Source organism: Pygocentrus nattereri, chromosome 26, assembly GCF_015220715.1.
Source record: "Pygocentrus nattereri isolate fPygNat1 chromosome 26, fPygNat1.pri, whole genome shotgun sequence".
Classification (NCBI taxonomy): domain Eukaryota; kingdom Metazoa; phylum Chordata; class Actinopteri; order Characiformes; family Serrasalmidae; genus Pygocentrus; species Pygocentrus nattereri.
This window is the reverse complement of record NC_051236.1, coordinates 12335722-12624079: the sequence shown is the minus strand read 5'-3', so window position 1 is coordinate 12624079 and position 288358 is coordinate 12335722. Positions and strand designations below refer to the sequence as shown.

Here is a 288358-nt window from a genome sequence, read left to right as displayed (position 1 = left end):
ATTCCATTGTAAAAATGATCAGGATGAAAGTGAATGAAAGCTGGTAAGGCTGTTTTGTTGTGGGCTGTTAGTTGGAAAGCTTTACTAAAGGCTATACACAGTATTACTGTCAGAGATATTATTGCTTAGCACAGCAACTTTAAAATGGCAATGAACTTTACTGATATGTTTCTGGGGCATTATATTCAGCTAATCTATATGTCAGAACAACTTCAGTCATCCAAGGAGCAAATCTGCACATTGACATTTTCATAGCAAGGAATTAGAGTAATGTCTCATTTAAACTCATAATAGATGCCGTAATCCAATAAGTTTGAGAAAGCAAGGGAAGTAACTGCATGAACACTGCCCTGCTCGGGGATGCATTTGGGGTGGATGCATAGACAAGGTCTTTGAAAAGCCCAATTAATCAACGTGAGCCAAAATATTGTAGGCTTTGAAAAAAATATTACCTTTGAAGGCTCCATCCTGCCTTTAGTTACACACGTGCCTTTCTTATGCAAATATCCATGAGTCACCAATAAAATACACTAGAAATGTTGGATTTAACATACTCTTGTGCCTGACAAGAACCGTGTAAGACCTGGTAGACCACCCCAACTGTCCACACCAGATAAACAGTATTTGCTTTCATCTTTGAGAGAGAGAGAAGACAATCAAGCTCAACTCTTGCTACAGATCTGAAATGGGTCTGAAAAGATACGTAGCTGTCAAGAAGCCACTACTAAGAAAAGAAAAAAACTATATTAGAACTCCAAAACTGGACATCTGAGATGTGGAGGAAGGTTTTATGGACTGATGAAGTCCAGTGAAAAGCAGAGAAAGCAACCAACTTCAAAGACTAAACTTTGGAGGGGTGGAAAGAAACTGAAAAGAAGTCTCCTGAAAAGAACGGAAGCTATAAAAAAAGTACAGTGTGGACACCCTACTGAAGATAATGAGACCATATTTAGCTATGGAGGCTTCTGTATACTGTATACACTGAAAAATAAACTTGCACTTGCTGTTGTGTCTGGTGATTAAATACAAGAATATGTGGTCTTGTGTGCTTTTGCACAGTACTGTGTATGTCATGTATTTAACAATACTATTCATGGAATTCAGCAACTAAAATCTATTTTAAACAGGAAAACATGATGAAATTACTGTCCATGATAATTAATGATGTGATACAGATGTAGAAGATAAAAATTAGGGTGGTAACCTCTGTAGCATTCCTTTAGTACTGAGTTCCATCAGATATGTAGAGGAAGGGCAAGAACTTGACCACCTCCATACATAACCAAACATACTCATCCATCTGATATTTAAACATGTTTTAAGTGCCGTTCCACAGTAATCAACTCCTGCAGAAGCAGGTGGAGAACCTATCCAGTGCTGGAGACCTGAGAGTGCATCAGTCAAAAAGAGAATAATGATCCTCACAGAAGAGGTGCTCTGTAATGACTTTTGAGTCTGTTAATGTTCAGTAAATCTCAAATGTGAAATCATCTTAAAATAAGCAAACTCTGTTTGTTTGATCGTGCCATGAAAGTATGCAGACGCCTGGTTCCAGTGTGTGGGCTTACTCACTGTAACAGGATCGATATGAAGAGGTCAGGATCTCATAAGAAATGATGGAACACCACATGTGCATAGTCAGACTTGCTGTACTGACGTCAACACTCTTTATCCCAAAGATAAATATAAAGATTAGCGGCTGTTATTCTTCAATTATACCTCTCTGTCCCACTCTCTCTTTTTCTCTCTCTCCTTCCATTTGCCTCTTATGCAAAAAACAGAATTAAGGCTTATCATGAGATTAAGAATACTGATGTAAAATCATAGATTGCATATTAAATACAACCTAATTCTAAGGAAGTTGGGACGTTCTGTAAAACATAAATAAAAACTGAATACAATGATTTACAAATCCTTTTCAACCTATATTCAATTGAACTACAAAGACAAGATATTTAATGTTCAAATGGATAAACTTTATTATTTTTTGTAAATATTCACTCATTTTGAATTTGATGCCTGCAACACGTTCTAAAGAAGTTGGGACAGGTGCATGTTTACCACTGTGTTACATCACCTTTCCTTTTAACAACACTCAATAAGCGTTTGGGAACTGAGGACACTAATTGTTGTAGCTTTGTAGGTGGAATTCTTTCCCATTCTTGCTTGATGTAGAACTTCAGTTGCTCAACAGTCCGGGGTCTCCGCTGTCGTATTTTGCGCTTCGTAATGCGCCACACATTTTCAATGGGAGACAGGTCTGGATTGCAGGCAGGCCAGTCTAGTACCCGCACTCTTTTACTACGAAGCCACGCTGTTGTAACACATGCAGAATGTGGCTTGGCATTGTCTTGCTGAAATAAGCAGGACGTCCCTGAAAAAGACGTTGCTTGGATGGCAGCATATGTTGCTCTAAAACCTGTATGTACCTTTCAGCATTAATGGTGCCTTCACAGATGTGCCTTTGTTACAAGTTACCCATGCCATGGGCACTAACACACCCCCACACCATCAGAGATGCTGGCTTTTGAACTTTGCGCTGATAACAATCCGGACAGTCCTTTTCCTCTTTGGCCCGGAGGACACAACGTCCATGACTTCCAAAAACAATTTGAAATGTGGACTCGTCAAACCACAGGACACTTTTCCACTTTGCGTCAGTCCATCTCAGATGAGCTCGGGCCCAGAGAAGCTGGCGGCGTTTCTGGGTGTTCCTGATATATGGCTCTCGCTTTGCATGGCAGAGTTTTAACTTGCACTTGTAGAGTAATATCCGTTAAAGAATGATGTTGGTTTTTAATGCAGTGCCGCCTGAGGGATTGAAGGTCACAGGCATTCACTGTTGGTTCTCTGCTTTGCCTCTTACTTGCAGAGATTTCTCCAGATTCTCTGAATCTTTTGATGATATTCTGGACTGTAGATGATGAAATCCCTAAATTCCTTGCAATTGCACATTGAGAACTGAGCCTTTCAGGGATGCTCCCTTTATACCCAGTCATGACACTCACCTGTTTCCAATTAATCTGTTCACCTGTGGAATGTTCCAAACAGGTGTTTTTTGAGCATTCCTCAACTTTCCCAGTCTTTTGTTGCCCCTGTCCCAACTTCTTTGGAACGTGTTGCAGGCATCAAATTCAAAATGAGTGAATATTTACAAAAAAACAATAAAGTTTATCTGTTTGAACATTAAATATCTTTTCTTTGTAGTGTATTCAATTGAATATAGGTTGAAAAGGTTTTACAAATCATTGTATTCTGTTTTTATTTATGTTTTATACAACATCCCAACTTCATTGGAATTGGGGTTGTATATAACTTGTTGCAAGTAACCACAGTGGCATTGTCCAAATGAAATACTTGGTAGTAATCTATTTAAAAAGTGTAGGACTTGCAATGCCACCCTATTTACAGTATCAATATGCCACATAACCAAGATCCCGAGGGTGGGCCAGAAAGATGAAAACACACACACACACACACACACACACACACTTATAATAATTATAAACTTTATCATGTAAAACCAACTCAAATGGAAAGATCAGAGAACATAAAGGCTATGAATGCACTAGGTTTCAAAATACTGGCACAAACGATCATGTCCACCATCCAGTTTTAGCTAACTAGACCAAATTACACCAGCTAAGGCACATCAGCCCTTACAGAGCCACAGGTATTTTCAGACTAGTCAAAAATGAGGTGGACACATGTTCCATCCAGTCAATATATATAATATTTCTCATTATCAGACTGTTTCAAGAGTATTAAAAACATTATTTATCTCATTCCTAGACATTTTTACTTCTTTCAAAACATTTTGTTTTATGAAAGTTTCTTTTTCTAATGGTGGATAATTTTACTTATTAATCATCTTTTTTTAATAAGCAAAACTATTTGTATTATTTTCAAAGCAAGTAATGATCTGCCAGTGGAAAATGAGACTTTCTCAAGATATAATTACTTAAACCAAGTAAACTGTACAGAAATAGAATGAAAGTAACATCTCAATGTGAAATAGTAGACAATAAACTACATTTCAGATGTTTTCACTTGCTAAGGTATCATTTATTGCAGTGTAATCACAAATACACACCCATCCTCTCTACATAAAAGTCAGACCTTATTAAATTCACACTAAATACAACAATCATGCACCAACCTCTGAAAAGCATGTAGAAATACAGAGTGCTTCAACAGCTGATCAGATTTCTGAGGTGACTTGTGAAGTTCTGCAAAACCATCTGGTCACTGAATAGAGAATGATAGGTCAGATGGCTCCTGTCACTTCCAACTGGATTCCACTCTGAAGACTGTCAGCAGAAAGTCTCACCTATGGGACCACTCTGAGAGTTCATCCCTCAAAGAAGCCCCAGTCAAATTAGCTTTAGCTAAGAGTTATGCCCTGCTAGCTTGCTAAGTGTCTTGGATATAAAATGGATATCAAAGGAAATTAATTTGACATCCTTTCAGAGGTGTGAAGCATTTCTTTCATTTATTTCATTCAAACCATTTAGCAAATAGCATGAGTCTTTTTTAAATTCTCTCCTCATTTTTGTTGACACCCTTTGAGGCTTTTATTTGCTAGAAGTAAAAAGCACAGATATCCTTCAAAGAGGTTCAGTGATTCTACACCAGTGGCTGTTTCCAACCTAGCTGTTCCACTGACATGTAAATTGCAACTTAAATATCTCTTAAAAAACCTTTAATGATGCAAACAAATAAACTGATTTATGAGCTAAAATGCTAAGACTTAATCTGAGGTATTGATGAAGATAAAACATCTGAAAGAGCATAATAAAGCGACAGCATTTAATAGATACTGCCACAAGAATCTTAATGAGCTCAAGCATGTGCTGAGTTAGCCACACCTCTCAATGTGGCACTTCAGGCCAACATTTAATGATGCTATTTGTCGCCCAGGTAACGGTCCCATGAATTTGCCCAGGGAAGGAAACAGTGTGGCTTATAAGAAGGCATTAGTATTTGTGGTGCTATAATGAGTCCACAACAGTGGACTGTCATCTGGTCACCTCCAGCACTGTAATCTGTTTAAGAGTCATAAAGCTATGTTCTTCAGCTTAGGGACATGAGCTCAGGTAATGTGACCTTTCCCTAATGCTGCTTATTCTGCTCTCTGCCTGAGAGGACTGTAGCCTGTAAGGGGCCATCATTCAGAGTCTTCAATGGCATCATTGTAATGACATTTGGAAGTTGGGTTTAATGCCTGACAACCAGAAAAGTGTGGCTTTCTCTAGTGTGACATCCTATCAGAGCAAAAATGGGAAGAGCAGAGATGGCTTATGATTTCTGCAAAATAAAATTGACCACATCCAGTTTTTAGTTCATATTCACTTAACATAATAATCATGGTTATTGTATTTAAACTCTGCAAGTACTATAGTAATACTTTCATTTCATTGTGAAATGCTCCAACAGAAAATGACCCAATCAGGATTTATTTTTCTCAGTGGTAAGCCAAGCTCTCCCATTGGCCAGGCCTATAGAAGCTTAACTGAAGACCCAAGGTATCAAATTAACCACCATGATAATTAGGAAGTGACAAAAGAATCAACCAATTGTGTTTTTATTTACAAGGGGTGGGAGCAATTCTGTGAGGTGTTCTGCAAGTTCTAGATATGTTAGTCACTGCAAATTGAGCGGTAGCCTAAGGAGGGTTCAGTCAGTCATTAGACATGGAAGATGGTAACAGCCCTGTGCCAGAGTCATTCTAAAATTCCTTAACATGTATGTCAGTATGTCTATTACAAGATTCAAATAAAACACAGAATGCTTAATTAATCTAGAACAGTTTAAAATAGTTAGCTTAGTGCTAACACATTACTAGAATCCCCTAGTACATAGCAAAATGGTATCTTGTCAAGTGAATTGATCTTAAATCTAGTCGATATATAGTTGAGATGGTTGTGCACTTATTATAGTATTATCTAGCTTGTTTCCAGACATGTTTAACTCATTTTAAATCAATTTATTAAGTAAAAATATTTCACTATACTGGCAGATCATTTTGCTGGTTTTAAACACATTTCCTAAAACAAGCAAAATGATCTGCCAATACAGTGAGATCATTTTACATAATAAAATGATTTATAACAAGTAAAATTGTCTAGAAATAAGGTAAATAATCTTAAAATAAGCTTACAACAATATCAACCAGAGAAATATTAGATTAATTGACTATATTTAAGAAATTGTACTTGACAAGATGCCATTTTTTGCAGTGTGGAGAAATGATCATTATCCTGAAAGTGGTTTTAACATTAATGGCCTGAACTAAAGGCCTAGCTGTAATAGTTAGAGGTTGTTATGACTGTAGACCAAATCCATTAGGATAAAAATGTAATACATGTAGATTTATTTAAAGATGTGTCTTATGTGTTTTCTGGCACTGGCACATTTTTAATTATAATATTAGTCCTTTTGAGAATTTAGACTTGATCTCTGTTTGTCACACACGTAGCACATGCCACAGACAATAATCTTCATACCTTTCCCTGCACCTAGCAAAAGAATAGAAATCCTGTTGACCTGAAGTACATTTACTATAACTCCCCAGTGCCTTCTATTATAAGTGTGTTAATGGGTTTTCTGTTCTTTTCTAGGAGCAGGGATTCAATGATTATTCACTGTAACTGACTATATCACTGCTATGTCCTTTTTTATTGTTTTTCAGTTTTTGGCATAATTTGAAAATGCTTGTTGCCCTTTACAGTGGATGTAAATCTCACGATGAATTGACCAAAAACAAACAGCCCAAATTGACTTGTAAAAACCTATGGTTTCATTGACTTACATTAAAAGTGAAAAGTTTTTCTTTCTCCTGTAAAGTCATTATTTTGGAGATACTAGTCTTTGATCCTACAACCCCAATTCCAATGAAGTTGGGACGTTGTGTAAAACATAAATGAAAACAGAATACGATGATTTGCAAATCCTTTTCAACCTATATTCAACTGAATAAACTACAAAGACAAGATATTTAATGTTCAACCGGATAAACTGTATTGTTTTTTGCAAATATTCACTCATTTTGAATTTGATGCCTGCAACATGTTCCAAAGAAGTTGGGACAGGGGCATGTTTACCACTGTGTTACATCACCTTTCCTTTTAACAACACTCAATAAGCGTTTGGGAACTGAGGACACTAATTGTTGAAGCTTTGTAGGTGGAATTCTTTCCCATTCTTGCTGATGTACAACTTCAGTTGCTCAACAGTCCGGGGTCTCCATTGTCTTATTTTGCACTTCATAATGCGCCACACATTTTCAATGGGAGACAGGTCTGGACTGCAGGCAAGCCAGTCTAGTACCCGCACTCTTTTACTACGAAGCCACGCTGTTGTAACACATGCAGAATGTGGCTTGGCATTGTCTTGCTGAAATAAGCAGGACGTCCCTGAAAAAGACGTTGCTTGGATGGCAGCATATATTGCTCCAAAACCTGTATGTACCTTTCAACATTAATGGTGCCTTCACAGATGTGCAGGTTACCCATGCCATGGGCACTAACACACCCCCACACCATCAGAGATTCTGGCTTTTGAACTTTGCTCTGATAACAATCCGGACAGTCCTTTTCCTCTTTTGGCCCGGAGGACACAACATCTATGATTTCCAAAAACAATTTGAAATGTGGACTCGTCAGACCACAGGACACTTTTCCGCTTTGCGTCAGTCCATCTCAGATGAGCTCAGGCCCAGAGAAGCCGGCGGCATTTCTGGGTGTTGTTGATATATGTTTTTCACTTTGCATGGCAGAGTTTTAACTTGCACTTGTAGATGGAGCGACGAACTGTGTTCACTGACAATAGTTTTCTGAAGTGTTCCTGAGCCCATGTGGGAATATCCATTAAAGAATGATGTCGGTTTTTAATGCAGTTCCGCCTGGATTGAAGGTCATGGGCATTCAATATTGGTTCTCTGCTTTGCCACTTACTTGCAGAGATTTCTCCAGATTCTCTGAATCTTTTGATGATATTATGGACTGTAGATGATGAAATCTCTAAATTCCTTGCAATTGCACATTGAGAAACGTTGTTCTTAAACTGTTGGACTATTTGCTCACGCAGTTGTTCACAAAGTGGTGAACCTCGCCCCATCCTTGCTTGTGAACGACTGAGCCTTTCAGGGATGCTCCCTTTATACCCAATCATGACATTCACCTGTTTCCAGTTAACTTGTTCACCTGTGGAATGTTCCAAACAGGTGTTTTTTGAGCATTCCTCAACTTTCCCAGTCTTTTGTTGCCCCTGTCCCAACTTCTTTGGAACATGTTGCAGGCATCAAATTCAAAATGAGTGAATATTTGCAAAAAACAATAAAGTTTATTCATTTGAACATTAAATATCTTGTCTTTGTCGTGTATTCAATTGAATATAGGTTGAAAAGGATTTGCAAATCATCGTATTCTGTTTTTATTTATGTTTTACACAATGTCCCAACTTCATTGGAATTGGGGTTGTACAAACAGCGATATGCTACAGCTGCACCAGGCAGAGATAAGACTGAAAAACTCTGTAGTATTCCTACACAAAGAAAAATAAGTTGACATTTGTTACTAAATGTTCCTATCTTATAAACCTAAACACAATCACTGCAAAAGAACAGAGTTAAGAAGTTATGACATTCTGATAGTAATGTGTACCCACATCTACATCATTCTATACCAGTGGTGTCTTTAGAATGGGTGTATCCAATAATGCAGTACAGCATCTTACTATCTTTCATTGTATTCTAAATAGCTTAGTCATACTGTTGGTCTTCCTACACTGGTCTTTCACAAGGATGACCCAAGCTGACAAAGTTACTGACATCACAGTGACTTGATCATTAGTCAGTACATTCAAACTTAGATGGTATCCTGGACAGGGATAAAGTCTAATCCTGAACTAGACAACATTCTAATTGGAGATTCTCCATTAAAAGGAAAGTGTACACCAGGACTAGGCTTAATCCATGTCAGGGAAACTGACCCTTGGATTTGAACCCCTTAAAATCCCAGGTTTACTGCATCTTAAGGCATCTTAAGATTGGTAGATGGCAAATGTCTCTAACAAATATCCTAATTTTTGCCAGAAAAGAACAAACTTTGCCCATAAGCATAAGTTTTTAAAATTATTGCATGTCATTGAACTGAATTCTTAAAAGACATACATATGCAATACATAGGCCTCTAGTCGGGATTGGCCTTGAGTCAGTGTGAAAATGAGTCTTTTTAGATGCAGATTTGTTTTAGGAAGATTTAGCTCAGTTTATCAAAGCTTTATTTCTACTCCATACTTCCCGTAAGCATTTATGGAAATACAATCACTCAGAGTTTATGTGTTTAATGAAGTATTGATATAACACCCCTTAAATAATCACTGCTTCACATCTTCATTCTACAGTTCCTCACTGAGACTCTTTGGAAGCAAACATGTTTTCGAACTTGAAAATTATTTTGCAATATTTTTAGAATGCCGAGGGAAATGTGCGTCTCCTATGAATTATAGCAGCTTAGTTTACTTCCAGTGTTTACATAATGGTGTATGGAAACTGTTTTCCATAGCAAGCCACAAAAATAAAGAGATCATAATATCCCATAGGCAAGCTGCAGAAAAACAAAGCAAAAAATCATAACATATCTGCATATCAAATAAATACAGCAGGAAGGATAAATGGCAATGAGTAACATCCACATAAGGTCATATTGGTGATGATATTAAGAGAGATCATGTGAAAAGTAACCCAAAGGTGGTCACAGCTCCCTCCAAGATCTGACCATGAGAAAGTTGTAAGACATAGCGTCCAATTTCAACCCCTGCCAATGTTCTCATACTCCCAGAGACACTGCTGAACTCACTCTTACCGGACATCCCATGGAAATATAGCTGAACAATGTCACAGTAAATGGGAAAAGACTTGGCTTTGACAGTTCGGTAATGTAGTGCAGTGATCCGGGAAACACTGAAAAACGTAAGTTGACTGTTCTCCATGAAAGGATTTATTTATTGGATTCTCATCCTTAGCCAGACAAACCACTAAATGTCTTCTGCAGTTTGAGTCATTTACTGCAAACATATTAGTCTATGTATCAGTTACCGGTATCTGCACATCACAAAAAGGTTTAATAAAGTCAGAGACCACACTTCTTTATTTAATTTCCTTGCAACACAGCCATTAAGCCATTTATTTATTTTTTAATATTTTATTTTATTTTTTAAGTACAGTTATTTATTTTTCAGTAGCTATTTCTGAGGAGATTAGATATATGAAAGAATATCAAGTTCAGCTCACTTCAAATCTGACAAAATCCACAGGTGTTTCTGTCCATCCTTCCACTGTGAAATGACAACTCAACTGTCACAATTGGCCCCTCCCAGTCCTGTCCATGTGTTCATGTTTTGGTTTAGCCCATGTGCATTTGTTTTGGTTTTTCTAGTCCTGCCCCCTCATTTCATGACTCCGCCCCTGATTGTCTTCACCTGTTTTCCACCTGTGCCTCTTTTTCCCTGTGTATTTAAGCCCTGTGTTTGCCTTATGTGTGCTGATCTTTGTCTCGGCCTAATTTTGGATTTGCCCTTAATAAGTCTCGCATGTGCATCTGCCTCCTTGCTCCACGTTACATCAACACCATGTTTAGCCATAAAGGTGTCAAAATAAAAAGAGCAAAAGTGCAATCAACTTCTAAGACTGAACTTTTGAGGTGTGAAAAAAGCACCCCTGCAGATTTATCTTAAAAACTGAAAGCAAGTCTCCTTGCATTCAGTTTTCTTCTTACAAGGCTGTGGAAATGTCTAAGACTTTCCTTTATTATCCAGTTATTTAAGGTCCAACCAAAATTGCCATTAATTACTCAAGGAAGCCCATTACTGAGAAAGGAAATAGACAAAAAAGAATATCTGCAAATCAAATAAAGAAGCTGCTGATGTTCTCAGAACAATGGACTAACCACCAGAACCAAGAACTCAACACCACTGAATGTGTTTGGAATGACTTGGATTGTGAGAAGCAAAAATTCAACTTTTAAGACTAAACTTTGGAGGTGTAGATAAAAAAATACCCATACAGATTTCTTTAAATTAAACTAAAAGCAAGTCTAATGAAAAGAATAGTGGCTGTAATAAAAGTAAAGGGTGGACTCACTAAATACTGAAGACAAAATTGTATTGTATTTAGTTATTGAGACTGTGCCATTTCTGTTAAATATAGGGCTTCTCTGCAATGGACTGGCGACCTGTCCAGGTGTTTCCTGCCTTCCACCCAATGACTGCTGGGATGGGCTCCACCACCACCCAGAAAAATCAGCGGCTTAGGTAGTGTGTGTCTGTCTGTATAAGTTTTCAGTTTTTTTACCTAATGCTGAAAAATGAGTAACTCGTGGGCCTAAGTTGGTTGTTTTGACTGAAAATGAAATAAATGAAGGGTGGTCTCTAATTTTGTATTAGGGAGGCACTGATGAAGAATTTTGATGGAAAACTGCTCATCCAAAGCTTCAAATGAGTCTCCTTACATCACTGAGTGAAGAGAGCTTATCTATCTGTCCTTTGCAGTGAAGACTTATTTACTTATAAAAGTATTCTAGCCATGTCAGTTTATGTAAAGGATAATTAAAATGAAACTGCTGTGCTTTGCTGTTTTTTAAAAAGCAGCTCTATATTAAACACAGACATTTGAAACTCCTAAAAGCCATTGTTTTATGTGAAGCTTGTGACAGACATGTTAGCAGTTTACATTGGTATCAAGCTGCTGCTGCTGTTTTCCATATGTAACAACCCCTTGCAGCTCATATTCACGGTCAGTGACATATCTAGGACTTCCAGAAGGTTCAGAGTGATTTATTTTTTCTCACAAAATGGGTCCCATTCATTGGAAATCAGTTCATGAAGTTCTAACTAATAGGAGAGCTCACTTAGCTATATTTAGCTAGATACCATGCAGAATAACTATTCCTGATTGGCCACTTTTCCACCTGGCATTTCAAGAACTGAATGGCTTTTGTTTCCTACATGAACATGTTTGGTTGTCTCAGACTTTAAGTGTTTGATGAGGATCAAATCAGTAGTGAGCCTATAAAAAGCCACATGTCTAAAATTCCAGGATTTTATAAAGCAAACTATCAAAAACACAACATTTTCAGAAACATCTTAAGGTGACCTGCTATAGTGATAATGCACTTTACCTTATAGAAAAACAGTAAATTCACATGAGCCAGGTGAATTACAGCCGTAGTAAATGAGCTCATATTGGATGCTGTGTGTCCATCTTAAACAGACTTGTAAGTTTATTCCAAATGTTCAAGATGCACTTTGATTTTCCACGAATTGGCCACAGCTGCTGATGTTATCATCCAAGATCTTTTTTTCTTTTTTTTACCAGCAATCAGAAATTAATTTTAATGACTTGAGATGTTTTTTCCAGTGTTCATTTCCAGTTTAATCACATGCTATATAGCACAGTGATCTGCTAATTAGCATCAACTGCCATAAATTACACTGCCTGTCAAACGTTTGGAGGCATCCAGCCTTTCAAAAGTGTTTTTATTATGAGCATGTATTCTTGGTTGGTTTGCAACTGCAACATATTCAGACAAACCAGGTTGTCAGTTTTGAGGAAAGGAATATCACGTGTGTCGTCATGCCAACGTACACACTTTATCTCTTTGTTGTGATGTCAGCAATGAAACCTCTCAAGTTTAACTAACTCTTTGACCCAAATAGTTAAAGTTAGTTAGTTATCCTTTTATTCATTCACTGATTCATTCACTCAATCATTCATTCATGGTCATATAGTAATGAAGTGTTTCATGCAGAATCCATCATCTTATGGGTTACATATTTTTTCGCTCACCAAATAACCAGCCCAAAGAAAATGCTAATTTCTGCTAACATCTCAATGTGATTTCCTGTAATGTTTTCGCATTATGCTAATCATTTTCCACAGTGTGTTTAATACTATTTCAGGCATATATAACCAAAAACATGCGTTTTAAACATGTCAGACACTCAAGTAACAAATTTGCATTCAGTAAATACTTCAATTTAAGCCATCACTTTAAACTCTGAATGTTATTGGAGGAGAAGAGCCTGTTAGCTGTCTTTTAGCCTGTTTAACTTTCTAGCTCTCAGCCTAGTTGTTAAGAAAATACATTGTCAGTTGTCAAAACTGGGTTACTCTCAGAGATGTATATTGTGTGTATTAAGTATTTTCCAGTGGATTTGACTGCGGCTCAGCCAGTCAGAGTTTAGGACCAGAATTTTCCAATTAATAAATGTGCCTTTAACAATAGTTTGGAAAAGAAAACTGTTTAATCAATATTTAGGCAAGAATCTGCTCTTCATACCAAGGAAGCTTGCTTGATCATGAAATGAAATAGGTGATGGTATCTATATCTCCATGTGTTTATAGTTCCATGATCAACCTGTAGTAATTAGTTTTAATTCAGTAAATTGTGAGGGTTCTATCTTTGTGATGTATCTTTTGCAGGAGTGGCAGATCATGTTAAGGTTATAAAGAAGCAAGAACTTGTTTCAGGATTTGAAGGTGTGACACTTGTGGAAGTACACTGTTAGAAATAAACATTCTGTGCAGGCACATTTTTCAAACAATAAAGTACAAACACTGTAATTGTTCCCTCAAAGGTACAACAGTGGTTTTAAGGTCTAATTGTGTACCTTAAATAAGGTTTTTCCAGGTGAAATGTGCATATTTGTACCTTTTCATAACCTAATGTTGTAAAATAGAACAATAAAATAAAAAGCCTGGAAATGAGACAGGGTGTGTGGGGTCAATACAACTTAAAAAAACAAAAAATAAGCAATTCCACAGACTGCACTGTCCTGTCTATTTACAGTGTCTAACGTCTGCTTAATTTGTCATATATATTGTTTCTAGCTTCATTTCTTTTTATTAACTATTTGTACACGTTTGCACTTTGTACTTTTTGTTGCACCATGTTGTACCTGGAGGAGTGCAATTTCACTCCACTGTGTACAATATGACAATAAAAGCCTCTTGACTTGGCTTAAGAAATGACGTCCTCCTTTGACAGTTAAAGGTTCCCACTTTAATTTTATCACATGAAAAATGCAGGCTTTGGTCAGCAGAGGTTCTAATAAGGGTCATCCTGCTTGGGGTTTTTTGTTGTTTGTTTCTTTGTTTTTCTTGATCTTTGCCTTTTGAATAGTGTAGAGAGAATTTTAAGTTTTAATTATGAATTATTTAACATGAGGATGGTGGTAAAAAAAAATTACAGGAAAATAATATGAAATGCTGACTTTAACAGTATTAACCCTAGCACACAGCTGTGTTATGTGAATAAAGCCTTTGTAGATATTTTCCTTACTTTGCTGAAACCAATAGTGAGAAAATTCAAATGTATAATGTACAGCCTATAGCATTTCACAAATGATAACGTTCATCAAACAGAGAGGTAGTTATTGAAGAAGGTACACTAACAGCTTTGGCACAAATCAGTGCAGTGTTTCCTGCTCCAAAGCATTGCATTCAACCTTTCCTTCGAGAATGTGACATAATCCATTTCACATACACTGAAATATTTCCAATCTGAACAGACTAATACACTGTATTATGATACTCCAACTTCTATTTGGTCCTGCAAGATGTTATGGTTAGCAGGAGAGGCCATGTGCTCCGAAATCATGAGAGAGAGTAGGCTGTGCCAGTAGAACTCAATAATTCATCTACTTCAGGACTGTAACTGGAGAATAATGGATGTTTGCACAGCACAGCACTAGAGGCCTGAAAGACAGCTGTTCCAACAGAGTTATGGTTTTCTCTATATGTTCATAGACCATCTAGTCTGAACAAAAGCCTCTCTCATTCACACCACAGAAGGTAAATACATCTTACCATTGGAAATAATCAGCAGTATTCCAGCGCTCCTGTAGTCCTGAAGCAGTAATAACTCATATGTTATTCCAAAGGAAGTCCTCCAAAATCTTTGGAAGCAGCTATTAAATACCAGAAAGCTGTGTTGTACTTAAATCATTATACACTCCAAGGTGTCTGAAATTCATTTACAGCTCTAAACACTGGCAAAAGTTCCTGTGAAATGCTGAATCTCAACTTTGTCTGAGGAACTGAATTACATAGCAAATACATATTACACACCAAGTAGTACTGAAAAGGAATATTTTCAGTTAGGAGTTGCCAAGCGTATGTCTAGATATGTTTCCAGAGGAGATGGTAAACATGTACATTGTATATTTACTGTGTGCTGTCTTGTGTGTACAGTAGAGAGATGCTGGTTTAAAGCATCTCTACTGTAAAACAAACAGGCAAATTAAAATAATGTGTCAGTGTTACCAACTGAATAGCTGATGTAATACAAAGCTTAGACCTTTAAAAAAATAAGACCATATATAAATAGTATAAATGTTTCTATACATACTGTTTAACCCATAGTCCATATAGTCTAAATATGGAAAGTAAGCTGCAAAAATGGCCCATTTTGAATTCTTTGTTTCTGTGAAGTCGCAAAAACTAACATATTTACATAAATCTGCCTATTCATCGAATAGCAGTTTAGCCCGCCCATTCACGAGTGTTTCTGCCTAGACTGATTTTTGAGGCACGGTACATAGCAGCCAATCAGAACAGAGTCCCTCTCAAAGGCATGCTATCACAAATAGCCTGCTTAATTCTAAGGAACAGAGAAAGAATTATGACTGTGTTTGGTAACATCACACATGGACTTCAGGGAAAAACGCCAAATATATGAAAAATAACTGCTAAAATAAAAACAAGTATGGTCAGGTCCATAAACATTTAAACGTTATTCTGATTTTAGATGTCTGTCACAGCATATTTGAGTTGAAAAACTAACAATCATAAATTAAATTGTCATTTTTAATACTTGAAAATCCTTTGCGGTCAGTGACCGCCTGAAGCCCAGAACTCATAAAAATCACCAGATGCTTGGTTTCTTCCCTAGAGATGCTCTGCCAGGCCTTTAGTGCAGCTGTCTTTCGTTCCTGCTTGTTCTTGAGGCATTTTACCTTCAGTTTTGCCTTCAGTAATTGAAATAAATGCTTGATTTGACTGAGGTCAGGTGACTGACTTGTCTTATGCGGAACACCCCACTTGTTTGCTTTGATAATTGATTGGGTTGCATTCCCAGTATGATTTAGTTCATTGTGCATCTGCACTGGGTAACACTGTCAAGTGATTCTGAAACATTTGGCTGGATCTGAGCATATAATATAGCCCTGTACACTTCACAATTCATCCTGCTGTAGTCAGCAGTCATCTCATCAATAAATACAAGGAAACCAGTTCAATTAGCCAGCATACATTCCCCTTGGTGGAGAGCCGGGCACAAGCTAACACGTTTTGGTTTTTGTGAAATTCTTTTTAAAATATTTAAGTTGGAATAATCATGTTTTACACATATAAAATATATGTATCTGCTGCAAATGAACACTGTTTCTAGCACCAACCATTAATGCACAAAACCACTGACACTGATGAAAAGTGTAAAATTACAATTTACCCCAAAGGTGGGGTTGATTGGAACAGATAGAGGGTTAGCTGCAACGCTTGCTAGAAAAGTCTGTTGAATGAGTGCAAACAAAGTTAATTCAAGATAATTCTATGTTGAAAGAAACAAATATATTTTTCCAACCATACTGCATTACATATTATCCATCTATAAAACAAACACATCAGTAAATATGTACAATTGTTTCCAAATAACTACAGCTTTACCAACTGCTAAGGTAATTTTCATTAATATATTTATTTAAAATCAAAGTGCTAACATCTGAAAGATACTAATAAAGTAGAAGTAAAACCCTGGTTTTAGATGTTTCCTCTTTTTCATTTTACAATCTGTGTAAAAATACAGAACAAAAAGACAACATTTACTTTACTGTGCTGTGAACTTATCACATGCTTCAAAATAGTGCTCTACTGTAGGCAAGAAGATGCTGATTAAAGTAATGTAAGGCTGGAATTATGCGATTTAAACAAACCGTTCAGTAACCAAAATATTTGTCTTGAAAAAATGCCACATTTCCTAGCCACAGTGTCAATGTGGCCAGAAGCACACGCTGCTTGACTATGTATAACAACATAAGAAGTCTGTGTTCAGTTGTGGCCCATGTTACATTGTTCCCCACACTCCCCTTCCATAAAACTACCTCCACCATGCTTGACAGATGAAGTGGTATCCTATAGTCTTCCCATTATTACTATTCCCATTATTCTGTTGATCTTTGTCTCAGTTGTGTATAAAACTTTGTTCCAAAGCTGTAAAGATTGTTTAGATTTTTTGGCAAAATCTAATCTGGTCTTCCTGTTTTTGAGGCTAATCAATGGTTTACATATTGTGGCAAGCTCTCTGTATTTATGCCGCTGAAGATTTCTCTAAATTGTTGTTCTTCTGTCATCTATCACAGTTGTTTTGTCTTCCAGGTCTACTAAGATCACCACTGTGTCCCCTCTATTATTAAGAATATAGTTAACTACAATGGATTTAAAATGCAAATCAACTCTAGACCTTTTATCTGCTTATTGTAAATGAAATAATAAGGGAATAATACACACCTGGCCATGGAACAGCTGAGCAACCAATTGTTCAATCACTTCTGAGCCCCTAAAGATGCTGGGGGACTATATATGAAAATGGTAGCAATTTTTATACTGTACACCTGATTTGAATGTATACACCCTTGAATTAAAGCTGAAAAACTGCACGTTTGACTTATTCATTTTGTAATTTCAACTCCAATTTGCTGCTGTAGACAACTAACACTGAAACCGGTAACTTTGTCGATGTGCAAATATTTACAGACCTGACTGCATAATTTCTTCCAAATAAAAGGCGCAAGACGTTAAGAAACAAGCTGGTGAAACTCAATAGTAATTATCAACAGGTTCAGGTTAGATTTAGGATTAGGCTTAAGTTCTGGGTTTAAGTTAGGTTAACATTTAGGGTCAGATTTAATATAAACTGTTATATTCAATTTCATATTCAGTTGCATTTAATAGATATTTAGTTGGATATCATTTAAAGGTGAGCTTGTCAAAATAAAGTGTTAGCAGAACTTTTACTATAAAAGATTCTTCACACTTGAATTACTAAACAGATGGTTTTTCTATGAAACTGATTCAAAGAAGCCATTTCTGGCTCATTTGTGGTTAAGAGCCTATGCTAGTTCCTCTGCATATTCCTGTATGTGGGTGGCACATCAGTGATCACAATTGCTGCCAACAATAAGCATATGAAATACCATCCTGTGGTACAACCACTGTGAGCTTGGGCATGACTCAGCTTCTGTGTGGACAGTTATAGCATACCTGTGTTCAGATTAAAAATAATGATACATAGTATCATAGTATCAATAATTAAACTGAAAAAAGCTTAGTATAAGTGTACAACCCTCTGGACATTTACCATCTAGCATTTTTCTCTAATTATATAACACATCTTTAAGGCATAATTGCAGCAATGGATTTGGAGCCAGACATGATGCATCAGCTCATACTGGAAGACAGGGAGCTAAGCAGCGACACCAAGATTCATGTCATCATTATGATGACTTGTATATTACATGACAACAGTGGTGGACAGTAACTAAGTAAATGTAATCTGTTACTGTACTTAAGTATCTTTTTTTGTTTATCTGAACTTTACTGAGGTTTATCTATTTTGGGCAACTTTTTACTTTCACTCCACTACATTTCAAAGTCAAATATCTTACTTTTTACTCCACTACATTTTGAGAAATCTGTCATTCCTTTTGGCTTATGTGTACATAAAAACATAACACTGCAAACCAAGCACACCTATCAGGGTACAGGGCGCACTTTGTTTTGAGCTTGTTTTGACAGGTGGGATATGCCGACCCAGTGCAAGCATTTGTGAACCTGTGTTTAAAGCAAGTTTTTATTAAAGTTAAACTTGTAACTGAGTTGCAAATAAATCTTAAACTGAAACTTTGCTTGTTTGCAAAATCATTTCAGAGCCACTCGGTTCTGCCTAATGGAAATTGTTTGCCTTCAGTGTTTTGTGCTTATGATCATTTTAACAGACATCATTTTAACAGTCAGACTAATCAATGACATTCTATAAAAAGACTGGTTTACCAAGAGTGACATTGGAGTGTTTTCACCTAAAATGACTTGATGAAGCAAGAGTCTTGTTACCAAAATGATAATAGGACATTAGGACATAGTTACTCTTTTAGTACTTTTACTTTTGATACTTAAGTACATTTGAAGGCAAATACTTCTGTACTTTTACTCAAGTGGAGGTCAAAAGGGAGGACTTCTACTTCTACTGGAGCAATATTGTACCTTGGCTATCTCTACTTTAACTCAAGTACATGGTTTGTGTACTTTGTCCACCACTGCATGACAAGGTTAAATTACAAGTGATGCAATGCCTGCTGTACTTCAGAGCAAAGTAAATACACACCACATCCTTAGATATACCGAATAAGGTGTTCTGACAAATGTGTGAGCTTGTCAACTATTATTATCTATGTGTTCTCTACGCTTGGAATGTACTGCTGTCGTTCCAGGAGCAATAGAAACCAAATACTGAATGCATCCCTGTATTGAATAAATGCCTTAATTCCTGTGGTGAGTGTTCACATTTCATTAAAATACTTGCCATGGTTTAGTTGTAATGGATTAAAGCATTAAACCATCATCCATGCAACCTTAATCTTAATGTTATAAGCGCATAAAGCATGTTTGGATTGAAGTCCACAGCAGTGTGCTTCGAGTAATTTGAAGTTCATGCTGGTTCATTGAGCTAGAGGCAACTATTTTCTAAGGTAAATTGAGGCAAATTCATGAAATATGAATGCATGCACTTCATGAATTCTGCAATGATGATCATATTTATTATTCAGATTGCTTCCTCCTTCTTCAAACACTTTTTTAAAAATATTTATAAAATGATATAAAAACATATGGAAACTTATATGTTTGTCTTTGTTTTTAGGGAAAACTATTACTGTATGAATGACTTTTGTAGTTTCTAAGGTATCTGAGCATTTAATAAACCTTTGTTAAATTAAATCACTCATATCACAGAGACCAAACTTTTGGAAATAAAAGACTTTAATGTAGCATGTAAACATTGTTAAAGTGTACCACTGAAGCATATATGAATATATGAAAACTAGCCAGTTTTGAATTCATTGTTTTTGTGATGTCAAAATATCACACATTTATACACAATTGCCAGTTTGGCCTACAGTAGGTCAGCCTGCCCATTCTCATGAAAGTTATAAACAGCGAATCAGTCTGGAATACTGCTTTTTGAGTGAGACAAGACAGGCAGCCCATCAGCATAGAGGTCATTTACATATAGTTGTATGCAAATGTTTAGGTGCTCTTAGTCAAATTAAATGGGTGACGCTTCAGGACACATTTTTAGTGGTCCTTGTAGATGAAACACTCAGACAATCAGTAACTTCTGAAAGTGTGAAAAGCATATGGGGGTTAGGATTAGTTTTTGGGTTAAGGTTAAGGTTAGGATTAGGGCCAGTGTTAGGTTTAGGTTTTGGGTAAGGATGGTAAGGTTACATTTTATGTCATTTAAGTATATTAACAATACATCTACTTACTAATGTTAGTAATGCATCAACAGAACATCTACATATTTACTTCAATGTATTCAGATGCTTCACTACTGCTACTTCACTGATATGTTGTTGATGCGTTACTGATAATCTGTTGAGTTTTGTTTTATTTTCTAAATGAAAATAAGTTAACAAATCCTCTACAGAGAGCTAGTGTTTATTTGATGAATTTAACATTTTGGGAAATGCAGTCTGTTCAAAAATGTTTCATTTTAAGTTTCATTTTTTCAAATATATTAATAAGCAAATAAACAGATGTTGTGAACTAAATTTAGCAGAAAATGCAAGTTTGTTCCCTGTAGAGGACCTGCTAACTTAGAAAATCAACAAAACAGGTATTCAGACTTACTGAATTAACATACATGTAACTGTATCTTAGGCACAGTAACAAAGAGAGGCTGTTTAATCCAAGAGATAAAGAGAGGTTAGAAATTAGTCTTGTTAAAATGAATTCTGTCTGGTTTTCATACATGAATCCACACAAACTACGCAAGTGGAAAAACCTACAAGAAAAATGTAGGATATGGGTGCTTTAATATACTGCTCACTGAAAGACTCTAATGTATGTGTGCATAAGCAGGTGTGCGTGTGGTTTAATTTGTGCACTCAGTCTGACGCAAACCTGCGGCCAGTGAGGCACCTTTCCCAAGAGGCCAGACACATTAACAGCTTTTGTAGCACTTGGGCTTGTCTTACGACTGCTAACTAAACAATAACACACCCACATTGGAAATATGCCCAAATAAACAGACATTCAGTTATGAGTACGGATGGCTTAGGTTGTTATTCAGAGGTACTAAGCCGATAATGGATGAATGAAACTATCGACAGCGCCAGCAAGTCAGACTAATTGCATTCACACAATACACAGTAGAAAGTACAATACCACTTCACTGACATCATTTATAAAACGTACATCCAACTAAGACATTTCTGTCATTAGAAACTAAAGTCTAGTATTTTTCCACTGGTGTTAACCCATGTGCAGTAGATGAAATTGGTGCCTGGAGGTCAAAATAAGAAACGGCTGGCATAATTCAGAGAAAAAGCTGTGTGAAAGTGCAGTGCTGAAATCATCAGGTTAATGTGTACACCCAGCTGATTCCTCATACCCATTATCACACATTTCTACCTGAGATGACTTTGAGCAATCAAAGCCTCCAAGTGTCAAAAACCCATTTGTACTCTTTCACATTAATGATGCCATCATTTGAGTCACTCAAGCATTTTCTAACACCATTTTCATACGAATCATTTGATCCTCTAAAGGTTCAGTCAGGAATTCCACGCTTGTCCCCATTTGATTAAGCTTCTGATGCTATGACTGGTTGCATGTGGAGGCATCTTTGCAAAAGCACTACTTAGCAGCCTCTTAACTAAAAGGCACGTGCCAACATGGAAGTTCTTAGAACATCTTATTCTTTATGGATAATAAGCTCAGTCAATGCTGCATTTAAGTTAAGAAAACTGTCAAAGAAAATCATTTATCAAAGAGTGAAGGATTTCATTCATTTAAAACAATCCGTATTTAATTATTTGACCTCACGTCTTTCACTATAGGAATGAAAAGTCAGAAAGACAGCTGGACATCATACTAGTTTCCACAGCGCTCTTTACCAGGTCGCACTATGATTCTATTCTATGGATCACAGGCTACAACATTTACAGTACCTGAATGGCTGGTTCATGATTCCTCTGACTGTACCCATCCATCTTGTTGCTGGTTGTCCCCTTTCTCTCTTACCTTCAGTTCTACCAAGCATAATGTTCTTTTCAAATGAATGGGCTGGTTCTTCACAGGAAATGTCCAAAATAAAGCTTCAGTTTGGTTATCTGGACTTTGAGAGAGAGGTGAGGCTTGATTTGTTTTGGAGGATTCATTCATTTATTTTCTTTTACATCCAAGGTTCTCTCAAAATTCTTTGCCAACACCAAAGTTTAAAGCCTTCAGGTCTTCCAGAGTGTTCTATCATCCTCATATTGAAGGTTATTCATGTTTCTTCCACCAATCATGAATTCTTGTTCAAGTTTCTCCAGTCCTGCTTCTCTCTCATTATATGTTCTGCTGAACAGACACAGTGATATGTATGTATGCAGCCTTATCTAACTCCTTTGTCATTGTGGAACTGTCTGTTTGTCCATTCTGCTTGTCCATTCTGCTTGTCCATTTTCTGTCCTGACTGTGGCTTATTGATCAGTGTAGAGATTCCTCATTAGAGTGGGTTGACTCTCTGGTCTTCCAATGTTCCCGGTCAACACAGTCGAAGGCTTTGCTGCTGTCAACGAAAGACATATTGACTTTCTTCTTGAACTCCTTGGCTTTTTCAGTGATCCAACAGACATCTGCAATGATATCCCTTGTTCCTCTGCCTTTCCTGAATCCTGCTTGCACATCTGGCAGTTGTCTTTCAATGTAAGGCTCTAGTCTGCGTTGAGTGATCTTAAGCATAAGCTTGCTGGCATGTGATATCAGGGACATAGCTGGCGACTCTTTCTTGTCTCCTTTATTTGGTATTGAGATATAAACTGACTTCTTCTGCCAGCCATTGAGCCATTTTCCACATTTGTTGGCATAATTTGGTCAGTATTTTAACTGGATCTCCTTCAGAATCTTGAAAGATTTCTGCTGCAATATAACCGATTCCTATGGCTTTCTTCTTTGGCAATGATCTCAGGACCTGTCTGACTTTTTTTAGCACTGAAGGTTCTTCTGTGTAGCCAAAATCAACAAAAGTGTGAAGGCAATTGACATCTTTTTGTTCCTTCTATCTTCTTTTTAATTTTTGCCTCACCAGTTATGATTTGTCCATTGACAATTTTTAGACTACCAGTTAGTGGCTGAAATTTATTGTGATCTTTATCTTCTGAAAAACAATCCTTGTTCTTCCATGTTTGTTCCCCTTTTCAGTATCTTTATAGATGTTTCTGTTCTAGTATTGTTTTTTTATCCTTGCAGACAGCTCTCTGGAACTGACAGATTAGTTATCTTAAATGGTATTTGTCTTTCTTGATTTTGTCTTCTCATCACTCATCACATCTCATCTTTGAGTTCCATCCATGGTTCATCTGGTTCAGTTGTGTCCAGCATTTGAAATCGATAGCACAGTCGAGAATTAGAAAAAATCATTAACAACTGACAAGACAGTATGAACCACAGTAACTCCTACTTACAGACACAAAATGTGGCATGAAATGAAGAATAGAATCTACACTTTTGACTTAACTTCTCCATTTATTTCAATGAGCTTTGATAGTGAAATAAACAATATTAAAAAAAGACATACATTTGTTATCACTAGGAATGACTGTGATTTCTGAGTGTTCAAATATAAAGTTTCCATTTAGCAATAGATGTGAACCTTATGGTATACTGCACTTCCTTTACAGCAGTTAGGACCTAAATCTTATTTTTTACTTGCAATTGAGCCCAAAGAATCTGAAAGTGCAAAAAAGCCAGCAATGTGGAGATGAAACACTGGGTCAGTGTGATCTAACTCATTGCAAACTGAACTGCAAGAGACCAGCACTCTGCTTCAGTTTATACGTCAGTGCTGATTCCAAGTGCAACTACAGGAATGCCAAGACTTGCCCTCACAGCAGGTTGCGCCACTGGAGTGGGAAGACAATTAAGCCAAGCTGTTTTGACCAATTGTAGGCATTCATATGGAAGAATCAATGCGTCAGTAGCTCACGGAGTTCATGGTGCTTTAGCAGGGTGTGCTCAGGGTTTTTGATAGATTATGGTTCATGCTCACTGGGTCGCTAGCCAGGCAGCATAGTTGTACATTATTTCTTGACATCTTTTTTTTCCAAGGTGTAAAATTTGATTTACTTTTTAAAACACATTTCTAATAACATGGGATATGAATCGATTGTTATCTATCAAGCAAAACACCAGAAACTGCTCGTGGCTTGCAGTTTCATCAGAATTCTTGGGTAAGAGAAATATTTTTATAGTAAAATTGAATTTATTACATTGCTTGAAGTTTCGTGTTAAGAAAGCCTGAACTTACTTGAGACATGGTCTTCATTACCAGCACTTTTTTTCAACATCATTTTCATTTCAAGCTCACTACAGTCTTTGTAACTTTAGAATGTTTCTGCATGGTGATTAGGGACGTAATGCACACTCACTAGCCAGTTAATTAGGAACACCATTGGTAAGACCCCCATTTGCCCTCAGAACAGACTGCATTCTTTGTGGTATGGATATAGCATAGATATTCTGGTCTGTGTTGACTTGATTGCATTACACTTGCTGCAGATTTATCAGCTGCACATTCATGCTGCAAGTCTCCCAAAGGCCAATGAGGTATACTGAACTTTTGGACATATCCATTTAACTATAGTTTGAGATGACTTGTGCTTTGTGATAAGGTGTATTATCATGTTGGAAGTAACCATTAGCAGACAGATAAATTCAGTAGCAAACTGTGACTATTAGACCTAGGCCTTTGGTTCAGGCCACAAATGCCAAGACTCTGAACAGATCATTTCTGCTTGCTTATGCTATGCTAAAAGCAATTAATGTAAACAGTTTTTAGCCATTCTACATTAAATATGGACATTTGAAGCATGTAGAACCCATTCCACATTTTATTTGAAGCTTGTAATACACACATTAACATATATTGTAGCAGTTTCACAGTGACCGAGCTCTAACACAAAGCTGCTGTCATTGAAATGTATTGGTCAGGCTACCCCTCACATTTGCCATAAGTCATAATTGTGGATTTCTAGAAGGTGTAATGTTTTTACTCAAGAAATTGGCGTCAACCAGTGTAAATCCAAATGTTTTCAGTTAATTCCACTGTCCATTCCTAGTTACAGTATTGGTTAATTTGATAAATTAGGATTAATGTTTAGATCCTGAAGACCCAACCAATAGGAGAGTCTGCTTGGCTGTGTCTACCTAGATTACAACTGAACTGTAAATGAAGAGAATCACTACAATACTTCCATAATTTAAATACAAAAAGTATGATGATGGAGTTCAACAATCCTAACCTGAAAATTACAGACATGCATTTTTTCTTCTTGTATATAGAAATCATTATAGACGGCCTTGAGGGTGCCCCACCGGATAAAGTGCAGACATGAAATGATGCTTGATTGGTATTAGGGGCCCAATGTGTGCCAAGAATTCATTCCCCATGCTGCTTAGGCCAAATTCTGACCCTACTCTCTGCATGTTGCAGCAGAAATCAAGATCATCAGACCTTGGTGACCTTTTTCTAATCTTCAGGTGTTCAACCAGTTTCAATCAGTCTGCACCAACCTGTGCCTCAGATTCCTGTTCATGGCTGAATGGAATGAAACCTGATTTTGTCTCCTGCTACTGTAGCGCATCTGCATCAAAGTCAGACGACTTGTGCGTTCAGAGACGCTTTTCTGATCATCGCTGTTCTAAAGAGTGCTTATTCATGTTAGTATTGCCTTCCTGTCAGCTTGAATAAGTCTAGCAGGATGATTTTTTGTTTTTTGCACCATTCTGTGTAAACTCTAGAGACTGCTGTGTGATCCCCAGAAGATCAGCAGTTTCTGAAACACTCAAACCACCCTGCCTGGCACCAACAGCCAAGTCACTCAAAATCACTTAGATGATATTTTTTCCCATTCTGATGTAAAATGTGAATGCTCGCTGAAACTCTTATACCGTGCCAGTCTCCTGCTTGATTGGAGGGCTGGATGACTGCACAGGTGTAGAGGTGTTCTTAATAAAGTGGCTAGCAAGTGTACAGATGTCATCATATCTAATACTGCATTAGCACATCACTCATTCACTGGAAATGTACTCATTAAATTTAGAGTTTTCAATTTCACACAGCCTGATTATGAATATTTTAGTCTTTATACTGACAAATGTTGTCAGCTCAGAATGTTGTTAATTATTAAATGTAAGCAACACTCAACTGCATAATTTATAGCTCCTTAACTACATTTGTTCCGATGAGTTTATTCCTATTGTCACATTTGATATTTGTCATTTGTCTGTGTACTGTGGCTTTCCTCACATTGCTTTTTGCTGGTGTCTCAGTGTGTTCAATCCCATCAATAGGCAAATTAATGCTAGATGGACAAAGTATAATTCTTTTCAGTATTATTTAATGAAGCTTGAGATAAACACTCAATAACAACAAGATTGTTTCATTTGGATAGTGATGAAACACTATCAGCAGCTCAAACTGTAAATGTATATCTTACAAGGCTATTAGTGCTATACACCCCTCTTCTGATCCCAGTGTCTGGCATATGTCATATCTGAAAGAAAACCAAGTATAGCGAGCTAGACATGGCTAGACATGGTCTCGCATTCTGTCTGGCAGTTTAATAGCCAAGAGACCATCATCACTGTGTTGACTTTTCCTTTGTCTTCATTCTTTAGATGGAGCCTTTTAAATTTCCATGCCTATTTTTCCAAAGGGCTACTTCCATATCCTCAGATTAAACCTTACACTGAAATACGATGAACAATAAATAAATCACTCTACTGTTTTTGGAATCTCCTTTCAAACATTTTTAGGACTGATAAACCTAAACTGGGTTCAAGAAGCTCAGCATGTTGACCAAATTTATGGTTCTCGTTTTGAAAAATCTCCAACTCGTCTAATTGAAGATAACTTTTTCCATTTATCCAGTGTGTTTTATTAGTGCGCTAGAAGTATGCAATTAACTTTTCAAATTCTTAAGCTCTTTTGGTCTGTGTTGACACTCCACTTTGACTTACCGGTCTTGGATCACTTATCTGTCTGAAAGGCACTTACAAGCAAACAAGTCATCATTCATCTTTTGATAGTTAGAGAACATCTTATTATGTGGAATGTTTCAAACTGTGAATGCTTTCAGATATCTTGTTGCCACTATTAACACAATCCATTCATCATCCCACAGCAGTCAGCATTCGACAGTCAGAAGATCTATGATCGAGTTTGGCCCACAGAACACAGCAAATGTCCTCATAAACAGCATTTTCTCTCTTATATGGAATGGCTCTATTAAGCAAGCCTGACAGCTTGTGAAAGCCCATAAATCACTTTACATCTGCTTACGCATGACCACTGTCAGAATAAGATCTGTGCACACCTCATTTCTGTGTTCTGCACCTCTATTTATGAAGTGATGACTCAGTTCAGTGTTCTGCACCTCTATTCATGAAGTGATGACTCATTTCTGTGTTCTGCACCTCTATTCATGAAGTGATGACTCATTTCTGTGTTCTGCACCTCTATTCCTGAAGTGATGACTCCAGAAAAGGGTTTAAATGATGAGAAATTGTGACGATGGCAAAGGCCATTTGCAGCCTTTGAAAAATTAATTCATAAGAAAGCTGTGTTCCACACAAATGTCACCACACAAGACATTTGCTGAACCTCTTATTATTTTTATAGTCTTATATTAATCTTATAATGACATTCATTGCATGCCTACCACCCACTTTCTTCTAAATGTCATACAACAAAATGGATGATGAAAGCCTGCTGTGGCAGGCAAAGCCAGTGTCCGGTACATTCCTTTGAATTGATTGCATGGCTTCCCCTGAGGGCTAACTTATCCCTGAAGCTCTATACTAACACCAAATGTGCATCAAGGCCTAATGCAACTTGACCCTGAGCTTCCAATATTAGTCTCAGTTAAGACTGATTTGCTTCTTTCCAAATTAGGCAATAACAAAAATGAAAGAAGAAAGAAAAAAAGAAAATGTCAGTAATTAAATATATTTAATGACATCAGGATACAAAAAGAGGTAACTGTATTCCAGCAATCGGATTACAAGTACATTATAAAAATGTTCTAATTGCATACATTCAGACCCATTACCTTTTGGTAAAATTTTAAATTTTCGTGAACACATTTACACTTGCAAAGGTAGATAACAGACATGGCTTTTCAGTCTCACTTACTAGTCAAATACACAGGAAACTGGATACATTGATATAATCTTTATAAAATATTTTTTTAAACTATAAGATCAATTCAGAAAAATGGAACAGGCAATATGTTCCAAAAAGGGGTTCTTTGAGCATTGTCATAGAAGAACCGCTTAAGGTTATCTAAAAATGAAACGTGCTTGAAAAAGAGATTTGATAGTGTGAAGAACCTTCACACAATATAAACATTGTATACCAATGTAAGGGTCTTCCTACAACATTTACATTATGTGGAGGTTCTTTAAATGTTATGCAGTGGCTCTCCACCTTCACACATCTCATTTATAAAATGTGTTCTCCAAAGAACCATCCACTGGAAGTTTTTTTAAGGAACCAAAAGTGGTTCTTATATGGCATCACACAAAGAACCTTTTCTAACACTTTACGTTTAAGGGTGTAGGCTTGCACCCTTACTACAACCTGTGATTTTAGAACTACAAAGTGCAACAATATGGTGAGTGGAGCTGATAAAATGGCAGTGATTCTAGATACGCGGAGATGAATGAAGAGGTCATTCAGCGTATATATGCCAATCAATATATACAAATATATATACAGGTGAGTCAAAAGTCACAGGACACCATTTTATTTTATTTTTTATTTTATTATCGACTTTTATCTATCCTGCCTTCCGCCCGAAGACTGCTGGGATGGGCTCCAGCTCCCCCCCGCGACCCTGACGGAGAAGCGGCTTAGAAAATGGATGGATGGATGGATGGACTTTTATCTCTGGGGTCATCTCAAACAAATTGTGTATGCTGAGAAAATCCACAACAAAAACCACCTTCAGCACCGCATCGTGGAGGCTTGTGACAGCATAAAAAATAAAATTAAATAAAACGGTGTCCTGTGATTTTTGACTCACCCTGTACATACACACACACACACACACACATACATACATACATACATACATATATATATATATGTATATATACACACGTGGGTTTTAGTCAATATTCAGAGCACGACTGAGTTCAGTCCTGACAAAACACAGCAAAGCACTTAACTTATTCAAATGGAAACAGTGGTGCATTGAACACTCTGTTGAATTATGGAAGCATTGCAACTATGGCAGCTGAAAAGGCCATTCTTGGTGTGTTTTTTCAAAAAACACATGGAGCTTGATGAAATGGGTGTAAAAGCATGTGTAATACTTACAACAAACATGTCTTCAAACGTCTTTAAATGTTGCATACACCATGCTGCATTGGCCACATTTGCAGAGGATTATTAGAACTCAATGTGTTTTTTTAATACAGCAGGTTTTACATACACATCGCTGCTGATTGGGTAACACCTCTCACACCCATCAAATGAGAGAAAACACGTTGTTCAACCTCAAAACCATAGGAAAATGTTGCAGTGTTTTAAGATGGAACATACCCCAGGTGTTACCATGACTGCCCTACATGGGAAGTGGTGTCAAAACAAAAGTATGCCCCAAGAAAGAAAAGACAACACTTTAGTCCATCACACATGGAAACTTCAACCATAAAATATACAATCAACACAAATTTGTTCTTAATCAAACTACCATTCCAGCAAGCATGCACTTCAGTTTAGCCACCCAACAACTATGAGAAAAAAACAGAGGTGATGTCAAGTTTAATGTGCTGTTGACCTCTTGCTTAATGTAAGTGTGACTAATCAGAGTAAACAAAAAAAGCCTAGCCACAGAATTCCACAGGATAAGGTTTCTGCCTCCTTGGGGCTTAGACTGATCATGATAGTGTAATGGGGACATTGGCAGGAATCTGTTTTCTCATGGGAACATGATGACTGGAAGTTGGTTTAATCAGCAAAAAGAAGAGTGAGCCAGAACGGTTCAGATATGAGAACTGACAGATAGTCTGAATCACAAGCAATTTGAGTTGTAAACCAGAAGAAGTGATATGTCACCTCACAATTAGATACAGAGCGGTCAGTGTGGTGTGTCAATGCCAGACGCCACTGCATTAATGTACAATATCCTGTGCTATTGGACTGTATTGATTAAATGTGGAAGATTTCAGATAGAACTGTGATCGGAGATATGGGAGTTGTTATTGAATAACTTTATCAATGGAAGAATCAGCAGCTGAGCACCAAGCAGGGAACAAATCTTTCACTTCAGCGATGGAAGCTGCAAAAGATGAGATAGTAGTACTGTATCATTGAGCTGGTGGTCACGTTAGCGCAGCAGGGATAAATGGCCACCGCAGGGATTGTTGGTCATCCTCATTGTGCTCCTCTTCCTGATAGGCAGTCGATACTGGGCCTTGAATAGATCCGCAAGGACGAGACCAGATTTAATCACTACGCCCAGCAAGAAGAACCTATCAAGGGGAGCGCAAGAGGAAAAAATGAACATAAATGAAGAATTGCACGATGGTAATTATGGTACCAGTGTGGTCATTGTCTGCCTGTTTCATTTAGCAACAGATCCAAGATTGCTTAAATTAGTCTGCAGCTGTTTGCTATGATATAAGCTAGGACGTTTTTGATTTGCTGTGTTTAGATACATAAATCAATATAGGCGGGAGTGATTCATCACTGCCTGCAGTGAACAGCACACCATTTCTCTGCATTCAAATTGGATCGAGACTGAAATATTAAGAACATCATAAGAGCCACTTAACAATGTCAATTATTTAAGTATAAACTCTAAATGTCTCTGTTTAAATGAGCACAATAGCCTAAAACTAGAGTTTAATATATTGTCATGTTATGCAGTATTATATGGCGCCATGTGGCATCCATGTGGTATCAACCAGGCCCAACAACTTGCTTAGCCACTGACATAAAGGATAAAACATACACTCAAAGTAGCATTAATGCAATTCTTACCTCAGTCCAAGATCAAAATAAAAAAACAAAACAATTATTCTAACTATATTCAGTACAGCAGTATTTTTTTCAAACAGAGAAAACAAGCCAAACTGAAATAGGCCAGACAGGTAATTTGCTAACTTCAGCTTTTAGTTTGTTGTCCTTTCTGTCATCTGAGTTCTCCATTGTCTCCATTATAATGGAAAAAGACAGTTTTTCCATTGTCTCTATTATTCCATAAAAAGACAGTTTTTACTTCTTTACTGTCTTCCTAGTACTTAAATTAGCTTAAATGTGCTAAAATGCTTAAATGTGTGTAAATCTTTGCACCTTTTCCAGCTAACCAAAAAAAATGAAATTAAAAACAGCCTTCCTTCATAAATCTACCCCAAAGCAGATGTTTTCAAACGTCACTCCCACTTTCAAGATGTAAGGCGGGGGAGGTGGTTGGAACCATTTTAGGCTTAAAGAATCTTCACATATTGCAAAGTTTCTTTACCATTTTACATGTACTTCAATCCATCACAAGGTTCTTTAGGGAACCAAAAAAGTGCTTCTATGGTATTGTGCAAAGAACCCTTTGAGGCACCTTTACTTTAGAGGGTATCATCTCACTACTAATGGTCATCCTAGTGGTCTACTGTAGACTTCTATGGTCTTCCAGTTGTTGCTAACCTCTGCTTTTTGTTTAACAGTAATGTGAAAAAAAGTTCATTATAACACACCAAAAGCTTTGGCTCGCTCTGATTGGTTCATTCTAACATTTCAGCCTCATGATGACCTATATTGACAGTCTCATCTTGCCTGGTCAAGAACCAGCCTTCATTAGCTCTTTATACATGGTGTAATAAGGCAACGACACACAGCTGACCAGTTAAATAGCCAACTGTCCACTTACGTGCACTCATGGTGCAATGAAACATGTACATGCACTCTTAGAAATAAAGGGTTCTAAATCGCTCTTTGATATAGAAACCTGTCTGTTATGACAAGGTTCTTTAAACTTTTGAAGGTTCTTCACACTCGCCTAACTCTTTAGTGAGCAAAGACCCCCTTTGGTACCTTCGGATCATTTTGGTACCTAGGAGTTTAATTCATTCAGTATAAACATAAACCCTCAAATCAAAGTTGACATTTTGCACTTCAGCCTTAAATTCTTTGATTCTTTTCAAATCTAATGTGCTGGAGTACAAACAACAGAACCCCTGCCAGTGTCAGTTATTTACGCTCTGCTCTGTAGGTGCTATATATATGTAACATTTTATTATGGCCATTTGATTTTGCCTTTGCAGTGCACAAAATCCCAGTATTTGTCTCAGAGACTGGCACCGGAGGACTCCTTGTTTAGTATAAGCACCATAGCACCTCGTTTATCACAAGCATAGAATGTTTTATTATCCCATGCTTCATCTTGGAAGAGGGATGATGAATAAATGGTGTGTTGTGATGCTCCATGTGAGCAGTGCTGCCACTCCTCTGCACACTAGAATTAGTCCTGTCTGTTCAGAATGCAGGAATTTCAGCTTGAATGAGCCTCAGAAAGCAAACAGTGCAGATATGATACGTGCACCGCCTTATCTCTGCCTCCATCTGTCCAGTGTACTGAGGCAACTCTCTGTCTTTCTCTGCTCTGCCACTTCACACCAAGAGATTTTCACTCACAGGAAATGAGAGAGGAGTGATAGAGTGTGAGACGATATGGCCCTTCTATCTCGCGCTTCATTTTCATCTACGTTTCATAATTTCCTACCAAAAAAAAGTGAATGCAAAAAATGAGATGGAACAGAGCTCAGTGTAAGCATTATTGCAGATCAGTATCTTCTGTTTCACAAATGTGTATGTGTGTTTATATAATGTATAACCTATACATCATGTTGGAACATATCATCTTCCTCAGTTCATCACAAATTGCATAATGCAGACTGCACTGCTATACTGGGCAATTAGAGACTAATATGTAGAAGACCACAAAGCCATTGTTTGCCTTTGGTGGTGGGCTTTGGTCATGCCACTTAAAATTCAGTTTGAAATTCTGTCCATTGCCATTTTCTTCAAACCGTCTATATATAGTAGGAGTGGGAAACTGAGGGCCGGAGTCCAGCACAGTCTGGTGATTTCCCTGCCCGAACACACCTACTAAACTAGGCAGCTGTGTTACAAAAACATTCCAACTTCTAAATCTGATCTTATCTGGGCTAAGCTTCCTAAAGCATCTCAGGACAAAGATCATTTCTAAATAGTAGAGTGAGCATCAAACTAAACACTGTCTCTACCAGGGCCCTATTTAGTGAACATGACAATTCAATTTGTGTAGACTTACAGATAATATATACAGATTAACATTTCCTAAGCTTATTATTTTGTCCAAGAAAAAAAAGTCCTAACTAGGCAAAATTTCTTAAATCCTACCCTAACTTTAGGTGTACCAACTTTTGTTTTAATGATTTGTTACTTTCATTAGTCATTCTACTGAAAATATAAATAGTAATTTTTTGGTAACTAACAGGCAGCATAGTAACTGCATTAACTATCACAATGCAGTTAAATTTTATTAGGAGGAATAATGTTAGCACAGCTCACAAGCTGGCTAAAGCCTTAGGAAATGGAAACTGAAACTGGGAAGTGACATCACCCTGTTAAACATCTGGGGGGGGGCAGTCATTATTAAGTTTTTCAGTCTTCCAGTTCATCACTCTTTAGTTGTCTTTTGACATTTTACAAGGAAAGCTGTCTCAGTTACGTTTTGCATTATTTTGATTACCTGTTTACATTTAAGCTGTGCTTGCATTGTTAACATTTATTAACCTTAATTGACTAGTTTAAGGTTTCCTAACTTGAGATAAGAAGTTGCAAGGTGATACAGCATGAATATGAATTTGTAAAAAACATTTATCTTGACCTTGACTTAGAATGAAAGAAAAGAAAGCAATACCCCTTACCGAAAAAAAAACAACTCATGGACACCTCATGTTTTTATTTTTTTTTTCATGTACAATCTGGGGACAAAAAAATAATATATGGCCATTTTGGGCTTGGCTCAAGTAAATATTTTAGTAGTCTTAACAACAAATTATTAAACAAAAAGGTAAAGTGACATAACATGGAATAGTTTTTTCCTTTGATTTCTTTAAATGTTGAGTTTTGTGTTTAAACTTGCAGACAACCTTTGACAGAAAGAAGAGTCAGTATTTTTCCACTCAAGAATGATGGCTTCAAGCAGTTGAAAAACACTGCTGACCTAGTTTGTGTTAAATGTGAGAACAAATAATCTCTACAGGGTTTAAATCTGGACTCTGACCAGGCCAAAACCATCCATTAAACTTATTATATTTAGAGCACATATGAAAAATGATGTGAAAAAAAGACAATGGACACTTTTGATTAAATTTCTCCTGCTGCTCAGATGTTTCTCCTGAGTTTTAGCAGAGATCTCAATTAAATTACACCTCGTGTTCAAATTTGCCAAGATAATAACATAATAAACTCCCATCTCTCCTTCATCTCTTTTGTATCTCATGTCTTCTTTTTGTCTAACAAATTTTAGGAGAAGCATTCAGACATTAAGTCTCCTGAGCCATCAAAGAGCAATAATGAAATAAAACAGAGTTTATTATGGTATGTAAACTGTTAAAAATGTACCATTCACTCCTCATTCTATACAGTCCATATGGAAACTAAACTATAAAGACAGCCGATTGGGATGTCACAAAGACCAACAAATTTACATACAGTATGTCATATATATTTACACACACACACACATATCTTCTAAGCCGCTTCTCCTTCTAGGTCGCAGGTGGTGCTGGAACCTATCTCAGCTGTCATTGGGCGGAAGGCAGGATACACCCTGGACAGGTCGCCAGTTCATTGCAGAGCATATATTTATATACACTTGTAAATTATAATGAGTGTTTAGAATGAGGTACAACACAGGGCAGCCAATCAGAACACAGGTCATTTACATATAACAGATTTTAAGGCACAGTAACAAAAACAGTAAAATTCTATGGGACAAACAGGAAAACAGTTATGCAACAATGATTTAGATTGCTTTTGGTAGACAAAACAACATAAATATAGGTGGATCTCGGGGTGAAAATATGTAGAAACATCCAGAATATGGACTCTTTTAAATAAAGCAAATCTTAATTAATTTATTTTACCAGAGTCTGTGTTATTCTAACAAATATGGCAACAAACAAAGAACATGAATGGTATGTTCAATTTAGCTAATGTTTACAGTGTTTTAATATTTGGGGGGGGGGGGGGGGAGAGAGAAAGAAAGAAAGAAAGAGAGAGAGAGAGAGGATATGATGCCTAAAAATCAAAGCAAAGCAATAAGAAAGTCTGCCCTTGAGGAAACATCAATGCTGAGTGAATTATTAATTGCTATTCTTAGTTACATCAAGGTTGAGGAAGTGGAACTGTTATCCTGAAAGTTTTGTCTTTCATCTTTTTGAAACAAAACACTTTTTCCTTGTTCTCCAAAATTGATGAGTTTCTTTCAAATATCTCATTCATTTTACTCAGCAGTTCACAACTGCACAGACTACCTCTTATAGACACAGTAGGAAGAAACATGCGAATGATAAAAGAAGTTAGAAAAGCCACACCCTTCAATGGCATTATGTACTATGGGTCAATGTCCTGGACAGGGTTTGAGCCTCACACTGGAATATGTAATCCTTTCAACAGAGAACCTCCTTTCAGAATGCTGTGTAGTCCAGGACTAGGCTTAATCTCTATCTGTGAAAGCAACCCAAAATGTTTAAAAGTAACCAGACATCCCCTAAACAGTGAATTCAGCTACTTTAACCCTTTTTAAATCATAAAATGGACTCACCCTTTCCCTTTTACCCCTCATTGCTCACAAGCAGTTCAACAAAGAGTCACAACATTTTACGCCAATAGTGTCCAAGTCTCATAACAAAAAATATGAATTAATTAAAAGACACCAGGGGGCCTACAGAAAGGGACAAGGTTGTACCCACTGTGTACCATGTCCAGTGCCAAGCATTGTCTAGAGGGGTATAAAGCACCCCAGCATTGGGCTTCGGAACAGCAGTCACAGACGTTATGCAGAAAAATAGCTTTGGGATGAGCTGAAGTGAAGATAAACCCCCCTTTTTGGACACATAGTGCATCTTAATAATTATTTACCTGAAGTGAACTGTGTAAACAACCCTACTTTGTACACTAAGTGGCTTTTAGAAGGTTAGGCTATGCCACTGTGGTGCTGATCACTGCAAATGTTTGTATGAATGGAGTATTGTGCATGGTTTGTATCTCTGCTACTTGTGTAGAGCTCAAAGAGTAGCTGAGGCTTTCCTTTAGCAGAGCAGGTCAGGTCATGACTCATTGCGCTGGAAGTCTGGGTGAGCATACTAAAGTCTGTTCATCAAAAAGCCCACGTTAAAAAGCTTCTGGATTCTATCACAGCAGGAGAGAGAGGGAGAGAGAGAGAGAGAGAGAGAGAGAGAGAGAGAGAGAGAGAGAGAGAGAGAGAGAGAGAGAGAGAGAGAGAGAGAGAGAGAGAGAGAGAGAGAGAGAGAAAGACAGAGAGCAGGAGGGAAAGAGTCATCTTGCAGTGCAGCAGCATCATCTTGCATAATAGAATAATACATCTGGTCAGTGTTGGATTACGGTTTCATAACTTTCATCAAATATGCTGAAAATTTACATAAAGTAGCAGTTCTCAATTTCAGTCCATGCACTACATATTTTTGTGTTTTTGCTGCTCAAACATACCAGATTCATCTCATCAGGTAATCATCAAGCTCCTCCTGGGCTGAGGCAAAGAAAAGAAAACATAAATATGTGCAGAACAGTGTCTCCAGGACTTAAGCCAGAGATGTAAAGGGTAGAAAGCACCCCCAGTGGCATGTATACGAAAATACAGTTTAAACAGTGGAAATTCAGTTTTCATGAATTTAACAACAGATTGACCACAGAAACTATTAAAATTTTTGTAAAGTTTTAGGAAAACTACTTTTAGCTTGCTATACAGTTTATTTTTTGCAGCAATTGAGCATGTGCAAGAGCAAACCAAGAGCATATTGCAAAAAAAAAAAAACCTTGTAACACAGACGAGGGGCAAGATGTAAAACTGCAATTATGCATATTATTGTATCATAACATTTTTGTAATCTGAAATCTCCTCATTTTTCACAATCTAATTGAGTAATGTTGGTTTATTTTTTATGCAGTTTATATTAAATTGCCAAACTTAGTGTCATGAGACATGTCAACATATTTGTATTAGATGTGATCATGGTCCATACTGATTATTAGAAAAGCATATATTAAAAATAGCACACATCAAAAATATGTTACTAAAATCTTGCCAGCTAATGAGTGGGAAATCATTTGATGAACAGTGTAGCCAAATATGGAGCTAATAATAGGGTTCACATTTTATAACCATAACCATAATCTATTACTAATGAACACTGATATTTGTATCATAGCAGTATGAGTGTTGCATACCTCTATGTCTCGAGACGTCAGTCATTCCAGGCTCATAGTGGGAAGACCGTGTTCTGAGGTCAGATGAGAAGCAGTCACGTCACTGCTGACTAGGGGTGGGAGAAAATTGATTCTTAGATGCATCGCAATGTGGACATGAATGATTCTGAATCGATTCACAAATGTCAAAAATCGATTTTCTAAATTTTAATTTGTAGAGTGACATTGACGGAACACAAAAGGCGGAACTTGGAAGTGGGTAAGTGCAGCGCATCGCAGCCCTCTGAATCGTAATCAAATCGAATCGTGAGGTGCCTAGAGATTCCCAGACCTACTGCTGACTGTGTAGTTTTTGGGATGAAAGCTTTTCTGTATATTTGGCTACTGCATTAACAGGACGTCTCTACCAAACCCTGCTGAATCTCATGATTACGGTAAGTAAACCCTTCAGAAAGGCATCCTAATAGTAGCTACGGCCATGTTTGTGTGATAAACATGTGTAATTTCTCTTGTTAGCTTCTGTGTATTGTGAGATACTATGTAACCCAAGACAATTCCTTGTATGTGCAAATATTCTCAGCCAGTAGAGCCAGATTTTGATTTTAAACCTACACAAACAGATTCCACTTGTCTCCTCTGGTCATTAAATGAAGCATGGAAGTAGGTTAACTACTGCTGTGCGGTTTTGTTATCTGGCAGATGGTCCAAGTACACTTATATAGCATTTTTTCAATCAGCCACATATTCATAACACACGCAGCAACTTGCACATGTTGCACTATAAAGACTCACGGGTCTCTCTGACCTTCAGATGAAACATGCTGTTAAGACACATGTAGCTAGCCATTAGACGTGCTGCATGCCTCTCTTTGAGCTGACAAAGCGATCACTCCTCAGCCTGGGTCACTTTGTACAGCCAGCATGCTGTGATCTGCATGTTCAATCACTGGTCATACAATCAGTGAGCTATTCATGTATGCACTGGGAGAACTGAATGCCAAAGAGATATCGGACAGCCAGCACCAGGCGAAGAAGCGTGACAGAAAATAGACAAGCAAATTACAGCTGGTGAGTGTTACTACAACTGCACTTGTCTATTACTACTTAGAAAGACAGTGCATAGCTATTACTATTGTAAAAGACTGCTACTCCAACCCTCAAACCCTAAAGATTATTATTCAGTTATTAATCTCAAAAGTAATACGATTATTTTTCAGTTATTCAAACTAAACCAAGGTCTGTAATTTTGAAAGTGCAGGCCCTTGAGACACGATAAGTAAAAAGTTGTTACTTCTGTGAAGGACTTGTTCAAGTAAAAGTTCAAAAAACATTACATGAATACAAGTGCAAAAGAAGCAGGACAAAAAATGCTAAGTACTGAGTCACACAGAACTTGAGCTGGACAACTAACTACAAGTCATGATTAAACATTTAAATGTGCACCATCACAGCTAACAGAACAATTACAGCAGTACTGCCCTTTTTTTTCAACTACAACATGAACAAAACATGAAAAACTGTAGTGAAGGAAAACACAGAAAAATAAAATTATAACATATATGTTATAATGTCATAATGACTGTGTACTACGTGGCGCTAACATAACAACCCCATTTGGCGTCTTTGGGAAATTAGCGTTATTGCAGTAGAGCAAATTGGATAAATATGGGCTTTTAATTGAAGACAGTTAAAACATTTCTGAATTAAACATCGCTATGTACTTACATATTCACAATTTATCTGTTTTAGAGTCCCAGTGTAATGATTTTGAATGTGTTTCATCCAATCAGGTTTTAGAATCAGACAGAAAGGAGGCAGAACACGGTGTTGAGGGCTTGAAAACAGTGGGCCTAAATGGATAACAAACCAGGTGGGTGTTTCATTATGTGTAATACGACACAATGTATTTGACCCCAAATCACAGATAGGCTGTGTGAATCTGCGGCTTGGCCTAGACATAAATCACCATCGTCTTGGCCAATACATTTTTAAATGACATTTTGATGGAGCTATTGTTCTTAGATGCACAGAAGTCCAAAATTATGGAGGTCGCAACAGGCTATGCTGCCATGAAGTGCTCAGGAGATGTGGCCATGTTAGATGGCTCTCAGGACGCACCATGTTTCCAGCGTAAAAAGGTACTGTTGCTGCTGTCTACATGCTAAAAAGGTTGTAGGTCTGTAGTTGTAGGTCTATGTGTTGACTCAGTTTTGGTGTGTTGGGCTGTGGGCTAATCAGTGTGGGTTTAGGGTCTCCCATAAAGTTGGGTATTGGTGACCTACCCTGCTATTCTCGCTGTGATTCAGTTGCACTGGGCTGGGCATCTCTTGTCACCTTTAGAAGTGCCTGTTCAATAAAACAGCACTTGACTACGTTAGTAATGTTTTTCCACATCACACAAAACAAACAGCTTTTGAATAGTTATTAAAAGCAAGTAAAATGATACCAATACTGATTTTGTCTTTAAAAGAGAGGGCATAGCCCCATTAGCCCATTTATATAAGTTGCTTCTGCCTATTTGTCTATATAGACCAAAGCTTAAGGCCCAGGATTCTTTGTAATTCTACAGATATTAGACTTTTGACTTTTATAAGAATTAATTCACCCAAAACATTTTTGTGGTCTTTCTTTGATCCTGGAAATGGCAGCCACTTACAACCCCCCACCCCCTATTGCCTCCATCTCCCACATCTCCCAAACCCAATGGAAAAAAATAGGGCTGGTTTTTCAGACATGGATTAAGACTAATCTTGGACAACATTTCAGGGTCAGTGGAGAATTACTAATTGAAATTCTTTTTAGTCTGGGTTTAGTCTGGGAAACTGGCTCATAATTAAAATAAATCATAAGAGTGTATTTCGGGGTTCATACTGTATATGGCCACGAGAGTGATAGTCTTCAGAAAAGAGTACTCAGTGCCAGTGACTAGCATGAACAATGTGCAAATGGCCCTCTGCCCTTGAGCAACAGAATGAACTCCAGTGTGCCCCAGGAGCTCTATTATATGGATGACCACTGTGCTCTGACCTTTCTATTTGTCTGGAGTCTGAATGTGGACACAACTGCCTTTTAAAGGAGCACTGTGCGGTTCTTTTTTTGTAAATGCACAGCCAGAGACATGCACATTCTTATAGTTTACCTGAAAACAGCAAAACTACTTCTCTCATAGAGAAGTGCAGTGTGTAAAAATGACCAGGATGATTGTCTGTGGGTGTGCAATTAAATGTAAATTTAAGTGCACAATATTGAAAGAAAAGGCTGAGATGAAGTGTTAGTTTAGGGTCAGCTTTTCCCTGGTCTGCTTTGAACAGATGCAGTAGAGCAAGCAGAACTTTTCATACTAATAAAACACCTCTTACATTTGTTGCATTCATATTATTTGAAAAGTTGCAGAAGAATTAAACGAGAACACCTGCTGTCTGTCACTGATTAGTCCCAAACATCTTCAGACTCGTTCTGTAGATCACCCTCAGGGAAATCCACTGTTGTGCCATCTGTACTCAGACAAAAATACTTACGGAACATTTTCCAGATCCTGCGATTATAATTTGTCCAACAATAAACAAAAACTGTGAAACCTGCCTACATCCTTTCAAAGAGAGCCAACCTAAGTGATGATCGATGAAGGAACAGCTGTTCCAGAAAAGCAGTACACTAAATTAAAGGTAAAGTGTATGAACAATATACTGCATAATTGTTCTTACACTAGAATTTTAATAGTAGCCAATTTGACAAACCAGAGGCTGCTTTATTGGTTGTTTGTGCAAATTTCATGTCCTGGTCTCCAGTTTAGAGTTCACATCCCCAGGGAGATGACTTAAAAAAGGGACCTCCATCAAATGTCTATGATTATATTAGAATATTTTAGTTTTTTATACATGTTTTATGCATTTATCAGTATGATAATAAACATAACAGAATATCTTATACTGTGCAAGTATAATAACCCTCTATTTCAGGGCATGTGATTATGCAACAACATTCCAAATGTAATCCAGATAGGAAAAAATGTTTCTTTTCAATTTGGACATGTTTGTAAAGAAAATAGAAGACACTATGTTATTGCAGTTCCTAAAAAGCTGTGGACATGGATAGAGATCAAAGACCATGGTGTAATAAGTGTAGGACCCTCAGAGAATGTGTGTCTTGTATGTCTGTGTACTATGCATAAATGGTTTGTTGCCTGTTTGAAGGAATGCTCCATGTGTGTATGCATGTGAGTAAGTACCACTCCTGTATGACCACCCTTCATTTGATTGACCTAATTAGAATAATAAAAAAAAAAACAGAAAACATACCAACAACCAAATATAATATGAAGTCAGTATTTACTGTGTCTGCTCTTTGCTTTTATTATAGCTTCTATTTTCAGGAAACTCGCTTTCAGGTTTTGAAGAAATCTGCAGGTTTTATGCACACCTCTTAGAAGTTGCTTGCATTCATTTTCTGCTTCCCACAATCCAAATAATCTCAAAAACATTCAGTGATGTTGGGTTCTGGAGTCTGGGGAGGACAGCTTCTTGACAGCTACACATCCTTTCAAACACAAAGCGTTGAGCTCACATGTGGAAGCTTTTGTGGAAGGATGGACAGACAGACTTTTTCAGATCTGAAGCAAGAGTGGAGCTTGACTTTCTCCTCTCTCTCAAACATGAAAGCTTTATGTGCTCTTTTTCTGATGGAGACAGTCTATACATAGTCATTTGAATCTCATTTTCTCAATCTTTTAATATATATATTTTTTAAAATCCAGTTTTGGAAACTTAAACTTTAAATCCAGTTTAGTTTTTCACTTAATTTTCCTGTGACTCCCTCTTTCCTTATGCATATTATATCTAATCTTCTCAAAAATATCTCTTTCAAATGAAATAACGTGTACCTAAAGTCCTTTTTGACTGGAAATGAGATAAATGACCTTGAATTCCTAAAATGGTGAGGGATGGAAAATCATTCATAACTTTAATGTAAGTTCATGTAACAAGAACAAGATTTTGGACCATTTCTATGGATCCTTTTAATATTTTAAAAGGATATCCGTCATTAAGTATTCACACAAAGTAAAGACCATTCTCAAAAGGACTAGAGTTATGAGGTTTTGATCTAATGATAAGTTATTGTATGAATGCTTCAGAAAACAAACGCACCAACCTCATGTTTATTCTCCAAACCGTGGGACCAGAAACTCACTAGCTTCTGTCTGTGAGGCTACACAGTGTCGGGGTCCTCATGGACAAGAGGCTAAATAAACAAACAATCCACAAACCAGCATTTGCAATCAAGTATGGGAAAGGATGTGCACTCATCTGCATTTGATATTAAACATGGAGACAGAAGATACCCGTGAAATCGCTTTGAGGGACCAGCTCTTACCCAGTGGCATAACAAACTCTGTTAACACATGCAACACACGCTATACAAAACTGAAGCCATATGTACTTTCTAGTGAGGCTTAGAACAAGAGGCATTTAACAAATACAGTCTTTATTTCTAAAGCAATATTTTCATCTGTACTGAGACAAAAGGTCAAAATGGCAGAGTAAAAGTAAAGCAAGGATGCTTAATTTAAAGCTGAGTGGTGGCACTTTGGTAATGCAGGTATCTTTAGTCTTATTGCAGTTCTAACTATAATAAAAATCACAACCTGTATGTATCAACCAAGTGTTACTTCATTAGTAGTAGTACACTACAGCCACAGGGTGTCAATAACAGAAAAAATGTCAATTACAGCAAGACACACACACACATACGCAGAGGCACCTTTCAAGATCTTAAGAAAGCAGAAATTAAATATTTGAGAACATCAAACATTTGATGTTTGAAGATTTTGATCATCTGTCAACATTATCTGCTCATTTATACTGCCCTACAAAAGAAGAGTAACTATGACAATAGTGAAACTAAGGGTGACTTTACATAGTGAAACGTTCAGTTGCTTGAAGCCTACATGAAACTTAATTGCACTAGAATTGCATGTACAGTGCCCTGCAACTCTTTTGAAACTCATCTGCAACTGTTGCAAGCGACTCAACTTCATGGAACAATTGGAAACACCGTTTGAAAGGATTGATTACAAATGTGGACAGGAAACCTGAAGAAGAAATACTCCTAACTGACTCACAAGGTTGATAGTTTTTCATTTTGTCAGTTAAGTAAGGGATGACAAGAAAGAAACATGAGCTTGAGTTAGAAGTACTACTGCAGTGATGGCTCCCCTCCCTGCTTTCTACCTTTCACAAGTAGAAAGATTGAGTTAATACTGCAAGAATGACACCGTAGTACAAATAATACAAGTTGTTTTATCTGGTTAACTAATGGAGTAACTGAATGAGTTAAATGTGAATTGTGTTTTTGAAATGCTTCATTAGAACTGTCAAATTGCATGGGAATTAGGTTGCAAGCAACTCACAACATGCAACTAGTTGCATTAAAGTTTCACCATGTAAAGCTAAGGCTGGCTTTACCACTGGGAATATGACATGCAACTTTATTTGCATAATGTAATTCACCCCGGAACTCATTTGAAACTCAGCTGCGACAGCTGTGTCTCAACTCTGCAAAAGTTCTATAAATCAACCAATCAAAAGACGTATAATGTGTCACATGATCATGTTGAACAACATACTTTTAAATGACTGCTTTAACCGGGTAAATAGAAGAGAAAGAAAAGTCAAACATGGTTTTTGGACAGTTTAGTTTTGTTGATTCTTAAAGCTACCTTTCCTGTAACTAGCTGCCTTAACTAGCCAGATAACAGTTGTTTAAATGGCTTCTTGTGCCACTGTTTATTCCTCATTGTTAACCTGCTGTTATTATGCTTTATGTAGCTACACTGTCATAAAAAAGGTACTATGAGGTGTACTTTTGTTCATCAAGGTTCAACTGTGGTTTTAAGCTGAGACCTTGTACCTCAAATAGTTTTTTTCCCATGGAAATAGTACATACTTGTACCTTTTCATAATCTAATGTTTTAAAACAGAACAATAAAACAAGAAGCCTGGAGACGAGGCAGGCACACAAATATCACTGAAATGCCTTTTGGTACAATTATTTTCCCTGACTAAAGGCACTTGAGATGTACCCATGAGGGTACCACCTCAGAGACAAGAGAGGTTCTGCCCCAGTGACAGTTTAATACCTTTTTCTAAGATTAGGGTGGCCAGTAGCCTAGTGTTAGGAAAGGTGAGACATCAAATCTCGCAACTGACCAGGTATACCTGGTTGTGCCCTTGGGCAAAGCACTTAAGCCCCCCCTACCCCAGGCAGCGCTGCTCTGCTTGCAATGCTGTGCTGCTCCCAGATTGGGCATAGTTAGGCACCAAAATGACAAATTTACCTTGTAGGACCAATAAAGCACATAGTATTGATTCACTTTCTTCACTCTTGATGCTCCTTAATTTTACACAGAGCTCAGGTTCATTTGAAATCCAAAGGATTGCAAATTATTACAGATGTCACACCTGTCATTTCTTGAGCTCCTGTCGTGCCTGCACCTGTCTCTGACAGTGAAAACTTACCCACGGACTCCAACTCCCAACGCCCTGGACTCTTGCATCACACATCCCACGGAACACATGACTCTAACCAGCTCTCAGTCACCTGAGTTTTAGATTGATTTCACCTGTTACCACTAGTATATATACACCCCTAGTATATATACACCACTAGTATATATACCCCTGTTATGTTTGTTCCCTGTTTTACTCACTGAGTACAGTTTGCGGTTCTTCCCAACTCTACAAAGCATTCTTGTTATGACTGTGTATTCTCTGTGTATGACCTTTTTGCCTGTTTCTCCTTTTATGATTTTTGCCTTGCCTCTGATATTGATCTGTCGTGCTTCCAACCCTGGACTGTTACTTCACCCTAGTATGTTTTGGACTTTTTATTTTTGTTCATTTTTTTAACATTGAGACCCTGGCCTGTTTTTGACTACTCTTTTGTACTTGCCCCTTTTAATAAAGCCTCATATATCTATCCGTGCTTGTCTTTTCCCTGCCGGTCATGACAACAGAAGGAAGACAGGGACATTGTTCCTCAATGAACGTGTTTTGCTTCTAGGACAGAATGACCTGGACATCAAGTACAACCTTATACAAACATGAATATTTCAAATTTTAATACACACACAACAAAAAATATGTATAATGAAAAAGATAAATGACTAAGTCTGATTGAATTTTTTTCGTTTGATCACTAATATTTGCTTATTGTCCAACTATAAACACTTCTTTATCTGTGTGTAAAGTTCAATGCTAGCCAGCTCAGCATATGGTTATATCTAATTTGTGTTCTAATTAGTGCTTAAAAAGACTGCATAATTCCATGGATCGGCACCGTACACAGAGCTGTGGAATGAAGAGCAGGATGTGTTATCAGCTGTACAGCCTTTCAGATTAAGCAAATCATTTTACAGATAATATGACTACATATTAAATCAGTGGTTCCCAACCTTGGTCCTTTGGGCACCCCCTGCACTGCACATTTTTGTGTTTGCCCTTTCCCCAACACACCTGATCCAACTAATTCTCTAATTAATAGGTCCTTTCTGAGTTTAAGTGGGTGTGCTTTGGCAAGAAAACACAAAAAATGTTTAGAGCAGGGTTGGGAACTACTATTCTAAGGCAGTGTGGGGGACAAGTGGGTTGAAAGGCAGCTGCATATTCTGTTTATTGTTCCACAAGATCACAGCTAAACAAAGTGCTTAAGATCCTTCTGCACTGCTGGTGATTGTAAAGCATTCCTGTGTCTTTAATATGCTCTTTTTATTAGCCCTGTGTGGCTTTTAAGGATTATTGCACGATTATCTATTGTAGTATAAATGACAAAACAAGGGACCACTGGCATAACAAGAGGCGGGGGCAGGGGGGCAGTCACACTGGGGCCTGCAGTGAAGGGGACTCTGACTGCCCATCGGGAGTACTGGGATATTTTTCGGCCAATACTTGTCAGCTGTCAGCTGTATAAAAGATAAACTAAACTAGAGCACTGCGCAGCAACATCTATTAATATGTGGAAAAATCTGTCCCCCTGCCCCTCTGCCCTGATCTCTCACATAACTGGTCTTCTTAAAGCCCATATACAGTATGTGTGCAATAAACGGTATTAAATCACAGATGTGTAACAGAACTAGCTGGCTAGTTACTAGTTTTACTGTAGTATACAGCATTACACGCGTATAAAAGGAGGAGAGAAATTTGGAACTGAGAAAGAGATGCTCACAAAAAATAATTCAGCAACAGAACCACATGTCAGTTTTCAGCCTCATCTACTCACCTCATCACTTAGCTAACTGTTACTGTTTCCCTCCATCAGGAAATATCACTTTAACCCACCATGACTGAGATCATCCCCTTATTGATTTTATAGACTCCAGCTAATTGATATCATAAACAAAGGCACATCCAGCAATTGCTGACAAAATCAGTCCAGTTTCTGCTTCCTCACGTATTATCTTACAACAGATTTTACACAAAATGAAACTAACAGAACAGTCTATAATCATGTGGAAATTGTTTACATTTTTTAGAAACATTACAGAGTACTTAGCGAACATAGACGTTACATCATACATACAAAATGCTGTTAACAAGCCAAGTTTTACTACACACTTCCATAACCTAAGAATAGCTTACGCTGAAGTCCCTACAGTTACTGAATAATAAGCCTTTGTATGAAATAAATCTGGAACAGTTTATTTGGGAGCAGTTGTGGGCTGAACGTTTGGGAATCAGTCTTGTGACCGGAAGGTCGCTGGTTTGATCCCGTTGGCTGACAGTATGTGATGAAGTGCCCCTGAGCAAGGCACCAAACCCCCAACTGCTCCCTGGGCGCTGTGGATAGGGCTGCCCACTGCTCTGGGCAAGTGTGCTCACTGCCCCCCCAGTGTGTGTGTATGTGGGTCTTTCACTGCACGGATGGATTAAACGCAGAGGTCTAATTCCTCTGTGTGCAAAACGCATTTGGCTAATGGTTCTGAATATTATAAATGTTAAGGGGGTAAAGACATCACTGTGCTTTAACTTCACGTGTCTATTAAAAATCTCACTTGGATGTTTAGGTGACTGAGATGATTTTGGGTATCAAAATAGGCTTTTTAGTACCAGATGATCTACATTTTAGGTTTGGAATTACTACTTATTCCTAACAAATAATAACAAGCATCTCAGAAAATGATATGTAAAGTTATTTGTCTGGGTAGTAACTGTTTGGGTTTCAGAAACACTAACATTACAATAAAAACCAATGAACAAATTAAAAATGTATTGCACATTCCACTCCTGCAGGAAGTCCAGCATTTACAGTTACCATCAAACACCTAGGAACTAACCTGCGTTCTTTTAATTGTATTCATGTAACCTATGTAATAAATAACTACATTTATTGTAGTTACGCTACTGCAATGGATGCTTGTTTGCAAGTATATTTTGCTGTATGTCTCAGGCTACATGCCACTAGAGTGCATGCACAAAATACTGCTGTTTGCCTCTCAGTAAAAAGGTTATTTCTCAATAAAGCCCCAATGATCTTTATGTCAAATGTAAGAGTGACAAGAGTACAGAACTGGCATCTAATTGACAATATGGATAACAACTAATTTAAATAAGATAGAAGTACTGGCTCATCTGCATAGTCAGTGGTGAGTGTCGGCCACCACTGAAGCTCTGCTATAGGTTGTAGGGTTGTAGGTGTTAGTGATATTGCACATATTCATTATCAAGTAACTTTCTATACAGTCATATGCAAAAGTCCAGGCACCTTTGGCAAATGGCATGATTTGTTGATTTTCTACATTCCAGAGGCGGCGACGCAAGCGAGGCAAGAGGGGAGGGCTGCATGCTAGGCTAAAGGCTCGCGCTAGCCGACCACCAGTGCCTAGCCTCTTGCTAGCTAACGTGCGGTCACTGGAGAACAAGCTGGACGAGCTGAGAGCTAGGATAACATCTCAGCGGGATCTAATTTTTACTGAAACCTGGCTCTCAGACAGAGTACCGGACAGCGCCATCCAGCTAGAGACTCACTCTGTGCATCGCGGAGATCGCACGGCAGCCTCCGGTAAGGATAAGGGTGGCGGTGTGTGTGTGTTTGTAAACAAAGCGTGGTGTAGAGACATACGGACCGTTTATAAGCACTGCTCACCAGATCTGGAGTTCCTGCTGTTAAAATGTCGTCCCTATTATTTACCAAGGGAATTCTGCGCTGTATTTTTAACATCTGTATATATTAATCCACAGGCTAACTCTGCGGCAGCGCTTGGCAAACTCCATGACATCATCAGCGCGTTAGAGACGGCTCACCCTGATGCCGTGTTTATCATTGCCGGTGACTTCAACCAGTGCAACTTACGGACTGTATTTCCGAAATACTTCCAACACGTGGACGTTCCAACTCGTGACAAAAACATCCTGGATCACGTGTACAGTAATGTACGCGGTGCATACAGGGCTGCACCCCGTCCCCACTTTGGACTCTCTGACCACATCTCCTTGTTCATGTACCCGGCTTACAGACAAAGGCTGAAACAATCACATCCGGTTACCAAAACAGTTCAAGTATGGTCTCCGGAGACTGAGAGCATACTGCAGGACTGTTTTGCTACGACAGACTGGGATGTGTTTAAAGCTGCAGCCACTGCGAAGGACTCTTCTGTCAGCATTCAGGAATATGCTGAACACGTGTCTGGTTACATCAGCATGTGTGTGGATAACATCGTGCCCACCACACAAGTGAAGAGGTTCCCCAACCAGAAGCCCTGGATTAACAGTCAGGTACGACACATGCTCTGTGCTCGCTCTCTTGCATACAGATCAGGCAATGAGACAGAGTACAAAGCTGCGAAGTACAGACTGAGGAAAGTCATCACAGCAGCCAAGAGGCAGTACAGGGAGAAACTGGATGGCTTCTACTCCACTGCTGACTCCAGGCAGATGTGGCAAGGCCTACAACACATTACAGAATACAGGACCATCACCAGCAACATCAGCTCCACAGACAGCCTACCGGACGACCTCATCACCTTCTACACCCGCTTCGAAACCTCCAGCACTAGCACCGAGAGGCTCACACACACACAGCCCACACAACCCCTGTCCCCCCCTCTGTCAGTATCAACAGGCCAGGTTTGCAGAGCTCTGAGAAAGATCAACCCCCGCAAGGCACCAGGACCAGACAAGATTCCTGGGCGGGCCCTCAGAGCATGTGCGAACGAGCTGGCTAATGTACTGACCTCCATTTTCACTCTCTCTCTCAGCCAGAGCATTGTTCCTACCTGCTATAAAAGGACAGTCATTGTCCCCATTCCTAAGAAGAGCCCCCCCACCAGCCTGAATGACTACAGACCAGTAGCACTCACTCCAATCATTATGAAGTGCTTTGAGAGAGTGGTGCTGGCCCACATACAAGACAGTATACCGGACACACTGGACCCCCTGCAGTACACCTACCACCACAACAGATCCAGCTCGGACGCAGTCGCTGCTGCCCTTCACTACTCCCTCTCCCACCTGGAAAACAAAGACTCCTACATCAGGATGCTCTTTGTTGACTACAGCTCAGTCTTCAATACGGTCATCCCACACAAACTCACCCACAAACTCTCCACACTTGGCCTGCACCCCACCCTCTGTGACTGGCTTTTGGACTTTCTGACTGGCAGGCCCCAGTCTGTCAGGATCAGCAACAGGACTTCAGCCAGCATCACCACCTACATCGGCACTCCACAGGGCTGCGTCCTCAGCCCTATTCTCTACACCCTGTTCACCCATGACTGTGTCGCCTCCCACAAGGACAACATCATCCTGAAGTTTGCTGACGACACAGCAGTGATAGGACGTATCACTGGTGGAGATGAAGCAGCCTACAGAAGGGAGGTGACCAGACTGGTGTCATGGTGTGATGACAACAACCTCATCCTCAACACGGACAAGAGCTGATAGTGGACATGAGGAAGGAGAGGAGACCTCATCGGCCACTTTTCATCCGGGAGCTCGAGGTGGAAAGGGTGAGCAGCTTTAAATACCTGGGTGTCCACATCAGTGAAGACCTCACATGGTCACTGAACACCAAGCAGCTAGTCAGAAAGGCTCAACAGCGGCTGTACTTCCTGAGGAGGCTGAGGAGGTTTGGGATGTCTCTGGTGATCCTCAGCAACTTCTACAACTGCATCATTGAGAGCCTCCTGACCAGCTGCATCACCGTGTGGTACGGCAGCTTGACCGTGATGGATCGTAAATACCTACAGAGAGTGGTGAAGACTCCAGAGAAGATCATCAATTCTCCACTGCACTCTCTGCAGAACATTTACAACCAGAGAGTCCAAAGGAAAGCTGCCTCCATCATCAAAGACCCCACCCACCCCCAGCACGGTCTGTTCAAACCTCTGCCCTCAGGACGGAGGTATAGGAGTATGATGTGCAAGACCTCCAGGCTAAAGAACTCCTTCTTCCCCACCGCAATCAGAGTTCTAAACCAGAAATAACTATTCACACTTCGGTCTGCCAGACTTAGGTACAGACGTGTGATGTGTACCCCACTGGTAAAGAACTCTTTCCTCAGGAATAACCTGCAACTACTGTCACTTTAACTGTAGCACATGTTTACAATTGCACTATCGCACTTTACTACTCATTTCTGCTGCAGATAATCATGTTCCCGGCAAGGCACAGCACTATTTATCCATACCACTGTAATTTATACATTGCACTGTTTCTTGATTAATACAGTGGGTTGCAAAAGTATTCATACCCCTTGAACTTTTCCATATTTTGTCACATTACAACCACAAACATAAATATATTTCACTGGAATTTAATGTGAAAGACCAACACAAAGTGGTATACAATTGTGAAGTGGAAAGAAAATTATACATGAATCAAAACATTTTTTACAAATAAAAAACTAATAAGTGCGACGTGCAAAAGTATTCAGCCCCCCTGAGTCAATACTTTGTGGAGCCACCTTTTGCTGCAATTACAGCTGCAAGTCTTTTAGGGTATGTCTCCACCAGCTTTGCACATCTAGTGACTGAAATTCTTGCCCATTCCTCCTTGCAAAACAGCTCAAGCTCAGTCAGATTGGATGGAGAGCGTTTGTGAACAGCAGTTTTGAGATCTTGCCACAAATTCTCAATTGGGTTTAGGTCTGGACTCTGACTGGGCCATTCTAACACATGAATATTCTTTTTTTTAAACCACTCCATTGTAGCTCTGGCTTTATGTTTAGGGTCGTTGTCCTGCTGGAAGGTGAACCTCCGCCCCAGTCTCAAATCTTTTGCTGACTCCAACAGGTTTTCTTCCAAGATTGCCCTGTATTTGGCTCCATCCATCTTCCCATCAACTTTGACCAACTTCCCGGTCCCTGCTGAAGAGAAGCACCCCCAGAGCATGATGCTGCCACCACCATATTTGACAGTGGGGATGGTGTTTTCAGAGTGATGTGCAGTGTTATTTCTCCGCCACGCATAGCGTTTTGCATTGTGGCCAAAAAGTTCTATTTTGGTCTCGTCTGACCAAAGCACCTTCTTCCACATGTTTGCTGTGTCCTCAACATGGCTTCTGGCAAACTGCAAATGGGACTTCTTATGGTTTTCTTTTAACAATGGCTTTCTCCTTGCCACTCTTCCATAAAGACCACATTTGTGTAGTGCACGACTAATTGTTGTCCTGTGGACAGTTTCCCCCACCTGAGCTGTGGCTCTCTGCATTTCATCCAGAGTCACCATGGGCCTCTTGGCTGCCTCTCTGATCAGTGATCTCCTTGTTCGGCCTGTAAGTTTAGGTGGACGGCCTTGTCTTGGCAGGTTTACTGTGGTGCCATACTCTTTCCATTTCCGGATGATGGATTGAACAGTGCTCCGTGAGATGTTCAAAGCTTGGGAAATCTTTTTATAACCTAAGCCTGCTTTAAACTTCTCCAAAACCATATTCCTAACCTGTCTGGTGTGTTCTTTGGACTTCATGATGCTGTTTGCTCCCCAATATTCTCTTAACCAACATCTGAGGCCGTCACGGAGCAGCTGTATTTGTACTGAGATTAGATTACACACAGGTGGACCCTTTTGAGTCATTAGCAGTCATCAGGCAACTTCTGAATGCAATTGGTTGCACTCAGGGAAAAGGGGGCTGAATACTTTTGCACGTCGCACTTATTAGTTTTTTATTTGTAAAAAATGTTTTGATTCATGTATAATTTTCTTTCCACTTCACAATTGTATACCACTTTGTGTTGGTCTTTCACATTAAATTCCAGTGAAATATATTTATGTTTGTGGTTGTAATGTGACAAAATATGGAAAAGTTCAAGGGGTATGAATACTTTTGCAACCCACTGTATATATGGTTGTATATATACTCTTTATATTCTTAATGTTATATCTGGCATTCTTAGCGAGGAGCAAAGTAAGCTTTTCATTGTATATAAGGAAACCTGTTTCCTCTGTACATATGACAATAAACACTTTGAACTTGCACTTGAACTTGAACTTGTCAACAGATTTGATCTCTGAGCTGTAAAAATGCAGATACTTCACTTTGCCTTTGTAAGACTGTAAAAAATGTATCTGGGTAACTCAAAGAATAACAATTATATTTTTTTTATTTAAAACACAGCAGAGTTGCATCAAGAAACTTTATCACAAGATAAAACTGATCCTCAGACACCTAATATCCTGAAATTTCGACAATAACTTTTTCTGCAGACTTCTATCAGAAATATGCGCTGTAGCTCTTCTTTCACTTCCATGCTGAGCATCTCTGCCTGTTGTGTGGTAGAAAAATGGCCTATGGCTTGGCTGAGGCCTGGAACAAGCAGAGAAAAGCTCTGATGGATCTGACATTTTAGCTTCCTCTCATTATTCAAGTCTGTAGTCCTCAGCTGAACTCTCAGCCTTGAGAGATGCTTTATGAAATTGCGCTCTCATCTCTATCTGCTGCTGACCTACAGCTCTGAGCATTCAGTGTGCGTCATGAACAAGACTTGATTCTAAGCTGCTAATCAACAGTGTTTATCATCATCATATCAAAACTTTGCCTCTCCATTTTTGCTTTTCTTATTATTTCATTAAATATTATGTTGAAGTAATAAATTTGACTCTTTTGACTGAATGGAAATGTGTGGCATAGGATAGAATAGAAGTTTACTGGTTTTTAGGGCACTTTTAGGACAGATTTACTAATGTCACATACTTGCAGAGATTTCTCCAGATTGATATGGACTGTAGATGATGAAATCCCTAAATTCCTTGCAGTTGCACATTGAGAAACGTTCTTCTTAAACTGTTGGACTATTTGCTCACGCAGTTGTTCACAAAGTGGTGAACCTCGCCCAATCCTTGCTTGTGAACGACTGAGCCTTTCAGGGATGCTCCCTTTATACCCAATCATGACACTCACCTGTTTCTAATTAACCTGTTCACCTGTAGAATGCTCCAAACAAGTGTTTTTTGAGCATTCCTCAACTTTTCCAGTCTTTTGTTGCCCCTGTCCCAACTTCTTTGGAATGTGTTGCAGGCATCAAATTCAAAATGAGTGAATATTTGCAAACAACAATAAAGACTTTCCATTTGAACATTAAATATCTTGTCTTTGTAGTGTATTCACTTGAATATAGGATGAAAAGGATTTGCAAATCATTGTATTCTGTTTTTATTTATGTTTTACACAATGTCCCAACTTCATTGGAATTGGGGTTGTAAATCATCATCATCATCACTTTTATTTACATAGCGCCTTTCTCATGCTCAAGGATACTTTCAAAGAATTAAACACATTAAATAACGACACAGATCCTCTATGCTGTTGCATGCTGGGGAAGCATGCTGAGGGTGGCAGACGCCAACAGACTCAACAAACTGATCCGCAACGCCAGTGATGTTATGGGTGTGGAGCTGGACTCGCTGACGGCAGTGTCGGAGAGGAGGACGCTGTCTAAGCTGCAGGCCATTATGGACAATGGCTCCAACCCACTCTACAACACAGTGATGAGACACAGGAGCTCATTCATTGCAAGACTATTTCTACTGAAATGCACCACAGAGCAATATTGATGCTAAGGAGAGATGAGCTAGATATCAGTGACTTAGACCAAATTAAAAGCAACTCAGTTTTGCTAGCATTCAGATTTAAAAATTTCAAACTCATCCATGACTTTGTCATAGATACAATCAGATAGAGTAGGTGGTGGTATAGTCTGAACAGGGCTAACGCTAACATAGATCTGAGTATTGTCTGTGTAACAATGAAAACTTAAACCACAAAGGTGTATTATTTGCCCAAGTGGCAGCATGTAAATAGTGAAGAGCAATGGACCTAAAACAGAGCCCTGTGGAACACCCTTAGTCACAGACACCATAGAGGATTTATTATTCTGAATAGCTACGTACTGACATCTGTTACTAAGATACGAGGAAAACCAGGAAAGGGCGGATCCAGTAATACTAAAGCTGTACATACGAGAGAGTAACAGAACATGAGATATGGTATCGAAGGCAGAGCTAAGATCAAGAAGTATCAACATACTAAGAGCTCCTGAATCAGCTACACACAGAAGATCATTAGTAACTCTAAGTGCAGTCTCTGTACTATGCAAGGGATGGAAACTGGACTGAAAAGGCTTGTATAAATGATTTGCTTCCAGTTGGGACTGCAACTGTGTAGCAACTGCTCTTTCCAAAACCTGAGCAGTGAATGGGAGATTAGAAATTGGTCGGTAATTATTTAAGTCATGAGACTCTAGACCTGGCTTTTTCAGGACAGGGGTAACAACAGCGGTTTTGAGATCAGTAGGGACACAACAGGTTGTAAAACATCTATTAACAAGGTGTAAGATAGGGATGGCTATCTCTGTCACACATAAAGGAGGTTGGAGCAGGATCCAACTGACAATGAGTTGGATTGGATGTTTTAATCAGCTCTACTACAGAAACAGATGTGGTAGGAGTGAAACATGAGAATGGCCGTTCAATATCGGGAGAAAAGAAATCCAGGGTGGGCTAATGGACAGAAGAAAGGGGATGGCAGATTGAGTCAATTTTGTTTTGAAAAAAGTGAGCAAATTCATTGCATAATTTAACTCAACCACAAGAAGCTACTACTGGGGGATGCAGCAGTTTGTCAATAATGTTGAAAAGGGTCCTGGGCCGGCATGAAGTACGGTAGATCACCAAAGATAGATAAGAGGAATGTGCCTCTCTGTATCTAGACATATGATCAGCATAGGCTAAAGAATATAAAGTAAGGCCAGTTTTCCTATAAAGCCGCTGAAGACGGCTGCCAGTGGCTTTCATAGCCCTAAGCTCAATGGTAAACCATGGTGAAGAGCAGGAGGACAGCACAAGCATTTTTTTAAGGGGTGCGAGAGCATCTAGTGCGTGCAAGATGGAATCATTATATACAGAGAGAATCTCATCAGGACAGCACAGGGAAGAGATGCCAGAGACCGGTGAAGTATGAAGTGAAGCAGAAAAAGCTGAAAGATCAAGAGATTTCAGATGTCTGTAAGTCACCATGGTTTTCTTAGAGCACATACAGAAATGAAAATTAAAGCTGAATTCAATATGGTCAGATATACCAATATGGGTGCCCCAAACAGCAATATAATCAAGTCCAGATGTACAGACTAAGTCCAGTGTATGACCATGCATGTGGGAAAGTTTACATGCTGTGTAAATCCAAAGCAGTCGAGCACTGACATAAAATCAGTTGACATAGACGAGGCCTTGTCAATATGTACATTACCAAGTAATATAACAGCAGAGGACAGAGCACATACTTTGGTAAGCAGTTCAGAAGAATATGATAGAAAACTAGACTGCATTGGAGGAGGACGATAAATGAGCATGGCAAGTAATGGAATCAGACCAGGTAATTTACATACAAGATGTTCAAAAGAAGATCTTCTGTAGGAGTCTATCATGAGAAAGTTTAGATTATTATGAAATATAACTGCTAAACCCCCATCTCTACCTTTGGGTTGAGGTATAGACAGGTAGTTAAAGCTGGGAGAAGCCAGTGAGTTCAGGTGTAAGAAGTCATTTGGTATCTTCAAAGGTATTCTCAAGCATCTTTCGCAAAAGATGTAGCAATTTTCCTGATAGCGAGCGGCAGTTTAGTAAGGCCATGCTACTTGTGTCCTCGCGATTCGTATCTGTTTCCTGACTCTGGTTGACTTTGTACAATGGTCGCAAAAGAGTAGAATCCCTACCACGGCGTCCATGATGTGCAAGGGAGAGGGTTGGGTGGTGTAGATGACCACATCAACGGTATTGCTGACGCTGAGGAAACGGTGTAGTGGAATGTCCGGTAGATCCTACTTGAGTGATGTACATAGCGAGGGCGCCTAGCTATTTCAAGTGATTTACAGTAATTGTAAATCGAGGCGTAAACAGCAGTTCAAGCTACGTAAGTCTGCTGATGTATACTCAAGTATACATTAAGGTATGTGAGTAGGGCCAGTGAGGTTGAAAAAATTACAAGGATTTCTTATGACAGTTTCTTTTTAAACGTCTAAATAAAGACAAAATAAAAGTCTTGTGGTTCAAAATGAATACAAATTAATAACATTTATAAAATGAATAAAAATTAATAACTCAGTTTTCACTCTGCAAATCCTCTGTAATGACTAATGGAGATGAGGCTGGTGGAGTTTGAGGGTCAGTGACCTTGAGCATCCCCAGAGTCACACACACACTACACCTCACAGAATGTTCCAGCCCTCATCTACCATTGTCTCTATCTACTGACTCAATTTGCCATAATACCGTTTCAGGGTGTTCCTTCCTCTATCCTCAACTGGCATGGAATGTTCTTCCAGCTGACCTCTGTCATGTCCGCAAGTAGCTGAAAGAGACCTGAATTATTAAGAATTCTTAAGTTTTTATAAGGATTAGAGAGTCTGAATATATTTTCCTTTTCTTTTTTTCAGATGTGACTTATGGTTGTAGCCTTTCAGAGGGACGTTTTGAAGAACAACAACAAGGCCAGAAGTGCATACATAGTTCATTTGTCCATCTTGGAACTCAATTCCACCTTTTATTAGACAGTCAAGCTCACTGAAGACTTTTAAAACACATTAAAAATGTAGCTCTTTAACATAGCATTTAATTGAAATTCAACATCTCTTGGTATTTACTTTTTTCATCTGATCTGTGTTATTCTCTTATATGATTTTAAAATAATACTCATAACTTCTTCTATTACTGCTTAGCTTTGTCACCTGTCTGTAAATTACTTTGAGCTGTGGCATTAAAAGTGGTATATAAATAATTATTATTATTAGTAGTAGTAGTATTAGTAGTAGTGTTGATATTATTATTTGAACATTTCATTGATTACTTAGAAAGAGGGCAAAACTGTTTTTTTTTATATGTAGTGAGCAAACATTTGTTCACTTATTATTCACTCCCCAGTCTATACAGTACATATGTGGTATCTAAGCCCTTTTGGAAGTCATTGTTTTTGTAATGTCATGAAAATCAAATGCATTTACATAAAACTTTGAGCTTTCTGTAGTTTAGACCCTGCCCATTCATGTGGAAAGATTTACGGAACATGGACTTATATCTGAATTCTTTGTGAATCATAACACACAGGTATCCAAAAAGGCTTTTTAACAAAGCAGAGACTAAAAGAACCAGTCAGAGGTCAATTTCTTGTCAAAACAACTACTTTTGCAACCAACATACTAAACTACCTCATGAGATCTAGACTGTCAAAAACATCCAGAAAAATGACACAATAAATATTAATTACACTGAGTAGACTGCATTTCCAAGTAACTGCCACCAGGGTGTGAGAAAATTAGAACGTTAACCACAACTTTCATTAGCGATTGTGGAATGTCTCAGCTACTTTCATAATCATAAACATATTGCATGCTGACAGTCATTACCACAGAGACTCTGCTGTATGATGACTTTCCATTGGCTGAATGAACTGTAAACGGACACTTTAGAACAGAGTATTACAACTACTTGCGGTTTCCCAATGAAAATAATTAGCAAGATATTTGAAACCTGAGCCAGAACACCATTTCATCCAGATGTGCTCTTGCCCATTCCACCCCTGGCCATTATGAATATCAGTCCTAAATGCACAATAACTTAATACAAAAAATAAATAAATAAATGAAACATTGTAAACTTGTTTAATTCTAAAGTGATGAACACAGGTAGAAAAATATCTAAAAAGTGATTACAGTTTTTGTACATAACATCACACAACATAGGTCTCCTGAAGTTGAGAAGACAATAAAATACAGGAAAAAAATGATTTAGAAACTTTAAGTAATCTTAATTAGTGTGTTGTGTCCCATACAGAGGCCGACTCGGGACACATTGTACTACTACTACCTAAAAATTAAATTAGGCCAAAGCAATGAATAAAAAAAAAGATGATTACTTCTGCTACTAAAGAGTCTTCACTCTACAAGAGTTAAACATATAAACAGCCAAATGTTACTGGGCCAAAGATAAATGTGTTTACATTACAAACTAATTATATTATGCTTGGTAATGAACAGCATTGACCACTATGGGATCCTATGCAGAAGTCTAGTGGAAATTCCCACAAAGCCTTACATTAGAGCAGGAGTCACCAGTTTCAGTGCTGGACGGTAGATGTACAGCACACCTTGGTCATTTCCTTGCTGAGTCCCACCTGATTCAACTCATCTTGTTCATTACAATGTTTGGTAGGTGCATCTGAGCTGGGAAACTGCCAAACTGTGCTGGCGACTGGCCCTTTAGGACTGCAATTGATGGCCCTTGTATTATAGTATACAATCATGAATACACTGTGGTGCTTGAATCAGCATCAGAACAGCCTTGATTTAAATGAATGTATAAAACACAGGGATAAGTTATGCAGCATCAATAGGATTTGTGTCAAGGTTGATTGGACGTCCCTGATCGCTGTCTAATTAATGCAGCTACATAATGAGACCCCCTTATTGATCTGAAAGAAACCGCAAAGATGAGCTGACAGCACAAAGATAGCACACACCATGTACACAAAGATCCACATAGCCTGCAGGTTTAAAGACTGTACTGACTTAGATGCAATATACTGTTTTTTACTGTCTGAAACATTTATCTGGTCTTTTATTTATCAAAGACAGAAACTCAGGAACATAGCTATGTATATTCCTTTCAATCTTGAAAGTGAACTGAAAAGTGAATCCGAATATTGGCATCATCCCATTAAATTCTGCCTGCAACCAATAAGCATAAGCATAAAACATAGGTATATAAAGTATGAAGGCATCCAACCAATCCCACCCCCCACACACACACCCCCAGGGTGAGGTAAGGGGATTTGGAGGCATCATCCCCCTGGAGAAAACGTAAGCATTGTTGTTGAAACTAATGTACTAATATATGTTTGACACTGATTCTTATTCTGCTAAAGCACAATTAGAAGCATAATTAACCCAAAATGCTTTGAATTTTACTCTTTTGGTGTTAACTTTTTAAGTTAAAACATAATTTTTTTACAGCGCAGGTATTACCATACCAAGGTGAGAAAGTCAGTACAATATTTAGCAGACAACTTAATTTAAGGCCCCTCATCATTATAAATGGAGGCCATTCTAAAAACACTGACAGCACATAATTTATATTGTATTGGTATAAAGACCTGTAATAACTCCTTACTGGTGTGTTGGGCTTGACCCAGATGACTAAAGGTTGTGGCTTTATTAAGTAATTTGTTGACAGTTAAGTGTTCAGTGTTAATTACAGTACACAGAAATAAACGTGCTTTAGTAAAACTTTCAGATTTTGGTTGCAAACAATAATAGTTTAAAGGTTAATATTAATGGTAGCTAATTTCACTGTTAATTTGATGTATCTAATTAACATTTCTGCAATCTAGATTTCACATATGTAACATCTTTGTCTTCACTCCACTTCACTCTAAAATCTACTAAATTTGAGTCAGTGTCTAAAAGCAAATCTCTGTTTTGTGTTAAGATCAAAAACAACAACGTTTCAAACCGCTTTACTGAGGGTCCTTTTTGTGACCTTTTTCTTCTTCATCCATATTCATTTATTCATTTTGATATTATTATTAATTTTGTTATTAATTGATCTAATACCATTGCACAAAGTCTTGGCAGTCTTGGCTGAAATAGAGCCCTCTAAGTGATGTATCATGAGCTGCAGCTCTGTCTGAAGAGAATAATAAGTGTTATCTATCTGCACACTGGATCTGAAGGACACAGCTTTATGTGTGTTTATTCCTGACGGATATTAATGATTGTGTGTCTGCTTTGATGGAAGCTGATCTATTAGCTTACTGAATGCCTGCAAACACTTTTGAAAGCGATTATCTGTTTTTCTGGTGACCCTCTATTGAAACTGTCAACAGAGTGAAAGCTAACAATATGTCAGTATTAGTGGTGTTGATCTGATGGTTGTAAACAACGCTGTAATTAGTCTTAATCAGCCTTTGTTTGTAGTATCGCAGCTGACTGCATCTCATATGTATTAGGCCAGACTCCACACTGAAGGATGGAGATGATGGTGTAGACGTAAGGAGGGATAAGAAAGAGATTTGATAAGGAACAAAAAGTTTGTCACAGGAAACGGAAAGGAGAGAAAGTAGCACAAATCCCTGGCCTTTCTTCAAAATTCAGTTGTTGCATAACTCCTTTTAAGAATTCACCATTTGTAAATCAAACTTCTGCTGGAGAAACAGAACTGGTATCATACTGGAAAGGCATGCATGCATGTCTGAAAGTAACCATGCTAATCAATGAATTCAGCTTGACACAATTTCACCCACCCAATAGAAAGGCATTGCCAACAAATGGGGCACCTGACCCAAAGGTCAGTGTGGGGCTGTGGAGCCCTGGAACTCTGGAGTGATGGCGCTCCATCCAATACCTCTGGGATGAGTATAAGTGGCATTTGTGATCCAGAATGAATCATCCAACATCATTACTTGACCTTACTGATGTTCTTGTGGATGAATGCAATCAAATCCCATTTTCCAAGATCTAGCATAAAACCTTACCAGAACACCAGCTGACAAAAATAGCATAAATAGTTTGTACCATTTAGCTGAAAGTTCAGGACTAGGCTTAATCCTTGTTAGGGTAGCTGTTAAACCCCGTAAGACCACTTCGGTGTAATTGAGAAGACAAAACATATAACAGTCATGTAATAGAGCTGAGTTCCAGCACTAATTTAAGACACCTGATCTACCAGTTTAATAAGGTCAGGAACATGTGAACATTAGAGAGATGTGTACTAAATTAGGGTTGTCACTGAACTTCATCAGAGGGTAGATTTATAGTAATAAAGCTGGGAAGACCTGGTCAAGGCTATTTTTGCTCGGTCTTAAATTATAATTAGCTTTTATTTAAGAGAGCATGACACTGAAACCTCTAGCCATGCTTTGCCACATTGATTACTGTTCTGCCACTCATATATAGTTCATTAGCTTTAGGGGCCTTTGAACTTCTGCACCCAAGCAGCAGCAGTCCCTGCTACGAGCATGGGTGGCCGAGTCAAATGGAATCAATGCTTAATCTACTTTCTGTCCCAGCCTTCCAAAGGAAGTCACATTATTACAGATGAGAGACGATAGGTGAGAGAGACACTATGAGAATTATGTAACCGATGTGGGATTGGAATACATGCTTTGTAGGAAGAAACATTAAGCTCTTCGTGTTATCGGATTAGTGCGCAAAAGCAAAAGTGTTCTGAGGGAAAAGTCACATTTGGTTGTCAGACTACTTTAAGTACTGACTGCTTCAGTGATGCATTATGCTGGTTCATGCTAGGTTCACATGTCAACTGACTGAGCCATAATTGGATAATAAAATATCATGGTCTATGATGTTTGAGTTGAAATCTATACATTTTATGCTTTGTTTCATATAGGTTTTCCATGGCATTAAGGGTCAGGGATCATTTTAGATTGTAATTATCAATTTTTATACATTCCAGTCATACTCTAGCTTGTTCTTGCTAGCAAGATGCTTGTAGCATCTGCTTTCCATACTGCCACTCATGCAACAGCTTTGGACATCTCAACACGCTTGGAGGAGTATATTAACTAACAATTTGGCTATGTCAGCTGTCTGCATAGGCTAACATCATGCTGAGTGAAGGCAGGGAATGGGAGAGCTACTCTATCCACCCATAGAGAGCAAGGCCAACTTCCCAGTCTACTTCTTAATATTTATGAGATTTATGTGGCATCATTGTTCATTTCTGAGTCACTTTGACAACACGTGTTTAAAAAAACTCTGACAGACTTTAGTTTAACTCAGCCTTTCACTCCAGGATTTTTAAGTTGTATGTACAGTATGTTTAATTTAATAAAACTTTTAATCAATATTGTGCATACAGTGTAAATAGATAAAAGACACACTGGAAAAATATATATAATCTAGAACATCAACCCGTGCCAGCCAGTTAATGTGGTTTTAAAGTGTAAAATTCTCTCTTACATTTCTATAAATTAGTCTTCAGTTTGTAAAACAGCTCTCTGAGCTTAAAGCGTACTGTCTTCCAAATTGTCGCTCTAAACTTTTTCCTCCTAATCTGCTGTTTTCAACAGGAGACCAGGCTTCTAAAGCACAAACTAGTAATCTAGGGTTAGGGTTAGAATGTTTGGATCAGATGTTTGGTTTTAATCCGATGTTTGGTTTTGGTTGGAGGGGGATCCTATTCCGAAAACTTGTCTCACTTTATTTGGATAGCAACTAATAGATTATCTACAGATATTCAAATTATTAACAAACTATTGGTGAAAGCCAATTTTCAACAACACTGGGGTTAGGATTAGTTCCAGGATTAACCTTAGGACCAGGGTGAGGGTTAGGTTTAGGTTTTAGGTTAAGATTAAGGTTAGCATTAGATTAAGGCTTTGGGTTAGGGACTAACTTGCTAAATTTACTTGGGATCAATAAAGTATCTATCTATCTAAACTGAAATAAATTTAACAGATAATTAGCTGAGCATAAATAAAATAGATAAGCATCTACAAAGCATTTACAACGGGTTATCCAAATAAAATGCTAGTAGGGAATATAATTAATGGGAAATCACATTCGGTAAAGTAATTATAGTATGGTATTACAAACATTGAGTGAACTCAGCTTCCTTAAAAAGTACTGTATTTTTTCAATAATAGCCTCTGTGTTTACTCTCTGGTCTAGCAATGAACAAGTGGTGCAGGAGTGCACTTAGCTGTGCTGCCTGAGGGTTCTTCAGACATGGATACTATTAGGCCCAGGAGCCTTATTTCAGGTGCTGGAGCAGTTTTAACACATCCCACCTCCTAGGCTTTAAGCAAAGACGTACAGACAGTCCTAAGCCACACTGTCAGAGGATAACTTACTTGAAGCAACTGAAAAACTATTCAAAGTGTAGGTTCACTGAAGAAAAATTCTTATGAAAGGGACCCTTAAGAGCAAAAGAAATACATGGCTATCCTAACCAGACTTCATCGGGTTGAGGCTTAATGTAAAGAAGAAGAACTGGAACATTGTCATAAGACATGATGGAGAAACAACAGTAACAGTCCTAGGACTTTCATATAGCCTCAACATTTCATTACACTGAAGAATTACTCTGAGCAAATGCACTCATTAATAATAATATGTTCAACACAGAAGACTTCTTTGATGTATAAAGTAGGGCTTGGATGTTATCCATGTGCTTAGCACATCAATGGATGTGCTGGCCAAATAGATTAAATCTTCAGGCTTTGGTAGAGCTCATACAACAGCAAGTAGAAATACTAATCATATAGTCAGTCAGTAACAAAAGTCAGAGAACACCCTTCATTTACTTACTTTTCATTCAAAATGGCCATTATGGTCAAGGTATTCTTTTTTTCCTGACAGGTTTCTGAGCTGATTCGGTATATGTTAATCCAGCTGTAAAAAAGACACAAAAGAAAAAATAAAATAGGTGAAAAAACGGTCGTTCGTTTTGGAGAGATCAAAGAAAATAAAAATGAAGAAAATCAAGCTCCACTCTTGCCTCAGATCTGAAAAAAATCCACTGTAGTAACTGAGAAAAGCAAATGGACACGTTTTTATTTACATTCATTTACATTGTGTTATTTTCTGTCAAATACATGTTTTCTACTGATCCTGAAAAACGAACAACTTGTTCTTAAAAGCTGTTTTCACTGGAAATTGAATAAAGAGTGGTCTCTGACTTTTGTATAGTACTGTACAACACCATGCAAACATTACATAGAAAAGTCTGTAAAATAGCTGCAGTGTCTGCTTGCATGAGGTGTATGCCTACTTAAGTGGGACTGTTAGGCAAATCATTCCATATCCTAGACAGGAACACTTTGTCTTTGTGGCGTTTTGGACTGTTTCCTAATCCAGTACTGTGATCTGCCCTGTTTCCTGTTTTTCCTGCTTTAACACACCTTAAAATGGAGTTAAATAATCAGCTATGGTTCGAGAGCAGAGAACACAAAAAGTGCAGGTGGACTATATGACTGCTTTAGAGCACTGAATGCAACAAAGTCGCCACCTTGTGGGATAAATAATGTTGTGCACACTTGCATCAGTCATAACAAATTCATCAGTGCATAATAAACAGGAACTTTGTTAGAAACCATGGCCAAGCCTGGAGAGAAACTCTTGCATGCTCCATTGCCTTTAAATCCTCCCTGCAGCTCTTTTCACACTGTCAGGCTGAGACAGCCATGTTTGCCAGGCTTGTCCAGACAAGAAGCTTCAAGGAGAAGGAGCTCATTCACAGCACCTACAATATCAGAGGTAACAAGGTTATTTACTCTTGTTGACTTTTTGGCCGTTCTGGTCATGGTGGTAACTGTCTTGATGATGAAATATCTTGTTTATCATGTTTACCAATAATGATGTTTATCATTATTGGTTTCCTTTGGAATTGTAAGTAAGTTTTGGTAACAGAACTGCAAACAGCAAACACACTGCAGGATATAAGTGTACAGTCACTGTTGTAATTAAAATATGCTAAGAATGCAAATTACAATATACATCAAATAAAGACATGCTTAACAACCAAACTACACAAAACTGAGACTAAATTCATAAAAAGATCATAAAAACTGAGGAACTCTGCAAATATCTTAGCAAACATAATGAAAGGCCTCAGAGGCTTTTTTCAACAACAGTATGCATATCTATGTGTGTGTATATGTGGTCTCCTTAGCTGGACTGACTTCTATGTGTCACATGGTGATACTGAAGAACAACATCATGAAATTTCCTTTTGAGTGACCTTCTTGACTCAACATTACTTTTGAAAGAATACATGCATACAGTTGTATGAAAAGGTTTGAATACCCCTGGTGAAATTACATGTTTTGTTGATTGTGAAAATAAGTTAACACGTCCTCTACAGGAAACTGTCATTTTTAGTGCACAAATTATATTTTTGCTAAGATTAACATATTGGGGGGAAAAATTCAACATAAAATGTCCCAAAAAATTTGCATAGTCCATAATTTATGTTTGACTTTTTCCCCGATACGTTAAATTCAGCAAATAAACAGTAATTTTGGATGAAACATGCAGAAGTGTGTTCTTTTTAGAGGATATGTTTTACCCTATTTTAAAGGAAAGTCTAATTTTTCTCACTTTTTAAGAGTTTGATGTATGTAAACATTGTTAAGTGCACTGCAGGGCAGCCAACAAAAAGAAATGTCATTTACATATAGACTATATGGACAAAAGTATTGGGACACCCACACATTACAACTACAGGAGCCTTTACAACATCCCATTCTAAATCCACAGGCATTAATATGAAGTCGGTCCCCCTTTGTAGCTATAACAACTCTTCTGGGATGCTTTCTACAAGATTTTAGAGTGAGTCTGTGGGAAATTTTGTCTGTTCATCCAGAAGAGCATTTCGGAGTTCAGACACTGATGTTGGATGGGAGGGCCTGGCTCACAATGTCCGTTCTAATTCATGTCCAAAGCTGTTTGAAGGGGTTAAGGTCAGGGCTCTGTGAAGGCCAGTCAGGTTTTTCCTCACCAAACTTGTCCAAGCATGTCTTTATGAACCTTGCTTTGTGCACTGCAGCACAGTCATCCTAGAACAGATAAGGGCCTTCCCCAAACTGTTCCCACAAAGTTAGAAGCGTAATTGTCCAAATTGTATTGGTCTGCTGAAGCATTAAGATTTCCCTTCACTGGAACTAAGGGGCCTAGGTCAACAACCTGAAAAACAGCCCCATAGCATTATCCCTCCTCCACCAAACTTTACAACTGACACAATGCAGTCAGGCGGGTAAGGTTTTCCTCGCATTCAAACACCGACTCATCCATCAGCCAGGTAGAGAAGCGTGATTCATCACTCCACAGTGGGAGCAAGCTGTACACCGCTCCTCCCGACACTTGGCATTGTGCATTTTGATCTTAGGCTTGTGTGTAGCTGCTCAGCCATGGAAATCCATTTTGTGAAGCTCCTAATGCGCAGTGATTTTGCTGATGTTGCTTCCAGAGGCAAATTGGATATCTTTACTGAGTGATTCAACAGAGGATAGATACTGTTTTCTTTAGCCCTTGCAAGCAAGCTCTCTGAGTTCGCGCAATTTAACACTTTGTGGCTGAGCTGTTTTTGCTCCTTTGGCACTTACATTTCACATTCATAACACTTACAGTTTACATGGGCAGTTCTAGCACGAAAGAAATTTCACAAACTGACTTGTGGCAGAGGTGGCATGTGCCATGACAGTGCCATGTTTAACGTAAGTGAGCTCATCAGTTTGACCCATTCTACTGCCAGTCTGTGCTTAATTTTATCCACCTGTCAGCAATGAGTGTGGGTGAAACACCTAAACTCAATAATAAGGTGGGGTGTCCCAACACTTTTATCCATACAGTGTATATCAGCCTTAAAGGCACAGTAACAAAGGCATCTTGTTTAATTCTAATAGATAAGAGAGGTTGGAAAATAGTCATTTAAAAATTAATTCTGCTGGTTTTGAGATATAAAACAACACAAATATCATACATGCACTCTGCAGATAAAAAAAAATGAAATGCAAGAAAAATATAGGATATGGTTTCTTTAATGGTTGGTATAGTGTAGTGGGTAACATCTCTGCCTTCCAGGCTGGGGTTCAATCCCCACCCTGGCAAACACCCTACACTATACCAATAAGAGTCCTTGGGCAAGGCTCCTAACACTACCTTCGCCTATCTGTGTAAAAATAATCAAATTGTAAGTCACTCTGGATAAGAGCGTCTGTCAAATTGGCAATTTGGTCATGGTGGTAGAAACTGTGCTGATGAAATATCCTGTTTATCACATGACTTACTGGTTTCCTTTAGAATAGTAGGTGGGTTTTGGTAACAGAACTGCCAACAGCAAACACACTGCAGGATATAAGTATACAGTCACTGTTATGATTAAAATATGCTTAGAATGAAAATTACAACACACATCAAATAAGGACATATATAACAACCAAACTACCCAAAACTGAGATGTATTTTAATATAAAAACTTGTATATTTAATATAAAAAACTTTAATATAAAAAAAATCATTCTACTTTTTTTTTAACATTCTGGGCATTTATTCTTTAAAATGTATGACAGCGAACAGAAGTGCTCTACTAGTGCAATGAATCATCATGACATTTCTTGATGTGTCACAGTCTGAGTTGCTGACATCATAGCTGGACACTTAAGATTAATACCTGTCGGATTACTAATAGGATTAGTAGATATGAATGCTAATAAAAGAACATTACTGTTTTCTTAATTGCCTCATTATTTAATGCTCCTTTACAAAGAACAAATTCTTATGCTAATGCTTTGTTTAGTCACCCATTGATTCATGACAGTGACATTGAAGCATATGTTCAAAAGCTTTTAAATGAGCTCAAAGAGATTAGGCTAGATTAGAAGCAATTCACATTCTTTGAGCTAACGTTAAAGTTTATACAGCAAAATAACCATTTTAATTGCTCAAATCCTTCATTTCTGGGTGTTTCACTTTGAGAAAATAGATCTCATCAAAAAAGAATGGTAAGCATCACCTGCAGTACAAATAATGAGCTACACTGCACATCATTTTCACAATTAAGGGCTGAACATGTCACAGTAAAGACATTTTCACTGTTTCAATGTAGAAATGGCAAGTATCTTTGTCTGGTACATTAGCTCTGGAAGAAAACGGATAAATTTGAGTCTGACAGAAAAAAGAAATGGTTTAATGCACTATTTTAAAATACATTTGTTATAAGCTGTACAGTGCTGTAAATGCTGATTATGAAAAAATGATATTTACTTTTCTTTTCTTTAAAAAAAAGTCAAGACACAAACAAAACTATTAGGAACCGACAGAAACACTGTATGGTTTCTATGGGTATTTTTAGCAGGGCATTAAAAAACTTTTAAATAAGCTCAATGGGCCTCATTCACCAATATCTTACTAAGGTTCAGTGGTGGACAGTAACTAAGTAAATGTAATTCGTTACTGTACTTAAGTAGTTTTTCGTGTATCTGTACTTAAGTATTTCCATTTTGGGTGACTTTTTACTTTCACTCCACTACATTACAAAGTCAAATATCTGACTTTTCACTCCACTACATTTTGAGAAATCTGTCGCTCCTTTTGGTTTCTGTGTGTATAAAAACGTAACATGTCAAAACAAAAGAAGTGCAAAGCAAGAACACCAATGATGGAACTAACCTAACCTGTAAATCGACCACAATATAGAAATATGTACACCTACGCAGTCGTGACTGGCATGTTTCTTTTTTCTGAATTCATACAAACACTTTCATTTTATAGTAAATTAGTTTGGGTTAGTTTATGTTTATGAACAGAGGCCTACAGATCAATACAGTAAAGGAAACTTATTGTGAGTTGAAAGTAAGTTTTTATTCAACTTGTAATGAATTTACAAAGTAATCTTAAACTGAAACTTTGCTTGTGCGTAAAAGTGATTTCAGAGCCACTCAGTTCTACCTGATGGAAACTGTTTACCTTCAGTGTTTTGTGCTTATGATCATTTTAATAGACGTCAGCGTCACTAATTAATGACATTCTATTAAAAGACTGTTTTTAGTTTACCAAGAGAGACACGGGAGGATTTTCACCTAAAATTAGTTCATGAAGTGAGTCTTGTTAGAAAAATGATACCAGGACATCAGAGGCATAATTACTCTTTTAGTACTTTTACCTTCGATACTTAACTACATTGGAAGCCAAATACTTTTGTACTTTTACTCAAGTTGAGGTCTAGAGTAAGGACTTCTACTTTTACTGGAGTAATATTTTACCTTGGGTATCTCTACTTTAACTCAATTACATGATTTGTGTACTTCGTCCACCTCTGCTAAGGTTTTAGTTAAATTTGCTCTTGAAAGAGGTCCTAAGAAAAGGTCTGCGTCAGGTTCATGACGTGTTCTTAAATTGATCAGACCTTTGCGCTCTTGAGTGTGTGTAGTTTCTGTTTTTACCCAAGAACAAATCCTAAAGAGGAAAACACTGCTGAATACCTTAATCCTCGTAAAAACTACGTAAGTGGCTTTTAAGAAGACTTCTTCTCAAGAACGGTTGGTGAATGAGGCCAAACGAGATTAACTCAGAAGTGCTTATTTATAATTTGTATAAATGTTTCATAATATTTCATTTCCACAGTGTGGTGTCGATTCTGAGCTGTAGTTTCATTCACGCGTGTTTTGATTTTTTGCTGAAAGGCCGTGTCATGAATGCACCATGAGTAACTAACCGAAACAGGTAGTGTCAGTATCAGAGCCCGACCCCCCCCCCCCCCCACACACACACACACACACACACACAGAGAGAGAGAGAGAGAGAGAGAGGGAGATGATGTATGTCGTAAACTTGTCGCGGTGACGTGGTCTGGCATGAGGCTGCCTCTCTTTTAAATGAGGCTGCGGAGTTTAGCTCTCACTCACTGACCTGTTTACCTCCTCGTGTCCAGGATGGTTCTGACCACCGCGGCCCTGCTGCTCTCAGCTCTTCTGGCTTTGGCGCTCTTTTTCGTGACCTTTAGGCGCTCGAGGTGAGTCTCCAGCTCCTCTGCGAGGAGCTCAGAAAAGCGCGTCACTTGTTTTGGTTGTTCAGCATTTTCTGCTGCAGCTGTTAGCTTAGCAGAGAGACTTGAGGCTAAACGTCTTCTGCTGTTCTCGTCGTTAAAGGCGGAGAAACGAGCCTCCTCTGGACAGAGGGAGAGTCCCGTGGCTCGGCCACGCTCTGGAGTTCGGGAGAGATGCTGCTCGGTTCCTGACGAGGATGAAACACAAACATGGAGACATCTTTACGGTCCGATTCATCTTCACGCTTTTGTACTTTATAAAAGAGCTTAACGTGGCGTGTAAACTAGTCTCTCATGTCTCTCACATTTAGCTTTTCCAGATTACTCTCTGAACCTGTAGTTTAAACAAGAAGTGAACATTTTCACACTTAGCTTTTTTCTCTATTTAAACCCATTGAAAAAGCTTAACTTGGCTTAATGTAGGTTAGTAAAACTACAACCTTGGAATGCGGCGTTTCTCAAACATAGTACTGCTCATGAGTACAGTATACTGACAAAAAGATGAACTTCTCATCTAAAAAAGAATAATTTTGCATTATATATTATAATTATATATTATATTATTATATATGAATTATATATGTTAGAGAAATGTGGTGTTTCTATGTCTTTGTTTTGGTGTGCTAAGCTATGTTAAGTATTTTTTCCCCTTAAAAGCTTAATGTAAAAAAATATATATTTTATTTTTTAAATACAGGGTTTTGACAATGGAGTGAACTCATGGCCAGTATATGAAAGAAAAGTGGTGTTTGTAGATAATTGTTTCAGTACATTAAGCCATGTTTACCTTTTTCTCATGTGTTTTAATAGAGAATTTTTAAGCTTAGAAATTATGACCTTATGTTTAGATTACAAGGTTATCCTTTTGGCACAGGAGAGTGGTCAAAACCAGGACCATGTGAGAGAAATATGGTGTTACTAGGTTGCTGTTTTAATTTATTAAGCCGCATTATGATTTTATAAGTAACAATATGAGTTACATTTGATATGTTTTTAAATATTTGTTCCTAAACCACATTGATTAATTTTTCCCTTGTTGATGTATTTTCAGCAAAATGCATGTTTGCATAAGACTTTAGTAATTTAACACCACAATGTGTGTCGTGCCTTTTCCTTATCTTATTACATACTGTCCTAGAAACTGAACTTTACTGTTCAGTTTTACTAGTTGTAATAGGACATGTTACTGTCTGTTGTGGAAACCAGCTCTTGCACCTCTTGTGCCACCATTTCTTAACTTCACAAGTACAACAGAAAATTCCTCTCAGACTTAGTCAGAGAGTCATGTCATAAGAAATGTGATGGCCATGACATCATGTAGTTTCTAACACACCTCACTGAAACTGAAAAAGTTGTGTGTTCTGAAAAGAATCAACTTCACAGAGGTCATTTAAAAATGGTAGAATACCATTGAAATAATGTGTTCTTTTAACTTAAAAAAGAAACTAGCCTGCCTGACTTAGTCTTGAGAGTGCTGAACTGCTAACAGCAATGTTAACAGAACAATATTCAGTGTGTTACATTCTGTACATGTTATTTCAATTTCTATAAAAATAATTTTAAAGCAGCCAGGTTAACCTGTAGGTTTGTGTTGACTTGTAGGTTTGTGTGGCTGGTCATTACGTGACTGTTCTGCTGGACTCCAATAGCTATGATGATGTACTTGCGGACAAACACTCTTTGGATCTGACTCGCTATGCTCAGGTTTTGATGAAGAGGATCTTCCGTCTTCGTTTGCCTAATCTTGACCCAGTATCTGAGAGGAGAATGGTGGAACAGTATGTGTCAGATCTCTTTTTCATCAAAATGATAAGGCTTTGAATGAATTTGGATGTGTTACTTACACCAGTGGCAGTAATGCAATGCGTGTGAGCCAGTCTGTGCAACGCACAAATAGATATCCATAATGAAAACTTGAGACCTGAAAAGCTCACAGGATTGCAAGATTTCAATGTCAGTGAATGGAAAGGAATGAAGGTACGGTGATGGTTGAGATATCACTTCACTGTGTTTTTCACTCATGTATATTCCAGACACTTTAAGGGAATCAGTCTAAACCGACTCTGCAGCACAATGCAGAACAACCTAAACCTCCTTCTGGCATCAGAAACCACCCAGAACCCAGCCGGATGGAAAAAAGACGGACTCTTCAGCTTCTGTTACAGCTTGCTCTTCAAGTATGTTTTCTGCTCTTACATAAACAAGATACATGAGTAAGAATCCAAAGATAGTATCCACTCTGCTTGCACATAGATAAAGAATTTTCCCACCCACAAATAATTGGACCATTCATACTTTTACTGTCTTACATAATCACAAAAACCGTGATTGTTAGCTCATGCTTTGGCAGGGTGTGGCTCTGCTGTATTACACATGGTGTTATTTTAGATCAATGGAGCTCTACAGTTCAGTGCTGCTACAGTGGTACTGTCACCTGTGATATGTGAATTGATTTGGGGTCAAACTAGCTGCTCACTTGGAAGATTATAATGAAAAAATGCGATTATAATTTCAATATAATAATAAGGCTAATTAAGGTTTTCACGATTACTTGATAAACCTTGATTACTAAAGCATTGGTAAAATGGCAATGATAATACATGTTTTAAATTGTCTTACTGGCCTCTCTGAAAGTAAGTAATGGAGGCAATGCCAGTTATATATATATATATATATATATATATATATATATATATATATATATATATACATATTATAGAGTCTTTGAAGGGCTGTGCATGGTTTGTTACTGTTCAGTTAAGTGCATTTTTATTGTTTGTTTTTTTTTTAATCTCAAATTTATTTCTCCAATTGTAAAAATGAAGTAAATGGAGTTTAAAGTGACAGCTATTGTTATTTCATTCAGGCGTCTTTTTTGGTAATCCTCTGTAATGTCATGCTCTGTCTTCTAGTTTGTTTATGTTCTCTCTCTCTCTCTCTCTCTCTCTCTCTCTCTCTCTCTCTCTCTCTCTCTCTCTCTCTCGTCCTGTAGGGCTGGTTATCTTACCCTATTTGGCACAAAGAACAACAACCATGCTGATTTAACTGAGGTTTACGAGGTTTTTCGGCAGTTTGACAAGCTTCTACCAAAACTGGCACGGCGCGCTGTGCGGAAAGGTAATTTCAATCTTGGTGATCTTCACAGTAAACTGCCATTAGAAAGGTGGGGCCGTTGTAATCCAAGATGAATAGGTGTTCTTTCTCAGGAACATGATGAACCTAATTGCATGTGTCACCAAGTTGCACATATCTGAAATGTAGGTGTGTGTGCATGATTTCTTTTGCACACTTTCAGCCCTGACTCAAGGAAAACCAAAGAAAAACAGGGATTTGTTATGTGATTTTTGCAAATGTTCCATTATTCATTTTTTAAGAACTGAAAGAGCAAAACCATTTCAAAACCATTCATCTCTTTCTTTGGTTACCAAAGATTAGGTGTAGGTTTAGCCTTAGAACATTCTTTGAACAAATGGTTAATATCATATCACTGTTATATCGGAACCATTTATCTCAGTTTTTTTTTCTATTTTTATTTTTCTAAATCATTTGGGCACAACAGCTGCCACTTACATTGTATTAATGTTTCATGAAGAGTGGAACAATTGAAAAGGTCATTGCCCTAGTTTGTTCACTGTAACTAAGACTTATATAAAAGATTAGATGAAGCTAAAGTTCTGCTTCATATACTCATTTATGTTAATACGTTTGCATACAACTGCATATAGCACAGACGCATATGTATGAGGCCATGTCCTGACAAGCTATTAAAACAAACCTACATTTGTGTGTGTGTTAGATGAGATCACAGTTGCCAACTCGGCACGAGAGCAGCTGTGGGAGCTGCTGTGTCCAGCCTGGTTTGCCAAGGGAGCAGAGCCCCAGTCATGGTTGCAGACCTACATACAGCACCTGGAGGAGCAGGGTGTGGACCCTCAGACACAGCGACAAGCCATGCTGCTCCAGCTGTGGGTTACCCAGGTGAATTGTGTTTATAGTGTCTGTCTCCCACACACACATATACAGCTCCATGCCAGCAAACTGTATCTATGCTGTGATTTCTGCTGCCAAGCCTCCACCTTTATCTTGAAGCCAAGTGGAACAGTACCAAGGTACAGAGAGAGAGCACAAAGTAAAGAGAGGGAAAATACCTGTCCTCTGATGTCACATGCATTTCCTATTAGGGTGAACTTACCTAGAACGCGTGTTTGTGCTGGTGACACAGTTCATGACAGATTCGAAGAACACAAAGCAACCGAAACTTGTAAACTCCACAGTGAAAAGTAATCTGAAATCCAGATTTCACCATATTGACACAGGTGCTGATAGAATTAGCATTCCTCTAATCCCCTAATTAAACTTTGAGACATCTTACTTTCTAGTGGTTTTAGATCTTCAATCTGGTAATACATCAGAACTTAAAGAAATATGCATCCAATCATTATTACTGTCCGACTTAATCACTCAAATATGAGTCCCATTTGGACATTTAATTAACCCTATAGGCCCCCCATTTTGTATACACCTTCTTACATTTATTTAAACACTTCTCACTCATAGTTCATTTAAACAAGCAGACAAATTCACAAAAGTGCAGATTATTACCTTTTAGTCGATACCACGGATACTTATTATGATCTGAATGTAACCTCTTCAACTCCTTTTATTGCCTATGGATGATTAATTACTACATACATGAAAAACAAGTTGTTCTTAAATTATAGGGAGGATGAGTCTGGAACAACTATAGTTTCTGTGGAATTTAAGAAGTTAATGAAATGTTGTGTCTACAGTCTTGTTTCTTGGAATATTATCCATATTATTTTTTGATCAATTTTTGACATCAAAACAACCTCACCCCTGTAAATTCATAATGTAAATCAAGAGTAAATATCATTTATTAGATTACTGGATTGTTGTATAGTTATATACATATAATTAAGCAGTATGAATTGAATGTTTAGGACTTCTCAGGCTTAAATACTACTATCTAATTACACATACATTTTGATGTTCAAAGGGTAAAATTGACTCAGAATTTCAAATAAAATCAAGAGTAACCTGTGCATGCTTGAGAAAAACTTGGTAGGAATGATTTTGCAATGCATCCCTTAACCACACGAGGGCAGTACCTGTTAAACCTGTTGTAAGCGCAGCACCGTCACCTTAACTTCTCACAGTTCTTAATAAATCATCTAATATGCCTGGTATAACTGCGCACAGCTTTGCCTGATCCATAATGCGAAACATCATGTCACAGTGACATGTCACTTTGATCTGGATGGGTGTCATCAAAGTGATGAACAACCCGCACAAAATGTGAAGTGTGTCTCAGTGCGTGGGGAATTCCACAAATAACCCATCGGCACAGACGCTGAGTCACAGCAGTATTATTGACAGAGGTGGAGAGAGCATTGCGTTCTCAGTAGCCACTTTCAGACTGGCTTTGTCCTTCACTGACTCTGTCAGCAGAGCATCACCTCTGGGCCGTGCCGCAATTTCTGCAGGCCAGTTTCAAACATACAGTCCTGTGAAGATTAACAGCAGTGTCTGAACATTGGTTCAGTTTCTCCTCAAACTGTCTGTCTGAGAGAAGGAACTTGGTTGTGTTGGAATTCCACAGATATGGACATGGACTTCATTCTGTTACATTACTTGTTTGTCTGTGTCTGATGGTGATTCAGTTTTCTCAGATGTTCTGGTGAAATTATCCTCATGGCAGATCGTCATAAGTATGTTAACAAATGATAGAAGATGAAACCAGGAGTTTCACAATGAGTGTAAAATGTGTATAAATTCTTACTTATTAACAAAGCAGTTACTGACCACTCAAACATGCCTACTAAAGGCCCAGTGTATTTATCAGTACCAACAGTTTTTATACATGTGGTTGAAAAATAAAGGCGTCATTTAGCTACACATCTCTAATCAATGGTTGTCTACAGCATTAGTTTACAAGCTCCTCTCCAAAGTGCAGAAACCATCCTTAAAGAAACTCAAGAAATTGTTTAAAAATCTGCAGCAGTGCAGTTCGTACTGCTTGCAGTACTGAAAGATCTCTCGAAAATCACATTAAATTACTGACACTCTGGAAACACTAATGCTATAATTTGACATCCTGATTTGACTCTGATTCACCCATCCAGATCTTCGAATTCAGGTGTTCCGATCACTTACATAGCCACATGCGTATAAAACCACGCACCTAGGCATGCAGTCTGCTTCTTACAATCATTTGTGAAAGAATGGGTCGCTTTCAGGAGCTCAGTGAAATCCAGCATGGTACCATGATAGGATGCCACCTGTGCAACAAGTCCAGTCAGGAAATTTCCTCACTACTAAATATTCCACAGTCAACTGTCAGAGGTATTATAACAAAAAGGAAGCGATTGGGAGCGACAGAAACTCAGCCATGAAGGGTCAGCAGATGCTGAGGGAATGGGTTTCCATGGCCAAGCAGCTGCATCCAAGCCTTACATCACCAAGCACAATGCAAAGCGTCGAATGCAGTGGTGTAAAGTGCTGCCACAGTGGAGACGTGTTCTCTGGAGTGACGAATCACGCTTCTCCATCTGGTAATCCGATGGACGAGTCTGGATTTGGCGGTTGCTGGGAGAACGGTGGAGGGGGGGATTATGGTGTGAGATTGTTTTACAGGAGTTGGGCTTGGCCCCTGAGTTCCAGTGAAAGGAGCTCTTAATGCTTCAGCAGACCAAGAGATTTTAGACAATTTTGTGCTCCCAACTTTGTAGGAACAGTTTGGGGACGGCCCCTTCCTCTTCCAACATGACTGCGCACCAGTGCACAAATCAAGGTCCATAAAGACATGGATGACCGAGTTTGGTGTGGAAGAACTTTACTGGCCTGCACAGAGTCCTGACTTCAATCCAATAGAACACCTTTGGGATGTATTAGAGTAGAGTCTGTGAGCCAGGCCTTCTTGTCCAACATCAATGTCTGACCTCACAAATGCACTTCTGGAAGAATAATCAAAAATTCCCATAAGCATATTGCTAAACCTTGTGGAAAGCCTTCCCAGAAGAATTGAAGCTGTTACAGCTGCAAAGGGTGGGCCGACATTATATTAAACCCTATGGATTAAGAATGGGATGTCACTCAAGTTCATATGCGTGTGAAGGCAGATGACCAAATACTTTTGCAAATATAGTGTATATACATTGGAAAAAGACTTCAGCATCATTGAATGTGTTTGGGATTATTTTGATCCTAAAGAAAGCAGAAAATACAACCAGCCTCTAAGACTGAACTTTGGAGGTGTGCAAAAATATTCCTGCAGATATCTTCACAGCAAGTCTACTGAACAGAATGAAAGCTGTAATGAAGGCAAAGGGCAGACTCATTATTTACTGAAATCTTTGATATATCGTATTTAGTTGTTGAGGCTTCTGTGTTGTTTTTTTTTTTTTAATTAAAAATATTTTTTGTACTTTTTTTCCTGACTCTGAAAAAATGAATAACTTGTCATGGTAGTTTTGAGTGAAAATTAAATAAATGAATGCTGGTCTCTGACTTTTGCACAGTACTATATATATATATGTTTGCATTGGGATAATAATACAACAGTTTTCCTACCACAAGCCGACCAGGGTTAAAACCATTCACGTTCTGCATTTAACGTCTGTAAAGAGTGTTTAATAGAAGCATCTGTCTCTCTGTGTGTGTGTGTGTGTGTGTGTGTAGGGTAATGCAGGTCCTGCCGCATTCTGGTTGCTGGGCTTCCTGCTTACTCACCCCGAGGCACTGAGAGCAGTGAGAGAGGAGTTGAAAGGCCTACAGCACCTCCCTCTGGATGAGAGAGAGAACACTCCTGTCTTTAGTGAGTCTCTGTGGTGACTTACTTAAGCAAAAACCACCTCAAGCTTGTGCTGTGTTCTTAGTGTACTTGCATGAAAGTTATATGAATAATTCTTACAGCTAAACTTTTTGGAATTATGTTAATCCAGTAACATGCACTAATGAGCGCTTATTTTAGTAGCCCTATATGAATACCTAATAACAAATGAAGTATAAATTGTAAGGGAATGGTTTCAATGTCGTTTGCAGATAGTGCCCTGAAGGAGACTCTGCGCCTCACTGCTGCCGCCCTCATCACCAGAGAAGTGATGCATGAGAAAACAGTTCGTTTGAGCGATGGCAAGGAATACACTCTGCGGCATGGTGATCGTCTCTGTATCTTCCCCTTTCTCAGCCCGCAGATGGATCCTCTGGTCCACCATGAACCAGAGGTAGCCTACACTCTCAACAGCCATCCTATTCACATTTTTCCTGACCCCTGAGTTTAAATCAGAGTCAAAATCAAATTGAAAACAAGATCAAACAGAATTATACAATTCTGTAACAATTATCTTAAAATCATTAAAAGAGATAAATTGCTCCAATTTCAAATGTTTCTGCAGATCATTCCACTCAAATGGAGCAAATGGAGAAACTAGAAGCTGCCTTGACATATTCAGACCGTACTATGCGTACCGTACTGTGAGGTTTCATTATTTCATACACAAAGTTGAAAAAAAGAGCTGTTAGTTAAACTAGCATCCCTAATTAGCGAATTTGACACTAGTTGAGAGCCCCTAAATGAGGTGGACACAAGTTTGCACACATAGGACATCAAACAATACAGTATTTAAATTGCATTGAACTTAAAACAGTAGTTGGTAACCCTTCTTCTGGAGATTTATCTGCCAATTCAAAGGGTAATTCCACAGATTATTCAGAAGTTCTACCTAATGCACTCATTAAGTTTTCAATTTTGTCATTCAGTTCAAATAAAGGCATTCAGAGTGGTTTGATGTGAAACAACGCATTCTAGAGAAACATACCAGGGCAGGATTTTCACTTGTTGGACCTGGATTATGCACCCCTGTTTATATGTAATGCTTATTGACAATTTGTAAAACCATCTCTCAAGCATCAGGTAGCACATTGGTAACCATTTCATGTAATAGTTTGCTTTCAGAAGATTCCTGTCATCACCTTTATGAACAGTGCTGACTGGTTTGTCCAGCACAGAGCATTTCATGTTAAACCACTCTGAATGACTTTGTTAACATCTCAACAATCAAAAAAATTGAAAAATCGCTTGAATTCACTCTCAAATTTCAAGCTAATTTGACTGTAGTTACATAGACAAGGAGACTGCCAAAACAACTACATCTTTTACAGTGTATATCAGAGAGTGTCACATTTAGATTTAATTATAAATAATTGGGGTAATTATAAATAATTGAAGATTTCTCATGGAATACTTGAATATTTTGCTTTCAGGCATGAATTAGTCGTATTAATCTTATTAAGTAATGTTTCAGGCGAATACAGCACACACGGTGCTCTGAATGTCCATATGGACCAAGACAATACAATTTAATCTTTAGTATCTTAATCTTTCTCATGCAACTGACTGTATATTAGTCATACATATTTGCCATGATTGCTTTTTTGCCATAGTTTACAGAAATAGGACACAAAAAGAGCTAGTAGTTTGCGTTGTAAATGTTGTTGTATGCCATTGTAATAGAGTCTGGATTAAACACTGGAAAGGCCAAAGGACTAATCAGGATGAGTTTTTGGGGGGATTAATGAGTTCATACTGTCACTGACCCAAGAAAAATTGGCAGGAAGAAGTAGGGAGGAAAGAGTTTATCCACTGCTAGGACAGAGGTCACATCATGGCCAGGGCTACAGCTGCTACAGCTGCTGACCATGCATGCTGTGGGGCTTGGTTTAACACAGGCTGTGAATCATTGTGTTGTTGTACAGTAAGAAGATACTAATCTGACAGCAAGCAACATGCAGTGAAAAATAGTGCCTTGACAATTTGTAAAACCATCTCTCAAGCATCAGGTAGCATAAATAAATTACATTCCATCAACATAATTGTTCCAAAAAGTAAGTAAACTGAAGGCAAGCATTGTTGGTGGATATTTCATTAATTTCAAATATTATCCACATTTGAATTAAGCCAATTAAAATTTTTTAGTGTGGACAAAATAACCAGCGATACCAGTTGTATACTGATATAAATCTGATATTTCTTCTTTAAAATGTACTAAGCTTTAAAATTAGCTATTTTTAATTGAAGAACTTAAGAAGAGCATCTAAAAAGTAGGTCAGAGTGCACTAACCATGTTCATTAAAAGAAGTTTTTTTAAACCTTTGTTTGACTTCTGTATCTTTTGACTTCTGTATCTTTTGCTTCTGTATCTTCTTTCAGAAGTTCAAGTTTGACCGTTTCCTAAATGCTGATGGAACAAAAAAGAGAGAGTTCTTTAAGGAAGGTCTGAGAATGAAGTATGGCACCATGCCGTGGGGAGCTGGGAGCAACTTGTGTCCAGGGCGCAGTTTTGCTATTAGTGCTTTAAAACAGTGAGTATTGTCTGTTGGGAAGTTCTTTAGTGTGTATATACTTTCAAAGAGTCTCAAAGACTCTTCAGTGACTTAGTATATCTAGACTGTATGTCTAAACATCTGTAGACATCTGCTCATTAAATGTTTCTTCTGAAATGAAGGGCATTTAATAGGGAGCTTGTACTTCTTTGCTGCAGTAACAGCCTCTACTCTTCTGAGAAGGCTTTACACTAGAAATTGGAACATTGCTGTAAGGATTTGATTGCATTCAGCCACAAGAGCATTAGTGAGGTCAGGTACTGATGTTGGATATTTAGATCACAAACCCCACTCAAACTAATTCCACAGGTATAAGATAGAGCTCCATCACTCCAGAAAACAGTTCCACTACTCCACAGTCCAAAAGAGGGCTTCATACACTGCTAGCTCACACATGCCATTAGGCATGGTGATCTTAGGCTCATATGCAGCTGCTCCACAGTGTCTGGATACTTTTGGACATACAGTGTAGAATATTATGTATTGCACTATTTATTTAAGATCTAAGCCTCCTCCTCCGGTCCCTATTTCTGCATGATTTATGAACAAGAGACACTTCTCCTGTTCATATTTTACCTAGATGGTATTCCATTTGTTGCTGTAATAAGAATATGGTAAATCATATTTTTTGGAGAATTTTGTAAATCCATTTTATTTTGCAGTCAATTTCTCCTTCAGATATGTGAACATTTCATGACAAATAGACCAAAAAGCATTGACAGATGTAACATTCTTCTTGGGCTGACTACAATTTCTAAACTTCTTTGATCTCCCTAGATTTGTCTTGATCATTTTGACACGGTTTCATCTGGAGCTGAGTGACTTCAGTGCTTGCATGCCACAGGTGGACCCCAGTCGTTATGGGTTTGGAATGCTCCAACCATATGGAGATTTGGAAATCCGCTATAGACTCAGGACATGATTCCATATAATCTCAAATCCAGTCATATGCTGTACATTGTTCAGTTGCTTCACTGTTTATTTAAAGATGTGCTTTTGTATGTTCTTTTTATTTATTTAAAGATGTCCTTTTGTTTTTATATAAAATGTTATTTATTGGATAATAAAATATATTGTGGTTTAATGTAAAATATTTCCAAAGCTGTACTTTTGTGGCAGATTTCAATCACTTAATCAAGAAAAGTGAATGTAGACGTTAAGACATTATCTCAAGAGTCTCTGGTTTTACATGGCAGCTCATCAAATTATTATTATTATTATTCAACCACTTATCCCTTAAAGATTCTTTAGTTTAAGGGAAAATCAAAAGACTTATGGTTTCTGACATTGACCTACTGTTATGTATAAAAATAAGACTGAATTTATAAAAAAAATACACTGAATAGCTGCCAGGTGTCCTGAAGCCTGAATTTTGTTCATACCTTTGTGCTTTTTGTACTGATTTTTGACATTTTAGCACCAGTTGAAAAGAAAAAGATTGCAGTACATGGGGCGAGTGGTTAAGGGTGCTTGTGTTAATGGGCTATTATTAAATCCTTAAGACCTAATGCAATCACACTGTCGCTGATGTAGCTTTATCATTGAAGTACTAAAGGAAAACAATATTTAAATATAATAATAACCATGGTTGTGGAAGATGTACACTATATCGCCAAAAGTATTCGCTCGTCTGCCTTCACACTCATTCACACGAACTTGAGTGACATACCATTCTTAATACATAGGGTTTAATATAATGTCGGCCCACCCTTTGCAGCTGTAACAGCTTCAACTCTTCTGCGAAGGGTTTCCACAAGATTTAGGAATGTGTCCAACTGTGAGGTCAGAGACCCTGATGTTGGACGAGAAGTCATCGCAGTCTCCAATTCATGCCAAAGGTGTTCTATCGGGTTGAGGTCAGGACTCTGTGCAGACCAGTCAAGTTCTTCCACACCAAACTCACCCATCCATGTCTTTATGGACCTTGATTTGTGCACTGGTGCGCAGTCATGTTGGAACAGGAAAGGGCCATCCCCAAACGGTTCCCACAAAGTTGGGAGCATGAAATTGTCTAAAATCTCTTGGTGCTGAAGCATTAAGAGTTCCTTTCACTGGAACTAAGGGATCGACTCAAAAACAAGCAAACACCATAATCCCCCCTCCACCAAACTTTACACTTGGTACAATGCAGTCAGACAAGTACCGTTCTCCTGGCAACCACCAAACCCAGAGTCATCCATCAGATTTCCAGATGGAGAAGCATGATTCATCACTCCAAAGAACACTTCTCCACTGCTCTAGAGTCCAGTTACACCACTGCATTTAATGCTTTGCATTGCGGTTGAAGATATAATGCTTGGATGCAGCTGCTTGGCCATGGAAACCCATTCCTTGAAGCTCTCTACGCTGTTCTTGAGCCACATGAAGTTTGGAGGTCTATAGCGATTGACTGTAGGAAGAGCCTCTGTGCACTATACGCCTCAGCATCTGCTGACCCCGCTCTGTCATTTTATGTGGCTGACCAGTTTGTGGCTGATTTGCTATCGTTCCCAATCACTTCCACTTTGTTATAATACCACTGACAGTTGACTGTGGAATATTTAGTAATGAGGATATTTCCAGACTGGACTTGTTGCATATATATATCAGAAACCATATGCAAGTCTATTTGAGATTAGTTTATATTAATAGTTTGATGACTTTTGGCAGACAGTTTACACAATGCCAAAGCTTCCATATCTCCAGTGCAAGAATAAATAAGAAGAATACTTGCCTTGGCAGACTGACTTTATTTTTTTATTATTTGTAACTGTGTCAATGTCATTTTTGATCAAACCATCCCTTAAAAAGCGGACTTTAAATCATCAGCTTGATAAAGAAAATCAATAAAGTTCAGTATTTGGTTTCAGCGTCACTTCTCACCACAAGTATCACGTATTAGGGTAGTAACGATAACATTTGGTGTGTAACCTGATTGCTTTAACTTTTAAGTCAGCTTTTCCTCACAAATGTGAAGGGACCCCTTTTGCAGATGCCTCCCTGATTTTCTTTGCTGAAATCTACCTGCCTTCATGCGTCCCTACGGGGGAAATCTCCCACTGAAATACTCTCGGGCCATGACGCCGCTCCAGACGTTGAAAGATGCTGGAAGAACATCGCGCAGCAGGATGAGCTGAAGTGAACAAGCTGCCCTCTCCTCAGTCGCCATTACTGGCGCAGAAGGAGCTGCTCCAAGAGCACTGACTCTGGAAGGCAAAGGGTTAAAGGCTCCCTCCCTCCTCCAGCTCTCCTCCACCTCCTCCAGCCAGGCAGCTGTCGCCTCTGCCTCCTCTCAGTAGCCTACACGGAGAGAGAGCAGCAACACAGCCGAGCGGATTCACAGCGAGACTTGTTGAGCTTTTCTTTCTTTCTTTCTTTCTTTTTTCTCTCTCCGTGAAAAGAGGGAACGCGATGTAGAGAGCCGGTACGATCCGCGTCCAAATATGAGCTGGGCGGAGGGGAGAGGTCCTCCCTACAGTCTTTATTTCTCACTGGCTGGTGGGCTACAGCAGTGACGTTCTCCTTTTTACCTTCTCTTGTATATGCCTGTACATCGCTCACATCATAAGAGGCTCCAGAAATTGGGTATGTTACAACTTTACCCAGTTATGAAGGATTTTTATTACTACTACTGTTATTATTATTATTATTATTATTATTATTATTATTAACAATATCATCATCATCATCATTTTATTATTATTATGGTAGTAACGGTTACTCCAATGACAGATCACCGGCAGCTGCTTAAACTAAAACCTAACGATCTTAGATTGTGCTCTCGTTTGTTTTCTTTTTGGCTTATTTTTTGTCTTTTTCAGGTTGTAGTAACGGTTACTCCACATGACAGAACACTACGAACCTTTTCCTAGCGGTTAATAACAATAATAATAATAAAAAGACAAGTAAAACCTAATGGTCTTGTATAACAGTCTCTCATACGGTCACACCATATGACAGATCACTACGAGCCCTAGCAGTTGCTATAAAGAGACAAGTAAACCCAATGGCCTCGTAGACTTATATATAGTATTTCTGATCTCGTATATAGCATATTCCAGCTTTTAGTAACGGTCACACTGTCAGGTCACTGACCGATCACTACGAGCCCTAGCAACTGGTATGAAGAGACGGTCTTGCAGTCACACATCACTCACGCACTGTGTTTGTTATGACTTCGCCGAGCACATTTGGCTGAAATATTGCAGTCGTGTCCTCACGCCCCTCCTGCACGTTGAATTATGTTTACTGCACCACTGACAGGTCAACACGCTTTGGGCAGACTGAGAGATGGAATCGATGCAGTGAAAAGCCCTGGATTGCTACATTCAGGTGGTCGTCGCACGTTTTGGCGAATTCAGCGAGATTTCTCTCAATGAAATCGAACGGCTGTGGATTAACCGCCCTCACAGCTCCCCAAAACTATTGGCACGGGAAGCCCATATGTGTTGTGTTCATCCTTGTTTTCTTCCCGGTGTTGTAGGCTGTGAGGAACACGCTGTCAGCTGTACTGCAGCTGCAGCGAGCGTTAACTATTCAGCAACAGTGTTAGACGCATTAGCTCCTGGTCCGTCTTGCCTTCTACCACAAAGCGGGCTACAGCTGAAAAGCACCACTACTACTGGCCACGATTATGACCTAAATGAGACACAAATGTTCTGGCCTGAGACTAAAAAGGGTCAAAGTTTTACTAACGTGTTGCACTCTGTAGTTGTTATATAGAGTCATCCTGCTTTGTGTCTGTTTTCAGCACCGCGTCCGTGGACAGCGCCTAATGGCCATTCATTCAGGGATTTCATTCACATTCACTTCACAGCAGGCCACGCGGTGACCACACATCGGCTGTGTTGTTGTTGAACTTGACAGATTTCCAGATTACTTATTCCTGTCAATCCTAAATGACTGTCTTTTCTCAATATAGTGCTGCACACAGGGTATGACATAAATGTACCACTCCTAAACACTCATACTGTAGTGTTTGTTTACAGTAAGTTAAGTGATACTTTTAATCCCACAAATGGGGAAATTCCACCTCCGCATTTAACCCATCCATGAAGTGAAACACCACATACACACTAGTGAATACACACACACTAGGGGTCAGTGAGCACGCTTGCCCAGATTGGTGGGCAGCCCTATCCACGGTGCCCGGGGAGCAATTGGGGGTTAGGTGTCTTGCTCAAGGACACCTCAGTCATAGACTGTCGGTGCTGGGGATCAAACCAGCAACCTTCCAGTCACAGGGCCAGTTCCCTAACCTCCACCCCACGACTGCCCCAGTGATGTTACTGTACTGTAGCAGTAGAATACTGTAACCAACAATATCATATTATACATAGACATATTAAGAAATTAAAAAGCTGTTTAACAATTGTTAAAACTGAAATAAGTAAACAATACGAAAAAGCTAACACGCTAACTGGCTCCTCTAATAATACTCACAGCTCAGAGTTAGGCTTGAAGTTGAAGTATTTACTAAAATGCACTGAGAAACTGAAATATAGACTGTAAACCTTGTTCCATGCCTGTCTTACAAGCACCAAATGTCACTGTGTAAGGTTGAGCTGTGTAGAATTAAGCAACGGTACACCACAGTTAGCTTAGTGCTAACATGGCAATGCAAATCCAATAGAGAATGAATCCTACAGCTAGCTGAAATTTTACTGTCATAGCAGTTGTCCTCAGATACTAGTTTTACATGACAGTCTGCTAACACCTAAAGACATGATAAAAACATCCACTGACAGTAACTATGTCACCTGAATTTTACTATACAGGGCACAGAATAAAAGTTTCTCTACTCAAATAGTGCAACAAAACAACAAAGTATGGGATAGTGAACCACAGAGATTACATAAAAGAAAGTTACAACATGTGAACTTTGTTACCTCAGCATAAACACACATACATTTGAAATCATTGTTCTTTTTTATTCAAATAATAAATGGCTTTACAGGTCGTTCAGTGCAGATAACAGACATGAATTTCTGGAAACTGTTTAGATGAACTGAAGCAGAGAAATCTTTTAAGCATTGGATGTTAAAAGCGGTCATTTTTTATGTCTAACAATGAGGACGTTTGGGCAGCCAAAGCCATTTCTCTTGCCACTGTGAGTGTATAAAACCACTTTACGAGCTTTTACACTGGAGGGCTGTTCGGTTAATGCTTCATATATTTAAAACGTGGATGCAGCACGCTGGCATTTCACTGATAATATGACTAAAAATGATGTATTCCCCTTTTATTAGCAATATCTTACATAAATATCATATCTTACACAAAAAGAAATGTAAGAAATCTCTCTAAAAAGCTTGAAAACATGCTATTACTTATTGTTCATGGGTGCTGCAATGTCAACATGTCACAGAATTGCAACTAGGAGAAATCTCTGACCTTTCAAGGGGGAACTATGAGTGGGAAGCCATTCAAATGGATTCTTCCTACTTGGAAGTCAGAAACTTCCAGTTCTCACGTAGTCTTGAACACAGCATTACATGTAGATGACTGCTAGGGCTGAATCTCTAATGGCTCTCTACTGATACAGATCCCTAAGGCAGAGGTCATCAACTCTGGGCCCTGAATTAAGCTTCTGGACCTGGATTTTGTAATCATTTGTTTATTGAGCAGTTTATGTAACTGATTGGCCACATATTGTCACATCTTACAGTGATTACAAAAACCAGGACTGGATTTAAAGACCCCTGACATGAGAAATAAATAAAGGCTCTCTATATCTCAACAGGATTAAGTTTCTCAACTCTTGCCCTAGAGGTCCATTGTCTTGCACATTGTGTTTTCCTTGCTTCAGTGTACCCACTTCAACTCATTAAGGGTTTGTTAATGAGCTGATTAGTTGGATTAGGTGTGCTGGGCCAGAGAAAACATTAAAACATGCAAAGCAATGGAGGTCTAGGACCAGGGTTGAGAAACACTGCAGTAGGGCACCATTTGGAATAGTGCACTGGACAGAGCATGATGTAGGCTTCTGCACCCAAATACAGATTAGTTGCAATGCGTCCCTCACAAAGTACAGAATAGTGCACTATTGAACATGTGTGCATAATCTGGCTTGTCTTCAGTCCAGCATGTTTTAGAGCAGTGGTCTCCAACACGGGAGATACACCTTCCTGCAGGCTGCAGCTACAACCCTTGCTCCATCTAATTACTGCCTTCTGGAGGTGATGAGTTGATGCTGTGTTAGATTTGGGTTGCAGGAAGGTGGACCTCCATCTAGAGGCTGGAGACCGCTGCTTTAGACTGTAGGCTACACACTTAAATGATGGTTCTTTACACTCAAAGAACCCCTTGTATGATGCTTCAGACTGATGGAGAATGTGTTGAATATGGTTCTACAGTGCGTTCTCCATCCGTCTGAAGAACCCTTTCGTGATACATGTTTGTGGGTGTTCGTGGTTCTAAATAGGACCGTTTTCTTTACCTAAGAACCCTTGAAAAACCATAATTTTTAAGTGTGTACACAGGCATGTGGGATTCGGCCTATGTCCGTGTGAACACTGTGTAACTAACTTCTCGCTGTCCTTGGTCAGCAGCAGCAGGGATGGACGAAGGCACGGCAGAGAGCGCGCGGTAACGCATCGCCGTGTGGACTAATACGCGCCGTGCAAAATGGACAAACCGTCGGGTGGGATGAGCAAGGCGGGCTCGCGCTCCACGGCCTCCCTGCCCCCGGAGCCGGCGGACATAGTGCAGAGCATGTCCTGCTACCGGCGTGTGCGCCTCAATGTCGGCGGCCTGCCGCACGAGGTGCTGTGGAGGACGCTGGACCGGCTGCCGCGCACGCGCCTGGGCAAGCTGCGCGACTGCAGGACGCACGAGGCGCTCATGGACATCTGCGACGACTACAACCTGGACGACAACGAGTACTTCTTTGACCGACATCCGGGAGCCTTCACGTCCATCCTGAACTTCTACCGCACGGGCAAGCTGCACATGATGGAGGAGATGTGCGCGCTGTCCTTCAGCCAGGAGCTGGACTACTGGGGCGTGGACGAGATCTACCTGGAGTCGTGCTGCCAGGCGCGCTACCACCAGAAGAAGGAGCAGATGAACGAGGAGCTGAAGCGCGAGGCCGACACGCTCAAGGACCGCGAGGGCGAGGAGTTCGACAACACGTGCTGCTCGGAGAAGCGCAAGAAACTGTGGGACCTGCTGGAGAAGCCGGGCTCATCTGTAGCAGCCAAGGTTAGCTGTCACACTACGACTCTTCATCATTCATCACTGTGGACCGTTGCTATTCTGCAGAGCTGAGGGAACATGACACCAGCACAGCACAGCAACACAAACACACACTCTCAGACAAAAACACGTGTTCATACATCCACCATGGCCCAATCCCTACTCCTTGTTTTTGAGTGTCACCTTGCCCCTTGGAACTGAGTTGCAGAGGGTAGTGGTTGAAGCAGTGTAGTAGCAGTGCTCTGTATGTGACCCTGCCAGTCTGCAGTGATAGCAGAGGAGGGTAAAGTTGAGCAGAACTGCTCCACAGCCCAGTGCTGAGGAGGAGGAGGGCTTCATATCTCGGGCATGTTGACCTTTGGCAACTGCTGAGCATCCCTTACTATTGGTTGTGTTTTTCTATGCAGATTATACAACCTGTGCGTGCACCATTGGTTAAGCAGTGGGTTCACCTTGGGCTCTATTATTTCCCTAATTAGAAGGTGTGACTCTGGATACTGCTGGACCTGTAGTGTAGCTACCCAAGTAAGATTTTTTATGTAAGAATATAGAAGAATTTTCTAGGCTTAACCCTAACTTTAACCTTAGTAACAAAATGGAATTGTTTTACCCTTTTAGCAATGCAACCTGGAAGTTTTGTTAAAGGCCCTTTACAAAGTGTGGACGAAACCAGTCCTGCATGTTCGTTGATGCAAAAAAAATGAGACGAGTAGATCAGACTGAAGTGAAACAAACAAATTTTTATTTCAGAGTTCTGGAGAGGTTACAAACAGAGAACATGCATCATGTATCTCTCAAGTAAGCTCTGACCTCCCAGTGTGTTCTGACACCTTTTATACCCTGAAGCTGAGTATGTGTGGGCGTATAGGCTAAACCTAAATGTGTACATGTTCCTGTTTAGTGGGTGCAATGGACATATGGTTTACCATATATGGATGCAAAAACCTCATGTTCTAACGAAAACCTCATCCCTAACGGTTAAGCGCAGACCTACTTCAGTTTTTGGCCTTGGCGGGTTTCCTGTTGTTGCGTACATCTCTGCATGTTTGTCACATACTGTCTGTTCTTCGCCTGCCCTGCCATGCGAATGTCATAACGCTTTAACGCTAAGCGCGAGTTAATGCCTTCTGATATTAATGCTTAAAAGTATGCTACTACAAATATTAATACTTAAAAGTATGCTACTACAAATATTAATGCTTAAAAGTATACTACTACAAATATTAATGCTTAAAAGTATGCTACTACAAACATTAATGCTTAAAAGTATGCTACTACAAATATTAATACTTAAAAGTATGCTACTACAAATATTAATGCTTAAAAGTATACTACTACAAATATTAATGCTTAAAAGTATGCTACTACAAATATTAATGCTTAAAAGTATGCTACTACAAATATTAATACTTAAAAGTATACTACTACAAATATTAATGCTTAAAAGTATGCTACTACAAATATTAATGCTTAAAAGTATGCTACTACAAACATTAATGCTTAAAAGTATACTACTACAAATATTAATGCTTAAAAGTATGCTACTACAAACATTAATGCTTAAAAGTATGCTACTACAAATATTAATGCTTAAAAGTATGCTACTACAAACATTAATGCTTAAAAGTATACTACTACAAATATTAATGCTTAAAAGTATACTACTACAAATATTAATGCTTAAAAGTATGCTACTACAAACATTAATGCTTAAAAGTATGCTACTACAAACATTAATGCTTAAAAGTATGCTACTACAAATATTAATGCTTAAAAGTATGCTACTACAAACATTAATGCTTAAAAGTATGCTACTACAAATATTAATACTTAAAAGTATGCTACTACAAATATTAATGCTTAAAAGTATGCTACTACAAACATTAATGCTTAAAAGTATGCTACTACAAACATTAATGCTTAAAAGTATGCTACTACAAATATTAATGCTTAAAAGTATGCTACTACAAACATTAATGCTTAAAAGTATGCTACTACAAACATTAATGCTTAAAAGTATACTACTACAAATATTAATGCTTAAAAGTATGCTACTACAAACATTAATGCTTAAAAGTATGCTACTACAAATATTAATGCTTAAAAGTATGCTACTACAAACATTAATGCTTAAAAGTATGCTACTACAAACATTAATGCTTAAAAGTATACTACTACAAATATTAATGCTTAAAAGTATGCTACTACAAACATTAATGCTTAAAAGTATGCTACTACAAATATTAATACTTAAAAGTATGCTACTACAAATATTAATGCTTAAAAGTATGCTACTACAAACATTAATGCTTAAAAGTATGCTACTACAAACATTAATGCTTAAAAGTATGCTACTACAAACATTAATGCTTAAAAGTATGCTACTACAAACATTAATGCTTAAAAGTATACTACTACAAATATTAATGCTTAAAAGTATGCTACTACAAACATTAATGCTTAAAAGTATGCTACTACAAATATTAATACTTAAAAGTATGCTACTACAAATATTAATGCTTAAAAGTATGCTACTACAAACATTAATGCTTAAAAGTATGCTACTACAAACATTAATGCTTAAAAGTATGCTACTACAAACATTAATGCTTAAAAGTATGCTACTAAAAATGTAAAAATCTACAAAAGCTAAGTTATCCTGAGATTGTAGGTAAGCCTTGTCTTTTCTGCTTTTCCTACAACATCACATTTTTTGTCCTAAAAATGTACAAAAACAAACACAAACCTCTGAGCTCAAGATCTGTGTTACCTGGACCTGCACGACCAGCTTGACTCAGTCTTTGCTCTAGTTTGTGCACTTCAGCAAAGCCTCGCTCCTGCAGTGCCTGATTGCTGTTGGATACTTTCTGGCAATTGAGGGGTCAGATGTACCTTTCTTTTCTTTCCAGACACTCACTAGCAATAATGCCATTCCCAGTACCATTAGGCCCAATTCCTTGTCAAATCGTTCTCTTTGCCAAGAAAAAATCGCATCGTCCACACAACTTACAACTGTTGGCACATATATATCAACTAGCAATTAGCTTAAAAGGGCAATGTAAAAAAAGTGCAATTCCAGCCACCATCTGCATTATTGCTGCTGCAGGCTAAATCACAGCAGGGTCAAGCTCTATTGCAGCTAATTTAACACATAGTGCATCTGTTGGACATTTTAACCGATTAAATTCCCAAGCTTATTACATCCTAAGGCTTATTGTTCAAGAAGCTATACTTAAGTTATAGGACTTAGGAATGGAAATCTGGGAGTTGAATGGGTTAACTGAAGGCAGTTTTGAATGAGCTTATCACAGAAAGCATCTAGTCAACTGAAGAGTGATGTGTTTGAGATGATTTGAGTGAACGGACTTTTCTGGCTAGGTGTATTCTTTCACATGTTCTAGCTCCACACCCATGTGCTCAAACACACGGGTCAAACGGGATCAGGAGGGATGTTCCGACAACAAAACAGTTTCCTGGCAACACAGATATGACTTTATTACATTCGCAGAAATGTCGCACTAACTTACATCAAACCTTTTGTGTTATCACTATCTATGCTCCACCCAAAATGCATTCTTTTGCATTCTGTTGCAATGTTGCACAAGTTTTTCCAGGCTCAAAAAAGCTGCAATAGAAAAAACATGGGCAAAGCATGGATAGGTCAGTTTACCCTCCGTAAAACAAGCAGTATCTCAGGTTATTTTAATCCCATGTGAATTGACATTTTTGTAAAAACAACAGTTTCTTAAGTATGGAGGCACTCGAAGAAGCACTTAATTGTGACCTCTGTGGCTAAAATCTAGCTGACATGTAGCGCTATCTCAGAACATGTAAAAATTACTGTTACAAAGTTTTTGTGGGGTTGACTAATTTATGGCATTGACTGCTGGCTATGAATTCACAATTCTAATGGTGATGCTAGTGACACACTGTGTTCAAGATTTATGGTTAGAGTAAATAACGTAGTAGAGAAATAACGACTAAGTTAGACGTTTTAACGTGTTTTCTGTTAGTAAATAAAGGCACTGAATAAATCAAGTAGTGATTGCCATTAAACGGTTTCTCTCCTAGTTAGCAGCACTGTTTGACATTTAGAGATTGTTGTTAGCTTAATGATTGTTTGTTCACTTAATGATAGATTAAATGTAGAGTAAAAATTGCATAAACTTTCAGTTCTTTGGTGACTGTGTAAGCCAATGGATTTTTTTATTTGATTGCTTTCAGTTTTAAAGTAACACAGGATGTGGTGGTACAAGGGTGATTTGATGTGAAATGGTTTATTGTAGGGAATCGTTCTAAGTAAACCACTAACTCCACCCCAGTTGTTGGTGTTGTTAATGGTAAAATAGCTGGAAATCTGAAAAAAGCTATTTTGCCTTACAACACCCTGCATGTACACTATATTCCCAGAAGTAGTCACTCACCCAACCAAATCACTGAATTTAGGTGTTCTAATCACTTCCATGGCCACATGACTAAGAATGGGTCGGTCTCAGGAGCTCAATGAATTCCAGTGTGGTATCGTGCATCGTCCAGTGTGGTAGTTGTTGCCACCTGTGCAACAAATCCAGTCTTGAAATTTCCTTGCTACTAAATATTGCACAGTCAACTGTCAGTGGTATTATAAGAAAGTGGAAGCAATTGGGATTGACAGCAACTCAGCCACATAAAATGACAGAGCGGGGTCAGCGGATGCTGAGGCACATAATGCACAGAGGTCACCAACTTTCTGCAGAGTCAATTGCTACAGACCTCTAAACTTCATGTGGCCTTCAGATTAGCTCAAGAACAGTGCATAGAGAGCTTCATGGAATGGATTTCCATGCCTGAGCAGCTGCTTCCAAGCTTTCCATCACAATCAATCAAATGTTGTGGTATTAAACGCCACCACTGGACTCTAGAGCAGTGGAGACTTGTTCTCTGGAGTGATGAGCAATCCGATGGACGAGTCTGGGTTTGCCAGGAGAACAGTACCTGTCTGATTGTATTGTGCCAAGTGTAAAGTTTGGTGGAGGGGGGATTATGCTGTTTGCTTGTTTTTCAGGAGTTGGGCTTTGTCCCTTAGTTCCAGTGAAAGGAGCTCTTAATGCTTCAGCAGACCAAGACTTTGGGCAGTTTCATGCTCCCAACTTTGTGGGAATAGTTTGGGGATGGCCCCTTCCTGTTCCAACATGACTGCGCACCAGTGCACAAAGCACGGTCCATAAAGACATGGATGAGCAAGTTTGGTGTGGAAGCACTTTACTGGCCTGTACAGAGTCCTGAACTCAACTCCCGAACTAAAAACCCTTGGGATGAATTAGAGTAGAGAATGCAAGCCAGGCCTTCTCGTCCAACATCAGTGTCTGACCTCACAAATGCGCTTTTGGAAGAATAGTCAAAATTCCCATAAGCAAATTCCTAAACCTTGTGGAAAGCCTTCACAGAAGAGTTGAAGCTGTTATAGCTGCAAAGGATGGGCCAACATCATATTAAACCCTATAGATTAAGAATGGCATTTCACTCAAGTTCATATGTGTGTGAAGGCCGACTCTGACATCAATAGATTTAAAAATATATGTTTTAGACCAAAATATTATCTCAGAATTGTCATAACAAAGAATATCTCAGGCATCAGACTTTTCAGACATAAATGTTTAATAGAATAGCTACTTTGGAGAAGCCTACAAACCTACAAAGAGCAATCAAAGATGTCTAAGTCAAGCATACTTTGTTTGTGATACTGTATTCACACCAGGGCTAAACAATTTGGGGAGAATATCTAACTCACTTTTCCAGACACTATTGTGACAGGGATTTAAATTGTGATTATTTGATCCAGGCTTGTGTTTTTTGGCCAAAAAGACCAGAATCTCTACTTTTTCTGGCTTGACACTGAGCATCATGCTCCATACAGTCAGTGTAACTGTGGTTGTGCTGTTGTGTACACATCATGTGAGTGTTTGGTTGCTTCTGATTTGTCTAACTCATCTACAGGCAGTTTACAAACTTCTCAGGATAAATTTTCGCGGATAGAGCCTATATTAAAAACTGCAGCTCTTGCAGTTTGAGAATTGCACTCTTCATAGCAACGACAATATAAACATGCTTGATCTTTCAGTCCAAGTACACAAATACTTATGGTGTGTCATTGTGTGTTGGTGTTACTGCATCAGTGATCGTGTCATTGCTGTGCTCTGACTGAGACTGACTAAGCTTCTGTTGTTTGCCTCATTCTTTTTGGTTCTGGCTGGTTCTGCTTCTCCTTGCTTCCTCCCTGCCTGTCTCCCTCTTTCTTTCCTCCCTCCTTCCAGGCTCCTGCGCTGCACCTCCAGCTAAATGTCAGGGAAATGTCACATTAATTATCCTCCGTGAGTCTCCGCATCCAGCTCTGTTCTTCCCTTACCCCCTCCCTCCACCAACTCGTACTCAGACCCGGCTCTGTCTACATCTGTCTCAAATCACATTTCACTGCATGGCTCTACCGCACAATGAGATTATGGCTGACCACCGGTGTATCACTGCAAATTGGTGTCTGTTCATATTTCACTGCCAGCTCTCTCCGCTTTTCCTTACGTCCACTGACATGACAGGGCCTCAGCTGTTACTGGACACTGTCAAAGGTGCAAAGGTGGTAGAAAGAAAACTTTTTATGCCTTTTATTGGAGCAAATGCAGTAGATTGAGGTCAGAGACGCTTTGACTGTTACATGTGTCATATGAAAGCAAGCACAGTAGTTAGGATGAGGCAACACTGCTGACTCCACTTCCACAATCAAGGTGTATAAACCTCATCTTACCAAACATATAATCAGCAATACCTTGTCTTAGTTTTCTTAGCAATGTGTTTTCTTAGTTATAACAGTAGTTTGTGAAACACATAAAATCACATTATTAAAAGAGAAGGTTAAATAAAAAGGCAGAAATAGCTGTTATTTTGCCTTAGCACTGAAGAAGTCATTGGGAACAGGGCTTCTATTTTTCAGCTTTTCCACCAGATGTTGGAACCAAGGAGGTAGTGTAGGATCTTGAGGGAGTTATTAGCACTAGCGAGTATTCACTTCAATGGGACTTGCATGCTGGTACATATACATCTAGATTTATATGTCCTGGACGTTGCCAAAATCTGAGCCAGTGAGCTGAGTTGTGAATTTCATGTTACAGCACAGATTTTGCAAGCTAATAGTGCTGATTAGCTGATGGCACTAGTCTTCATCTTCAACTCGATAGTCATGAGAATAGCCAAGTTTTGTTGCTCTGTATTCTTGGTCGAGCAATAACATAAAGACCAAGAATGAAGGGAAAAAATAAATAGTGTTTATATATTTAAGCAACTTCAAACAAGCTATAATTGACATGAAATAACAAAGAAATACAGACTGCAACAACATTTGGCGAAAATGTTATTTAATAATCCAAACAAGGACACAGCATCATTGATGGAAAGCACCAAAAGCCATTTAGTGCTAATAGTGTTCTTTTGTGGATAATCCTCAGCCTGCCTAATGTGAATGAGTGAGTATGTATGTTAGTGAGTGAGTGAGTTACAAGCCAAGGCCATGAAGTGATTCACATCTAAATGGGTCATTTTTAATGTAAGTCTACAGAGTAACATTCTTTTTGGCACCAGATAGGATACTGTTCGGTCACTTGGGGCAGCCTGGTATATTTGACCAGCCCCTGGTTGCAACAGTGCTGTTTGGATTTGATTCCATTCTGCCACAGGATCATTACAGAGGTCAGGCAGTGATGGAGGGTGATTAGGTCTGGCTTAAATGTGGCTTCATCACTCCAGAAAATATGTTGCCTCTGCTTCCAGTGCTAGGGAGCTTTGTACACTTCTGTTGGATGTTTGGTATTGTGCACAGTCAAATTATTTGTGTGCGACACCTCCAATATTTTAGATTTTAAGTGGCTGAATGTGAATATATTGAAGGAAGTCTCCATGTTTTTCAGTCTAATAATTATCTGACACTTGTATCCAATGGTTTATTACTTTGATTGCTTGAACCGGAAGCAACTGCCCTTTGACGTCAGATATCAGTGTGTTTTGAGTCAACTGGTTTTCTGTTCTGAATAGTGGGAAACACATAGAAATGACCATGGTAATCAGTTGTATACTACCGATGCCACAGATGCTAGAGATGCCACAGATACACACTAGAGTATTCCTTTAACACCTAATTCAGCAATATCTGCACCTGACTCCACTAATGTGAGGTGTCTGAATACTTTTGGGCATATGTTATGTATTTTATAAGTCATAAATAAGTTAAATCAGTGGATCAAGAGCATTAAAAAAAGAATGGAATGCTGGCCTGTTTGTAGCTGTGTAGCGTTCAGGTATTAGGGATAATATTTCTCCATGCTGTCACCTGCTGCTGGCTACAGCTGCTGTGACAAATACCAATTACAACCCCCCACCCGCATTACAGCCAGACAAATTAAAACTGTCTTTATTTACTATCTCAGAATTGCTTGCCTTCAGGGACCTGAACAAGGAGACAAATTGGCAGGGACAGATGATAAATTATGCTCTGTTAGCTTATTAATAATACGGATGGCAATACTCGATTTTTTTAGAGAGGGAGAAAAGTGCAGATGTGCGATTCTTCATCACAGAAAATCTTTCTCTGCTGTTTTATTTTGCCCAGCCCACCTAAGGATTGTGTCATTCAGCAGTGAGTCATGTTACAGTGCTGTCCTTTCAGTCATTCACAACAATCTGAATTCTAGCCGCAATTCAGGCCATGCTCTCACCGATGCTGCAGCTCAGTGTGCAACAGCAGATGCATTTTTAGAAATGTCAACTCTTTGCAATAACAAAAGCATGACCTAATTTGATATGTTATTTTACACTCATAGCTCATTCAAACAAAACATTAGTAAATAGAAAATAATATATTTTATTATGACTTCTAACAAATGAAACGTCTTTCGTTTATTCTTGTTTTGTGGAAAGAGAAGTCTTCTTTTACTGTTGTGGCACATTTTTAAAAAACTTTCTTGACATTAAAACAGGTGGAAATAGGCCAGAAGTATAGACTCAAACCTGTCGATGCAGAATGTAAATTCAGTGGGGAACCATCAGGGCTTTGCAGTCCTTCAGAGAGGTGTTGTAATTTTTCATTCATTTTGAAATAATAATTATTAATTCATTATTTCTTACTAATATAGTTATGCTCATTGTCTTTTAAAAAGTGTTCATGCAATACACATGAATTGTAGTAATACTCTTATTTCGTTGTTACATTTTGTTTGGAAGCAAAAGGGTTAAATTTGTAAAATGCCAATGTGCAATAAAATGTCCAATCCTGCCCAGTCAGGATTTTTTTCTATCTAGGTAGATACAGCCAGACAAGCTCTCCCATTGGTTAGAACTTCAGGAGCTGAACTGAAGGCTTCTACAGTCTGAGATGAACTATTAACATAAATAGGACCTGACAGCGAATCAGTGAACTACCAGTCACATCAGTCTAGGCTGTCTGGAAGTCCTAGATATAGCTAGCTATAAACACTAGCAATAGCTTGACGATTGTGTTTAAGTGAGATGTTAGAAATAGATAACAGCTGCAGCTCTATGTCAGGACACCTTACCAAAAGGGTTACTATAAAACTACAAGATACAAAATATGTTAATGTCTCTATTACAAGTGTAACATAAAACATGAAATGTCATCTTTTATTTCGACAACCAAGTGAAGTGTTTAGAATTCAATTTTGTCTCCATAAGTTAGGAAAAAGCATCAATGCGCCTTGCTCAGTGCTTAAAGTCTTAAACTCTCTCTCTATTTGTCTGATTTTAACAGCGTCTGCATGTAAAACAAGTGCAACATTCACCACAAGCCTGAAGTGGACTTTTTTTTGCCAGCCTCATATTCAAATTTTTACATTTTTTTAATTCAAATAAGAAGCTGGCAAATAAAGTCAGCCTCATTTTGCTGTTTTTTCTGCAAACTTTGTTCAGCTTGGTCGTTTTGGTTTCTGTTATCTGAATCCAATTCAAACCAGCGGCGGTTTTTAGTTTGCTGACCTAGCTTTTATTTGAATCCAATGCGTCCAATGGTTCCAAAAATAATCTGAAAATATCTTCATATATAATTTCTTATTAAGTTTAATAGTACTTTGAAAATTAATGAGTAGTTACACTGTAGTTGTGTTGACCAGAGTGTCTGTCATGATTCTTTGTGTACTGTGGATTTTGTAGTTTATTTGGAAGGGAGAAAGAAATTAATAAAAATGAATATACAGCCATACACTACCAACATGCTGTCATTAAAAGGCTGCACTACTGTTACCATCATTTTTGGTTTGTAGTTTGGAAATGGCATTAAATCAGCTGAAGAATGCAGACTGCCTTGTTTAGGACATGAAGATTAGAACTTACCTGCTTTGACTTGGGACTCAACTCGAGACTCGCTTATACTGACTCAGTACTTGAATCGAGACTCTAATGTCTTGACTTGGGACTTGACTCAGGACTCGAGTGTCCAGACTCAGGACTTACTTTTTACTTGCAACTTAGTGACTTTTTCCCACGTCTACAAGTTTGTGTAAACTAGATTTTATGCAGAACTATCACTTTAAGTATGCATGCTGGAGCCACATTGCTATGTGCTGTGAAGTCTGTTCTACATTTCGAACATCAGCTGCCCCCGTGGACTCGCCTCTATGCAATGTTGTGAACAGCAGTTTTACTGCAGGGGAAAAGGAAATAATTTTATCTGAGGTTATTTACACCCAAAACACTCCCAGACGTCTGCTCTGCTCGGAGATCACGGTGGAGATCACATGGATGTCAAGAATGTGTGTTCTCTAGTGATTGTCTCACCCGTGAAGGTGAAAATGATATTATCAGAGGGTTGAAAGGAATAGTGCTGAAAAGTATGTGATCTGAGCAGTGCTAAAGGTGATGCTATCTGCATAAACCTGCATGGAAATAATAGGACTTGGCAGGCTAATTAGATGAAGTGATTGCCTTCTTATAGATCTTACAATCTGGCATTCAAGGATATCTAATCCTCAAACACATTTGCATATCATCACAGTTAATCTCTCGGCTTTACCAAGAAAGAGGTAGGTAGAAAGAGGTAGGATAGGCAGATGGGCTAAACAATGCCCTCAATACCAATATTGAGAGGGTGTAACACCATCATGTGCTGCTACATTCTTTAATAGACTTTTTATATCGTTTTAAAATATGTAGTCTTTCTTTTTAATATCTTGGATTTTATATTATTCCAAGTTTAATTTTTTTTATTATTGTTAGTGCACCGTTAGGCTTGCTGACCAATTTCATTGTACTCTGTACAATGACAAAGTATCTTAAACTTATCTTAAACATAGCCACATATCATCAAAAATCAAAGGTGGGCCAAAAATCAAAGACGACTTAAAATTAAAGTCAAAAATTGGAAGAACTAACATGGCATGCTTGGAAAAATGGCTAAGAATTACACAAAAGACAGCGAGAACAAAACCAGATTAAGTCTCATTATTACAACAACCAGAAGGTGTGTGGGACAATGCATTGTTTAATACTGGAGATCCAGGAGGGGGGCTGACAAACCAAAAGTATAATCTTAAATTTACAGCTACAGCGTCAAAAAATCTACCTATTTGGTTCATCTTAACTATCGTTTGTTTTAAAAATCTTTTTTGAAGAGAATCAGTTCTTCAATATGAGTCTGACACAGTAGCAAGCGACACATCACTACTCCCAACACAACTGATCCAGATACGCCTTGTTAACAACCCCTGAGCTGACCTGGATGTGGTAAAGCAGGGAAAGCATTAAAATATGAAGGCACTCAAATGTGGTGACTCAAGGACCAAAGTTGGGAATCACTGGATTATCTGTTGTTCGGAGTCCCATTTTCTTTTAATCATTTTTTGAATACTTGCTTTGGAAACTCCTGTATTTTACTTATTTTCTCATTTCTCATTTCTTTTGCAACTGGATTATCTGATATCTAATCTCCTCAGAAATATCTCCCAAAAAAGGTATAACATATATAATTGCTATTTTTACTGAAAAGTAAATAAATGCATGAAAATCTCTGACTTTTGTACTCTATGTAAATGAGCCCTGTTTTGATTGGATGCCCTATTTTGTGCCTCATCTAAAAAGCAGTCCCTGGTGAAACACTCCTTATAACTTTAATGTGAAAAGGCTCAGTAAGTGCATATATATATATATATATATATATATATATATATATATATATATTTAGAATCCAAAATCTAAATGAGGGGGTCTATTCAACAAAGTCCTATTGAAAAGCAAATGAAAGACACTTTACTGACCCACTGACACAAATGAGGCGCTGCAGAGGGATGATTAGACCTGATTGCACAATAATAAGCCTCATGGCGTCCGGAAGCAACTGGGATTGGAGCTGACTGAGAGCATTAGATGATTCATAGGACACTATTTAATATCTCGCACCATGGGGCCAAGCTCTGGATAGCAGAGGTCACCAAAACAATAGCACTCACAAAGCTCAGAGGTTATGCTAAGAAACATGGATCTGTGGTGTGATAAGACTATGTAGAGCGACAAACAACAGTTTAACATGCTTACATAATGTAGTGAGGAATGCAAAGTAACTGTTTCTTTCTTTTCACTTTCCCTGTTCTATTCCTATAATTACGGTTCTCCTAAAAAAGAGTCAGTTTCTTTGAAAAATGAATTTTCTTCTGAGTCTATGTAATTCACATAAAAACGTATTAAAATATTAAATACTAGGCTTTTCGTGATGTCTAAAAAGTAACACATTCATACACACACACATATATATATAATTTAAGGAGGACGAACTTGCTGTTTGTGCGGGCTGTGAAACAGCATGCTGTATTTAAAGGATGACAAATTAATTCATCTTAAGTGCAGTGGAACATAGTGCTGATGTCTTGTTTGTTGGTAAATGGGAGTTTGGAGTTGAGTTTCCATCTTTTACTTTTCTCCACCCTATACATCTGTGAGTGTAATCACAGAGAACTTAATCAAACCTCATTAGGATGTTATTGTTATGGTTTAGGAGGCTATGGAATCACAGTCATGGACACTAATGAATAGAGAGGGCTGTCATTATTTCACAGGTGCCTTAGTTTAAGTTGCAGTACTATGATGTCACTGGAAATCTCAAGTGAAATCTCTGAATAAACAAGTAGTATACTGCTTAAAATAACGGTGCCAAAAAGGATGGAAGGAAGTCTTTGGAATGGTGATGCTGTAGAAGAGCTCTTCCCTGAGAGGAAATGGTTCTTTAACCCTCCTGTCTTCTTCACCTCCCGCCCCTTAATTTAGTGTTCCCGGTCAAAATTGACCGGTCTGTTTTAACTGCTCTTAAAAAAAAACATTTTTCACCATCATATTTTTATTCAACATTCTTTAGCTGTGAACAATGCCTCAAAGTAGTGTTTAACCTGAATTTATAGAATTAGACAACTGCAGTGAGAATACAATTAGAGTGAGTGAGTTGGGGGGGGGGTGTATGAGGAAGTTTTCTGTCTGATGGATGAATATAGTCTGGATACCCATTAATTTCCTATGGCAGTCACTTTTGACCGGGAACACCACAGGTGTAACAATTGATTGATTAAACACTCAAAATTCAATGAAAGAGGTGATCATCACTTTTATATGTTCAAGTCCATAGTGTGGAGGATATCATAAGGCTTAGAGGCAATCAGATGTAAAACACAATATTTATGAGTGTTTTAAGTTGTAAATCAGTCAGATTTGACCCAAACACTACAGGAAGGTTAAATAACATTTTTGCATTAAACATTCATGAGTGTGAATTTTAAAGAATGTCCATTTAATGCAAAGGGTCTATATACAGTGGGTTGCAAAAGTATTCAGCCCCCTTGAACTTTTCAACCTTTTGCCACATTTCAGGCTTCAAACATAAAGATATGAAATTGTAATTTTTTGTGAAGAATCAACAACAAGTGGGACACAATCGTGAAGTGGAACGAAATTTATTGGATATTTTAAACTTTTTTTAGAAATAAAAAACTGAAAAGTGGGGCGTGCAATATTATTCGGCCCCTTTACTTTCAGTGCAGCAAACTCACTCCAGAAGTTCAGTGAGGATCTCTGAATGATCCAATGTTGACCTAAATGACTGATGATGATAAATAGAATCCACCTGTGTGTAATCAAGTCTCCGTATAAATGCACCTGCTCTGTGATAGTCTCAGAGTTCTGTTTAAAGCACAGAGAGCATCATGAAGACCAAGGAACACACCAGGCAGGTCCGAGATACTGTTGTGGAGAGGTTTAAAGCCGGATTTGGATAGAAAAAGATTTCCCAAGCTTTAAACATCTCAAGGAGCACTGTGCAAGCGATCATATTGAAATGGAAGGAGCATCAGACCACTGCAAATCTACCAAGACCCGGCCGTCCCTCTAAACTTTCAGCTCAAACAAGGAGAAGACTGATCATAGATGCAGCCAAGAGGCCCATGATCACTCTGGATGAACTGCAGAGATCTACAGCTGAGGTGGGAGACTTTGTCCATAGGACAACGATCAGTGGTACACTGCACAAATCTGGGCTTTATAGAAGAGTGGCAAGAAAAAGCCATTTCTCAAAGATATCCATAAAAAGTCTCATTTAATGTTTGCCACAAGCCACCTGGGAGACACACCAAACATGTGGAAGAAGGTGCTCTGGTCAGATGAAACCAAAATCGAACTTATGTTTGGCGTAAAAGCAATACAGCTCATCACCCTGAACACACCATCCCCACTGTCAAACATGGTGGTGGCAGCATCATGGTTTGGGCCTGCTTTTCTTCAGCAGGGACAGGGAAGATGGTTAATATTGATGGGAAGATGGATGGAGCCAAATACAGGACCATTCTGGAAGAAAACCTGTTGGAGTCTGCAAAAGACCTGAGACTGGGACGGAGATTTATCTTCCAACAAGACAATGATCCAAAACATAAAGCAACATCTACAATGGAATGGTTCACAAATAAACGTATCCAGGTGTTAGAATGGCCAAGTCAAAGTCCAGACCTGAATCCAATCGAGAATCTGTGGAAAGAGCTGAAAACTGCTGTTCACAAACGCTCTCCATCCAACTTCACTGAGCTCGAGCTGTTTTGCAAGGAAGAATGGGCAAAAATTTCAGTCTCTCGATGTGCAAGACTGACAGAGACGTACCCCAAGCCACTTGCAGCTGTAATCACAGCAAAGGGGGCTGAATAATATTGCACGCCCCACTTTTCAGTTTTTTATTTCTAAAAAAAGTTTAAAATATCCAACAAATTTCGTTCCACTTCACGATTGTGTCCCACTTGTTGTTGACTCTTCACAAAAAATGTCAATTTCATATCTTTATGTTTGAAGCCTGAAATGTGGCAAAAGGTTGAAAAGTTCAAGGGGGCTGAATACTTTTGCAACCCACTGTATAAAGGGTCAATGTAAAGCGTTGAATGCAGTGGTGTAAAGCACCACCACTGGACTCTAGAGCAGTGGAGACGTGTTCTCTGGAGTGACGAATCACGCTTCTCCATCTGGCGATCCGATGGACTGTTCTGGGTTGGTGGTTGCCAGGAGAACGGTAATTGTCTGACTGCATTGCGCCAAGTGTAAAGTTTGGTGGAGGGGGGATTATGGTGTGGGGTTGTTTTTCAGGAGTTGGGCTTGGCCCCTTAATTCCAGTGAAAGGAGCTCTTAATGCTTCAGCAGACCAAGAGATTTTAGACAATTTCATGCTCCCAACTTTGTGGGAATAGTTTGGGGACGGCCCCTTCCTGTTCCAACATGACTGCGCACCATTGTAACACCTGAATTCAATGATCTGGATCTGGAGTGAATACTTTTGGCAATGTGATGAACATATGAGGCTTTCTTTATCGCTGGATGCACTGTGATGTTTTCGAGAGTGCAGTTCTGGGGTGTGTTTCCCGTAAGTGTCTTTGAACAACTGCTATAGTTCAATGATAGAGAGATTATTATATTGAACACTCTCTCGCCACAGTTACCACAGTGGTTACTCAGCGATGCTTTTAGGGAACACAGCCCAGATTGGTAAACATTTATTATTGTCTTGTTTAATCAAAGAAACGATAGCTTGACTGATGTGTTACTTGTATTCTTGTTCATGTGCTTTTTTTGTGTTACATAAAAATACTTACTGTTGAGGCTGCTTTAAAATTGTTGCTGATAGGGCACAGATTCTTGTTCTGTTAACTTATTATTCAAAATTCAATTCAAACTCAATATTTTATTATTTTACTCCAAACACAAACTTTATTAATACAACTTTTTTACAGTATAGCTAGGATACTGTGATTAATAAAAAGGGTTAATAATTTGTGGGGTTTTTTTTTGTTTACACTAATAATTTAGATAGACAAGATAGATTTAAATCATAAATCTAAAGTTGTTTTTTTAAACTTATTTTAAGAATTTTGAGTTATACTGTAAATTTTTACAGTAATTTATTTTCAAGTATCTGCCTCAAGATTAGATCATGGCTTTTCAAATACGAGACATTCTGCTTGTTAAATTTATTACAGCTTAATTCTTTAGTCAACTTCAGTCTTATATAGAAGTGTTTTTATTTTATTTTACAGCCTCCAAACTTTCTACCTGTTATTTCAGAGCTATGAGGTAATACAGGACTAACATACTGAAGTTTTTTATGCATTTACCTGAAACCAAATTGGTTTCATATTGTTAAACGTTTGAACAACGATTCCAAAATTTTGAACAGTAGTGTAAATGGTTTTCATGACATCACAGTTGTATTGGCAGCCTACTTTCCACATTCAGTATAAACCACACTGACCAGAGGGTGGTTGTTTTGAGAAGTGTTGTCGCTGCCTTTTTGGAAATCTTGTTTAGATTCCTATGTTATGTCAGTATTATTTATTTGTTTATTTATTTATTTTAGAAAATGTCTACCTTTAAGCTTATGAACAAATTCAGTGATGCTTTGAACACCCAAAGAGATTGATTTTCTATACCGTAGAAATAGAATAATTTGTATATAAGGAAAGCAATTTAAACAGGTTTGTTAAATGTTATGTTAAAGTTAAATCATGTTAAAGTTGCAAATAAGTTATTTGGGGGAATCCTTGGTGCTGAATCAAAACATTATTGATTATAAAGCCTGTAAAGCATGTAATGAAAATGCCTAGGCTGAATAGAAACCCTACATACCTGCAACAATTAGTCAAAAGCATTGTTGCTGGCACCATAATTTGAGTGTTTTGGATCTTTCAGTTAAGGTTGGAGACCCCTGATGTAGTGTAAAGTTACACTTCTAAACAGTCAAGCTTTCAGCTCCTTTTCATTTTTAATGCAGGACATGTACTACACTTGGGCATTTAGTTGTTGATCATGAAATGCATGAAAAAGCCATCTGTGTTGCATATTTCAATGTGAAATGCACTAGACCAATAATCTAATATATAGCCATAAATATATACATATATCATAATTGATCAGGCATGTATTTCAAGATATATGTAAGTATCAAATACTGGGTAATATATGGCTCATACATAGATGTCTGATATGAGAGTGAACACTATATATATATATATATATATATATATATATATATATATATATATATATATATATATATATATATAATCTTTTATCAAAGATATGTACATGCAAGCCAGGAAGCTTTATTTTTAAGAGTGCAGTATTAACTTATAACAGTTAGCTTTGAAAATAACTCTCCATCTGTCTGTCTGTCTGTCCCATGTTCTGTCTCTTGCTAGTAACTCAGACACAAGCATAAGCACCATCAGGAAGAGCCACAGGAAGTTGGTGACAGTAGCAGAAGTGACTGTTCTGGAGCAGTGTGTCAGTGGTAATCAGTGATACAGTGTCTAACACAGACAGGCACCTGGAAATGGACTTAAATTATGTACGTCTGCTCCTGAGCTGCACCATCTGCATGTGGGTTTTGGCAGGGCTCCATCACTCACAAAAAAAATGCTACTGTAGACATGTAGTGCTCAGTGGTCAAGCTGTAGAGTAGAGAATTACAGCTCACATATATTTTATGACCTTTTGATGCGGAATATGTGTAATGGTGACGGACTGACGTGGGTGCTGTCAGAGTATGAAAGTGTATAACTGTGTGAGTGCAGTAACCTGTGAATGCTCGCACCCTTAATCGCAGCATACCCATTCACCTCCACCGCCGGCACCCGAGCCACTGTTGCCATGGTGAACTACATTGGTTTCCAGGGCGATGGCTTGTGTTTCGATGCTGAAGTAAGACTGTGCAGCGTGCGCTGAGTGCATAATGAAACTCAGTAGACACTGATGCCATAGAGGTGAGATTGGGATTTAGCATGAATGACCAAAGTGAGTCCATTTTGAGGCCTTTAAGTTAGGCCTTGGTTTCTAATTCAGTGTGGATTGTCATATTGTTGTACTGTAGATATACAGTGATGTAGGTCAACGTAGGCTACAGGTTGACTGTCATAAGGTTTTAGGTGTTTATTGATCCAAATCAGTATTTTTTCTTGATTAGAGTGTTTTTTTCTTGATTAGTTGTGTGTTTAAGGCATGAATTTTATATGATTTCATTTGTCTTCATAGTGGCTATAATATAGCATCATAGCAGCATTTTGACAAATTAACAACTTGTAGCAAGAGCTAGCCAGGCAAGTACAGCCTCCAAACAGCTAGTTAGTTTAATACAGTTTTATAAGTAAGCTTCCCAAAGTGATCAATAAGAGAAGTTCACATAAATAGGGATGTGCATTTCAGATCATTTTGATATTTGAGTGTCTGTATAGGTCAATGAACTGATAATGGTTTAAATGCATGGGAAAAAAACAAGGCTTACATTTTTAGGTGACAGCACTGGTGTAGCATGCAGAGGAACACATTTCAAAACATTTCATTATTAAATAGCCAAGGGAAATCAGTAGGTTTTAATGTAACAGAGGAACTAATAAGCTGACAGAGCTGAACAGTACAACACTGGATGCTGATGAGGACTTGTCTTCTTACAGGTGCATGATGTGCCACCATGTTAGTTTACCAAAGAGTTACCTAGCTAACATCAGCTGGAGTAATTTAGTTAGCAGAAAAGCTCTGTCACAGTCATGCTGTCCAGTAATAAAATCATTAAGATGTGGACAAAGTCATTCAGAGTGGTTTGATATGAAATGCTCTGTTCTAATTTAATGCCTCTAAAAGCTCCCTTACGGAAGGCCGCTACATGATATTGTTATGACTACACTGCGTTCTGTCTGGGACATTTTATTATAATAGTTTTGTGAAGTTTTTTTTTAAGGAGAGGTACACGCAGGGTGCTGTAAGGCAAAAAAAGTCCTTTTTTCCCACTATTTTACAATCATCAGCGTTTATACGCTCAGTAACATCAGATTTCACATTACCTCAAGAATCCCACATTTGAGAGACCCCTCACGAAGCAGAGTGTAGTTCAAACACTGCTATTAGTACATCGCTGCTATTTACTGACAACTGCAGCATGCAAATAAAGATATAGATTATGCTCAGCTTTACCCTGCGCAGCATTACTCACTTTTCATGAATAAAAACAAAACGCAACTAATGAATCACAAAGGTTTTTGACTTATTTTGAGATTGATTATTTCACAAAGAACAAATCGGTCATTTAAATTACTATTGAAAGCAGGCGGTATTGGCAAGGACAAATGGATGAATTACTGCAGGCAAAATAGCTACTGCTAAATAAAGAGACTGCTGGGTCAAGATGACCCCACAAATGTGTCTATATGTTCCTTTCAGTGAATCATTGGAATAAGAGAAAAATAGATCGGTTACAGAATGAGTTCATCTGACTGACAGAGATCATCAAGCTCTCATACCCTTCAGAAGGAATGCAGTGACCACAGCGTGTTTACAGGGAACAGCATTTTTGACCTGCTAGGCTTTTTTCTTGTGATGTCAGTATGTTGCATAATGCATTCTCCGTATCATTATTCATCAGTTACATCAGTTTCTCATCAGTTTTCTTCAGTTTTGTCATCTTTCCTTCCTTCTGCTGATGTGGTTAGCACCACTGTCTGGTCAGAAGAGTGGATTTAGAGAGCAGTTCTCTTTATTTTAGTTATTTCTCCTACAGAGGCAAGGCACGTTTGGTTATATAGCACCTTTTATACACTGCAGTCGTTCGAAAGTGTGTCATGAATACGAGAACGAAAAGAGAATTCAAATGAAAATGAAAATGATGTAGATTACATTTTTAAATGGGACTCTAACGGTAGATTTAAAAGAGAAAAAGTTGAACATTGGATTAAAAATCAAATGAAATAAAAATAAACTAGAATAATAAAGTGCCATTACAGGAGAGAAGTGCAGTAGAGCTAGCAGCACTTTAAACTGATCTGAAAGAACATTTTAAGCTGAATTTAAGTGCCTTTATGAATGATTTAAGAGCGGGGAAGATGTGTTTCCTTCATTTAGGTCTAGTGAGAACTCTGGCAGCTGCATTTTGAATCAACAAAAGCTGTTTGTCTTTGCTGGGTGTCCAGTCAGGAGACCAGAGTCACAACTACATGTGGTGATTTTGTTGTTAGAGGCTGCAGCTTGTGTGGAGGGCCTTGCATATTAAAGTTATTGAACTCCAGCCTGGAAGGCCCACAGCACTCTAGAATTCTCTGATACTGCACTTGTACTCATATAGCTGTTTGAATTATGTCTCTTTGATGTTAGCATATCGTCTTTGCCGTATTAAAACCCTACACTTTCTTTTCTAAACTCTCTTTTTAAGCTTTTCTTTTAACACCATTTGAGTAGTACAGTATAAATGGAGTAAAATCTCATCACACTGTCTTACTTTAAAGTTTCTGCCATAAGGTTAGTTTTATAGGTACAAACAGTTTGATATGACAATGACAATACAGTTCTGTGTAAAAACCATGGACTATACTTTCACTCATTTTCAGTCAAAATGCTCATTAAGTACAAATTATTCTTTTTTTTAGTCAGAAATAAAAATGGAAATATATATGTTTAACAGGAAATTACTCAGAAACCTCAACAACTAAAGCATTTATTTTCAGCATTTATTGAGTCAATTCTTCACCTTTATTACAGCTTGTGTTCTTTTCAGAAGACTCACCCTTAGTTTTTCAAAGGCATCTGCAAGAATACTTTTCACATGTCCAAAGCTCAGTCTGAGAAGTTGGTTGTGTTTTCTGCTTCTCATGTTCCATGTAATTACAATCATTTACCTCCTCTGTTCTACTCTGTTCCCAAAGCCTTATTTCATGTATCTCTTCAGGTTTGTTGTTCTGATGGAATTCTTTTCAGTTCATTGTTTTTAAACTTTTTTTCAGCCACAACTTTTAGACACCTACACATCCCTTCAAACCCATAGTGTTGAGTCGTCTTCTCATATTGGAAGGATGGACACCTATTGATTTTTTTACAGATCTAAATCAAGAGTAGAGCTTGATTTTTTCCTCTCTCTCAAAGATAAAAGCTTTTAGTACTGTTTATCTGATTTGGGCAGTTTTGGTGGTCTACTAGGTCTTGGGATTTTTTTCATTTATCTCTTATTCTTCTTTTACTTTCCCCTTCCTTATGCTAGTGGAATATCATCTCTGAAATATATCCTTTAGCCATTTTAGATCTATTAGAAAGAAATATACAGGCAGTTAAGGTGAGTTTGGTAGTTGCTTGTGTGAATGTTAGTGTCTGTTTGAAGGAGAATATAAGGAGTCAGGGGCTCCTTTGGGAACAGCTTTTGTTGGGTGGACACAGATGTAACTCATTGGTACTGTACTTTGTACGTGTAACCAGAATGCTAATCTCTTGTGCTCAGATTGGCTTGCCACACTGACTGGATTGATGACAGACATATTCAGCCTACATATATACAGAAATTCATGGAGTGACTCAGAGTTTTTATCATCTCTTTGATGCCTGGAGGCAATATCAGACTCTGCCTATAACAAGTGTGGCTAAATTTGCATACCCGGCTTGTGTGAGCTCAATTATGAAACCACAAGAAAGTTCCAGAAGAGGCTAATCTAAAGAGTAATGATCAAAGTGTGGTTCAGTCAGCGTATCACAGAGCAACATGATGTTTCATTCGCGACTGAAGTCTCTCCCAGGCCTGTTAATACTACAGAAAGCCTTGTTTTCTGTCCAAGACTGATATGGGAACCTACTGTGAATATTTTTGGATCACTGAATGTGTGTGTGTGTGTGTGTGTGTGTGTGTGTGTGTGTGTGTGTGTGTGTGTGTGTGTGTGTGTGTTTTCATAGATTTTCAGGACAAAAATATCCCGTCTATATAAGAACCCAAGGAAAAAAACAGCATTTTTTTACTTCAAAACTGAAAGGGTTTTTGGTTCCTGAGGTTAAGGTTAGTTCAGGGTTAGGCTTAAAAAGGGCCTATATAATACATCCTGGCATTGCATAGAAACAGGCCTATGTTTGTGTTTGTGGCCATGTAAATGGAAATATATTTTGTTGATCCATTTTTTTAGGAACTAACACATTTTTTTGGAAAAAGCTCCACAAATAAATCCCTACATACACCTCATTCAGTACAACAGGCTTATATAAAGAATTCTGTGTCCATACAGTTTTTCTTTAAGGGAAAAATGAATGTTGTTTTGTCCTGTGTACGTTCTCCCCTGAAAGGCACAGGATGCTCTGAATTACATGGTTGTTAAGTAATCGAAATATGATTATTGCTCCTTCCATTCTACAAACGAGCTAACGCTGATGCTCATTTAAATAATGTTGCATCAAAATAAGTCTATTATTAAATTATTATTTAATATTATTAAATTAGCACTGTATAACTGCACCAGCTACTCAGACCCTAGGCTAATACTGCCAAAGCAACATATCTACCACATATGGCAGCTTGCTGGTTTTTGTGCTGTATTTTGGCAAGGTTACCAGTCTCTTGACCTTGTTATTCACATGATTCCATGATATTCGAAAAGAGGAATTATGGATATTATTGTTTACCACAGGGTGTAATAGAGCTGTTTTTCAAGACTGCCATTTAGATTTCCCATAGACAAAAAAGGCTTAGACCTATAATTCTTTACATGGGCAAGTCACCGACTTCAGCGATCTATTGGTAAATCAAGATTTCAAGATTTTATAGTGGCAGAATATGAACCCCTATATCCTTAAGGCAGGGGTCAGCAATATGCAACTCATGTTGAGCATAAACATGCGGCTTCTTTTACTGCCCTGTTGCGGCTTCACCGCAGAATTACATTTTTAGGTAAAAATCTTCTTTTACAGTGAAATAAAGCTCTGCTGATTGTTCTAACACAGTTTTATTGATAAATAGTCTTAAAATCTGGAGTCACTGTATAACTGCTAATTCACACTTTAACCCTGAAGGTTGGCACGCAGACTGCTGGACACCATAGCAACACAGACAAGCTATATATCACATAGCTATTGGCTAAGGAAATGGCGAGGAGAAACATTTAAGGTGAACTTTGATAATTTAGAGACAAATGGGCTCATTTGCATTCATAATCACTCCAGCTGGTTTCCTGATACATTTAGTCTGCAGCGAGAAACTGACAAACACAAAAACATGAGCCTGAAGTCAACTTCTCATTCACCAGCTTCCTGTGCGGATTTTCCTGTTCCACCTTAAATAGTGGAGCAGAAAATTTAGACCAAGAAGCTGGTGAATGAGAAGCTGACTTCTGCCGCTTGAAAAGTCAAATGTTGAGAGACATTTTACAAGAAACTATTCAACTTTTTGGCGGAAAGTATCCTGCTGGAGATGTGAGAAAAGTGGCATATGTGGTATATGTGAGCTAAAGCTTAAAGCAGAGAAAAACAATATGGTAAATTGGACATAAAATATTATGGCTTCCAAGATGGTTTGATTTTTGTTGAAAGGACAAAATGACTCTTCATTTGGGTTGCTGACCCCTGTCCAAAGGCGACCATATTTCTGAATTGAAAACCAGGGATTTTTCCAGTTCTGCAGTAAATATGTCATCAAAATATCCAATGATTTTAACTATGAAATAAAAAAATGGGGGCAGTTCCAGTTTCATGTATTTTGACTGTGGTAACTGTTGTACTGTACAACTTTTTCACCTGGTAGTCTGATTCAAGTCCCTTAACTCCAGTCCTACTTTTAATCCCTGGGTTACCTCATGTCTTGAAAAGACATTTGTGGTGATGTGGATTAACTTGACACTTGCTAGCTTTTGGTTGAGTTTTACAGAGTAGTATTCTCTAAAACTAGGTGAGCAGGTGGCAGAAACGATTAGTAGATAGCAGCAGCCAGCCCTCTCTGTTGCCCAATACAAGCACAATGCAAGACATCTGCCTGTCTGCTCCGCTGCCAGGTCTTTCTTAAGACTTTCCAGTGTGTTTTTAATTCACAATTCAATACAGGGACATTTCCAGGGACAGGCCACCAAAAACAGGCACTGTCATCTGTTAATGGGGGCATCCGGTTACCCTACTATATCCAGTCCTTTACTACCCTTTTTCTCAGTCTGTTGGTTTCATAGTTCATTTCTATGTCCTCAGCGGTGGCAATAAGCAATAAAGCAGTGGAATGGCTGTGAACGAGAGGGGCTCGGTTGGCAGACTGGGAGGATATATTCCCCCATCCTTCTCCCATTCTGTTCCTTCAGCCTGGCCTGTCAGTTTTATAGTGACAGCTAGGTCTCGGCGCGCAATCACCACAGTCACCTCAATCACTACAAACGGCCATAAACAACTGTACACAAAGCCTGCTGAAGCACAGAGGCCGTCTTTAGTGAGGGGATGTTCTCTAGGTGTCAGAGAATCGGATCAGTGGTGGAATGGTTGTGACAGAAGAGCAAAGGCCAAAGGGACCAAAATAAATGTTGCACAACGGAGAGTGAAGGTGTATCAAGTGGGCAGTGGAATTTGACAAAAGAGACTGTGTGACCCTCAAAGTCCCTTGACTTTGACTTAGACCCCTATAAAAAGAGGCTCATGTCATGGGCTTAAGCCAGAGTAATGTAGCTAACAAGTAATGGACACGTATAACTCACCAATTAGCTTTGTCTAGTCTGCGTAAATCATCACATACTTTTCTAGACATTTTTGATTTTATGGACTCAAAATGGTCATAATTACTTTTTACATGTCAATTTACCAATCCATCTTTATTCTTTACAATTAAATAGGTTGTTTATTTTGCTGTTTATTTAAGTCTGACTTATGTAAGCCACTTCTGTTCTGATTGGACGCAGTGTAATATATCTTAGTCAGGGCTGAAACAGTCCTTATAACTTCATTGTTTTTATGATGTCACAAAACAATGAATTCAACCCAGGCTGTTTTTGCAGCTTAGTTTCTATATATGCACTGCATGTACTAGGAAGTGAATGGTGCAACTTGAAAATTCTTTTTTGAAAACTTTTTTACATATTTCCTCAAACTTTTAGAGCAGAAAAGTGTGTAAAATTCATATCATGATATTGGGCCTTAAAGTATTCTCAAATAGGCTTGTTTATGTAGTTTCTAACATTAGACAATGAAATCATTGTCTTGTTTTATAGAAAACAATTTGTATGCAGTTAGCACAATGCTCATTGGTTACCATAAGCTTCCATTACTTGTTGACTTTCTTAAGTGAAGTAAATCAAATTTGAAACGGTGTTTATGGACATGCTGCTTCCAAATAGATTCCTTTATTAAAAACACTAATTGTGCATTAAAGTGTACACAAATGAGAGTCAATTCAGTGATTAGTGGTTTTACCAAAGTTGAGCACATCCTCAGTTACTACATCTACCATTCATTTCAGTACTGTTTTTAACATGACATCATCAGCTTGTCCTCTCCATTTCATCTTAAGATAATCATAGATGCTAGATCCAAAATCCTAGATCTTAGCTGAAGTGACCCCTTGGAGCAGTGAGGGATCAAGTCAGCATAAATATATACTTTAGGAGCAGAACTTTGAGTTAACATCCGTTTTGTGGATTTAAGATTAAGATTAACATAAAGATTAAGTGACCTTTATTAGTCCCACAACAGGGAAATTTCACCTCCACAATCTAACCCATCCATGCAGTGAAACTCCACATGCACACTAGTGAAGACACACACGAGGGGGCAGTCAGCACACTTGTCCGGAGCAGTGGACAGCCCCATTCACAGCACCTGGGGAGCAGTTGAGGGTTAGTTGCCTTGCTCAAGAGCACGTCAGTCACAGACTGTTGGCTCTGAGGATAATTAATTAATATTTCTAAAGTATGATATTATACTTGCTCCATTAAAATTGGGCCTCATATAGAACTCCATCTCTATTATACATGTCTGTTGATATACGTTTTTGCTACTTGATTCTGCTACTAAAGTTAACAAGCTAAGAGCAACTCACTAAAATCAGTTATTACTAAATGTATGTTTTAGTAAAAAGCTAATTTCTCAACAACCCTAGTCATGACCATAGGAACCCTTTTATTGGTTTCTCTGAATATATCATATTAAGGTTTGATGTATCATATATAGTCATGATACAAAAGTTTGGGCACTCCTGGTCAAATTACATGTTTGGGTGATTAAGTAAAAAGAGATGAATACATCCTCTACAGAGAACACATTTCTGATGATTTGCTGAATTTAACATATTGTTTGAAATTTGAAACTTAAAAGAAATGGCACATTGTATATTACATGTTTTTTTTTCTTCCAGTATGTTGAATAAATAAATAATATGCAGAAAAATGTTATAGTTAATTCCCTTGTTAAATTATTTTCACTCAGAAATATAACTGTAAAGAGCTGAGGGTATGTGCAGCCCTGCAAAGATAGACAACCTTTTTGAGAAGTTATTTCCACTGCTACAAGTCTCCCAGGCTCCCAAGCTTCCACAAGTCACAATCTTACTACAAGTTGGTCAGTATTTATGTAAATCGTACAGTATGTATTTAGTACAGTATGTAGTTTATCTAAATCCACCTTTCCCTAACCAGTGCTGTAACTTCTGTCTGAGATCAGATTTCTCCATGTTCTTTCTTACCGTGGGCTGGTATACCACAGATTAATGTAACCAGCTTGTAAACCCACTCACTGCATGCATTGCCTCTTTGCATGCTTTGTTTGTTGTGGTTTTGTTCTTGTGAATGCCTTCATCAATGCCCTCCTCGTCACACTCACTCACTCACTCACTCACACACGCGCTTGCATTCTTCGCTCTCTACCATCTCTGCAATGCTAAAAAGCCTGTCGTCAATGTCACCATAGCAACTGTGTCTTGTGCGATGCTTGGACGCACAGCTGTCTCTACCAGGATTAGCTGGTGTGTGTGCAAAGGGGTTATATCTCTATTTCTTAAAAAATACATACCATCACTCTCACATCAAAATGATGTCCGTTTTTTTTTCTTTTTCTTTTTCATATCATTTGAAAACAGTAGCAGTCCTTTACATTGTGTGAACATTTTATGATGAATGGACCAGCAGAAACAGTCCAAAATTACTTTAATTTTCAGCATCAGGGAAAAAGCAGAAAATATATAATTCACATTACATTACTCAGAAGATTCAACAACTGAATATGATAGCATTTTTTCCAGCATTTAATGTGTCCACTCTTTTGCCCTTACTGCAGCTTCCATTCTTTTTCAAGACTTACTTTCTTTTTTTTTCCAAATCTTCATAGTTCAGTTTTAAGTTACTTCTTTTTTCTGCTTCTTACAATCCAATCAATAAAAATTTAGACTCATCATTCCATAAGACCTTACTCCACATATCAGATGTCCAGTTTGTGTTCACAGTTAATCCTGTTTAATTGTATTTAGTGTAGTATGGTATGTGAAATTATGAATAAAAATCATTACACTCACTGTTCTATGGCAATTTTTGGCACAGGTACTAGTGCATTATGTCTATAACAAAATACTGTGATATGCTGTATATTGTTTATTGTCAATGTCCTTCAGTATCTTGATTTAGGATGTCTCGATACCATGTTTTTTAGAAAAAGTATGACTACATATTTTTTCCACATCAGAAAAGCGCATCTACAGCTTAAAGTATGTTTCGTAGTTTTGATCCCATGTACAGTGACAACAGGAATCACATTCAAGGCTAATCCGAAGAGCTGACTATTCATATTGTTGGTCTTATAGGATGGTTGAGCTGTAGTTGAATGTCCTCTAAAGCCAGGCATATACTGTGCAATTTCTGAAATTTTGCTCTTTGTTGACTCCTGAATGTTTGAATAGAGCATCATGTATGAACTGAGTCTACAATTTATATGCTCACACTGTATGAAAATTGGTCTAATTCACATGCGATGTGAAGACAGCTCTGTCTATGAACATCTCCAATAAAGCTGTTTCTTTCAGCGGTGTCCAAGTGCAGAGCTGCAGAACGGCAAATTTAGACCCCACACTTTCAGACCTGCACTTTCTTATAATGAAACCTCTGTTTTGCAAATGCAGCCGTAGCCAAGAGAAAAAAATGTAACAGAGAAAATGTTTGTATTTACGGCAACATTTTTGGTTCTTTTAGTACCAAAGTATATTTTGGCTGTCATTTACCAGGTAGAGGTATAAATCATTAATAATTAGCCACCCATTCACACAGCCCGACTCATCTTCCAGCCAACAAACATTCCATGCATTCCATGTAATAAAAAGGTGGAGTAAAAAAGATATGATAGTTACCAAGCCTTTCAACCACAGTGTAACATCACATCCCAAGCTGAGAGTGCAGTACCATTAGTGTGTGAGAGTGCAGTTCAAACTCTTCTTGTTTCATAAATAAAAACTGCATGTCTGAGTATTGAGCAAACACACTGAGGAACTGAGCCACAGCAGCTTTGCTAACTTGTACGACTTTGCATTTTAAAAATAAATCAGACAATATGGCCTCTCTACAGATGATTTTACAAAAACAATCAAAATATGTCAACATATTAATATTTATTCTTCGCAATTCTTCTCAGTCAAACAGATTAAAGTGTTTTTCCTCTGTTTTGCTAGCCAATGTGTAGGAACCCATATTGGGGAAGTGGTTGTGATGGGGTTGTGTGCTGTTAAAATGAGTGAAAGTTGCACAGTGTTAGTCTGGTGGGAATTTGCCAAAGCAGAATTTTTTTAATGACCAGCGAATTTGTGTCCGACCGGCATGACAACATCATGACATCCACTGCAAGCTTGAGTTGTTTGTTCATTAGTGTGGGAGTGTACACTAGGCTTATGTCACATGGTATCAGTTGGTATCGTATGTTGGGGTTGGTGTAATTTCTATGAGTTATGACGTAAAGTGCCTGTATTGGTAATGATGCATCCCGAATCTTGATATGATATTTTTGCCATATCAGCTATCCCATCATTCCCCACTGTTCCCTAACTTACACCACTGCCCAGTGGGAAGATCACCATTAATGCCGCTTTGAACAGAAACATAATGTCATTACTGTTCAGTTTTAATATCAGAAGGAGGTTAACGTGGCAATATATATACTATATTGCTAAAAGTATTCACTCACCCATCCAAATCATTGAATTTGGGTGCTTCTACAAACATTTGTGAAAGAATGGGTCGCTCTCAGGAGTTCAGTGAATTCCAGCATGGTACCGTGATAGGTTGCCACCTGTGCAAGAAGTCCACTCATGAAATTTCCTTGTGACTAAATATTCCACAGTCAACTGTTATGTTGTGGGGTTGTTTGTCAGGAGTTGGGCTCGGCCCCTTAGTTACCGTGAAAGAAACTCTTAATGCTTCAGCAGACCAAGAGATTTTCGACAATTTCATGCTCCCACTTTTGTGGGAACAGTTTGGGGATGGCCCCTACCTGCTCCAACATGACTGCGCATCAGTGCACAAAGCAAGGTCCATAAAGACATGGATGAACAAGTTTGGTGTGGAAGAACTTAACTGGCCTGCCAGAGTACTGACCTCAACCTGATGGAACACCTTTGGGATGAATTAAAGTGGAGATTCTGGAAGAATAGTTAAAAATTCCCATAAGCACACTCCTAAACCTTGTGTAAAGCCTTCCCAGAAGAGTTGAAGCTGTTACAGCTGCAAAGGGTGGGCCGATATCATATTAAACCCTATGGATTAAGAATGGGATGTCACTCAAGTTCATATGTGTGTGAAAGCAGACTAGTATAGTCTACATTTACTATATATACTATAGTGTGTTAGGGAGTATACAAATTACTGATAGATTTGATATTATACTTAATGTTGTTCTGTTAATATAACTATATACATATATATAATATATACATAATCTGTTAAGATAGATAGATAGATAGATAGATAGATAGATAGATAGATAGATAGATAGATAGCAAAAAATTCTCTTAAATGTTTCTTGCATTGAAAAATGAACAATGTATTTTTAATACTTGTTTGCCTAGAAATTAAATTTGATTCCTAACTTTTGCACAGTACTGTAAATTAGTGATGTGCTTTCTAATGCCTGTGTGTTTTTCCCACTAATATTCTGCCTCCAAATCTTGTAGAGAATAGAGATTTGAATAATGTATGAAAAACACAGTGATTTTATTGACTCACAGTATTGATTTCACTGCCCTGAGAACAAGTCGTCCGCTTGGAGTCTCTATGTGAATTTCTCTCCATTGCAACACTTATGTACATATACATATACAAGACACATGATTCATTTTTGATTAGAAAACATGTAGCATTGTCAATGTTTGATTAAGACTATAAAGTAACCTACTTAAGGATATTGTTTTTCTGTGTGAGCCGGAAAGGCACTCCTCTAGGCTACTCTAGTCCCCCAGGCAATGCTATAAATAGCGCTGTCACTGTCTGGGCAGGTCTAAAAATAGACACTAAGACAGGATTCTCCCCCCCTACACTCAGACGCATGAATAATGTATGAGAAAATGTGGCTATGCCAGGGACCAGCCAGGTAGGTCAGCCCGCTGAAGTGTGTGTAGATAGTCACAGCTGCATTTCATTCCGTGTCTCAAGGGCTGCCAAGACGCAGCTGAACCACCGCTTCCAGCACAGGTCAGAGCTGCTCTGAAAGACAGAGGGAGAGAGGAAAAGAAAAGAGACAGAGCGAGAACAATAACCTAATTTCATGGAAAAAGGAATGTTCACCAAAGATGTTGAAGGCTTGATTGTGTTGATATTCATGAGATTCCATGTAGGACCATGTGCATTTGTGTATGTGCGCTTTGTTATGCTGTCATTTTGTGGGAAACATGGAAAACATGGTCTTCTCTGGTAACCATGGAGACAGTGTCACTTTCCAAAAGGCTTGGAAGCAGGTTCAGAAAGACACTGCTAGAGTGATAACACATATACTAACTGTCCTTAACAGTACTGAATCCAGGCTGCGTTCCATTCACATTTACTTAAAGATAAATCAGTAACACTTTACAATACTGTTTCATAGTTAATAGGACTACTAGTTAACTACTCAGAAGGTCATAATGAACTAATGATTAGGGTAGTTCACTATTAACTAAACAATAACTACTGAGTCTCATAGAGAATTATTTAGTAACTATGGTTTCTTATAATAACTACTCATAAATTACCGATCAACATTAATTGCTCAATAGCTGAGTCTGACAAGGCTACTACTAACTACTAACTATTAACTGATGTATTGTATTCCAACACTTCTAACAGTAGTGAATTACACTACAGTGTGTGCAGTCTCCACAACATAATGGATTACACCCACCATTTCTATTCACAGGAACAGGTATGACTAGTGTCCCTTATGTGTTTGTTTTGATCAGAAACCTTAAAAGGCTAATGTACATCTTCATATTTGGCAGTGTGAACCAGTTTGAACATCAAATGGGACAATTGCTAAAATACTTCAGTATTCAGTAGACCAGTCTGCTTACCTTTCATCTCTAGAAAAGAAAACACCATTCTTTCGTGCAGGACCACATGCGCCAGTGTTTCTTCTGAACCGTAGTTCTCCTTTAATGTCCTCTTGAGGGCAAGGTCAGTTTCAGATTAACTGAGGCCTCCATCTGTTAGCACTATTAATTGCAAATACTTTGAAGTTTACTACCACTTTGTACTGGACTATGAACTGATGTTGCTTCCTAATAGTTTCCAGTGCCAATTCTGTAAATAGGGAAGTGTAAATAGCATTGTTAGTATCTGACTGCTCCCAGATGATTAATGTGTTCCAAGTGTAAAATCATGAGCCTCAGGCACATCCCCTGGTGGTCTGAGAGCTGTGAATGGAAGTAAATAACGTGAAGAAGAACATTAGGTAAGACAGCTGTGACTGATTTAGGACACACTATCCTTCTGACTGTCGCTCTTTAAACAACAAGAAACCTATTCATTCTCCGTTCACAAATGAATTTATGTTCAAACAGTGAATTTGCCACCATGCTATCATTACCTCAAGCATATGACAAAAAAAACCTGCACTTTGTTTATACCACCAGTGTGACCTTTCACACACACACACAAAATAAATATAATTTAATGTAAATAGCATGCTCTAAAGGTTTTACATGGGGTTGCATGACTACTTATTTTTAATAGTTGACTAGTTATTCAAAAAAGTTATTAAAAAAATAGTTGATGATCTGTCTTTACCACACTTAAAAAAAGTGAAAGGTGTCGAAACGTTCCTAATATCCCATTTTAAGGCATTCTACATTTTCTTTGAAACCATAGTTAGCCTGTAAACGTGCCTTCGCTGACAGGTACTACAGTTTATTTTATAGAAGTCAATCAATTTTTATTTAAACTCAGAATACATTGAGGAAGACCCTCATTTACAGTGTAGCCGAGCCAATACAGAGAGTATAGTACCGTAAATTTAATAATAATAATAAAAAAAATCAAAAGACATTAAAATGACCTACCTTCATAAATAACAGATTAGTAAAGGATAAAATAAAGAAAAACATATTTAATGAAATAAATAACAAATTAGAAGATGTAAAACAATAAATTGTCAATACTAAAATAAACAAAAATGAAAAGAATAGTGAAAAATGAATTAGTGGCTAAAACATACCAAAATCATATTAAACTTTAAGTAAAATAAAGTAAAACAGTTGCAGGCTGAGTAGAGTGAGGTGGTTAGAGACTGAAATTTTTAAATATTCATTTCACACCAACAAGCGAAGCTTTAGAGCTTCCTGTAATGAATTCCAGCTCGCTGGTGCTCTGACACTAAAAGCAGATTTTCCCAGTTCAGTAAAAACTCTTGGCATCAGAAGAGTAATCCAGTCACTGGAATGAGTCTGCTACACTCTCAGAAATAAAGGTATAAAACTGTCATTGGGGAGGTACCCCTCTTGTCACTGGGGTGGTACCCTCAAGGGTATATCTCAATACCTTTAGTCAGGGAACATAACTGTACAATAATCCTTTGAAATGAGATTTTCTGAGCTGTATTGACTCCACACACCCCGTCTCGTCTCCAGGCTTTTTATTTTATTATTCTGTTTTAAAACATTCAGCTATGAAAAGGTACAATTTTGTACTTTTCACCTGGGAAAAACTGATGTAAGGTACGCAATTGGACCACAAAACACTTTTGTAGCTTTGGGGGCGCATTTACATGTACCTGAACAGAGCCTTTGTAAAATGCAAGTTTGTTTTTGTTGGACATGTAGTTCACTAAATAATCTTTAAAATTACAAGCCTGTATTTTAGGGTAGCCTTTTGCAGCTTGCCGTGGAGTTGGTTGCCCAGAAAGAGAACCATAGATGCAATTTTTGCAATGAAAGTGTTGGTAGAGAAGTACAGAGAAGGTCAGAAGGAGCTACATTGTGTCTTTGTGGATCTAGAGAAGGCACATGATAGGGTGCCAAGACAGGAACTGTGGTACTGTATGAGGAAGTCAGGTGTAGCTGAAAAGTATGTTAGGGTGGTGCAGGACATGTATGAGGATAGTGAGACAGTGGTGAGGTGTGCAGTTGGAGTGACAAATGGTTTCAAGGTGAAGGTAGGGTTACATCAAGGATCAGCTTTGAGCCCCTTCTTGTTTGCATTGGTGATGGACAGGTTGACAGATGAGGTCAGGCAGGAGGCTCCATGGACCATGATGTGTGCAGATGACATTGTAATTTGTGGTGAGAGTAGAGAGCAGGTGGAAGAGAATCTGGAGAGGTGGAGGTTTGCACTGGAGAGGAGAGGAATGAAGGTCAGTAGAGACAAGACGGAATACATGTGTGTGAATGAGAGGGAGGCAGGTGGAAAGGTGAAGATGCAAGGAGTAGAGGTCGTAAAGGTGGATGACTTCAAATATCTTGGGTCAACCATCCAGAGCAATGGACAGTGTAGAAAAGAGGTGAAGAAGAGGGTGCAGGCAGGATGGAGTGGGTGGAGACGGGTGTCAGGGCTGATGTGTGACAGAAGGATAGCAGCAAGAGTGAAAGGGAAGGTTTACAAGACAGTAGTGCGTCCTGCTATGATGTATGGTTTGGAGACTGTGGCTCTGTCTAAAAGACAGGAGGCTGAGCTGGAGGTGGCAGAGATGAAGATGCTGAGATTTTCGTTGGGAGTGACAAGGCTGGACAAGATTAGAAATGAGCAGATCAGAGGGACAGTGAAGGTGGAGCAGTTTGGAGATAAAGCCAGAGAGGCCAGGTTGAGATGGTTTGGACATGTGTTGAGGAGGAATAGTGGATATATTGCTCAAAGAATGTTGGAGATGGAGCTGCCGGGTAGAAGGAGAAGAGGTAGACCTCAGAGAAGGTTTATGGATGTAGTGAAGGTGGACATGGAGATGGTTGGTGTGAAAGTAGAGGAGGCAGTGGATAGGGCAAGATGGAGGCAGATGATCCGCTGTGGCGACCCCTAAAGGGAGCAGCCGAAAGAAGAAGAAGTGGAGTCGGTTTTAGCTCATGTAGCATTTTAACACTAAAAAGGACTTTGGGCTTTGTGTTTCTGATTTCTGTTCTTTTCTCCTGCAGTTTTCTTTTTTTATCACCACTGTTTTACATGCACTGTCCTCAACTGGACAACTGTGGCCCAATGTATTTAATAGCTGACTAGTCTATCTAAACCCTAGTTTTCAGCAGAAGTGAATTATTCATCTTTAGATGAATAGGAGTTTTTTAGTGTTGTGGAAAGTTACAGCGACCATATGCTCTGCTTTGGGACATAAAAACTGTGCCTGGCTGAAATTTCTAAATTGCCTAAAATGTCCAGGACTGGGTTTTGCATTCATGTTAACTTTTGCCTTGTATAGACTGTGCTGTGTTGCCCTACTGCCCCCATGTCTGCTTTTTTGAAAATGAAAATATGTTCATGTAAAGCTACCTAGCAGTAGATAGACCATAGTAAAGGGGATCCCCTTTAAATTTTCTTTTTGTGCAAGTGATTGCTGTATAAATCTCTCAACTCCCCTTGAGCTTTTCTCACTAACTCACTGCTCATTTCCACTATTCTCAGAAGCTTTCCCTCGCCCTCTACAGCATCATGCATAAAATAGCATAAACATCTTCTAACAAGGCTTATCTGCTGGCTCCACAATGTCTTGGCTGACCTCAAAATCTCATTTTTAATGAGATGCAGCCACGGCAGATCATAGTTCTTCTCAGACGCTAGGTAGTTATCTACAATTGTTCCAAGGTTTTTACAACTAGACTGTTTCAGTGGTCATCCCATTAATCACCACTGTACAGCATGCATTTATCTACTTTGTCCTGCCTACAGTTATATCCAAGATGCCTGACGTCATAACTGACATCAGTTTTCCGAAGACAGAGATGCTTTTAAATATTGTATCTCAGCAAGAGTTTCCAAGTTGTTAAGCAGTCTAAATAAAACCATGTCACCTGCATATTTAATAGATAAAGCTAGCTTCACTTGTGCATTTGTGGGCACCGCATGGATACATCAACACTTGCTCTTCAACAATGAGAAATATAGCAATGTGATATGCATCCTTTCTTAATGCACTGTGTGCATGGACTATGCACAAAAAGCAAAACAATGTTCTTAATCACAAATCACAAAAAAGAAGTAGTTCAAGCCAGGCAGCTCTGCAGTCCTCTACAGGAGTTAGGAAAAACAGAGAGAAAGAAAGCAACAGGGGGAATGAGAAGAAACTTCCAGTTTTTCTCCAAGTAAGCATCTCTGTGTGGCCGTTTCATGTTAAGTGTAGAAGCAGTTGCCATGGCAACAGGTCTGAGGCGGTAGAATGTCACTGGTCAAGGTCAGGGGAAGTGTTTCTACCAGAGAGTCACAGGGAAAGGACTAGATTGGCCAAAGGGTAGCGAGAGCCTTTTCAGTACTCGTATATGTAGATGCACACACACACACACACACATTTTATATATATATATATATATATATATATATATATATATATATATGTGTGTACTGTTGTAAAACTGTCAAATCTTGTAAATGCATTTGCTTATAAACACAGATGTCTCACAAGGTTTAAAGGAACTTATTTGCCTTGAACTAAGCACTTTGCCCATTGGCAGTCACCTAAATTTAACCATATATTCTGTAGTATTTTAAAGGGCACATATTCTACATCCCCCCTGAGGTCCACTAAAAACATCTGTGTACCACAAACAACTCATTCATTTCTACATGTCCAATTTTCAACCTATTTTTATCCTTTAGAATAAAACAAGTTATTTGTGTGTTTGTGTACATTTCGCCTGTTCTAATTGGCTTTTGTGACATCACTAAAACAATGAATTCAACCCTGACTGTTCTTTTTTTGCAGAACAGTTTCTATATATATAGGCTGTATGGACTGAAGAGGAAAGTGCTTGTTGTGGAGCTATATCCATGTTCACATACTACTACAAACGTATTTAAATGTGAGGTTGGCCCTTTGTATATATTACTCAGTCAGCGTGACTACTGTCACATATTTGGTAGCATTTTTACAGTGTAGCTCTAAAGCTGAGATGTAAAACTGTGTTCCTTCTGGGCTGCAGAGATGAGCATTTTTAGACTCTTGAAGACCTTGCTGGTTACTTGATGAGTTGACTCAGGTGTGTTTAAAGAGGCAGGAAGCTTAAGTTTGAGGTGTTTCGGCCTACTGGGAGTGAAGCATGACACGGTATTAGATTTTGGACCATATTTTAAGTATAAAACTTCAGAGGGCCAGCAGAAAGAACTTGTCTCCCTTGAGAACTGTTTCCAGCCCAGTTATTCATTTTAGCCAGATCAAGAGCAAAAGTCATATTTGCTAATTTCGTTTTTGATTTGTTAAGACTAGGCGGAGATTGTGTGAGCGCTTTGGTTGATGCCTTGTATTTAACATAAAGGGGTCACTAAAACATAAATAAAGCATTGTTTGGCTTTTGTTTGCACAAAGTAAAATAGAAAACAAAATAACTGTTAATCTAGAAAAGTGGTGAAATGTTTCATATTTGTTTTTTCATTGGAGGGGCTTAACTGATTAATCGATCAAGTATGTGGTGGCCTAAAATTATACAGAACTACATTGTGCTAATATCTATGTGTAAAAGCTGAGCCAGCACCTGATTCTTGACTTGAGTCTAACCCAAACACAAACAGCAACACAAGGCTGTTAATAGATTTAAGCAGTTAAAGGCCCCTAAGGGCCTCATGTATTAGCAGTTTATTTTTTCTTAATATTTGTGTTATAATATTAGCAGAATAAATATTGCTTGATGACTTTGCTTCCAAAACAAGCAGAAATTAATCACATGCCATTTAAACATGCTTACTCATCTCTTTTACTCATTATCTGAGCCGCTTCATCTAGTGTTGCGGGGGGTTGCTGGAGCCTATCCCAGCGCTCATGGAGCGGAAGACAGGAGACACCCTGGACAGGTCATTTGAACATACCCTGCAATTAAATTTTAGTTGTATTGATTTCATTTCATGTATTATTTACTTTATTGTGTTTTGTGTTTACCATAGCATGCAAACTTTTCATCTAATTAAAATGAATGATGTATTGAAGGGCCCATATCATGGAAAACCATTCCAACAATATATTTAAATTTAATATGCAAACATAGTTTCAAAACGTACCATTCACTACTTAGTCCCTACCATTCATATATAAAAACTAAACTTCAGAACAGCCTATTTTTTAATCATTGTTCCTGTGAGGAGAGCCAACCAATTTACTTATTTCCACCTGCAGCTGTTTAGCTCCATTTATGCTGAAGTTCTAAGCAGTGTTTCAGCTCTGAGTGCTATTTGCATAAGGTACAGTACAAAGCAACCAATCAGAACAGAGCTCATTTATCTACTCTTAAAGGCACAGTAACATAAACAGCCCTCTTAAACCCATAAATCTAAGGCAGAAAGAGAGACTGGAAAATAGTTTAGAAACAAACTAATTGACACATAAAACCACCCAAATGTTATAAGCGGACCTCAAGGAAAAAATAAAATATAAGAAAAGTGTGGGATATAATTTCTCATTATATCATAATTTAATTATGTTCACTCATACACACAAAATAATATGACTGGGGTGATTGGGGCCCCCAAAGTAGGACTGCCCCCAATTGTTTAGAAACTGTTGTTACCCAAAATATTACTATGGTTCTACTCCTAATCCTAATTTATCGCAGACCATAACTATAAACCTCATCTCAGCCTTAACCACAGTGACCTAGATGATGATCGAGGCGACAGTAATGCAGCAAAAATACATTATGATATCACTTATGCTTTAATAATGCACTATGTGTATGCATGATATGCAAAAGGAGAATACCATTGGAATTCAATATTGCATTAACATTGGTATGGTAATATTAAAAAAACAGGAGCTGTGTGTATTTAAAATAGAAGTTGGACTCATAATATGGGAAATATGCAGTCATATGCAAACGTTTGGAGGATGTAGCCTGTGCAAAAGTTCTGGCACATTTAATATTTTATATTTTTCCCAAATGTTCATTTAAGCAAATAAATAGAAATTGTGCTCTAAAACTGTCATTTTAGAGCAATCAAGAAAGCATGTAATTGGACGGCGGCTGTTCAAACGCAAATTGCGTATAACTGTAATTTTCACTATATGATGGTACAGTGTTAAAGTTATTCACTGTATCTATTGTCACTGCATACATTATGACATGTCTTTTTTGCTCTAGCTGCACTATTTGTAGACAGTTTTTTGTCTTCGTGTCCTCAGACTCAGGAGTCCTGTCTCCCTCTGGTTGTGCTTTTCATCATTAGTCGCATAATGACCAGAACATCCCAACAATGGTGCTAAGCAATGTGTGATTAGCGATAGTATTCTCTGTTGTCAACAGAATGTATTATAATACCATTATCCACCGCTACATTATGCGCCTTTGGAGGCTAAAAGAGTTCACAGTTGAAATAAGGAGATTGTAGGTCAACTTGCTGCCCTGTAAGTGATTAAATTAAAGCTTTATAGAATGTTAAAAGCGATCCCATATAACTTTTCTTCAAATAACTTTAGTCTGAAAAGTCTGTCTATAATACCCAGCCTGCCGCAAGTAAATCGATGATTCCTGATAGGAGAAAGAAAGAAGGAAAGATTGAAGTAAAAAACTAAAATAGATTACATGAAACCAGAAGCGGGAGAAAGAAACAAAAGAGAATAAGAAAAAAACTGAAACAAACAAGGAGATTAGGAAGTGAAAGAGAGAGAGATAAACAGATAGGGTTGTAATTCACATCTGCCGTGGCGTCATGGCAACAGCGTGCTCCTTCTCTGATTGGAGGTGGCTAAAGGCTGGTGGGTGAAAGGCATCTGGGCTGAGCCCTCTCCTTTTCAGCGTGTCAGGGAGAACATTTGGCTGCAGTCACACATAACCGAGTACATGTGTGCGTGGATACTGCAGGGAGTGGTTTGCTTGTACAGTGTTTTATTAGTAATGATGGTAGGTGCTGTAACTTGAGGGGTTCTGTTGCTCTAATTACACATGGCCTCTTTAAGTCACTCTTAGTGCTATTCCCTCTTCATCCAGTCCCTTACCGATAGGTTCTAACTTTAACCTCTTTCCTCAGTACTTGTTTTGGAGGTCCCTCAGGTCCCTCAACTAGGCAATGTTCTTTTCTTCAATAATGTTGGTGGAATATACACTTATAAGTGGTTTTATTACGTATGAATACTGTTTTTTATTGTGGCAGTATTACAATACTTTTTTTATATTAAATAAGCTGCAGGTGCACTGTCTTTTATCTCAGCATCTTCTATGTGGAAAGGTTTGAACAGTTTTCACAGCCATTCTCACACCTCCCTTTTCACTTCTAATTGCTTACTAGCAGCTCAATACAGAGTGAAAACATTTCACACACAGAAAGTCAACAGTGTCTTATGCCCTATTTGAGCTAGATTACTATTTTCTGGAGACATGCTGCAATTGAATGATTACAGATGAGCTCTGTGATTTGAATCCAGTATGAATCTGCCACGTCCATAGGTTTTACTGTCTGATAAGTAATCCTTCCAGAGTGAATTACCTCCTATAATTCACCAAACTCAGCACACCGCTGTACTAGTAGTCCTGCATAAAAATCAACTTCTCAGTAATATAATACAAAACTGAGTAGAATAGAATTAAAAAGACAAGGCTGAAGTTGGCTGGAATGGAGCTAAAATGGAGCACAGATTGACCTAATTAATTCATCCTCAAATTTATGACAAAAGTACTGAAATCCGCTATGGTTGTGGTGGTGGCTGAATTAAAAAGAGAAGGAAAGTGAACCTGAAAGCACCTCTCACAAGGCAAAGTGGTTTTACCTTGTTGGGCTGCATTTGGTAAATTGAATGAGCCCATTTCATTATGGGTTCAACCTACTTCAGTCCTAGTCCTGGGAACCCCATGCTCTGCACATTTTTTCTATTTTTCCGACTCTAACACACTCAACTCAACATACAAGGAGGTTGTTAATTAGCTAATGAGTAGAATCATGTGTGCTAGATGAGGGAAAGCACAAAAATGTGAATAGTTTTGGGTCGCCAGGACTGGGACTGGGAACCCTTGCTTTAAAGGACCATCCATTGAAAGGTTCTTTGGGCAGCCAAAAGTGGCTAGTCTATGGCAGTGCTCCAAAAAATTATTTTTGGTACCTTTATTTTTAGGATTCTTTCTGCATAGCAACTCAGTCAAAAGCTAGAAAGCAAACTTATTAACTAATTCACTCACTTGTTTTACACCCTCACTTACTTACAAACATACTTTTCTACCGCTCTGTCTTCATTTCCCTCCTGGTAGTAGTCAGGCTGGATTAGAGATAATGAGGACAGGCGGCACACTATGAGCAATTGGTGTACAGGCAGCATTAAGGACAAGAGAGCAGTTTTTCATATTGTACCGTGACCAGACCAGGAGTCCTCTAGGCAGCCTTTACCACCTGGGGCACACTACCTTCACATCAGCTTATATTAGGAGAGGATATCATATCATAGCTGTCACTAAATGTAGCAGTTGTTCATAAAAGATGTTTTTTTTCTGTGTCAGTAATATTATTACCAAAATATAATCCATATCAGACTGTTGCTAAGAAATAAAATGACTAATCAATCCAAACTAGATATACTCCCAACATGATTGTTTTCACATGTATGCACTGTTCATGTACAGTGATATTTAGTCATGTTTAAGGTTTTCAAAGAGCTTGGTCTAAAATCTTGTTCTTGAAGGTTTTTGTCCACTGACTGACCCTTCTGTTTTCACTAAAAGGTTTCTGTTTCAGAGTAAGTATTTGCTGTTTGACTGATGGTTGCTTAGACAAACATAGGCTTTTTTGACAGGATAAGGCAATCATGACTGGCTTATTGCCCCCCAGCCACTCCTTGGAGCACACCCTATGCTAGCCATACTGATGCTGACAGGCCACATGACAAAATAAGTGATCAGACGCTTACTTTAATTTTGATTTGTTGGTTAACTTCAGGTGATGCAAAATATGCCATTCAAGCAAAAAGAGTCATCACTGATAACTTTCACTTATCTTTAGGAGTTGATGAGTCGCCTAAATGAACTATTTTTATTTTAACTAATTCTGTTTTCTGATGTTTCCAATCCACAGATATTGGCCATCGTCTCTATATTGTTCATTGTGCTGTCTACCATTGCCCTGTCACTCAACACCCTCCCAGAACTGCAAGATACTGATGAGTTTGGCCAGAGCACAGATAACCCCCAACTGGCCCATGTTGAGGCAGTGTGCATTGCCTGGTTCACCATGGAGTATCTCCTTCGCTTCCTCTCTGCACCCAATAAATGGAAATTCTTCAAAGGTCCTCTCAACATCATTGATCTGCTAGCCATCCTTCCATACTATGTCACCATTTTCCTGACTGAGTCCAACAAGAGTGTACTGCAATTTCAAAACGTGCGGCGAGTGGTGCAGATCTTTCGGATAATGCGAATTTTGCGAATTCTTAAATTAGCTCGTCACTCCACAGGGCTGCAGTCATTGGGCTTCACATTACGCCGCAGTTACAATGAACTGGGCCTTCTAATCCTTTTCTTAGCCATGGGCATCATGATCTTCTCTAGTTTGGTCTTTTTTGCAGAGAAGGATGAAGAGGACACAAAGTTCAAGAGCATCCCAGCCTCCTTTTGGTGGGCTACTATTACCATGACCACTGTGGGATATGGGGACATTTACCCAAAGACATTGTTAGGAAAGATTGTTGGCGGTCTCTGCTGCATTGCAGGAGTGCTGGTAATTGCGCTACCCATTCCTATCATTGTAAACAACTTCTCTGAGTTCTACAAGGAGCAGAAGAGACAAGAAAAAGCCATCAAGAGGCGTGAAGCTCTGGAACGAGCGAAGCGCAATGGCAGCATAGTATCCATGAATGTCAGAGATGCGTTTTCCCGTGGTACAGAGCTTCTTGATGTGGTGGTGATGGAGAAGGGTGAGAAGTCTCAGGACAACCATCTCTCACCTAGTCGCTGGAAGTGGTCATCCAAGAGAGCTGCCTCTGACACCAGCTCCAATCGTTCATTTAATCCAGAGCAGGGATCCCCAAGTAAGGCCAGGGCCTCCAGCCCGCAGAGGCTCAATGCACAGAAACTGGAGGAAATGTACAACCAGATGACCAAGACCCAGTCTCAGCCCAACCTCAACACCAAAGACAGAAGTGCGTCCCGAGCAGCGCGTAGAAGAGACGAGATTGAGCTGGGCACTTTATCGGGTCAAGGATCCGACCCACTGGGCGGACGTGAAGGAGTGGTGGACATGAAGAGTTTGTCCAGCATTGACAGTTACATCAGCTGTGCCACAGACTTCCAAGAGAACCCACGGTTCCCATACAGTTCAGCAGCAGGAGGCTTGTCCCTTCTAGAGAGCTCTCGTTTCTCACACAGTCCTGGCTCTGGGTTTTCAGGACGGGTCAGTGCCAACCCTAGCCTTCAAACCACCATGGAGCATGAGTCCATGCTTACCCCACCATGCTCTGCTGCAAAGCCTCGTGACACAGAAGATTCCCACCGACATGGAGTAAACCCTCTAAAAACACATTCCCTTAAGGTGAATCATCGTGGTTGTGGGGAGACCAGTCAAGCCAGCGGCCCTCTATCAGACAGCTCTGCTCCCTCAGATCGTTCCCTTCTCAGCCCCGAGGTATCTATCTATACTACAGCCAGCAGCAGGACTCCACCTAAGACACCCGAAGGTATTGCGCTCACACCTACCGTCTTCACGTTCCACGATGCCTCTATCAGCAGGTACATTGATGCTGATACAGATGATGAAGAGCATCTACGTGAAGGCTATCCATCAGACCGCCTACTGGGAGGTCTGGGCACCAAGCCTCGGCTCAGTATTGGCCACCAGGGGGGCACCAACCACCTGGAGGCTGCACAGAGGCTCCTGGGCCAGAACTGCCTGTTCCCATTGGGAAGCACACCGAGTGGAAGCCATGACAACCACGTGACGCTGAATGCCTCACGTAGGTCTAAAGGGGACAAAGGCCGTTCCAACACCTTTGATGAAAGCCTCTGAAGCTCTGGAGAGTGCTATAGTGGGAGTCACTATAGTGAGAGTCAGAGCAAGGAGTGAGGCACAGGCACCGGAGATAGCACAGTTGAAGGCCCCGTGCAGTGTCACTTTAGAGACATTTGACTCAGCCCAGGCAGCCAACTCAGGAGGCATCCTGCAGGGTCTCTTCCTCTCTGGAAAACAATGGTCATTTCACCATGATGAAGAAAACAAAACTCAGAAGATGTACCGCAGTTCATCATTCTTCCTGTCTCATCCCCTTTGCGAGCAAGCCTGTGTTGGTATTAGATGTCCAGCAGTGGCATGCCACAGGTGAAATGAGGCAGATCTGATGGTTGCCAGAATCTGAAAGAACCAGTGTTGTCCAACGCTTAATCAGGTTGGAATGGAAAACTCAACACAAAAATAACAGGACAGGTCTGTAAAGTAAATAAAAGGGACAGTCATCCACTGCCCTTCTCAGCTAGCCATTGTCCAGAGCCCACTTTCAATATTAGGCTTTAGAGACCAAGTTAATGTTATAGCCTGTTTACTAGTGCACCCCTCCCCCTGTCCCTTAAGAAACTGGCCTTACTTAATTGCAAGTACGGATGTCTAAAAAGTGTGAATGCGAGTATGTGAGTATATGTACTATTAAGAGAGGTGGCTTTATCAAAATGTATGTATATGATCACTGACATTCCTGCACACGACACAAACTTAAATGTATACACTTATATTATGACTGATTTATTTTTATATAGACATGAACATAACCTCTAGAAATCTGTTTCACCAGTCTGTTGTGTTTTTACCACCTAGGTTTATGAATGTCAATGACATTTACACAGGGGAAATGCAAACTGATTTAATTAATACTTTTCATATTTTCATTCATGTCTACTCATTTTATTTACCATGGACAGGACCAGCTAAGAGGGCAATGACAGGTGGCCAAAAATATCTTGTCCAATCTCTGTCAGTGTTACTTGAATTCTTTAGGGAATGTAGTTAATGGCAGAGTAAATCACAGTAATGCCATAATAAACAGCTCACAGAGGGAATGCAGGAGTCCAAGTCAAATCAGCACATTATGTTTGATTTCTCCTTTCCCTTATGAAATGACATATTTATGTGAAATGATGCTATTATGTTCTTACAAACTCAAAAGATATATATATGACTATGAGACATGTACATGTACATACAGAACAGTGCAAAAGTCAGAGATCACCCAAGTTACTCATTTTTAGGAAAAAACGCAAACATTTAACAGAAAATTACACAGAGGCATAAACATACTAAATACAGTACCCATTGATTTCATTTACCACCTGTGACATCAGAAGAAATCTTTATCTTAAAACCAATTTTTTTCAGTTTTCACAAAGATTCTGATATTCACCACTGTTTTTTTATTTAGGATTTGATTTTAGGTAAAACAGAATTTACAGACACTCAAGAGCACAAAGGTGTGAACAATTCTGCTGTTTAAGAACATGTGATGAATCTGATGTAGACTTTTTCTTAGGACCATTCTCAAGAACAAATAAAAACACAACAGGAAGATATTGGTAAATGAGGGCCAGTGTTTTCAGTATTTAGTGTGTCCACACCTCCTAAGTTCAGTCTTAGAAGTTGCAAATTTAGTAAGGTGCCCAATCTAATATTGTACTTAGAGTTGGAGGCTTCTGCACCATTTTCTCTTAAATGTGTTTTCTACTTTTTTCTGGCTCTAAAAATTTAATTACTATTTTGACTGGAAATTTAAAAAGGTTGGTCTGTGACTTTTGCACAGTAGTTTTAATGCATTGAACGAGAGAGAGAAGGAGAACGAGAGAAGGAGAATTATCTATATCTAACTGTTTTTTGTTTTTTATTACACAGAGGTCTATCATACAGTGATATTGTAGATACCAATATTTACCTCAAAATATCTTGAACACAATCTTAATGTAAACTCCCTTTAACTATTACAGATATGGTGACACATGCAGCATAATGGTAACTAAATGAGGTAAATGAATTCTTAAAATATCTCGACCCCATGCCCTCATTTCCAGCACTCACACAAACACACATGCCCATGCAGCATGGATTCTCAGGTATGTATAAGATGTTCTGGTAATTGCTACAAACAGTTTCCATGGTGACCACAACCCCCTATCAGTGTGCATATTCAGACTTTCAATATAAGGACAGACAGTTGGATTACATGAAACTAAGACTTACAAACTCAAGCATGGAGGAAGAGGAGGAGGAAGGGCAGGAGAGTTTAGCATCTCTGGGAAGTTGGTTACATGCATGCTACCATCTCTGTCTCACCAATTCAGCAAAGCAAAAGTGTGAATTGAACAGCAATGCTGGCAAGATTTGGCAGATGTGGAGAGAAAGAGAGAGGTAGAGTAATAGTGAGAGAAAGAGAGAGAGACATTTAATCTCAGTACGCAGTGCTGTGTAACGCAACAGAAGGCTTTGAAGGCCAACTGGTATGTGAAGACTTGTCCACTAGCCTTAAACATAGGTTTAGGGCAGGGGAGGTGGGTATTACACTGAATTTAAGAAAGTATGCATTTGCCTTCATGTATATGATGCTCCATATACACTGAAATCCACTCAAAACATTCACAATTACTGAAGAGGGTTCCATTTTCAAAGTCTAAATTCATCCAAACCATTCAAAAGTAAAGGTGCGCTATTGGTGTCCATCCTCAGATCAGGTCAGATACATTGGGAACAGGCTGTCCGGTAATATTTCTTGGTCTGAGAATTAGCCAGAATTCACTATGTGTCCAAAAGTTTGCAGACACCTGCTCATCCAGGGTTTCCTCTGCAAATGTATTAATAGGGAGTTTGTCCCCCTCTTTGCTGCAGTAACAGCTTCTACTCTTCTGGAACGCTTTACAATAGATGTTGCAACATTGCTGCATTCAGCCACAACAGCATTAGTGTGGTCACTGATGTTTAGATGATTAGTTCTGGATTACGAACATCACTCCACCTCATGCCACGAAGCTCCATCACTCCAGAAAACACAATTCACTGCTCCACAGCGCAATGTTGGGGGCTTTATACCCCTTTAACCTATACTTAGCTTTGGGCATGGTGACCTTAGGCTCAAGTGTGTCCATTCTGTTGACAATGCTTATCAGCAGTGGGTGCACCTCAAAGCGCCCACATCATGGAAAATCAAATATTTCGAAGAGTCCTTGAAGTCTTTTTTTTATTAATTGTTTTTTGTAATGCCACAAAACCTACATACTCTGCCTGTTTAGCTCTTAAAGCCACAGTCACAAAACCAGTATCTACACAAACATAAGTGGACTTAAGTAGGGAAAAAATTATAAGAAAAATGTAGGATAAGGGCCCAAATTCCCTAATGAGAAAGAATGTCTGAATACTTTTGGACATATAGCGCACTGTTTTATCAAGAGATGTCATTGCTTAAAGGGATTATTCCACTGCTGGTTTTCATTTAAGAACATTTTCATATCTGGATAAGCAGTCAGTGACAAAATGTTTGAGAAAACGGTCAACAAAACAGTGATGACAATCAATCATTTGAATATGACTAACGTCTTTGTGTTATTGGCAAGTTAGGGTGTTTGTTTCTGACATAAACACACATGGTGCAGGTAACATGAACATGTCTAATAAAACAACAGGTCTAGTTTCCTAAACTCTAAAATGTTTTTTCCTCTCATGGCAAAATGTGTCAAACTGTGATAAATTCAAAGCTTCAATTGTCAAACATACACAATGTCCAGTTCTTTTACTCTTTCATGAAAATTTGTTTCATTCTAGATCAATTCACAATTCTTAGAAAATGGAAAGCTTTAGAAGTAAAGAGACTTTATTATGTGATTTAATGAGATGACTCATGAAGATAGACTTTGTGCGTTTGTGTTACGCTTCAACCAGAAAGCACAATCAACTGACCACTCGGTTTCCTTCTTTCTTGTACAACTAGTAAAATAAAAATTTAAACGAGCATTTGACAATTGTGAAGGAGAAAAATAAGCATCCATTTAATTTCCAGGGAACAAAAACAAAAAAGAGAGAATTGTTTACACCCCCTCCCCTCCTCCGAAACTCTTCTACGATGTTGTTTGTAGGTCTAAAGGCTGTGTGTTTTGTAAACTTTCTACCTGTTGACTTTCTATGCCGTCGTTTCTGTATGTGCGTTACGTTGTTCGAAGCATGTTGTACCTCTGGAGCCGTATCTTGTTCTGTATGTGACAATACGTTGTCTTGTAAAGAAAAAAGGAACTGAAACGTGTCAAAATGTCCTCTGATCTTTCTATTTCTTTTCAGTAAAAAAACAAAACATTTCCCCCTTTGGCTGGCTGGACATCGAATAAATGATACAAATTAACAAATGCCTTGTTGATTGTTTATTCCTACCTTTATAAACAGCAATAGACATACATCAGGAAAATATGATTTCAAGGTGTGCTGTATAACAATTCCATAATAATGTCTGATACTTAAACTCTACATATGTTCCTGTTCTGCTGCCTTATAGTTAACTATAATACTTGTGTAGTACTCAATTGTCCCAATTTATTGTAAGATTCCTATAAGAGTCCTATAGAAATTCCTTTAGTATTATTACCCTTTTTTATAAGGGTATATCTGTATGTTCTCTATGCTCAACAACCACAGTACACACACTCCTAAGACATGTTCATATATGAACTTTACCTGGATGATCACAAGCTCCAGCATAAAGCAGAACATGATATTGAATGTCTGATGTCTGTATGTGTATGTTAGATGAACAGAAAGCTATGTACAGTGGGGCAAGAGCAAGAATCTCGACGGCGAACGCGCCTCCAAACCCCTCTGCATCGAGGGTTCCCCACGGCCTGCCACTGCAGAGACACTCTTCTGCAAAAGAAAGAGAGAGCACATTTCATGTCTTTTCTCAGGGGGCACGGTTACAAAAATGCAGAAGCTATAGTCTCAAAGCTGTTCTGCAAGCTTTTTTCGCTTCATTATACCGAGGAGCCTTTTTTCACAATTTTTCACACAATGTTCAAAGAAACATTAAAATACTCTGACGCCTGGAGGCAAAAAATGTTCTATCAAACAAAAACATTCTGGTCAAAATGCAGGGAAGGGTTCTCCATCGCTCACTATGACTATCGGTAATTTCGTCAACAAATGGAAAATATCCTTGTGCTGGGAAGACATATGCGAACCCAATCTCTAATGCTTCTCTGGACTTTTAATTTGGTTTTGATTAAACAGGCAATCTCCCTGTTTCATTAACGAGCCTTACAAAGCCCTGGAGTGCTCCAAATTACTGCAGAACTCTTAAGTTAGCCTAAAGGCAAAGCAAGTAGCAGTTCATTTCAGCTGCCAGAAGATTGGATTGCCCCAAATTCTTACTGATATTCTTAAATGTAAGTGTGGATCATAAGCATAAATTGTACAGTACAATAAATGCCCTCTATTTGAGGAAATGATCTCACTGTGCCCTCTAGTGGAGCATTCCACACACTGCTTCCTTTGAATGGATCAGCTCTGGCAAAAACTAAAAAAAAAAAAAGTTCAAAAGTTTGGAATCATTGTTCTAAATAATCCATCCATCCATCCATCCATCCATTTTCCAAGCCGCTTCTCCGTCAGGGTCGCGGGGGGGAGCTGGAGCCTATCCCAGCAGTCTTCGGGCGGAAGGCAGGATACACCCTGGACAGGTCGCCAGTCCATCGCAGGGCAGACACACAGACACAGACAGTCACTCACACACTCACACCTAGGGACAATTTAGCACACCCAATTGGCCTGACTGCATGTCTTTGGACTGTGGGAGGAAACCGGAGAACCCGGAGGAAACCCACGCAGACACGGGGAGAACATGCAAACTCCACACAGAGAGGACCCCGGTCACCCGGCCGGGGAATCGAACCCAGGCCCTCCTTGCTGCGAGGCGACAGCGCTACCCACCACGCCACCGTGCCGCCCCTTCTAAATAATAATAAAAAAATAATGTTCTAAATAATATACAACAAATTTAGTTGGAGTCCAACTTTAGTGTTTAAATATTTTGTAGAAAGGTTTTTGGAGGCATAAGACTATTCCTTAATCATTGAGAAAGCTGTACAAATCTATAAATACATCACTGCAGAATATATTACTTAAATTATAATGTTTAAGTTATTATTAAACAAAATAATAACAATTAATAATATGACACATGGTTCCAAGGAGGAGAGGAGCCTGACCTGTCCTGCTCAATGTCCTCTCCATCTCCAGAGCAGTGCTTCTGGCCAGCTGCTAGGGCTGGAGGCTGGCACTCCACACACACCTGGTGTCCCTCCCGCAGATACTGCATCCACTGGGTGTGAGGGCCGATGTTGTGCTGGCAAGCTGAGGTCAGCGAGGTGAGTTCAAACTCCACACAGTAGCTGTGCATAACACATATGTGCATTACATGGTCTGTTGAAACTTGAAAAAAGAGAAAGGCTGAATACACAAAGATAGGACCAATCTTCCGTAGCCTGTTGCATTTGTAGTTTTAAGCCTTTTACTTCATACACAAGCAGACTGGGATTGCAAGCATATGGCATTTGTGAGATGCTGCTTGCGTAGATTTGTGCCAGTTTCCTCCTTTTCAATAGCAAAGTTTCCATTGACTTTATGGGCACTTTGCAAGCCTGAAAATCAAATTAATTTAATAATTTCTTGCAGATTTTGCTACAAGCTACAGCTCATATCCATCAAACTGACTTACAGTGATGCAAAAATTAATCACTAATCATTAATTAAAATTAATCATTAGTCACAAAAAAATAATAAATCAGCGATACAATAATAATTTGCATGATACATGCGGAAAAAAAACTGCTACCATAAACACTTTTGTTTTATTTTTCCTTTATCAAACTGGAGAGTGCAAAAGTTCTGTCACTTTTTATATTGCATGTTTATTTTCTTTCATGTTAAATTTAGCAAATCAATAGAAACGGTGCCCTAAAATTTCAAGAAAAAGTAATATTAAGTTTGTTCTCTGTAGAGGACGTGCTAACTTATTTTCATTTAGGAAATCAATAAAATTTTAAATGTAAATTGATTGAGGGTATTCTTTGCATTCAACTGTATATTGTAAACTATGCGCACTCTTTTGTTTGTTTAGCCTCCCTGATTTTAACATAACCTGTTGATAAGAGTGACAAAATATAGACAGAATTCTACAAAGAATTTTTTAAATATTAGGCAGGTTGTTATAAATATGTCTCAGATCATTGCCACAGTTAGCAGCATATTCCATTAGGTGCTATATAGGAATTAGGTATAGGAGTTAAGTGCACTTCCTCCTTGTAGCATGTTAAACTGAGTTAGAAGCCAAGTCTATAAGCTGCTTCAATACTAAACAGAATGACTACAACATCTGTGGGATCCTGAAGCCGCACCCTATGATGTCGTTCTTGTCAGAGACTTCCCTCTTCTTGCGTGCGTTGCCATAGCCACCAGTGGTGATGAGTGCAGGGACTATAGATTGGGGAAGACAGAAACATGGCTAATGGCCAAAAAAAATAAAGCTGTTGACGATAAAGAACACATGGTCTCTAGTTGTGAGCTGGCTTACCCAGAGACTGGAGGCAATGTCCATGCTGATTGTGGTACTCTGCGCACCCAGCTGTCTGCTGGAGAGGAGGACATGGCTCACCTCCATTCTGAGGCTCTTGCAGTACCCGTCTTTGCCGCACACGCACTGTGGCTTTACAGGGCTCTGAACAGCCCGACCACACGCTCCACTCACTGACCACACAAGGTACAGCTGATATAGATACAAACACAAAATATGTCAAAGCATGCATTCAGGACAGGGATTCTGGAGAAGCATAGCAGCAGGTTAATGGATCCACTTCAAAAATATTTTTAATATTTGCATCACAGATGTTCACAAGTTACTTTATATGAGCCAAATTTAAGTTTCAATCCTCCGAGATGCAAATTAGAGTCACATTTTGAGTCTGAGTTGCAAGTCAGTCAAGTGTTGAGTCTCAGAGGTGCGAGTCAGAGTCAAGTATCAAGTCTCTGTGAGTCTGAGTCATGCATCGAGTCTCAGTGGTGCAAATCAGAGTCAAGTTTTGAGCCTCTGTGGTGTAAATCAGAGTCAAATTTCAAGCTCTGAGGTGTGAGTGAGAGTCAAGTGTCAAAGCCCTGAGGTGGAAGTCAAAGTCAAGTCAAGTGTCAAGTTTCAAGTCTCTGATGTGGGAGTCATTCAAACTACAAGTCTCTGCGAACCTGAGTCAAGTTATGAGTCTGAGGTGAGTCAGAATCAAGTTCTGAATGTCTGAGGATGTGTGTCAGAGTCAAGAATTGAGTCTCTAAGGTGTGAATCAGTCCTGTATCAAGTCTCTAAGATGCGAGTCAGAGTCTCAAGTCTCTGAGGTGAGCAACTGCAATTACATTCATGAGACTGAAGTCTCTTTATCTGAAGCTACTCAGCCAAACAGCTGCAACAGAAAGACATCACAGCAACTACGTTGTTTTCAATTTTAGCAAGGTGTCATGAGTATTTTCTCAAGAGTCAAGCTATGAGGTCAGTTAAGGGCAAGTTAGAGTTAAGTTATGAGACAGTCAAGAGTGAGTCTGAAACAACTTACACAACTGCCTCCTGTGAGACAATTAGCAAGCTAAATAAATTTGGTAATGCCAACCATTTTTTCAAGATGCCCAAATATAACATATATCAATGACTGCTTTACCTTGTATCAGGTATGCTATGCCTTTAGCTTGCACAGATGGAATAACTTGTAGAGTTAGAGTTCTAATGTGTTAACCAATTGCAATTTTTTTCCATCTTTACTGGTAGAGCAGAGCGTTTACTGTGATGCCCACTCTGCCATTCAGTATATCTTTGTGCTAAGACGTCTTTGGGAAACTGATTTTTCTTTTTATTATTATCATTTATTTTTTTTTTTTTTTTTGCTTTGGCTTAAAAACAACTGTAGCTGCCATTTTCAGGTTTGAAAAGAAGGAAATTGCATCAGATCTCAATCATTTCTGAGTAAGTTCTACATCTGAAATCTACATTTATGTTGACTCCACCTCCAGGAGAGCTGGCAAAGAAAGAGGAAAGAGGCAAAGAAAGCCTTGTATGTTTAAAAAATATACAAACATATATATATTTTTATTAAACTGTGGTTGGTCACCTGAAAGAGGGAAAAAGTGAATAACACGAAAGAAGTGCAATACCAAGACTGACGATTTATGCAGGGCTATTCGGAGAGCATAACAGACAAGACTTGATCAAGACCCTCAATCATAATTCTAAATCTAGGCGAGGGTCTGCTCCACACAGCACAATCCACATTATTGGATTGACTTCTACAGTAAGGTCTAAAAGATGCCGCCCACTACCAGGAACTGTTTTCATTTAATATCTTATGAAAAAATAATACAATTTATTTTGGCCCATTGCATTTCTTAAACAAGATTACATTATTGTTCACCATCATTTACTGAAAGTCAAAACTCAGTGTTTGGTAAATCCATCATTTGACAATCACAGCTTGAATGAATTCACATGTTTTGGCAGGACTGGAGAACCTGCATTATTCCGTTCTCTTTCAGAGCAGCCCACATGCTGTTCTGAGAGGACGTAGTATATTATGCAGTATATTATTTGCTTTTCCTTTTTAAGCTTTTAAATTTTAGGCTTCCAGAAAAAGATCTTAAGGCTTATTGTCTAGTAACTACTACAAAACTACTACTACCACAAATACTACTACTACTACTACTAATAATAATAATAATAATAATACATTTCCAAAACTAAAAAAAAAAAAACACATTTGTCATAATTTTTAACTAACTTATTCTCAATTACGTATTCAGGCACAGTTTCCCAAGAGTGTTAAGATCATCTTAACTGAGGGAGTGAGAGAGTGTTCACTGTCATTCTCGCTCTATCATTCAATACATCTTTGTGCTAAGATGACTCTGGGAAACTGACTTTCTTATTTTGCTTTTTGAAGAAAGACTAAATAAAAACAGTTCTTGTTGGTAGACGTATGGACTCAGTGTAGAAGCGACACCCGAGTACGCACAAAAGTCCAGCTGGACACAAATGAAGAGTTAATACCACAATGTACACGTCTTAGCATATTCCACCAATTCTTCAAAATTTCTGCATATTTCAACAGTTAATGGCCATTTTTTGGCGTCAGCGTTAAGATTCAAAGTCATTCAGTGTGTTGATGTGAAAGGTTCTTTTCTAGAGAAGCTCAATTGTTCATAATAGTGGTGATAATAACCAGACATCTAAGTTTTATGCTAAAAACCTTCTCACAGAAATGTATTCCATGAAATGATTACGCTACGAACACTGTCTGATACACTGTTTATAATAATGTGAGATAAGATTTTAGTCTAAAACATATTTCCAAACATTTTTTACCAACAATTTCTTTTTTAATACTACGAGCATAACATCAAAAAAAGGCAGGTGTAAGGTTCACTGGCCATTTGGGACGTAAATAAAGTGGCTGTATTTGCATTGTAGACATTGCAACCTGGGGTTATTTTTGTGGCAAATCTCTTTTACATCACGCTGCTCTTACAGCTTCAGTGCACAGACCACGTGTAGAAAAGCTTCCAGCCTCCTCTCACCTGGACACGCCTGGTCGTAGTCGTAGCAGCAGTCCCGCAGCGTCCCGCACGCCTGGTCGCAGTAACACTCCCCGTGAGTGCGGTCCGTCCTCCAGCCGCGGCTGAGGCAGGAGCTCTCCCGGCCGCTGCAGCAGAGTCCCGCGGCCAGGCAGCCCTCAGCCTCGGGCCCGGACTCAGCCCGCCGCGCCAGCGCTATTAGCATTAGCATTGGCCACGCGCGAGCCCACGCGCGCGCTGACATAATTGCCACACGCGACGGAGCAACAAACAACTTCACTACAGCTGAGGTGTTTCCCTCAGTGCACTTCACTCATCACTCCTCCTCAGAATCAGCCGAGGCGGAGACAAATGGGAGCAAAGAGGCCTAAATGAGACAGTTCAAACAATGTATAAACTACCAAACACCTGCAACCGAAGGTGAGCTTTTCACACAGTTCAGCTCCTGAGATGTTGCTTTGTCACACTTCTTGACTTGTGTTAAAATGAGGTCAGAACAAAGTTCATCACAGGTGGAAGTTGTTGGCACAACAAACGATGAAGGCGATGACAACAGAAAGCAGAGTGCAATCTACCAGCCCAGTTCCACTAACAGCTGGATTAGTTCATGTTCCAGTGTTTCCCCCTCTTTGGGTATATTGAAGCAGCCACATGTGAAATTTCACTCTGGTTTTAGGAGAAGGGATCCGCTTGTGTACTGGAGGGCCCTATTCTCCAGTGTTTTCTTAGCTGGTATGTACTGTGCACTGGTGCTGAAATATCTGAAAAGGATGGATTAATTTAATTCCTATTACCAGAGCGCAGTCATGCAGAAAAAACAATACTGTAGGTGCTGCAGTGATGTGGGGCCTCATTCATACACACATTGTCAGGCACAGAGAGAGAGAGTGAGTGAGTGTGCATGTAACAGTGAGCGTAATACGTTTGCATGTGCGCAAGTATAAAGTCCACAGAGCATACTGAGAATGCCATCCGTATTTGCTGTGCTGTTTATAAGCTCCATACCATGAATATTCACTATAAGGGCATGTAAACCTGAACACTTCTTTAAAATCAACCTGAAATCAAAATGGAACTTTTTCCATAAACTGTTAGTTGCAGATAATGTCATATAATATTATGTAAAAGACAAATTGAATGTTTTCCCATGGTCTAATCCAAGTGCCCCCTCTAAAATGTATTCAGATTTTTGATTATATCACCATGCACCAGCAGTAGGGGAAAATAATGTTCCCAGTAATATCATGCTTCACTTCCCCTTCCCAATGACCATCCTATCATTAAGAGATAACATTCATATCTCAGAGACCCTCCCTGATGCCTAAGGCCCTCTAGAGAAGGCCAGTTCTGTGAAATATATGTCTGTCATTCTTAATTCATTTTTTTTCTAGTAGAATTATGCTTATATATGAACTCAGTATTACTGACTCTTGTTTTGAATGGAAACGGAAGGTTTAAATTCCCAAAGCATGTAGTGGAAATGGCCAATCAGAAATGGTTTTTCTTTGGGTATCTAGATATAGCTAAGCGAGCTATCATTGGTTAGGGCATTAAATCATGTTTGGTTTCCTGTAAATGGGACCAATTTAATGAGGAAAAAATGGCACATAACTGTATAAATGAGCAGCCCTGATCAGTGGATGGTTAGAAATGAAAAAGATCAACGGCAGCTCAAATTAGACCCCTTTACTGAACATGCTACAATGTAAAATACATGCAATAAGTGTCACAAACTTCAGGCAAAACATAAAATGTGTGTTAGAAGCTTCAGAAGCAGTCTGTGTTTAAACTAGAAAGACCAAAAAATGTTCATGCAAATCATTGTTATCTTAGTGCTAACAAACTTTTTACATTTATGGCTCAAATTGAAGGTCTAGCTCTAAGAGTCTTGCTGTGCTACTGCTGATATCATGTTCCATTCAGAAGTACACAGATCAGCCATAACATTAAAAGCACAGTGTGTAAGATTTAGTGGCATCTAGCAGTGAGGCGCAGATTGCAGCTGAATGACCCTCCCTCACCCCTTCCTTTCCAAGCATGTAGTAGAACCTATGGTGGCCATACGGTTTTCTGCCATCGTCAGTCTCGATTTTGTTTTGCTTCTGCATGTTTTTGCTCATTTGAGGTCCCTTTAATGCTTTTTCTTGTGCTAAATCATGAATATGATTCTACTTTTGTCAAAATTTGGGTTCTCAAACTTCTCAAAGCACAAAATGGTTAGCCAGCCTCAGCACTAACCACTGATTGTTATTCTTTCTAGGTCTTCCAACCAGTGCCAATAGTGCCACCAAGTTCAAGTTGCTGCTTCAAGGTAAAAACATGAAAGACGCTCTCTAGAGCCAGTGATTGGAGAACCTGATCCCTATGTAGATATGAAGGACTCATTTGGAGCTAACAAAAACGCAACAATTTGTAGTTAGAGGTTATTATACACTAATAAAAACATGGTTTTGTATACTATATTCCATTTCTGCTAATAAATCCCCATCAGTCTTACATACTGCATCTGTAAAACCACCTCCTTGTTTCTACACTCATTGTCCATTTTATCAGCTTCATTTACCATATAAGTGCACTTTGTAGTTCTGACTACAGACTGTCGTCCATCTGTTTCTCTGCATACTTTGGTAGCCCCCTTATATCCTCTTCATTAATGGTCAGGACCACTACAGAGCAGGTTTTATTTGGGTAGTGGAGTATTCTCAGCACTTCTGTGACACTGACGTGGTGTTGGTGTGTTAGTGTGTGTTTCACTGGTATGAATGGATCAGACACAGCAGTGCTAATGGAGTTTGGCCTGGTGGACTGAGAACAGTGCTGCTGGAGTTTTTTAACACTCACTGTCCACTCTATTAGACACTCCTTGCTGGTCAACCTTGTAGATGTAAAGTCAGAGATGATAGCTCATCTGTTGCTGCACAGTTTGTGTTGGTCATCCTCTAAGCTTTCATCAGTGGTCAGTTTCTGAGCACCGGAGGCTGTTTGCTGGATATTTTTGGTTGGTTCTCAGTCCACCAGGCCAAACTCCAGTAGCACTGCTATGTCTGATCCACTCATACCAGTGAAACACACAGTAACACACCAACACCACGTCAGTGTCACAGAAGTGCTGAGAATACTCCACTACCCAAATAAAACCTGCTCTGTAGTGGTCCTGACCATTAATGAAGAGGATATAAGGGGGCTACCAAAGTATGCAGAGAAACAGATGGACGACAAATAATACCTGCTCTGTGGTTATGAGGGTGAGGAACTGAAATATGAACCCATATACAGACCCCTAGGTGTTAACTGGAGAAAAAAGTTTTTAAAAAATTATGAATGTATTTATACATTAAAAATAAATACATGGTGATAAATAAAAACCACATTAACTGAAAAGTGGTGCCACAATTAATAACGTAAGACAAAAAAATGTCAAGTCTACAGCAACCAGCCCAAAAAAGAAAAGTAAGCTACTCAAAATATCCTGCCCAGGGCTTTAAGGAGTATTTATTGCCTTTCATCCTCACTGGATTAAGAGCTGATAATTTAATGACAGGCTGAAATCCCATTTCCCTTTAAAAGGAGCTGTCTGGTCCCAGCCGACAATATATTTGCATTTGCATGAGCAAGTGACTAAAGTTCATCATGAAAATGAGATGGTGCTAATTGATTAGTCCATTATGCAAATGACATCCAACTAATTGATTCTCAGAACCAATTATTCAGTTTTTAGTCACGGCATCACTGTGTGAAGTATATTTAGAGACGTATGTGTGGTTTCTATTAATATACTAACATCACAGCAATTAATGTGGAACATTTTGAAGTGTCACTGTATCCTTGGTAAATGTGAAGTGAGGGCTCATTTTCTTATCATTAGTGCTTTCTTAAGCTAAATTTACAGAGGTTTTATTCCATTTTTCATGAAATCATGGTAAAAATGTGCGATAGCTTTTTTTTTTTTAAACAGTACTTTTACAGTTCACGGAAGGGAGTTCTTCATTAACTTTTAAACAAATGGCCTGTTACATTCAACAAGAAGGAAATCCTGGACATGATACCCTTTAGGCATGGTGAAGAACACATGCAGCAGAGCTAAGAGAGATGTGAAGTTTCCTTTAGACTACTCAGAAGAAACCCTGAAGGCCAAAGATTATCCGCTGTTCTGGGTGAGGCATTCAAATGCCGCACAGATGCATGCCTGGCTGTATTAGTATTGCAAACAACTAATGTCTCCCAACAGGGACAAACAAAAATCATCGTAAAGAATAAATAAAAATGGTCAAACATTACCACCTACAGTGAGAAGGCTGAACTACTAGTGCATTTGGAAGGCTGGCGGTGGGCTGTAAATGCCTGAGGGGAGCTCTGGATGTGGAAGGTTATGGTTAATTATATAAGGAGATACCCAAATAAATAGAATGGCCTAATAAGGAAAATGGAACATCATGTTGTTAAAATGTTTGTCAATTTTTATGCTTTTGCATCAACGCTTTATTTCTATTTTTAGTGATAAATTTACACCGAGCTGTCTCAATAGAAATCTATGAGAGCTTTTTGGAGGCTATTACCATAGAGCCTTCTACTGGCTTACAGTTCCTACATACTCATTTATCATGATTGAGATGAAAAGCAGTCACTGGTGTCGTTAAAGAATTAACTATTAACAGATCAAGTTTTACTGCTGTTTAACTATAGGAGGCATACAGTTGTATGCAAAAGTATGAATATTCATAGTCCAATGTTTTGTTGATGTTTTTTTTTTTTTTAAATGAAAAATGAACAGACTTCAGAACACAACTTCAATTTATTTGCCGAGTAAATATTAAAAGAAAAACACATGAAGGTTATGAGCCATAACTACAAAAGTCACGTTTTGTGTTTTATATTTTTTTTTTTCAGTATTTTAAATTCAGCAAATAAACAGTAATTGTGCAGGAGTGTGTTCTATGTAGAAAGTGTTACTTATTTTTACATAGAAAATAAACATCATTAGACCATGACTACATTCCATATCACTGTATATACAACTACAGTAGGTCTGTGGTCATTAATCCTGGTCCAGGAGATCCATGTTCCTGGAAAGATTTCCAAGCACAGTCAACCAAACATGCTCCAGCTAATTAACTTCCTCAGAAGTCACTGATTGGCTAGATCAGATGCATTAGCGTTAGATTAAAAGGGCAGCAGCATTGTAGCTAGAGGTTGTAACTAAACTCTGTAGGAAAGTGGATCTCTAGGAATAAGGTTGGTGAGCAGAATTATGAGCGAGTTTGAGTGAATGGAATTATGAAGTTGGTCCAGTTGAAGTCATCATTAAAAGATTTTGGTTTTTGGACTGAATTAAACAGTCAAACTGTTTCATTGGCTATTTCAGGGTTCGATCCAAACAGGAAGACGAAATCTGATTAGATTAACTTTTAAAAGCAGTTCATAGTTCACTATACCGCATAAAAAAAATACCAGAGACCAGTTGAGTTTTTAAATGACTCACATAAATTTACCATGATTTCCTCTCACCCCATTCTCATGTCTCATTTACTGCATTTCCCATTCACACTAAAAAGAGACTTACTGATTTTAGAGCACAGTGGCACATTTTTACTTACATTCCATGAGGAAAAGGGGAACCAACTGGCAAAAAAATGGGGTGGGTTTACACTGAGGTGGGGGAGTATGAGTTTGACTGTAATTGAGGGCGATTAATCGTGCTTGTACCATACATACACCCAAACATATCTCTCTCTCTCTCTCTCTCTCTCACGCACACACTCACATGCACACACTCACGCACGGAAAGGACATCACAGAACACCACCACACGTCACACATAGATCAACAAACTTTCCCAGTCCTACATGGAAATGCAGTTAACGCTTTCTTTTTTTTTTTTATGGTCGTCACCTCAAAAGCACTGGAGAAAAACCAATATGACAGAGACCTCTTGCCTTAGCTTCATCATATCCTCCAAAGCGGTTTTATACTGCACATATCACAACAGCTCTAGCACAAGAGTCCAGCCGCATCCTCTATGGGTGCTCATACTGACAACATTTAAAGAAAAGCATGACATTAGAATGCCTTCATTTTAAACAAAGAAAACAAGCCATCTATTCAAGTTAAAATTCACATTTATCGATTTACCGTTCGACAACAAAAAGAAAAAACAAACAAAGAAAACCACCACTGGATATGATGAAGCAAAACTACGTATACAATTAAACAACATCAAGGAGGAAGAGAAATCTCTCAATCTTGTTTAACTGTGAAACTGTAACACTTCAGAAAGGTAAATATTCAGTGTGAACAAGGCTTTCAGAGCAGCTAGTCAGAACTCTGTGTCTGTCTTTTCTCTAGTGTTTCCTAAATGGCACGACCGAACGTATTCTAGACTGTGCCGTCCAGACTTTTTCCCATGGTGCTTGAGTTAGCCGGTTTGAGCAACGAGTCGCCCTCTAAGTCTTGTTTGCCACACCTACAAGACACAAAAGGGTGGGGAAAATGTTAAATTAGCAGGATTTCTAATTAAGTCAACAAAGCTGTCATTTAAGGATTTTTTGCAAGTAACTGAGCAAACCTTTCTACAAAACAATGAACAGAACTACCACCCCTTTACTTACCCAGCCACTGGTCCGTTTGCTGGGCGTTCACTGGACTGCTGGTCCAGCTCTGAGAGCAGCTTCAATATGTTGAATGCAGCCTGTGAACAGAGACACACTGAAGCATATCTTGTCTTGCAAAGCGCATTTTACTGAAATACACCATTGTAATTCCAAAGGCTTTATTGCTGAATTCAAGTCCAGGATCTTTCCAGGAGGGTATGTCTGGTGCTGCACTTACCATGTCATGACAGGACTCCACGTCCTTCCCAATGCCATGGCTTATAAGAGGTGGCTGAGAGGAGCAGTTGATCAGAGACACAAACTCATTCTTGTTGTTTTTGGGAAAGTCTTTGTACTCTACCTGTGATGAGTAAAGAACATAAAAGTGACCGTCTGTAATAAGCTATTATTTGATGAGTTAGTATGTGTGCATATGTTTGTGTTGAATTGAGTACCTGTAGACCTTGTACAGTGGCCAGGTAGCCAAGCTGTTCAGATGGTCTAGTGAGGGGTCCATGAGTTCTTGGAGCCAGGTTTTTGCTTCCCTTCATTATGCCTTCAGCAGTGGGGGATGTGCCAGCATACAGCAGCTCATTGGCAATCATGGCCGTCAGCGAGGTCTTGGCCTGATTAGGGCGGCCGTAGTCCTTGGCATGGGGCCCCTGGCTGGCTCCGACCGCTTGTGCTACCTCAGGCACCATAGGTAAAATGCCAGCAGGGAGCTGCTGGTGGCTGAGGAAGGGCAGACGGAAATCTTCCTCCTTTGGGACTACACAGAGGCATTCAAGAGAAAGTATAAAAGATGCTTCACAATTAAGTTTTCTGTACAGGCTGTACCTTGGCCATATAGAATCAAGTTGACATCTGCATTATCAGTGTTGAATGGTTACATAAAGTATGGCTGAAGGGACAATATCTACTACTGTTTTCTTCCTTTTGTAACACGTACCCAGACCCCCCTCCTCCACAGATCCCGGCTCAAAAAAGGTCACTTTACGTCCATCTCCGGGTTTCTTCAGAGGTGGCTGTATAAAACACAGAACATTTATCTTAAATTTATCAAAAGACAGCACAAAACTAGCCACCAAAGAGCACAGCTATACTCCAGAACCATACCGTTATATCTGTATAACACGCCACACTGTGTTTGAAGTGCATCTGAAGCTAACTTTAACCTTGTTCAATCAACTAATGGGTTTGCAACTGAAGAACACTTGCGCAAGCTCATTTGTTGATTGTGTTGTACCACTATATAGTAAAGTACATAATTCCTTCCAATATAGCACAATACTAATGAGGGTGTAGTGATGCATTTCAGTCAGAGACACATAAGCAGTAACTCTGATAACCAGCAAAAAAACGCCACTGAACCTTCTCTTCAGTTTTCAGTGCCGGCTTGGGAGGCTGAGGCTGAGGCACTTTGAAGCCCAGGAGTTCCAGCATCTTCTCTGCAGCATTCCGCTTAGCCACCTTTTTACTGGGGCCCATGCCCTCTGCCGTCTGACCAGAGACTGACACCTGAAAATGAATGAGGAGGAAATGACTTCTTCCTGCTTTAATTCAATTTTCAAAGACATTTATCATTCAACACATTTGGGTGAATTCAGTTTGATTTATCTTGTACCTGCATGACAAATTCCCTACGTCGGGGCAGCCCTCTCTCAGTGACCAAGCTATATTCTGGCTCCTTCTCTTTCTTAGCCTGCTGGATCTGAGCCAGTCTGCTGATTGGGTTTATGCCTTGACCATATTCTGGACTGGTCTGCAGCTGAAACCAAAAGGAATAGATTTCTGTAACTATGATGCGTACCAATCTGAAATAAAACCTTTCAACAAAGGACACACAAAGCAAAGACTTTTCTTTCTGTTTCTACTTGCTATCCATTTAAACCATAAAACAAGACCTCACCTTTATAATAGATTTGGTTTTCTTTTTAATGCGCTGGGGCATTTTGTCTGCGACAGGCAGCTGTGGCAGCCTTCGCAGCTCCTCTAGCACAGCGACAGCAGCCAGCTTCTTGGCAATCTTTTTGCTTTTGCCCTCTCCTTCTCCTGTGAACTCTCCCACTGTCACTTTTACCACAAAGCTCTTCATATGAGGGGGTCCTGCCTCTTTTAGCACCTGAATAGAAAAGACTAGGTGATTAATGAGCTATGCAAGACATCTAGACAAGGTTTTGAGAATGAGAATATAAATAAGAAGTAGAGAGAGAGTAGCTCAGCATTTAACAAGGTCATCCCACACAAACTCTCAGAAAAGCTCCTCACCATCGGACTGACACCTGCCCTCTGTAACTGGGTGCTGAACTTTCTATCAGACACACCCCAGTCAGTCAGAGTCGGCAGCCGCACATCCAGCACAAGAACAGTGAGCACAGTGGTCCCCCAGGGCTGTGTGCTGAGCCCCCTTCTGTACACACTCTTCACGTATGACTGTGTGGCCTCCCAGAACAACACCAGCATCATCAAGTTTGCTGATGATACTACAGTCGTTGGACTGATCACTGGTGGGGACGAGATAGCGTACAGGAAGGAGGTGGCTGAGCTGGTGGCCTGGTGTCATAACAACAATCTTTCCTTGAATGCAGACAAGACCAAGGAAATGATTGTTGATCCAAGGAGGAAGCGGGAGCTGCACACACCTCTGTTCATTTGTGAGACTAAGGTGGAGAGGGTGAAGACCTTCAAATTCCTCGGCATCCACATCAGTGAGGATCTCACCTGGTCTCACAACACACACCTCATCATCTGGAAGTCCCATCAGTGACTGTACTTTCTGAGAAGGCTGAGGAAATTTGGCATGCCAGCCAAAATTCTCAGCACCTTCTACAGGAGCATGATCGAGAGTGTTCTTACCAGCTCCATCATGGTCTGGTATGGAAACTGCACTACTCAGGACAGGAAAGCTCTGCAGCATGTGATCAAAACTGCACAGTCCATCTCAGGAGCAGCCTTCCCCACACTACAGGACATTTATCACACCAGGGTCATCAGAAGGGCACAAAACATCATCAGGGACAGCACACACCCCCAGCACAGACTCTTCACACTCCTCCCTTCAGGCAGACATTACAGGAGTGTGAAGTCCAGGACAACTAGACTGACCAACAGTTTCTATTCACAGGCCATCAGGCTGGTGAACACCTCACTTACTACCTCTTCCCCCCTCCCACTCTGAACTGATTTAACCTTGCACTCAATAACTGCACCTTACCTACACTGTACTGCTGCTGTTAGAACAATACTGTTTACATCTATTACTGCACAGAACAATATTGTTTACTGTTTACATCTGTTTCTTGATGCACTTTATGACCAGCTGCTCTACATGTCTGCACATACGCACATGTAACTTTAATTTTATTTCAACTTTGCACATACTGTACAATTTTTTACTTTTACTTTTTACTACTGTTTTTAGAGTTATTCTTATTTTCTTTTTTTTATTCTCTTAAGATTAGTAAGTAAAGAAAGAATAAGTAAGAATTTCATTGTACAGTGCAACTGCCTGTTCTACTGTGCACATGACAATAAAACTCTTGAATCTTGAGATGATTATGCAATTCCTTATTGCGCAAAAAGATTTTTGCAGTGTATTTTATTGTGCCTATACCAATAGTGAAATTTCATAACATCATATCCCATTTAGATGGTTGTAATCATTAATGGACAAAGTGGGTGTACCTCAAAGTTCACAGGCATGTTCCGCTTCAGTGCAATCTCATACACTTGGCTAATCTCTGATTTGTTGAGGTTTTCTTCTGTGGGTTCTTCTTTCATCTATAGATAAAAGAGTATTAACCACAATATTAAAAAACATGTATTTCTTGTCGTAAAATCCCTCTGTATTAATTATGATTTCTTGAGTCTTTTAAGATCACAGATTTTGTGATCTTAATTCTTAACGAATATTTCCTTAGACATGCATGGCCCTTCATTGGGCACAATTTGACAGTAGATGTCCCCTTAAGGGTTTACCTCTGCTAGCTCCTGGAGCAGTGGCTCTTTCTGCAAGGTTTTGATAGCTTTAGCAGCAGCGTCATGTTTGGCAGCCTGGCGTGTGCGGCCCTTCCCATGGAACTGCTGCCCTCCAATAGACAGCTCCATGTGATACAACATGGGCCCCACCGGAGGAAATGGGTAGTAATACCTGTCCAGGTAAAAGCCAGAGGTCAAATAGTGGGACATGACAAAGGTTTATTTTCAAACTTATCAATATGTTCCAGTACAAGTACGCCAGTTATCTATCTGTAAAGCACTGTAGTCACGGTGTTTTTTCCTTCTGCATTTGACATACAGTCTTTAACAGCAAATGAGACATTGTTATCAGCATTGAGAGTACATACAGGTGGCATCTTATTAACTCAAAATGTACATACTGTTGCATGGAGCGGGCATAGGGCCCCGGTGCTCTGATATTGTAGTTGAATGCAGGCCTCATCCCTTGGTAGGGGTCTATAGGTTTATAGATAGGTTTCTTTCCCAACTTCATACAAAGTGCATTCAGCTCCACAGTGTGTGTCATGCTGTCTGCTACAAGAAAAAAAACTAGTCAAAGTGGTGCAAATTTTCTCTGGCCTTAATGTAACATAAGCAGCACATGATTTAAATGTAAATAGAATTACCCTCAATACAATGAAAAACTCAAGCACAATAAGAAAGAAGTACTGTGTCTATATCAAAGGCAGGTTACATGAAGAGAGCAGGGCATTTCTGCTGTTTTAAAATGGTTAGAAATCCACAAGACATAAACACAGATTGTGAGTAAACGTACACTCGCCCTTGGAGAACCCACCTGGGTTCCTGCCCTGGTGGCGAGGCCCTCTGTTGCTAGGTTTAGGCAGCCCTGTCTGGGCAAGAGCACAAGCTGCTGCAGAGTGTTGAGCTTTCTTTATGCTGGTCCCCTCTGCATCCCAGTGCTGCTCCCCCAGAGTTAACCGCACTGAGAATATCTACATTAGGGGAGAGAGAGAAAGTGAGACATATGAGAGAACCTGAAAAGGAGACAAAAAACTAAAGGGTTGGAAAGAAAGACAAAGACTAGATGAGGTAAAAACCGTTTGTTACCTTGGAGTGGGCTGGTCCTTGCTCACTGAGTAGCTTATACTCAGGTTGGATCTTATTGTAACGGGCTAACTCATTCACCAAACACATGGGGGTCTTCTCTTTAGGGTTTGCCATGTTAGACACTGGAAAAGAGTTTTATATTAGGGTCTGTATTAAGCTAAATTCTTAAAATATTTTCTACTTCTTTGACAACTGCTGCATCTCTGAGAAGACTTGGAAACCACCTTTGTGTGCTCTAATTACTTCACAGTCTAAATACTAAAGTCTTACATCTTAATCCAAAATATAAAGGCTTCAAAAAACTTCTACCCACCTGTGGGGTTACAGAAGGGCGTGGCTGAGGCTGAGGGCAGGGCAGAGCTTCGTAGTGGGTGGCTGGCACTCTCTGAAGGTAAGGAGCCAGTAGCACAGGGAATGCTGAACCCAGGCTGGGGTGGGGGCAGCTGTAAAGGGGCAGAACTGGGAATGGGGTTTGCGGGAGTCTGGAACTGAACCTGGGACATTCTGATTTGATTGTTGATTGGGTGTCACGGAAGATGCTTTGCAGTCCAGCAGAGGAATCTCACAGGAGAGGAGGGTGCAGTCGAGGCCAAAGGAAAGAAGTGGGTGCTTTATATGGAAGAAGACTGCAAAGCTCTACCTGCAAGGAGTAAGAATTGGAAAATGTAGATAAATGTTCAGTTTTAATACAGAATGCATTACATAATAATTACACAATTGAAGATGAGCAGGTGACGAGGCTTGTGTCACAGATCAGGACCAAGATCTTAAAACAATGGGAGATAATACAAATATGCAATGCCACAGCCTCGGAAGAGCCACCGGCTGAACAGTAGTTCAGCGTAGTTACATAGCTACAGGGCACTTTAGGCCATAGCCAGCAAGATAAGACACTTCACTTAGGCTATAGCTTTGTCATTAAATAAAGATGATTCAACACCTTCTGCAGGAACCGTTGATGTGTTAACCTACAGATGAAAGATGAAGCAGACAAACCTACAAAACCGCTTGACAGATAAAGGCAGCGAGCTAAATAACGCTAGCTAGGCTAATGGTTTGCCACCCATTGAATGTACAGACAGCATTTCTTCAAAGAAAGTCAAGTAGTCGAAAATGATATGCCTCAACATGCCGATCAACTAATGTAAAAGGTGTCAGCTGTCAAAGAAATAAAAGAACACCAACTGTAACGTTAGCTAGCCTCCATTAGCGTGTAAATAGATGTAATAGTGCTCATCGTTAGCTATTGTTAGAGCTAGCTAACGTCAGGGTAACTAACACCTAAAATACTCTAAATGGAAATCGCGTATGTATGTGACAAAAACGTTGTCAATAACACCGACATCTAGCGCATTGTTGTAAAAGAGATGAGATATTTGCAGTTGGCGTTGGGGGCAGAAAGGACCAGAGCGCAAAGCTAACAGTAGTTCAGAGCTAGAGGGCTGGCTAGCTGCGGCTTTGCGAACTGAGTAACGCCTTATTCGCCACATTACACCTCACCTCGGTTTACTTAGGTCCAGCTGTAAATTACTCCATGAGTAACGACGTTTGAGCTTAGTATTTTCTTGACTGTTATCCAAATTAAGGGAGGGCTTTTGTGTTGGTTTTGAATTAAATATAGGTGAGGTAGAGCGGAGAAGGTGGACAGGGCAAACACTAAAGAGAATTGCCTAATTTTCCGCCCACTTCCAGGATATGACATCACGCCAACCAGGTTTGTGGACGGGAGTCAGTGATATGCTGGTTAGGAGTTCTCATTATTTCTTCTTCAGTTGCGAAACTAGCACGTTTGTATTGATATTTTTACAATTCCACTTCGTTTTGATTTCCTTCCTAATTCAAATATCTCATTATCTGTCAGAGAAAGAGCTCTACTTGGTTAAATCAAGACAATAAGACACACAATGCCGTTTTCTTTGTCAAAATTTTATGTGGTATTATTAAGGTAAGGACTGAAGTACAAACTTACACATATGCCTTTTTTTTGACCATACAAAATGCAAAAAAAAAAAAACACCAATAAAACAAGGATAAACCAAGCTTATTCTGCAATTTTATAAAAATATTGGTAAAATACTACTGGGTTGTATTATTATTTATCCACCTGATGTGTTAACGCACCATAAATAAGACCTCAAAGTGGTTAAAGCCAGAGAAAGTTAGACATCAGTGTCTGAGGTGGTTTACATACCTATCCAACTGTGAAAAGTGTAGCAGATAAAATGCGCATGTGGATCAACACAGTTAAGCAATTCCATGTAACCATATTTCATCTAAATACTTCTAAAACTTCAGTCACTGCCAACATGATGACTCCATATCAGTAGTTATAAATTAGCTAATGCATTTGTGATACAATTCCAGTGCATCAACATGTACCCACGGGAAAGAACTAAAACCTTCACTTCTACACAAAGCAAGCTGACGTTGTTATTGCTATGGAACATAGTGAACAATCAGCTGCTTTAGATATGATATTAGATTTGGTTTGAAGTATAGTTTTGCATAAATAAGGGTCCTGAGTGTCAGGGATTAAAGATTAAGGGTTAAAGGTTGTAGGTCTGTCGGATGTTGAGAGTGTCTCTCATCATCAGATCTCTGAGTCTCCACAATGCGTCGGCCATCGTGGTATGAGCACCTTTGCTCTTCAGCCAGTGAGTGGGAAGACGGCTCTCCTGCTCCCTGGTGAGGCGAGAGTCTGTCCTTTGAGCTAAAAAGAATGGACAAAAACGTAAATATATATGTTTGTAAATTAATTAACTGGTTTCAATGTGAAAATATATTTTTTCTTTTTTCTCTTACCTTTAAGGCTCTGGTCCCATTTGCTGATGGTGGGGGAATCTGCGCTAAGCCCTTCTATGTATTTCAGATAGGCTTCTGAATGCAGGAGGCGCTGCGATTTGGGAGGTGGAGCAACAAACATGGGTGTGGCTGGCTGCTGGTGGGCAGGCTGACCCAGCTGGCCTGGGCCTGGGTATGGCGGTGGAGCTACCTGCCCTGGGCCGTATGCACCCATCTAAAGAGGAAACCACATTAGGGCTACAGCTCACCAAATATTTAGCAAGTATAAGGAGTAAAACCAGATGGTAAATAAGATGTTAACCTGAAGCCCATAATGGTTCCCTTGACCAGGACTTCCTGCCATACCATTCATACCAGGTCCCATTACACCTGCAGTGCGATGACAAAAAAAAAATCTGAAATATTGGAGACATCTGGCTGACTAATGGAGTAGCTTGTTTAAAGGACAACCATCAAGGGCTGAATCAAGAAATGTGATAATAGCTTCGTTGTGTTAGTTATTATAGAATTTGTTAGCAGAATGAAGGTGTTTACAGATACAGAATAAATGTGTGATTTGTGAGTTGATTGTGATGATTCCAATAGGTGGATAGGTGTGAATGTAAAAGAAAAGTGGTGTTTATGTACCCACACACACGCCTAAATCTTAACTGAACTGTAATAAGCAGACCAATAATTTTAGAATCAAATCAGAACCATTATCATCAGTCAAATGATAAACGATTAGGATATTTTTACCCACAGTAAATGACCAGAAATCACAATACATAGGTGAAATCTATTAGTGTACTGCCATTCTAAAAACCAGCTGAAATTCTAAAAACCAGCCACCCATGCAAGAGCACATAACATTCTTATGATCATCGATTTCAATGCCTCTAACCAATACAAATAAGATTTTCCACCAGTGCTTACAGAGATAATAATTATGATTTCGCTTTTTAAGTAAGGTACTAAAAGCAATTTCAGTTAAACATTTAGTATATTACTAAATAAATTGTGGGGTCTATGTACAATTTACTTTATACTAGCATTTAAGAGAGCACCTCATATAGGGTTGATGATCTGCTGTATTTGCCCGATCAATTAATTTACAAAGGATTCAAAAGTGAACTAAGGTTTTCTAATTGAGAAGCACTTAAACAGGACCATGTCGTACATATCACCACCACCACCACCACCGTAGCTTAAAATTAGAGAAAATTCCAACTGAAATTGATTTGAGTAACTTTCTTGGAATTACTTTAGCTTTGATTGGTTGGTGGGGTTGCTTGATTGTGGTATTGCATCTTACCAGGAGGGGGCATACCAGGGTACCCAGCCATGCCTGGTGGAAGGTAGTGTTGAGGGGGCAGCGGGGGCACCCCCATAGGGTGAGGAGGTGTGCCACCCATACCCATCATGCCTTCAGGTGGGCCCTGCATAGGCATGAAGGGTGGGCCATAATTTCCCATCATGCCTTGGGTGAGAAGGGAGAGACAACACAGAAGAATCCATGCATTGATGACATGCAAATGTGTCTGTGGAGACATGCACTACAAAATAAAAGGCATCACAAACTCTAGACAAGTGAGTTAGAAAGCATAACATAGGCATGAAAGATGATAGAAAAGAAATAGTGCTTCCATATTTGAGGTTAATAAAAATGGAAATCATGCAAAATTAAATAAGCATTATCCTGTACAAACAAACACAAAACCATTAAGCTTCAGTCATCATTATGAACCAAATATAAATATACGGGTTGCACTTGGCATGGAGGCAGGTGTTCTGTGACTGATGAATTGTGGACATGAGTTGGGGTATGGATAAGGTCAGTAGGTGATGGGGTATTTTGGAGGGTGCCCGGATGCTGCATCTCAATTGTCTTGTGAAAAGGGCTTAAAGGGGATTTGGTGTTACCTGGCATAGGTGGCATGGCTTGGTTTAGCATTCCCATTGCGCTTGGGGGAGGCACCACCCCCATCAGAGACCCGACTGGGGTACCTGCTCTTGGGGAAGCCTGCTGCTGTTGCTGCTGCTGCTGCTGCTGTTGTTGTTGGAGAACTCTTTCTCGCTCCTGCTGTTCCACGAGTTTAGCTGCCCGCTCTGAACATGCACACAAACAGCGTTAGGCACACCAACCTACGTATTAATATCCTAAATTACTGCCCTGATCAGAACTTCCAAAACAGTATTATGACTACTTCAGGCATCACTCAGTTTAGTATATTAAAAGGGACAATTATGTCACTGTGCTGTCTTTTGAGGATTTTCTGTCCATCTCTTATAACAATCTTGAAAATGCACTTAAATATGGATGGAAAAGCCAGAAATAAAAAATGCTAAATATCACAGAAACGTTTTTGGAAAAGGTTAATAACAAACAAGGAAAGATTTTTCAAATAAGTGATTCATTGTTCACCTCCAATGGTGACATAACAATTTTGAACATACCATTTATTACAGTAATATGCAAATTGAAAAACAACATCAATGCAACATCTGGATACATTGAAGTGGGACAGCAACTTCTATCTTCATTAAATGAGCCACTACTTACACTATGTTTCTAAACTTTTAGTGCTACAGCTCTGTACAGATGACACAGGGCTGTCAAAACTGCTTGAGACTCATGTGGTATTATCTTTGGGAATGTGCATATAACAGTAGTTAATGCAAACGCTAATTAATTAGCATTTTCTTTTACAGTCTTTTTGGTGACTCTAAAGTAGGCCCCAGAAGCTGAACCTACCCTCATACTCTGCTTTCTTGGTTGACTCCAGGTTCCTCCACTCTGTACCTACGAGACGACTCAGCTCTCCAAAGGAGTAATCTGGGTGTCGAGCCTTGATTACAGCCCGCATCTCGCTGCTAAACAGGATATAGCCACTCATGTTAATCTTTCGTTTGGCTCCCTCCTTCTTGGACAGACCTTTTATTGACTTGGGTGTGGACTGTACAGAAGCAAAAAAAACAAAAAAACAACAACAACAACAATCAATTAGGGTTAATTACTGGGCATTAAGTCATGTCTATGTGAATGGCTAGTTTGCAGTGTGTGAGACCTGCGGTGGTGTGTAAGGCAAGTCCATGTCACTAGTTAGCGAAGCCTGACTCTGAGACATAGACGGTGTCTCTGGTGCTTCATCATCTTCCTCCAGCTCATCTAGATCTTCATCCAGGTCCTCCATGTCTGCAAATTTAGCCTCTAGCTCTTCAATCTTCTTATCCAGTAGTGGAGAGGGCTCCTTCTGGGGTACAATAGGTTTCCTGTAAATGGGAGAAGCTTTGATACATTAATCAGTAATGGCATCCAGTTTAACAAAATTAAAGTCAAGACATTTAAAGTAGTGTATTACATTTTTCCCCCCACATAGTATTCAGTAGATACAATCAAATCAGATTAAACTCATTCATTGACCTAAAGAATGTAACAAATGTTAATGCACCTGAAATAGTAGATCTCATCATCCACCACTTTAGCTGAGAGGGAAAATCGTTTCAGGCCTTTGAATTTCTTCATCTGCTTCTCACTCTCAAAGTACCGACTCTCGAAGAGGTACACATCCTCTTCTGCAAACTCAGTAGGCCTACAGGAAATGAAGTCCTTAAAGTAAGAGACTACACATTTTCCTGTAGAAAGAGCAGAAAAAGATAAAAAGGTAAAGCATGAGAGAAAGAATATTAATAACCTGTTGTATTATATTTAAACTTCATGTTTTTATTTAGAATATAATTGTCTGATTGTAAAAGAACAAATTATATTTCCATTTCATGCCAATTCATAGCATATCCAAAACAGGGAAAGCCTGTACCTATGATGCAAGTCATGGTGCAGGTTTCCTCCAAGCTGCTGAGGAACACTTCATGCTTGTAGAACATCTTGGTGGGCTCATGTTCTGTCTCTTCGGGGTGGATGAATATGGGCCCAAAAAAGAAACCAGCTCCATCTCGCACCCACATCTTCTCAATCCTGGCCACAACAAATCATGGGACAAAAAATCTAAAAAACTATTCAATGACAAGCAAACAGAAGAGAAGCTATGAAAGCTGATGAACTTGTGGAAGACAAAAAATATAAAACGATTTACTTACCTGCCAATTTTTGGTTGTGCTGGCCCATGTGATCGAATGTAGACAAAATCACCCACTTTCAGCCACATGTTATTGTAGCACAGCTGTTCATAATACTGACAGCCAGGCTCACCATTGGCTACCTCTACAGGAACATCCTCTCTCTCCTGTGTGCAGGAAGTGTGGAACAATAAATGACAAACAGAAAGAAATACATGTTCCATTTTCCAATCTGCAGTTGTGTTCTCAGATCATTAAAAGATACATACTTTCTCTATGAAGCCACTCTGTTCACCATCAGTAACGTCGGCCGTTTTCTCCTGGTCTCGCTTTGAAGTACTCACAAACATGGAAGCAACTCTGACAACTGGTAGCGGCACATCACGAGACACCAACTTTACAGAACTTGCCGGCATGGTCCACATTTTGATCTTCTTGAAAGCCTTTGTCCGTGTGGTGTAACGGGACTCACAGACAAAGACATCCTCAGGTTTGAAGCCCTCAGGCTGAAGTTTGAAATAGTCCTTAAAAAAAAAAGAGCAAAGTAAATACTCTCAAACACGATAGTAACCATATGGCGGAGGAATTAGGATGGATGGATGGATGGAAGGATGGAAGGATGGAAGGATGGAAATTTAGCATAAAGATGATGTTCATGTATTTACAGGAAGACTTTGCCCTGTAACAGTATAATCTATAACAGAACCGGTTTGATCACCCTCTGACCTTCACAAAGCTTAAAAGTACAGGGGAGGTTTAAGTTCCATTTACCTTCACAAAAAGGACAACGCATTTCCCCAGTATTTTGCTGAGTGGAACTTTGTTGTAGTAGTCACTCTTAAATACTTCCTTCTCCAGGAACTTGCGTGTAGCCACATGGAAGGTCTCACCCGGACGGTAAAACCAACAGCCATACATCCACTGCTCACCTGCAGAAGTATTACAAGTACAAGTTACAGTATTACAAGTATTTGTAAAAGCTTAAAATAATATTACAAATTGTCATCACTTTATGTTTGGGGCATATATTTTTCTTGTGTTTTATTTGACGTGTGTGAATCAGCTTTTTTCCTTTATAACTGCCCTATTTTGCACCTCATTCAAAAAACAGCCTGGGCTGAAAAGCTCCTTATCACGTTGACCTGAATGGATAGGGCTTAGCTGCTGGATAAATAGGTGGATATATGTAAATGTTTTGTTTTTTGTCACATCATTAAAAAAAAATAGAATTTAATAGGGGCTGCTTTTGCAGCTTATTTTCCATTTTCCATATGGAAGAGTAAACAGTACCTTTTGAAACATTAAAGTTTACTTACTACATCAAACGCAGTCAAAAGCAAGGGAAATTTAATTTTGCCCCATTTTATGGGCCCTTTAATATGCACTAGTACACAGTATAGTCTAGTGAACATTTAGTGATCTTTGCCCCAATTCACTTACCAACTCTTAAATGCACAGTCATAGCATCATGCAGTCTATGGTGTCAGATCTCTGCTTACACGTTCACCAAGATGATGACCTTTTTAAATATAGCTTTATGATTATGATAGCAATTATACATTTCTGCTCACCAGCCTCATCCTTCCACAATTTCTCGATGCAGACAATGTGTGGCTGCAGATTGGCTTCAGTTGGCTGCACATACACACAATCTCCAATACTGTAGGTGCTGTTTTCAAAGCTGCAGTTTTGACTGTAGGCACTCTGAGGATCTGTTGACCACTGTCCCCCTGTAGGACCACCTTCCTTCTCCTCATCTAAAAGAACAAGCACTCATCAATATAAAAGCAGAGTTTTCTTGTAGACAGGTCCTTTCAACCTATCAAGATGACAAGTGACCCTATAAGGTAGCTTTAAGAAGGAAACTGGGGATAAAAAAAAAACAAAAAAAACACGAGGAATAAGGAAAGATATACTTGCCTTTTTTCTCCTCCTCTCCTTTGAGTCTGTCTTCTTCTATTTCTTGAGGCAGCTTCTCCCTCTTCTCCTGATCGACGTCTGCATGCAAGTGTTTGAAGGTGTAGCTCAGTGCAGGGGTCAGCAGGATCTCACCATTCTTACACAGCTCATCTCGGATCTTTACAAAGAACTGCTGAAGTTCCACAGAGTCCTCGAAGATCTCAGAGTCAGTTCTGAACAGGCAAATCAGCTATTAGTCACTCAATTTGATTTTCAGAGATGATTTTATATTAGTGTGAATCAATGAAAGCATCATTCTCACATTTTCTGGCTTGACACTTTCTTAAAATAGTAAGCCTATGCTACTGATCATTCTTCTGAGCTTCATGAACCATCATTTACAACAAGCCCTTGCTTTTCTAATAGAAAAGAACTCATCTGACCTGTTGAGGCGTCTGGCTTTCTCCAGCACCTCAAAGAAGTGCTCCTGGAACACATCCAGTCTCCGATATCGCCCGCGCTCCACATTATTACGGATCACATCCAAATTCAGCGGCGGGTCCTCTGGGTTAGCTGGGTCCACGGCTGGCACCTCCGCTAGCGAGTCGCTATAGCAACGACCTTCGTCATCCTGGTGGCCCATCACAGACACAAAAAGGCTCCGAATGAGCTCTCGGATAAGCGGAGCAACAGAAACTCCAACTGATGCACCCTCCTCTGCCTCTTCTTTCTCCTCCAGCCGCCGACGGGCATCCAGAAAGGCTTTGTGCAGAAGCAAGGCATCGCGGTAGATAAGGGACTCTGGCTCGTTGTAGGTACAGGCATTGTTGAACATGAGGATGAAGTCTTCAGCCATTGACTCCACATCCTGGTAGCGGCCTTGAACCATGTAGCTACGCACACGTTCCATGTCAATGGGACGTTTGATGGCAGCATAGTAGTCCGGCAGCTCAGAACGGGAGGGGAGACGCAGGAACACAGCGCTGAGGCGGCGGCCGCGGTTGTCGGTGAAATTGCGAACCACTTCGTAGAGGTCGCTTAGCTTCTGCTGCAAAGGGGTGGTCTGTGGACGAGATTTCTTAGGAGAAGCCGCACCCCCACTCCTCCCTGGGTGTGTAGAGGTGAATGATAAAAAGTTATATATACACAGAACCAAAAGAATTTGCTATTCTCAGTTTGTTTGTTATTGCTTCAGTAAGCTACATACGTAATTTGAGCTTGGGTGAGCCCACATCATCATCTTCAGGTGGCGGTCCAAGTTCCTTCTGCTTATCTATCAAAATCTTTTCCAGAATGTCTGCATCATTGTACACCTGCATGTAAGTGTTAAAAAGCAAGCTCAGTTACACTAGTTTAATTTTGTGGTTACTTTTATTTATTTTTTCCTTAACCTTTATTTAAATCAACTAATTGAAGTGCATCACTGATGAATAATATGATTCAAGAGCTTCTGTAGATTGTCCCAATTTGATGAGGCAAGCTAACTAAAAGCTGTCCTATCAAATTCAGATTTTATCAGAATGAGTACTTTGTATTGCTGCTTCATAAAACTACAAACATCTAAAAGTTCTGTTTACTTTGTAAACAAAAACATTACAGTATATTTGGCTTCATACTGAAAGACAATGCCAGTCAGTCATTTTAGAGAGATCACAGTTATGAGTCAAATGTTGAGCATTTGATATGAATCTTAAGGCAGATAATAATTGGAACACATTTGGTAAGCTACTTTCATAATGTACAATCTGCATGTATTTTCCTTGCCAGAACTACAAGAACTCTTCCTTATTAATAATATTACAGTATTTGAAAATCACTATATCAAAGCAAAAATATACTTTTGTAATATAACCCCAAAAATAGGACTTTTATCAATCTAAAACATTAACAGTATAATACACCACCTTATCTACAAACAGGCTGCCTTTAAAAACACCTAATGGGGCACGCACCTGGGAGCCCTCCTCATTATAGTGGCGAGCATTACGGAAAATGAGCTTCATATCATTCATGAAAGCCTCCTCGTGGTTGTAGCGTTCTGTGCGGATATTGTTCTCAACAGTGCGCAGGTCCATGGGCTCCAGGATGACCTGGTAGTAGTCAGGGTAGTCCTTCTTTGAGGGCTTGACCATGAAGAGGTCACAGAGGCGCCGATCTGAGCCTGCCTCTCGCGCCTCTGTCACTGCTGCATACAATGCTTTCATTCTGTTCTTCTTGGTGTTTTTCTTATAACTTTACCAAAAAATATAAGAGAGTAAAGATAGGATCAATGTTACTACCGTGGGTATAATTATTTGCTGCATGTATGTACAAACAAACCTTCTCTTCTTAGTAGCTCCTGCATCAGGGGTCATGGAAGAGAGCAAACTGTCTCCATCATTATCATCTTTGACTTCTTTTCTTTTTAGCTTGAAAACACATTAAGGAACTCAGTAAATTTCATTTCAGAAACATTACGGATTTAATCCAAACTATTTCCATTCACAAGTTACAGTCTTTAGCCAATAATAATAATAATAATAATAATAATAATAATAATAATAATACAGTCAGCATAGACAAATAGGTCCTAAACTTAAGCAAACCTTCAGGTTGCTGAAACTAAAAGAAGTTAATTCACCTGCATTATTTGCTGTAATTTTTGGGCACGCTTGTATATGGCAGAATTGGGGACATTGTAGCGTTTTGCATTCTCACACATCGTTGAGAGATCTGCTTCCAGCTGCTCAACTCCCTCATACTCTCCATTCCGCATTTTATCCCTGAAAAATGAAAAGCAGGTCACACAGGTTGAGTTACATAAAGCACATCCTGAATAAAAAAAGTGCAGATGAACAAGATTAAGCTCTGGGTCTGAGTGTGATGCAGGGGTGTGGTACCTGATCTGCTGAAGAGAAATCGGGTTTTTGATCTGCTGGTAGTAGTCCGGGTACTCCCTGCGTGAGGGCAGCTGGAGGAAAGGCTCAGCCAGGAGTTGCCCCTGAGCATTACGACTTCCCCGGATTGCTTGGTACAACTGGTTGACAGGATCAGCTGCACCCAGCCTGGACTGATTGCTTTCAGATTCATCTCCAGCATCGTACCTCACAGAACCTGGTGCAAAAAGCAGAAAAATAAGGCTATTATAATCTTTAAAAGCTTTGATTTAAATACTTCTTTCATATGAAATAAGATTACAGAATGGGTATTTAAAAACCTCATAACAAAGATTCAGTGCATCATTAAGACAAAAAAAAAAAAAAAACGGATAAAACAGCACATTTTATTATGTCCCAAAACATTTTGCACATACTTTACTTAATATTATTACTTTTAGTTATAATGAGTGCATAGTGGAAATAATTAAACAGTATACTGGAATTCTTGAATTTTAATACTTGTGCAGTAGAGTGAGAGTGACGTACCCGAGAGAAGAGAGTCTTCATCACTCTCTGAGCCAGTCTGTACAGCTGTGGCACCAGAAGTCAGACGGTCACCCTGAGCAGACCTCCGGTTCCTACCAAAGCACATGCAGAAGATCAGAAACAATGTCTAAACAACATCTCTGAAATAACATAGTAAAGACAATGACAGTAGAAGTACCTGATACGGAGGCTGGATTTTGTAGGTTCTGCCTGTTCAATTTCAGTCTTCCTCTGGCTGAAGACCTTCTTGATTGTGTTTGCATCCTTTCAGCAGTAAAAGAGAAAAGTAAGAACTACTATATTATATGAAAAACTAGATTGTATCTATCAAACAGTATAAAGACTAATTTGAGTAACAGGCTAAAATAAAAGCAGCAATTACCTTAAAAACCTGTGATCCTGGTTCATTGTAGGTTTTGGCATTTTTAGTCAAAAGATCAATGTCCTTGGACATGGCATTAACGGATTTGTAGTGCCCCAACTATAACAGAACACAGTAACATGCTATTAACATTTTACTTCTGAACAAATAGATTAAGGGTATATGTATAATAAGTATAATAAGACTTCTGCTCATTTCAAAAGGGAAACAGGGGTAATTTAGAGAGAGACATACATACCTGTATCCTCTGAGCTATGGTTCGTAAATCTATTGGTTCTTTAATTACGGCATAGTAGTCTGGGTATTGCTGCACAGGGGCAGAAAGCATATGCAGAGATCTTTTAGATATCAGAGAACTTTTAATAAGACACCAAACACTGACATGTTTTGGTGAAAGAAAACAAAAATTGCATAATCTAAGTATCTTACCAGTTTAGATGGGAGCTTCTGGAAGAGCTCACTGACCAACCTCCCTGATGTGTCAGTGTAAGAAACAAGAGCCTCTAAGAGTTGTTCTAAAACTCCTTTCAGATAGTTGGGTGACGGCTGAAATTCAAAGATTCAAGAAATTAAGGAAATACTGTAATAATGGCCAAATCTTGCTGACAAAAGACGGTACTGCTTTATGGAAGCATAATTAATACAAACTAATTAATCTGTTTGCTTGTTTATTTATTTATGCACGCATGTATGTATGTATGTATTTATTTATAAAAGTGGACTTATTGTCTTAACCCCTAAATACAAAAAACAGGCATGGACCTCAATTTATCGAAAAAATGTTAGCAATTTAAAATCATATTCAAATATTGATCAGAAAAATTCCAAATAGATATTTTACCCAAACCTTTCAGTATTACTCATTTAGACTGTAGAGAATTCATAAACCCCTTCCACAGATGCACTTCTACCCAGGAATCTAACGATAATTAAAGACAGGTTAAGTGTGAACACAAGCCGAAGTCCAAATCCTGGCATAGTCAACATGGCATTTTACCTGCAAATGACAAAATATAATACTTGGGAAATTACTGAGAGGGTTCTGTGAGAACAGAAGCTGATATTTTATCAGCAAATACAGAGATGCATGGATTATAGCTAGCAAAACTGAATGTTTGTGTTTTTACAGTCTTTTGTATTTTTAATCAAATTCAGAAATGATGGAGCTATTGCCTATTCATACTGAGAACCTCATCTGCTGTTGACCACAGTTGTCATGTACAAATGCTTGCATCCTGGAAAAATACAGTTTGGGCTGCATGCATGAATGACGCAAAGCCAGGGAAAAAGCATATCCATAATGCCAGGGGTTTTAAGTGTGAAAGAGGCTTTACACACACCAGTAACAAGATAAGAGGGACTTTTTACCTCTTCCTCTGTGGAGACTCCAGCATTGTCATGGTCTTCGCCCTCATCCTCCTCTTCTTCATCTGCCTCCTCTCCATCTCCTCCACGCAGAACACTTTTCTTGGTGTCTAAAAACACATTCCACAGCTTACAGGCAGCCCTGTACTCTGGGCTGTCAGCCTAGGAGGAACACGAACACACACACACACACAATCAGTCTTGCTGAAAACGTATCACTACCTTATCGCTACTACGAACAAGAGAGATGGGGAAAAAAAAACTATAGTGTGACTATATTTCATGTGGAGACTGTTTCAATCTATCTACAGCAGTGAGATACTACTGAAAACTGTATCAACATTCTAGGAACACTTACTGATTAATAACAGAATTAAAAACAAATCCGCAATTCTAACTGATCCATGGTACGAATTACCATAGAGTTAAAGTGGAATTCTAGTAGAAATGTATGTCCTGGTCTACCTCCAGCTCTGCTGAGATGCCCTATGTGACAACAAAACAGTGTATGATCCATAAATGGCTTAATGTTACTGTTACCGAATAGTAAGCTTTGGCATTGTTAATAAGCAGCTTGAAGTCTGCAGAAAACTGTTCCGCATCCTGATACTCTTCTGCCCTGAGCTTCTGCTGAATCTTCAACATGTCGATGGGCTGGCTCACCACCTCATAGTAATCTGGCTGGTTCCTAAATTGCACATACAGACATTAAAGGAAGACTTTGTTGAGGACAATTCAACAGTTAATGTCATCAGACTGGTAACTTTATTTGCCTGGGAATTAAGAGGCATTAGTTAACATTTTGTTGAATGGAATGCAGTGAATAACAGAAACAACTGGCTCATACCTCCTTTTTGGAGCACGAACGAAGAGCTCACATATCTGCCTCCCCTGCTCATCTTTATAGTCCCTGACAGAGTTGTACAGCTCATGGCAAATGGCAATCTAAAGGAAAACAAAATATTTACTGCAGTCACAATATCAGTAAATAGTGAATATGGTTCAAACAAACCAGTCCTTATTTATATTGAACAACCAGGCGAACAAGCGGGGCAAACTCACTTGATCTACGGCAGTGACATTAGAAGTCCTCCTTCTCCTTTTCCAGCCACTGGCCGGAGTGGATGTAGTGGAATCATCAAAGTCTCCACTCACACTACTGGAGGGAGAGGTGGTGCGTCGTCTCTTGGAGCCCATAAGAAAAGTGATTACCTGAAAAATCCCACATAAAAAAAATCCCTTACAGGCAAAGATACTTAAACTTTCCCCAACACCTATTCATTTACATTGTTAATGTAGATTAACATTAACAGCTGATGTACATCTTACTAGAGTTGACCAATAAAATGTGTATATTGTTATCGTGATAAATTACAACACAATGCGTCACAAAATGCTTTTCGGAGCATATCGCAGATATGTTCAGTAACCACTTTCCAATAGCATGTCTGATTTAAAAAAAAGCATAATTGGTCCTGTTTAATAGTTTTAGTGCTCCACAGTGTATAAAATGCGCAATACAAGTAACTGAACTCATAGATTTTTATAGTCATTTGTCTGTTCTAAGCCAACATGTCAGATGTCAGGAAAAAAATAAATATCGTGACATCAAGTGTTGTGAAAAAAGCGTCCTCAACTATCGTAGCAAATATTTTGCCACATCGCCACACACCTACATTTTACCATCAAACAGCAATCAAAACTAAAAACTTCATTGATTCCAGCCGTGTAGATACGAGTGCCACAGCCGGCTGGTTTACGGTACTGTTATCGCTAGCTAGCACTCTGGCTTAACATACAAACCGGTTCTCTGTTCTTTAGAACTAGTTATCGCTGTTCATCACAATGTAATCTCTCTAGCCGTCGTTTGCCACTGTCACATTAACCTATCTATCTTAACCGGCTGAACACAAACGAATCTTAGAACTAAAAATAGCTAAGAATGCTAAGGTAGGTTCCTGTGCAGCCAGTCAAGCGTACATAAGTAGCTAGCTACAAGCCAAAACATAAGCAACATTACTGTCAAACTAAGACTACCAAACTGATTTTTAACGTTTTGTAACTTCTTATTTTATCCATTGTTAAGCGTGGTTAGCAAAACAGCTAATCTTCCGGTAAGCAATCATACCAGTCAGCCAATCCTCACATTTGTTACTATCGCGGCTCAAACAAAAGAGCGCTGAGCTGCAACGTTACCTACACACCAACTCCAGACTGCATCAGCGAGACCGCTAACCGGCTAGGCGGAGCAGTGCAGTCCGCTGCCTATATCGCCAACCAGCGTCGTAGAAAAAAGTCCATCAATGCGGCCACTCACCCGTATAAAATATGTGGCTTTCTTGAAACGGTTGAGAATTATCCACCATAAACAGCGCACCAGCTACAAATGTTAGCCAGCGAGCTAACGTTAAACGTTGGATTCAAGTCCCGCCCCTTTGGTAACCGACGCCGGAAGAGCGGTACGTTAAAAGTCTGTTTCTTTTTTCTTCCTTTCACAACCCGAGTTTGTACAAAGTCCTAATTTATCCTGGTTTATTCTTTTTTATTATTAAATTTTCATAAACAAACGTCCCGTTTTGTGTGTTTTTAATATTAGCAGTATTTAAACGCTTCCATAGCTAAACCTTACACACACGCTAATCCCACCTCGCGACGGAAAGGTTCGTTGTTGAAATCAAACCTGTATTATGTCATTAACAGGTAGTGCGATTTTATTTTATTGAGTGATTATTTGTGTGAAGTTAAATTCTCTAGATACTGCTGGGCCCAGTAAGCGGTTATTTGTAAGATAACCCTTTATTAATCTTCAAAGGGAAATTATATGTACATGGTATAGTATTGTAGAATATAGTATTTCGTGCTGTTATTATTTTTTGCCTCATCTATGTGTATTCTATGTTAGTTTTCTGTGTATGCTGCTAGAATATGAAAACATATGATCCCTGAGGTGACATAAGAAACAAAAACTATATTGTAATACAGCTTTGTTCTAACAGTAGATGAAATCGAGCAGTGTCTGACTAGGAACTGAACATAAGTGGTTCAGTTACTGTAAACATTTACTTACATTCCAACAGTTGTTTGTTTCAGATAGGGTGGCATGGTGGCGCAGTGGGTAGCAAGAAAGGCCGGGTCATTTCTGTGTGGAGTTTGCATGTTTGCCCCATGTCTGCGTGGGTTTCCTCCCACAGTCCAAAGACACGCAGTCAGGTTGATTGGACATGCTACGTTTGTGTATCTAAAGCAGCCCTGCAATGGACTGGTGACCTGTCCAGGGTGTATCCTGCCTTCCAGCCAATGACTACTGGGATAGGCTCCGACGCCCCATATGACCCAGAAGGATAAGCGGCTTAGAATGTGTGCATGTATTTCAGGTACATATATGAACTGAATCTAGGATGTTGATACAACTTAACACGTTTCACCTAATTTGTAAAAAGCTGTAAAAATGAAGAAATGTTAGATGTGCACAGAATGATGAGCAGAGCTGCAGGTGATTCTTTAATGACTGTGAAAGCCATAAAACATTGAGAATGAAATTATAATACTGTTAATATCTAGATTTGAAAAGTAGTGATCAAATCTCAGGTAAATATGAAGAAATTACAGTAAATAGATAATTGCAGTATATTATACACTTATCGGCCACTTGCTAGTGAAAGGTGGGACCCACTTTTGCCTTCAGAACTGCCTTAATTCTTTGTGGCATACTTTCACCAAGGTGTTGGAAACATTCCTCAGAGATTTTGGTTGGTTATTTGAGTTCCTGTTGCCTTTCTATCATCTCGAACCAGTCTGACCATTCTTCTCTGACCTCTCACATCAACAAGGCATTTTCGTCCACATAACTGACCGCTCACTGGATATTTTCTCTTTTTCAGACCGTTCTCTGTAAACCCTAGAGATGGTAGTGTGTGAAAATCCCAGTAGATCAGCAGTTTCTGAAATACTCAGACCAGCCCATCTGGCACCAACAACCATGTCACGTTCAAAGTCACTTAAATCACCTTTCTTCCCCGTTCTGATGCTCAGTCTGCACTTCAGCAAGTTGTCTTGACCACCTCTGCATGCCTAAATGCATTGAGTTGCTGCCATGTGATTGGCTGATTAGTTCTTTGTGTTAACAAGCAACTGAACAGGTGTACCTAACTGAACTGTACCTAATAAAGTGGCCGGTGAGTGTATATCATTTGTTAACTTCTTGTTGTTCCCAAAAATATGAAATGTTAAATAACATATCTTAAAATACCTCTTGGTGTCTATCTTGTAGTGTTTTGATCGACATTGTATAAGTTACTATTGATAACCATAGATAAAATATTAAAATAAAATAGCAATTATTCATAGGACAAGTGATTCCCACAGCAGTGTATGAGGTTGATGACATTTTTATTACACTTTAAACACGGCCTGCCACAGTTTAGCATGAAAATGTCCAGCACGCTTACACATTTTAGGTGGTAGACTTGCATCGTATTCAAGCTTGTACAGTAAATAAAATAGCATTTGCGTAGTTTACATTCCACCTCATTAAAATCGTCTTTTTGAACATTTTAAAGTTTCAGCATTTCTTTTTTTAATGCTGTATCTGTTTTGCTCTTCAGTGTCTGGTACATGACTGATGCATGTTAACAACACATCAATAAAAAACCCTAAAACTCAAACAGACTCAATGGCTACACTATCCAGACTTCAATTAACAGAAACTTTGTGAAAGAAAGAAATAATTGCACAAATAAATAATATTAATTAATTTTTTATTAATTATTATTTTTATTACATTTATTAATTAATAATAAATATTTGATTAGTGGACTGACTGAATCTTAAATTTTTTTTTAAAAAGGATAAAATACTGATGAATCTGAAAATATGCATTTTCTTCGAATTTAGCACCGTACATGTACGTCTCCGCCATTATTGTGTTTAACAAATATGTTTGTGGTTGGTATTGCGTAGTGGGTAACATCTCTGTCTTCCACACTGCAGGCTGGGGTTCAGTCCCCGCCTGGGCAAACACCCTAAACTATACCAATAAGAGTCCTTGGGCAAGACCTATCACCACCACTGTGTACACTTCTGACTTGCTTAATTTGCTCATAGACCACTATGAATGGCTTTACTTACATCTTAATGATCCAGTTATGCAGAAGTTTTCAAAAAGTGGTGGAATTACCCTTTCAGTCAGTAAAATGTATTTTATTTACAGTGGTTTACAGTTTAAATGTTTTATTAGCCCTTCTTTAAAAAAGTATTCTGTGGACTTTTCAGTTGTTAAAATATTTTTCTTTTCTATTCTTTGTTTCATTTTTATATATAAATAATATAAAATTTGATTGTAATCTCATCTTTTAACATAATCAGATATGCTTCTTGAGATTTATGATTCCAGATCATTTGTCCACAACTGCCCAACACTCTCTCTCTGTCTCTCTCTCTCTCTCTCTCTCTCTGTCTGTGTGTCTCTGTTTCTCTCTCTCTCCCTTTCTCTGTGTCTCTGTTTCTCTCTCTCTCCCTTTCTCTGTGTCTCTGTTTCTCTCTCTCTCTCTCTCTCTCTCTCTCTCTCTCTCTCTCTCTCTCTCTCTCTCTCTCTCTCTGTCTCTCTCTCTGTTTCTCTCTGTCTCTGTCAGTCTCTCTTTCTCTCTGTTTCTCTCTCTCGCTCTCTCTGTCTCTCTGTCTTTCTCTCTCTCTCTCTGTGTGTCTCTCTGTTTCTCTCTGTTTCTCTCTCTCTCTCTCTCTCTCTCTCTCTCTCTCTCTCTCTCTCTCTCTGTGTCTCTCTGTTTCTCTCTGTTTCTCTCTCTGTCTCTCTCTCTGTCTCTCTCTCTCTCTCTCTCTCTCTCTCTCTCTCATGTAGGATGCAGAGCCTCTCTGACGTCACGAACAGGTCCGGCAGAAACAGAGCGCCACAAGCAGAGCAGCAGCAGCGAGGAAGACTGTGACCATTCAGCTCCGAGAGCAGGCGAACAGGTAGGCCATCATCTAACCTACAAACCACCAATCTGAGAGCACAGCGGGTGAAAATGAAGGGATTTTCTAAATCTGGTGCCGTAGTGTTGTTCCGTGCACCGCCTAGCGCGCATCGCTGAGTCCCTGATAGCGCGATAACCAGCAGCCGGATTCCGCACATGCAGCGCTACAGTTCTGAACCGCTGATTCTGCCGCATTGTCCGGCACATCTGTGACAGGATGGAAGGGGATGAAAGTCAAGCAGGATTTAGGGCAGTCGACAAAACAAGCATCGAATCACTGGAACAGTCTGAGAATCGTGGGTTTACAGTAGGTTTTATTACTTAGCCCTTCGTTGCCGTTCATTGAGCGCCATGTGTAAGTGGACGGCTGCATGCGTGCAGATGAAGCATCTCCTTGGCTTGGCTGCAGTGGTCAGGGCAGGGACTCCCACACACAACTGCTGTAGTACACTAACGTTAGAGGGACAGTGGTGGTAACCAGAAGCCTTTCTAATTTTAGTCCATGCTAATAGACAGCCGACCTACCAGAGCCCCATTAATGCCACCCCAGAAAAATGTATAGCTAAATAATAATAATAATAATAATAATAATGAGAATGTTTTCCATAATTATGAGAAAGTAAGTCCAAATTATTATAAAATAAGTCACAATTATGGGAAATTAAGTCATAATTGTGAGAGTCATAATTATGATATAGTAAGTCAAATGATTGGAATTTAAATCATAATTGTGAGAAGGAAATCCATAATTATAAGATAGTAAGTCAAATTGATGAGATAGTAAGTCATAATTTTGGGAGTTGAAGTTATAATTATGGGAATTTAGGTTATAATTGTGAGAAAGTCAAAATTATGAGATAGAAAGTCAAAACTGTGAGGTGCTAAGTCATAATTATGGGAATGTAAGTCATAATTATGAGAGTAAATTGTAATAATAAGATAGTAAATCAAAATGATATGATAGTAAATGATAATTATGGGAATGTAAGTGATAATTGTGAGATACTAAGTCAAATTAATGATAACATTAGTTATTATTTATGAAATACCTTTCTTACACTGCTGTCATTCAAATTATGAAAGACAAATATAATTCAAATTATAATATAAAAAAGTAACAATCTCTTCTCAAAAGGAGAATAGAAAGTAAAAACTGGATTTTTGATGTTCTTTTGATGTCCGTAATGTTATAAAATGCTGATTTTTACTGGCTGCATTGACGTGACTGCTAAACTTGAGATCAGAGTCCATTAATACACCAAGGACACATGCTAGTTCTTTAGATTTTAGGGCCCTCGAGTGCAGATAGGCAGCTAGTCTGTGCCTCTCATTGCTATTCCCAAATAAAATAATCTGTTTTATCTTTATTTAACTGCTGAAGGTTTTGTCCCATTCAGTAATATTTATTAAGTGAGAATTATGAGAAAGTAATACAAAATTGTGAGAAAATAAGTGATAATTGTGAGATATTAAGTTGTAAGTCATACTCATGAGATACTAAGTTATAATTTTGACACCCATCATTATGAGAGGCTAAGTCATGCTTATGAGATATTAGGTCATAATTCAAAGATTGAATGCTATTATTATGAGTAACTTAAAATGTTCTTCTGTTACTTTACCACTATCAAGTGAACTGAAGTAAAATTGTTCCTCTCTCATGCTTTCAGCATCCTGCACTGAACATGTCCTAACTAAAAAGAAAGTCATAACTATGAAATGCCAAGTCATAATTCTTAGATATTAAGTCATAATTATATAAGCTTTCTCATTATTGTGGCTAACTAAATAGCTAAATATTTCTTCCAGGTGTGGAAAAGGGCTTCCATAAAGACCCCATTGCAGATGGGGAGTTATTAATTAGGGTGAACCTAATCAAATTAGCCCATGTTTAAATGTGTTCTGTTATAATTTTGCCATATCAGCTACCCTAAATATTGTGGTGTCAGCTTAGAGAAAGATTCTGAAGCGAGAAGTGCTCTTTTATTAAACACCAGACAGAAAGGCACATAATAACACAGTGTAAATAGCGTGGAGGTCGTCACCCACACACTCAACCAACTACAAACTGCCTTACCCAAAATAGCACAGGTTATACTTAAACCAAAAATATTTATACATTTATATATATATATACACACTATATATTTAAAGTATTTAGACATAGCAAAGAAATGAGTCAATGTTTCTGTGCTGAAACCAGGAATACACATGCTAATTGGGCCAAAATTGCTTTAGGTGGTCAACCAATGCATACTAACAAGACAAAATTAATAATTCCACATATTTCCATAGAATTTGTCAGCCCCCATGTTAGAATGCACAATTGCAGACCTGTACCAGTTGGTGTTTTACCACTCACAGATAAGGCATATATTGACGCTTGAAATATCTTGAAAATGAAAATTATAAATAATTAAATAAGACACGTGTTTATCTAGCTTAAGGTTTTGTCTCTAGCAGTTCCAGCAGTGATTCAGCCAAACCAAGACTAGACTATAGACTTAGTCTTAGGGAGATCATAGAAGGCACAACACAGGTAGAACTCATGATTCAATCTTGTCTGTATGGTGGTCTTTTGAAGCAGTATTTTTTACTATGGGTTATAGAGTCTCAATGTAATTGAGATGTACTCAATGTATGGATGTACTGACACGGGAATTGTGGGCCGATATCCAATTTTTTTCCATGTACATATTTGCCGATACAGATACTGAGGCTGGAAAAAAACACAGCCAATACACAAACATTTCCATCTGCACTAGCACTGTTAAAAAATATAACATTGTTTTTTATCAGGTTACAAATGCAATGAAATGAATAAAATGGAGATATTTTAGTGTCACGTAAAAGTTCTGTTCCGTGGTCAAATGATATTTGTTGAAATTAAGATAAGATCATCTACAGAGAAAACACTCATACACATTTTAATGCACAATTACTGTTTATATGCTATAAATAAGCAAATAAACAGAAACTGTGCACCAAAATTAGCAAATGTGTTCCCTGTACAGGATGTGTTCACTTGTTTTCTCTCAGAAGAAGTCAACAAAACATGTAATTTGACCAGGGGTTTTCAAACTTTTGTACACGACTGTATGAGTTCATACTGATATGATTCAGATGTTGATATGATTCATTGTGCATCCCTTAATATAATATGTATATAATATATATGTGAATGCTTGTCTTTATATCTCTGTGCTTCTCTCCCTCCCTCCCTCCCTCCCTCCTCCTTACTGTCTTTCTGGGTAAACCTCTGGGCTGTCCCTCTTCTTCATACAGCTACCCAGTGGTGCATCAGCCCAACTGTACAATGCCCTTAGAGGATGGAAATGGATGGAAAAAGAAGACTACTGATATCAAAGAAAAATACGATTTCAAGGAGGTCTTGGGGACGTAAGTGTTTGATGAAAGAAATCGTTTCGTATGTCTGTGGTCATTGACAGGTCCCCAGTCATCACTCATCCCTCATTCATGTCCCTCTGTTACTTTGACACTAGAAAGTGAACTGAAGTAAGATTGTTCCTCTCTAATGCCTTCAGCATCCTGCACTGAACACGTCCTCCAGCTCTTGTGTGTCCTGTCGAATCCTCTAGCATGCCTGAGAGAGAGAGAGAGAGAGAGAGAGAGAGAGAGAGAGAGAGAGAGAGAGAGAGAGAGAGAGTCATCTCAGAATTACACTGTGGCACATTAGGACTAAGAAAGTGATGTGATGAAATATAACTTTGATGTTGCCTCCAGCCCTAACCAGTGAACCGTGCTCAGAGGCATGACATGCATATCAGGGTAACTCAGCAGTTCACTAATATCACAGTGGGTCAGTCTGAAAGGGCCCATATTTTGTGTTTTTCTTGTTTGTTGGATTATCATTGCTGTTTTGATCCTTTTCAAACCTTGTTTTATTTCTTAGTAAGGTGAAGAAACATTTTTTAAAATTTTGTTACTGTGCCTTTAAGACATTGACATACCACTGTCTCTGTTCTGACTGGCTGCTTTTGTGTGCGAACATAAATACTCAGGGATGTTGGAAAATGGACATTTCAGATATCTGTATCTTTTCAATACAAAGCAATACAATGATGAGGACTAAACTGATGTTAGCTAATCAAGCAGTTATTTGTAACGTGTTCATGGTTGTGATGTCACAACCATGAAGAATACAAAACTGGCTGTTTTTGTTGCCTCTATTACTGTATTATAAGGGTGGCATCTTGGCATCTCACAGTTTGATTTTGATTCAGGATGCAAAGATTTGCTTATGAAGAGATTCTCACAAATAGACTTATGCACCCAGGCTGGGTTTTATGCTACATATAGCCATTCTAGCCTAAATGTGGGCATTGTGGAAACTTGTAAAGGATATTTAAGTAAGTAGTTTTATTTTGTGAGTAGCAGTTTTGCAGTTAATTAGTAAATTCTTAAATGTAAACCTTAACTCTCAAGTTAACTTTCTGGATTAGCCTGTTAGCCTGTTTGCAGGTTGCTGAGGTAGTTTGTGTAACAAAGATGTGCTCTTATATAGGGACATGTTTCTTATGGTTTCAGACCTTTAATTTATAGACGTGGAAGTTTGTGCCTGCAGACATACTGTGTTGTTCTGACTTCTCTAAGCCAGGCTTTACTAAAGTACTCTACGTTATAATGTCTTTGGCCGCGCACAGATATGTACAGCCTGTATACAAAGCTAATTACATTGTTTTGTGAATTGATTCTGAATCGTGACCTAAGAATCAATTATTTTTCCTCTTCATATCATATGGGGAGTAACGTTTTTAAAACTTTAATAATGTTTCCATAGCACATCAAACTTTTTTCAAGGTGATTATGCTTTTCCTTGATATAGGCCCTTTGAAGGAGGGAGAATTATTTTGTTTTTTATATGACAATGACAGAAAGAAGACATAACGACTAAGTCTGTGCTTTAAAACATACAGAGTGGTTTGTTTTTCTGGTTTTCTGTGTGTCTGTTTTGTTTTGTAATATTCTGATGCTGGAGGACTTTCCTGTCTGATCCTGTTGTGTGGGGTGACGTTGCCTGTCTGCTGCTTTTGATCAATGAAGCTGAAGCTTGCCCTCTGTTAAATCCAGCACTTTGTCGCTCTGCAGTGGACGTGATGCGTGCTTCTCCTGAGTGCTGTACTGGCCCTCAGTTGCTGCGGCTATATTTATACCGCAGAGTGTGTGGGCGTGTGCTCATTTTCTGTCACTTTGGCTCTGCGTCTGCACAGCGTGTGTGTGTGTGTGTGTGGAAGAGGACATATGAGACAGAGAGGTGGCGTGTGTGTGTGTGTGTCCGTGTTTGTCAGCAAGTGTCTTGCGTGTGTGTTCGTTGTTTTTCTGCCACACCATGTTTTGCTGGCGCTCACTCAAGCCTTTATGAGCAGCGTGGGGTTGGGGGTGTGGAGTGGAGCATCTGCTGGCCATGGCTGAAAGCAGAAGTCAATAGTGTAAAGCTATGATGATACGCATGAACAATATGAGTGGAAAATTTGATGAAAATGTCTGTATCTAACATCACTACTAGTGTAGTGGAGGATATGTGCATGTGTACAGCATATACATACTTCTAAAGAGACTGATTTACACCTCAACGTTTGTACTTTTGTGTCTGTTTGTTTTGCTCTTACTCTATATGACAGTGGTACAGGAATTTAGTGAACATATTGAAACATGTTAGTAGAATTTATGAAGTAACAGTGATATTAGCACAAAGAGCCATGTCCAAGTCTGGCAAACCAGTTTTGCGATTTTATGATATCAGTATCATATAGTATCATCACTCCCTTCACATTCACATATATTCCTCTATTCAGTCCTCAGAAGTTTAGCTCTGCACATTCATGTTAAAGTTAAAAGGAGCGCTTCAGTTTGAACTGCTTTTATAAATGAGGCATGATATAGGGCAGCCAATCAGAGCAAAGATCATTTACATATATCGGTCTCAAAGGCATAGTAACAAAACCAGCTTGAAAATGCTCATGTAAAAATAAATTAGGACTGTTTTTGGTACGAAAACCCAGCAAACAGTGTATGTGGATCTCAAGAAAAAAATTAAATCAAGGATATGGGCCCTTTTTTGATGACTTTTCAGCTTTTGCGTAAATATTATTTTTATAGCATTTTATTGCCTTATAGTTTGTTATGCACTGATCATGAATTTTTATTGCCACTTCTGATTTTTCTATAGCCAAATTGGATGAATTTTGGTAGATTTCTTTCACAACCCAAACCTCACACTATATGGGCTAAATGAGTGCAAGAAAGACACTTGTACATTTGCAGTACTTTCTGTTAGCTAAATCACAATATACATAACTAGTATTGGAAACTTATAAATGAGATTATAGTTGTAGCTGCAGTTTTCAGAGTCAGCGCGAGTGCTGCTTCATGCTATTTACATCCTAAAATTGCAACCCAATTTGGCAGAAATAAAAATAAAAAACAGTAAAATTAACAATAAACTACTGGATGCAAATCTACGTGTTTTGGTGATTCTGATGATGCATCCTTACTTATAGTGTCCTGTTTTAAGAATATATTCACATCTTTTTCACACAGTGCATTTAGCAAAGGTTTCAGTGCATCAGGTGTAGGGAGTATTTTGTGTTCATAGTGTGTGGAGGAACGCACACATGTTGGTCGTACCCAAGACCATGTAGGGGTCCATGAGAAAGAACAGACCTATCCAGACACTACACCACTTAGTATCACGATCAGAGCTCTGAACTAGTATAAGAAATAAAAGCTGAATTTTGCTAGAAAACTAAAACAAAACTAAAAACATAATCATCCTTAACTGTTCCAGAAAAGAAACGGAAATGTGAATTTATTCATTTTGGATTAGTGTAGCCCACGACCTATCAACAATTTGAACCAGCTGATTTATGTCTTGCCTTCAAATAAATTCTCAAAAATCTTCATTTCTTGTCTTGCATGATTTCATGTACTTCACGGATGAAGAACCAAGATAAATTGTTTCATGTAATTGAGAGAGAAAAACAGCTTGTATAAGAGAAGCAGAAATAAGGATAAAAATAATGTAAATGAATAGGAATGTGAGAATTGAGATGTGAAAGTAGTTGTTACCTGCAGAGAAATTATTGTTTTGTCCTAATTGCAAAACCAGAAGACTTTTTTTAAAAAATGTATTTACCAGGGATGCACAAATATATCACTATCATATCAATAATTGCATAACAATGATCAGTACTATTTAAATTTGACTGACATTTAAAATCAGATATTTGATGACGTATTTATTGTCCTTCAGAAGAGCAAAATGTTTAGGTAACTATGGGTTACTGCGCTAAAATACCTGCAGTTTATTCATTTTAGTGCATTTGTAACCCTAAAGAAATAAATGTTATTTATCTGTTATATTTATCCTGGTAGATGTAGTCCAATTTCTAAATTTCATAATTGTGTATGTATCAGTATGGGCACATGTGCGTGAAATATATTGAATATTGGCATTGGCCTAGAATTACCATATTGCTCCATCCCTCATTTTCACACTACACAATACATGTCGCAGTATTTCATTTTTCTATGCTTTGATAAGTTGGAATAGACATGATTTACCACAGTGGTGGCACATGCTAAAAATGCTATCATAATTCTAGTACTTTTATTTTCTTCTGAGTTTCTTGTATTGCACATCATTACATCAGATTAAACAGAATTAAATATGTTATAATGGACTACCAGGATTATTCTAAGAACAGGAAAGACCTTACATGTCTATTCCATTCAGGAGTCTCATTTTAATGAATCATGTCATTGATTAGTGAGATTGTAGTTCACACAATATCCACGATATGCTGAGAAAAACCTGTTGATAACATGATAACAATTTCATATTGTCACATCACCCACAGCTAGTACACACACACACGCGCACACACACACACACACACACACACATACCCACAAGCACACACACGCTTATCCTTGCAGTATTTATTAGGACAACATGATGGCTGGCTTTCACCTTCAGGGTCCAGGATGACTGCTCTTTCAGATTCAGAGCTTCATCATTTAGGCATGTTTACTTCAGCCTGAGTTCACATGGCTAGCCTTCTGCTAAGTCCCTCTGTTTGTAACTCTGCATGACTTTGTTGTGCATCTTGGCTCTAGATGTGCACTTTCATACCCACACAAACATGCGGCTGTCCAGCACAACCACGCATAGCTTCTGTCTTCTAACTTGCTTTACTCTGTAACGCTGTTGCTGCCATCCTGTTCGGCAGCACTGATCAAACAGGCTACAGTGTAAGGGTCGCTGTGAAGAAGAGTTTTGTGCTCTGTCGCTCATTTCTGTTGTTGGCAAACAAGGAGCCCTACAGAGACCTGAATGAAGTGATGCAAAGAGTGTGGTCGGGTGCGCCATAGTTACTGCAGCTGGGGCCGGAAATGAGCAGCATCTGCCCTGTCAGCAGAAACAGGATGTCTCAGACAGAGGGGGTAACAGAATAGCTATGTGCTATTTATAGTGTACAAAAGATTGCAGCATTAATAATTTATTGTGTTAATGTACTATTAACACATTACTGTTGACAGCCCTAAAATGCACATACAGTTGTATGCAAAACTTTGAACAGCCTGATAGATACCGTCACTTACAGTTGTGTGCAAAGGTTTGGCCACCCCAGGTCAAATTACAGGCTTAGTTGATTCTCAAAGAAAAAATAAGGAATCACATCCTCTACAGAGAACACACTTCTGCACATTTTAATGCACTATTACGGTTTATCTCCTGAATTACATTATTGGGAAAACAATAAACATAATATCTGGCCTGTGCACAGGTTTATATTTCATGTTTCATGTTAAAATCAACAAATATATAGAAATTGGAAACAAATGTCATATTCAAGTGTGTTGTAGAGAATGGGTTAACAAAGCCCATTTTTAGTTTGTAGTTTGATCAGGGTCACACAAACGTTTCCATATGAGTATAAGAGGGCATGTCCATCAGGCCCTGTTTCTCACTGTAAGAGAGACCGGTAGGAGAGTTTGAAAGATGATCGTCATGCAGATTTCCAGATTAACCATTGCTGATTCACTCAGAAGGTGCATTTTAATCAGTAATGTTTTAATCAATCAATTTAATCTAGTAATCAGGACAGCTTAAGTTGATTATGGGCACATATTCGGTTGAATATCGAATCTTTCAGTCTGGCAGCTAAGCAGCAGCTCAAGAGATCCAGTCCTTTTGCAGCAGATCACCACTTTGTTCACCCCTTTTTGTTAATTCAGAAAGATCTCTTTGTCTGCTCCACACATTTAGTCTCACATTAGTGCAGCTCTAGACATGAAATGAAACATTTCTCTCTATAATCTCTAAAAAAAAAAGCACCTTGCCGTGTCCTCTCCCTCTGAGGATCACATAGCAATATCGCGCCCTGTCGAGGCTTTTCCCAGAATCCCTCCTCTGCCCTATTCAGAGGATTTCGCTGAACTGTATGTGTTGACAGAAAGCCTCTTACTTTTCTAAAGAAGATTACCGAATTGGTTTAGCCATGAATTCTGCAAGTGGAGTCAATTGATTTATTCTCGAAAGATTGTATTCTCCTCCAGCTAATCCTAGTGTTTGTTTTGTCAAGATTATGACAAAGGACAGTTGATATTGTGAAAAACGTCATGGCGATGGGTCTCAGTCTTGGCCAAGTGATTCAGCATCTATCAGAGAGGAGACCTTAATGTGAACTGAAGCCAGCAGACTGACCATGTGTTTAATAGTTATATTTTTAAAGCAGAATGTAGAATGTGGACCAATTGAAGTGGACCATAACCCACGCATGCTCCAGAATTCTCAGCAAAAAAGATTTTTCTTTACCTCATATTTGTGGATGGAGTCACAAGAACCACCTCTTTGGGTTAGCAGCGCTTCTTCTGCTCGGGACATTTTAGGAAACAAAATGGGTGGACTGTTTATCTTGGGGATATTAGAAAGCTCTCAGATTTCGGACACATCTCTGACGTAATTGTTTTGTTATTCTGCTGGACCAATCATGGGACTGGCTTTGTTTATGGAACGATCATTATTAGGTCATAGAGGACTGGTTGCCCTGGTGACAAAAGGAGAGATTTCTCACAGGGCTGTAATGGTAGCTGTAGAGACCAAAGTTTGTTTTTTAGGGGACAGGGTGGTGATAGATGAGTTGTATTTGCTAATATGGTCTGTGAGGCCTCTTTGTTGAATTGAGCTCCCCAAACAGTCTGCCAGGTGCTTGGAAGAGGAGAGTCTATATCGTTTCTTGACCATTAGCAATCCAGATACATAGATAATTCTGAAATTATACATATTCATTTATACTGCTATATATAGCGTGTGAAAATGTCCTGATCTAATATACAGCACTGTACAAAAGTCAGAGACCACCCTTCATTTATGTAATTTCCCAGCAAAGCGGCCATTAAGTACAAGTTATTTATTTCTTTTTCAGGACATATTTCTGAGGAGATCAGATATAAGATAATCCACTTGTATAAAGAAAGAGAAAGTCAAAGGAAAATAAGTTAAATAAATAGAAGTTTCCAAAACTGGAATTAAAACATGATTAAAAGATGCAGAAAAAATAGGACTAACACCCATACATGAGCAGATAGACCACCAGAACTGTTGCCATCAGATAAACTGTATTTTAAGCTTTCATATTGTAGACAAAGGACAAAATCAAGCTCCACTCTTACTTCACATCTGAAAAAAAAAACAAGTGTTTCTGTTCAGTCCTTCTACTGTGAGAGGACAACTCAGCACTATGGGTCTGAAAGGATGTGTTGCTGTCAAGAAGCTGTTACTGAGAAAAAGGAAAAAGAACCAATGCAAATCAAACCAAAGAAGCTGCTGCTTTTCTCAGAATAATAGATGACCACTCCAGACTTCAACATCATTGAACACATGGGACTTTACTTGGATTGCAAGAAGCAGAAAGTGAAACCAACTTCTAAGACTGTACTTTGGAAATGTGGAAACATTTCCAATATATATATATATATATTTCCAAACATTTCCAACATATATGTGGTAATATCCATTACAGATTGATGTCGGTTTTTAAAGCAGTGCCGCCTGAGGGATCGAAGGTCACGGGCATTCAATGTTGGTTTTCTGCCTTGCCGTTTACTTGCAGAGATTTCTCCAGATTCTCTGAATCTTTTGATGATATTATGGACTGTAGATGATGAAATCCCTAAATTCCTTGCAATTGCACGTTGAGAAATGTTGTTCTTAAACTGTTGGACTATTTGCTCACGCAGTTGTTCACAAAGTGGTGAACCTCGCCCCCATCCTTGCTTGTGAATGACTGAGCCTTTCAGGGATGCTACCCAATCATGACACTCACCTGTTTCCAATTAACCTGTTCACCTGTGGAATGTTCCAAACAGGTGTTTTTTGAGCATTCCTCAGCTTTCCCACTCTTTTGTTGCCCCTGTCCCAACTTCTTTGGAACGTGTTGAAGGCATCAAATTCAAAATGAGTCAATATTTGAAAGTTAGAACATTAAATATCTTGTCTTTGTAGTGTATTCAATTGAATATAGGTTGAAAAGGATTTGCAAATCATTGTATTCTGTTTTTATTTATGTTTTACACAACATCCCATACACAACATATATCAACTTCATTGGGATATAATATAACATCATAATATAATATGTATGTATGTATGTATGTATGTATGTGTATGTACAGATAGATGTTTGAGGGAGAGTGAGTCAACACATTGATGGCATGGTGTGTCAGGCTCTGGTTCATTTAAACATATAGGCTAGTCAAGGATGTAGGATGGAACGTGTATAGTTGTCTTTGTGTATTTTTTACACAGGTGCTTGGCGAACAGTGCTTTGACAGTACTATAACTTAATATAGTCATGCCAGTAAAGCTTCTTAGAATTGAATTTAAATTCATTGAAGTGAAGCATTCATGTTAAAAATAGATTTCTTATATAATCATTTTTAATTAACAACTAAAAACAAGGGATGCCCTAAAAGTAAAAACAGAGCCAGTCATTGTTGCTCCTTTTATCCAGTTCATTACTGTAACTATATTCTATATAACTATTCTCTATAGCATTTAACAAACTCAGATTTCCAACATTGGTCTACATAAATCCTTTTTTGCCTAAACAAGCACTGCAGCCTGAGTAAGAAGGTGTTTAAAGTAATCATACAATCGTTAGAAAGTGGATTTATAAGAATAGTTCAGGAGGCGACTGCAGTGGAAAAAAAAAAGATAGAAAATAGAAATAAAATGAAGGCATGGATGGATGAGCGTAGGAGTAACAGCGCTGCTTCACTCACAGGAAATCCATATGGTGATATATAGCCTCAGTCATCCGTGATGTTAAACAGGACTACACTGATGATTTACAAGCAGATTGATCCCAGCTAGCCTGAGGCTAAAATGAAATGGCCCTTTATGAGTCGTATCTGCACGCTCAGCAAAATCCATCACAAGCAGAAAGGTCGATCTGGACATGTCCTTTTGCTAGAGGAAGGAAATGGAGTTGGGAATGAGAAGAAATGGTTTTAAATTTAAAATCCAATTTTTGTATGTTTCCATATCTTCACGTGACCACAGTATGATGCGCTAACAAATCAGCAAAACCATTCATGTAGCACATTTCATATAGTGGCGTAGAACAGTTTGGCAGTTGCCATTGGGAAAGTATTAGCCTAGTGACATTTAAAAAGCGAATAATGTGATTTGACTGTATGTGAGCGAGCGAGATGGGGTGAAATGGCCTGTATCTCATTAAAGGGTAATTCCACAGATTTTTCAAAATTGCAGCATGTTTCAAGTGTTAAGATGTAAACAGAGTCATTCTGATTGGTTTGATGTAAAATGGCACATTGTGGAGAAACTTACAGACAGATTTTTTTACAGTGGTGGTGATAGGAACCAGGGGTTCTGATGTGTTCAAGGCAAATATATCTCATCTCTTTTATAGATACTGTTGCATAGCTAGAACATTCAGAAGAGTTCTGAATTGTAATTTCTGTGTTTTCTGATACTGTTTGACATAATCAATAAAATATATCTAAAATCTATAAAAATAGGCAAACAAGCATCACAGTTAAAATTTGTAGTAGTAGTCATCTTGATGCATGAATTTGTCCACACGTGTCCATTTATTTCAATTTGAACATGTCATATAATGCTAGAAACCACATAAGCAACTGAGGCAAGTGTTATGATTATGATTATGATTATTTGTCTGCCATGGGGTATAAACATGCTTAAATCATCACACACTAGCTTCAGTTTGCGTTGAGCTGCTAAGTAATCTTATATATGCTTGCTTATGTGGTTTCTGACATACTGTTATCTACAAAAATGACCCACATATGTTGTATAGCTAGAACATTAGTAACAGCCATCTTAGAGCCTGATTTTTTTTTTGATGCGTTCTCTGTTCGGTGGTCTCACCATTTCTCTCTCATTTTTATGGAAGCAGAGCCGCAGCCAGACTTAATTCTACTATGTCTCACAGCAACAGCTGACCTCTCTCTCACTAACAGTCTCTCTCTTTCTGTCCCCATTAAACACTTCAATAACCCTATAATGCAAGTCTAGCGGAAAGATCATGTGACCTTGCCCTCATGTTAAACAACAGTGATATGGTCAGAGCCCAAAAATAAGCAGGCTAATTTCACACTATTTGAGACCTGAATATTTAATGATGCGATAATGCTGAATTCCACTGTAAAAGAACTACATACAAAATACATTAATGGCTACTAGTTGCATTAATTTCACAATAATTTACTGCACCATATTAAAAGTAAGTTACAGTAAAATAGCAACTGTGACTCTATAGTCACCAGCACCACAGGATTACAGTGATGTAGCTGCATTCTGTTGTATATTTACAGTAAAATAGCTGTAATTAAAATACATCTAAACATAATCTCTTGTACTTTTAATAATTAATCATCTGTTTTTTTTTTTTTCATTATTGAAAAAGTATGCATTTCGGTAGCCAGTAATTGACAGCAAATTTACATATGAAATATATATATATATATATATATATATATATATATATATATATATATTTCTGTTGCTTACATATCTCATAATACTGTGCAGTAAAACATTAAACAGTAATTTGCCATTTTATTACAGAAAATATGTTAAAGATGATTTCACAGTTGATAAATACAGTATTTTATTATGAACTCTCAGTGTCTCCTGCAACAGCAATGCAGCCCACACTAGTCACAGCCAAATCATGCAGGCTTACAGCAGCATATCAGCCCACATAGGTCCATCACCCGAAGCAGTTCTGTTCCACCAAAGAGAATGTTTAATGTGTAAATAAATGGTCATCTAATCTGGACAGACATTTTTAGCGCTAAAGCTGGAGTTTCAACTGAATCTTTGCCTTGGTGGGGTTTGAAGCCACCAGTTTACAGTCCAACAAAATACGTCATGTACTAAAGTAAACAGTATTTCAGTCATTGCACCAGAGTTTAGTTTTGTAGATAAGGGTGGTTTCTATTTTTGGACAGTGAGCTCCATTCTTTTGCTACTCAAACAGCTCACAAGTTAGAGAGTTCTAGCCCATTCTAGTTCATTTCCACAGCCTACTCATTTGGTGTCTAAAGCATTCTATTACTCTTATCATCTTCTGATTATCAGAGAATGTTGTTACCTTTTCAGGTGCTGGAGATTTACTGAACTGCACTGTAATGAAACGGCTCAAGATCCATTTCATTATTTATCTGCTGCTTTTTGGAAAAAAAAAAAAAAAAACAGCAGTGTTTGTGGAATAAAACACAATTTATTGAAGATGATATTATATTATTGCTTTGTAAATGGATGACTGACTGTTTTATGGAAATCTTATTTCTGGCCTTGTTAGATACTTGTATTTTCTTTATTTTCTGTTGTTTCATTGTAAAGCACTTTGAGCTTCATTTTAATACATGAAATATGTAGAAAGAATTATTATTATTATCACTGTCAGAAAAACCTAATTTTTCTCTTTTTGAGATCATTTGAAAATACAATATATCCTTTACATTATGTAAAATGCTGACTGGACCAATAGAAACAGTCTAAAATGGCTTGAAATTAAATATGTTTACCTTAACTTAGTTTGAAAGTTAAAGATGTTTTTCCTTCTGCTGAAAAAAAATATCATTTTGGAGAGCAACATTATACAACTTTGGGGCAATACCACCCACCATACTGTCCGTACTGTCATTCGGTTTCAGTATGAAGCTTCTTCATGGTATAAATATTGCATTACAGAGCTAGACAGTGTGCTTTTATTAGAGAGGATCCTTCCGTAGTAGCTAGATGACCCACAACGTTGGTTATTCATTGTCTCTTAATGGGAATAAACATGTCTTCTTGTTTGTTTTGTCAGACTCTGATAGTAGAAGAGTTGAAAGAAGAGTTGAAAGGATGTTCAAAATAGAACACGTGCACATAATGAGAGGAATCAGGTGAAGGTTGTGCTGCTCCACTTGTCAAATTTTTTGTCATATTTTTCCTGATATTGTGTGCACTTGTGTGCGTCCCTCTGCCGGGCACCAACGTTTAAACACATTCCTGTCTTTTCTTCTGCAGCTCCTGACAGATCAGATACAGCTCCAAATATCAGCCCTGTACAAACACAGCAGCACAAAAACAACAGAAACAATTGAAATATGTTCTTCTCTGATCCAGCGCTCATTCACGGAGGCTATTAATGTACAGCTGAGATGGGACATACTGCATGACATGTGTTGTGTGTTTATTTAAAAAAAATAATTGTCAGTTTAAAGTTGCCTGTATTTTGATCTGATATGCAAATATAATTGTATTGTAGTCTTGGTTTTGGACTGAAAATCCTACTGGCATTTTTAGTTCATTATCTGCACAGTAAAATCACTAGTGTTACATTATCACCTACTGCTTTTATGGGAGACCGTGATAATATGCAGTGTACATCTGAGACCAGTTTAACACTCCAGGTGTTAATTTCATGCTGCTGACTTTACTGGGTGGAAGTGTTGTTTGTGTTTGAATATTCAAAGTGCTTCATAATGTCATATCAGTGGCAACTGAGGCTGATATGACAAAAGGATTTTCAGATGGAATTTCCCCTTGATGGCAACAGTTGTGAATTGGCTATGTCAGTTTCTTCTGCAGTCAGCAGAACTGATATTGCAGCGCTGGCACCAAGGAGTATTGATGTCAGTCAGCGTGGCCTGTCTTTGTCATCCTTTAATGCAGTTTCAGGACCAGCTCTTGGGTTTTGACCACTATAGGAGCAACATTTGATACATAAACATTTATAAAATGTGGAAATTGTGACTACATTTACAATAGTCTCACGGATAAATCTAAGATATATTACAAGTGCAGTAAAATTAATAAAATACAGACATTCCAGTGCAGTGGCTAAGCATTGTTTAAAAAGTCTGCAGTAAGTACCTCAACAAATATTGGTTTAAAATGTCAGTCAAATCTAAACATCCCTGATCTCTCTGATGATGAGATTTTTAAGGTTTTGATGAGATGATTCTTATATCATTTCAATTGTTACTTGTATTTTATTTTTTATATATTTTTTTCACATTATAATGTCCACTTGTAAAGTTGGTGTTTTCCTATGTAACAAAAAAATTTGATTATATACATGACCATTTTTTAACTCCTGTTTATGCATTAAAGACCCCCTCCCCCCAATTCAGAACATCCCTTTTAAATTAAATCAACTTCTCTTTTGGGGCCTATTATGATTATATGGGTTGGTATTTTTGAGCACTATTTTAGATTCATGGGCACCACATATCAGCTTATTATTGTATGCCACCAAATAGCATAATAAATAATACTAATGTGGATTATGACATGGTAACAGGAACTTTTTGAGGTGCAGAGTGTGCCTGCACTAATGTGACCAATCTTTGTAACGTTAAGCCATCACAGTTAGCAATGTAAAAGCTGAACATGGCACACTGTGTAGTAGATGTAGTGACATAAATCTTCATGCCTACACTTGCACAAAACTTTGCTCTCATAGTTTGTATTAGGTGGTAGTGCTAGCATTAGTAGGCTAACACTTCACAAACACCAAAGGACAGATTCTGATAAGGCCAGACATGCAGTCAGTGTAGCAGTTTTTGGTGAAGATGAGGTCAGGGTGCTTTGTAGACTAGTCAAAATCTTCCACACCAAACTAGTTTTTTATACATCTTTGTGCACTGGGTCATTGTCATGCTTTGACTGGAAAAGGCCTTCACCAAACCATTGTCCCACAGTTGGAAGTGTACAGTTCTCTAGAATGACACTGTAAGTTATAGCATTAAGATTTCCCTTTACTTGCTCTTTACTGTGAAAAACAGCTCCAGATGATTATTCCTCCACAGCCAAACTTTACAGTTGGCAATGTACATTCAGACAGGTAGCAGTATTTAATGGCAGTGTGCTTTACACACTATGTATGGTGATCTTTGGCTTGTATAACATCTATTAACAGGTACCATTTCAGAGAAATGAGGGTTATTTCCAGTGGCTCTGAACTCTTTTTTTTTGACCCATTCTATTCGTGTATTTGTCTATAGAGACTGAATGGCTGTAAGCTTTCCTATTATGTGATCCCTTTAAGAAAATCCTCCACCAACTGTTTTTCTTTCTCCCTCTCTTTTGGCTGTTTTGTAGGGGGGCATTCTCTGAGGTAGTGCTGGCTGAAGAGAAGAGTACCCAGCGGCTGGTGGCTGTCAAGTGCATCCCTAAGAAGGCACTGGAGGGAAAGGAGAACAGCATCGAAAATGAGATTGCTGTGCTGCACAGGTCAGACCCAGCTGTACTCATACCAGGCACACAATCAAATAGAAATGATGTAGAGGCTCTGTTTCATTGCCAGTAAGAATTAATTTAGCCTCCGCCAGAACATTCTCTTTTGGCAGTACCTATTTTTCATGGTGTACCATTTTGTAGCACGTTAGTACAAACATCGGTGTGCTCAATGGTATGCTCTGGAGCTGAAACTGAGTTGTGCCCTTTACTGTCTGTGAAAGTCCAGTGCTGGCTGTTTCTTCTGTGGAATGATGTGGCTGTTGGTCAGATGTCCACATATTCATACTGAAAGTGTTTTGTGTTCTCTGCTTGAGACCTGATAACATTCTTTGGCTCAGAAAGCTGTGGTGGCAGCTTTGGAAGAAGCTTATTGTCACTTTCAGATCAAAACCTTATAACATAATAGGGTACAGTTCATAGAGCTGTATGAAGCCCATATAAGCTTGTCATGACAATGGACATGGCCCTATATGAATGTTTGTACATGCTTATTCAAATAAACATCATCCGTTAAAGGCTACTTTAGCTAACTAACTTTCATCAAAACATCAAAGGTAATCTTTGTAGTGAATGATGCCTACTATAATACGCATTTATAAACATTTATGTAGGGTTATGACAAGATTATGTGGGTGTCATGTAGCCTTATGAACCGTACCCTACATTAAAGTGTTACCATTATTTTGATGTTTTTACGTCTATTGAAAACATCTGCTGCCCTTAAAGTTGTGGGACTTAAGTTGCAGGCCCAATTTTTTTATTGTGAAATGTAAATTGTGGTCTTATTTTATGGCGTATTATGGCAACTTTGACTTTACAAGAGAATTGGATGGGGAGAGAAACCAAAACCAAAAGCCACATCAACATTTCAGAAAGTATATTTAAAATCACTTATAAAATCTTCCAAAAACAGCATAAATAGCACTCAGTACTGGACATACGCAGACCACCACAACAAGGGGGAGAATTTAATGAATTTACTGAATTTAATGATCTTCATATTTACTGATACATGTTCTAAAGACCTGTGTATGCATCTGTCATTAATGTAAACCCAGGCACTTTATGAGCACTGCACACAAAAGAAGGTTGTGAGTGTGCAACTAGGATCTGTTTGGCCAAAGATATTACTAATGTCATACATTTTAAACAACTGCTAAGCAGAATGCTGCATCATGAAAATGGCTCACTTACAAAGGCAGTGCTATGAGCATTCACACACAAACAGCAGCAAAACAAAGTGCAACAAAACACACTTGGACTAGTAATACATGGAACAGGTATAGGGCGTGAAATATGGTGAGAGAGATTTTCTTTGTAGAAGCCTACAATGTTGTCCTATATTTGAATACACTACCAGTGCCTTTCCTTCAAAAATCATTATTTATTTCCAGTGAAGTGTTTCTACCGTAAGATGGCACAAAATGTCCTCATGGCCTCCCGAGTGGCGCAACCATCTAAGTGTTGGCCCTATCATCAGGAGATCGTGAGTTCGATCCCTGGTGATGCTACAGCCATCTGTAGCCGGGAGTCCAAGAGAGCACAACTGGCCTCGCTCTCTCTGGGTGAGTAGGATGGCTCCCCTTCTCCCCCCATCACTCAACATGATACTAGTCAGTACAGACGTCTGTTAGCTGATGTAACAGATCTGGCGGTTCCTCCGAGCACGTTCGGCAGTCCCGTGACGCTGCGTGAGCAGCAGGTCGAAAAGAAGCGCAGGCTGGTTTCACAGGTCTCAGAGGAAGCCTGTGCTAGCCTTCACCCTCCTAGCATTGGTAGTATCGTATGAATGGGGGAGTCCTAAGTAGTGAGTGTAATTGGAAACGGGGAAAATATCAGGTAAAAATAAATAAGACATTTTCAAAATTTCAAAAAAGTATGTTTTTGAGGGAAGTATTTAGCAACAAGGTTGGTTGTAGCCCACAAGAAAAAGTAGAGAACAAAAAGCAGCCCTCTGAAACCTTCGGGGGCAAGCTATAACGTCAGAGTCAAATGAGCTCATAACTTCAAATATGCATTAGCATGACAATATCCACGTCAAGATCTATGACATCCACCACGTTTCCATTTAGTTTGAGCCAGCTCGTGAAATGACCAAATTATTAAATGGTTGTGCTGAGTTCAGATGGTCTCCTTGGGATTCTTACTGCAATTACTAAAATCCTCCTGTCTTCCACTGAAGAATATAAATCCCTCAATTGTGTTAACCAGCTGCAGATAAGAATCACAGTAAGTATGTCCCAGTTGTGATTTATTCTGAGATGTTGCAGATGATGTATCTTTTTGTGGAGCAGTAAAAGGTTTTTGTTTCTTGTGCCCCCTCTTGCCATCTGTTTCATGCGAGGCCACAGAAGGTTCAACTTTCTGCATTTCAAATTAAGCTTGCTCTTTGAGAAGAGAGAAGCTGCTGTAAAAGCCGTCTCGGAGGTAAACAATGTGGTATCGCCTTGTAGAAATGGTGGAAGCGTGCACCGGAAATGTCAGGAGTATTGGAGATAGTCCTATTTTTAGTGTCTCTGTTGCTAAGGCAACGGCACACACAGGGCTTGAGATGGTATTGAGGTTCTCCCCTCAGCAGTACAGTGAGGAGAGAGGACGAGATGGGGAGAGAGAGAGAGAGAGAGAGAGAGAGAGAGAGAGAGAAAGGGAGAGAAAGAGTAAGTGGGAAGTAAAAGTAAAAGATGGAAAGAATTAGAGAGAGAGAGATTGAAAGAGAGAAATGGAATGGGAGGCAGAGAGAGAAAAAATAGCAGAAAAAGATAGAACGGGGAAAGAGGGAGAAAGATGAGAAAGAGTAAGAGATAGAAAGGGGAGAGGGAGGAAGAGAGGTTAAAAAGAGGGTGAGAGATAGATGAAAGTGAGGAAGCGAGAAAAGAAGGGAAAAGAGTTAGGAGAGAGATATAAAGAGGATAGAGAGAGAAAGTGGGGAGAAAAGAGAAGGAGTGAGAAATGGAAATGGGCACAGAGAGTGGGGAGAAAAAGAGATGGAAAGGGTAGAGAGAGGTGAAAAAGAGAAAGGGTGAGAGATAAAAAAAGGAGGAGAGGGACAGAAAGAGAGATGAAAGGCAAGGAAAAAGCTGAAAGGGAAGGGAAGAGAGAGAGAAATTGGGGAGAGAGATGGAAAGGGGACAGACAGAAAAAGTGAGAGAGGTTAAGAAGCAGAGAGAGCGAAAGAGAGAGACTGAAAGAAAAAAATGGAAGAGAGAAATGGAAAGGGGGTGGAAAGAGAAAGTGGGGAGAAAAAGAGATGGCAAGAGAGAGCAGTAAAGAGAGGGATGAAAAGGAGGGGAAAGAGAAAGTGAGAGACTAACAAGGAGAGAGACTTGAAAGAGAGAGATGGAAAGAGGGAGAAAAAGAGGCTGAGAGATGGAAAGGGGGAGCGTGAGAGAGAAAAAAGCAGAGAGAAGGAAGGAGAGGGAGAGAAATTGAAAGAGAGGGAGAAATATAAAGAGTGAGATGCAAAGAGAGTGAAAGAGAGAGAGACTAGGGGGGAAATAATCAAAGAGAGTAAAATTGCTAGAGTGTGTTCCTCTGTTACTGTGAGAAATACTGTAATTAAGGAGAGAGAGAGAGAGAGAGAGAGAGAGAGAGAGAGATATTGGGGGAAGGAAGTAGAAAGAGAAAGTGACGGACTAGGGGCTGAGCCACATGACAATAAAGGCAACTGAAAAAGGCTGCAGTGTTTGGAGAAGGAAGACAGGACAATGAGGAACAGAAGGAAATAAAGAGCTTACAGCACACACATCCAGAGTGCCTAGAGCTGAGACTCCTACTAGAGTGAGACTCCTACTAGGTTCTATATAGTATCAAGAAAGGTTTTTGACTGATTCTTAGAAAATAGCAGAACCCTTTTTGGTGCTTTAGAACCATTTAAAAGGGTTCTTCAATCTTCATCTAAACAGCATAACCATTTGTGGTTTGAAATCAAAGTTAAAAGTGAGAAGAGGCCAGATGAGACGTTTTTAATGGCAACAAAAATGCCTAATATTTGATTACAGTTCTTAAGAAAATGGTTCAGTTAGACTATTTTGGTATCATTCAGAATTATTTAAGTTACTCATTATTTTATTAAAATACTAAAAGTATACTGAATACACTGGAATGTCATTGGAGGAATTGTTTACACAGCAGTGGAATACAGACAATAACACCATTACACTTTTTTAGGTTTGAGATTTTTATTTTTTTATTTTTTGGACCATAAAAGCACATTCTGGATTTAGACATTCCTAAACCAGTGCAGTTGAATTCCTGTTTTTAAACAAGTGCATAATGATGCATTTGCATTTACATTTACAGAATTTGATAGAAGCCTTTATTCAGAGCGATGTGCAATTTTAATCATGTTACAGAGTTATTGTCACAGAGATATTGTTATACACAGTTTTGATCTGCAGAAAAAAAATACATTTTTATAATTTTTTGTCATTTCTTGACATTGAAACAACTGAATTTAGACATCTAAAGTGCAGACTCACAATATAAAGAGGATGTAAATGTAATTAGTTATGTAATTTGGTAATTCTATTTAAATAAAATAGCAAAACCACAGCATCTAAGCCTTTGTGGGTTAAGGTCAGTAATGTCATCCTGTTCTCTGTTGTCTCTTACAGAATAAAGCATGAGAATATAGTTTCACTGGAGGACATTTTCGAGAGTCAGTCTCATCTGTACCTGGTCATGCAGCTGTGAGTCAAAACATATTTTAAATTCTTTCTGATTCACACAGCTCTGTTGTTATTATAAATTATGAATGACTCCCTGAGTGTGTGTCTTTAGGGTTTCTGGTGGAGAGCTGTTTGATAGAATCGTGGAGAAGGGCTTCTATACAGAGAGAGATGCCAGTAAGCTCATTCATCAGATTTTAGATGCTGTGAAGTATCTGCATGACATGGGCATCGTGCACAGAGATCTGAAGGTAAGGCCTCCACTAGAGAACACTCTCAGAAAAAGGGAAAAAGTGTCACTGGGGTGGTAACCTCAAGGGCACATCTTCAGTAACTTTAATTAGGGAACATAATTGTACCACAATTTTATTTTATCATTCTATTTTGGAGTGGATTTTTTCAGATCTGAATCAAGAACAGCACAGTTTTGGTGGTCTGCCAGGTCTTGTATGTTTTTTAGGCGACTCATTTTCCATGTAGCCTATGGTCTAACTAAACATATTGTCAGAATGGACTAGCATGTGGATCCACAAGGCTACCCGATCCAGCAAAGTCAAGGAAAAAGCAGACAGCAAAGGATGTTTCATTCGACTGTTCGACAGCAGCCTTTAAGTATCACTCGACCATATTCAGCTGTGTAATCTAGCAACTGTAACCAGTTTTTACCAAAACCATTAACAGCTGGTGTTACAAGGTACCATGTTTGATACTATTAGAGATAGACCCAAGTAATCAGCTAACTGATAATTTATTAATTAGCCACCTATTTGACTAGTAAAATTGTGCTCAAAAGCTAATAATGATCAGCAACAGCCTAATGAAACTCCGGGATAAAGATTTATTTTGAGCAAGGAGGAAAAAGCAAGAATAAAGTGAATGCAGTTCAGCTTTTGGCCTCATGCCTACAAACACAGAACACCATTTCACAGCACTTCCTCTTGGGTATTATTCACCAATTATTATTTAACCCCTTAACTTTCCCAGGCATGTTACATACTACAGCTTATTTTTACAGCAACTACACTACATGTGCAGAAGTATCCAGACACCCCTTCGAATTAGTGAATACAGCTACTTTAAGGTACACTCATTGCTGACACAGAGTACTGTACGCAGCTTGTATAATCTCTATAGAAATGCACTAGTAACAGAATGAGATGCTCATATGAGTCTAACGTCACCATGCCAAATGCCAGGTGTTGTCTGGAGTGGTATAAAGCCCCCCTGCATTGGGCTGTGGAGCAATGGAACTGCTCCATCCAGTACCTTTGGCGTATTGAGTGGCAGTGGCGTTTGTGATCCAAGATTAATCATCCAACATCAGTAGCTGACATTACTAATGCTTTTTTGGCTGAATGCAATCAATTTCTAACAGCAATGTTCCAACATCTAGAGCAAAGCCTTCCCAGAAGAGTGGAGACTGTTGCTGCAGAGGGGAGCATATATTATATATGAAACACAATGCAAACTGATTGAGTTACCCATCGATTCAAGGAGTAAACAGCGGCAGTCCTGGGCATTCAGGACTTACATTTTGCCCTGCCTAATATGAATTATATGATTTTTTTGCCTATTTCTGATTGCTTAAAATAAACAATTTCATCCCCTGCCTGCTCCCATTTGGTTACACTCGTATCCCATACTGGGGTATTATTTGTTTTTTTTTCTCCTGCTCCTGTGGGAATCTTCAGGGTCGCCAAGAGTCCTTTGGGAATTCTGTACAGATGTTGTCCTCTACTGCAGCAGAATTATTTAACCTAATGCACTGAAGCCAGTTAGAAAGGATTTAAATCTGTCTGTTCTTTTCATTTTCCCTGGGTGCAGCCAGAGAACCTGCTGTACTACAGTATGGATGAAGACTCCAACATCATGATCAGTGATTTTGGACTGTCAAAAATCGAAGACTCTGGGACTGTGATGTCAACGGCCTGTGGAACGCCTGGATATGTAGGTATGAATAAAGGCTGTTTTTTGTTCTCTCTTCTGTTCACCTCTCTCTTTCTCACTGTCACTTTCTTTTTTCCTCCCTCTCTATTTTTCTCTTTCCCTTTCAAGAGTTTTATGAACTCCATTTAATCAAGTACTTCGTAGTGTCAGCTGTTAGTGCTTCAGATGTGCTCTCTGTGCCCTGAGCTCTTTGATGTTGTCCTCATTCTCTTCAGAAGTGAAAATGATTGTAGACAAGCGACAGCAAGAGAGCATCCGAGCACTCAGCATCTCTCTCTGTCTCTCTCTCTCTGTCTCTCTCTCTCTCTCTCTCTCTCTCTCTCTCTCAGCCCCTGAGGTCCTGGCGCAGAAACCTTACAGCAAAGCGGTTGACTGCTGGTCTATAGGAGTCATTTCTTACATTTTGTGAGTGGCTGCATGCTTCCATGTAGTACCCTATGTGTCCAAAAGTATCCAGACACCCCTTCATTTACATTAAAATACCTTTGTCATACATTAAAACATAAAAAACACATTTATAATAAGTATAATAATAATAATATGAATAAAAAAATCAATAATAAATTGTTAACCATTGTGTTTATTATTGTTATGCCCAAGAAACTACTACAAATGGTATAAGAGTGACCGTAAAGCTCAACACTCATGAACAAAATGAAGATCTATGAATATGCTTTATCATACCAATTGTAAATGTCCCCTTGCTGTCCTGTTTCTAAACTTTGCCCCATCCCCCAACTACCCTGCGCACCATATCTGTTTGAGACAAAGCAGAAACAAAGCTTGCACTGTAACTTTAATAAAGATTCTGTCTTTCTGTCACCCCATGACCAGTCACTTGGCCTCACTTGCTCCATGTTGAGTCTTTATCGTCTATACTTGCCTTGTTTCAGTGTCAGTGAGCAGAAATTCCTGATACCTTAGCCTTCACACTAAGTTAACATTAACCCCTGGTGTTAACAAGGATACAAGCACACTGGTTTGCCTGCTCAGATCTGTGTGTTCTCTAAACGTGTCTCAGTGAGGCTTCAGTAAGCCAACATGAATCTGTGTGGTTGTGTGCAAAGCTGTTTAGGCCTTCTCGTTAACCTTTAATAAGAGAGCCCGCTGATGCTGGTTTGGCATCAGCAGGATGGGCTCATGCCACCTCCCGCAGCTCTCGTCAGTGTGTGGCACATCCTCTCATCAACATATTTTAGTATATTGAACAGTGGTACGTTCAAACTTATTTTTGATGTACAAAACTAGCCTGCTAACTAGCGCCTTAAAATCACTTTTTTTTAATATACTTATAACCTATTTGTCAATGAAAAAAATGTGCTGTAGTAACACATTTGATAGAAATATAAGTCCATATAACCATATTAAGCCATCTAAGAGGAGTTAACTATTTGCGGGGACTTTTTTAGGCACACCCATTGTTGACACAGGCATATACAGCTTATAAAATCTCCGTAGAGCATTGCTATAAGAATGAGATGCTCTGGAGCATCCGAACATGATCCTAAGGTCTCCATGCCCAATGCCAAGTGTTGGTTGTTGGAAAGAGGAGTAGAAAGCCCTCCGCCCCGCCCCCCCACTTAGTATTGCACTAAGTAAATCCATTGCAGCTGTAAATCCAAATAATGTCTTTGCAATTTGTTTGCGATTCAGTTCTAATCCAGCGACAGTACCTTGTAGCTATCCTTACAGCAATGTTCCAACAACTAGCAAAGCTTTCCAAGAAGATTAGAGGCTGATATTCCTTATTAATACCTTTTGATTTCAGAAGAAAAGTCTGTCTACAGACTTTTGGACATATAGCAGATATTCAAATATGTATATTGTATGTACATATGCATGTATATGTATATTAATTTTGCTTTGAGTTAAATGCAAATGTTTAGAGATTAAATACACATAACTTGCCTCTTGGCACATCCCATATCCCCAGTGGCTCTTCATGCAAGCCTGATGTACTAACTTGCATTCTACCATTACATATTCATGTGAATGGGCACTCAAGCAAAGAGTGCCTTAGCAAAATGGTTCCTCAAAATAGAGTTGCAGTCTAGGGACAGAAATACTTACCATATAGTGTCTTTTCCAGGCTATGTGGCTATCCTCCATTTTATGACGAAAATGATGCCAAGCTGTTTGAACAAATTCTGAAGGCGGAGTATGAGTTTGACTCTCCGTACTGGGACGACATATCAGACTCAGGTGATTCATCTTTCACAGTCTTCAAGCATTTTTAATAGTGCACATACTACAGAATGTATGTCAGTGTACATTGTAGAGCTGCAATGATTGACGAGCAGATCCATTTACTTAAAAATATGACTCTCAAAGTTAACATTAATTATTCATTAGAAAAACTCTGTTAGCTGTTAGTGCTTCATAAGGGCTCTCTTTGAGCTCTGTGATGCTCTCCTCATTCTCTTCAGGAGTGAAAACGGTTGTAGAAGAGAAACAGCAAGAGAACACAAATTTTTAATGAGAAAGTTTTTTAACGATGTTAACGCATTTTCCTAGTTTGACCCTTGGAAGCATCTATAGTGGTGCAGACTGATGCACGGCTGCTCTCGCACTGTGTTTGCACTCACATTTAAGTGGCTTTTAAAGCGATACCTTCCACACCTTCATTAGACTATGCTGGGCTTTGCAACTGGGAGACGTGTGGGTAACCTAACAAGCTGCAAACTAACAAAAGCAAAAGTGTAAAGCTCTAGTTTCTCTAAAGAGCCTTCACTGTAACAAGAGTTTATGAGCTGTATGAACAAGAGCAAGCTGGAAGCATTGAATGTAGAAATCGCATGCAGAAGTTTTAATACCTAATCATGTTTTTTTGATTGTCTAAATGAAAATACGACCAAATACGACCAAAAAAGGTATATTTCTGCAAATTGGTGCACAATTTCTTTTTAATTGCTGAACTTAACATATCAGAAAAAAAACACAAAATATGAAGTACAGTAAATTGAGACCATGTTTTAATTTTTCCCAAAATGTTTCATTTAGCAAGTAAACAATAAACAATTGTGCATTAAAAAAAACTCTGAAGAGGATGTGTTCTGTTAAAAAAAATCAACAAAATAATTTGACCAGATGTGTATATATATATATATATTATATATACACTCATTGCTTTCAACATGCAGCCACTGTTACTCTCACTGGACAGCAGTGTTCACTCTGTGTAAATCACTTGATTTTCATCTTTGGATTCATGAGCACCCTGTATTACTGAATTATTAAAAGTATTACTGAACATTTGAAAGAAATAAATACTTTCTGATTAAGCCTATTTTGTCCACTTATATAGCAAAAACAAAGTGCACTGCTTATGAATGGGAAAAAAAAACTATTTAGGATCAAATTAGAGCAAATGTGATTAATCATGATGAAATATTTTAATCGTTTGGCAGCCCTACTTAAACACAAATATGTATTATCTATATTTTTCATATGATATGTGCAGTGTTTTTTGTGAAAAATGTAGATCAACGTAGTAAACATAGAGCTGAAATGGCTTCTGGTTTGATTAATTGATTAACTGAGTAATAGTAAAGAGATTAATCAATTGTAAAAAATAAAGCTTGTAATTTCTAACACTGTTAATTCCATCTTCTTATAGCTAAAGACTTCATATGCCACCTAATGGAGAAAGATCCCACGCTGAGATACACGTGTGAACAGGCCTTACAGCACCCATGGTAGGAGTTCATCTCTCTGTTTTAAAAAGATAGTCTTTCAGTTTCACAGTGCTTCTGTCTGTTCTGTCTCTGTTCTCAGATCTGTGTTAAACAACCCTTTGAACTGACCAGTCTGTATCACCCCCCAACCCCCTCTCTCTCTGGTCTGGTTTTGAAGGATTTCGGGAGATACTGCTCTTGATAAGAACATCCACGAGTCCGTCAGTGCTCAGATTAAGAAGAACTTTGCCAAAAGTAAATGGAAGGTAAGTGCATTCTCATAGTCTCTTTATCTGTCACTCTCTAATGTACAACTAGAGCTACACTGATACAGACAGTAGAGCTGATCCTGGCCCTGAAGTACTCTTTTGGAATCATTTGTGTGGATCATTATCTCCAAAAATGTTGACCTTGACAATAACTGCAAATTAGCTCATAGCTCATTCACACAAGCAGAGGAATTCTGTTAAAAGTGTTCCAAATTTTCAGTTTCAGATATTAAGTAGAATAAGAAAATTTGTATTTGTCAAATTCTTCATCAAATATGAATTTGATGGGAGGTTTTTATTTTTGTCATGCTTTTTCTGTTGTATGAATTCAAAACAAAGTGCAGGCTCAGGTATGAATCGGGCTGGTGGGACCAGTGTTCAGGGGTCTGTGACTGCTTAGGCTCAAGGAGGGGCTCAAATACTTGAGACAGTCCACTTCAACTAGAAACATTACGTGAACAAATAGCTCTTGAATATGTACATGTGGCTAAATGTATAAAATAAACTAAGAAATGTCATCTGTTCTCAGGCCTTGGTTGTCAAGAAGTTTACAGTTGCCACTCAAAGGGGATGACTTGAAACAAAAGAAGAAATCTTGATTAAATTCTTGATTAAAAGAATTTTACAGTGTTTTTTTTTTTTGTTTTTTTTTTTTTGGGAGTTCGGCAGCCTCCAAGTAATCTTGTTTTCAGGGACCTCATGAGAACATGATCCATCCCTGTGTAGACTTGAACTTTGAACTTTTTCCAAAGAAAAACATGCATCTCCAAAGTAGTTTACAGGAGAAACCAAAAATGTTTTAAACTTATTATTTTTGTATCTCAAGTGATTTTTGAGCATTTCTATTGGTCCATTCATCATGAAGTTTCACACAGTATAAAGCACTGCTGTGTTCAAATGATGTAGAAAAATAAAAATCCACAAACATGGAAAAACATGTTTTATGGGACAGAGACGACTTTATCAAGTTGATAAAGAATATAAATGTAAGTGATTAAATAACATATTTCCATTAAATAACCTTTAAGTCATTAAATAACAAATATTAATATGATAATTTTATAATTATGTGAAGGCAGTGTTAGGAGTCTTGCCCAAGGACTCTTATTGGTATAGCACAGGGTTCTTGCCCAGGTAGTAGAATCAAACCCCCATATAGAAAATGGCTCTCTTAAGGTTTAAGGGTTATTTGTCAAGAAGTGGCATCCTAGATTAACAAGCTTGAGCAGCATTACTTAGTCTAACAGTAGACTTAATTTGTGTTTGGTGGACTAATAACAGTTCTGGGGTGAATGTGTTTTGATACACTTCATTTCATGCATTTGTGTGTGCAGCAAGCCTTCAATGCCACAGCGGTGGTCAGGCACATGAGGAGGCTGCAGCTGGGCACCAGCCTGGAGGGCTCAAGCCAAATCACATCCACCAGCCCCTGCCATAGACACCTGCTTCTGCCAGCCAAGGAGCAGCAGCAAGAGGAGGAGGAGGAACAAGAGGAGGAGAGCGGTGAGATAGAGGCTCAGAAATATGATTCCTTTGCATAATTAGATTCTGTTGCCCAGCAGTTCATTACAGCACAGAGTTGGCACCACTGTATTGATACATTAACACTGATGAAAAACTGTGCTATCTTGTAAAATATAATGGATTAAAGTGAAAGTTCTGGGAAAAGAAATTATATATATATATATATATATATATATATATATATATATATATATATATATATATATACTTCTGGACATGTCATAGATGTCTGAATACATCTGGGATAAGGGAAAGATTTAGTGTATATAAATATATATATATATATATATATATATATATATATTTAGATTTTATATATTTAGATTTAGTATATATATATATATATATATATATATATATATATATATATAAATCTTTCCCTTATCCCAGATGTATTCAGACATCTATGACATGTCCAGAAGTTGTACAGTACTGTACAAAAAGTTAGAGAGCATCCTTCATTTAATTACCAGTCATTAAGTACAAGTTATTCATTTTTCAGGAGAAATTTGTGACGAGATTAAATATAAGATAATCCACTTCCATAAGGAAGGGGAAAGTCAAAGGAAAAAGTGGAATAAACAGGAGTTTTCAAAACTGTTCAAAATAAATTATTAAAAGATACAGAGAAAATGGGGCTCCTAAGAACTGTACAAGACCTGGTAGACCACCACCGCTGTCACCATCAGATAAACAGTGTTTTAAGCTTTAATCTTTCAGAGAATGGAGAAAATCAAGCTTCGCTATTGATTGAGATCTGAAAAATCTGACATCTGTTTCTGTCCATCCTTCCACTGTGAGAAGACAACTTAACACTACGGATCTGAAAGGATGTGTAGCTGTCAAGAAGACATTTGCACATCATACAAAGAAGCTGCTGGTGCCTCAGAACAGTGGACTGACCACCTCAGAGTCAACATCATTGAATGTGGTTGGGATTAGTTGTATCAAGAGAAGCAGAAAATGCAACCACCTTCTAAGACTGAACTTAGAAAGTTTGAAGGTGAAAAAAAAAATATATATATAAAAAGAATGGAAGCTGCAATGATGGCAAAGGGTGGATACACTAAATACAGTAAAAAAAAAAAAACAGTTGTTAAGGCTGTAGAGATTTATATAAATATTTTTTTTCTTTGACATTTGCACAGTGTTGTAAACTTTGGCAGCCTATCGCTTTCTGACAAGGAGCCTAATGTGTTTAATCTGTTGCTTTCTGGACTGTGCAGCTGTACTGGTAATTATACAGGGTGATTCAAAAGATTAATCTGATTTCAAAATTATTTATTTTACTTGTAAATTATTACAGAACAATGCAGTACATTGTAAATAGTTTAAGTGAGCATAGAGTTTATTATGTAATTTTACAAGTGCTCAATATGAACCTCCTCCAGCTGTACAGACAACATCAACGCAATAGTCAAATTCATCCCATACTCGATTGAGCATGTGGGGTGTCACTGTACTCATGGCTCTTTCAATGCGATTTCGGAGATCAACCAGTTTTGTGGAACCAGCGATGAATGCTCTGAGCTGTTGGAGGTTCACTGCCAAGGAAAACACGTTATGATGGATTCACTGTTATTGAAGTGGAGAATGCAAAATGCTTTCTGCTCAGGGGTCACATCTACTTGCAGACTGAAGGAAACTCTATGATCCCCTCTTTCAATTGGAATGTGATTGGTTCCTCACAGTTGTAAAACTATGGTGCTACAGTAGTGTTTGTTGCAATTACATGCCTAGCACATATTTGTATATGTGTAAGTTGATTGGAAATTTATCTCTGTGTAGGTTCTCCTGGTGGAGACGGTCGGCGTGGAAGCGCTGATCGAGACAGTCTGAGAAGCTGTGCGTACTGCTGCCGACCCGCCAGCAGGATCTGAGAGACCTAGCAGTGTGCAGAACCCAGAGGAACCCAGCAGATCTCATTACACACATACTCCTACCACCACCAGTCTGGCTCTGAACACGGAGCTATTCCATCAGTGTCCAACAGAGGGAGCTAGTGCAAGTAGAAAGGAGCATGGAATGAAGATTAAAGAAGAGATGATCACAGAGGAGTTTGAACACTTTACATGATGGCCTGACATTTATCCCTCATTCTCTTATTACACCCACATTCTATTTTGTTCTGCTTCATATCCCAACCAAAGAAAATCATATTTGTGTGCAACTGTGAGACTCTTTTGAGAGTTGTTAGAAGAATTAGACTCCATTTATGACCTCTAAGGAGAGTTTGGGTGCTTTTGGTAAATCAATGGTCATTTCTATAAATCAGACAGGTTGTGATTTGTTAGTTAAGCACTAAAAAGAGCATTTAAAGAACTCAAGGTAATCATACTCCCCCATGATCTTTGTTAGGCTTGATTTTAAAGTTCCCTTGCCTTAATCCATGGTGTATTTACTCTAAGTAAGGTCTATGCAGTGTCTGTATCACTGACCCTGTGTCCTGCGTCAGACTGGTTCTGAAATATCGGATGGTAATGCACAGCTTTGAGCTGGAGCCTCTGCATGTGTGATTGGGACTGTGGTTTCAGGTCTATGGAAGTCAATGGAGAGGGAAAGAATGGCTGTCCTGGCAAAGGCTCAAACTGAGATCCCTGCACCATACCGTCACCCAACATCAGCATATGTGAACAGACATGAGCTGTTTGATGGTGAGGGGCTAGGTGTGAGACTAAAATGCACTTCTAACCCTAAAAATATTTAATGTTAGTCCCTGAAGCAGACTCCTGTTCTACTCTATAAAAATAAAGGTGTCAAACAGGGTTCTTTGGGGCAATGCCATGTTTGGGTTTCTAATAAATAAGGGTATAATGTTTCACAACATGCATTTTTTGATACACCAAAGTAAGGAGTAGCTGAAAATGTGCCTTACATTAATATGTTAATGTTTCTACTTTTGGTTTATTAGAGCATTCAACAATATAAAAGTACAACATACTTTTATATTATATAACAAAAGCTGTTCCATAGACACCAAACTGATGGTCTACCCACAAACTAACATGTTAGCCCCAAGCTAAAGGCTGTAAGGTAACATGTTAGTCACAACACATCAATATGCTGCAGTATGTTATTGTTGCATTCCTTTTAAGGAACATTTCTACAGATGGTTCTTTAGAGCAGTTGTTCTCAAACCTGTTTTCAGGGAACCCCAGGTTTTGGCTCTACATCTTTTTTGGGATAGAGCACAAATGTGTATCGTCTGGGCATCCCTGAGGATCAGTTTGCAAGCCACTGTCTCAGGGAACCATTTTTGTAAATGAAAATTGCAAGTGTGAACATCCTTCACATAATATAAAGTTTTGTTTTATTTTACCAGAACTATATATCCAAGCCAAGAACCATTTAGGAGCTAGGGATGCACAATGACATTGAAATCATATCATTATGAGCAGATAAAAAAACTGTATAATTAAATAAATATCATATTTCTCTGTGATGCAATTGCAAGTAGATGTAGTCCCACTTTCTACGTTTTATAATTGTTTACGTAGCAGAATTAGCAATGGTAGATATGAACATGAAATATATTGAATATTGGCATAGCCCCGCCCTTCTCACATTGGTGCATCCCTGTTTGGGAACCTTTATTTTTTAAGAGGGTTTGTAAGCATTTCAGTCTTTTTTCTAGCTGCACTGTTTTTGAATTCAGTAGGGAATACCTGCTCAGTACCATTCAGAAACATTCAGCAGTGTAGAATGGGCTATAGGCATATGTAACATATGCGTGACTGAGAAGCGAGTGCTGGGTGTTAGTAGTGTGTGAAGGGCTTGTTTGGTCTCTGACGTGTTTGGGCAGGGATCTCAGCTTCGGGCTGTTGGCTGTAATCTGTATTGTGCTCCTCTGAGAAGACGTCTAATGTTTGCATGACCTCGTAAATGTTTACATAAGCGATGATAAACATATGAGAAATAGATATTATTATTAACACTATGCTAATACAAGAAGACTGACAAACTTTTACTGTATATGACGTTGGAGACAAGGTATTTTGGCACTAACGGGGGCAAAAGTTTTGAATACTGCGTAAAATGCACTTGATAGATAACAGTGTCATTTTTTTTCCTCATACTACTTGGAATACTGTTTGTACAACAGATATTGTTTAAAGCCCTTAAAACATTTTGTCTGACACTTAAAGATTAAGAATAATGTGGTGACATTAACAGACTTTTATTTTGCCATTTTGTTGGTTTGTTTTTAAAACTTGGTCTAATTTCAGAGCGAATTTCACCATCCAAAAACAGAAGAAAACAGCCATCAGAATAGTATTAATTGTCCTCCTACTGCTACAACCTGACTTGGTGCTTATAATGGGCACCAAATAACTCAGCTAAACCAAGTACTACAATCAGTAGAGCAGTATGTGACAGTCTATATTAAAACTGAGCAGAACATTTATAAATGATTTAGGCTTAGCATTGGCAAGCACAGTATTATGATTAAGAATGCAACTCAATGGCTCTAATATCTGATTTGATTTCTTCCCATTTTGAGTAAATATTCAATTTCATTGTTTTAAGTGAGAACAGATGCACTTGTCAATTTCAAATGGAAAAGAGACACAACTATGTGCATTATATATATAAAAAATGATGTATAGGAAGATTGTATATCTTTTTTTTGTAAAAGCTGTTTTGAGCTACAAATGTATGGATGCAATGCATCATGGGTTATTGATGGAGTAACAAAGAGCCAATGATTTGTACCCTTGAGGATATTGTAGCAGGTTATGAAATAAACACTCTTGTCTATGCATTGTGTGTTCAGTAAGATTTATGTGTACAGTGCAAATAAAGTTCACATCAAAGTGCTATGCAAAGCCAGGCTATGGTTGGTAATTTCAGGTTATGTATCAAAAAGGGGTGTGTATGTACACAAACACACAGGAATACGAGGTCACGATAAAATCCTGTCGTTTATAAGACCTGCGAAACGTATTTACACAATTATGTTAATAAACTGTTACAGTCTTCTGAAATGACATGCCATATGTGTGATTACAGACTGCCTGTGAACTGCTACAAAGAGTGGTTTAACCTGGCTCAGTGAAACAGGAGAAGACTGTGTCTGTTACACAATATCAGAAAAACACAGTCACCCAATACACAGAGAAAACAATTATGTTAGCCAATTTTCAGTACTCGTTACTAGTGCATGTGAAAATTGGATGGAAATAGGTGCAAAAACTCAGTGTCCCATCTGTACATTCAATATTTCTAGGCTCAAAAATCAGATAAAGTGTTACTGTATATTCATCTCTATGTTTTCACCAGTTTAAGGTGCAGTACATACCTACAAACAAACCTCAGAAGTTTAACAAAGAAGTCTGACAAAGCCTAACCAAAACCATCCAACCTGACAACTTCTGCCAAGAATCAGCTTTGCTGTTTCCACCAGTCTCGGCCAGTATCAGGTGATGAAACATACCGACAACATCTCCACCATCATTCATTAAGAGTAGTGCCGTGTTCACAGTAATACAGCGTGAAAAGGGCCTACAGCTCCTTCTCCACAGCGTTCACCACTGCAGTCCTCTTTAGACTCTCCTTCACCCTGATGAATTCAGGTGCTCTCTTCAGCCGTTCTCTCTCCTCCTCCATCTCTCTCTCCAGCTAGAGAAGAAAACATTAAGACTTGCATTAAAATGAATCTCCTGATTTGCTAACATTTTGTGTGCAAAGTAGAAATGGATTTTTTGAGAATCCTCTGTCTGTTTTTGAGAAGGTCTGAAGAATACGAACATCAAAAAGACAAGAAAGCTTTGTAAAACAATAATGCAAAGTAAAAAAAACATGATAAATAAAAGAAATTCAGACTTTACTGAAGAGTCTAAGAAGGCAATGATGCCATTTAAATGCATTACTAAATAAGTTTGATTTGAGATCATTTTTAAAGGTTTCACAGATTTTTCAAAATTCCTGCATAATTCAACAATTGACGCAAACAAAGTCATTCACAGTGATTTGATGTGAAACGGTTCATAGAGATTCTTGCCAGCTCAAATTTTTATTACAATGGTGGTGAGAGGAACCAGCAGTCACAATGTCAATAAAACACATGTAACCATTTTATTTACTATCCAAAATTGAAAAATTGTGGTAAATAAAAAAAAATGTTTCTTTAGGTGCTGTTCTTAGTTACAACACTTAAAAATATCGTAATAACAACATCTCAGACATCAGGCAGTTCGTTCGTAACCATGTCATGTAATAACTTTTTGTAAAGTATCTTTCAGAGCCATTAAAGGACTCATATTGTAGGGCTGTACATTTCATAAGATCAAATGACTTGCTCACTAAGTATTCATTTGTGTAGAAATGTTGAAACATTGGTGGAATCCCCCTTTAAATGTGCTAAAGGAGGTTTATAGAGAGGCCACACTGGCCAGTGTTTTTTACCCTCTCTAGTCTCTGCTGTCTCCTCAGCAGCTCCTGCTCCAGGGGAGATCTCTTCTTCCTCTCCTCCTCTTCCTCAAGTTCCTGTCTCAGAGCCTGAGCTCTGTTCCTCTGCTCCAGAACCCTCTGCAGCTCCGGCTTCTCCTCCACTACCGCTCCTCTAACAACAACAGTAATATCACATTCTCACAGATCCATCTCTGGCTTCAGGGCCCAAATTTAAACACAAGAATGCAAAGACATCAGTAGCATATCAGCAGAAGTACGATAAACAGCCATGTGGGCTAGTGTGAGTTCCAATAGTGGCCTCTAGAGGGAGGCATTTATTTTATCAGACCATTTGAGAGGAGATTTTTCCACACTGTTCTCTAGCAGTTCCTTTAGCGCCATCTGTTGGTTAAGAAATATAAAGGGTGGCTGGTTGGCCCTTTTAAGACAAGCTGGGGACTGGTGCTGATTAAAGCTTTAGACTATAATTAGGTCAGGACACAAGGGTCAGACTACACAATATCAGCCTATTGCAGCTCCCCAGAATGAATATTTGAAATATTTGAAACCAAGTGTCAGGTCAAACATGCATTAATAAGTAGCAGTGTAGCATCTGTAACACACAACATGTTACGATACAGAATTAGAGCTACTCTCATGGGAGTTAAACTTTGTTTTGTCACTTTATTGTTTAAAATTGTGCATCTCTGTGAATGTTTGCAAGTGTCAGGGTGATAATGTGTATGCATGGGAAGGGATAATATACCTTTGTGAGCTACTGCATAACTGAAAACAAACGTCTTGTACAGTACTGTGTAAAAATCAGAGTTCCAGCCATTGAGTACAGGTTCTTCATTTGTCAACATCAGGGAAGCAGAATGGTTAAATTTTCCAAAGAAATCTGCAGGGATATTTTTCCACACCTCCAAAGTTCAATTTTAAAAGTTGGTTGCATCTGATGTGGAGCATTTTGGTGGTCTACCAGTTCTTACATGGTTTCTTAGGAGTCACATATATCTCTGTATCTTTTAGCCCCTTAAAATCTGAGGCTTATTACATATTAAGGCTCATTATGCAGTTACTACAGGGTCTACAATGCAAACTAATTGAGCCATCCTAAGTTATAGAAGTATGTTTTACGACGTTGGGCCCCCCATTTTTTAACACCAGTTTTGAAACTCCTGTTCTTTTCACTTTTTCAGCTGACTTTCTCCTTCCTTATGAAAGTGGATTATCTTATGTAGAATATGCTCAGAAATATCGTTTGAAACATTTATATTTCATAATTAATGGCCTTTTTGAAGGAAATTAAATAAATGAATGATGGCACAGAACTGGACATTCAAGCATGCTTGGCCAATAAAGCCTATGGTTCCAATTCAGATTATGATCTCAAGACATTGTTATATAATACAGTGACCTTTTGCTTAATAAAAAGAGACAAAAATAGTTATAGAAAACTACAGCATGTTCTAAGTATATGTATAAATACCGACCATATAAACCTTTCTATTTCATAACCATAGCGGGTTTGTGCTGTGTGTACTCAGGCTGTGTGGTGCACCTTTTGTGAGTGATGAGCAGTTCTCGGTGGAGCTCTCGGTGGCTTTTGGAGGCCTTCACGGGATTCGGTAATTTTTTGGGCCTAATGAGCTCCTCATAATAGCCCTCATCTACATGCTCCACTAGCAGCTGGTTCTGGTCCAGATCTTCGTCCCTGTCCCATCTCTGATCAGAGCCTAGCACAGAGCCCAGACCACAGCCTGAGTCTGAAAGACAAAACCACAGAGAGAAAGAAAAGTAAGGTTGCATTTTAAAAGAAAAGTTCAACAAAATGTTAGCCAGTTAAAAACAGAATTTCATTTTGATGTTGTAAGAATAAGAACTTATTTCAATTAAATCATTTTTTCAATATGTTTATTTAGAGGATGTGTCTTATTCCAATGGCAGATTATTTGACTTGCTTTGAGAAATAATACAGATCATTTTGTTTACATAAAGAAATATAGCTTGAAAAAAAGCACAATTATCTGCAAATGGAATAAGACACTAAAATTACTTAAAACTAGTCACAATATCTAAGACTCAGAAGTTAAATAATCTTATAAGATCTTATCAGAGGTATTAGATATCCTGACTACATTTAGAACATTTAAGCAAATTTAATCCAGTCCAGCAATTAGATACCAGGTTCAGAAGACATGTTAAATCAGGAAAATCAACAAATTGTGCTACACAGTTGGGTACTCCTGTTCTAGGCTGGTTCCACACTTGTAAGCACATCGTTACTGTCAAATCAAAACCTCACAACGTCTTTTGCCGTGTGTGAATAAATCATGATGAATGGGCAGATAAAAATGGTCCAAAATGTCTGGAAATAAAATCTTACATTAAAGTTAAGAATATTTTTCTTCTCTATAAACTTATGATTTTGTAAACCCAAGATTTTATTCATAGCAACAATATATCCAAATACATTCTAGTTAACAAATATCAGACACATGTGTTACCTGGTCCAATAAGTGGTTGAGCACATCCAGAATGCAGATGCTGATCGCTAAGATCTGCCTGTGGACGCCACATGACACAATGTAAAAAAAACAAAACAGCAAGATCTGGAAACATTCACACATGGAAATGTAAGATTTGTGAAACACATATTGTTGCTGTCCAAAGAAAATCACGTATCTCCCAAATGCTCTTTACAGGAGAGGACAAAAAAGTTCTTTACTTTTAATGAAAGTCTATTTAAAAGCTTTTTTTAGTGCGTTTTTATTGGCCTGTTCATCAAGAACTTTTCACACAATGTAAAGAATGGCTGCCGTCCTCAAAGGATGTAGAAAAATGAAAATTGCAAAAAATGGAGACGTGTTTTTCTTTGGACAGCGACGATATGTGAATTATCACAATTTAACTGTAAGCCATAACTAATTTACTGTCATGGAAATTCATCAAAAGTTTACGCTGCCAAGATATAACCGCAAACATAAGCTGTGAATCACTAAGCGTTTATGCAATGTTATTTCTGCCAGATTATTTTCTTCTCACGAAAAGAATCTCTTACAGTACATTAAAGTGCTTTTCATTAATGCAGGCCTTATTTTGTATTCTCATCTTCAGCTCTTCCAGACTTTCATAAATAATTTCCAAGGCTGTTGATGAAGAAGAGAGCAGCCCTGTGCACTACACTGGCACAAGAGAGTTATTGTGTGTGTGTGTGTGTGTGTGTGTGTGTGTGTGTGTGTGTGTGTGTGTGTGTGTGTGTGTGTGTGTGTGTGTGTGTGTGTGTGTGTGTGTGTGTGTGTGTGTTCGTGTGGCCTAAAATGCTTGTGGAACCAGCTGGCTTCCAGCCACCTCATTACTGACCCAGCCAAACAGTCTTGCCCATTTTCTTTTGAAAAATTGTTTACTTTCTGAAATGACATTGCTGTAAGTTGCAAACAGTCTTTAGACTAAGCTGTTTGAAAGCAAAGTAAGCCAGAGGTGACAGGAGAATTCCACAAGTAGGCCAACTGTGAGATAAAGCAACATACTGTGAAAAACTGCAAAGAATGTTCTTTACAGAAAAAACACCAATCTTGTGCAATTGCAGAGATTTTTCTTATATGGTCGAACTCGAACACAGAGCCTAGTTTCTACGGCAACATCATGGACTCCACTGTACTTTCACTTCAAGTAAAGATTTGACTGTTATTGATGAAAACTTTGTCGGCACTCTTTGTCTGAGTTCTAAATTTGTTATAGCACTTCTAAAGACTGCACTAAGATTAAAATTGTTTTCATGTTTTTTTTATTTATATTATTATTGTTTTTTTTTTTACATTTTCTCAAAACTTAAAGCCTCAGAATAAATGAGCAAGTTGCTTACTTTCTTTCCATGGGTCACCCCCATATTGCCCATGTCATTCTCCTCTTGGTGGTCACTCCTCTCTGCTGTTCAGGGGTCCTCTTCTGCAGGCACAGTGACGAGGAGAGGAGACAGAACAGTGGGCACAGCACACCCCCCGAAAAACACGGCCCTGGAGCACAAACTGAATCACAGACTGCATCATTACTCTGCCTTTAAGCCAATGAGAGAGAGGGAGGAGAAAGAGGGGGAGAGAAAAGAGGGGGAGAGGGGGAGAGAGAGAGAGAGAGAGAGAGAGAGAGAGAGAGAGAGAGAGAGAGAGAGAGAGAGAGAGAGAAATAGAAGAGGGAGAGCAAGAGAGATCGACTGGGGGCATAAGAGAGAGACAGAGTATATTAAGACGGATAAGTACAGACACACAGGGAAGGAGAGGCAAGGTGGGCTAGAGAGCGAGAGAAAAGAAAGAGAGGAAAGAAATAAAGAGGAGTGAGAGAAAAAAGAGATAGTATGAGTGTGAGAACAGGAGAAACAAGAGAGTAAGAGAATAAGAGAAAAAGTGTGAGGAAAAAAGAAAGTGAAAGAAAAAGAAAGAGAGTGATAGAGAGAGGGAGTGGTAGACAGACAAAGAGAAAGATGGGGAGGAGGAGAAGGAGAGAAAGAGCATGAGGGTGTAAGAGAAGGTGATAAAGGGAGAAAGAAGGAGAGAAAGAAACAGTATGAAAAAGAAAGAGGAGAGAAAAGAGAGTGAATGAGAGAAAGAAAGAGTGAACAAGGTGTGAGAGAAAACAAAAGAGAAAGAAATTGTGAGATTGTAATAGAGAATTGTAAAGGGAGACAATGTGTGACACAAAAAGAGAGGAGAGAGTGGAAAGACAGGCACAGAGACATGGGGGGGAGAGAGAGAGAGAGAGAGAGAGAGAGAGAGAGAGAGAGAGAGAGAAAGAGAGAGAGAGAGAGAGAGAGAGAGAGGGAAAGTTAGGCAGAGAGAGAAAGTAGGGAGTGAAAGAGTAAAAGAGAGAGAGTAAGAGATGGAAAGTGGAGAAAGAAATGTAAAGCAGTTGGAGAAAGAAAGAGAGGAGAAAAACATAGAAAAGATGAAAAAGAGTAAGATAGAAAGAGGGGAGAGATGAAGAGAGGCTAAAAAGAGAGGGAAAAAACAGGAGAGAGAAAAAGCAGATAGACAGGGAGAGGAAGTAAAGAAAAGAGAGAAAGTGACAGAGAGAGAAAATGGGAATGAGAGAGAGAAAGGAGAGAGAAAGAGACAGAGAAGGAGTGAAAAAGAGCATGAGCGAGAGAGAAACAGAATGAAAAATAAGTATGAGAGCGAAAATGAAAAAAGAGTGAGAGAATAAGAGAAAGAGTGTGAAATAAAGAGAGAAAGACAGAAAGAGAGTGATAGAAAGAGAGGTAGTGGTATGATACACACACACACACACAGAGATAGAGAGAGAGAGAGAGAGAGAGAGAGAGAGAGAGAGAGAGAGAGACTGCTGAGGTTCTGTGGGCCAGTAATGTAAGTATAACATTGATAATATCATCACTCCTTCATAATAAAAGACCACAGAGAGCATATGTGTGTTTTTTAACAACAGTTTATTTGTGAAACCTCGTAAACATTTCATGTGACCTATTGTGACCACAAGACAGGCTGTGGGCAGTATGTGGCTATCACACACAGGCATCCATATGTGAATACTTTGCAACATTTCCAAACTTCAAAGCTTTTAGGTCCCATGTTTGAAATGGTCCCTGTTTTTTAACGATCCCCGGTTGGCTGCTGCCGAACACACTCATTTAGTGTCACTCAGATCTTTCTGGGAAAGCAGCCACCCACCTCCTCCATCTCTGGCCAGTCTCCATACACATTGCTCTTCTCATCATTAGCAGTGAGCTGCACATTTAAAGAAAGAGTTCAGACTTCCCAAAGAAACTTTAAAACAGGAAGAAGCAAAGTCACTTCTTATCAGTGAGTGTCCATAAAATCCAAAAATACAGTATACTAACTGTGTGTGATTTATTAATCTACAACTTATACCTGCTCAATATTGTCAATAATGAGTTTTGTCAGCATATTCTGAAGATGGATCCTTCATTGAATAACTTTTTAAGGAGGCTGGTGCGGCAAAAAAAAGTGTTTATACAGTCTTTCCTTCATCTAAACTGCTCTTGATCAGCCCAGACATGTTTGATGCCTAAAGTCTCTGTCCTTACTTTCACACTAGAGCTACAAGGTTAATGTAGCTAACAAGCAATTGAAGGCTATAGCCTGCCAATTAGCACTGTATAAACTGCCTGCTTAAATCCTCACACACTGTCCTCAAACCATGATGAGTCAAATAAAAGACACGCTTTCTGACACTGTATGACATACTGTTATCTTTATTAAAATACACCACACAGCTGAACAGAGCTGTATCAGTGATGTTACCAGTCATCGTATCCTTACTTGTTAGGCACAGTAGACTTATCTCTTCAGTGCAAAACACTGAACATGTCTACATTTGGTGTAAGGTGGAACTGTGTACATTTGATTTTTTTTTTTAAACTACAGTTTTAACAGCATGCACACTGTAAACTTTACAGTATTGAGAGTCCATCCTCATTCCTGCTGCAACTATGTTTGCATTACCCAAGGTGGGTGCTACTATATTCATTGGTATATGAGCCTGGCACCACTGTACAGTACTGTACAAAAGTCAGAGACCACCCTTCACATATTTAATTTACAGTCAAAACAAACATTAAGTGATTCAGATTTCAGGAAATCGTGCAGAAAACACACACACAAGCACTTTATTAGGAACATCTCCTTGTATCTACACTCATTGTCCATTATATTTCTTGCAAGTACAGACTATGTCCAAGATACTGTAATTAAATATCATTTCTGCAGTTCACACTGAAATACTTTACCTAATATAATGTATATGTCTGGTCTAGTAAATACTTTACTCCATTACTGTTGTTCTGGGTGATACCTCTACCTCAGTGACTGCTAAGCTCATATAGGCTATGCTATCTGCTTATATGTCATAGTATGTTACATCGCTACTTTGCACAATTTTACATATTCTCAGTATCGTGTACTGTCTGTGGCCTGATTTGTGTTTATTGCAAGTCTTTCATATGTTTTGCACTGTATTGCATGTGCTGTGTATATTGTATTATTTTGCACTTCTTGTTTCTGTGCTGCACCTTGCTGGTCCTGGAGGAATGTGGTTTCACCTCACTGTGTACTTGTCTATAGCTGAAATAACAATAAAGCCTCTTCAACTTGAACTTGGACATATATCAGCCTCACATACCATAGAGGTGCACTTTGTAATTCTACAACTATATACTTTGGTCCATGTGTTTCTCTGTATACTTTGTTAGCCTTTCAGCCTGTTCTTTGAAGGTCAGGACCACCATAGAGCAGGTATGAGTGCATCAGGCTCAGCAGTGCTGCTTGAGTTTTTAAACACCTCAGTGCCCCTGCAGAACTGAGAAAAGTGTCAACAGTGTCCTGTGGGCAACATCCTGTGACCACTGATGAAGGACTAGAATGATGACTAATACAAACTGTGCTACAACAGATAAGCATCTTTGACATCTACAAGGTGGACTGGCAAGGTAGTTGCGTATAATATAGTGGACAGTGTGTCAGTGTTTAAAAACTCCAGCAACTCTGCTATGTCTGATCCACTTGTACCAGAACAACATAATAATCCCAAGTTATTCCAAACACATTCAATCATTCATTATTTGATCTGCAAATGTTCTTCTTTTCTAGCTTCTTGACAACTACACATCCTGTCAGACCCATAGCATTGGTTTGACTTCTCACAGTGGAAGGATGGATACAAACAACAGCTCTGAAGGAAGAAGGGAGCTTGATGTTCCCCTCTCTCTTAGAAATTGAAGTATTGTTTATCTGATGAGGACAGTTTTGAGGGTCTGCCAGATCTTGCACTGTTGTCACATTTTCTCTGTATCTTTTGATATGTTCATATTGCCTTTTGACTTTCTCCTTATGCAAGTATCAAATCCCCTCAGAAATCTGTCCAGGATATTGATTAACTTGTGCTTAATGGCCGTATTGACATAGAAAGTGAAAGGAAATAAATGAAGGATGGTGTCAGTACTGTGTACAGAGCCGTGTAAGAGTGTATTACCTTTCCGTTAAATATTTGAAGTGCAAGTTCAAACCTTCTCAAACTGACTCTCCTCAAGTATTCCGGCAGACCCAGCAAACACCCAGGTGTCCCTCTTCTTCACCGAGCCGCTCATGGTGCTCCCCAACCCGGCGAAAATCTCTATGATCTCATCCGTCAACCTGCAGCACACACAAAATTAGCTCAGTTATACTCCTACGGTAAAGAATTCAGCATATTTCCTCGTCCTGATGAGGGCTGTTTAATAAGTGTGACTTTCTGTTTACTCACACTGCTGCAGGGTCGTCATATGAGGCCACTAAAACAATACTTCCTATTTGTATCGACTTTAGAAACTCAAGCAATCCTGCAATATTAGAGAAAACAGTAATGGAGACACAGCAGAACAGGGGAGCTGAACAGAGACACTGTTACACATTACATTTAGGTTTGTGTTTTGATATGTTCTTTCATGAAAACTCACACGCATACATAATAAACTCACCCCCGGAGAAGACATTGAAGTACCTGTGCGCCAAGATTTCACCAGTTTCACCTGAACAACAATTGAGGAAGGAAATCACATTAGTACACTCGGTACACTAATTCAGACTTGCGTACAGAGTGGTAAGAGGAGATTACATTTGCATATACACTGCCATTCTGCCATTCAAAAGACTGGAATCAATTTTTCAATCATATAAAAGCAATTTTGTTGCAGGTACTTGTAAAATTATTCTGTCACAATGTTAGATATAAAGCTTCTGTGCAGGTACATTTTTCTTTCAAAAAGGTATAAATGAGGTAAAAGTACCCCTAAACAATGTGATTAAGGTCTAATTGTTTACCTTAAATGAGGTTTTCCAGGTGAAAAGTACAGATTTGTACCCGTTCATAACCGAATGTTTTAAAACAGAACAATAAAATTAAAAGCCTGGAGGCGAGACGGGGTGTGTAGAGTCAAGACAACTTAGAAAATATCATTTTAGTGGATTGTGATACAATTATGCTCCCTGACTAAAGGCACTGAGATGTTCCCTTGAAGGAACCACCCCAGTGACAAGAGGGGTACTGCCCCAGTGACAGTACCTTTATTTCTGAAAGTGTAGGACTCCACAAGAGTAGATTTAAACTAATCTGTAGGAAGCTGTAAAATCTAAGAACTGTTAGATGTGTGTGTAGATGATTCTTAATGACTGAAAAAGTTGCAAACAGTAGTCACCAACTCTCCTCTTGGAGGTCTACCTGTTACTTCAAACCCAAAACACTTCCTTCCCGGCAGAAAGGGAGATCTCCACTGCTGTAAAACACTGAGAATGAAGCTATAATAATGTCCAGAATGCCTCATATTTAAATTCAGATCACTTCTCAAAATGACTGTAAATAGATGATTATAAAATGTGCAGTGTGTATCATTCATAATAATATGATGTGATACTGAAAATATTTTTAAATAGCACTCCGCATTCGCCTCTACCATAGCAACAACAATTAGCCGTTACTAGTAAACTGCTGCAAGTATCAAGCTTGCCAGAAAAGTGCTATAAAACAGCAAGTAACAGAAGCTAAAGCCAAAACCACTCCCATTGTATTCAATGAAGCTGTTTACATTAGATCTGAGGAGCAGTCTTTGGACGGATGCCCGTTTCTATTTTTTATATTGAGTTGACGTTACACCTTAAAAGGGAATTTCTGCATAATTAAATGGTTAACATGTCAACAAAGTCAGTTAACAAAGAAAAAAAGGAAAGTTTAATTTGTTCACAGTGGTGGTTGTAGGAACCAGACGTCCACCTCTGAACTCTCCTTCCCAGAAAGTTATTAGATAAAATGGTTAGGAATTCTGATGTCTGAGGCATTGTTTCACGGTAGTTTTGTGATTAAATTTCGATCTGAAATGTATTTTAGAATTGATTGGAATAAACTTGGCCAAGCGCTGATATCTATATTACAGCACTCCCCCTTGGCTAAATAAACCAGCAATTATTAATCAGACAAGTGATTCCAATTTTTTGAACACTAGCATATTTTCATACCTGCTTGGACAACAAAACACACAATGTTCTGTCACAGATTTTTGAAAAACACTCACCCTTCACCACCACAATGTTCAGACCCCGTCCAATATTATTAATCAATCCCCCCATTATACTGTAAACAAGAAAAGATAAGACCATATATCATTAGCAATCAGTGCATAATTGTGTTATGTTATGAATGAGTAATGCACCATGATTCTAGTACATACATTGTGTTGTTTAAGCAGATCTTTGGCCCTACTATGTTGGCTAACCCACTGCGGATAAAAAAGGGGTAGTGGTCTACAGGGCAGATTTTATGAGGACAGCAACCTGAGTGAGACTCAAACAGGTCTGCAAATAACGCCAAAAGTTAATCAGGATGTGATAGTATTGTATTTTTCACACAGTGGTTGTCAATCCTGGCACTGGAGCACTGCTGCACTGAAAAAAGATGCCCTGATGAATTGAATTGACCTGATTCTAAGATGCACATCACTTATGATAAACACGTCATTACAGCTTTGTCTTTTATGTTATCCATCCATCCATTATCTAAGCCGTTTCTCCGTCAGGGTCGCAGGGGGATGCTGGAGCCTATCCCAGCAGTCTTCGGGTGGAAGGCGTCTTTTATATTAATATAATAAATTTTGTTTACATGGAATAAAATACAAAAATTAAATGCCAGCCTATTATAAAATTTAAATTATTACATTTTTATGTTACGTCTTATGTTACATTGCAAGAAACAGAATGTGAACTGTGTGAAAACTGTTTTCATGCATTCAATTGCAAATGCATTTGAATAAAAGAAAGCATGTTTACTGGCACATAGCAGGAGTCTTACAAAAACATCAAACATCTGACTGGGACTATAGCAGAGGGCAGCAGTGAGTGATGCTTGTTTATTTGAGCTCCAATTGTGTCTGTCTTCAGTCAGGAGACTATGTTTCAACAGCTAGATAACAAGATAGCTCATCAGCCGATTTGACGGTATGTTTATACAAACCCAGTTTCAATTTCAGAAAGCAGTGATTAGTAAATTCTGTTTGATTTGTGTTTAATTAAAAACAGCATAGAAACACATTTTATCTTAGGAACTTCATTGTTTTGGTAAATATACTCTTTCCAAATTCGATGGCTGCAACATGTTCCAGAAAAGTCTGGACAGATGTATGTTTACCTACATGCTACTTTATCTTTCCTTTCAACAACACTTTTGAGGACTAAAGCCACTTATTGGTCCAGTCATGAAAATTTTTTGCCAGTCATCTATTATGCAAAACTTCAGTTTTGCAACTTTATGGGTTCTTCATTGTTGTATTTTACACTTGTTTTCCGTGGGAGGTTTGGACTACATGAAGGTCAGTCTAACACCTGCACTCTCATTATACAGCCATGCTGCTGTAACATGCAGAATGTGGCTTGGTGTTGTTATGCTGAAATAAACAAGGTCATTCTTGAAAAAGATGTTGTCTAGAAGGCAGCACATGTTGCTCCAAAATGAGTTCTGTGTCAATGGTGCCTTCACAGATGTGCCAGTTACCCACAAATATCCCCATAACATGACAGACCCTGGCTTTTGAACTTTACATTGGTAACAATCTGCATGGCCCTTTTCTTTTTTGACCCAGAGAACACAGCGTCCATCATGTCCATAAACGGTCCATGAAAGGTTGACTTGTCAGACTACAATACACTTTTCCACTGTGCATGAGTCCATTTCAAAGAGAAGAAGAGAAGCCAGAGACATCAGCAGTGTTGATCTATGGTTCCGACTCTGCACAGCTTTTAACTTACATCTGTGAGTGAACTGTATTTACTGTTAATTCCTGAGCCTATTTGGCAAGATCCATCACAGAAGAATGCCATTTTTATGCAGTGCTGACTGAGAGGCTGAAGGTCACGGTAATTCAGTCATTTTTTGGCCTTGTCCTTTATGAACAGAGGTTTCTCGAGATGCCTTAATCTTTTTATGTCATTATGCACTGTAGAGGGTGAAATAGCTAAAATCCTTGTAATAGCTAATTGAGGAATGATATTTTTAAACTGTTTAAATAGAATTTGTGCTGATTTCTCGGTGTACCTCTTCCCATCCTTGCTAATAAAGAACAAGGCCTTTCCTCAGTTTATCTTTCAAGCATGATTGCATCACACAATTAAGGTGTTTTTTTTAATTCACAAAGGGCCTAGTATTAAATGGTCCCAGTCTCAACTGTTTTTGGAAGATATTGCAGCCATTTATTTCAGAGAAAGTGTATTTACAAAAACAATGAGGTTGACTTGATATAACATCACATATCTTGTCTTTGTACTGTTTTTGTTCAACTACAGATCAAAGTAGATTTATAAATAATTGATTTCTGTTTTTTGATTTGCATTTTATTTGCTGAACAAAAAAAAGAAAAACTCTTGCAAACCACTAAAAACCTGTTAATTACAATTTTTATATGGCAATAAATTGTCAGCTACATTTTAACTGTGGCAGTGCATTACTTTCAGTGCTCTCTTTGCTAAGAACACCCTTGTTCAACCAATCAAAGCTGAGTTTCCTGAAAGCATTTTATTACAGAGGTGATTCTTTAATGGTAGAGAGAGAACCAGTTAAGACAATCTCACCACTAAGCTGCTTTTGGGAAACCCAGCACAGAGCTCAGTTACTTTCTCGACTTTGAACTGGCTGTGTAAAACAGAGGAAATCATTTTAAAGATTACACATCTCATACACAAAACTGGGTCTTTAGAGAACCGTACACTAAGAGATTCTTTAGGTATCCGAATGTAGTTCTCTATGGCAGAGGTCACTCATAGGTGGACCGCAGTCCAAGTCCAGACCCAGATGCTGTCTTATGCGGACCTGAACCTATAACCGATAAACTATGGAGAACTGTTTAATTGTCTATTTTAATCAGCGTAACTTTTCTAGTGTGACACGCACACAGGGGAGGGATGAAGCAAGAAACAGCAGTTGGAGATTAAAGCGAGTCAGATTATTTTACATGATGTGCTCTATTAAGAGAAAACTGATGACAAATGTTGTTGAAATATGACTGAATTGTACTTTATTTGATTTGATATCCAGTTGTTGACTACATAAGATGTTGTTATAACCACTAGGCTACTTCAATAAACAGTATATGGCACTGAATCATGATGCAAGTTAGACATTATAATGTTCTGGACCTTTGCTTGAGGATATTTTCTCTAACTGGATCTTATTGAATTTTAATTAAAGGCCCCTGTTCTGTGGTGTCACTCCAAATAATGCTTTTCGCTCTTAACATTTTTTCCATCTGTAGCACTCCAGGACAAGGACTGAGAACCATTGATTTAGCACATTTATCCTCACACACAAGGTAAACAGCTGAGGCTAGTTCCCAGAATGCACTTTCTCTAGACTAAGATTAATGAAACATAAACAGAGAATCAAATTGAAAAGCGCAATTTACTCCACAACCTGTCCTTTATCTCAGTCCAAGAAACATCCCACTAATGGCTTCCTGGAAAAGATCGAGCTCACCTGGAAGAGCACAGTCTGATCTTGGAATTTCGTTTTTGTGCACCTCGCCTGAATGAAGAAATGAGTTTTAGAGCAATGCAAATCTAGACAAAGCTCAGCAACACAAGCAAACTGTGGAGTAAATACTCTATATGACATACGAACATTTTCTATCCTCATGAAAAAACTTCTTGTCGACAAAGAAGCCCCATATTAAGAGAAGGGTGATGGCAACTATGACAGCAGAGAACCCTGGAAATACAACAGAAAAACTTTTACAAGCACAAATGACTTTCTTTTATTCAGCTCCAATTTACAGGGACAATGCACATCAATATATATTTTTCAGCTGTAGTCCCTGGGCAGGTACGCTGTCAGAAAAAAGGGTCCTGTCCAGGGAAATTATTAGCTTTCCAAGATACAATGTAAATGTACTCTCAAAGGTACAACACAGGCGTAAAGTCCAATTGTGTACCTTGAAGGTCCCATATCATAGATAGCTGACTTTTCCTTGCTTTTTAAAGCAACACTTTGTAAGCTTTGGGGATTTGGAAACCTCTATGGTGGAAATGTGTAATTGCATGCAACACGCAGAACAACATTTGTGCTTTGGACCACTTCCCCTAGTTGATGAGTATGATGATTACAATATGTTGAAAGAGTATTCAGAGAGAACTTCTTTTCTATTGTCATCATGTCTTCATCAGTATAATGTTGAATTTCCATTTGAGACCTAAACATTGAGCTGGACCTTCTTTTGAGCCTGTGCATATGATGTTAATACAAACAGATGCATGATGTGGTTTGAAAAACTCTGGCAAAATCCAACCCGACAATGTTGAAAACTTATTTCAGCTATTACAGCATATTTTAACATGGTTTCCTCGAGTCAGTAATGCTTGTTCTTTCAATTTTAACAATATAATCTTACATAATCTTATAGAATTTTATCTAGTCTAGTAGTATAACATTCATTTCTCACTCCATATAGTCCATTAATTAAAACTCAGCTGCAAAAACAGTGATGTCACAAAAATCTGCATATATCTGCATGTTTTCCGACCACACCACTTTAGCTCTGTGACTTCACCCTGAAATAACAGTATTGAAGCCACATTAACATTTTTATAAAAAGCCTGGAGACAAGTCTGGGTGTGTGGAGTCAGTACACCTTAGAAAATATAGTTTCAATGGATTATGGTACAATTAAGTTCCCTGACTAAAGGTACTGAGATGTACCCTTCAGGGTACCACCCCAGTGACAAGAGGGGTACTGCCCCACTGACAGTTTAGTACCATTATTTCTGAGAGCGTACTCTGAAAGGTACTGTCTTTTTCTGAGACTGCACAGAAAAGGCAATAGCACTGAGCAAGAAACATACAATTACATAAAGCAAGAATGATGCATACAGTGATATAACAGAACCAACACAAAGAGATGAGATTTCTTACCTCGCACTCTCATCCTGCACCGATTCTCTAAACTGAACGCTGCTGTTTACATGATCATGTTTAAATGAAAAATGAGCGGTCTTTAAAGCTGTCGAGAAAAAACCCTTCCAGGATCTACACACCCTGAACTCAAACACATTCATCAGCACAACCTGTGCTGCTACTCCTTTACAGGGTGTATTAATGTGCCTTTTTTCCCCAAAACGGGACACACGGTAGGACTCTATAGCAAAGAAGAGGTCACAAGCTAGCTCTTTATGGCTAAACATGTAGCTTACTGATGGACTATAGTTTATAGCTATAGATAAATAACTTTTCTTTTTTTTTACAGAAGAAGAACGAGATTTAAAGCACATAATCCATTTAAAAAAATTTTAATCTTGTGTAGTGATTCAGCAGTCATCATTAAAAATTCCAGACATCATTAAAAATTCCAGAATTCCAAATTCAACATCCTTGTTAAACAGGCATGAAGGCAAATAGTATGGTACAGCATTAACACATCAACAAAATACAACTCAGGAGAGTAAAATTTGTTCACATTCTCAAGCATCAAAATAAAACTTTACAATATTAAAAAGGAGACAAAGAATCATTTTAAGGCATTCAAGTGTCCTGTAAGAAAATAAAAATTTAAATGATATTAATGTCAACTACATATGTCACCTCTGTTTACAGAAATTCAAGGAGAGGAATACTGACAACTATCAAGACAAAACACAGAAGACAGTAAGTACAGTACTGTGCAAACATCAGAGATGTCAAAATGACTATTAAGTACAAGGAGAGATTTTTGAGAAAATTACATTAAAGATAACCTGCCTGCATGGGGAAGGAGAAGTCAAAGAAAATAAGAGAAAAAAATAGGAGTTTCCAAAACTGAAGTTCACAAAATTACTCAGAAGATACAGAGAAAATGGGACTACTAACAACCATGCAACACACTGCATAGTAAATAGAGTATTTCATGTTCGATTTAGTCATTCAGTAGGCGTCTGTTTCAGTTTTGTTCTGTTAAATATATATTCCTGATTCTAAAAAGAATAACTTGTACTTAATGTCCATTTTGACTGGAAGAGTAAAAAATGAAGGGCGGTCTCTGACTTTTGAAAAGTACTATAAGTAACGCCTGCTCAAGTTTAAAACTGAAATAAATGAAGTCTTTAATTGTAGGCAGCTGGTTTGCAAAGCTTCAGGGGAAGTTGCCTGATTACAAAACTCCACACAAAGCAAAGTTCTTTGTTTAAAGGAGAAACAAAGAATGGGAAGTAACCCTGAGATCAGGAAGTAGTAGTTACAGCCACACACCACACACAATAAATAATCAGAAATATCTGTTTAAAAGCTTTGGTATATGTTTTTGGAAACTATGCCATGCAAATACGTCTTGGAGTGTGAAAAAAGGCACATTTTATAATTGTGCTGTAGGAGATAAAATTAGGCCTATACCTCATTTCAGATTTTAAAGGCACTTTTGCTTTTCAGCTACTAATAAATCATCACCACCAATTCTTCAAAAAATCTACATGAGATGAAAAGAGTGGTTTGATGTGAAATTGTAGATTCACTATAGAGAACCTTTCCAAAATGACCAGTTAACCTACACGTGTCTTCTGAGTATTTAACGCTGATATTAAAATAGTGATAGATCCAAATTTTGCCCTAGAACATATATATGATATTATTTTGCCCTACAACATCTCCATCCTGAATGTAAAATGTTTTAGGCCATAACTCTGTCTCAAAACTATTATAAAACAATTTTTCAGACACTGTACATATGTGAAACATATTTGTAACCATTTTCTCTAACAGCTTTCTTGGAGGCATCTTAGAGGTTTCAGGTGTCTGATTACTGATCACCACCACTACGAACTCGATAAGTTTCTCTAGAGCAGAGCATTTAACATCAAACCATTCAGAATGACTTTGTTCACATTTCAATTATGGGTTATGTTAATTATGCATGCATTTTGAAAAAATTGAGGTATTCCCCTGTAAGGGCTACGATGGCCACCCCGATGTTATGTGTGATATTAAAAACTCAGTGCAGAAGGTAGACGGAGCTGCCAAAGGATAAACTGTTATGAGGGGGAACCTCACGAACCATGAAAAATCCTGTGTTACACTTGGATTCACTCCAATAGCTCCTGATGGGAAAAATAAAAGTAAATGAATTTATAAATAAAACATATTTCAACCGCATTACAAAGCAAGAACTGTGCATCAGACACTCTTATTCTTTTCTGTTTTTGATTCACTCGCTATTCTACTTCAGGTCATGAACAAAACAAGACAAAAAGCATAAAATTCTGACCTCGTCAGATTCGTCTTCTTCTCTGGAAGCGGCACTGTGCTCCTCCATCTGCCTCAGTACTGAGTACCGATACGTGGCATCACTGCAAACAGTTTTACAGTAAAGGTTTTATCCATAAGACTATAAACAAAATGCTACTGTATACACACATATCTAAACATCTAGATGTGCAAGTGGGAAAAATCTGTTTCAGTATGAATTTTATGTAATATGAATAAACATGCATGTATTCAGGGACAAATATAGTACTGAAATGAAAGGGGAATTCCACCATTTCTTCTAAATTTCTGCATGATTAATTTAAAATGTAAACAAAAGTCATTTATAGCGGGTTGATATAAAATGCTTAGTTCTAAGAAAATTCTGTAATAGGCACCAGGTGTCTGAGGAGTTTAATGCCTCTAAAAGATCCCTCACTGAAAGTTATTACATGATTACATGTTTTGAATATGCTGCCAAATGTCTGGGACATTATTTTACAATAGTTCTGACCTAAAGTGTATTGTTTCCAAATGTATTCATGGCAAAGAGTTACATGCAGGGGGTTGAAAGGCAAAACAGTCACTCCTTTATCATTATTTGTGAATTCAGATAATACCTTCCACATGTGGTGGTAGTATGAGGGAAAATTGAGTGAGGGAGAGAGGAGAGCTCTGAGAACTTGGGCTGGAGTTCTGGGCAGCTTCCGGCCTGTAGCTAGAAGGCCAGAGACCCCTTTATAGTGGTAGTAGGACTGATGTCGAGGAGCTGGGACTACATGGCATGGTGGTGGGATTCTGAACCCTTCCTCGTGGGAATGGAAGGTGAGGATGTCAATTTATAGGGCGTTAGATTGGAATAAGGAGGGGTTTCAGAAATGTTCCTCCCCAGAAACTTCAGTTATGGCATAACTACATTTAACACTAGACGCAGAAGACACGTACAGGTTCACTGGCCAATTTGGATAGTAAACATAATGGCCATGTTTGCACTATAGACACTGTGACTCCTGGTTCCTATCGCCACCACTGTAGTCAACAAGTTTCTCTGTATTGAACTATTTCACATCAGTGCATCCTGAATTAATTACTGTACATCTCAACAACTTTATTATTTGGAAATTTTGAAAAATTTGGTGGAAGTTGCCTTTAACGTTGCCAATATACTGCATGGAGAGGACTTCAACTAATAGACAGCTATAGAATTATATAGGAATAAAACATACATAGGAACGCACATGCGCAGTAACATGTAGAGCTAGCCTCTATAACCTTGAGCATAAAGTGACAACTGACCATAAATTGGCGAGTGAAAAACGACCAGTTGAACATTTAACAGAACACACACAGTGGTCTAAACTATTCTTCGGCTTTACAGCGTCCACAGTCAGTATTGTATGTATAGTATATCTGAAGCTGAGCTGAAACGCGCACTCACCTCTGAGGGAAACAGTATTTCCGAATGATAAAAGCAGCAGCCAATATAGCAGCTATCGCAACGATAACCACGGAGGCCACCACCCCGGGGTGCAGTCTGACCTACACGACAGAGGTCCTCTTTGTTAGTGGGATATGTCTAAAAGTCTAAAAGTTCAGGTGAGTCTGTCAGTTTAACCCTGCAAAACACCCCTCACTCACTGACCTACCTGTGGAGGTGCAGCCGTGGCGTCTGAAACACTTCGAAAACTCGGCAAATGTTTCAGCTCTTCAGCTTGAAGCTGTGCTGAGGGAAAAGCGGTGATTGATGGACCAAACATAATATAAACAGCCACAGAAAAGAGTTTATTTGTGTAGTCTAACTTATTCCTCTCTGTAGCCATCATTGTTTACTTCCTGGTAAAGTTGCGTCAAAAGCAGTCTTTCCTCTGATTGGACAATTCTGAGCTTCCCGAATAAAGAAGACATAGAAGAATACAGTCGAGTGCAAAAGTTTGGGCGCCCCTGGCCAAATTACGTTTTATTGATGTTTTGACCCCCCCCCCCCCAAAACAAACAAAAAAAAAAATAAAAACAACAGAACAACGCCATATTTCAGTTTATTTCCTGTAGAGGACGTGTTATTTTCACTTAGAAAATCAACAAAACATATAATTTGACCAGGGTTTGCTTGACTTTTGCATAGGACTGTATATGGCCTACACCCCTAGGCTGCAGGTGGATTGTAGACCATCCATCATCATCATAGTCCACAGGGTTGCTTTTGGCTAGTTATTTTTGGGCGGTGTTTCTATGGCTACTTCATCTACCATATGATTTGCAATGTTTGTGGTGGGCCAAGGGTTAAAAATACTTTAAAATATAAAAAACTTTCAAAAAATGTTCAAAAAATTGGGCACGACCAGGAATACCTTCCTAGGATTTAAACCGATGACCTTGCAACTGCTGGCTCACCTCCCCTACTACATTAAGCAGCACCATTATGTGTGCCTTAAATCTGGTGCAAAATTGGAAACTCTCAGTTGAAAATTTGTGTGTATAATAGAAGGACATGTGTTCCCAAATGTTTACGCTGCTGTGCTGACGTTGAACCGTGTGCTTGCACTGGGTTGGTATGACCAACAGGTCAAAACAAGCTCAGAACAAAGTGACCGCTGTGCCCTGATTGGTGTTCTTGCTTTGCACTTCTTTTGTTTTGACATGTTACGTTTTTATACCCACAGAAACCAAAAGGAACGACAGATTTCTCAAAATGTAGTGGAGTAAAAAGTCAGATATTTGACTTTGTAATGTAGTGGAGTGAAAGTAAAAACTCGCCCAAAATGGAAATACTTAAGTACAGATACATGAAAAAACTACTTAAGTACAGTAACAAATTACATTTTACTTAGTTTCTGTCCACCACTGAAGATAACTAGGCACAATATTGTTTATTGTATATTAACATGACAATATATCAGTGCACCATATAATAGTTAATGTTATATCTATATACTTTCAAACAATCAAAATGAAAATGTACATTTATACATACCAAGCAAATCTTTTTTAACAGTGACAACAGAAAGACGAATATAACTGAAACAGCTGGAATAATTTGAAATAAGGGTTACTTTTATGTCCACTGCCACAGTCCATCTGGAATAAGTTACTGTCTTTGTGTGTGTCAGGCTGTGTGGAGCAGCCCCCTTGATTTCACTGATCTTAAATCAGCTCATAGTACTTCCCAGTCTGAGGATCAAAGTAGCAGTTGAGACAGGGATCATAGAGCAGGCTGAGAAACTCGTCCTCCCCGCTGTTCTCCTGCGCCTCAGACCCTGTGAAACGAACAAAGCCGAAGCAGATCTCAGAAGCTATTTATAAAACTCTCTATGTTCTTACCACTCACGCAGTCCTGCTCCACTGGTATCTTAGAGATTTCTCCCCTTTTCAAGGTAAAATCCTCCTTAAAGAAACCTCAGTGAAGATCTTACTTAGCCTGTGACAGATTATAATCTGTGTTCACCCCAGAGAGAACTTGTGGAATCCTTTAAGATCCCATATACATCAGACCTCACTAGATGTAAAACACAGGTCACAGTGCACAAGTGTTAATGTGAAACCTTTGGTGGATATCTTGCTGTGGTCTCCTCTGCTCTGTGTCAGTTGCTGGCTGGGATGAACTATTGGAGGGCTGAGGACATCCATCCATTCCCTGTGGAAAAAAATAAACTGCCGTTCCAGGAACTGGAATGTGTTCAATTTCATAATACTGTTAGCAATAATGTACATGACATTGGCTCAAATTAAAAGGCCTACAAAACTCTAATTAAACACACTAATGAGACAGACCTTTATTCACACAAACAGGATACTCTACACCAAACTGCACACTGCCAACACGATCCACACTTTCAAATTAATTATCAATATTAAAAGTATGTTGTCACTTATAAGGGGTTACAGGTCGGTTTTCAGTTGGCAGCTAATGAATGACTTTGCCTAGTGTACTCTTGTGGTTGATACACTATCAGCGTTGGCTATTTTAAGCACTTCAAGTTCATATGTTTTGTACATACAGTAATTTCGGGAAAACTGCCAGGTCAATTAAATAGAATGCTAACCTGATACAGGTAGATTGCTGTTCTCAGTAAAAAAGCTGTTAGTGAGCATTGTGGGTAGAGAAAGCACAATTGAGCGTAAACATTTAGTGTACTAACATGCATTCATAATAACATTTAAGCCATTTTTTTTGTTTGTATAGGAATCTTAAAGAGGACATACAGATTTTTTTAAACAGATGAATTTAATGTATCATAGGCATTGTTACAGTTTAAAGCGCCCCGTATCTTATATTGTTCTTTTCTTTTCTTCTTTCCTCTTGTGCCCTTTTATCTGAGATTATGTACTAAAAACAGTCTTGGCTAAATTTTGAACATAAATCGGCATGGTTAAACTGCTGTAGCCTTAATAAGTGGTTATATGTAAATAGATTTTTGTGACATTTTTTTCAGCATAGTTTCCACATATACACAGTACGGATGGGAGACTGAATGGTATGCTTTAAAACTTTAACAGTGTTTGCAAACCACATCAAACAATTTTATCTTAAAGAAGCAAGGTAAACTGGGTTTTACATGATACAGGCCCTTTAACATAAAGCACAATATTCACAGTTTGTACAATTTGACAATATAATAACTTTTTAGGGCTGGATTGCCAATGAAATCCACCACAAGCAAAGGTTCTCTAAAGCCCACTATCAAATTCCTCTAGTCTATGCTCTTTTATGTCCAAAATAATTCATAACACAAGCAAAACAAGCTAGCTACCAAAAATGATTGATGATGACCAAGATTTTTTTTTCTCTCCCAGGAGTTAATGTTTATTTTTACAGCATGTAATGTGTTCTCCACATGCGCAACCTGCATCTATACTTTTTAATGTAAACTTTTTAGCTATGCTAATTACATGCACTAACAATAGGCTTGTTTACTGGATAGAGTTGATAAGCTCATCCTTGCCCCGTATTTTGCCTTGGATTGATTTAGAAATTTCACACTTTGTTCGCACCCTAATAAGTCTATGCTCCCACCTACACTATATTGCCAAAAGTATTCACTCACCTATCCAAATTATTAAATTCAGGTGTTCCAATCACTTCCATGGCCACAGGTGTATAAAACCAAGTACCTGGGCATGCAGACTGCTTCTACAAACATTAGTGAAAGAATGGGTTGCTCTCAGGTCGCTTTCCTTGTTACTAAATATTCCACAGTCAACTGTCAGTGGTATTATAACAAATTGGAAGCTATTGGGAACGACAACAACTCAGCTGTCAAAGTGGTAGGCCACGTAAAATGACAGAGTGGTCAGCGGACACTGAGGCGCATAGTGTGCATAGGTTGTCAATCGCTACAGGCCTCCAAACTTCATGTGGCCTTCAGATTAGCTCAAGAACAGTGCGTAGAGAGCTTTATGGAATGGGTTTCCATGACTGAGCAGCTGCATCCAAGCCTTACATCACCAAGCGCAATTGCAAAGCATGGAATGCAGTGGTGTAAAGTGCCACCACTGGACTCTAGAGCAGTGGAGACATGTTCTCTGGAGTGGCGAATCACGATTCTCCATCTGGCAATCCGATGGACAAGTCTGGGTTTGGCAGTTGCCAGGAGAACGGTACTTGTCTGACTGCATTGTACCATGTGTAAAGTTTGGTGGAGGGGGTATTATGGTGTGGGCTTGTTTTTCAGGAGTTGGACTCAGCTGCGCTCCAGTGCACAAAGCAAAGTCCATAAAAACATGGATGAGCAACTTTGGTGTGAAAGAACTTGACTGGCCTGCATAGAGTCTTGACCTCAACATAATAGAACACCTTTGGGATGAATTAGAGCGGAGACTGCAAGCCAGGCCTTCTCGTCCAATATCAGTGTCTGATCTCACAAATGCACTTCTGGAAGAATGATCAGAAATTCCCATAAACACACTCCTAAACTTTGTGGAAAGCCTATTATGGCTGCAAAATATGGGCCGACATCATATTAAACCTTATGGATTAAGAATGGGATGTAACTAAAGTTCTTATGAGTGTGAAGGCAGATGAACAAATACTTTTGGCAATATAGTGTATATTTAGCCTATAATTTGTCGTGGTTGTCCCCAGATATTCTGGTTATGAGATCACATCTGGCCCCACAAGACTAGGTGTGATGTCACAACCATGAAAACATTTCCACATGACAACCTGCAGCAATTCAGACTCACCCATTCCCATTAAATTGATAAGGAGTATTTCTTGAAAGAGGTACAATACAGGACAGCCAATAAGAACAGAGATAAGTTACAAGTGCAATTACATGTTTTGTTGAAAATATGTTAACACATCTACAGAGAACACACTTCTACATATTTTAATTTGCACATTTACTGTTTATTTGCTGAATATAACATATTTGGGGGGAAAATATAAAATGTGGCCTATGCAGAAGTTATGGACCATTTTATATATATTTCCCCCTATATGTTAAACAAATACATAGAAACTGTGCACTAAAATGAAATTTTTTTCTAAAGGAATGGTGTCAAAAACAGCTTGTTTAATTCCATGTAACAATAAAATCTGACTATTCATGGTATATAAAACCACACAGACGTATAAGCAAACTTTAGGAAAGAAACAAAAATACAAGAAAAATGTATATTATGGGATCAATCTAAATATGAAGTGAATCTAACTTCTACAATCATAATACCTCCCACTTGGTTTCCCCTCTGTCTTTCTAATTTACATCAAAAGTTTGTGTAGGCACCATGTGGTGCTGACTGACAGGCTTCCTGGTGAGAGGGAGAGAGGGAGAAGGATGACCTCCCAGGGAGCACCCTGCAGTCATGACAGCTAGGTGACATGTGCAAGCCTTTGAGGATGTGTGGTGCCACCAAAACTAGTGGATAATCATCAGCCTTGACAACCATGCCTAATTAATCAACTAGGCGGAGCACTTTCCTTTATTGTATAAAGTTTTGGGCTGGAATTTAGCTGTAAGCTACAGAAACAGTAAAATATACAGTACATCTATATATGACAGTGTTGTATATACAACCCCATCTCAAAAAAAGTTGGGATGTGTACAGAATGTAAATAAAACCAAAATGCAATAATGTGCAAATCATTTAAACCCTATATTTATAGTACAAATAGTACAAAGACAACATATTAGATGTTGAAACTGAGAAATGTTATATGCCTGTTTTGAATTTGATTCCAACATGTTACAAAAAAGCTGGGATGTGGAAAACAAAAGGCTGGTAAAGTTATGTAATGCTAAAAAAAAACACCTGGTGGTTAATTGGCAACAGGTCAGTAACATCACTGGCTATAAAAAGAACATCTCAGAGAGGCTGAGTCTTTCAGAAGTAAAGATGGGGAAGGGTTCACCACTCTGTGAAAGACTACACAATCAAATAGTGCAATAATTCAAGAATAACATTTCTCAACGTAAAATAGCAAATAAAACTTTTGCTTTTAATCATCTACCGTACATAATAACATTAAAAGATTCAGGGAATCTGGAGAAATCTCTGCACGTAAGGGATGAGGCCAAAAACCAGTATTTGCTGGCCATGATATTTGGGCCATCAGGCAGCACTGCATTAAAAACAGACATTATTCTGTGGCAGAAATCAATGCATGGGCTCAGGAACACTTCTGGAAACCACTGTCTGTGTAAACCGTGTGTTGCTGCATCCACAAATGCAAGTTAAAATGCAAAAATTAAACTGTACATAAACAGGATCCAGAAACCCCACCGCTTTCTCTGGGCCCGAGCTCATTTAAAATGGACTGGGGGGATGCGGAAAAGTGTCCTGTGGTGCAACAAATCAACATTTGAATTTTTTTTTGGAAATCATGGACACTGTGTCCTCCAGGCTAAAAACCACTCAGCTTGTTATCAGTGCACAGGTGATAAACATGCCCCCATCCCAACTTTTTTGGAATGTGTTGTTGGCATCAAATTCAAAATGGGCATATATATTTTCAAAAAACTATTTCTCAGTTTCAATATTTGATATGTTGTCTTTGTAGTATTTTCCTTTTAAAAATATGGTTTATATGCTTTGCATATCACTGCATTCTGTTTTTATTTTCATTGTATACAGCATCCAATTTCATGAATATGTATAGCTATAAGATAATGTTTGTTTTGGATTTATTAACTTTTCTAAATGTTCCAAGTGTACTACAAAAGGAGACGATATGGGTTATTTAGCTATTTAAGATCGAATTCTACCCGCTGAAGTTATAGCTGGGATTTGTGTTTCAAGAGACTCAGAAGTGACATTTTCTAGTCAGAACTTCCATGTCACAGTCAGCTACCCCACATTAAGCACACTTCTGCTGAAAATCTAATATTTAGTCCTGCTGGGAGTCTGGCAGTATAATAAGTTTCATAATACATCAAGTCATAGGCTTTTGAAGTCTGTCACACTGCGGCACATCAGGTTGTTACCTTTCTTGAGTGCTTAAATGCTCAAAAGTTCTCTACTCTGATGAAGAAACACAGAGGTGGGTGAAAAAGAAGCAAAATCAGAGAATTTGGTTCTGGGGCCCAATATGACTTTTTTTTCGACCAATAACGATTTTAAGGAGCTAAAAATTATGATAACCAAATATTGTTACTGTGCTTTACTTGCTGAAATTACTGTCAGTTGTCAATTATGCATTATCAATCAATTATCAAATGTGACTGTTAGTTCACAATTGTCACAGTTCTTAAACTCAGATAAGTAGCAGAAAGTCACTAATCGTAAATAACACAATGAAAGTAGCACTTAGAAAATCTTAGTGAGTTTGCTGGCTTTCATTAAAGGGGACGTCCACTGAATTTTAAAAACATCTGTGTAATTCAACTGTCAGGATGTAAACAAGATCATTCAGGAGTTTGAAGTGAGTTGTGCCACAACAGAGAATCTTACTTGGAAGTGTTCACAATAGTATTGATAACAACTGGACATCTGCATGTTTTAATGCCTCTAAAAGCACCCTAACAGAAAATTTTCAAACGAAATGTTAAGGAATGAAGCACAATTTATTATGGAAAAAAAAATGTGACCTACAATCTGTTCATGGTGGAGAGAGGTACATGTATGGCATTGTAAGGCAAAATAGAACCTAAAGAAAACTTTTTTTTTTCAGAATAACCACTATTTTAACATCATATTTTAATATCAAAATTATATATAAAATCCCTGAAGACATGTGTAGGTTCTGTATACATGCTGGATAGCTAATAAAAGGCTTATATCTGAGGTGTCCGTTACAGTGTAGAAAAATCACTAATAACTTGATATATATGTAACACGTCGATTTATTGGTCAGACCCTACTTGTTTCAGCATGTACAGTAAATCACATGAAGTGGAAGGTGTTTACTTTATAGAATAAAACATTGAGAGGGTTTTTTTTTTCTGATTCAGCTGTGACATCTATTTCTCACTTAAACAAGCCACGACAAAGAGCTTGCTTCTTACCTAGGATTAGAGTGGAGGAGAGGGTTCATCTCTTTTTGGTAGTACTGGCCTTGTTCAGCTGCCTGTCGACCACAGAGACATATGTGTTATAATTGGGTGTAAATGTCTGGTCTGAAGCCCAAAGCGGCAACTGTGTTTTCACATCCAGTTTGATGAGAAGTAGCCTGTATCTGCTGTAAAATAATGATTACAGTGCTTCTTTTTTATCTCTCCTATTCTGTGTGACAGTCTGTGTGTGAGAGAGAACAAAATATGAAATTCACTGAAGCGGTGAAACACCTCTGTAATACCTAAAGTACAAGGCTGAGCTATCAGGTATGTCATGCTTGTTGCCTGATGATGGCAGTATTGCTACTCTGCTATGCAATGATAAAACAATTCTACTGACTGGCAGCTTGAACAACTGAAATGCATTAAGTCTCCTAAAGGCTAATACAACTGATTAGTAGGGCCATCGTGCCAGTGTGCTACTGTACTGTTGTGTCTCACTGTTAGAGTTTGTTTAATCCTGGCACATTTCATGCTATCAAGCTGACAAACCATAAAAACAGTGTGTATTTTGGTGTGTATTTTGAATAGCTTTTGAAATTCACACTCATCGTCAACATTCACACTTTTGTTTGTCTCCCAGTTATGATGCATACATGCCAACTAGCTGTGTTATCTAGCTCTTAGGAGTTCAGAATGTTCTCTCCCTGCCTAACAACCAGAGACTTCAAAGACAGTGCAAGTATTGTATTCAACTCAGTCTAATGAGGCTGACCACTGAGACATCCCTTATTCTAGAGGACGTGTGTGTGTGTGTGTGTGTGTGTGTGTGTGTGTGTGTGTGTGTGTGTGTGTGTGTGTGTGTGTGTGTGTGTGTGTGTGTGTGTGTGTGTGAGAAGTGGCCACTCACTAGACGAATACACTGGGTCCATGTAGAGGTGTCATCACTGCTCATACTCAGACTAACATTGCACTGGTCAACCTGACAATAGGGATTACACAGAAAATGTTAGCATTGTTCATCCTGTGTCTTGAGCTGAGCATCTACAGATTCATACTGAATATATGTCAACATGTTATTCTTGAAATGTTTACCATTTACCTCATCAACATTCACTGTGTAAAGGCCCATGTCATATATATAGCATAGTTACCAATGAAAGAATGTTACCTACACAACATATTTCAGATAAGAGTGCATGAATGATAAATGGAATCTGCCAATATTTCCTCTTCATGAAACTGGCACGAGATTTATTTTTTATCTGTGAATTTATGATGTATAGTACAATGAAGAGACCACCTGTTTGTTTTTCTTTTCCAGCCTTTAAGTCAAAATGATTTAGTTTTCATTTTCTAAATATATGTATATAATAGAAAACGCCTCAACAATGAAATATAATTTTCAGACTGAAAAACTGATTAATTGTACATAATTTGACTGGAAATTAAATAAATGAAGGGTGGAGGCTGATTTTGCTCACTAATATAAATAATGTGAGCACGGCAAGTACACACAGGTCACATCTGAATGCTGTGCGTGCCCGTCTGTGCATGTATTAGTCCTACCCACCAGCTTCAGCCTGCAAATTGTGAGCTTTGGGTGAATGAATAATGTTACTGTCTTCATTGCCTGCTGCCTTCAGAAACTGGCAAATCAAAATCAGACAATTTAGTTGTAAAGATTCAGAGCCAGATTTGTCGATTAGGGATTGGTGCACCTCTACCTTTCACATGGTCTCATTCAATAAACAACATTCTTCCTGCCTGTGAAGCACTGAGGCCAGGGTCGCTCATTCCACCCTCCTCCTCTTCCTGCTCTCTTCTCAGACTGGCCAACATTCGCAGCTCTTCTTCCTCATCCACTTCTTGATCTGGCCTCTTGTGCAAATCACATCTGCTGGAACCCACAGGCGTACTCCTCAAGCTCTCCCTCACCTGTAGAGGCCAAGCAGATTCATTACTCTCCCAATGCCACTCCACAAAGTGAGTATGCAGTCAGGCAGTGTTACAGGCTATAGCTAATTAGAAACCTATCCATCAGACACTGAAAGCTAATTGGCACTTCATTAGAGCAAAGACATCAGCAGGAGTGTTTGCCCACTGCCTAGAGATCTGCTTGGGCAAGCTGGTCAAAGAGAAATTACACACCTACACTGACTGTATTGATATCAGTTTATTCAGCACTTTGGACTTTCACCAAACAAGAATACAGTTTTAACTCTTATTTTAAGTGTAACGAAACTGCGTTTGAGGATGCAAGCCACCCAGAGTGTAGAAAAAGGATGAAGTAAAACCTGATCAAAAGAACATTGTGTGGAGAAAAATGGAGCTTGAAGCAATGGTCAATGCAAGAAGCCTTTTTCAAATGCAACAAAAACAACGGTCAACAGGTTCAGCGCAGCATTCTGGGCCTAAATGGATTCATATTAAAAACCCAGCACAGTCTGTGAGCTGGGAACAAGAGCCACAGCAGAGCTGGAATTACAATGATGACAGAAGCACTTATAAACAAACCACTCTGCTCAAGTAGACCCATTCATCTGAAGTACGTGCTTCAGCTAATCTATTTCTAATAACCTCTCCAATCCTTAATAAAATGTGTTCTAGTTAAGGCCTGTCCACACATACAGACATGTTCAACAAGTATTTTTCAAAAATGTTTTTTTCAGAGCAGTATTCTTGGAGGTTCAGAGCAGCTTAATGCACTTTGATGCATGCACTTTTTTTGGAAAAACATGCACCATGAAAAAATGATTTGAGAAAGTTCTGTTTACCGAAGGATTATGCTGGCCTCAATTTCTAGCCGAATGTCTTGACCACTGAGCTGGCATCAACAGTCCTCCCATAGAACAGGAGAGTGTTAAAGTCAAGCTGCTTTTATTGAGCACTTGAATTTAAATAATGCACATCAGAAATGACTAATATGTCTTTTCCAGCGCTCATTTTATCTTTTCTCACTCAGGGTCAAACACTGTGGTTAAAGCTCTGCTATTAAGTAGGAAAATCTGAGAGCTGAATATGCACTGATACTAAAAAGGGGACAGCAACATATGTGTACAAAAAACTCTTGGTTTATTCTCCAAAAAGTCTGGAAAGGTCCATCCTTTTAGCCTGGCATTTTCTGGTGCTACTGTACAGTTCAACTTTATACAATTCCAAGTGAAAGCTTAAAAGCTGCAAGGTCTCCAAACATCTTTGCAGAATACAAGACAGCTGGAATTGAGACCAAAGTGAGGCTAAATCTGGAACAAAGACTTCCTTTGCAATGCGTGCTCACCTTGTGGAGTCTTAGGTCCCCAGAGAGAATCTCTCTAACAGATGTTCTACTAATGGATGTCCCCGTTTCTCCATCAGGCTTAGTGCGCTCTGCTCCAGACCACTCAAGTCTGCTCCTCTGTCTGGCAGTGGAGGGTGAGAGACAACGGGTTGGTGCCATGCACGCAGGTTCAGTCCTCCAGGAGCTCCCTGTGGCACTGTGTGAAGAGGCAGGTGGGGCAGTGGAGGGCTGGGACTGTGCTGAGTCAGTGCAGGGTCTGGGTGAGGTGGTGGATTTGTGAACAGGAACAGAAAGTGGAGTAGGTGAGGCAGGGCTAGAGTGTGCTGCAAATCTCTGGAATGGAGAGTATCTATCATCCTGATGAAGAGAGACAGACAGCAAAGCATACACCATGAGAACAGAATCAAGACGTAGAACCTTTGAGACACAAGCAAGCCACATCAAGGCCAAGAACCTATAGATATAACGGCAGGGGAGCACAACAGTTTAGTTGTTATCAGTGGCTACTTTACTAAATGTCTCTATTATACTGACAGCAGGCTTGATTAGCACCACAGGCCAAGAAATGGGACTGTCAAGCTTACTTGAATAAAACCTAAATATGAATTTAAATTGTATTTCACAGTTTTGCAGAAAGACAATTAATGACACATGACAATAAAAAGATTTGGACTTATCAGAAACATTTTTTAAACAGTTTATTGTAACTAGGCTCTTTTCTATTATAAAGCCTAACAGCTGTATGCCAAAAGTGATAGTTGAATACTCTTAGTTCTTGCTGGTGGCAAATACAAGGCAATGCTGCTCCTTGAAAACTGTCCAGTTATAGTTTGTCTGTGGGGGTATCATATCATGTAATGGACATTCTGGGTTCATCATATATTTCAAAACAGAAATAGATGAAACGCAACATTTTCTCTTCATTCTTTTAATGATGGAACTAGTGAAAGTGGGCATGTGCTTTGCTTTGGGATCATTTTCAGGTCATTGTACTGTACCTTTGCAGCAGCTCTTTTTGACCTTTGAAACATTCAACCACAAGAACATGACTGCACTTCAAGGCTGATGAGATGAGAGTAGTTATCTAAGACAAGATCTTCCACTGAGATGGTATTCTTAGGAGATAAAGACGCTTAGATGTCTTTCTGAACATGACCTGAACCTTGCACGAGTGAGAGAAGATGGGGTCAACAAGCCATCCCGGGGAAATTGGGGCCCCATCATCATCTCTCTTGTACTGGAACACACAATCAACCACCATGTTCAGTTCTACACTGCTCAAAAAAATAAAGGGAACACTCAAATAACACATCCTAGATCTGAATGAATGAAATATTCTCATTGAATACTTTGTTCTGTACAAAGTTGAATGTGCTGACAACAAAGTCACACAAAAATCATCAATGGAAATCAAATTTATTAAACAATGGAGGCCTGGATTTGGAGTCACACACAAAATTAAAGTGGAAAAACACACTACAGGCTGATCCAACTTTGATGTAATGTCCTTAAAACAAGTCAAAATGAGGCTCAGTATTGTGTGTGACATCCACCTGCCAGTATGACCTCCCTACAACGCCTGGGCATGCTCCTTGATGAGGTGGCGGATGGTCTCCTGCGGGATCTCCTCCCAGACCTGGACTAATGCATCCGCCAACTCCTGGACAATCTGTGGTGCAACGTGGCGTTGGTGGATGGAGCGAGACATGATGTCCCAGATGTGCTCAATTGGATTCTGGTCTGGGGAATGGGCCTGCATTAGGAGGAACCCAGGGCCAACCGCACCAGCATATGGTCTCACAAGGGGTCTGAGGATCTCATCTCGGTACCTAATGGCAGTCAGGCTACCTCTGGCGAGTACAGGAAGGGCTGTGTGGCCCTCCAAAGAAATGCCACCCCACACCATTACTGACCCACTGCCAAACCGGTCATGCTGAAGGATGTTGCAGGCAGCAGATCGCTCTCCACGGCGTGTCCAGACTCTGTCATGTCTGTCAAATGTGCTCAGTGTGAACCTGTTTTCATCTGTGAAGAGCACAGGGTGCCAGTGGCGAGTTTGCCAATCCTGGTGTTCTCTGGCAAATGCCAAGCGTCCTGCATGGTGTTGCGCTGTGAGCACAACCCCCGTCTGTGGACGTCGGGCCCTCATACCATCCTCATGGAGTCGGTTTCTAACCATTTGTGCAGACACATGCACATTTGTGGCCTGCTGGAGGTCATTTTGCAGGGCTCTGGCAGTGCTCCTCCTGTTCCTTCTTGCACAAAGGCGGAAGTAGCGATCCTGCTGCTGTTGTTGTCCTCCTACAGCCTCCTCCACGTCTCCTGGTGTACTGGCCTGTCTCCTGGTAGCGCCTCCAGCCTCTGGACACTGCGCTGAAAGACACAGTAAACCTTCTTGCCACAGCTCGCATTGATGTGCCATCCTGGATGAGCTGCACTACCTGAGCCACTTGTGTGGGTTGTAGAGTCCGTCTCATGCTACCACAAGTGTGAAAGCACCACCAACATTCAAAAGTGACCAAAACATCAGCCAGAAAGCATCTGTACTGAGAAGTGGTCTGTGGTCCCCACCTGCAGAACCACTCCTTTATTGAGTGTGTCTTGCTAATTGCCAGTAATTTCCACCTGTTGTCTATTCCATTTGCACATTGATTGTCAATCAGTGTTGCTTCCTAAGTGGACAGTTTGATTTCACAGAGGTTTGATTTACTTGGAGTTATATTGTGTTGTTTAAGTGGTTTAAGTGTTCCCTTTATTTAGGGCTACGTTAGCATTTGGGAGAGCAGAGAATTCTAGATGACCCTGTTCAGTTCACCACAACTTTCTCCAGCTCATTCTGGGGATACATCAAGGTCCCAGGCCAACTTGGAAATAGAATGCCTCCAGCGGATCCTAGGACAACTGTCTCATCCCAGTAGGCTGTACCTGGTAAACCCCCACTGGAAGCCAGTCAGGGGGCATCCTGATCAGATGCCCGAACCACCTCAACTGGCTCTTCTCAATGTGGAGGAGTAGGAGCTCTACTCTGAACTCCTTCCAGATGATCGAGCTTCTCACTCTATCAGGCAGAGTGAAGCCCGCCACCCTGCAAAAAATGTCCACTGCTTGTATTTGCAATCTTATTCTTTTTGGTTTCTTTGGGTTGTTTGTTATTGTTTAGCTGAATTCATATTTATCGCTTGGCCTCTTTTTAAAAAATCATATTATTCAATGAATCATCAAAATTGTCTGTAAATTACTTTATTACTAAAATAACTGACATCGACAGCCCTATAGAGAACTTGTTTTAAAGTACCCTCAAGCCCAACATCATGAGCATCCAGATTTCAGTGACAGCTGGGATATAAAACCAGTGAAGAGCTCTAAGGCATAAAATAAAGAATAAGTTAAAAAAATGACAAACCTTTTCACAGCCAAATTATATTAATCAGCATCACATGTATGGTCTATAATCAGTCAGAAAAAAAAGCTTCAATTGGAGTACTTCATTTACATGTATCCCACTGTATTTTAATGAAGTATTTCTAGTTTATAAAAATACAATGAGAACACTTAAAATGAGAATAAATTGGTCATTATGTGCACTGTTAGAGAAATTAACAATCTCAGATGTTTTGGCTGAACAGTCAAATCACAGACTTTTACACAGTGTGTAATTCTGTGGAGTGCACTGTAATTTCTGTACATTTACAGAAAGAGCTGTTCATTAATAATAAGCAAATGTGTCTGTCATAATTGTACAGCTTTAACTCTATAGGCTTTGAAATATAATGAACCATGGACATTACTACTCTAGGCATCTAGCTACTATGTACTGCACAATTCTGCTCTCTCTAACTTTATAAAACATAGATTACAGTATACTCAAACTTTTTGGTTTCTTTCAACAAACACAGCTTTGCCCTCAAAAACATGAGTGATGGACTTTAAAGAAAGAACCTCTAATGGAATTACAAAGGGTATGATGTAACCCCTTGAAAGAGACTCAATGCGGAAAATGGCAAAGCTGTGACAGATGAAACGCGGTAATAACCATGATGTGACACAGCCTGGCGTAGGTGGAGCTACATCAGAGTTACCTGCAATTAATCGGACTGCTACAATGCCCAGAAAGCTGTCCATTGGCCTCCTGCTTTGGAAGAGACAAGGGCTTTAAACTAGCAGGGCTTTGATCTAAACTAATGGCCTTAAACAGCAAGCGCTGCTCCACTAATGATGACATCCGCACTTAAAGGCCGAGGCCATTTCAGCCTGGCAATCTGCGCCAAAGCGTCCACATCCTGGCTATTCCATACGCTGTCCATAATTACTGTTTTAGCTATTTGAAAGCACAGCTGGTGACATTCAGTAAACAATAATGCATAACATTATGCTTCAGAAATGCCTACAAAAATGCATATTATGTTGCTGATGTGCCCTTTAAAGCAGACTGATCACCTGCACAAAGCGAATTTGTTTTTCCTGGACTTACGCATTGGTTAAAAGCCTGGAACACGATTTAAATTTGTCTAGAACATCTGTCAGTGCTTAGGCTTTTTCTATTATGGACAAAGCTATCAGGCATCTTATTAAGCAAATATTATCATCCCAAATGCAAGCAGAAACAACATCAGCCAAGAGTATTAGGAAGAGTCATCTCTGAGAAACGCAACATAAACATCAACTTCTAAAGAGATCCCAAGGAGATCATTAAATTCTTTCCCATCTCCCTGTGGTGATGAACAAAGGAAAAAAAAGCCACATTTGTGACTAAAGACTCAGAAGAAATATAACAAATATGCCAAACTGAGAGTTTAGCAATGAGGGAGGGAAGGCAGGCCTGAAAGGGGAAAGAACGAACCAATCAAACTGTCAGTGGCATCAATCAAAAAACACTAATTAAGTGCAGCAGAACATATGTATGCTGGAGATGAGACTGATTTCCCAAGGGGAGAGAAAATAGACTGAGAAGAAGTGAATGATGCGCTCCTCAAAGAGTACCAAATTGAGGAGACAGCAATAGAGCTGAATACAGTCTCTCAAGAAATGAACTGAACTGATGTTTTTCTTCATGGGCTTAATTGAATCACGAGTCCCTGGGGAGCTGAGTTGTGTGTCCTTGTCAGGAAATTGAGGGACATAAAGGATATACTTGTATTGTTCATACAGGCCTGTTTCTATGTAGGAATGACCAGACTAAAGACATATGTAGAACTGAGCTCAGCAATGCTTTCCAAAGGTCTGTTTTTGAGCATAATGTATTTATAGGGCTTTTAAAAAGTCTTGGATAAGACATGACTTTCATAGTTGTTTCACAGCCTTTAACTTTTCAAAGTCCATACTCTATCAGTTACTGTATTAAGAGGTCAGCATAGAACTTCAATTATTTGTCTTTGTTTAACTCTTATTCAGTTAGCTTGGATCATTTCATCATTGTGTTCTCAAGTCAGTCATGAAATTAAGTGTCTGTTGCTTGAACTACATATTACTGTTTGAAGAACTGGGGCAGCACAAATGACATTAGAAGGCCTACACTATATGGTGAAATGTAGGTAAAGACTTGGCCATCATATGTATATGAGCTTTTTGGACATCCTATTCTAAAACCATGGCCATTAATAAGGAGCTGCCTCCTCTTTGCAGCTCCCTCCACTCTTCTGCACAGACTTTCCACAAGATTTTGGAGTGTGTCTGAGGAAATGTGTGCCCATTCTGTCAAAAGAGCATTTGTGAGGTCATGTCCTGATGTTGGTGCAATCCACTGGAGTTCCTCCATATCAAACTCATCCAGCCACGCTTTTATGGACCTCACTTTGTGCGCAGGTGGACAGGGTCTTCCTCACACTGTCGCCACAACGTTGGAAGCATATTATTGTTGACTTGTGGCACATGTGGCATTCTTTGACACTGCCATGTATGAAGTTTAAGAGTTCTTAAATTTGACCCATTGCCAGTGTTTGTCTATGGAGGTTGCATGGCTATGTGTTTGATTTTTTACACCTGTAAGCAGTGGGTGTGGCTGAAACACCTGAACTCAAGCATTCATGGAGTGTCCACATACTTTTGGACAGTTTAAAAACCCCGTTATCAGTAGGAAAAACTCTGCTGCCTGCTGTCTTGCCTTCAACTTTTTCCTAAGCAAGTGCTGTCATACACCATAGGGATCTCAGTAAGCATGGTGGGACCATTATTTTATTCAGCTTTACAAATTCATTATCACTCTTTAATAATACTGTTTGTTCCGAGCTTTATTAGCCACAGTGATGTCCCAGTAGAGTAAACACACAAATTACTTGAACAACACACTGAGGGTCCTGAAATTTGATAATTGGACCCAAGAAGTAGGAATAAACTTGTTAATTGCTGTCAGAGCCCTGAACTGGGCCTCTCGGTGAGTGCATGTGCTGTGTGTGCATTAATGTGCATGCAGGGCTGACCAACAAGGCCAATCTCTATCGTATCTATCGGTGCAATTTATTTAGCTGCTTACTGTAGGGCTGGGTGATGTATTGAACGTTTGTGACTTATTTCTTCACTGAGAATGTCTGTGACAATTTCTTTAAAGACACAACAAAGTTTCTGGTAAAAATGTAGACATAATCAGAGATGGTGAGGATAAAATTTACTGGTAGATTTACTAAAAGAGGAACTAATTACTGACAGGTGGGGATGGAACTTGTGGTAAGCATAACCTCTTAGCTACGTGCAGTGCATCAAAATGATGCCTGGACGTTTCTGCACCAGAAGCCACAGTGTACAGAAAAAATAGCAAAATAAAAACAGGCTTTAGCAATGCAGAAACTGCATATTTTCTATGTCTTTCAAAAAACTATCAACCTTGATGAGTGTTGTAAAATATACCCAAAGTATCAGAGAATTGTTTCAAACATTGCTTTTCCAAAACGATTAGGTTTACGTTTATTTTACCTCATCAAAATAAGAATAGCATGACATGGCAAGCCTCCATAAATGTGTCCAGCCATGTTAACACCAGAAATCAGACGAGCTTTTCACAGGTGATAAATAGTGCGGTAGTTTCTATCTGCATTGGTAAATTGAAAGAGATGGTTCATTATGATAAACATCTCCCAGTAATTTATGCTTTGAGAGGGAAACTCCTATAAATGCATATGCAGTTAGGCAAACCACTTTGATCTTATTATGGGCACTAAAAGGCGGCTGCATTTATCTAATAAACTGCGACAGCCACTTTTTAACACCAAAATAGCGTTTGCAATAACACAGCACATTAGTAAATCTGGGCTCTAAACAAACGTATTTCACTACATCAAGCAGCATCACTTGCTGTATGAAGAATATATGAGACTGGTATAAGTGAAATATGACTGTATGTCTTATTTGAGTTTATTTAGTGAAAAACAAACTTTTCTAACTAGAATCCCTTTACTGTATTTTAGTTCCTATACAGTATATACAATTTAAAAACAGTTTTATTTTTAACATAAACTCAATCCCTGTCAATCCCTGTTTTTGTAAATGCTCGGCTACATTGAAAATGAGGGTTGCCCTCAATGTACTTCTGAGTCAAAATAAAGGTTGATTGATTGATTGATAAGCCTGCCCAGGGATTGCAGGTTAAAATGAACCATATGGCTATATCTGTTGTATTTACATCATAAAATTATGCTCATTATGATGTTGATTAATGTGTATTGTCCTTGTTAAATAGTTATATATTTTAGATATGATTCTTCAAACCACAGCGCCCAGGCCTAGACTTCTGTATATTGACACTGAATCTCAAAATGTGTGTGGCTGTGTACCTCTTCACCCTCGCTTCCAATGAAGTCATCCTCCAGGCGTGCCTCCCTCCGTTCTGGTTCACCCCGCAGGCTATCACCTTTAATTTCAGAGTCCAAATCCACAAAAGGGTCACTGATAGGCTGACCCCTTTTGGCTGAATGAGGGCGTGAAGAAAAAGTAAAGAGCTCTTCTCCATCTTCTTCTTCGGCTTCACGTTCACTGAGCTGAGGCTCAGTGTCACTGATATCATTAATGCTGTTCTCCTGCACACACAGATGGGGTAGTAGAGCAGATGGAGACGGGCACTGCAGAGGTCTGGGAGTCGGAGTCTCTGAAATACAGGCCTGACCTGCAAAAGAGAGGTGTTAGTTTGTTGACAGACTTACACCAAGTCTATTGTTTTAAAAGAAACCAGTGAAATTTAAAGTAAATGTAAAGAGCATTAAAACTATAAAAAGGTTGTCATAGTAATTCATTTTCTGTAACAATGAAGGAAAACTTGCAGGTAAGGGTGGGCGATGTGTCAACTATACAACATCATTGTACTTGACTTTTTTTATAGTTAGAAGATTGTTTTTCTGAGATTTGCAACCAAGCGGGACTGCACAAGGAAAACAGTAGTGAAACATTTAAAAGGATATGAAAGTCTTTGAGTACATTTATTTTGTTTTTTTCCAAAACTATTTAAGCAGAAAAAGGATAAATCAAACAACTGCTTAAAAAAATAAGATACAAGCAGAATGAGCTGAAATCCAAAAAGGTGCTTTTTATGCAGTATTTGTTAATTGTTGTTGTGTGCAGGCTCTTTAATTAGTCTAAATCTGTCTCTTCTGTTTTTCTTCCATGCAAATGTTAAGTGATGTGGAAATAGTAGTGGGCAGTGTGGCAAACAGCGTGTAGCATTGCACAATTACAATTTCTAACAGTTGTGGCATATAAAAACATTTTAGATGCTTAAGTGGCTTATTATCTGAGGATGCCTCTTCTCTTTTAATCTGAACAATGTGCAGATACATCTATATCAGTACTGTATTCTGGCAAGTACTAAATGTTGAATCATGTTTCAATTTCTACAAAGTTGAATATGGTGTTTTATTTAGCAGCTTTTTGTTCAAAACCTGAATGTAACTGCTTAAGGTGGAACTGTAAATCTGAATGAGAAGCCAGCTTCATCTCCATCAAATTACCCAAGTTATTTGTTACACACGTGCATCCTATATCTTCATGCTTCTGACCTTCAGACACTTCTGGAATTTGGAAAATATAACATTCATGTTATCAGTACTAACTTGTCTATGACCTGCAGCGCAGATGAGGCAGGCAGACCGCAATGCTATCCGATGCAGCTGAAAGAGACAGGAGACTTCGGCCAGGTCTCATCAGTCTGATGTCCATGTTAGGCTAAGGCTAACCCCAAAAGACTGGTTATTCCTTTACTCCTTTGAAAACAAAGTGGACTACTTCAAACGGAATGGTCAAGACAGTGGGAGCTGTTTGTGGGACTCCTGTGTTCATCCTTATTTTAAGCATGACTGAAACATCCTTGACTCAACCACACAGAGGCAAGTTAAAAGAAGCCAACATTAGCATGGTTTGCACTGCTTGTCCATGGCATTCATTATCCGTGTTTATTTGTAGCATAGCGCTATAATAGTTATGACGAAGCTCATAGCTGAGGAAGAATCAGGTTTATCCACTACTATGTGGAAATACTATATACATTCATGACAGACTCAGAAATACTGTCATATTTTCCACCCCAATTTGCAGGTCTCCTAAAATATAGAAATATAGATGTTCAGTAGCTCTGAAAACATGCAAATAAATTTAAATGTGTGTTCTTGAAATGATTGAAAAATGGAATCAACTGAATAAAACTTACTTTGGATCAAAAGTGGGGTCAAATAGTTATAATGGCAAAATTATGTACATAAAAGCTGTTTCAACATTTGAATAGGAGAACTTCTACCCATATGGCAAAAAATTTTTTCAAATGTGTTTATTAAAAATATTTTGTAATGTAAGAAAATGTATTTGTTTTAAAAAGGCATTTATTTGTATTTATTATTGTACTTTTTTGGATTGTATATAGTTTCAACAAATGATTTACACACACACAGACACGTATCTTCTAGGCCACTTCTTCCTTCTGGGTCGCAGGGGAAGCTGGAGCCTATTCCAGCAGCCATTGGGCAGAAGGCAAAAGAGGTTACACATATGACTAAATATACATGAACTGAATTGTATTGACTTCTGTGTTTTGCATTGTACTTTGTATTTACCATGTACACATGCAGTAAAACACTCACACAAAATGTAATTCAAATAAAATATAAAAATATAAAATACCTTGATATAAAAGTATCAACGCACAACTGCATTTTTGCAGAGTGTCAGTACCTCCAACACTCATTTTTGCTTTGTTAAAGGTTCATTGGCTAGTAATTAAAAGTAAGATACTGGAATACAAATTCATTTTAAAAGGTATCTAAACAGGTATCTAAAGTGTATTAGACAAGTATTTTCACTACTTTCATACATTTTCAAATGTACTTTCTAAATACATTGCAGTACATTTATTTTTGTATGGTACATTGCAGTATTTCCTCATGCATTTTAAAATATATTTGATTAATATGGCAATATATTCTGAAATACATTTTAGTGACAGTAATGTATTTTAGCATGGATTGTGATGTATTTTAAATGTATTTAAAATATATAACTATATATTTTTCCAAATGGATCTCTTAAATAAAACAGCACCAACAGACAAACATCTGAAATGTTTCTTGTGGATTTTTGTTGAAACACAGGGCCAAAGTCTAAAATTTGACCTAAGGCAACAGATCGCAGTGCTCAGCCTGGGAACATTAACTGCTTGTTTCTCCTTCAGGAAACTCCCATTGACTTAATGGTACAAAGCAGATCAGTAATAGAGATCTAATTACCACACAATGTTTCATCGTTCATTTTTCATACCGAAGCTCATATTCCTTCCTTGCATTCATTTTAATGAGCATATGCAAATAAGTGCATAATCATGATACTGCAGACTGCGATCACTGCGTCAATGCTTGCCAAAAGCTGCAGATGAACGTATGCAGGCCTTTTTTTGGTAATTGCAACATTATGCTTTAATGAATCCTTAAAATATGCCTAAATGGAAGTGAAGCACTGAAACAATTCTAATTTAGCATATTTTTTTCTCCAATTCTCAGAGAAAGCGGGAGAAAGAGAAGAAAAAACAGCATTAGCTATTAGTGTGTAAGTGTGTGTGCAATGGAGGGGGGGTGCTCTGTGGCTTTTCCCGCTGGCACACAAACAACATCATTAGTAGATGGGGAGCAATGCCGCAGCAAGATCATAATTCAAATCCAGCTATATGGCAGCCTGTGGGGTCTGTGTGCCCTCATATTAAAGAGAAAAGACACCCAGAGAGCGGGGAGCCAAAGACACCACCGAGACCAAGGTGATGAATACAGCTGGTTCTCAGAAAGTGTGTGAGGGTGCAGTGGGTTGATCTATTTCAAACAACGTGCCACGCTTTAGTATATCTATGGGAGTATATGTGAACTGAGTGTTAACATTTCACCTTGAATGAAGTGGTAAGGACACACAGGAACCTGTTGAAACCTTTCAACTTAAGAAGTCCTCCTGCAGTACTAAACTTATGTGATCCAAGGCACATATCCAAAAGTATATATATATAATACATATATATATATATATATATATATATATATATATATATATATATATATATATATGTGTCGTTGTCCCTCCCTGGTGTCATGTGACTCGTTAGGTTCCAGCTGTGAATTGAGAGCAGGGCTGTTAATTTTGGTATTCTGAGTACAATTCGCTCATACTGGCCACTGGATGTTCAACATGGCACCTCATGGCAAAGAACTCTCTGAGGATTTGAGAAATAGAATTGTTACTTTCCACAAAGATGGCCTAGGCTATAAGAAGTTTGCTAACACCCTGAAACCACAAAAACCCTGAGCTATAGCACACAGGTTGACTTAAAAAAATAGACGCATGAGTGCTGTCAGCATTGCTGCAGAGGTTGAAGAAGTGGGCTGGTCAGCCTGTCAGTGCTCAGACCATATGCTGCACAATGTATCAACTCGGTCTGCATGGCAGCCGTCCCAGAAGGAAGCCTTGTCTGAGGCTGACGCACAAGAAAGCCCCAAACAGTTAGCTGAAGATAAGCAATCCAAAAACATGGATTACTGGAACCATGTCTTATGCTCTAACAAGACCAAGATAAACTTGTTTGGCTCAGCATGTGTGGTGGCGCACTGGTGAGGAGTATGAATATAACTGTCTTTTGCCTACAGTCAAGCATGGTGGTGGTAGCATCATGGTCTGGAGCTTCATGAGTGCTGCTGGCACTGGACAGCTGTGGTTGGTTGAGGGAAACATGAATTCCAACATGTACTGTGACATTCTGAAGCAGAGCATGATCTCCTCCCTTTCAGAAACTGTACCGCATGGCAGATTTCCAACTCGATAACGACCCCAAACACACCTCCAAGATGACAACTGCCTTGCTGAAGGTAAAGGTGATGGACTGGCCAAGTATGTCTCCAGACGTAAAGCCAAAGGAGCACCTGTGGAGCATCCTCAAGCGGAAGGAGGAGGAGCACAATGTGTCTAACATCCACCAGCTCCATGATGTCATCATGGAGGAGAGGAAGAGGATTCCAGTAGCCACCTGTGCAGCTCTGGTGAATTTTCATGCCCAAGAGGGTTAAAGCAGTGCTAGATAATGATAGTGATCACACAAAATATTGACACTTTGAGTACAATTTGGACATGTTCAAGTGAGGTGTACTCACTTGTGTTGCCAGCTATTTAGACAGTAATGGCTGTGTGTTGAGTTATTTTCAGAGGACAGTAAATCTGTACTGCTATACAAGCTGTACACTGACTACTCTAAGTTATATCCAAGTTTCATTTCTATAGTGTTGTCCCATGAAAATATATAATAAAATATTTGCAGAAATGTGAGGGGTGTACTCACTTTTGTGAGATACTGTATATATGTATATGTTCCCCATACAAATGTGCATTGATTTTTAAAGGTCTTTCTTTTAAAGGTCACATTTGACTGTTCATAATATAATGTACTTTTCTGTCCTTTATAATGATGCTCATTTCGCTAGCATATCTATAGGAAATCAACATAAAATGTTAGCACCAATCTAACTGGATTACTCCATTTGAACTGGTAGGATATGGTAACATATCACATTCTTTACTTTGTTTCGCAGTTTGTTTGCTTTGTTTCACAGTGAAATTTTCAGAAAATATTTCAACTCAAAGGCTTTCTCTCAATGTTATTAGCTGAAACACATGATAATGCATTTTTTTACCAATCTACACATGCCTTTCTCAGATACCTACAATAAGCTATGTGGATAGTAAGTTTCAATATCTATGTATTCAAACAGCTACATTTTGTCCCATGAAGTAACAGATCAGATTGGTTTATATTAGTGATAAACTCTAACACGGATACTTACACACATACTTACACATTTATGGCCACAGCCTAAACTGTGTTTTTTTTTTTTTTACAGGAAAATTCTGTACACGTCAGCATTTTCACTATGTCTGTATATTGGAGAACATGCCTACATTTTGCCCATAAGTAAAATGTACTTTAGGAGTACCAATATGGAGCTATCGTCTCTGATTTACATCTACAAGGTGGACTGTCAAGGTAGGAATGTCTAATGGAGAGGACAGTGAGTGGACACAGTCTTTCAAAATTCCAGCAGCACTGTGCTGTCTGATCCGCTCTTACCAGCACAACACACACTTACACACCACCACCATGTCAGTGTTGCTGCAGTGCTGAGAATGATCCACCACCCAAATAGTACCTGCTCTGAGGGTATGCAAAGTATGCAGAGAAACAGTTACAGTCTGTAACTGTAGAACTACAAAGTGCTCCTATATAGTAAGTGGGGCTGATAAAATGGACAACAAGCGTAGAAACAAAGAGTGGTGGTCATAATGTTACACCTGATCGGTGTAACTTGTATAACTGAACGTGTTATTTAACCAGGTGTATTCAAACTTTGTATGTGACTGTGTACATACATATTAATAGACCTTATTTAATTTGCAGTGGTTAATGATTATTCATAGAACCTAAATTAGACAGTGACGTTAGATAATAGATCATCTGATAAAAGTGAGTTTAATACACCCTGATTATAATCTGTCTCTTCACGGATGACTAGCCCATACAACCAATGCTTGATTGAAAAGAGCTCCAATGACTAAAAGAAAGACCGCTTAAATGTTTTCCCTAAAACTTTTGCTCTCTCATTACCTCAAAGAGCCATGTTTTTTTTTTTTAATTCAAGTGTTCGGTGGTTTAACACAATAAATGAAAGACCCCCAATAGACGTCTTCCCTTTGTTGGCTGAGCCATCCCTGAGAGATTGAATGTCAAAGTGTAGTAAGTTAACAATCCTCTCCAGCAGAGAGGGACTAGCTCGAGCTCCCCTCAGCCGGTAAGAGAAAGTTCATTAGCGATAATAGGACATTAAGTATACTGTGTGGGTCAGAGAGAAGTCTCAGGGGTTCAGGCCAGCATGCACTGTTGGCAATTAGAAAAGGTGATTACAATGTAAGTCTTTTCAAAAACGTGCTGTGAATCTAAATCTGCAAATCCCTTTTGAGGAGCTGGAGTTAATGCTACACTTGAGAAGCACTTTGCAAGCGTGTGTGGTTTAATTAGCTGGCCACTACTGAAAAGGTGAGGATGGGCAACGCCTAGATAGATCATTTTGAAAATTCTCATTATGACATGGGCCTTGATATTGCATGTGTGAAGCATTATGTCTTTACACAATGTGCTTTTATGAACAGCAACATCATAATGGCGCACCATGACCTTCATTTGTCTTTCACTGTGTAAGTGTCTGTCAATTATAGTTCCAGGCTCACAATGGCTGTTCTGAGCACAATGTCACGATCCTGCACCTTTTTTCCACAGACGGCATTGTTATCACTTTAATAGAGATATCTGTCAGGATACACACACCAGTAGCAGAACCAAAATTACTTGTCTAATGAGGTCTTTTTGTTTATCGACCACATCGTTTATTTTTGAGGTTGTGATGAAAGAAGGCCAAATACTTAAAATAATTATTTGTACTTTTGTACTTCTAAAATCAATATTTTCTTCTTGAAAAACAGTAATAACAAGAACCCTTGCAGAATTAGCAGCCAATACAGCAGAATTATGACCAAGACTCAATGAATGTATCAGTCCATGCTAATGATCACATATACTTACGGTTGGACGAACACATAGGCTAACTACACAATAGACCTATGTCACAATGCTAGTACATTAGATATGATGGCATATGATGACCTTTAATATTTGGGCAAAAAAATGCTTGCTTTTCTTTTTAACCTATTCTTCTCCTTTCTTATCAACATGAATAGCATGAATATGCAAAGAACCTGGGGATTTCATCATTTATGGTGCATAATATCATTAAAAGATTCAGAGAATCTCGAGAAATATCTGTATGCAAGAGACAAGGCACCCGAAACCCATTACTGGCTAGCCTTGATCTTCGGGCCCTCAGGTGGCAGGGCATGAAAGAAGGAAATCACTGCATGGGCTCAGAAACACTTCCAAAGCCACTGTCTGTCAACACAGTTTGTTGCTGCATCCAAAAATGCAAGTTAAAACTCTGTGCAAGAGAAGAAACTATATATAAGCAGGATGCAGAAACACTGCTTCCTTCTCTGGGCCCAAGCTCATTTACAATGGACTTTCTTTTTGGAAATCATACGGTGTGCCCTTCAGAATAAAGAGGAGAGGGGCTATCCAGTTTATTATCAGTGCACAGTTCAAAAGCCAGTATTCATGATGGTATAGGGGTGCATTAGTGCACATGGTAAGGGTGACCAGCACATCAGTGAAAGCACTATTAATGCTGAATGATATATACAGGTTTTGGAGCAACATAAGCTGCTATCCAAATGACTTCTTTTTCAGGGAAGGTCTTATGTATTTCAGCAAGACAACATATTACAATAGCATGGTGCCATAGGAAAGGAGTCCATGACCTAAGCTGGCCTGCCAGCAGTCCAGACTTGTCAAGCATTGAAAGCATTTGGTGCAATATGAAATTAAAAAATACAATAAAGGAGACCCCAAACTGTTGAGCAGCTGATTTCTATATCAGAAAATTCTATATCAGGCAAGAATGGGAAAACATTTCACTTTCAAAACTATATGAACTGATGTCTTCAGTTCCCAAACACTAACAGAGTGTCTACGTGTAAAAGAAGAGGTGATGCAACACAGTGGTAAACATGTCCCTGTCCCAACTTTTTAAAACATATTGCTGGTTTCAAACTCAAGACAGGCATCACCTGGTATGTATTGTTCTGAAGGTGGATCTTGCTGTACAATGCTGGAACAATCAGGCTGTATGAGATGCTGGGAAGCCCTTTGTGAGGACTCTTCTCCCTCATGGCTTGGATAAGGTATGTCTCCATTATTCCCTTAGAACATCAGAGGAGACACAATCTTTCTTTCATATTTACCTTCAATTTTTAGATTTTATTGACATTTAAAAGAGAAGAAAAAGCTATAATAAACAAAAACATCAATTATGTTGGGTGAGGAGTTCAGTAAGTGAACACAAGTACAAACTGACTGAATAACAGCATGAATAAAAAAGTGATTTACACAACATTCTCTTAGCACTCTCAGCTGAAGAGGGTGCTTTGAGAATGGAATAATAGAACTATGATTATCTTTTATTAATATAAAGTGAAAATTGGATCTTTACGTGTCACTGAACTCTTTCTTCCACCACTGTGAATCTGTTGTGGTCTCCTAGACCTCATCCTCTCTGAAGATGCTCTTTCAGTTGGTGGTCGTGGCTGCAAATTCCCACTTCTGCCTGTGAATGTGAATGCATATGAATAAATAAAGACTTTATTAACTTTAGATTATTAGATTATTTAGATTTATTTTCTGCCACACATTTACAGTGACATCCAACAGCAGTGTTAAAGTTTCTCTGTAGAACTAAATTTAACTTTTAGGAGTTTATGGATAAAATGTTGTCAGCTCTGTCCTGGGCTCTTTGACATTTAGTATGTAAAAAAAATGTCCAACTTTTGCCTCCCACTTTTTTCAGGAGACTTGCTTCCACTTTATTCAAAGAAATCCTGATGTATGTTTTCACATCTAAAGTTCAGTCATAGGAGTCGGTTGCATTTTTTGCTTCTCGCGATCCAAGTAATTCCAAACACACTGCTGAGGTTCTGGACTCTGGGATGTATGGTCCATTGTTCTGAGAACACCAGCAACATCTTTGTTTGATTCGCAAATGTTCTTCTTTTTTCTCCATTTGTAGTAACAGCTTCTTAAAAGCTGCACATCCTTTCAGACCCATAGTGTTGAGTTGTTTTTTCACAGTGGAAGGATGGACAGAAACACTGCTTTTTTCCTCTCTCTCAAAGATGAAAGCTTTAAGTACTTTTTATTTGAGGGAGACCATTTTGCTGTCTTCCAGGTCTTGCAAGGTTGTTAGGAGTCCCATTTTCTCTGTATCTTTTAATCATTTTCTAAACTCCAGGTAAAACATGGAGTTCAAAAAGTATGTGAAAAAACAAAAGTTTCTCAAACTGGAATACAAAAAATGATTAAAAATGCAGGGACATATTTTTTAAATCCTTTTTTAAACTCTATTTTCAGAAACTCTATTTTCCTTTGACTTCCTCCCCTTTCTTAGAAGAATGGTTTCTGATGTTTGTACAGTAATGTTAATAAAGTATAAATAATAAATAATAATATTTATTATTATTACTTTTCTTAAACAAACAAACTATGTCATCACACTCTATATTAGGCCTCGGAAGTACAGTACATGTGGCTTTACTGTCAAATTTAGGGAAGTTCCAGTTCCAGCTCAGTTCTACAATGAAAACTATAAGCTCATGAGCTTAATTCCCAGCTGTGGGCTTTAATGGATCTGGAACGTCTACCAGACGGATTAAGAGATATCAATACCCCAGTGTATATAAGTGTATATTTGTTATATGCAATGTGTTTGCATTTACCTGACAGTGCACTGATGCTTGGGTCAGTCCTAGCTTTGGGTTCTGCTATATTTACTGAAGAACTGCTCTTTCTTGCTGTGAGTGGAGGCCGACCTGCAACCTTTGATCCAAAAGCAATATGGGAGCTGTCCTGGGTTTTAGGACCCCGAGCAGTGGCTGCTCTGCCAGTGCCTGTCTGCTCTAGCAGTAAGACAGACACAGACACAAAACAACTATTATGCATGCATCATAAATGTCAAATACATTTTTATATAAAAGGTCTGAGGCGATGTTACGGCAGTGCATTAAATCTGGTATTTTCTCATATCCAGTACAGATCTGATCTTTTCCTTGAAGTCTGAACTGTGAAAAGTTCACAGCAAACAAGATGTTTGCAGTTCAGATTTGAATCACCTTAAAATATTATGAAGTACTTTATAAAGAAATCATTATTTTATCACAGAAAGCGCAGAGGATATATGCTTGAGTGAATGTGTCCTTTGGCAAGCTGTTTGAGTTTGCTCAAGAGCACAAAGGCAGCGGGATGCAGGCCTCCCAGTACAATGCCAAATATTAGTGTTATTTACTGAGAAACAAACCCACAACCTTCCAGCTACTGATCAGTGGCACTGACTAATCCATTGTCTTGACATATATGTTATATAACAAGCTTGACATTGTAACAATAGAAGAAACCTTTTTGGTGCTATATAGAATCCTTTTCAAAAAGGTTCTATATAGAACCATCTACAACACATTCTCCATTGAAGAACCCTTTCACGATGCAAAGAACCATTTAATTATGCAAAGGGTTCTGAGTGTTTATGGGTCTATACAGAACCATTTTCTTTTAAAGAACCACTTTCTTTAAAAGCCTTTTATTAGTATTTAGTCAAATGATGTCAGCTGTAACAACTTACACTGTTGACAATATACTATATGTAAAATTGACAATAACATACTATCATAGAAGTAGGATTCAAACAAAAAATAATAATATACAATGAGAAAAGCAAGGCTAGAATAAGTTGACTAAAGATTCAGGATTTCGTGGAGGAAACATCAATGACCTTTGACTTACGACACAACACTCATAGTGGAAAATCAGGAAGACCTGAAGGCCCTCATAAGGAAAGTAAAAAGAGGGGAGCTCAGTATGAGGAAAACAAAGGTTATGACAACGAGAAAGACCCCTAAGTTTATCACTGATGCTGAACACGCAGAAGCGGTGGACAGCTTTTGCCTACTTGGATCAATTATGAACAGCAAAAGATCCAGCAGTCAAGAAACACAATACAGATCGGCAGAACAAGGATGAAATAAACATCTGTAATGATGTTTCCAGGCAAGGGTCTTTTCTGTGGTTCTATATAGATGCGACAGCTGGACGACTAAAAGCAGGACATGAAAAATACTGATGCCTTTAAACTTTGGTGTGGTGGAGACTTTTAAGAGTACCTTGAACAGCAAAGCAAACAAACAAATGGATCTTTAACCAAACCAAATTTTACCTCTTACTTGAAGCCCAAACTGAAAAGCTCCTATTTGGGACAAATTATGAGACAAATCAGTTCACTGGTAACGAAAATTATGCTTGGAACAGATGAAGATAAAAGAAGAAGAGGATGGCCAGCCACAAGATGGATGGAGCCAATCAGAGGAATCGTGAACAAGCCATAAAGAAGCCTGAAGAGCTAAACAGAACACAGGATATTCTGGGGCAACAATATATACACGGTTGCCAAGAGCTGGAATTAACTTGATGGTAGAGTTGAAAGATTACCCGTTTTTATACAGAGATCACAATTTGAAAGAGTGAAATTTTTCAAATTGCAATTTAAATGCAGCCTATATTATTAACAACATTGTTAAGACAATGACATCGCCACAACTAACTGGTCAGCCACACTTCATTCAGCGTTCAAACCTCAATCCAGACAAAGTGGATTTGCGGTTCTTTTTGACCAAAATAACAGGCCTGTCTTAAGACAATGACAGGATAATAATTATTGTGATAGTGGACTTGACCATTTGCTGGATTTGAAGCAGCACAATATTTTCACTTGGTTCAGACAACAATATTCCCTAAATAAGGCAAAGGAATAAGGTCAAGGCAACTTGGCAGCTGAACACAAAATACTGCCAAGTGTCATTGCAGTTTAGCAGCCAGACCAATTTCCAAGGCTACAAGCTGTGAGAACCACATGAATACAGCACAAAATGTTGTGATACACAGTTGCTAAGAAACTGCTATCCTTTTCCCAAACTTCAGTAGTCCAAAGACACTTTGCGTGATTGAAAATAATGAACAACTGAAGTACATCTAGCCATTATCTACCATATGAACAGTACTGGCATGGCTTAACGCCTGTTTTTAAAATCAGTAGCCCCTTAAAGCAAAAAGTAACAAGCCAATCTGAGAACAATTTTCTAGAGCCAATAATTTCAGTGAGACAAGATGAAAGTGCTAATGCAATACTAGGGCAACAGATGCCTGTGTAAAGAGACATGTAAAGCACAGACTCTCTCTGGTCCAATGGAGAGGACAGGTACATGACTAAAGAGACAGGATTAGAGCTCCCCCAGTGAGAAGAGGTGTGTCATCAACAAGTCGACAGACTGAAAACAGCAGGATGGTTCACCGAGAGGATCCAACCTTTCCCTAGACTGTTTAAGGGTAAACAACTACAGAACCTTATTAATGTGGTGACAGACCTGATTTGGTCCCAGGTGCTGAAATTCATTTTTACACAGGCAGATTCATTACAAATGGAGATCTGCCTGTTTAAAAATGAACTCCTTTTTGAAAATGAATGAATCACAATCAGTGCTTTCTTTATACACTAGCAGATTTTTATTTTTTTTTTGATAAGAAAAATATTTTTAATAAATAAGCAAATGCTTTTGCTTTCACAGCTGGCACTTACCAGATTCTGAGTTGATGGGTGCATTCCTCACTTCAACCTGTCCTAGTCTCTCCATATTCACTAGCAGTGTTACATGCTGAACATCTGGGGGAAACTGGCAGCTCTTGGGAATCTCATCCTTCGGCCCATTTCTTATGCCATAAAGATCTGGAGGGAAAGTCACATGCAGACAGTTTTAGATATTCATTGACATACAGATTTGACAACTATCTTGACTGAAGTGTCATAACAGCTGCGAAAAAGATGGTGATAACTGCAGAACAAATTTAGACATACTCAGAACACCATTTCTTAAAGAGCAGATAACATTCCAGAAATGTGAGTCTTTAAATATGCAAATAAGCTGTAACTGTCAACTAGGGCCACCGCATGCAGTTAGTACTGAATGTTTTGTGAGTTTTACTAGCCTCTGTCCACATGATCTGCAGGTTCAGCCCTCATGGAGAAGATGCGCTTGACCTTACAGCAGGCTGATATTACGATGCCTTCCAGAGACAGGAATGTCGCCCCTCGGAACAGCTCAGCGGTGAAGGAGCCCATGTCAATACAGAGGTTACACCACTGCGTACAGTCAAAATGTTACAGTATATTTTTAACAAGCTTCAGCTTTAGACAAGCCAGTCTCATTATAATCTAGCACATTTTCGGTAATGTTGGTAGGTACTGGGACTTCTAAAACTCAGTTCATCAGTTATATTGGTGTATATTATGATCCTGCAGATTTGTTGGTATTAGCTAAAATCTTAAGTTAAGCAACAATATGTGAGGATTAATTCTAGACAGACTATATGTTCAAAGATTTGTAGACATCTGGTCATCTAACATTTCTTCCAGATTTTAGGGTATTAATAGGGAGATTGTCCCCCTTTTACCGCAGTAACAGCCTCTGCTTTTCTGGAAAGGCTACACTACATTATGGAAATGATGGATATTGTGTTCTCCAAGCCAAAAAGAGAGAGGACCAACCAGATTGTCACCGGTATAAAGTTTGGAAACTAGAGTCTGTCATGGTTTGGGGGGGGGGGGGGGTTATTCATGCCGATGGTATGGGTAACTTGCACATCTGTGAAGGCATCATTAGTGCTGAAAGATGTACACACATTGTGGAGCAACATATGCTGCACTCTACATGACATCTTTTTCATGGACGTCCGTGCTTATTTCAACATCATATGGTAAGCAACATTCTGCATGTGTTACAACAGCATGGCTGCATAATCAGAGAGTGCAGGTGCTAGAATGGCCTGCCTAGACCCGTCTCCCACTAAAACATGTGGCACATTATGATGCATCTTAAGACTTGAGAAGAATATCAAAAAATGATCTTTTCAAAACTGGATCAATTGGTATCTTCGTCCCCCGAATGATTATTAAATGCTGTTAAAAGGAAAGGTAAAACAGAGGTAAATATGCTCCTTTCCAATCTTTTTCAGAAGGTGTTGCAGGCATCACATTTGGCATGAGTGTATATTTACTGAAAAAAAAAAGAAATATCATGTTTTTGCGCTGTTTTAAATTTCATACAAGCCCAATAGAATTTACTAACTACTGCTTTGTTTTTATTAGCAATTCACAAACTTTCCCAACTTTTGGGAATCAAAACCACAACATTAGCATTACAATAACACATTCTTACACAAGAAAACATTCCTATAAAGATGAAAAAGTTTTTCTTATAAATTAACAGAAGCAACAAGATTACAAAGCATCAAATATCTCTACAATGTTTTCATTATGTATGATTTTGTGAGTTTCTGCTCTTATTGAATTAAGAAATTTGACAACCTCATTAGACAAATTTGACAGTCCCAATAGTCAATCCACAGGTGACAAATGACAATCATATTAGTCAGTAAAACACTGTGCAACTAAAAGGATTTTTAGTCTGTTTAATTTCAGACCAAAACAAATTATATCAGCTGATACTACTGGTTATCAAAATTTTAAGTTTCCTAAAATTAGTATTGGTAACTGTCGATCAGCCTCTGCTAGACATGCAGCAAATACTCACAATGTTGCGTCTGAGGCCGGTAAGAGGTATTCGGGCATGCAGAGGGGTAGCTGAGAATTCCTTATGTACAGTGGACAGGTAGAGCCTCCTCTTCAGGTGCCCTTGATCTGTTACGCTAACAGAAGCACAGGAATGTTAACCACAGCAACTGATTTGGGAAGCAAATGGGAAGCAAGTTAAATCCGTTTCCTCTCTCAGTGTGCATGTGTATGTGTGTGTGTGTGTGTGTGTGTGTGTGTGTGTGTGTGTGTGTGTGTGTGTGTGTGTGTGTGAAGGCACATCTGTGAGTGCGTGAAAAGATTCAGTCTACATGCTAATTCACCGTTTGCATCTTTTTGCGAATCTAATTTATCTTATAGCCCATGAGAGAGGCTTGAGGGAAAAGGACTAAAATCATCTCAAAATCACGAGAACACATTAACCACTTTAGAAGACTCTAATGGCAGTTACGTTAAATGAAATTACAGTTATGTAAATGCTGATGTGTCATTTATGGTGAAGACATTGGCTAATGAAAAGGGTGTGCACTACACTGTGCTTTTACAGTGACACGTACACAAGCTCAGTGGAGAAGTCTTTACCAGGAGGAACATTCACCTGTAGGACCAGGAACCTCTGAATCAGGACAACTAGAGAAATGAGATACACAATCTCAAACTAGGTCATGCAGAGGAAACAAACAGATATATTATTATGAGCAAATGGGCTCTCAACAATAAGATATACGATAATAATAACTGCAAATGTGGTTTACTCCTTCTCTTCATACCCTTCAGCACTATCTCCGCCAACACAGAAGATCAGTCTGAAGATAAGACTGCTCATTAAAAGTTCTTGTTAGCACAGGGTTGCTTTAATCTGAGGCCAACATGTTAGCCTGATTTTGTGGATCAAAGAAAGAAAATGAAGTTTTTCTAATCACTGCACTTACGGGGCGTTTTGCCATCCTTAGGTAACTGCATCCTATGGGTTTGACTACTGCCTTCGAGGCTGTATACAAAACCTTTCACTTCTTTGTCAAATACCTGTTTTTTAAATTAGAAAACAAGACACAACACATCCAACATTGTTTCATTACAGAGTTTGATGACTTTTTGATATGACAATGAACAAAAGTAATAGAATGTAGCCTCATATTGGCCTAAAAGACTTGATTAACAAAGGTCTGAGTTGTTATCTGCTTAACAAAGTCATACAGAATGGTTTGATGTGAAATGCACAGTTGTAGAGCTTGCAGGGTCAGAATGGTTCCAGTGGAAATAGCAACCACCATCACCACCACATCAGCCTTTAAGTGCAACCCCAAACATGAAATCATAACAAATACACTACCTGATGTCTGATGTCTAAGAAGTTTTTTACTTTACTTTTTGAAATATAGGGTGGAGTGGAGATTCAAGGGTTGTTCCCCTGTTCCCAATATTTTACCATTTATCAGCATTACATGTAAGGAGACATACATTACATCCATGAAGGTTCACTGGTGGTTTTTGATAGTAAATAAAATGGCTATATTCCTAACACCACCACTATAAAGAAATCCAAGTTTCTCTAGAATGTGCGTTTAACATCAAGCCACTTTGCTCAGATCTCAGCCACTGAATTATACAGAAATGTTGAAAATTCGGTGGAATTGCCCTTTAATGCGTACTTTACTTATTGACGCCTGGCCACCACTAAGTTTCCATTTCGCTACAGGATCTTTTCCTTGTGCGCTGAAAATCTCGACGATGGCACCACCCTTAAACATAGCAAAAGCACAGATATACATGCTCCACTCAGTACACGGTAAACAGTAAACGTCCTCTAAATACTGTAAGGAACGGCTTATATACCCTCATACGTTTACCTGATATTCGTTCTTGAACATGGCTCCAGCGGTTCCAGGCTGAACTAGTTCGAAAAGTAAGACATTTTCAATAACGTCAACTTGGCAATGACAGACGTAATATTAGTAAGCTAAGCCAGGTAAGTGATATTATTCATTTCATACACTTCACCTTGTAGCCGTAACGTTGACAATTCATTTATTCAGGCTCATGTTAACAAGAATGGTTCACTCGAATGACTGGTGAAGTAGCTAGTTAGCTAAGCTAGGTTAGCTAGTTAACTAGAGCTCCAATAGTGGGTGCTAACATTGCTAACATGAAGCTGACTTCAACTTCGTCGGAAAAGGGCGTAAGAAACACAAACGGGTCTACCCACCACAACAAGAGACTGTTTGAACGGTGCACTGGGAGACTCCTCTGTTTAACAAGGTGGTCACCTCAACTTAAAGACTGTATTAAAAATGAACTTAATGTTAGCCAGCAAGAAGTGCGCATTGACAGGAAAGCTCCCAACGCGTCCGTAGCAACGGGGTCGTATCCATAGCAACCGGGCGCTACCAGGGAGATTCGTTACACGCAGGAGAGCTGAAGATGAACGTAAAGGTAGATTAAAACCATAGATTTAACCTTATGAAGATTCGTGTTTAACACAGGCTGCATTTGACTTGAACGTGTCAGATGTTGTTAAATCCAAAGTTGAGGAGTGATTGCTTGGGTTCACTCTGTCACAAGTAAAGTCATACTTTTTATTTTCCAGTTTCTAATGCTTTTCCGTGCTACGAAGCCCCGCTGGTGGCATCCTGTATAAATAAAAAATAATGCGTGGCCACGCCTTATTAACGTGTGGGAACGAGGTCCTAATGAGTGGACAACTTCGTAAGGTGTGGCAATGAGATAATTAAGTCGTGGCCATGACTTAATAACACGTGGGAACGAGATCACGGCTTACTAAGTCATGGCCACGCATTAGGTTCTCGTACCCACGCTTTACTAAGTCGTGGCCGCGACTTAATCATCTCGTTCCCACGCCTTACTAAGTCGTGGCCACACATTATTTTTGTTTATACCGGATGTCACCAGCGGGGCTCCGTACTTTTCTTTCTAGTCAAGCTTATTTGTAAAAAAAATTGTATCTACAGTTTTTTTGTGTTCAATTTCATTCTCTCCTGTTGGTGACACCACCTGCTGTACTGCTGATTACATCTCAGTTTTGAACTTTATTATTTTTGTCCACAAAGTTTCCAAATGGAAAATGGCACCTAACAGGCCTCAGTTCAAGATGTTGGATGTATTAAGAAGTCTGACTGAAGTTCTGTGGTGAAAATAAAGGAGTTTTCTGATCCGATGCCCGTTTTCTTTTTTTTTTCTTTCTTTCTTTTTTTGTCAGCTCTTTTTACTTCTGCTTGCATCATCGCTGAAGTGAACGCGGTTTTACATTATTGAGATTTTAACCCAGTTTATGTATCTCAGGATGCATTTAGTTTGGCTCAAATTCATATAGTAAATATATTAGCTACAAATAGCTTGACCCATACCACCCCCCCCCCTACCCCCCCAACACACAAACACACACACACACACACACACACACACACAAAATCTAAACACCCTGGACTGGTTGCCAGTCCAGTACAGGGCAGACATCCATACACATACTTTCACACTCACCTTGACCCATATCATTTCATTTCGAAATCTCTTAGTGTCTCTTTGTGGGGCGAATTGACCTGTTCTCTTTAAACAGACAGTATGGGTCACTGTGTACCTGTTGTGTATTTTGAATGGCATAGCATCATACAGTGGCCCCACAAGTATATGGACATTAGTACATACATAAAAATGTATTTACATTCATTGTGTTAGGAAGTAAAATGTCAATCAAGTGGGATTTACTTGCAGCTGTGGTTTTGCCTTTGGCAAGTATTCTTGCAGAAGGTGGCTGGTGTGTTTATCTGTACATCAGTGTCTTGCAGACATTGGCATAGTGGCATCCAGAATAAAAATGTCTTTGTAGGCCTCCGAGATCATGACACTATCAGTGCACTCAAGCTCGCAGACATGGACATTGTAAGAAAAACAGCCGCAGACTTTGATTTTTCCACCTCATGTCCTTAGTGCAGTCTAGTTGGAGTCTGCCATCAGTCTGATGGTGTGTTAAAGTGTTTTTCTGTGAAACAAATATTGTTTCATTAAGCTTTTTACAAAACAACTAGGGAACTTCATAAAACTATAACTTCGTCTACCAATGGTTAAATGGTTAAAATGTTATGGTACATTTTGGGGCCACTGTACATGTTGGCTCATTATGATTATGATTGTTCATCTTATGTCCCAAGAATGGCTTAGCCTTAGTTAAGCTATAACCTTACTGTCTTGCATAATACAGTTTTTCCCAATTCCTGTCCTACACATCAATTTCAAAAATGTATTTAATTAGATTTTCCTGCTGCAACACCGCTTGACTCATGTTAACGAAAGTCTTTATAATTGCCTGATTGGTGGAATCTGGTGTGTTAAAACAGATAAAAGCTAGACATGCTCACTGGGGTTTTGTCCACTGGGATTGAGGATCAGAAATATGTTTTATTGCTAGACATTCAGCACTTGCTGGAAAAAGGCATCTTAACTGTGGAAGCTGTGTAGCTGAGTAACATTGTCTTACTTAAGGATTCTGTTGCATTTGAAAAGACCTTAGAACCAAAGAAGTGGTAGGCTTTGAAATGTTTTCTTCTAATGTTAGAATGAAGAATTCCTGTGTAAGAACGTTTCAATTGTTTCCCCACAGATTTTATTAGAATTATTAATGCTTTGCTACAATAATAAATGAAAAGCTCATTACTGAAGATGAAGATGTTTGACCTCTGATTATGCTTCATTTGTTGTAGTGTATTTTCCTGCAGGTCCAAAGAAATCAGCAGTTGGTAACTGCATGTAGGTATATTTTGTCTCACTAAATGCTTCCCTTTATTAAAAAGTCTATAATGCATCTTCGTATTTGAAGCTGTTTTTATATCTATCTATCTAACTATCTATCTATCTATCTATCTATACATACACATATATATATATATATATATATATATATATATATATATATATATATATATATATATATATAGTGCTACGAATGGCTTTTGATTAGAGGTTAGTAGTAAAACTGCTCCATTTAAGCATCTGCAAGTTAATATAATTATTTGTTCAAAGCAGTCTTCCAATCTTCTTCTTCCAGCAGTAGTCTAAGATTAAGAAAAATGAAAAAAGCCTGTTTTAAATGAAGTAGAAAGGGAGGATGCTTTTTTTTTTTTGAGTTCTATTCACATTTATAGGGCCTGTGCCAATTAGCATTCGATGAGCAGTGTGCAAAAAATGAAATATTATCAGTTTGTATCTGTGATAATTTGAGGAGCAAAGCGTGTCCTGCATTTGCATGAGACAAAGGTTTAGTAGGTACTTTGAGCAGATGGTTGGTCTTTTTATGCATCTCAATACTAATGATGCCTCAACTGCAAACTATTTTCCAAATTGGATTTTGGAAGCTTTTTAATAAGTCTATTACTAAGCAATGTAAATGAAGTTTGCTGCCACTGAAGGTCAAATATGTAATCTGATGGAGGCTTAGTTTAAACAGATATGCACTTTCTTCTTCAGTGGAAAATTGCACAGTGCCTGCGTTATTTTACTCATGTGTGTTGTAGTGTGACATAGTTGCAATTGATTATTGCCTGCATACATACATATGTATGCATAGTACAGTGCAAAGGTCTTAGGTAACCAAGAAGATTGTTTAAAACTATTTATCTTAGCAGTGTGTTTTGTATGTAAGAACACCGTGTGACATCAGAGTAAATACAAATAAACATAAATACAGTAAAGCTTCCAAGATTTAAAAAATACAGACGTTGATTAGAGGAATGCAGTTAGAAAAACACAGGTTTGATCCCTCCTCTTGTCACTGCACCCTGGTCATTACATGGATTTGTTACATTTTAACAGCAGGATGTCTGATTTAATTGAATGCAGCAATGGTTAGATAACACAGATACTGAATGAAAACTATTGGACTACCTAAGGACGGTTTTCAAATGGTTAATGCTGAGAGTTTAAAGCACAATGTGTTCCTTCTTTGTATATTTGCATTTTAATGTAGGTGCTCCTTATATAAATAAATGGGATTGACCAGATATACCAGATACAGCTATACAAAGGGTTTTACATATCATTTTCTCAGAAAGAAGATTTTTGCACAGTCCTGTATCTAATTATTTTCTGGTGTCCTGTCATATTTCATGAAACACTTTCACCATTTATTCCCTTAGATTGTCAAATATCACTAACTGACTGACTGACTGACTGAGTGACTAACTCACTACTAACTCACTACCTGACTGACTGACTAAATGACTAACCATCTAGCTAAACAGCTAAGTGAATAAGTAACTGACTGACCAAAAGCTAGCCAATTGACTAACTAAATGACTGGCTAGATGACTAAATAACTAACTGACTAATTTGCTGGCTGACTGACCACTTAGCTAACTGACTAACTAACTAACTAACTAACTGAATAACTGAATAGTCAACTAACTAAGTGACTAATTGACTGATTAACTGCTGGACTAACTAAATAGATAACTAACTAACTAACCAACTATCAAAAGCAAAACTTGTAAGAAAGGTTCTGGGTGTTGTTCTGTAACCACTGAGGAAACTGTTTAACTGAGAAAATGTTGGAAAATGTTCCCTGATTTGTGAGAAGTTTATTTTATTGCTTTGATGTGTTATTTTCTATTAGTCTCTACAGACCAAAGGCTTTCTACAGTGAAAATGAAGAATATTTTTCATAATTTGTCATTTTACACCGTGGGATTTCATAAGGCGAAGATGAAAGACAGCCTTTTAACGTCTGCTTTGTTAGGCAGCCGACACATCGTTAAAGCTTTCCAATTAGTCAAACACATAAACACATTTCCTCAAAAAGTCTTTGAATTTCTCCCAATTACAGTAATAGCAGAGAACCCCCTAAAGGATTAGGACGATTTTCCACCTTAACTATTTTATATCACATATTTAAATCTGTAGACAGGCAGAAAAGAGATGTGAGTTCCTTCAGATTCATTCCTGTTAGCATTTACAGATTTAGAGCCATGCAGATGTCCAGTGCATGGAGTCAGCCTCCTCACACGGTATAGTAAAACACAGCACAACCTTAGAGAACAGATAGACATCATTTCATATAATGACTAGTCAAAAATATTCTCAAACTCTCAAACTTGGGCTTTTTTTTAATTGCAGTCACCTATATACTGTTTGCTGTAAATTTTAAAGGGCACATATCATGGAAAAACGTCCTCATATTTTTTACATGGAAGAGTTTGAGAGCAAATAAATACTGTAAAAGTTGGAAAACATATTCACTTCCCATATATGGAAACTAAGCTCAAAAAATCCTGATTTTGTGATGTCACAAAAATATATACATTTGTACACTTACATATATGTACCTGTTTTAGCCTACAACAGATTGTCCCTGCCTGTTCACACTGAAGTTGTAAGAAGTGGATCAGTCAGTACTGCTTTCTGAATGAGGCACAATATAGGCCAGCTAGTCAGAGCAGAGCGCATTTACATATATCAGTCTTAAAGCACGGTAACAAGAACACCCCGTTGTCCTTAGGGACAAAAAGAGGTTGGAGGATGGAGGGGGAAAAATGATTTATGTTTTTCAGTACATAAACCTACATAGAAATGATAAGTGGACATTAAGGAAAACAAATGCAGGATATGGGCCCTTTAAAAAAGGCCATATTGTAATTGGAATTACGAGTAACAGTCACAGCTACTCAACAGAAAACAATCTTTCCCTCCACATTGTACATTATAAGTCTATATCCCTTCAAATGTATTAATCAGCATAGACTGCTTCTTAGTTATGTTCATTGAGCTCATCTATATCTTGTTAGCCAGTTACCTTTGACTAAGTTCAGTGATGTAATATTAATCAGTTATATTGAATTCATTTAGGAAGCCAAAACATTGTGATCATGATTAAAATATGTTTAAATGTGCTGCTGTACCAACTGTGCAGCTAAAAAGTTGTACAGCTTTCTACCATTTCAGCTACAGCTTTCTATCCTTCTGTTTCAGTTGTCAAGACACCTGAGCCAGTGATCTGAACCAAGTCATCATTAACTACCTGTGAGTATTTTGGGCTACAGCTGGTTGGGAGAAGCTGCAGCTTTGATCAGTAGCTCTGTGTTAATGCTGCAGTGGAAGAATGTTGTAGAGGCATCTGAAGTACTTCTTTCAGGATTCAATCAGGAAACAAACACCTTTCCTATTATATTCTATTGAACCTACAGATTTCTTAATGAGCAGGATAGTAAATAAAGACGCTGTTGAAATTGCTAAATTATTCCGGCATGTTTATTCCCCAATGATCCCAGGCTGATCGAAAGCTGTTTTTCTCAGCACCACGCTGCATATGTACCAACTGCTAATAAAGTGCAAATTATTCGCCGACAGAAAGCAGACAACATTTTTTTTCTTTTTAACAGATAGGCGAGTGGTCCAGAAGGGAGACAAGTCCCTTGGAGAAATTAATAATTTCCCAGCCTGACAGGAGTGTGAATGGCCCTCTCACCTTCCGTGAAATCTTTCAAAGCTTGTTACAGACATCAGTTCATGATGACTGTTTTTCCCACACACAAAAGGTAATCTAACTTTACACTGTACATTATCTTCAAAGACAGAAATGGGTGGCTATTATTTTATTTATTTTATAACTATATTAGCTGTAAATGTGTGTAAATATAGCCATTAAGTACAATTTATTGATTTCTCAAAGGGTTTTTCTGAGGAGGTCAGATATGAGATTTCCAAATCTTTAAACTTGGTGATAAAAAAGAAAAACCTTGAAATATAAAGAAAAAATTGGACTCCTAACAATCATGAAAGACCTGGTAGACTACCAAAATCCCGTCAGATAAAAAGTACTTAAAGCTTTCATCTTTTTTTTGTGAGAAAAAATCAAACTTCACTCTTGCTTGAAATCCACAGGGGTTTCTGTCCATCCTTCCACTGTGAGAAGACAACTCAAAGCTATGGGTTTGAAAGGATGTGTGTGTAGCTGTCAAAAAGCCATTACTATGAAAAGAAAATAGACAAAAAGTAACAAATCAAACCAAAGAGCTGCTGATGTGCTCATGCCAATGGACTGCCCACCCCAGATTCCAGGCCTCAACATCACTGAATGTTTTTGAAAAATACAGCTAATTTCTAAGACTGAACTTTGGAGGTGTAGAAAAATATCCCTGCAAATTACTTTTAAAACTTAAAAAAACTGAAAGATTTAGAGATGTCACATTTAGTAAATTTAGTAAATAATAATCCTCAAAAATCCCATAACTGTGATTCTGTGAGCCAGATTACAATTAGAGCAAGCCGGATTACACCTTGGATCAACATTTTTTTTTAAATTTTATCTGGATGAAAATGCACATTTTTCATTCAAATTTATCCCCTGCAGAGGTGGACGAAGTATACAAATCATGTACTTGAGTTAAAGTAGAGATACTCAAGGTAAAATATTACTCCAGTAAAAGTAGAAGTCCTTACTCTAGACCTCAACTTGAGTAAAAGTACAAAAGTATTTGGCTTCAAATGTACTTAAGTATCGAAAGTAAAAGTACTAAAAGAGTAATTATGGCTCTGATGTCCTGCTATCATTTTTGTAACAAGACTCACTTCATGAACTCATTTCAGGTGAAAATCGTCCAGTGTCTCTCTTGGTAAACCATTCTTTTAATAGAATGTCATTAATTAGTGACGCTGACGTCTATTAAAATGATCATAAGCACAAAACACTGAAGGTAAACAGTTTCCATCAGGGAGAACCGAGTGGCTCTGAAATCACTTTTACAAACAAGCAAAGTTTCAGTTTAACATTACTTTGTAAATTAGTTACAAGTTCAATAAAAACTGGCGTTAAACTCAGGATCACAAATGAGTTTCCTTTACTGTATTGATCTGTAGGCCTCTGTTCATAAACATAAACTAACCCAAACTAATTTACTATAAAATGAAAGTGTTTGTATGAATTCAGAAAAAAGAAACATGCCAGTCACAACTGCGTACATGTACATATTTCTATATTGTGGTCTATTTACAGGTTAGGTTAGTTCCATCATTGGTGTTCTTGCTTTGCACTTCTTTTGTTTTGACATGTTACGTTTTTATACACACAAAAACCAAAAGGAATGACAGATTTCTCAAAATGTAGTGGAGTGAAAAGTCAGATATTTGACTTTGTAATGTAGTGGAGTGAAAGTAAAAAGTCGCCCAAAATGGAAATACTTAAGTACAGATACACAAAAAAACTACTTAAGTACAGTAACAAATTACATTTACTTAGTTACTGTCCACCACTGATCCCCTGTTTGACCAGATGAGATCTGATCGCACTTGTCCCGCATAAAAAGCACATCAACATGTGCATTGTCTCCATTATACTTTTACTTTCCTCTGTTACTATATGAGTGGATATGCTTGACCTGGTGTGCATGAAGACCATTGGTTTGGCGCTAGCTTCAGCCTGGCACATCCTCCAGCTTTTGTTAATCCTTTCACCTGCTAGTCAGCGCTCAGCAGACACATTTCCATTGACGTAATTGTATATGGATAATGAAAGCACATTCCTTTTACACTTGAGTTAAATGTGGTCAAGATCCATCTCTGACCACCTCCAAATGTGGTTTAAGTAATCTGCTCAAAACGCACTTTGACCTGACCTTTCACGTGGTCAAATGAAATCCGAATGAGATCTGATCACCGGAAGTGCATGATAATGCAAGGCATAAACAGGCCCATAGTTAGTTAGTAACCAACACTGAGTACCATATCTGGAAATTGGAGAATGCTTAAAACTGCAGGCAATGTTTTATTAATAATGTGTATTCACGCAGGCTATTAAAGGCCACCCAATTATTCACAGCACACAGTTAAAAGCATTACATCTATTGCCACTCTGTATCTATAAGTAGCTCTGCTGTTATTTTTTCTCCTGTTATTTGGAAAGTCTGCCCATTACCATGTATTGAGCCAAAAGATTTTTAAAAATAGCTCCAAACTCGACAGGCTAGACAACAGTGTGGGTCAGCGCCGTGGGAGATTTGACAGCAGTTCAATCTGAAGCTGTGATAAAAGCAAGTCAGTACTTAAGACTCAAATACAGATAACTGGTATTAATGAGATGCTCCTCCACATCAGATCGTGTCTGCTTTCTCGAGGATAAAGGGGCATACATTGTCCCTCTTTCACCATAAATGACCCAGATCTGTCTAAAGATATTACAGATGAAAGCACAACAATATACTCCTCTTCATCGTTTCGTGTGATTCTTTTAAGGCATTGATTTCACTTGCTTCATCATTCACATGAGAGCAGGGATAAAAGCTGCAGTGATAAGCATGACAACAGACCAGAGAGAAGAGACATTTTGTGCTGTAGTAAATTAATAGGGCTGTGTGTGGGCAGGCAGTTCATTTAGAAAAGAGATGAACTCGTCAAGTTTATCACCACTTCTCTTTAAATGCCTTAAATTCAGTCTGTTAGAAGAAAACTGTTGAAATTCCACCAAACCACCCAATGCAGTGACAGATGTCTTATGCCCACACATCTATGGCTGACCATATTTTGACCATTAAGGCCAGCATTGGCCCCTAAATGCTGCAGTTAGCTTATTTACAGTGCTTGATAGTGATTGTTAACAAAATGCTCAGCTACCTATTGTTAGCTAGGTTACCTTATTTTACTGACAAAATATTTTTGAGAATCACTTAAAATCATATCAGATCTCTCACACAAATATCATACTGCCAGATATCACACTGTCATTGCAAGCTAAAACACATGTGATACATTAGTGAAGATGCACACTGCTGGTGCACAGAGTTTTGGTCTAAAAAAGGCTCTGGCAGTGTGCAGCAGTGCTTAGCCAAACAGCTAACTTCTGTGTCTTTCACTTGTATTAGCATTGAGTTGTACATGATTGCTGTCTTTCTGCACTACAGATTGTCCATATTTGAAACAATGATTTCTCAGAAATGATGCTGTCTGAAGCAGACTACTCAGTTACCTCTAAGGACAATGCATTTCTGCTTATTAGCATTATAAAACATAGATTTGTATAAAAAGTTTCAAATGATGTGTTTTGTTGATTTTCTAAGTGAGAATACGTTTATACATTCTCTAAAGAGAACATTTTGGGGAGGGGGGCAAATCTGGACGCATAAACATTATTGCACATTTTCTATTTTCTGTTTTGAACTCAGCAACTGAACAGAAATTGTGCGCAAACATTTGTAGAAAATTGATGTATTTATGTTCACTGTAGACAATGTGTTAACTTTAGGGTATTCAGACTTTTGCATGGAATCACTTCAGAAAAAGCAACTGAGTAACCAAAGAGCTATTTGCAAATATTCTCATGCATTACATTCCAAAATACATTGCATAAAGGTTGTAGAATAGATTATAATATATTGAATGCGGTAATAAATAACAATCAAAATAATCATTTTGTCAGTTTGTAATGCTGATACATGCTGATACAAAGTACATTATTAATTGTTTTATATGGACTTTATGAAACAAAAAGAGAGAAGAAAGAAGCTGCCTTGCTTGTTATAAATGACACAATTTATCTTGATAAAATATTCCTAGGAACATGCAGAACATGCAGAATGTTGTGACATACACTGGAAAAAAACTGCCATTATAATGAAATATATTGTCTTTGTACTACATTTGTATTAAAAAATTCATGACATTGCTATTTCTGGTAATGATATTGCTTGTTTTTGTGTTATGTTCTTGACTTGGACAGCAATAGATTTCATTTTAATGTTGTATTTCAAAGCTCCCCCCCCAAACTTGTTTAATCTTGCATCAGTGAGCTGTTGGTTGCTCCTGGTTCTTCTGTTTGGTGAACTCTAATGCTAAATGAAGTGAAGTTAGCAGCTTAATGAGCATTATTCTGAGAAAGATAGTCCAGTATTCATTTCTCTTTGTTTACTAAAGCATCATTTGGGGCCCCTCTCAGGCCAAATGAGCTTATTTTGAAAGAGACTCAGTTCCTATTTTACACATCTTCAAAAATAATATGGACAGGTTTGTGGTTCTAATGCGAATCTTAAAGTGCAATCTGAAAGCACGCTATGGAAGATGGTATATAGGGCGCTGGCTGACCTTTGGACAGCATCAAATGAAGAACTGGCTTTGAAAACAGAGGCACTGAAATTTCACATTGACATTCAAGATAAATACAGTCAGAGACCCAGTGTTCAAACAATAGCATCCTTTCTAGCAGAACAGCATGAAACCTTAAAAAGAATGTTTTTCTCTTCAGCTCGTGGCTGACGTGCTACGCTAGGGTTAATATCCTCCATGGGCATTCATCCTTATCCTAGTTATAAATGAAAATTCTTTCCACCTTCACAGGAAGATTTGTACACACAGAATAAGAACAAGAATCTATGCCACAACAATTATCAGCTTCCTTTAAGAACACATAGAGTAATTATTGAGGCAGAAATAGGATATATATATATATATATATATATATATATATATATATATATATATATAAGGCATTCATATATTAGCACCATTGTTTAAAAATGTGTTGATTCTAATTTTCTCATTCTTTGCACATTGGTACCCTGTTTCTCTTTCCTTAAAGGCCTGTCCTGATGGCAGCATGGATGTTTTCCTGCTAGTTTTTGTATATTTATTTACAAATGCATATATGCAAAATTCAACAAATATATCCTTCAAAAAAATGCTAACTTTGTAGGAGAAGGAAAAACTTTTAACGTCAATTAATGTATTCATTTTATCCCAGTTAATTTTGGACCTTTTCTACTGGTTCATTCATCATGTTCACAAATTGGAGAAGGCAGCTTGTAATGTCCCTGAAAGAGTCAGATGCTCGTATTTAAAAGGAGAAAAAGAAGCTTTACTTATTGAATCAGAATCCAGGCATATGATCTAAGCTACTATGGTCATACTACAAACAAGACAGGTGGCACTGATTGGAGTGCAAGGAAAGGTTAGGAGTCACGTGGTTCATGATATTTCCAATAGGATTTTGGGAAGGGATCCGTGACAAAGCTGGTGTTATTGAATTACCTCCAAAGTTCAGTCTGAAGGGTTGCATTTTCTGCTTCTCACAATCCAAGTAAACATATTCAATAATGTTGAGGTCTGGAGTGTGGAGTGGTCAGTCTGTTGTTCTGAGAACACCAGCAGCTTCTTTGTTTTATTTGCAATTTTTGTTTCTTTTTCTCAGTAATGGCTTCAGAGCTACCCATCCTTTTCGACCCATAGTGCTGAGTTGTTTTCTCGCAGTTGATTCATGGACAGAAACACCTGTGAATTTTTTTCAGCTTTGATAAAAGCTTTGAGTACTGTTTATCTGATGGTCATAGTTTTAGTTGTCTGCCAGGTCTTGCGCAGTTGTTACATCTCATTTTCTTTTAATCATTTTCAAACTCAGTTTTGAAAACTCCTTTTTTTATCACTTGGACTTTCCCATTCCTTATGCAAGTGTATCGTCTTATATCTGCTGTTGTAGCTGAAGATGTGAACATCTTATATCTGAATATCTGATCTTACATCGTTTCTCTGAAATATCTCCTGAGAAATTAAAAACTTGTAACAAGTTGCAACTGGAAAAGAAATAAATGAAGGATTGTCTCATTGGCAAGGATTGGCTTTTGCTCAGTGCTGCATGTATGAAGCTAAAGCATGTAATGCAGTCCTGAATAGTCTGTGTTTTGTATGATTGGACAGGAAATAAAACACTGACCTTGTAAATAAAATAAGCCTATACTGTCCCAGTGAACTGCCCACACACACCACCCTCTTAGAAAACACTAGCTTTAGGGCTTCTTTACTAAGCATTTGTTTATGGAAAGCAGAGCCAGGCTCACTTTATTTTTAAGCTGTATTTGTAATGGCTTATCAAACAGTATTTACACACTTATTTCTAAATGTATATTGAAAACATTGAACCTAACATCTATTATTTGATAAAAATGAGATCAATCCTAAAAGAGCCAACACAGCTCATATAGCAAAGAAGACTCTAGTATAGATTTACATTTAATATTACATTTATATTGAATGGCAGCCTATTAGACATAGCTGTAGAGTAGGTGGCCACTATGAGTGTAATTAACTGACATAAATAGCTGCCTTTAATTGACATCTTCAGGGAGTTAAGACAGTAAGAAGTCTGTGAGTATGATCTATGTAAAAATATTTCTTTTAGACTGAGATATGACAAGCATAAAAATAGGTGCATTAGGCCTGATAGAGCAATACCAGGAAAGATTCTTGACTTCAGACTTTCAATTCAGTGTACAGGTATTTTTTGTCCCCCAAGGAACAAGCAATGTAAATGTGTTCTCAAAGGAGCGTTGATGTCCTTAAGGTCCAATAGTGTACATTAAATGAGTTTTAAAGGTACGCTACATCATGTTTCCCAGGGGAAAAACCTGTGCATCAATTTACTACTGCACTAAATATGAAAATGTATGTAAGATTCCTGCAGATTTCTTTGAAAACTGATAACAGGTCTGAAAATGAGGCTATTGGAAGCAGAAATGAAGGTAAAGGGTGATATTTTATTTAGTTCTTGAAACTTCTGTGTAAATTCCTGTTAGATATGTTTTGCGCTTTTTTCCTGATGCTGAAAAATGAATAGCTTATACTTAAAGGCTGTTTTGACTGGAAATTAAGGAAGGAAATGTTTGACTTTTGCACCATACTTTAAATATAAAGAGCTAAAATATTGTGTCTTTGTCTGCATTTAGTACACTTGAGTTACACTAGTAGTCCAGTAGGCCGAAATTCGTAATACATTCTGAATATGACTTTGTTTCCATGTGCTCCTGTCTGATGTCCTGTTTTCAGCTGATTGGTCAGTAATTTGGCCATATTTGGGTTCAGTGGCTGACGATACATCAGTGAAAGCATGATTAATGGTTTTTCAAAGTACATATCTTCTAAGAGCTTTATTTCACATGCAAATAGAAATTTGCATATATTAATTCAAACAGCGAGGCACATATCTATCAAAGAGCCTAAAGTCTCGTTTCCTCTAGGAGCACTGCACTAAAATATTTCTCCACATTTGATCTCGATTTCCCTTGGTCTGGGGCACGCAGCCTCTGTGTTGTGCTCCAGATTAAAAGTCAAAACATCTCTTTTTGCAGTTCTTAGGGGAATTTGATGTAACGCAAACCTTGAAACAAGCAATGGCCATAGAGAAATGTCTTCTTTCTCTCAGATGACTGTTGTCTACAGTAGGTGTGTACACAAAAAGAATACCTTATTCAGGAGTTCAGTGATGAAAAATATTACTTTGAAAAGAGCTGTAATTTCAAGACATGAAAGGTTTCAATGAGGGTCTTTTGTACATCTGAGATTTGATTTTTGTAGACAGAAACCTCAGAGTGTCTGAAAGCTGAAAAGCTCTTAATACATGTTGTGCTTTGCTGTTCAGTGTGTTTTATAGTTGCAAGAGATGAGGTCATTAACACTTCTCTAGGTCACATTCCTCAAGGTGTCATGGCTCTACATATTGAAGTGTACATGACAAACTAAAAGAGTAAATAAATGATCATTTAGCTTGGATATCAGGCATTTCAGCTTGAGGCTTATCCTGAACCCTGAGTGAATGGACTTGACATATAATTTAACCAGTCAGCAATGAGAAAACAAATATCAGCGCAGTTAAACTGTCATCAGATTTAGCAGTGCTAATGCCATACGAGATCAAGCTGCTTCCTTTGCAACTGCAGATGTCTGTCATAGCATGATAAACTTATGCTGAGAACAAAAAAATATATATATTTACTAAACAACTTCAGTGAGACATAGAGGAGATATTGCTGTGTATTAATAAAACTGCAGGTACAGGATCATTTCATTTTGTGTGTTTCCTATTCTGGAAGATGTAAAGGTCAGGAGAAAACTAATACAGGGATGGAAACATTAATCAGAGTGTTCTCAGGGAGAATTAAACTGACCTTTAGGCTGAGACGCACTGTAGAAGTGCTTCCACCTGGAAATCCCCACTGACTCTGTACAGTTACATGAATTATGCCTACAAACGCAGCTGCAGACATTTGCCCAAGGATAGTCAAATGTTGTAATTGTAGGTGTGTGCCTTTGAAATTTTAACCATGGGCTTAAATTCCACATTGCTCAATTTAACTACACTGATACTACTTTTGCACATGGTTATTTACAATCATTGCCTCTGGCAGGTGTACGCTTAACAAATGAAGATGCCAAAAAGAGTTATTTGGAGTGGTGCCATAGAATAACCACCCTTTGTTCCTTGTTTTTTAAACCATCCGTTTTTGGAAATGAGATATTGAACTGTGAAGAATCATTTAAAGTTTTTTTTTCTGATTGTTTCCAACATGTGATGGACTGGCGACCTGTCCAGGGTGTATCCTGCTTTCCGCCCGAAGACTGTTGGGATAGGGATGGATGGATGGATGTTTCCAACATTTTGGAAACATTTTGGCACTAATGAACGGGGCTCACCCTAAACCCTGAGTGAATTTTAAGGGTACTGAATAGGATAATGGCTTGACATATGAATTAACTAGAAAGCATTGAGAAAGCAAATATCAGTGTAGTTAAACTGTGATCAGTCTTACATTTGACATCTACAAGCGAAGAGTCATTTTAGAACCTTTATTTTTGAGCATGTGATATTAAATGTAGACAGGGGAAGTGTTGCAGTTGTGTTGAAGTGAACCAGATATGTATATTTTGCTCTGTAATTCATGCTCAGAATATCAAAATGTTATAAAACTTGCATCTGATTCAAAAGTAGATTTACGTTTTAATGTAATACTTACAGTGTTGGGAATTAAACCGAATCCTGAATACACTGTCCTAAATGTATTCAGTACTGTATATCATTACGATACATAAAAAGTAATGTATTTACACATTTAAATAAAATACATAATAATGAGGCACCTGGGAAAAAAATAATAATTTACACTGCTCCTTGCTATTACTTGTTGCCAGTTTTCTTTTTTTAATACGTTCGAAGAAAAATTCACTAATTTAACTGTTTTTAGCTCTGATCACCTGATTCAATCAATTGCTGTATTGTGAACTAAACAAACACATCAGCATGTCCCAGTAACAAAATCTTGCAAATTTGACTAAAAGTGGGAGTCCAGTACAACACTGATGCTAAGTTTATGATTCATGAACACATGTACTACTGAAATGTTCAGTTCTATTATTCCAGTAACACTGAAATTAATAACTAGCTCATTACATTGATTTATCAGTCTTTAGCAGAGCTCAGTAACACTGAGATTAATAACTGATCATCACATTTATTTATCAGTCTACTTAGGCGTTAGTGGAGCTCTGTAACACTGAGATTAATAACTAATTATCACATTGATTTATCAGTCTACTCAGGCTTTAACAGAGCTCAGTAACACTGAGATTAATAACTGATTAGATTGATTTAGCAGTCTACTCAAGCTTTAGCAGAGCTCAGTAACACTGAGATTAATAACGGATCATCACATTGATTTATCAGTCTACTCAAGCTTTAGCAGAGCTCAGTAACACTGAGATTAATAACTGATCATCACATTGATTTATTAGTCTACTCAGGCTTTAGCAGAGCTCAGTAAAACTGAGATTAATAACTGATTACATTGATTTAGCAGTCTACTCAAGCTTTAGCAGAGCTCAGTAACACTGAGATTAATAACTGATCATCACATTGATTTATTAGTCTACTCAGGCTTTAGCAGAGCTCAGTAACACTGAGATTAATAACTGATCATCACATTGATTTATCAGTCTACTCAGGCTTTAGCAGAGCTCAGTAACACTGAGATTAATAACTGATCATCACATTGATTTATCAGTCTACTCAGGCTTTAGCAGAGCTCAGTAACACTGAGATTAATAACTGATCATCACATTGATTTATTAGTCTACTCAGGCTTTAGCAGAGCTCAGTAACACTGAGATTAATAACTGATCATCACATTGATTTATCAGTCTACTCAGGCTTTAGCAGAGCTCAGTAACACTGAGATTAATAACTGATTACATTGATTTATCAGTCTACTCAGGCTTTAGCAGAGCTCAGTAACACTGAGATTAATAACGATCATCACATTGATTTATTAGTCTACTCAGGCTTTAGCAGAGCTCAGTAACACTGAGATTAATAACTGATTATCACATTGATTTATTAGTCTACTCAGGCTTTAGCAGAGCTCAGTAACACTGAGATTAATAACTGATCATCACATTGATTTATTAGTCTACTCAGGCTTTAGCAGAGCTCAGTAACACTGAGATTAATAACTGATTATCACATTGATTTATTAGTCTACTCAGGCTTTAACAGAGCGCAGTAACACTGAGATTAATAACTGATCATCACATTGATTTATCAGTCTACTCAGGCTTTAGCAGAGCTCAGTAACACTGAGATTAATAACTGATTATCACATTGATTTATCAGTCTACTCAGGCTTTAGCAGAGCTCAGTAACACTGAGATTAATAACTGATCATCACATTGATGTATCAGTCTACTCAGGCTTTAACAGAGCTCAGTAACACTGAGATTAATAACTGATTATCACATTGATTTATTAGTCTACTCAGGCTTTAGCAGAGCTCAGTAACACTGAGATTAATAACTGATCATCACATTGATGTATCAGTCTACGCAGGCTTAAGCAGAGCTCAGTAACACTGAGATTAATAACTGATTATCACATTGATTTATTAGTCTACTCAGGCTTTAGCAGAGCTCAGTAACACTGAGATTAATAACTGATCATCACATTGATGTATCAGTCTACTCAGGCTTAAGCAGAGCTCAGTAACACTGAGATTAATAACTGATCATCACATTGATGTATCAGTCTACTCAGGCTTAAGCAGAAGACTTTTTTGAGTTTCTCTTTATTGTATGTCTTTACACACTGTGCACTGATTTTAAAATGGTGTTCCTTTCAAAGATGGCAAAAACACTTTTGTATTAAATTGTCATAGTAGTTAAATTATAACAGTAAAACCTGTTCATATTCTTCTTTTCTTATTGTTTTGCTATCCAGTGTCGACCAGAGGAGGATTGGTTCCCCCTTTGATTTGCCTTGACTTAAAAAATGTAAGTCAAAATTACAAAATGTACCTGAATGAATGCTGATAGTTAATTTCTGTATTCTGAATTGGAATTCAGAGTACTTGTGTTTTGTTATATCCCAATCCTGAATACCTGTTTACTAAAACATGTAAAAGCAACAAAAATAAATCTAAACCTAGCCTAGCATTAGCAAGTTGCAAAGTGAGGTGACTGTCAAACTGGTAGATGTGGGGTAATTTTAAAGTGTTGCAACCTTAACAGGCACAATGTTGAACAGATTGGCTTCTCAGGCTTCAGCTGTGTGGCACAGCGCTGAGGAGTTTACAGGCCTGTGCGCAAATGTTTTAGGGGGCCGGGACTGAAAAAGTCAACCTGAATGCGCATGACACTTACTTAACGTTTGGCACTCTTATCCAGGAAGACTAATCAAGCCTAATCAAGGCTAATGTAACATTAGTAGTCCTGCCCAAGGATGAGCCACCCACTAGTGATATTGCTGGTATTAAAAACCTTCTGTTGGGCTGTGTGAAAAATGGATAGTAATAATAGACAGCCCCACACATCAACTAAATATGAGTGTGGCAGGAAAAAAACATTTTGCTGCTCTAAGAATAATCTTTAATTATTCTGTTGCTTGCGTTGACCAATGAATGTTCTTAATGATTAATGAAAGTTAATTAGAGTCCAGTTCAAGTGTATTTTTGCTTGTAAAGTCAACAAATGTCATTACAATTTATTAACCTGCAAATAAACCTAAACACAGTACTTTGTGTCTTGTGAGCTAGTTTGAAGAATAGCGTTTGGTTCCAGATGTTTCCTGGATGCCCCAAGTAATTAAATTTCAACACTACATGCTTTAATATTATAATGAAGTATTAATTAAACCAACCACGTTTTTGGATTACAGTAAATACTGGTGTGTGTGTGTGTGTGTGTGTGTGTATATATATATATATATATATATATATATATATATTGATTGATTTACAATGCATCCAATGCATACAATGACCTCTTTACCACATGATTTACCTCATTTTAAGACTTCAAATTACTTTGATTTTTGAATGTCACTATATTAAATGCAATTCCTGGTAACCAAAACACCAAGAAAAGTAAGGAAATAAAATTTCCTCGCATGTGATGCGAAATGTGAAAACTGGCTCAAATCATCCTCCTCTTGCCTGCTTTTAAGCCACATTTATCTTTAGATTACATTGACAGTTTTCATGTGTGCTTATATCTGGATTATGTATACAGAACTGTGTGGAGTGTAGGCATTTCTGTGGATGCTGGCTAACTCGGTTCATGGAAGATTGTATAAACGAGCTTCCAATCTTGCTACTGACGCATTGGACTCCTTCCTACAGTACATTCATTAGATATCAGCACTGCTTAAAGCAAGGTTCTGTCGGATGTGACATAGTTACCACACATGCTTGAAGCTTTAGGGCAGCATATTTACTACTTACTGCATTTTGCCCCTCAACACAGCAATCAGTGGAAGCAAATGGGCCACATAATGCAGCAGGCTATGCTCGGTGAAGTGTGTGAGATGTGAATTTCATGCCGGAGGCTTGATTTTTTTTCTGTATTCTCCTCTTCTCTTGCTCCTACACCTCTAGAGCCCCCTCTCTCTCTCTCTCTCTCTCTCTCTCACACACTCTCTCTACTGCCCAGGAGATGACTAATCCCTGTGTCTGGAGTTGCAGGCTTTACAGAGGAGAGACGGTGGCTCCCGATTGCAGGCTGACCTTTTCTCCACTCTCCTGGATTACTGTACGCATTTACATTACTGTACACAACAGATGAGCGATGCTCGTCAGCTTGCTGCAAGACAACCTTTTGCTCCCAGTTTAATGAGTTCCGTTTATATTGCTCCAGCAAGCCCACAATAGAGAGCAAAGGTGAACGCCACAGAGAAACTTCGGCATGACTCTAAAACTTTGCGATAGATATATGCTCTGTTATTTAGCTCCAGAAGCAGATGGGATTTGCACAAATTCTGCTTCAGAAAACGTGTAAAAACCAGCAATTTTCAAGATGATTTAGTGATCTACGGCAGTTTGGTTAACTCTTCTAACTCTTCATTTTATAAAAGTCCACTTGGCAAAACAAGCCTGAGAAACAGCTTTAAAGAATCCTTAAATAGTCAAATCACTTTTGCTTAAAGATTGTTCATCATCCATCTTAAAGGCTGATAGCAGATGCATTGTAAGTAGCATATTGAATTTGGTAATGAATTGCATGTAATTCATAATAAATTCAATTATATATACAGTACTGTGCGAAGGCTTTAGGCAACTAAGCAAATTTTTAAACAATTTACCTCAGCAGTGAGTTTATCACAATATACATTAGAATAAAGTCATATTGATAATTCAATAAACATAAAAACATTAAAAAGTTACAAGAATTTCTTGGGTCCATATTTTTCCTTGACACCTTCACAGCCACCACAGAGACTCGTTAATATCATCAATTACATCATGAGCACAATTTACTGAAGCACTGATTGGTAATGATGTGTGTGTATCTATCTATCTATCTATCTATATATATATATATATATATATATATATATATATATATAGAGAGAGAGAGAGAGAGAGAGAGAGAGAGAGAGTTAATGTAATATATTTTATTCATGTAGAAATTATAGACACATTTGCAACACTATTTTAACTGTAATATTACCAGTTACATGTGGCAACTGTCACAAGCCAGTTAACTCATTTTCTAAACAGAGCACTTACTTTTCATCTATCTAAACATCTTTTAAATATCAATTTCATTTATATGTTTAATGATGTATTAGGTGTTATGAGATTTCTTGGAAGAGAAAAGCATGTTTGGAGATGAACCATGGCATGATCTCTATTCATGTAAGAGATAAATACAGTCTTTCACTAAATGCCGTGTGAAGGCCATGTCTAAGTTTTGAAAACCTTAGCTATATTATTACATTATAGTAAAACATTTACATAGTAGATATAGTGAGTGTATGTTTATTCCATTTCGCACAACACTATATGCCTGTCAGGGACACCTCAAACATACCCAAGTGGCTCCGCCCCACTTGTCCTGCATACCAAGCACCACTGACTTCATCAGTATATTCCCAGTCCTGTTGCAAATATATTCACTTAAAGGCATAGCCAAGCTTCCAAGTGATTGTCTTATTCTATTTACTGTGAGTCAGATTGCATACTGTCATTTTAAATCCCTGTCTTTTTTGCCTGGTGTCTGAGTCTCACACAAATATGACGTTGCTGTGATAATCTTACCAGAAGAGCCGATATTAATGTTGCAACAATGCATGATCTTATTTTATTCATGTAAAAATGATGAACACATTTGTAGCACTATTTTCAGTGTTATGTTACTTTAGACAACAAGCCAGTAAACAGTCATTTTCTACAAAAAATGGTTTTAATCTCTCTCAACATCTTTTGTCAATTCAGTGCATATGTTTAATGATATACTAGGTGTTACAATGTTATTAATATAGATGCAGTACTGTTAAAAAAGTCATTCTTTTTCCAGCAGTAGAGGTAAAAACAAAAACATATAACAGAAAATTACACAGAAGCTTCAACAACTAAATATCACATCAGATGTTCAGATGTTTCAGTATTAAGTCCGTACAGCCTTTGCCTTTATTACAGCTTCCATTCTTTTCAAGAGACTTGCTTTCAGTTTTTCAAAGAAATCTGCAGGGATATTTTCCCATACATTTTCCTATTCAGTGATCTTGAGGTCTGGACTCTAAGATGGTCAGTCTGTTGTTCACCAGGAGCCTCCTTGTCTGATAGGCACATTTTGTTCTATATTTTGTCTATTATTTCCTTTCCTCAGAAACGGCTTCTTGCCAGCTGCACATCTTTTTAAACCCATAGTGTAG

At 38.5% G+C, this 288358-nt stretch overlaps 9 protein-coding genes and 1 long non-coding RNA gene across 18 annotated transcripts; 4 read left to right on the top strand and 6 right to left on the bottom strand.

The window, feature by feature from the left end:
• The first annotated feature begins 65489 nt into the window (after positions 1–65489).
• Positions 65490–82272, top strand: ptgis (prostaglandin I2 (prostacyclin) synthase). The gene is made up of 11 exons (XM_017697763.1): positions 65490–65567; positions 70741–70821; positions 70958–71081; positions 72457–72632; positions 72888–73031; positions 73847–73971; positions 74651–74832; positions 78553–78688; positions 78916–79097; positions 81083–81234; positions 82033–82272. Exons 2-11 carry the CDS (start codon positions 70742–70744, stop codon positions 82175–82177), a joined length of 1446 nt encoding a protein of 481 aa, XP_017553252.1. The 5' UTR covers positions 65490–65567; position 70741; the 3' UTR covers positions 82178–82272.
• A 2236-nt stretch (positions 82273–84508) lies between these two features.
• kcnb1 (potassium voltage-gated channel, Shab-related subfamily, member 1) lies at positions 84509–137613 on the top strand. Of its 2 annotated transcripts, none has more exons than XM_017697810.2 (3): positions 84509–84819; positions 88785–89436; positions 131337–137613. In XM_017697810.2, the coding sequence occupies exons 2-3, from the start codon at positions 88861–88863 to the stop codon at positions 133260–133262; spliced, it is 2502 nt and encodes an 833-aa protein (XP_017553299.1). In that variant the 5' UTR covers positions 84509–84819; positions 88785–88860; the 3' UTR covers positions 133263–137613. The 2 variants fall into 2 exon arrangements, with proteins under 2 accessions (XP_017553299.1, XP_017553298.1); XM_017697809.2 differs by having other exon boundaries at positions 88782–89436.
• A 6-nt stretch (positions 137614–137619) lies between these two features.
• On the bottom strand, positions 137620–144127 carry si:dkey-7k24.5 (somatomedin-B and thrombospondin type-1 domain-containing protein). The gene is made up of 5 exons (XM_017697807.2): positions 143865–144127; positions 140833–141024; positions 140657–140735; positions 139469–139651; positions 137620–138128 (listed from the first exon to the last, which is right to left on the bottom strand). The coding sequence occupies exons 1-5, from the start codon at positions 144103–144105 to the stop codon at positions 138011–138013; spliced, it is 813 nt and encodes a 270-aa protein (XP_017553296.1). The 5' UTR covers positions 144106–144127; the 3' UTR covers positions 137620–138010.
• Positions 144128–149324: 5197 nt separating this feature from the next.
• Positions 149325–157202, bottom strand: stau1 (staufen double-stranded RNA binding protein 1). 3 transcript variants are annotated; one of them, XM_017697803.2, is made up of 15 exons: positions 157016–157202; positions 155829–156155; positions 155516–155637; positions 155223–155400; positions 154828–154981; positions 154427–154598; positions 154133–154228; positions 152358–152570; positions 152073–152216; positions 151820–151966; positions 151398–151473; positions 150904–151217; positions 150687–150809; positions 150467–150546; positions 149325–150321 (listed from the first exon to the last, which is right to left on the bottom strand). In XM_017697803.2, the coding sequence occupies exons 2-15, from the start codon at positions 156016–156018 to the stop codon at positions 150234–150236; spliced, it is 2097 nt and encodes a 698-aa protein (XP_017553292.1). In that variant the 5' UTR covers positions 156019–156155; positions 157016–157202; the 3' UTR covers positions 149325–150233. The 3 variants fall into 3 exon arrangements, with proteins under 3 accessions (XP_017553292.1, XP_017553294.1, XP_017553295.1); XM_017697805.2 differs by having other exon boundaries at positions 155244–155400; XM_017697806.2 differs by having other exon boundaries at positions 154828–154978; positions 155244–155400.
• An 859-nt stretch (positions 157203–158061) lies between these two features.
• pbrm1l (polybromo 1, like) lies at positions 158062–171869 on the bottom strand. Of its 2 annotated transcripts, XM_017697791.2 has the most exons (30): positions 171741–171869; positions 170486–170635; positions 170271–170368; positions 169964–170111; positions 169427–169585; positions 168488–168604; positions 168297–168365; positions 168059–168157; positions 167855–167940; positions 167677–167768; positions 167152–167365; positions 166893–167034; positions 166592–166680; positions 166225–166504; positions 165480–165585; positions 164716–165379; positions 164294–164505; positions 163945–164130; positions 163145–163302; positions 162643–162897; positions 162395–162540; positions 162115–162272; positions 161749–161932; positions 161365–161569; positions 161052–161253; positions 160220–160405; positions 159612–159776; positions 158619–158686; positions 158318–158531; positions 158062–158225 (listed from the first exon to the last, which is right to left on the bottom strand). In XM_017697791.2, exons 2-30 carry the CDS (start codon positions 170618–170620, stop codon positions 158062–158064), a joined length of 5001 nt encoding a protein of 1666 aa, XP_017553280.2. In that variant the 5' UTR covers positions 170621–170635; positions 171741–171869. The 2 variants fall into 2 exon arrangements, with proteins under 2 accessions (XP_017553280.2, XP_017553286.2); XM_017697797.2 differs by lacking the exon at positions 159612–159776.
• Positions 171776–210041, top strand: camk1a (calcium/calmodulin-dependent protein kinase Ia). 3 transcript variants are annotated; one of them, XM_017697800.2, is made up of 13 exons: positions 171776–171882; positions 175278–175390; positions 178678–178791; positions 193061–193192; positions 197812–197886; positions 197978–198116; positions 199690–199816; positions 200142–200217; positions 201902–202014; positions 203429–203507; positions 203665–203752; positions 205090–205258; positions 207068–210041. In XM_017697800.2, the coding sequence occupies exons 3-13, from the start codon at positions 178709–178711 to the stop codon at positions 207157–207159; spliced, it is 1173 nt and encodes a 390-aa protein (XP_017553289.1). In that variant the 5' UTR covers positions 171776–171882; positions 175278–175390; positions 178678–178708; the 3' UTR covers positions 207160–210041. The 3 variants fall into 3 exon arrangements, with proteins under 3 accessions (XP_017553289.1, XP_017553288.1, XP_017553290.1); XM_017697799.2 differs by lacking the exon at positions 171776–171882 and adding an exon at positions 172779–172797; XM_017697801.2 differs by lacking the exons at positions 171776–171882; positions 175278–175390 and adding an exon at positions 175416–175688.
• On the bottom strand, positions 210042–215717 carry LOC108427564 (actin-associated protein FAM107A). The gene is made up of 5 exons (XM_017697802.2): positions 215538–215717; positions 214180–214237; positions 213234–213438; positions 211685–211841; positions 210042–210898 (listed from the first exon to the last, which is right to left on the bottom strand). The coding sequence occupies exons 1-5, from the start codon at positions 215568–215570 to the stop codon at positions 210782–210784; spliced, it is 570 nt and encodes a 189-aa protein (XP_017553291.1). The 5' UTR covers positions 215571–215717; the 3' UTR covers positions 210042–210781.
• A 1375-nt stretch (positions 215718–217092) lies between these two features.
• Positions 217093–226631, bottom strand: si:dkeyp-67f1.2 (FAM3 metabolism regulating signaling molecule D). Its single transcript, XM_037534757.1, has 9 exons — positions 226619–226631; positions 225332–225418; positions 225188–225235; positions 221898–222021; positions 221742–221800; positions 220155–220205; positions 219941–220016; positions 219705–219831; positions 217093–217407 (listed from the first exon to the last, which is right to left on the bottom strand). Exons 1-9 carry the CDS (start codon positions 226629–226631, stop codon positions 217321–217323), a joined length of 672 nt encoding a protein of 223 aa, XP_037390654.1. The 3' UTR covers positions 217093–217320.
• Positions 226632–231815: 5184 nt separating this feature from the next.
• Positions 231816–266749, bottom strand: cfap20dc (CFAP20 domain containing). Of its 3 annotated transcripts, none has more exons than XM_017697761.2 (18): positions 266612–266749; positions 266256–266299; positions 266058–266147; positions 265338–265431; positions 264963–265035; positions 264407–264521; positions 262803–262956; positions 262396–262542; positions 259490–259669; positions 258211–258324; positions 257789–257920; positions 249388–249716; positions 241625–241981; positions 240112–240282; positions 239255–239326; positions 238357–238418; positions 232453–232544; positions 231816–232167 (listed from the first exon to the last, which is right to left on the bottom strand). In XM_017697761.2, exons 2-18 carry the CDS (start codon positions 266274–266276, stop codon positions 232055–232057), a joined length of 2316 nt encoding a protein of 771 aa, XP_017553250.1. In that variant the 5' UTR covers positions 266277–266299; positions 266612–266749; the 3' UTR covers positions 231816–232054. The 3 variants fall into 3 exon arrangements, with proteins under 3 accessions (XP_017553250.1, XP_037390690.1, XP_017553251.1); XM_037534793.1 differs by having other exon boundaries at positions 266256–266294; XM_017697762.2 differs by lacking the exon at positions 266612–266749 and adding an exon at positions 266407–266476.
• A 5628-nt stretch (positions 266750–272377) lies between these two features.
• On the top strand, positions 272378–286671 carry LOC108427539. The gene is made up of 5 exons (XR_001857865.2): positions 272378–272430; positions 272790–272945; positions 281753–281878; positions 284426–284478; positions 286080–286671. It is a non-coding gene; the product is annotated as an uncharacterized LOC108427539 (long non-coding RNA).
• Positions 286672–288358: the final 1687 nt, after the last annotated feature.

Excerpts from the sequence above, each read along its gene's own strand:
- ptgis (XM_017697763.1), top strand. The coding sequence starts at position 70,742 with ATGGTTCTGACCACCGCGGCCCTGCTGCTCTCAGCTCTTCTGGCTTTG. Across the intron at positions 73,032-73,846 it reads TGTTACAGCTTGCTCTTCAA|GGCTGGTTATCTTACCCTAT; the intron begins GTATGTTTTCTG and ends CTCGTCCTGTAG. Across the intron at positions 74,833-78,552 it reads TCCAGCTGTGGGTTACCCAG|GGTAATGCAGGTCCTGCCGC; the intron begins GTGAATTGTGTT and ends GTGTGTGTGTAG.
- pbrm1l (XM_017697791.2), bottom strand. The coding sequence starts at position 170,620 with ATGGGCTCCAAGAGACGACGCACCACCTCTCCCTCCAGTAGTGTGAGT. Across the intron at positions 165,380-165,479 it reads CTCACCCAAGCTCAAATTAC|GGAGGAGTGGGGGTGCGGCT; the intron begins GTATGTAGCTTA and ends CTACACACCCAG. Across the intron at positions 162,273-162,394 it reads GCACAACCAAAAATTGGCAG|GATTGAGAAGATGTGGGTGC; the intron begins GTAAGTAAATCG and ends TGTTGTGGCCAG.
- stau1 (XM_017697803.2), bottom strand. The coding sequence starts at position 156,018 with ATGTCCCAGGTTCAGTTCCAGACTCCCGCAAACCCCATTCCCAGTTCT. Across the intron at positions 155,638-155,828 it reads GCCCTTCTGTAACCCCACAG|TGTCTAACATGGCAAACCCT; the intron begins GTGGGTAGAAGT and ends ACTCTTTTCCAG. Across the intron at positions 154,229-154,426 it reads TGCTCCAGGAGCTAGCAGAG|ATGAAAGAAGAACCCACAGA; the intron begins GTAAACCCTTAA and ends TTTTATCTATAG.
- cfap20dc (XM_017697761.2), bottom strand. The coding sequence starts at position 266,276 with ATGTTCAAGAACGAATATCAG. Across the intron at positions 266,148-266,255 it reads TGTTCAAGAACGAATATCAG|GGTGGTGCCATCGTCGAGAT; the intron begins GTAAACGTATGA and ends GCTATGTTTAAG. Across the intron at positions 239,327-240,111 it reads CTGGCCTCAGTGCTTCACAG|GTTGACCAGTGCAATGTTAG; the intron begins GCAGGAAGAATG and ends CCCTATTGTCAG.
- si:dkey-7k24.5 (XM_017697807.2), bottom strand. The coding sequence starts at position 144,105 with ATGTCAGCGCGCGCGTGGGCTCGCGCGTGGCCAATGCTAATGCTAATA. Across the intron at positions 140,736-140,832 it reads ACATTGCCTCCAGTCTCTGG|TCCCTGCACTCATCACCACT; the intron begins GTAAGCCAGCTC and ends CCCAATCTATAG. Across the intron at positions 139,652-140,656 it reads GACAAGAACGACATCATAGG|CTACTGTGTGGAGTTTGAAC; the intron begins GTGCGGCTTCAG and ends TGTTATGCACAG.
- camk1a (XM_017697800.2), top strand. The coding sequence starts at position 178,709 with ATGCCCTTAGAGGATGGAAATGGATGGAAAAAGAAGACTACTGATATC. Across the intron at positions 199,817-200,141 it reads TGGAACGCCTGGATATGTAG|CCCCTGAGGTCCTGGCGCAG; the intron begins GTATGAATAAAG and ends TCTCTCTCTCAG. Across the intron at positions 205,259-207,067 it reads GGAACAAGAGGAGGAGAGCG|GTTCTCCTGGTGGAGACGGT; the intron begins GTGAGATAGAGG and ends ATCTCTGTGTAG.
- LOC108427564 (XM_017697802.2), bottom strand. The coding sequence starts at position 215,570 with ATGGGCAATATGGGGGTGACCCATGGAAAGAAA. Across the intron at positions 211,842-213,233 it reads CTGCTCATCACTCACAAAAG|AGGAGCGGTAGTGGAGGAGA; the intron begins GTGCACCACACA and ends TGTTGTTGTTAG. Across the intron at positions 210,899-211,684 it reads GACAGCAGAGACTAGAGAGG|CTGGAGAGAGAGATGGAGGA; the intron begins GTAAAAAACACT and ends TTTCTTCTCTAG.
- si:dkeyp-67f1.2 (XM_037534757.1), bottom strand. Across the intron at positions 221,801-221,897 it reads ATCTGCTTAAACAACACAAT|TATAATGGGGGGATTGATTA; the intron begins GTATGTACTAGA and ends TCTTGTTTACAG. Across the intron at positions 217,408-219,704 it reads AGGAGAGTCAGTTTGAGAAG|CTCACTGCTAATGATGAGAA; the intron begins GTTTGAACTTGC and ends TTAAATGTGCAG.
- kcnb1 (XM_017697810.2), top strand. The coding sequence starts at position 88,861 with ATGGACAAACCGTCGGGTGGGATGAGCAAGGCGGGCTCGCGCTCCACG. Across the intron at positions 89,437-131,336 it reads GCTCATCTGTAGCAGCCAAG|ATATTGGCCATCGTCTCTAT; the intron begins GTTAGCTGTCAC and ends TCCAATCCACAG.